Source organism: Calonectris borealis, chromosome 19 (assembly GCF_964195595.1).
Source record: "Calonectris borealis chromosome 19, bCalBor7.hap1.2, whole genome shotgun sequence".
Lineage (NCBI taxonomy): Eukaryota > Metazoa > Chordata > Aves > Procellariiformes > Procellariidae > Calonectris > Calonectris borealis.
The window spans coordinates 11,934,370-12,137,816 of record NC_134330.1 but is presented as its reverse complement, the minus strand read 5'-3'; the positions used below and the strand labels follow the sequence as shown (position 1 = coordinate 12,137,816).

The window sequence follows — 203,447 nt, the reverse complement described above, 5'->3', positions numbered from 1 at the left end:
AGTCGTCACCATGCTTCCGCAGGCCGATGCACAGCAAGCCCTGGGGGGGGACAGGACATTTTCAGGCCATCTGTCCGTCTTCCTACAACAGAAACCCGACACGATAACGTTGCTGCTTTGTGTGCATTGTGTCACCAAAGTCCAGCCGTGGGACTCTCAACCCCAAGGTGTCCACGCTGGGTGACTGCATCTGGCTGGAGGCTGAGCTCGGTGCGCCGAGTGTCCCAGCCAGGCTGGCGAGACCCTGTGCCCAGGCCACTGTGTGTCATGGCCTGTCTTGAAAGCTGCCGTCGGGGTGAGCCAGGCCATGGTCATGGTGAGATCTGATCTTCTGGGCTGCTAGTGCTGCTTCCTAGCTAAGACGTGTCCATGTGTTTCATCCTTTACAGCCCCGTTCGTGGGAGCTGGCGAGTCTCAGCTGAGCTGGGAGGGCACCTGCTCGTTGTCTTCTTCCACCAGAAAATGTCTTCTTGTGTTCTTGGCGATACATTTTGCTGTTCAGTGGATGGTGGAGGAAAGACTTGGATTCATTAAGGCATTGAAAACCCTGGGGGAGGATCTTTGTGTATTTGGGTCAGCGGTGGGCACCTGTCTTCAAGCAAGGTCTCCAAAATGACTTTTTTTCTTCCTTTCCTGACCATATTTTCAAAAAACATCTCCTAAATCCTCATGGGAGCTTAGTCTTCAGGATTTGATTTCCTTAAGAGACAAGCTAGAGAAAGGTTACTCTCCTTGCCCCTTGGGGAGAAGGATTTGTCCTCTTCCCACCATGGCTTCACCAGAGGCAACCCCATCCTCTGCTCAGTCACTCTTCTGTTCTCTTGGTCATGTTTGACACCGTTTAACCCCATCTGGGCTTTGGGGTGAAGGTCAGCGGCATTGGAAAGCCCAGATGCTCCGTGCTGAAAGAATTGAAGCTGTTAACAGGAAAAAATACGTTTACTAGTGAGACCTGTACTCTGACTCCTGCTTCTATGGGAGGGATGCTGTGTGGAGAAGGTGTCAGAAATTCCCAGTGTTGGACCACGTTTGAGTTAAAAACTGTTGTGTTCTGGGATTATTTTGCAGAACTAATGCAGTTTGAGTAAAAATATCAGGGGTGAGATGCGGCTACCTGAACACAGATGTTTAGTAGGTGCAGAGACCTCTCCAACCACCAGCTCTGCTCTGCAACACTCTTGGAAGACCTGGCTCACGTCTGCCAGCCCAGGCAGTTGTCCCAGGGCATCTCCCAAGCCACCAGATGTGTGTTTAGGCATTGGTCTTCCCTGTTTTCTGACCAGCTGTGGGATTCCTGTCATCCTGTTCCTCTGTGTGACCTCTTGTGAATGTAGAGCATGGGGGGACCTTCCTAGGGAAGTCCTCGGGAAGGGAGGTTGTTCATGCCATAAGAAATAAAGGTCCACAAGTATTTCACTGCCTCCTCATTACCAACCTCCTGTGGGTCAGGTTAACTGAGGTCATTGGCAGCTTAGGCAAGACATGAGCTTTTTGTGGGACTGTTGTTAACCCTGGAGCATCAGCTGCGTGTGGGCACAGCTGGAGATTTGGACCGGCATGTTTGGTGTCCACCATAACCCACCATATTCCCCTCGATATATGCCAGTTTTTCTCCACCTATTCCTCCTTTCTGGGCCAGACACCTCCATCCCGCACCTACCTTCCTGACGGATGAAGCAGCCATAAATCACCAGTGTTCACCCCAATCCCTTGCTCGTCCGTGGTGAGCCCTGGTAGCAGCCGGTGCTGCCCTGGGAGAGGTGGCCCCCGTGCCGGAGGAGCCCTGGGGCTGCTGCCCTCAACGGCTGCCGTGGTGATTAGCACTTCACGTAAAATGCTCCATAAAACCCTGACGGTGCCTTCCCTTGGAAATCCTAGGGGAGCCCTGAAGAAAACTCTGTGTATTTTCTCTGTGCTGTGGCATTAGCACTGTTTCTTCTCCCAGCCCTCCTTGGGACACACAAATTGCTGCTGTCCCTGTTACGCAGTGCTTCTCCGTGGGCCGCTTGGCTCAGCTGAAATAACTTGTTGGCACTGTAAGAGGCCTCTCCCTGTGTCCCCGCGCTCCCTCCATCCTCCTCCCTTGTCTTCCCCGCGCTCCCTCCATCCTTCTCCTGATCCTCCCTGTGTCCCCGCGCTCCCTCCATCCTTCTCCTGATCCTCCCCACCGTGCTTCAGGGCCCTGGGGCAAGTCTGTCCTGAGCGGGTGCTGGTGGCTGGTTTGCAGCCCTGGAGATGGGGCCACCACCGCTGGAGCTTGGAGGAGCGGAGAGGGACAAGGTGGGTGACCTGCACTGAGGCCCATGCTGCGGCGTCCCCATGGGGAGTGGCAGCTGAGATGTCTTTGAAAAATCATCATTTCCCCTGCTCAGCGGCTCGAGGGAAAACACAGCCCCCGAATACCCGGCAGGATGGTAACCAGGGCTGCGTCCTGCCCGCTTGTCCCTCCTGGGGTCCATCTGACATCTGGAAGCTGCTCTGGGAGCAGTTTGGGCAGGATTCGCTCCTCCAGTTACACTTGAATTGCCTTGTGCTTAAAGCAGATCTTTCAATGCACATATCCGAAAGCAATCCTCTTACACAAGTAGCTTTCAGTTGTACAACTTAATACAAATCACCACCTCTAGCTATTTCGGGGACACGCTAAATTGAAGACCCAGCCAGGCAGCGTGGGTTGCTGCTGGAGCTCCAGTGTCTGCAGGCGGTCGCGGGGATCCGTGCTCTGGGTTGTGTTGGGGTCGGGGAGCTTCGCTTCTGCTGGGAGGGTTTTTCTTTTTACCTGCTCTCCAACAGCAGCGTTTCATGCCTCATCTGAAATTGCTGCTTTTAGATTTAAAATAGATTGCCACTCACCGGGATGCTCGTGCGGGCTGGAGGTTGTGGTTTTTTCACAGGGAAGCTTTAATGGTATGGGATGCACTCTGAAAAAAAGTGATCTTTAGTTAAATGAGGTCTTTTCTATTCTGCCAGAGATCGGTAAAAGAGCCCAGTCCGGGAAAACCTCTCCGAAGTCACAATTTCAGGATCAGCTCATGCTCTTGCGATGGTGATGCTCTGTCGCTTGAATATATTGGACTTAATAACTGGGTGATGCCAGCCCATTTCCCATAGGTTCCGATCTCGACCAGAGCCGCCCTCCAGCAGCACATGCCTATGGTGCTGCTGGGGTGCAGGGGGGGTCTCCATCCTCCTCGCTGCCCCCAGGGCTGCCCAGGACCCCCCCAAAGAACTGCCCTTCCTCTGGTTTGGGGGTTTTTGCCCAAAGCCAGGGCACGATGTGCTTCATGGGTGCCGTTTCCAGTGAAAAGGGACCTGTTGCTTCCATAGCCAACCTGGAGGCTCTGGAGGTTCCATCCTAAAGGCAAAATGGGCAAAAATTATTTTATAACCACTTAAAGCCAGGGAGCATTTGAGGAACCCTCTGCCCCGGCTCCTCTGCCCGGTCCAGCTCATCCTTCCACGGCACAGGCTGGCATCCCTCCTCGCCGCGCGGCGGGCTCTGTCCGGCCGCGCTGCCGTTGTGCCCTGACTCACGGGGTGAGTCATCCGCGATGGGGGTTGCGTTTCATTTGTGAATGTGGATAAATATATTTGTTTCCAAAAAATCTCCAGCAGGAAAACATCCCCCAAACAGAGAATCGTCATCCATCAGCTTTGTCTTCATCTGGCTCCACTCCTAAACCATTTATGATGCTAAAGCCGCTATTGTGCCTCGAGGGGAAAGGAAGAAGATATCTGAATTAATTGAAGGAAGGGCATCTTTTTCCTTTTGTCAACTGCAAACTGAGCCAGGAGTTGGCAAAGGCTGCGGGCCCCGCGGGAGGGGACCCGACCCAGCAGCAAGAACATGTGCTGCTCTAGCAGCTCGCTGCGGTGAAGGGGAGGCAATTAATCCTGGGGAAATATTTCAAAGGAAGCCCTTGCTTTTCTGGAGCTGAGCTTTCCCAGAGGTGGGAGCTCACCAGTTCCTTCCCCTTCTCCTCCTCGGCTCCGTCTCTGTCTCCTCCCCTCCCCGGCCAAGCGAGACTGACCAGCGACCACTCGCTGCAGCAGGGATGGAGGTGGCAGGAGCTCCTGGGTCTCATTTCCAGTAGCGATGGGACATTTGGGAGGAGGCAGGGAACCCGCACCAGGCATCACCCGGCTCCCTCAGCCAGTCTGAACCTTCGCTCCCAAAATCCAGGGAGCAGCAGCACGATTGAAGCCAACAAGAGCACGAAGCTGGGGAGATTTTATGGTCGTCACCATCCACCGCCCCATCCCTGCTGCCCACATCCCCCTTCCAGTGTGGGGCACAAGCCCACGTGGCCCCGTCCTCCAGCTTCCCAGAGCAGGGCCACCGTGCTTGGGTTGTCTCCCCGGTGCTTAGACACATCCCGGCCTCTCGCTTCATCCCAAAGCCTTCCTCTGTTATTACTTGGAAAGTCTGAGGAAGAAAAGGTCGTTCTGCCGTTTGCACAGCCCTGGTGACCCCGTGTCATGAGCGCTCCTCAGAAGGGTGACGCTGAGATGATCTCCCATGCCAGGAGACGCTGGGAAATGGTTGCAGAAAGATGGCAGAGGTGGCGATAACCACCCCCAAGAGCAAATCGCTGTTTAAATTAATTATCAGCATCTTCTGCAAGTGGGGAAGCCCCAGGTGGAGAGAGGCCACAGGAGGGAGAGGGTGGGGGGTGCCCGGGGTGGGGGCAGGGAAGGGCTCCCGAAGTCCTGCAGCCGCTGATGCCGAGGGTGGCCGGAGACGCAGCGGGGCCCTGGAGATGCGAAGAGGCGGATGCCTTGCACAGCCAAGGGGGACCTGGCGTGTGCGTCCCTGACGGGGCGTCGCTGACCTGGCCTTTTCCTTTTACACCTCTAAAAATCCGATGTGGTGGCTTGGAAATGCTGCTCGATACGGCCTCCCTGGGGGCTGCAGCGCCCAACCCTGGGGACACCCCATCCCGGGGACACCCCATCCCAGGGACACCCTGTCCCAGGGACACCCCTTCCCAGGGACACCCCATCCCGGGGCTGGAGCACCCTCTCCCTCTTTCTGTCTCCCAGCCTCTCTGTCTTTAGGCTGCCAAGGCCACGGCTCTGTACATGTATTAAAAGCATCCAGAATGGTTATTCCCAGTGACAGATCTCCCAGGACGGCCGTGGGCTCCTCCGAAGGATGCTACGGGGTAGTGAAGATGCCTGGGGATGCTCCTGGGGACGGCATTCCTGCACAGGGCTCCCCACTCCCACTGGGAAAATCTGGGGGGATGCAACACAGAAAATGCCAAAAATTGCTGGATATCCAGTACAGGAGGGTTTGTTAGGGCAGGAACAAGCTATAGCAGCTGATCCCTCCTCCCGGCTGTGCCGGTGCGGTCCAGGTCAGAGAGGAGCCGGGAGGAATCGCGCTGGCCTGAGGGTCCAAGCTTTCCAATGAATGGTAAAAAGCTCAGTTCTGGTTTTCCATGAAATTCAGATTGGCAATTTAATTAGATTTTTTCTTCTTTTATGTTCTCCTACACTTTCCTCTACCTTCATGTATTTTAAAATTTTTTAAGGTACAACGTAACTAAAGGGTTTTTTTAAACAAACTGTTCTTTTGAGTGAAGAAGGAAACTTTTCAAGGGTTTCGCAACTTAAAAATGGACGTTTGAACTGGAAGATGAGCTGGGAAGGGTCTTTCCTCGTGGACGGTTTCTGCTTCAATGATTTGGTATTTTCACATGCTTCCCCATCTCATTCAGGGAGAGCTCAAGTCCGTCGGGAGCTGCTGGGATGGTGGTTGCTCGCTGCCGGGACGTCCTGGCCACGGGAAGCCAGGCCAGGGGACGGCCCCGGCTGCCCCATTGCACAGTGACTGGTGGCATCTTTGGAATTAAACTTTCTAAACCAAAAAAAAACCTTTTCAGGGTAAATAAAAATTGATGAGAAGGCTTGCAAGAAATCATTCCAGCCAAAAAAAAAACCTTGAAAAAATTCAGAGGAGCAGCAATTGCTTGGAAAAAAATTCTGCTTAAATGCTGATGGGAGAAATCCCCCAAAACGTGGTGCCGGTTTTTTTGCTCTGATGGAGCCTGGCTTGCCTAAGCGTGAGCCGGTTCAGCTCCCTAAACCAGCCGAGGACCAGTCCCTTGTTTGCAGGGTGGGTTGGAAGCCCTCGGCCATCCCGGCCAGGTGACCACGGGGGACAAGGGACGTGTCCATTCGCCTCCTACAAACACCTGCACCCGCGCCGGGGCCGGCTCCATCCCCTCCAGCCTGCCATCGCATCGCCGTACGCCTTTCCTATGGCCGGGATTTTTTAGGGATGCTGATAATAACATAATCCTCACCTCTGGGGCAGCCATCTGGGAGCTTAAACCGCCGCTGCCTCGCGAAGTTTCATCCTCTTTGCCAGGGGCTCAGATTAGATCAGCTGTTTAAATCATCTTAGCGCTAAATGCATGTCATTTGGAAAACAGAGAGAAAGCATCAAAGATATGAATAATTAGCTGTTAAATGCCGCAGCCACTTGCGGTGGCTTGCCCCAGGAAATGTGAAGCCTCTTGTCAAATTACCTGCAGCCCCCCGAGCTGCTGAGCTGTCGGCAACTGGTAATTTCTCCTCCGGCTGGGGCTGGGGGAGAACGGGAGGGGACACCCCGCTGGCAGGTTGTTTTCCCCCAGAATCATGAAGACGGGACCTGGCTGTGAGGTTTTGCAGCGCAATGGGCTTGTTGCACCTTGTGCTGTTGCTGCGTCCCAGCCGTGAAGCCCTGTAAGGGGTCTGTAAGGGGTGAATGATGCCTTTAGGCAGCTGATGTGTCACCTACAGCATCTCACACCCTTGGTGGGGCTGGCAGAGAGACAGTGCTGCCTGCTTCCCCAGCCTTACCATCGATATTTCCACTTCTTTGCCCCAAAACCAAAAAGCCAGCAGTGCTGGGGGATGGAGAGCCCGCAGGGAGGTTTGCGTGGAGCCACCGGCATCGCAGGCAGCTGCGCTGCCTGCACGGCTGCCTGCACCCTGTGCTCGGTCACAGGTTCCTGCCTTCCCTGCTTTATGTGATATAAACCACATCCACTTGCTTCTAAATCTTCGCTTAATCTGAGTTTTACTCATTCCCTCCCCATAGCTGTTATTTCCCTCTCTGGCTGTATTTGGCCCCGATGTTTTGGCAGCGCAGGAGGTTCAGGGGGTCCCGGTCCAGGAGGCTGCAGGACTCATAAGTGCAGAAATTTCAGCTTTTTTTTCAGGTCAGGTCCTGTGGTCCTGCTAGAAACCCTCCTGGGGCAGCTGCGCAGCAAGAAGATGATAGTAAAATATTGCTCTTTCCCATCTCCCCACCCTGCCACGGCTGCTGTGTCCCACGGACTCATCCTTTCCTGGGGGGAGCAGCTTTAGGGTTTTCAGAAATATGTTCGTTTGGGGTTTATTTTCAATAAAATGCAAGATCCATAGGAATCCAGTCCAGAAATACAAAGCCAGACCCACCAGCACTTTATTTCATTGAGACACACATATGTTTAGCACAGGAGAAGATGCCCCCAGTAATCCCGTGTTTATTCCATCCCTCAAATCATTCTTACGAACAACGTGATTCAAATAAAAAAACTGAATTAAGGGCAATATTTGCTAGTCGACCTCATGGTTTGAAGCCAGCCACATCAGAAGAAGGATTTCATCCTGAGCTGGGGGTCCGGCTCCATCGGCAGGCGATGCCCCCCACCAGGCCGTGCCCCTCGCTGCGGCTCGGGCACCTCCGCTCCCCTGCGAGGCGGCTGCAGCGCCCGCTGCCAGGGCAAAGTCACAAGAGAGGGTATAAGTTACACGTGGCATTAAGGCTGCCACAAATGGAAGTGAAATAACTCTCCCTGACGTTTTTTAAAACAAAAACTACAGGTTATGTATCATTTAAGGAGATCCTGCAAGTCCTTTTTTTTATGTGAAAATAGGCTAATTAACAACAATAATACAATAAATCAATAAATAATAAACCAATAAATAATAAAAGAATAATAACAAAGAGAATTAGTTGTGGCCTACAGTTTCTATTTGCCACTTTGGGATAAGTCTTTGGCTTCAGATTCTGCTCTCCCCTTCCCCTCAGGGCATGGGCATTAACGGCACATCAAGGTGCCCATTGGGTTTCAGGGAGCCGGGGGCTCCCGTCCTCGCTCCAGCCCCTCCGGACTGGGCACGGCTCTTCCCAGCATTTGGCACCAGCTCTAATCTCTCCGTGGTTGCAAGCCAGAGAAGTGAAGACACATTTTTTTTGAGCCTGAGGATTTAACTTGGACTTCTCTCCTTTTTTTTTTTTATTTCTTGCCGGGGTGCAGGCTGGGCATGTAAAGCCTTAACCCTACCCTTAACCCTTCTATTTCTGATTAACATCCAGCCCTCTCTGCCTGTGAACCGCTGCAGGCCAGGGTCTGTTTTTCCCCCTGGCCATGGTCAAACCTTATCAGGGGCTGGTGGGCATCCACCAGCATGGGCTGTGCTTGCAGCGTCGGGGTGATATAGGTTATAACAGAGTTGTCCTCTCCAGCGTGGGTGACGGTGGGTTTTGTTGCACTGAGGCTGCGTGGTCCTTGTGAGGGACCTAGTAAATAAAAATCCACCTCAGAACCTTTGCATGGGATTGATGCTGTGTGGCATATATTTTAGCACAACGTGAAGTTCCCGGAGGGATTTCTAGCCTGCTTCTGTCTCCTCCAGCAGACGACCCCGTGAATGATACCGTATATCGTCCTGGTTTCAGCTGGGATGGAGTTGATTTCCTTCCTATTAACTGGCACAGTGCTGTGTTTTGGATGTAGAGTGAGAAGAATGTTGATGACACACTGGTGGTTTAGTTGTTGCTGAGTAATGTTCACGCTAGTCAAGGACTTTTCATCTTCCCGTGCCCTGCCAGGTGCGCGGGGGGCTGGGAGGGAGCGTGGCTGGGGCGGCTGGCCCAGCTGGCCAATGGGCTATTCCATACCATATGACGTCATGCTCAGCATATAAGGCTGGGCAAAGAAGAAGAAGGGGGGGACGTTCGGAGTGATGGCGTTTGTCTCCCCAAGTCACCGTTACGCGTGACGGAGCCCTGCTTTCCTGGAGATGGCTGAACTCCTGCCGATGGGAAGTGGTGAATGAATTCCTTGGTTTGCTTTGCTTGCGTGCGTGGCTTTTGCTTTACCTGTTAAACTGTCTTTGTCTCAACCCACGAGTTTTCTCACTTTTATCCTTCTGATTCTCTCCCCCATCCCACCGGGGGCAGGGGGTTGAGCAAGCGGCTGCGTGGGGCTCAGTGGCCGGCTGGGGTTAAACCACGACATTTATCATCCACATATTATGGAAATCTACTCTCCAGATTAATTCGGAAGGAAAACCAGCGGTGAGGTCTGCAGGCAGGAGCTGCGGCTGCGCAACGCTGGGTCGTGGCATTAGCACGCTAATAATAAAATATTGTTCTTTGGCGGCAGGCTTACAGCATTACAGGAAAAGCTGCTCTGAGCTCTGCTCAGCTTATGCGGGTAGCGCCGAAATACCTGCGCCGCTGGTCTCCCAACGTCTGCTCAGAACAAAGCCTTTTCGTTTCTTTATACAAATAAGCTACGAAAGCTGCTAAACACTGTGGAGAAACAGCAGTGAGAAAGCAAGGCCACAGAAATTGAAGTTGTTATCCAGCTTTTTTGTCTCGAGCCTCACTTGGAAGGATGGGGGATGGAGGCAGCGATCTCCATTCCTGGTGAGGTCTCCAAGTCCAGGCACACTTGTGACATCTCAGGGTGGTGGCAGGCAGCTATGTGCATGGCCCCAGGCAGTGGCCAAGCGGAGCCCTTGGGGACATGGGGGCACAAAAGCCCCCGACCTGCGGGAGCCATCTCCAATGCTGAGCTGCCCGCTGTCCTTGTACCCTGGGGAGCACACTGTTTCTAGGAGGTCTGCAAATGCCCACTTGGAAAAGGAGCAAACGTGCGTGGATGTGTGTGGTGGGTTGACCTTGGTTGGCTGCCAGCTGCCCACCCAGCCGCTCGCTCACCCTCCCTCCTCAGCAAAACAGGGAGAAAATAAGATGAAAAAGCTCATGGGTTGGGAGAACGGCATCAAAGCTACTCAAAATGAAGTAGCAAATCATGCCTCCTGGTTTGAGGAAGCGATGATGAACGTCTCCTGGCCATAACGAATACTGCTGAGGCAGAGAGCACCCGAGGAGCAGCATAGCCTCGGCGTGCAGTTGTGTAACGCACGGTGTGAAGACTCGAAGCTAAAATCAACGTTGTCGCTTCCTTTGCTGCAGGCACCATGCATCACTCGGAGGAGTGTGCCGGGGTAATCGCCACCTTTCCTTGAACGCGTTTGTGGCTACTTTTAAAATGTCAGGGACAGAAGCTGGTTGCTCAGATTCCCTGTAACTAAACCAACTTGTTCATCTTGTGGAGGTGGCTCCTCCATGATTAAGTCTGCAGCAGTTTTGGGGCTCACCTTGCGAAGAGGGACCATGCTTGGGGCAAAGCCCTCCTCAGGGATGGGGGATCACCTTGTCCCTGGGTTTTCTCTGGTCCTGGAGCTCTCTGCAAAGGGGGTTATGGCTAGAGAGTGGATGGGGACACCACGTTTTTCCCCTTCACTCCCTTTGGGTCTGCCCCTGCCCTTGGGAAGAGGATGGGACAGATCCTACCAGCCCCAGCGGGGTTAATGTGAGCTTAAAGACAAGGAGTGGACACAATGTGGTTTTTCGACAGCCCCGTAAGGAAGCAGCAAGTTTCGCTTAACAGAATGAGGGATAACATCTGGCTGGGGTCTCAGCGGGGATGGAGCTCCCCTCCCTGGCTTTGCTGCGGGCTGTCTGTGCCCGCTGTCAGGCTGCCAGCCCGTGATGCTGTGCTCGTCCTGGGCCTATCTAAAGGGAGCGAGATCTGCTGCCTGTTACTTTAAAAGGGAAAATGTGAAAACCGTAAATGGGAGTTGGGTCCCATAGTCCTCCCTGCTGGGATGGCTGGCTGTGATGGCACCGCTGCAGGCAGGACCTCCTCAGGCGAGCGGGGCGTGCCAGCGCTCTGCTGCATGCTGTGGCTTAAGGACAGGTTATTCCCTTCTTCACGTGTTTTTCCTTTTTTATATTTTCCTAAAGATTTCGGGAAGACTCACAGCAAGGGTGGTGTGCGTGGCTGGAAGCATCATGTTTGGTGCTCCCACAGTGCTTGCTGGATATGGAAGACCCATGCTTAGCCCAAACTCCAGGGATACACACTCCTATGGCAGGTGGTAATATCAGATCTAGGGGAAGGAGATGTGTTTATCTGTGGTTTCAAGGTGCTTCCCCAGCAGCCCACCACAGCTCCTTGAGGGTGCTTCTGGAGAGCAGCAGCAAGCATCCGTCTCCACCTGCACTGCAGGTGCGTCCATCTCCACCTGCACTCTGTCGTGGTTTAATCCCAGCCGGCAACCAAGCCCCACCCAGCCGCTCTCTCACCCCCCCACAGTGGGATGGGGGAGAGAATTGGAAGGGTGAAAGTAAGAAAACTCATGGATTGAGATAAAGACAGTTTAACAGGTAAAGGAAAAGCCGCGCACACAAGAAAAGCAGAACAAGGAATTAATTCACTCCTTCCCATTGGCAGGCAGGAGTTCAGCCATCTCCAGGAAAGCAGGGCTGCATCACGCGTAACGGTGTCTTGGGAAGACAAACACCGTAATTCCGAACATTCCCCCCTTCCTTCTTCTTCCCCCAGCTTTATATGCTGAGCATGACGCCAGATGGTATGGAATAGCCCATTGGCCAGTTGCGTTAGCTGTCCTGGCTACGCTCCCTCCCAGCTTCTTGTTTGGTGCTTTACAGGATTAGCAAAATTAATCTTATAATTTCAAGAGTAAAGAAAAAAAGGGATCCTTTTGAGATCTGCTCTGGCCTCTCAAAGGCTGAAAGATCATCCCCACTGGGAGCCCTGGCTCGGGCCAGTTCCCCAGGGGCTGCGGTGCTGCCAGGAACCCCATGGGCTGCGGGGAACGCTGTGTTACTGATCCCGCATCTCCTCTTCCCCAAATCCTTTGTTTCCCTCCACTAAAGGCTGGCACCGTGGGAGATGCGTTGCAGGGGGCTGGATGACCTCGGCCCTCCGGGGTGGGTTGGGCAGGAGCTGCCAGAAACATGCTCTGACTTCCCAGAAAAGGCAAAATACGTATATATGTTACTCTATTTCAAAATATGTATTTATATTACTGTATTTAAGCTCTCGTTTATCCCTCCCACCTCTGGCATGGCTTCGTCTCATCCTGCTGGTCCTCCCTCTGCCCCATCTGGGTGCTCGCACTCTGCAGCTTGTGCTCCTCTCCTTTGTTGCAGAAAAGCAATTGCAAGGTCGGGCTCTGGGTGTTTCCTTCCCGGCTGCGAGCGATTGCCCCAGAGGATGCTGAGAGCCCCCAGCGATGCTTCAATCTTCCCCCTGGCCGCAGGGGCTTCTCGCTGCCGTCGCCCCCCCGCATCGCGAGCAGCAGCCAGGCTCTCAGGCCGGGGCTTCCTGCCTGCACTCGCACATCCAACCCTCCACACCACCGGCACGTGGGGGTTTAAGGACCTCTCTGACCTCAGACCAGCCACAGGAAAGCCCAGGCATGCCAAACTGCCTGTTTTTCCAAAACCTGGCCCAAATTCTGGGTCTGGCACTGGCAATGCTTTCAGTAGAAAAAAAATAAGGTAAAACTGCCAATGTTTATATTGAAAACTTGAGTTTCAGGCAATAATTTGTAGGTGAGTGTTTCTTTCCTAGCTTCATTCTGGCCAGCCTGTCTCACATATGTATTTCCTGCTAATATTCTAATAACTAAGTGCGTCAAACTGATGATAGTCCGTAACTGTAATCCTGTGAAGTTTCTGTAAAAAAACAAATGAGCTCTGTACAGCCCCCTGTGTCTTTCTGAAGTGGTCTCGGGTATTTTTTTTTAAACCAGGTTTTCACGTTATTTTTATAGTCAGTCTCTTCGGAGTGAGGAAGGGTCGGTAGGTTTTCTGTCCGTGTTGGCAGCCTTCCCTCGGCACCCGATCCCAGCCCGTGACGTGTGAGCTGCCTTTGGAAGAGGCTTTGCCAGCACCTACCAAGGTGACGGTAGCAGAGAGCGAGGAGTGATGGGGCAGGGGTTTCCCCGATCGCAGCTGATGTGGGGGGTTAATTTGGGTATCAGTTTTGTTGCAGGGGGATGGGAAGCGTTTGCTTACCAGACCCCTGATGGACCGAGGCCGGTGCCTTACCCCAGCGGCCCGTGCTCGCCCGTGCAGCAGATATTTCTTGGTTTCGTTTTTCTTCTCCTCCCCGTTTTCTCTCTCCTCCTCCCAAGATCAAACGGAGAACACGGGGAACATCCAGGCCCTTTTGAACAATCCTTGTGAAGCTCTGATCTCTTCAAAGGCCCTGTTTGATGTCTGCTGTAAGTGATGCTGTGCAGGTTTTCCTCACGGGGCTCATTGAGGCCGTGGGTGGGATGTTGTGGTGCAGCGCTGCAGCCGTCTCCGCCGCTGGAAGAGGAGCGGAGGGTCCTGGGTTACCCGGGAGCTGAGCCATCGCTGCGTGGCAAGACTGTTAACCCAACCTGGCACCAAATCGCGCTCGATCAGTTGAGTCTTGGAAGTCTTGTCTCTGCAAGAGATGCGGATGTCTGCAGAGTGGACTGGGAGCCCTGGGCGTGCTGGGGAGGTGATGTTCCAGGGACCATCACCCTGAGGGCCACCTGGGAAAGGTGCCGGTCGCCGGTCACCGCTCATACCCCGTCCTGGTCTCCCACTGCCCAGCACGGCTGTCCCTAATGCCTCTTTGCTGGCCATCGCTGCCACTGGGTTTGCAGCAAGAGGAGGGAAGGGGCTTTGCAGGGATCGCCTGCGCAAGGGCTGCTGGCGTCGCGGCAGCAGAGGAGGCAGCTCTGAGGCTCGGTGGCTTTGGGGAAATCTTCTGGGATTTCCTTGCAGCTGGCTTCCTCCACAGAGCACTTACAAAGTGGTCCTGACACTTGCCTCTCCTTGTGGCAGGTGATGCGCTGGTGTGATGCTGCAGTGTGGGTTCGTGACCGAAACGCATCCGTGCGCTCCTTTCTCCGGTGTGATGTGTAATGGCCCAACGTATTCATTATCATTAAATCCCCAACAGTAACGTGCAAATATTGCTATTTGTATTCACCATTTGTGGTCTCAGAGTCCTATAAAAAGCAGCTACCAGCGGTGTAAGTGTTTTTCTCACTATCTTAACAACTTTGTAGACTGAGATCCTAAATTTAACTGATGGATGAAGGATCAGTTCTGCAGGAACACCGGCAGCAGTGAACTGCTCCACATATGAAACAGATTTTAAACTCACATAAGCTGCTTCCTTTGTATATATGTGCTGAAATCACATTAAATATAAGGAGTGTTGAGTAAACTCAGAAAGATTCATACAAAAATCAGGATAGTCTGAGACAGAAAATGAGAGTTAATATTGTTTAGGTATTCAATAATATTTTAGGTTAATAGTATTTAATATTTTCTAGACTATTTCCAGATTTGCTTTACTGTTGCTTTGATAACATAATGAGAGGTTTTTTTAATGTTTCATATCTTCCATCTAAGGTCTTCAGAGAACTTCTTCGCCATCAGCGAAACACGCTTCCTCACATGGCTGTGCTGGGTGGGCTTTACAGTCGTCATTCTCTGTGTTTCTCTGTTCCCTGGAGGCCCTGGTGATCAAAGCCTCCTTGGGCATCAGGCTTTGCACGCACACACAGAGTAGTTGCAGCTTCTCCATCCCCCAGCAGCCCTGGCGTTAGCAAACGTGGGAGATGGGAGAGCTGCAGCCTCCCGTGTTCGGGTGGAGGTGAAGCTCTGGCTCTGTGCACCAGTGCTGCCTCCATCCTTGGAGGGTTTTAAGACCCACCTAGATAAAGCCCTGTGACCCCATAGCTGACCATGTTTGAGGAGAAGGTTGGGGTGGAGACCTCTGGAGGTACCTGCCAACCCAAAATATCTGGTCATCTTTTTCATCTAAGAGCTGAGCTTTACCATGGGTCATCCAAAATGAGAGCCTCCCTGGTACGGAGCCGCTCCAGTTCCCACCACAGCCAGCCAGGTTTTGGGGGTGGTTTAGCTCCTTGCCTCATTGGACCATAATGGGAGTCATCGTGAATCCTTCCTGCATCCTCCTGCAGTGAAGGTAAAACACACTCTGCTTCTTGCACCACAAAGCCACCAGAAGAAGACCCATTTTTTTTCCCAGCGTCTTGGTTGGCTCTTCCTGTTTGTTTTTTTTTTTTTGGCTTTTTGGAGGGGTATCTGCTTTTTTTCTTAAAGATCTTCAAATTGTTATAAAAAATCAAACTTTCCCCAAGGATTTCTATATTTAACCAGCAAATATCATCCAATTATATGGGGGTAAAGTAATTATATCTCCCTCAGCAAACCTACTTCTCTTTCTTTCCCCAAGGGGAGGAGAGGTCTTCCCTCAGGATTATGTGATTAACTAGAGGTTTAAAAGAGAAATCTTGCTTTGTTACTTAAAGAGCTTAATCTGAAATCCTCTAAGAAGTGAACTGCAGTTTGGAAACGCTGAGTAAGGGAACCGTGAGCTGATCACCTGCCCAGGGTCCTGCTCGGTTGTCTACCCCATGCCTGGATGCAGAAGTGAGCTCCAGGTGGGATCAGTCCTCGGCCAGAGTCTTGGAGCAATCCCGGTGTCCTTCATTATGGCTGTGCTTTATTCCAGAGATGTGCTTTGAAACTGCTGGATGGGTCCCCGCTCCTTCGGTGGGATGTTGAGCCTTAGGTGGAGCCCAACAGCGTTGCCTCAGCATGTGCCCAACCATTTCTGATCCACTAAGACCATGGGAATTGCAATTGGATATGGCCAAACTTGCCTCCAGAGGCATCTCACCTGTGTCCCTCCCCACCCTGGGGAAGGTCCATCACTCCCAGAAGGTCTCCAGTGGTGGTTTGGCATTAAGCTGCCCCACGTCCAGCAATGATTTCACTGATGGTTCTCCCTGGATCAGCTCTGCTTCTGCTCCACAGCACCCACAGCCACGGTGCTGGGGCAGGTCAACAGTGGCTCTAAACATCTTACCCTAAAGAAAGGTTGAAAGCCACACTTACGTATACCTGCCTATATATGTATTTGTCAGCTCTACAAGGCACAGGAGCTATGGAGTTGTTTGGATAAGGTTTCTGAGCTACTGGTAAGCAGAGGAGCTGCTGGAAGGAGGGACCTGCTGCATTAATTCATTCAGTACAGGCAAAAAGCATCTCAAAAGCTGTTATGTCTCCTCAGCAATAGTTTGCCATGCTCTGCCTCTAAAGTTTTATGTGCACTTATGGCCCGACAGAGAAGTGCGGGCCACGTGCTAGTCCCATGCGCTTGGCAGGCATGAGCACTTTGGAGAATAACACCTGGTGTGGTCACCAGGGCCAGTACCTGATGAAAGGAGATGGAGATGGCTCCGTCTTCTTCTTTCTCGCCAGCAAGAGGCCAAATCCCCAGCTGTGAGCTCTCCTAACAGCCCTGGGTATAGGTGATAATTTCTCCGAAGTTTTTACCCTTTTAACTAGTGTCAGAAACAAGAGATGGGACATTTACAGGCTTCTGTAGCTTATAGGAAGCTGAGAGCCTTCACAAAAGGACTGGAAAGCCCTTCCCAAGCTTTTACTTCCGTGCTTGCTTTTGTCTTTCAGTTCACGTTACCCAAGACTGTCATTTTTCTTCAGAAGAAAGAACATCTGGGGAATTTGAGGGAGCTTTCTGGTGTGTTGAGCTGTCAGCTGTAACATGGCAAGTGTGGCAGATGCCACCAAAGGAGGACTCGGGTTTTCTGGCAAATCTGCACTGTGGTTTTGAATGGGAGCGCAGCGAAAGGGCGAGAGGAGAGGAGGGACCTAGCTATCCCAGAGCTGTGCCCACACCTTGGCTGGTCCCTGCTGAGGACTGGCAAACAACAGAGAAATGCAATAGAAATATCCAGGATGGAAATACTAGCACCTGCTGTGATGGGCACCGCTGTGGTGGGCCCACCAAGGACACTGCGATGGCCTGCGGGTGTTTGAACCACCGTTAAAAATCCAGCTGGCAGGTTCAGGGACGGCATCTGCAGTGGCTGTTCCCAAAGATGGTGCTCGGGGAGAAACCAGCTATGGAGTTGCAGCACATTAGTGGGGGAGACACGCTGTCCTCGCCAGCACTGCTACCACAGCATCCTCCCTTAGCATCGCGGCATACCCAAAGCCTGGTGAAACGTGCCGGGCAGCTCTCCTGCTGATTTAGCCTTGTGTTTTACTATGCTTAACACCATTATGTTCCCCTGTCCCCTTCCGTTGCCCAGGCGCTAATGCCGGTGGACACCGCTAAGCAGCAGCTTTTCCCTCTGGACATCCCGGGACCAGGCTCTGGTCATTAAAACCACAGGGATATTTTCCAAGGTTTGGTGAAAGGTGCACTGAGGTTGCTCTCCTTCCCTCTGCTCTCCCGCGGATGTGGTGTTCCCAGCAAGACTGCAGGCAGCTGTAGAGATGGGAAAGTGCAAATCAGGGCAATGCAGAAGGAGAAAAAGGAATTCAAGGAGATATGCATCTCCCAGAAGCCTGTGTTAAAAGAAGACAGTAAGCTGGGATGAATGATGCATAAGATAAAAAGCCTAGGGACAGCGGGGAGGGGAAAGAAAGAGTTGTGTGAATGGGGAAAGAGACAAGGGGAAGAGCCATAAAAGCAGGGATGTCATTTATCAGGACATGTTTCATGTCTGCAAGAAAAAAATAAATAAATGCACAAAACTGAACTAAAAGCCTTGTGGCAAAAATTCAAGTGAGCCTCAGGGAACATCTTGGAGGGTGGGTGGTACGAGGGTTCAGTGAGCTGGGCTGAATGATGTTATTTGCAGTTGTTTTGCATATACCAGAGTGAGCAGCAGCTCTGACGAGCCCTGCTTGGGGGTCCCCGGCACCCCGCACGTGCCAGGCCCCCCAGCTAGGCCAGCAATGCACGGACCTCCTTTAAATGGTATTTGGGCTGTGAGGGTGGGAAGGGAGAGGGCAAATGAAGGGAACCAAGAACCCTCAGGCTCTTGCTAAATTGAAAATGCTTAATCTCATCAGTAGTTAATGATCTAAATATATATGTGTGTGTGCATATATATACGTGCGTGTGTGTGCAGAGTGCAGAAGGAGGGTTTCAGGGAAGGGCTCCCAAAGTCACCTCTCCTTAAAGACCTTGCACAAGGAGGATGCAGATGGACGCCTCTGGGCACAGACACCAGCACAAGAGGTTTGCAAGGCAGAGCAGTGAGCCGGTGTCTCGGGGAGCGAGAGGTGCACATCTGAAAATAAGATAGAAGAGGGAGCAGGGGCTGGGGATGACCGTGCGCTGGTCCCCTGCGAGAGCAAACGGTGCAGCTGGTGTGACACATGCCTGGTTTTGCTCTGGATTGAGGGGCTGTGGGGGTATCGGGTCTAATAAAATGAGCTGGAGGGAAGGTGGGATAATAGCTTGGGCTGTGGCTGTGTTAATGGGGTCTTGGTGCCAGGGAAGGAGATGGTGGCCGAGGAGAAGAGGGAGGGGCAGTGGCTATCCTTCCACAGGGCACACAGCTCGTCTCCTTGGAGGGATATCTGGAGATGAGGCTGTAAATCTGGTGTGCGTTGCAAGTAGTTGTAGCTACAGGATATTCATTGCATCCCTTACCACAGTGCAGGAGCTACTCTGTCATCATAAACCTCTGCGTTACTGCGGCTCCAGGTTATCAGGCGTTTCACACACTTTACGTACTGATATCGCCCGTCTCCGAAGGGTTACAGCTGCTCCTGCTGTATTGTCTGCAATCATGCCGGGCGTGGAGGGTGGGTGTTTTCCCTGACACCCCCCGCCTCTGACTCCTGCTGCCTGCGAGATAGCGGGGAGCGCGTGGCTGGGTCACACCGCCCTGGTCTGCACAGGGAGCCGTGTCCCCGGTGTGCACAGCCGAGGGAACGGATCCAAAAAAGCATTGCTAGGAAATTTTAAAACCCTTGGACCGGATTAATTCATCTGACCTTAGCATTCTCCGGTAGTCTAACGGCCATTGATTTATTCTGCTGATGTTAAAACTTTAACACTAAAACCAGGCTTTGGGAGAAAGGTCTTTGCTTCCAACGGCCATGTGCAAGCTGGGTAGCGGCACTAACAGCTGCAATGTGTCCGCTTTCCTCCCCCTTCCTGACCACCCTGTTCAGCTTTTCCAAACCCCTCTGATACTGAAGCCCCTTTGCCAGTGGGTGGTGCACAACGGGCCCCCTGATCTGGGAGATGTGCTCTGGGGCACGGCCTCCTGGGTCAAGGGTCTTGCTCCCTCCAGGACCTTTACCCCCGGGTCTGCGGTCGGTGGTGGGCTGACCGCGGGCTGTGTTTGCCGAGCGCTCCTCTCGGAGCATCCTTTGTGCATCCCAGTTTGTGCATCCCAGCGTGGCGCCAGGAAAGCTTCCCCGGTCCGGGTTGTCTGGTCTCTGCATGGCTCCGCTCCGCGACCTGTCTTGTCTTGGCTGTAAATATTAACGATACAAGTTAAGTGGAGTTAAGAGACTGCATTAATTATTGAGTAGTTCCTCAGCAGCCTTTTTCTCTAGGAAAGGACGGTGGCATAGCACGTCTTTACCTTTATTTTGCAAATGCTGGCTGAGTGCATTGAGCAGTCCAGGAGCACCGGGTGGGCACGGTTTGCTCTTGTAGCCTTTGCAAAACGGGTGAGTTCTGGTGCTTTTGCTGGGTGTGAGTTTGAGGTACCAGCTCCACCATTCCAGAGCAGCAGGTACAGCACGTTCTGCAGAAATCAACAACAATAAAATTAAACTCACCTCCACAACTCAGGCCCCAAAGGTGGGCAAGCTGCACTCGTGGCTTGGCCAGGGCTTCCCCTTCATATGAGCTCTGCTCCTTGATTGAAAATGCAAACCCCTAGTGATAACACTCATCACTCCTCTGAAAATGGATTTCGCAGCAGTCTCAAAGCCCAACGTCTTTGCAGAGAGTTTTGGAAGCTGTGTGTTAGCAGCCGAAGTAGTGCTCCAGTTAAAGTCACAGGAAAATACCAGCAACAAAAAAATTACAGCTACAGAAAGCGAATGGTGAGAAAACAGGAGTGATTTGTCTGTAATTGTAATGCTGGTGGAAGGAGTCAGGCTTAGTCCCTGCACTTCATTCTTCCCACTGCAATTTGGCAAATGCCAGCAGCTTTGGAAAGTTCACATTTTTCTGTATCTTTGCTTGAAACAAAACTATTTTCTGACGGCTCTCCCTTTGTCCTCTGCTTCAGTTCTTTGTGAAAAACCCATTAAACCCAGAAAGGTCAGATTTTCAAAAGCACATGGTGCACGTAGGGCACATTGAACATCTCCCTGTGAGCTTACCATCAGAGGTTGGTGGATGTTATTTGAAATACTGAGGCTTATGTTGGTGCCTGGCTGGGAAATGAGTTCTCCATTAATCCTGCCCATATGTGCCTGCTGCCATCTTCACCGTACCAAGAGGCAAAATGCCTATAGCCCTTCACAGCGTAGCCCTGTGTCCTCGTGTGCAGAGATTGCCCGCAGCTCCTGAGAAATCCGGCTGTTTCAGAAATGACCTGCCCTTCTGGGAAACTAATGCAGCTGAGCCCATAACCCGCCTGCGTTTTGACGTGCAGACAGCAGCAGTGACGGAGCCAACGACCAAAGGTCTACCTAGAGGTCCCGAGGTCCAGAAACTGACTTTGTGGAGTCCTCTGCCTTGCCCTGTTAGACCAACCAAGTGGAAGGGCTGAACTGATAACCTCATGTTGAGCTGTCCCTCACCATCATATCAATAAGCTTAGAAAAGTTTTGCTGGTAACCTCACACTGCCAAGTTCCCTGAAATCCAACCAACAAAATGAGGGAAGAAAGAAAAAATTCTGATACAGTCTAAGATTTTAAAAAAAAAAAAAAAGTCTTGCTGGTACATGGTAGTGAAGAGAGGAACTTTCTTCCCAGCAAAGAAGCTGCCATAAACATCTTACACTGGACAGCTGGGCCTCCATGGCACCACATGAGGTCGAATTTCTGAACTCAGACAAGGGTTTAGGGACTGTTTGATGTTAACTTCATCTCCTACCAAACGTAGTCCTCCTATAGGCATCCGAAATAACATTTATGCAAAAGCAAGAGAAAATGTGAGTCTTTCCTGCCTTGAAGGAGGTTCATCATGCTTGAACTCAACTAGGAGGACAACTTGTTTTGCTGTGAACTCAGCAGTCTTAAGCCTGCTTTGCAAAAGCCGTGATTAAAATGCAGCTTGCCTTTTCCAGGTGTAACCAAGTGGGATTGCTGCACCTGCTCTTCATGAAGTCCAGGGGAGCCACCCGAACCCCAGGAAGAAGCAAAACCACCTCCTTCTCCCATCCCACAGCATCCTGCTGATCCTCACAAGTAGGTGAGAGTTGGAGGGCTGCTGTGAGAAATACAGCTTAAAACAGGACCAAACCCTTCCAGCCCCATGTAGAGGGGTGTAAATAAGCTGGGAAGAACAAACCCCAACCATAAATAGCCTCCCACCTCCTCGCAGGTGCTCTTCGCATGGTAGCTCATTATTCTCCGCCAACACTGCTGACGGCGGTGGAGGTAGAGGGGATGACAGCTAACTCATTAGTGCCCTCGGGAAGTGGTGTCCAACATCCGCATCCATTTCTGATTTCTTGTGGCAGTTGTAAAACCTGCTAGCATAACCCTGCCACAGAGACCGCTGTGATTGCTGCTGCTTGGAAACAGGAGGAGAAGAACAAATCCCGCAGGAGAACAAGAAATTGCTCTGCATGATCCTTAAAGTACCACGAGGTGCTCTTGTCCCATCGTTTGAAGTGCCACACCATTACTAGTAAAGAGATTAGTGGGAATGGCAGTAATTCTTCAGAGACACCTTCACTGTGAAGAGAAAATTGTGTCTTTCTCCACCTGGGACTCCCACAGCTCTTGGCCAATACTTCATTTATGCTCCTTTTTAGCACCTTGCTCTATGGACTCATTGTACCTATAACCACGGCAAACTTTGTGCTGCAGGCATGACAAGTCCCAGCCCTTTAGCCTTTCATCTCTGCTGTGAGTGTTTCTCCTTTCCTGAGCCATCGGGACCTTGTGTTGAGCATGCTGCAACCTTGGATCTGCTGTGCTTCAGGTGGAATGAAAAGCTGGAGCAAGGTAAGATGCTGTGGTGACCTTTCCTCTGTGAGTGTGTGGGTGTTGGCCTTGCAAAGCCTGCAGCTGGTTTGCAGCATCTTCTCAGGCCACAGGGATATACTTTGATGACCCAGGTGGAGCTGCTGCTTCAGGAGGCTTAAGGGGAGAGCTTCCTCCAAGCCCCAACCATGCTGGTTAATAAGCAAAATCTGGACATGAGGTGGGGAAAATCACTGTGGTCCTTGGACCGACCAGGAGCCCAGCAAGCTTGGAGAGCATCAAAGTGCAGAAAACAGAGGTAAGACACATGTAGGTAATTTTTATCACAGTGTTTGAAATAAAGACTCCCCAGGCAGCTGCCCTTGCTGTAACTGGGACCCCAGTGGACACCCTGAATTTGGGAGAGGTTGGAGGGGCAGGTTTGCATCGCTCCTGGCTCTGCCCTGAGGCTGAGCGAGTCAGCCCAGAGCCGATTCCATCTAGCCCATGCTCCTGTCTCCAGCAGAGACCCAGAGATGATGTCTCCTCGCCTGTGATACCCCAGTCTCAGCATTTCCCTCCCAGTTCTCCCCCCAAATCAGCTGTGCGGGCAGAATTGCTTTCTGCTGCCTGCTTTAAAGCTCATGGAAACACTTCAGCGTTACGGAGTCTCTCCTAAATGGGTGCTCCTTTGTTTTCTTCCTATGGAAGCCTTCCAGTTTTACAGCACTGAAAGTCATTGTTGGATTACAAGTATTTTGTTGTGCATTATGTGTTTTCACTTATTACTTCAATTATTTTGCCTTCCTCTGCAATTTACTTTCATATTTTATTCTATAATGGTCTTGCTGTGCTTAAGGATCCTTTCAGCTCTAATAATAATTGTAGGAGTAATAATATAAATCATCCTGGTGCTACCTGCATGCATCTGGTTACTTTCTTTACATTTCTAATAACAGAGCTAGACGGGACCAAATGGGGTGTTTTGACATTTTTCTTTTACCTCTCAAAGGAGAACTGCCGGGTATATCTGCCGTTCCCAAACACGTGGCAACCCAGGTAATTCGACATGTCACTGATGGCTACCGGGTACTATCAGCCAGTTTACGAGTTGCTGAGGGTCCTAGCTGAGGCTTTTTTATAGTGGCACGTTAAATCTGAAAGCTTTGGTATAAGGAATGACTGCTCAAAGATCCCAAATTGTAACATTCATTCACTTAAGGCACTGTTACTGATGTTGTGTCAGCACTATTGAGCTTTTGATTACCATAGCCATAATGGAAGTATTTATTTGCATTAAGGAAAAGCCTAGAGGCAGTCTGACTGTCTGACATCTCTGGCCATGGCAGTTTACAATTTTTAATATAGAAGAATAACAAAGACTTGGAGAAAGCCAGTCCTTAAGTGTCTTGCTTTTGCAGGTGGCAGACTGAGACATGAGGGGTTTTAGACTTGTCCGGCTTCACACCAGAAATTGTGGCTGAGTCATGAACACCATTCCCAGAGTAACAGCCTAGGGCTGCAGCCGCATCATGCCTGACTCTGACGGGAATGATGTACTCGAGATGTTATATTCTCACCTGAAGGCAAGAAAATATTAAGTTTTGTAGAGGAGAGGGAAGGGAGGCTGGTGGTTTGTCTGATGAGCTCAGTGCCTGCGGGACTGAGCTTTACCCATCGTGTCGCTGGAAGTCTTGGCTCTGTAACCACAGGCTGGGAGTTGCGCAGATGAAGGTCATCATTTCTCGTGTGTGTGTGGAGAGCCTGGCTCATCGAAACCTCCCCTCGGGCCCCCCAGGTACACCATGAATTTCCCAACAGAACAACACCTGCAAAAGTGTGAAGATAAAACCTTGCAGTGTTGAGATGGTTTAGTTGGTGTCTGGTTGAGGAGATGTCAGGAGAAGGCATATTTCTCATTTTGCCCTAGATCTGGCTCCTCAGTATCCCAAGGTCAGAAAGGAGGAGGCAATGAGGCCTTATGGCTGCAAAGAACGTTGTTTTGAGACCAGCTGAATAAGGATGGAAAAAAACATCCTTCAATTCCTTCCTCCAGCTTCAACATCTGACCACACAAGGATTTAAGAAGCAGCACATTTGTGGCGTGTGCGAGTGCCTCAGTCCTCTAGAGCTTCTCTCTTCATTTTGTATTTCTGCTATGAGAAAATAAAGCTTTGGCAGGGACCAGGACAAGGTGGAGAAATGCACTGAGCCAGCTCCAAGTAAGAGCCAGCCAAAATCCTGAAGACCCTCAGCTGAGTCATATCTGACCCTTTTTCTCTGCTTATTTTTGCCCTCTGTGCCCCTCCTTACATTGCACTGCTTCTGTCTCTGGGTGATGGAGGCTCCTGAGGAAATCCATGATCAAGGGCTTTGATGGGCTTCAAAATGTGGCGCCCGAGGGCGGTTTCACCTACTGGCAGCATTCCCAGCTGCACACACCGAGGGCAATGCTGGAGCCTCTCCAGTAGATTTTTGGAAGGGGACTTAATAACCCACTAGGGTGTCACATTCAAGAGGGGGTGTTTGGAAACATGGCTGTTACAGCCAGGAGCATCCCGTTAGGACTTTGGTCTGGAGTTCCCAGGGATGCTGGCGTTGGGCTGAGCTGGTTGCAAGTTGCTTTGGAAGAGAAGAGCGATGTGGGACTGTTACTGATGGATGTTGCTGGACAAAACACCCTGTGGGTGCCCTATGCATTTGCTAGCTGATCGGCCAGTGGATCATTTGGAGGAGAAAATGTCTGGATGAATGGAAATGCAAATTTGAGTGAAATGTAGAGCCTGTGCTTCCAGAGCTGCCCATGTCCTAGGCTGGATGACTAAGAGGAGATCAAATGGATCAGAATAAGCTTCCCTGACAGCAGAAATACTAATGAAAAAAAAAGAAAAAGGCACTGGAGGGGTTTATCTGTACCTCCTTGCCGGGAATTAGGCAGCATTATCAGACAGCCCTTCCTACGAGGCTGACTTACCGATGGAGAAATAACAGATGGGTCTCCGAAGCGAGGAGCTGTGCTTGGATCACACCCTGGGATCCCATTTTGTGAATCATGGTAATGAAGTGGCTGTCTCCAGCCATCCCTCCCTTTTGTGCTCACTAAATGTCTTCTCTGCTGTTATTACTGTGCCGGTCAGCTCCGATCTTGCATTGCCCCATAGCACGCATTCGTGTCCCTGGTAAACATGGAACCCATACGTCCTCTGGGCAGGAGCTGAGTCCTCCCTGCCATTGCTTTATTCTCCTTTTTCATGTTATACGAGTCCATGTCTGCCGCCTCCTACCTTTAAGTCCTGTTTGGATCTCTGTTCGTTGTTCCTGGACTCTATTTACAAGCTGTAAGTGCAGCCACTGCCCAGACTGCGCTGGGCTTTTGTTAGTGGCTCGGAGCCACTTGGAGTGGTTTTCAGAATGACACTTGAGCCAAACTCTCAGCGATGTTCACTTGTAGAAATGGGATTTTGGGCAAAGTTTTCAGGCTGTCCCAAATCCCATTTCTGAAATAGTTGAGGTTCCTGGGACAGAGGTGGAATCGATCTTCACGAGTCTTTTAAAGAGGTTTTTAAAGATGCTGGCCACACCAAGCGACCTTTTCATAGTAAATAACTTGCAGCCCCGAAGCTCAGGACTGTATTTCAGGTGTTTAAATATCCTTCAAGTCAGGATCCCTGTAGCTCAGACCTCATTGGCAGCCCATGGAAAATTAAAGTCCTGCATAAAATGGAATTTAGGCTTCCTAAACCACTTTTGCATATGTCACTTAATGTCTCTACTTGCATCTTTATTTCTGTTTGCCTGGACCCTCCATGGCAAGATTTCTTTTCTAACTCTCCTGGCATCTTCAGATTCTGGTCCCTTTTCATTTTAGGTGCTAATTATTTTCCTCACAGCATTAAGTGCTTCAACGGGCTGGGCAGCCTGGTCGCTCACTCTTCTTTTATACCTCCACCCCATCAAATAGTCATGCTCGCTTTGGCTCATTACGCTTTATATCCTGGACTCTGACTGACAGTGCGCTGCCAAGCCTGAGCATCCCTGGAGCTTCTTGCTGCTAACTCCAGAAATCAGAGAAGATTTCTAGACTCGGGCAAGAAATGCTGTGTTTTTTTAACCCACTCCCCTGAGGCTTTTCCAGGGGAGGTCTTTCAGCCAGATGTGGGTGTCGAGGAGGTTTGGGGGTGTTGGGGCAGAGCCTGGAGAGCAACGGGGCACAGCTCCCCACCGACCTCCGCTCCTGGAGGGATGCTATCGGCTGAACCACAGCCCCAGCTGATAAGCCCTTGCTGTCTCTGTTACGGCTCGATCATTTCGGTCTGGATTTTGACACCGCGCCTCTCTCCAGTCCTAACATAATGGGAAAGGAAATTACACGTATCTGAAAAAATCACATCACTTTGACAGAAGTCAAGAGCAATTTTACTGAAGCTGGATTCGTTACCCTGTCTCGTCTCGCTGAACGAGCAGGCGGGACTGTTAATTTTAACTTTACTTTGTCCCTTTAAATAATAGAAATGTGTGATGTCATGTCTAATACTCTATCAGTGCCTGTAATGCCATCAGTCATGAGAAATATTATGACACAGATATTTTTTTAATGCTGAATAGCTTCTATCATTTTGGAAAAGATCCCATCTTAAATGGATTGAGCTCCCACAAAAAAAACCCCAACCCTTTGGATTATATTTTTTTTTCAATTTAAGCAAAGCGAGGGTTGAATTGGCTTTGAAATGACGTTTGAAGTGGGAGACTGTTGCAAACCCGAAACCTCCCTCGCTTGAATGTGCACCAGAGGGCACTGCACGATGCGCTGGGAAACGTGGACAAACCCAACTGCGCTCAGCCAGGATTTGGGGTTTTTTTTTGCATGTAGGCAGCATTTGTGCTCACACCTGGAGATGCGTGTCTCATTTTGGGGAGAGGTGGTACAGGGCTGCATCCCCCCGGGGCTGATGCTACCATCACACCGGATTTAGCACGGCCCCAGTGTGACCGCAGGCTCTGTCCCATGGCAAGGGCACAAACTGCAGCCCCCAACCCATGACAGCTCCTGCTCTGACCCAACCCGTGATGGGGATGATGGCATGGTGTCAGCAGCTCCTCGCTGGCAGGAGGCATCTCGCCACCCTGGATCACACCCCAGCTCCCTGGCAGCGTGCTGACCTGGGCTGGGTTAGCCAGATCCCTCGGGGCTTGGGATTCCCACCCTGTGCCTTTACGTCCCATCCCCTCTCTGCTGAGCCAGCTGCCTGCGATTGCTGCCTGCTCCAGCAAAAGCTTTTCAGGAGGGGCACTTCTGCTCTGAAACCGAGCTGTGGCACCATGTCTGCAGGAGACCTGATAGGAAGGGTGTCGTGGAGAGACAGTCCATGGGAGACATCCCCCCTGAGGACACCTCTGGGTGCTCAGCTTTATCTGCACAAAAAGCATGAAAGGGGTGCACAGGGCAGGGGTGAGGAAACATCCCCAAATGAGCTGGAAAAGCAGGCAGGGCTGATGGGCAGAGGCGAAGCAGGGTGTCCTCAGCAGCCTTCCCCGAGCGCCGCCCCGCCAGCTCGGGCTCCCTGCTGGGGTTTGGGCCGTCCTTCTCTGCGCCCGCTGCCCTCAGTCCAGTTTCATTAGGTGCCTGCGCATCGCTTGGGGTGCCCATCACTGCAACAACCCTGGCTTTGGCATTTGTTTCCCCTTCATTTCTTCCAAAGTTTTCTTTTTTTTAAACTGCTGAGCTCATGTGTGATATGCCACCGCTTCAATCCTTTTCCCTTAAACTGGAGAAACTGGTGCCCTCCACCTTTACTAGTAGTGCACCAGTGCGAATCCCAGGCGGAGGTGGGGGTAGAGCTGTCTTTCTGGCAAAGGTATTTTTGTGGTCGATAATGCTGAGGACGTGGTTGGGAGGACTTCCCCGGCTGGTGCCAGCAAGAGGACAAGGCTGGAGAGTCAGAGCAGCCTTTCTTGACCCTTAATTATGCCATGGAAGTTGTGCAGGTAACAGAGTCCCGCAGTGCTGCCAGCATGCGCCGCCAAGTAGCGGTCACCATGTTACGGTGATATCAGTAACGGATTAATACCGAGTACGACTATAAAAATAATAATGCGATCATGACTAAGAGTGAGTACATATGGGAAACTGGAACAGGACTACTGCCCAGAAATTTCCACTGTCAGTTCAGTCTGGGAAATGTGTTTCCTGTAGGTCAAGGGGTTACTGTGCAAGTTAGCATTTCTGTGGCGCAGGACTGCACTGGTGTAATGGCCTGATGGCAGGTAACTTGGCAGAGGTGCGTGCTGCCTCTTTTCCTTTGAACTCAAGGATTCCTGCAATCTGAATAAACCCCGTAGGACCGGGTTTGCATTTTTAGCACGCCACAGTCCTGCATCGTGCAAAGCCAGGCTGCTTCTGGAACTGCCAGGAGCTATAAAGGAGTAATAGAGCTGGCAACCCGCTCCTACTCCTGCACCTGTTTTATATTATTTGTGGGCAAAATCCTGAGGCCATTAGTCACTCGTTGAACAACCACAGGAGGAAAAATGCTTCTGGGGGAGGAGGTGTTTGCAAGGGTTGTCTTGCAGACGTCTCCTCGGATAATCCTTCGGGGAGGGGACTGCAGCAGGACCCCCCCTCTCTGCTCATAGAAAAGGCCAGGGGATTATTCCTAAGCGCCCTCCTAGCTGGGGGATTTCCTGCATGGAAAGATGTGCTCATGCACCAGGGATGCTCGTGCATGCGCCTGTAAATCCATCTGGAAAAAAGCCCCCAGGCCCTCCCCCAGCTCCTGCGCGATGGCCCCGCGGATGCAGTTCAGGCGAGCCCGGTCGAGCGTTTTGGCTCAGCCTGTGCCGTGGGAGTGGGCTGGAAAGGAACAGCTACGACTGACCGTGAACCCAGGAACAAGCCTACCATGTGGGTCTCCCACCTCCTGCCTTAACGCCACCGTGCTGTCCCTGTGCACGCTCAGCCCATCGCCTCCAGCACCCCTTTTGTCTTTAGCATCCTTTCAGATCTTTCTTCAGGGTGGCAGTCTGGGACCAGGCTGGAGGGACTTCATGGTGAAGGTCCCTTCTCCCAGCTCCTCTGCCGAGCCAACACACCTGGCTGCACAGCGAGGGCTGTCCCTGCTTGGATGGTCTCTTCTGACCAGCTCCTCTACCAAAACCATGAGTCAATGTGTGTTTGAAGGCTTTTCTCTTGCAGAACAGGCCCTTTTACACCCTCCATCCCTGAGGAGCTCCAAGCTGGCTGCAACATGGCCAGAAGGTCAGTGGCTGAGCAAAGGGTGGCACTGGGCACCGTGTCATCTGCCTATTCTCCCCAGGTCATTTAAGTTTATTCCCATCCTACCGCCCCATCTGCTCACATTCAGGACCCACCAGCACCCTTCGATTCCTTCTTCACCCAAAAAAGGGGGACCATGGGCTGCTCTTCTCGTGCCTCTCCTCTAACATGTGAGATGGCCAGCGAGGGGCAGCCAGCAGTGGTGTTTCCCAGGAGCCTGATGAGGAGGTAAAGGCCACACGAAGGGTTAATCTTTGCTCTTCAAGACCGAATTGAATTGATGTAATCTCACATGCGTTAATGGGAAGCTCTGTATGACAATATTAGTTGTTGCCGTGTCCTAGTCCTTCAATTATTTGATTCATTCACATTTAGTATAAATACAAGATTAACCCAAAACGAGGGTTTAGGAAGGAGAATCCCTTACTCTTTAATTTTAATCTAAAATGCATTTGAAAAAATCAGTCTGGCAGTTGAGGGGAGGTGATTTAGGAAAGGATACAGGCGTGGGGCTGTAGCAGTCTGGGGATGGATGGGGTCTGGGGCAGCCACAGTGGTCACCGATGGCTGCTTCAAATAAACCCAACACATTTCTCTTCCCTTTCCTCCAAGACGCCTTAATAAGCTCTTCCTCCCAGCCTTGTGGTTTTACCTTTTTTTTTTATTTTATTTTTTCCCCAAACAGACACTCAGGACGTCCTCTGCTCTGGGAACTGCATTAACATATGAATCGAGGCAGATGAACGTGGATGCCACACCTGCCTGCACACCAGGCACCAAATGAGGGAGCATCATCCCATCCTTGTCGCTGCCCCGTGCTTTCTCATCCGTGCTGAGAAGCCCCTCTGCATCTCCCAGCAGGTGCCGGAGCAGGAGGGACCCAGCCCCGCCTGGAGCAGCCCCAGGCAGAGCCATGGGGAAGGGGCAGCATGAATGTCCAGAGGTCGTTGCATGGCACAGCCCATCGAACAGCCTCTGGGCTTTGCTTGGCATGCAAGTCAGGCAGGACCCTGGTGTTTTGCCTTTGCATTTGAGGGTTTCTTTGCATGCAGTAGAGGAAACACCAGTTGCAACTGGTATTTTTGGTGAGCTGTCCCCTCTCCAGCGTTCAGATCTGCAGGGCTCAAGGAACCGAAAAGCAGCCTGAAATGCCAGCCCAGACCCCAATGGCAGTGAGCGCCAGGCACCGCTCTTGCAGGGGACGAGGTGGCAGGGTGACAAAACTCCTCCTCAGCTTGGCTCCCCCCCCATGCAGCGGGGTTTGTCCATCCCTCCCATGTGCGTGAGTGCTGGACGTGGACAGGCAGCTCAGCACCGTGCACCCGACGTGATGACCATCCCCGCAGGACAGCATCTTCCACCCAGTAGGCGATGGTGAGGACAACTCGCTGCACTTGTTTCCACCCTGGGATCCCAAAATGAGGACAGATTTTGCATAGGTTGAGGTTGCTGTGCTAAAAGGATGACACAGAGCCATTGCCATGGAGACAGAAAGCCAAGGTAAGGAGCCACGCTGCTCCTGGCAGCATCCTGGGAGCGGGGACCTCACCCCGAATCCTGCAGCATCTGCTAGGGGAGAGCGGGGAAAGATGCATTCCCCCAGCTGCAAACACACAGTTTGGCATCCCTGGCAGGATGGCTCGCTGTTGCTTTTATTTTAAGCAAATGCCACAGCTCCCTATGGGATGTAAATATTCAAGCACAGGTTGAAACCTTCATCCTCTTTCTCCCGTGCGCCCTCACGTGCCATCTGCACATAAATGAGCAAACACAGGTTGCGTAGCGTGCGGCCGGATGCAGGTTACACAACTTGGTAGCATTAAATCGTGCTTAGCATTTTAGGTAATAACAGCTACACTTCAAAGAATTGCTTAATGACTCTTTTGCTGAGCCCTCCGAGTCGCTCACACAAGAGCAGCGCAGGAGCTCATAAAAACCCAATTAGTGGCTGCGAGTGCGCTGTGGCTCTTGAAATGCCGAGCGGGGTTTTGCAAGGCAGGAGGCAGCCTGCGGGCACAGCATCCTCTGCCGCGGCAGCCGGCACACCAATATCCATTCGAAATCACAGCAGAGAGCAAGCACAGAGGGGCTGGAAAGTGCTTGAAAGACCCCCTGGTTGTCAGGACATGTTTCTCTTCTCTTAGGAAGAGGGGAGCCAAACTTTCTCATCCCCTCAGGGAGCACTTTCACATAGCCAGGGCAGGATGCTGAGACCAGGTTCCGGTGCTGGCAGGGGACCCCCATTCCTGAGCACGTGCTGCTGCCATGTGCAAACATCTGAGCACCCATTTACTGCTCATCTCCTCCCCCAGCATGTTAACAGCCCCTTTTCTTGGCTCTTGGTGGGCTGGAAAGCAAGAAGCTGCCATGAAAATATGGAAACTGCCATTTCCCATGTCCTTTTCATATGTGATTTAGCTCAGGAGGAGATGGCAGCGGCCGGGCTCCCGAGGGCTGAGCTTGATGTCCACATCTGAAGCTTCACATTGTCCATGCCAGGGCTGGGTCCATCTGGCACCCCCAGGGCCACCAAGCAGGACAAGTGGCCCCAGGACAGGGTTCCTGGAGCTGGGCATGAACTGCTCGAGAGCTGGGTTTGGCCACACTGGATGGAGAGCTGGTGAAACAGCAGATGGTAAAACCACACGAACAGGGAGGTGGCTGTTGGGGTCTTGTAACAAAAGCAGCATCTTGGCTTGCTCCGTCGTACATGTGGGTGCAGGCTGCTCTGTCCTCCTGAAAGAGCACAAGAAAACAGAATGATCACAATGGTGTGAAACATGCATCGGGGATAAGACATTGTGGGCTCTTTGCAGAGGTTCTCTTTGGCTTTCCCCTCCTGCAGGCAAAGCCTGGCTTTGAGCGATAAAGGGATGGTGATCACGTTATAGCCACGGCGGAGGTTGGCAGGTGGGAATTGCCATGATGGATGAGCCCTGCAAATCCATCCAGTCCTGCAGGTGTTGCGCAGAGAGGTTATGCTCAGGAGCAGAACAGATTGCATGGACCGAGCCTTGGTGGGTTTTATTTGAACGTTTTCCTGATTCAAGGCAACTTGAAATTTTCCAACTGTGTCTCTAACTCAGTCGAAGGTGAAAAAAGCAGTCAAATAACTCTGTGAACAGCAGAATAAGCAGGACCTGCTTTCCTATGGACTTATGACCTTAAAGGCTTTACCCAGTACTCCCAGCAACTTCCTTTATACCCCACCAGTCTGGCAGGGCAGGTGGCACCATGTGCTGCCGCTGGTTTGGAGCTACGTTTTGCTGATGAGCTGGACAGTAGACACGTCGTCTTGTAAGTACGTGGCACAGTTGAATTTGCCTCTTCCTCTTACGGACATTATTTTGGGCTTTCTCGCTTATCCAGCCAGTTGTCATGAAACCTGCTGGAAGAGCAGATCATTGAGATTTCTGCTCCAGTATGAAATTGAGTTTGAGTTGCCCAATATATGCAAAATTATTTTTAGTGAAGAAGGACGGACAGTTAAATGAGTGGATGCACTCACTCTGTGACCTTGGCTTTTCCTTAGACTAAAGCTAAGAACAGCCATAAAATGAGAAGCAGTTATTAAAACTGTCAGCATACAGTTTCCTAATTTTTCTTTTACATTTTGAAAACTTAAACCAGCCCATCAATAAGGTTTCTTCTGTTTCCACTGTTAGTCAGAGGCTGATTTATGTCCTCAAGTGGGGTGATTTAGGTCTCCTTCACATTTTTCTTTCAAACTGTTTGCCAGTGGAAGTAGGGATTCCCATCATTTGCCTGCGAGCAGTCCTTCCCTGGGTTCTGCTAAGCCCTTGCTGTTAGCGTCTCTTGCACAAAATATCACCCACTAACTGTGGAAACAAAAAAGTGCCTTTTTTTCTTTTCCAGTTTTGAACAGCCATAGCTGGATCACAGATACTGTTACTTTATGTGTCTTCATCTTATCCCCTTGCACTAGACCTAGTAAAGCTTAATGTTCCGCTGATTTCTGTCTTGTGAGCCCAGGTGAAGTTTTTTGCCAGATTTGCACCTTTTGAAGGGCTCTCTCCTCGGAGAACAGCCCGGCATCTATCAGGGTCAGGCTGCAGCTGGGCACGACCCTGCCGAATATAGCTAAATTTCTTCCAGGGATGCAGAAGCCATTCAGACAGATGGACACATGCATGTCCACGTGGCATGAATCTAATTTCATTTGCAAATCTGGGTAAAAAGAATAATTTGTCATTAAATTAGTTAAGTACCCCTTTATTCTGAGAGATGGATGAGAACTTTCTCCATGGCCTGAGCTTGGACATCAATGTCCAAGAGGGATTTGGAAAGTAAACAAAAGGAGAGATTGGGGGCAGATATGCAAAAGTGGATTAAGCATCAGCTCCTCCATGTTTAACTAGGTTTTTTTTTGTTTCCAAATTCCTTTTGAAGTTCTAAATAATCCCTTGTGACACTTGATGAAAGCAAACAAGGTTTTCAAAACTTTGCATTTGAATTCAGGAGACTAAAACTCTGCCTATAGGTTTCCGGCATGTTTTATTCTTTTTGCTTTTTATCTTTATTAAAGGGCTGTAATTTGTGTGATTAATTGCAAATGCATATGGCTATTTCCTTGGCCTAACACAATATTACACTTTGAGAGTCCGTTGTCTGCCCAGAGCAGATACACTGAATGCTGCTTCCATGTCAGCAGAAAAAGGGTTATCATACAGACTCCTTCTTGGACTATGAATTAATTAAATCAGATTTAGGGTCTCCAGCCAGCATGGCTGTCCTGTAGCAATATGTTATATCAATGAAACTCTCTAGGCTGTGTTGTGGGAAACTCTGAATGAGGGAAGCAGCAATAGGGTCTTCCAGCCTTGAAACCTCTGCAAGTGAGAAGATGGGTTTGCCCTCCAGAAAACGTGATGTAGAGAGACAAGATGCATCCCGATGCATCAAAAATATGCAGTAATGACAAGAGTTAACACTATTTGGCTTGAGAGCAGAAGAGTCACCTCGCCTGTGTGCTCAGCCATCCCTGGCTTTCCAGGCAGCCTCACTGTTTGGGTCAGAGAAGGAATTTAGCAGCAACATGACGTGGTTTTTGGACAAGATCCTGCACAGCTCTGCACCTGGCTGATGGGTTTTCTGCCACCCCGCTGCTTGGATTGCATGCGATCTCCCTGCCTGCGTAACTGCAGTCAGACCCAAGGATTTGGGGAAGGATGGTTGAGCTGGTGTAAATAAGAGAGGTGCCTCATGCAAGGGCAAGCAGCGTCCCTTCTTGCTGCAGAGTCTGGGTGCTCTGGGCAAGGTAAACGGCCCAGGGTCTGATCCAGTCTAGCAGTTCCTCTCACCTGAAATGCCTTTGCCTTCGTCCCTTTTACGTGTTGCTGTAATACCCAGCTCTATCTTTTCCTCTCATCCTCAGAAACCCACTGTTTTCCCCAGCATCATGAGAAGCTATCCTCTAAGATCCTGGTAGGTAATAAAATCAAAGTGCTTCCATTAAGAAAGCAGCAACCCACCAGAAGTAAAACGAGCTGCTGCAATGCAACTGAGCAGCGCTGCAACCCTGCAAGCTCAGCTGGGTCTAGCGCTGCCGGCACCTTGGTAATGCAAATACCTGCAAACACTTTTCTGCTTGAGATTAAACATCTCCCTAGCTGCAGGCTTTCCAGGAGACTTGTCCTGCAGAGACAGGACCAGATGAGGTCAAGTGCAAGATTTAGGTTGTTGGAGAAAAGAAGACATGGCAAAACCTTCAATGAACCAAACCTCACACTTCACAGCATCCAATGAACCCTACACTGAAATCATGGCAAATGAAGGGTTTTGAGCTCATTGCAGAAGGAAGACCTCCTGTGTCATGGCCATGGCTCAGCCCATTATAAAGAAAAGGAAAGAGATTAATATTTCACAGTCATAAACCAAAAAATCCCAGAATCAAGGGTTTCATCACACTGAGGTTTATTTGCCCCTCACCGTAGACTTCCAGGTTGACAAAAACAGACGGAGTAAATGCAAGGTTTGTTTCAGAAACATGGGCCTGTGGCCGAAAATACAAACAAGGCTGACAATCTTCCAAAAGCTGAACGGCTCAGCACTGCCGCTCGAGCCTGGCCAAGCCAGCCAGCACGCAAGCCCATGCCTGACAGCCAAGGCGTCTGATCTGGAAATCAGATATAGCACACACCATCCTGATGAAAAATATCACACGTGGTCTATACTTCAGGCTACTTTCCAGTATCTCAAGGAAGGGATCTTTTAATTGGAAGCCTTAATGTTTCTCGTTATATTTAAAATCAGAGCGGAACAGCAATAAAATTGGTCATGGGATTGAGACAAGTTTTAAGGGAGAGAAGGAAATTTATTCTTCATTTTTTACATCGGAGCATCCTTTAGAAGCCCATGCACATTCGAATACGTCAATGCAAGGATTAATAATTAAAGGAACAACAACCACATGTCTCCGAGATACACACAAGAAAGCAACAGCTCAGGTCGGAGGCTGGAGTCTCTGGGGACACACTGATTTTGCTGGCATTTCACCTCCGCCTGGTATACCTCATCATTTAGAAAAGCACTTTCCCACTAGCCTCTGCCAAGGAACGCCTTACCTAGCAATTTGCAGCTGATGGTTAACCTCAGCGTTAGTCTGGGAGATTGTATCTATGCTTGTCATCAGATTGATTTGGAAGGAAGACGCAGAGGTGTTCACATAGATTATAAGCGATTCAGATAGTTGTGTTTTGGGGTGAAACCCTCCAGCCGCCAGCAGAAGCCCTTGCAGAGCGGAGTTGATGCTCCAGCAAACCCCATAGCCCCAGGTCAATGCGACTCGCAGCTGCGGTTGCCCAAGACTTGTGAAAAAGCAGGCTCCAAAACTGCTTCCTCTCCACTCCCCGGATCCAGATGGATGTCAACAGGCTATGGCGACGAGACGGAGACATTTCGCTCCCCGGCATGGCCCCTGGCCAAGCAGACGCCTCAGCGCCCCGCTCTGCAGAGCCGTCGGACAGCCCGCGGCCGGGAGCATCTCGCTGGGCGCTGAGGGCGGTTCAAAGCGTTGGCTTGGAGAAGGGTCTCCGACTTGAGTGCGGTTTCCCTCACCAGGCCCAAATTGCGCTTCCCCTCCCTCCCAATCCTTCCTTCCTCCATGTTGGTAGTCTTCTCATTCATTAAAAACCTGCTAATTATCTCAGCAGCTTGGAACTGGGTTGCAGCATGGAATTAAAACCAGCTTTTCCTTTTGGCATCCACTGCCTCGTGTAATTAATAAGACAAGAGAAAGCCAGAACATGCGGGTCAGCCCTGAGTGCGAGGAAGGGATTGATCGGACACGGCCAGCGCCGCAGCTTGTGGCCGGGATGCTCTGAAGCCGGCCTGGGCGAGGGTGGGTTGCATTTTGGGGCCAAACCAAGGAAAAGAAGGAGGAGATGAGGTGCGTTCTTTCCTGGTCGTTCACCTTGTTTTTTCCTCATTTTAACTCAAAGTCTGGACCAAGTAGTGATCAGTGAAAACCCTGCACTCAATCTTCAGCACGTCTTTGCTGGGGAAGGAACGGGAAAGCAGTCCAGCAGGGCTTGACAGCGTGTTTTGGCCGTCCCTGCCATGCTGAGCAGACCGGGGTGCTCTGAGAGCCTGGACTGTTGCAGATGGATGTTTTGATGGAGTTCTGGAAAACGGCTGGAGGAACCTGAAACTGAAGGAGGGATCAGCGCCGCTTGCACGCCCGCCAGCGCCAGGTCCTCTCCCCGCTGCCTTGGCACGAGCAAGCGGCCACCACATCCAAATGGAAACGCTGCCCTGCTCGCCGGCCACGGGCAGGAGAAGGCCAAGGACCCCATCTTGCAGAGCCGAGCTGGGGTGACGCAACCCTTCCCCGCAGCCCCCCTGCACCCAGCGCTTGGGCTGGCGACGGGAGGGCAATGCCTTTGGGCACCGTGGCAGAGCGGTGGCAGCACCAGGACAGAGGGGACACGACCCTCCTCCCGACTCACCGGAGCATTGGTAGAGCACAAACTTTCCTCCCTGCACCCACAGGAGTGCTCAGGCTCCCCTCGCCCACCCCGCTGCCAAGAGCATCCCCGCTCGCCACCCGCCGCGCCTGCTCTCCGGAGCACTGATTTACAATTTGTTGCTCCTGCCACCGAGTAACCACTGTTGCTGCTTAGTACGGACTTGCTCGGCTGCCAGGATGCCCCCGACGGGCGGCGAGAGGCTGCTGGAGCTGGCAGGCCAGGGCAGGAGACAATCGCTCCTGGGGGGGCAGCAATGCCAAATTGGGGTTCTAGCCCTTTAAATCCGATCCGGTACTGCAAAAAAAGGGCGAGCGAGCAGGAGAGAGCCTTCAGACTCTTTTAATTAAAGCTTGTACTATATTCTGTCTTCCCAAGTCGCGGCAGTCACTCTCGCTTCTTCAGGACATCTCGGGGCTCGCCGGCACCGTGGCATGGATGGGGGGAGCCGCTCACCTGGGACCGGCGGCAGTAGGTACGCGCGGAGGGACGGGGCTGCTTGCATGGCTTCTCCCCCTCTCCTCGCTGTCAGCTGGAAGCATCCCCCTTTTTTTTTTTTTTTTTTTTTAATGTCTTTTCTTTTGCCGGAGAGAAAGTCGTAAGGGGTTGCTCCTGGCTCGCCGCCTTGCATGGGGACGGTGGCAGGAGGCATCCTCCCGCAGCGCACCTGGGGACGAGGGGGTCCCCATCCTGCCACCGCCGCTCTCTTCCCTCCCCTCTCCCTCCCTTTTAAATAACTAAGTGCATGACCTAGAGTTGTGGGCTTTTTTTTCCTCGCTCCTTAAATCAACGAGCTGCCGTTCAGCAGAAGATAAGTTGGGATGCCTGTTTCATAAATCACTGGAGAAGTTGGTCCCTGTCGCGCTCTCTCTCGCCGCCGATCGCCCCCGCCAGCTCCGCTCGCGGCTCCTCTCCCCTCTGCCTCCCCTTGTAAGTGCACCAGGTTAAGAGAGTTTTGCCATATCCTTTCATGCGCATTGCACTCTCAATGCAGAGCATTTCTTAAGAGCCTCACGGACTGAATCCCGGGGTTATTAGGAAAGACGGCGTTGTATTCGCACTGGGGTCTCATCTCTTCAGCAGTATAACCCATGGCAGCTTCAGCTGGGCTTATAAATTGCCCTTCAGCCGGAACATTGTGCACGGAGAACATTTAACTGCTAACTATCCCATTCACCGATCGATTTTTCTCTCCCCCTCTGCTCCTAACTGAGTGATCTCTTCATTTGTATTTCTACGCCACACGGCTATTTCTTTAAATTATGTATTGCCGTTCTTCCATCGCCGTCTCGGGTCGGTGCATGGTCGGGATGCCCTGACCTTAACGAGAGCCCGTTTTCCTCTTTGCAGCCAGGTCCCAGGTGAACGCGGGTCCTGAGGAGCCTCCCTCCTGCATGGATCCCCAGAGGGGAACAGAGGCTCTGCCAGGAAAACATTTATCCTGGTGCCTAGCTAAGGTTAATAACACCTTTGACAAATAGCAGATCTCTTCAAGGCTTGAAATAGGGTTGAAAAAGCAGCTACTAATCTCCTTGAGAAGTGCTAGATGGTGGCCACCGCTCCCAGTAAATCAGGAGACAAGCTGTTTATGTATGGCATGTTGAGATGTTAGCACAGCAAAAAAATCCTTCTGTTAATCCACCGGCAAAAACTCTGCCTTGGCGTCATTTCGCAGGGCTTGTGTAGGGAATGCTGTGAACTCAGCACGGCCCAAGGCGCCCAGGACTGCGGGGCTGCCCGGCAGGGTCGGGGAAATGGGCTTTTTTCTCACCGACGGCATTTGCCGTAAGTAAGAAAGCGATGGGACGGGAAACTTGCAAGTGAGCAAGGGAAGTGGAGCCGTGGATCTGTGAATGAGCAGCTGAGCAAGAGCACCTGGAGGGATCAGGTGGTTTGTGGGCAGCAAGATGTTTCGACTTGAGCAGTCGAAGGAATTAAACTTAGAGAGGAGGAGGCACGGCGCCTGCAAGCAAAAACAAAGATGCCAGGGCAGAGTTGAAATCTGCAGCACAGGCTCCGCAGTTAATTCATAGGGGTGCGGGACTGCAGAGGAAAAGAAATGTTGTGTGCCCTGGGGTTTTGCATTTATCGGTTTTCCTGGTTGCTTTCATCAGTGGCTCCTCTCTCTTTGGTAGCGATTTAACTGTTTGTGACTTTCAGTGACATTAGGAAGGAGCTTGGCCCTTGTGCCCGAGATGCGGGATAAAAGCGCCCTTGTTTCCAGCTTGCAGCGGGAGAGCAAATGACCTGGCAAGGAAACCTGAAAGTGCCTGAAAGTTAAAAAACCCGTTCCTGTGGTCTGAGTGGGGCTGCAGGCAAACTCTTCTTGGGTGAAGTCCCCAAAACCTGTTTCCTCCACCCTGCGGAGCTGGAAAACCCAGAGCAGGTTTTGAAAAGCACCGACAAATACAGGCGGGGAGAGGAAAGATGAACAAAATGTACATCTCGGTTCAGCAAAGCCTCGCAAGCATACGGAGGGTGGGGAGTAATTATTTATAGTGCCATCAGCAGAAATAATAGAATGAAATGAAGGGCTGAAAAGTTTTGCTGACTATCAGGGAACACGTCCTGGCACAGATTGATATTTCCCGGGCCCAGCCCTTTGCATCTCCAGCACCACCGAGCGTGCAGCCTGGAGACCCGGAGAAGCCTCGCCGGGGTGGGACCCCACCGAAAACGGACGGGCAGCGTCGAGGAGCTGAACCCGCCGGGAGGATGGAGTTTAAATGTCAGCTACGACTTCCACCCTGAGCCACTTCTGATGCCCAAGCCTGGATTTCTCTCCTGGTGGATATCTGAACTTTGAGGCGAGCAGTGCTCTGCGGCGGGGGAGGGCTGGCGTGTCTGTTCTAATTCTATGAACATTGAGATTAAAAAGAGGGCGGGGGGGAAGCCATTTTTGAGATCAGCAGTTAGTGTAATTCAGGGCTTTGTCCTCTGTAATTAAGCTCTGCGTTCTGTGTTTCAATAACGCTCTTGAACCATGATGACAAAAGGAATTAGAGGGATTGGCAGGCAGACGCAGGCAGAGAATCGCTCACCTGGCATCACTCAAATTAAAGGTGACCTGCATAAGGTTTTCTTTTCTAAATTGAGAAAATTGAGTTTGGACTCCTCTTTGCAGCTTTGTGGTGATGAAAAGTCCTCTTTTTTCCTTTTCTTTTTCTTTTCTTCACTTATGAATGCGGAGCAGTATCAAGCTTGTCTCTCCCTATCTGGGCAGATGCGCCGGAGGGCTGAGATGGCCACGGAGGTTGTTGCTGGTGGAAAGGGTGAATTTGAACCTTGATCGAGCAGCCAGCCCTCAGCAAATTTGGTGGACAGTCACCAACATCCTGCAAAAATTATCCGCACAACAAGTTTTCTGTAATCCCAGAGCTCCTTCCTTCCCCGCAGGTACTTGATAACACCAAAAGAGACCAGTCCCAAGTGGGCACAAAGACCAGAGCTTCACAAAAGTCCCACAAGGCAATTTGCTCTGTCTTGCTTTGCTTGTCAGACTCCAACCATCTGAGATTTTCCTAGTACAAGCGAGACCTGAATTTCTGAAGAACAAGCAGAAAAATAATTCTTTTTTTATTGTAGGTAATAACCTTTCCCACTTCCTTTACTCCGTACACTGGAAAGAGCACAAACACAAAAGGCATAGCTCTCATTTTTGCTTTTTCTTCACCAGCCACCTTCAAACAAAAGAAAAATAGCAGGATATCTGGCGCAGGAAGGGACCAAAATGGATCTGACTGAGATAAAACCTAAATTTATTCTTTCTAGCTGCTAGAGTCTAATATATTCTTCTATTCAGAGCAAGGGACATATGTCAACCCCATTCTACATCTCTGGCAGGGTATTACAGTTTGAATTAGTATGATAAATTAAAAACAGTCATAAAATTCTTCAGGGTCTTAAATCGTAAAAACGTATCATGTGAATGAAATTGCACAGTTATTAAGCGAAATGTTTGAGATGCAAACATTAGTGTGACACATCCGTCTAGAAGGATGAGAGCGGTCACGTCCAGAGGACTCGGCGTGATCCAGATGTGGATCATGCTGATCGTCTGATCATCTTTGCTGATCATCTGGATGGTTTAGCTGGATTCAGGTAGCCTTTCAGAGCAGCCTAATCCACCATCTGGTGTGATATTTTCTTGTTTGATTTTTTTCTCTTTTTTTCTTCCTTCAGGATGCGCTTTTCCCCTTTGAACATAAACTACTTTCAGTGTATTATTTAAAACCTACATTTTAATGGAAGGAGGTAAGAGGCTGCACAGACAATGTAAACCTTGTTTTCCATGACCACCCAGAGACTGCCAAAAATCAATTGTCTGCTAGAGGCTAATCTTTAAATAAAGTTAAGCCAAATTGTATCAGAAGCCCTGGGGATCCTTGAAAGCAGGTTTTCAAGAAAGTCATGTACAGATGTTGCCCAGTTTGATATAGGTTTCACCCTTTAAATCCTTCTGTGCTGCAACCTGGTCTGCTCAGGAACTGAATTACTCTGAATGACTTCTGGCTCTAACCAAAGCACTGACTCCAGTTTGAGAACTGCCCAAGTGCTTTGGGAGCCTGAGGCACTGTTTCAAAGCGGATTAATAAGCCCTTAGGAGCTGCAGATGCTTTACTGGAAGCTGGCGGGCTGCCCCCGCGTGATTTTGCAAAGGTTTCTCTTGGAGGCTCTATTGCAAGAGTCAAGACAGGAACGGTCTGGCATACACAGACCTGTAAATGAAATGGGAACCTATTTTAAATGTATTTTTCTTTTTGCTCCCTCATAAATACACTGTGGCGAAACAGCCTATGAACCTGGTAAAGGTTTAAGAACGAGAAAGCTGCTGTGCTACAGGATAGGTGTTCTCGTGGAGGAGATACTGAGTCTGGCTGCCTCATGGATGTGTGCTGTTCATAATGATGTGCAACACCGCTGGCGCCACAGAACGACTCCAGACCTGCAGCCGTGCCCGGAGGAGAAAGCAGGAGCGTGTCAGCACAGGGGGGGATCAGTTGCTGGTTGGTGGCTCCTGGGAAGGGCAGAAGTTCTGCTGTGGCCAACGGGTTGGTGATGGAGATGATGTTGTTATAACATATGAGTATTATACATGTTAATATGCTGTAACATGTGAGTTGTGACGGTGCCAAGAAGCTTCTATTAGGGTGGCATTGCCCCTTGGCATTACGCACGCAGTCCATGAAACCTGTGTTATTTTTATTAGTTCCTTTCAATGAGCTTGCATGCAAAAACCCATATTCTGGAACAAAAGCTGCAGATCCAAGGTCTGTTGTAATGCTAATAACACCAGTAGGATTAATCCTAACTGATACTGGCCTCAGAGAAAAATATAGAGAAAAAGCTGATGGGGCAGGACCCCGCGCAGCGGGGGGACACACGCTCCACCCTCGGCACAGCACCCCGGGCTGGGGTGTAAGACACAGCCAGGAGACCCACTGCTCCCACCCGAGGGAGCCCAGGCCATCTTCTTTCTGAGTTTCTGATGACTGTATGGAGTGGGAAAGAAGATTCAGGACTTTTAGATAATCCTCACCCATGAAAAGCCAGCCGAAAGTGTAGATGGATTCTGTTCTCCATCAGATTGGACCATGGACTGAAGGTGTAATTTTGTCCTGTGACCTGCTGATTGAAGAAACGAAATCGTACAGTGCTGTCATCAGGAAGTTTGATAAATATTTTATTCCCTTCTGAAATGTCATTTATGAGAGATACAGGCTTTCTGTGGGGTACAAGAAGAAGATGGATCTGTGGAAATACTGTCACTGCTCTTTACAACCTAGCTGAACTGTGTGGCTTCAACAAGAGGTTTTATGATGAAATGATATGGGCTTATATCAATTGTGGCACAAAAGACAACAGGGGCTCCACCTCGGGTCTCGTTTAATGCTTGAGAAAACAGTTACAGCTTTATACAGGCTGAGACCAGCCAGAGGCACCAAGAAACCTTGAACAGTCCTGCTGATCCCTTTGGTAATACTGGCCCTACTTTTGCCCCATGTCAGCTATTAAAAACCCAGCAGACGTTGTTCTGGGTCAGAGATGGACCTCATGAACTGCTCGAGGGTGGTCCAGGGTCAGCTACAAATTGTCAAAACCACTGGTGTGGACAAGCCTTGGCAATCCTATGATGAGTGTCCAGACGAGAACATCCCAGGTAGGATGCCACAAGAGGAGCTGCTATGTGTCCATGCATATCCATGAATAAGATGGCATAGGAGTGCCTGGGACCTTGGGAGCAGCCATGGGGGTCTCCATGTGCTCCAGTCTGCCGTCACGTTGGCATAGGACCCATGGTCATCTTCTTGAGTGCTGGTACACCTCTGGCTTGGCCTGGCTGACATGAGGAATACTTGGATTTCCAAAAGCCACATTTGATTTCTTTTGATTGATGGTTTGGATTTTTAGGAGAGGGAAGCAGATAGTGTAGTGATTCATGGGTGCTGCTGTCAGAAGGTACAGGAATGGAAGGAGAGGGGAAGGCTGGGGAGGTTGCTCTGGGCTTTTCCAGAAATACTTGGTTTTGAATTGAAATCAAATCATATTTCAGAGAACAGAGCTTTGCAGTTGGCTTTTTGTAAAGAAACACAACATTGCCTATGGCCCTATCTTTGTCATACAAACTATCCCCAGTAGGTATCTGTCCTGGTTTTGGCTAGGTTAATTTTCTTCCTATTAACTGGCACAGTGCTGTGTTTTGGATTTAGTATGAGAAGAACGTTGATAACACGCTGATGGTTTAGTTGTTGCTAAGTAGTGCTGACACTGGTCAAGGACTTTTCGGCTTCCCATGGTCTGCCAGGTGCACAAGAAACTGGCAGGGAGCATAGCCAGGACAGCTGACCCAACTGGCCAATGGCGTATACCATACCATATGATGTCATGCTCGGTATATAAACTAGGAGGTGTGGTCCAGGAAGTAGGGATCACTGCTTGGGGATGGGCTGGGCTGCAATTGCTGAGTGAGCAATTGCATTGTACATCACTCGTTTTGTATATTCTATCATCATCATCATCATTATTATTACTACTATTATTATTACTATTACTATTACTATTACTATTACTATTACTATTATTATTATTAATTATTTCCCCCCCTTCCTTTTCTGTTCTATTAAACTGTCTTTATCTCAATCCACAAACTTTACTTTTTTTTCTGATTCTCCCCTCCATCCCACTGGGGGGAGGGGGTGAGCAAGCAGCTGTGTGGTGTTTGGCTGCCTGCCGGGTTAAACCACAACAGTATCCCATTCATGTGGTCCCATGTGCTGCTAGGAAAAAACCTCAAAGAAAATAGGGTTTGCTTATAAAAATAACGGCAGGGTGTGCGACAGGAAGCTGTGAAGGAAGTAGAAAGCTGGAGGCACATGCTGGTATCCCCCTGATCCTGCGTTATGTCCCCAAGCAGGGGTGGAGAAGAGTGCTGTGATGTAAACCATAGAGGATTTTAAAGAACAGATTAGCTGAGTTTAATAGTGTGAATTATGAAAAGAACCTGCCTTGTGCAAAGCATAGGGTCGCATTTGATGGTTCACTAGGCTTTTTCTTGACCATTAGTTGAACACTTTATGTCAAAAATGTGATCCACATAAAATTGCTGCAGTCTAATGGAGAACGTCTTCCAGCTCTCGGTGTCCAGCAGCTACAGGAGGAAACATTTTCTTCTCTGTCAGCAGAAAAAAAGCCACATAGACTCAGGGCAATGGCATGGGAGCTCCATGCCTTGACATAGCCTCTGTGAATAGTGAGGACAAATTCCCCTCTCACCTAATATCCTGGAAGAGGGCAAGTGCGGCATATACCTTCTCTTACCACTTCCCAACTTCTCTCAATTACTCATGGAAACTTCCTGAGCTGAAGGCTGTGTCTGTCTCTGTTTCAGTGCATTATTTTATTCCTCCTTGGACCTATTTCTCCTTTTGAGCACCATGACATCTTCCGGGAAAAATCCTACAACATAATTGTGCACTATTTGCAAAAATACTTCCTTTGGCTTTTTTTTTAAATCTTCTCTTGGTAATTTCATTGGATACCTCTTAGGTCTGGTGCTGTGAGAAACAGCAAGTATTTGTTCTCTACTCACTTTCTCCGTGATGTTGAGGGTATAATAAAACTCTGCTTAAATAGGTGTCTCCTACATCCCTTTCAACCACCTCTTCGCCAGGCTGAAGGGCCCTAATGTGTTAGTCTATTTTCGTGCAGAAGCTGCTCTCTGTCTCTGTCCAAGCTCACTTCCTTCCTCTCACAGTCTGTTATCTCCTTTCTCGAACGCACCGAGCAGAAATCACAATGGATTCAGACAACAGCATAATTTCAATTTTGTTCTCTATTTCTTTGCCAGAAATCTCTCACATTACATTTACCCATGGCTATGCTGAACTTGGGGTGGATGTTTTCAAAGAACTACCCGTATTACTCCCCGTAACTCGTTCCTGAATGGTAACGGCTAGTTCAGAGGAGGTACCGTTTGGTAGGGGGACTGCAGGCTATTTTTCTCATGTGCATTATTTTGCACTGATTGGCATTGAACTTCAGCTCTTACTTTATTCTTCAGACATCGGGTTTTGTGAGATTTTTTTGCAACTGTTGCAACCAATTCTGGTTTTGATTATCCTGGTTAATTTTGTTTCATTAATAAATGTTGTCGTCTCACTCCTCACACACCTCCAGTCCCCAGATAATTTCTTAGTAAATGAGTAGATCTATTTTACAGGTCTCTCTGGGATTGCAATAGAAAGTTGCTTTCATTATGAAAACAGATTGTTTATCTTTGTTTCCTGCCTTCTTTTCCCATCTCCTTCATAATGAAAAACAATGCAAACAATTCCCTTAACCTTTCTGCTATGACCTGTCTCTCCTGAGTATGCTTTTTATTCGGTGATCATCTATCAGCCTCACCACCTCCCTGGCAAACTTCCTTCCCCTAATGTTTCTAAAGGGGTTTTATTGTTACCTCTTATGCCTCTAGCAAGTTGCTGCTCAAAACCCTTTCTGGCACGCCATATTGTTCTTCTGCATGCAATTTGTCATGTTCAGGGATCTATTGCCTCTCTTGAACATGATTTGTGCTTTTTGAGAAATGCCTTTAAACTCTTCTACTCCGCTGTGTAGCTGCACAAACTTTTTTTCCTTTTAACTCTGGTTGGTTTGGCAGTGTATGTTTATTCCAGGCTTGTAATACACAGTTTTAAAACAGTTATTTTACTCTTTTAACCGCTTGTTTTAATTTCTTTTCAAGCAGCTTTTTCATTTTTAATTTACTTTCCATTTTTAAGGTCGTATGAGCAATGCTTATGTCTTGAATAGGTCCTAGGCATCTCTGAGCCAAACTGAGAGTTGCTTTTCTGCTTCTAGAGTCAATGATTTTAGCTCCAATAGTTATTTATTACACCCAAAAGTTATTTTAAAGGTCATGCCTCAAGTGAGATATGCTAGACGTAGTCTACCCAGTGCGTGTCCTGGCATCACAGAGCCCCACCAGCCAGCCTCTTTCCAAAACAATCTGAGCTGTATCGATATCCCCACCCAAATGGGTATCCCCGTGCTTTGACTTCCAGCAGCAGCAAAATATTGAAGGCCACCGCTCTGAACTGTGCTCTACACTCCTGCCTGCTTTGGGTGGTACTGATAACTCAGCAACAAGTGTAGCTGGTTTCCGCTTTTCAAAATGCAGCAATTCCAGTTGGAGATTGCTTATAGTGTCTCTTCAGCCACTGGCCAGCAGAGGACGGGGCCATGGGGAGGCCCTTTGCACCACCCCTGTATACCATTTTGACCCAAAGCAAACCCTATTATTTTCCTACCTGTCTAAGCCAGGTAAAACTATTTAGAGGTAGAATCCACCATATCGAATGAAGTCACAGTATTAACATCAACGCTTCTACGGACAATTAAAAAGCCCTTTCATTTTGAAGACACTGCTGCATTGCTGTGGCAATGGTCGTATTAGAGGGGGCAGGACTATTCAAGCGGGCCTAAATTAAGTAATAATTGAAATGTTTGAAGGAAAATGAGTATGGTTGTCAGGGACAGCCTTAAATATGTTTTGCTAACATCTTGCAGAAAAATTTTGATAGAAATTGCAGTGCTGTGTGAGAGAAGACTGGGTTTTATTTCAAAATAAATAAGTAGAACAGAAGAGAGAGGGGGAGAACACACAAGAGCACAGTTAATAAGATGTATAATCAAATGAAAATTTTTGCACAGTGATATTGCATGAGGTAAAACTTCAGAGTTTAAAAACAAAACATGTTTTTTTTTACCAAAAAGCCTAGAATGTTAGAAAGCACATTTGACTATAATATACATCCCATGCTTTATGGAGTATTTATTTAACATATACAGGTTGCGGAAATGAAGCACCTTTTGATAAGTAATGTCTCAAAGTGCTACTGAAAAACAACATCAGCATAGAAAAAGTTGTTTTACAGAACTCAAGAGCTGCTAGCGAAGTCCTGATTTAGAAAAACATGCAACTTCAAGTGAAGTAACTTAAACCAATGGCACATGAGCACATGCTGAGGTTAAGCAAGTGCATTGTTGTTTTTATAAATCCTCACATTTGCTTTCTTGAGCCAGGGCAAAGCAGTATGCATGGATCTACCAGCCCAGGACAGTTCTCTCTGCTTTGCAACTGATTTCAACAGGAACACCAATTGCTTCATGCTGTACCACGCACCAGCTTACTCCCACCATGGCACAGAGCAACTTTCGGAGGAGCGCTATTTAAGATGCCAGGACAGGTGACAAGGTTTTTGGTATTCGACATCTGAACCCCAGTCCCACCATGTTTTTCAATGCTGGGATCAAGCCTAGCCATCTTTATAAATACCTACTGAAGCTTAGCTTAGATCCAGCCATGCCAGATTTTGTCCTAAAATCTATTTCTCTTTGGTACCCTCACTGCTGCCTGCGCTCCTCGTTGTGTCTTTGAGGACAGGAGCCACTTTCTCTGCACAAGGTGATTCCACCTTCACGGCAGAAGCATCTCTGGTGAATTAGCTGTAGCACACAGCAATTATGTTACGGAAGTTGGGTGAAAGGGAGCAGTAAAAATTCGCAAGTTCTGCCAACAAAATCCCTTTCATTTTTGTTGTTGTTTTTTTCCCTCCCCATACCTTGGCAAGACTCTTTCCTGTTTTTCTTTCATTACATGGCAAATGCACAATAAGAACAGGAGGTCGTTTACTCCAAATCCTCGATTTATAATTTTTCTGACGTTGCCAGTTGCTTTTTCTAAAGACTGCGAACAATGTGCAAAGTCCTTGTTGGGTAACAGTCATAATTAGATGCTTTCTAAATTTCCAAGAGCTTTTGAGTACTCAGCACACTCCTTCCCTAATATCCTGTGGCTCCGTATTTATGCTAATAAACTCAGTTGTGTCCAGTGACCCCAAAACTGCTGCCCTGCAGGTTTGGAGACCAGTATATGAAGGCAAAAAAAGGAACAGCTGGAATGGAAGATCCTGTGCAAGAATCCCACGATGTCTGGATTTATAGAGAAATAATATTTTTGTCAAAGTTCTTCCAGAAAGGCTTACAGGATCTGCCCAGGTACAGAGAAAGGAATAAGAAATGATTGTTGCAGATCCATGTGGCCAGATAAGCATGGCCTGGTGGACAAGAAAAATATGAAGTGCTGCCTATGAAAGCAAAAATGAGTGAACTTTCAGCTGGCTGGGGATGAAAAAGGCAGCTACAGGGAGGAAAAAAAGAAAATGTCAGTCATGTTATGATGAAGCTGACAGCTCTTTTCCTCTGCCAAAATGGTAGCTTCTGGTTTTGGTCTGAAAGCATAGTTTTGGATCAACTGAAGCAGTTTTTTAATTTGGTGAATTCGGAATTAGAGGAATGGTTTACTTGATCATTTTTTTTTGCAGCAGACCATTTTAGTTGGCATGGGAAGTTCTCCAGGGGGTAGAGTGGAGAGCTGAGTAATCCACATCTCTGGGCTGGGACCAAACAAGCCAGCAAGGTCTTTTGGAGATACCTGAATTGGCCACAAACCCAGCCCAGCTTCAGGCTGCAGTGTGTGTCCTGTCTATGACCCCCTTGCCCCAGGGGACATAGTAGATGTCTTGTGTTTCTTGACCACATAAAGACTGTGATTTGCAGACTCTAGGGTCAGGGAGGCATGCCAGTCTTTGATCCAGCAATGAGTCAGAAGGTGGGATGCGTTGGCTGAAGGCATCTCGCTACTCAGTTTGAAAGAAGCCAAGGACCTTTGCCTCCTGGTGGAGTTGCCTCCAAGCTTGTATCATGTCTTTAGGTGGATTTCCCTTAAGTTCTCCTGCTGCTGCTTCGCACTGTATAAATAATTGGGTATTTGATAGACATGAAGAAATAACAAGCTACTGCCTTTTTTTTTTCCTGGTAGGACAAGATGTATGAGCTCTACTCTCTGTCCTAGTGAGTTTTTAAGCATTTCTTATAACTGGAACTAGACCAGCTCCTGATTTCTGATAGCCTGATGTTTAGGCCATGCACTTTGCTGTTCCGAATCTGGCTGACTGAGCTCTCAGGCGTGGGTCACCTGCCTCTCACTCGAGTGTCTGAAACTAGTGGGGCTCCGAGCTGAACAGAGCATCACAGCCACCTCCTCCCTGCAGTGACCAGTGCTGCTGGTGACCTAGCCTCTGTCAACTGTTCTTGGCCTTTATTAAGTGCCAGAAAATGAAGTGTTTTGCATTAGTCACCATCGTTTGTCAGGCTTGCTTTTTTTTTCATTGGCTTAAAGCCACACATGAATTTGGGATTGGATCAAGCTGAACTTCAGGCTCTGCTTGAGAAGATCAAGAGAATGAGAAGATCATTTGCATGACCCTATATTGTCATTGATGCTTAGATGGGCTGGAGACGGCAAGGGCTGGGGGGCTTTGCCTTTACCATTGCCTGATATGACATAGGAGCTGCAGGTTGTGTTTCGGGAACAGCCGCGTACACACGTGTTCGCCTCAACCACAGCCTCACCATTACCAAGGCTATCGCCCAGCCTGAATGCAACCTGCAAATATTGTCAGAGAGCATTTAAGGCATTTATTACTGAGTGGAGAGGTATGCCCATGGTGGTGTACTTGCATCCCCACCAGGAGCAGAGCAGCCCAAGCTACAAACAAGCCTCTCACTACTCCAGGTGCCAAGTGCAACCTGTTCTCCAACTTACAGGGCAACATACGCATTAAGAAAAAAATCCTTACATCAAAGCGCCTGTAAGCCATGCTAGTCATCTTGGGTGTTACTGAGCGCCCTATGAATGGAAGTGCTTTCTGTATGAAAGGGACGATGATGCACTATCTCCCTCCCCTCCTGTCTGCACTCTTCCAGCCCACTCTCATATCTGTGATCCTCTCCTCTCTCCTCTGCCTCCACCCACGAAATGTGCCTTCACTGGAAAGAAAAATGAGATGTGAAAGGAAAAAAAGGATTGAGGAAAATCTGGAAATCCAGATGTCTCAGCATCATAGATGCAGTCCAAGCTGTGTCCTTTACGGCTTGTAATGAGGAGCGTTGGAGTGACTGAACGCCCTGACCCCCAGCCAGCCGTTGTACCTGCTCTCACCTACCTCTCTGAGAGGTGAAGTCTGGAGCAGCTGCTGATTTTCATTTTAAGTCTTAGGGTTTGAGCTATTAATAAGCCTGGAAAATAACCACATGTTCTCTGAATTATGTACCAGATGTTAAATTCCCCAAGATGAAGAGGTGTCAGCCTGATGGAAGAAGTGATGTGAGGACCTTTCTTTTTCCTCTGTGCCGGGTTTCTCCTCTTTTTAGCAAAATCGGTTGCCTGCTGGTGGACGTAAAAAGAAAATTAGTATCACCCCACGAGTTTTGACCCAACACCACTGTTCCCCCCCTTCACTTTGCGCCCACGTTTATGCATTTCTTACCTTTCTCCGGCATCAGATTTTGAAGACAAGTGCCATCCAAAATGAAGTCCCATTGAAAGGATGTGTTGTGATGAAGAGCTGTTGAGTGAGTCACTGTGCTCGTGCTGGCAAAGCGGGCTGCGGAGCGGGCCAGATCCTTACGCTTGGCACGAGAGAGCGAGAAGCAAAAGAGGAAAGTAAACTTGGGGCCAGGAGCGCTGCAGTGCCTGGCCAGCCAGGGGGGCTGGGTTGCAAACGCTCTCCCACTTAACCGTTTCCGTGACGCAGCTGCACCAAGGCTGTTCACAGCCTCATTAGGGCTGTGGGAGATGGGCTGAAGGCGAATACAGAGGAGGTGCTAAGGGACTAAAAAGGGTTTCACTTCTGTCTTCTTGACAACCACTTTTTTTTAAGGTTCTCTTCTTCCTGATCCTCCTCTGCCCCAGAGTGAGCGCTTGCAGCTCCACATGGGGAAAGGTCCTCAGCAGCTCAGGGTGGCGTTTAACCAGGATGGCTTTCTTCCTCGGATCCCTGTCTTATGCCTCTTGGTGGCACATCGCATAAAGATGGAGGGAAGCTGTCATCAGCTGTGTGTAACAGAGCTGAACAGTCCCTTGGGAGACGTTTATAAATGTGGATTGAAGACACTGCACCCCAAGGGTACCACATTTTACTGCGGGTGTAGATACACAGAGAGACTAATAAATCAGCCTCTGCGCTAATAGAGATGCCTGCGCTCTTGACTGTGACCCCGCTGGCTGCTCTCTCCGAGGGGTGACTTTGCTCAGACATTTATTTCTGAGATCTGCTTTAGCATCTCCTGTTACACACCCGCTGGCATGACAACTGCAAGCGCTTGTTCCAACACAACGTGCCCTTTCCTCCTGGGGATGCTTCTGGGGAAACGTAGCTCAAGTCAGAACAGGCTCGCGGGGGAAAGTCCTGCTGGAGGTGTGAGCTGTGTTCTTCCACCACCACCACTAATGCGGTTGTATTAGTGGCCCTCCTGGATTCCTCCCTCTTTTTTCATGTCTTGTACCAGGGAGTGGAAGAAATTGCGGAAAGTGAATTCCTGCTATGTGTGAAATTCGGCAGGACTGGGAATGTAACAGGAACCTCCCAAGTACTGGGGTCTAATCTGGACAGCAGACTACCTGGCACAAGTCTGGGTTCCCCATGCCAAGAATCCTGCCAGAACTGATTGTCAGCCCCTTTAAGGAAGTAAAAAAGAAGATGTGGAGACCAGGGGACCAGATTTTGAGTGGTTTCACCATTTTCCCACAGTTCCCCTTAGCTTGTCCTTCAGGAGCAGTTGACAGTCTTGCGCTCTGTGTTATTCACTGCTCATTACTAATCAATGGGCTTCTAATGTCATTACTTATTTCATTATCCAACCAATCTAGCAGATCAGCCATTATCTAGGGAAAAAAAAAAAAAAAAAAGACAATTTCTTACTGGCATTAAGCGGTTGGCTAGCAGGTTAAAGTGCAAGGTTCACATTTAAGAATAAGACCAAGACACTATTAGCAAGAAAATTTGCAGTGAAAGCCATCTGTAAATTTGCATTATCCAGAGAAAGAGAGGAGTCCGGCCCTCAGAGGAGGTGTTGCAAAACACAGAGATAAGTGAGGTAATCCAAAAGGTGTAAGGACTGTATCAAGAGCCCAAGCAGAGCCTCAGAGAGTCGGTAATAACAATGGTAGTAGTAATAATGGTAATAATAGACCTTGGAGGTCTGGTCCTGGGTCAGGCCTCAAGTGTTCTAGATGCTGTGCAATTGCAGACAAAACAGCAAATAAGTTCTTGCTTCAAAGCGCTTAAAAACCATGTAGAAGGAGAGCGAGGCCAGACGGCTAGCGACAGATGGGCAGGGGAGAAGAGAGAGGTAGCGGCAGCTCGCACAAGGAGGGTACGTCTCAGGGCACCAGCAGGCTCACGGCTGTTATGGAGGTGGTTGCAGGAAGGATAACAAGGTGCATGTGTGGATCATTTGGGGGCACTTGCCCAGGGTCAAGGGCCAGCCCAGGGCAAGGAATAAAGTGCTTGTTCAAAAGTGTAACGAGAGCCTGATAGCGGCTGACATTGCGGGGTGGTTGAAAGCATGGGTTGATGTCCCAACGGGAATTGGAGATGGTGGGTCAACCAGGTACAAGCCATGAAGGGTTCTGGAGATGGAGACACTGACTTGTCTTGGATGCAGAAGAGAAGGGGCAGCGTGGAGAGGTATGTCCATGGTGGTGGGGAATGAGCTTTGCAGATGACTTTTGAATGGCAATGCTGCAGCAGGTGGCATGTGGTGATGGACAGCAGCTTAGTGACATGGTGCAGAAGGTGTTGGTCAGACTTTGAGGTCTTGTGTGTCACAACTGGGGAAGAGAAGCTCGCTGAAAGGGATACCCTGCCTGGGTTCTTGGAGGTTGGGTGTACCCAGCGCTGGTGGGTGCCCGGCAGAGATACCTGCACGGCTCTTGGCAAGCACACGGGTGGCCCTGGCTCCTCCTCTTGTGCAAGGGTGCTTGCACCCTCATCCCTGTAACACAGGAGCACCAGGCTGTACCCAGCTCACTCCTAGGAACAGCAGCAATATCTCCACGGGAGGGAGGTGGGCATACTCTTGACTGCATGCAGGGATCCCGTGCTAACGTGCTCCAGACTGGCGCTGGTGGGAGTGGACACGGAGCACAGCTTGCTGTCAGGACTTACAGCATTGTGTGTTCACACTCAGAGGTGCCATGCTGGCATCTGCCCAGTGCTTCCGAGGAGATGCCTGCAGACGCTCCAGGTCTGCTCTCTCACGACTACTGGGCTGCAGCTGAAGCCAGCCTTGGATGTTTCATTTGATCTGTGCCAACTCTGCGTTGCAAAACATATGAGCAAATCGCTGTTGCCCCCTGGAAGGAGCAGGGCTGTGTCCCAGAGCACACTATTCCCATGGCATTTAACATTCTCTGCAAAACCAGCTTTTATTTAGAACTGAACATCTGTTCCAGATGTGGTTATTCACTGCCTGCGTCGCTGTGCTCCTGCCATTGTTGTCCTGCTACACAGTGAAAGGCTGGCATGAATTATTGAAAGATTGAGTTTAAATAAATGATAAACTGGTACGGTGCGTGCCGTTAAGTTTCTATCCACTCCTTACAGAGTCACACTGCCGGCTTTGATGTCCCCATGATGAGCTCGCACATCTCCCACAACCTGCCGTCCCATCTGCCTGATGGGGCTGATCGAAGAGCGTGGAGAGGGGCAGCCCAAGCATGAAGGTGGCCGAGGGGACGAGTCTCCTGGGGAGAGGGAGGAGCCGCAGCAGAGAAGCAGGCAACCAGAGTTTCCCTCCTGGCAAGTGTCTTTCTCATCTCAAACTCTTCCTCGCGAGGGGCGAGCTGGTACGGGGGGTTTGCTTGCTAAGGGCAATGGGTGCACTGGGAGGATGGGGATGCTGCCAGCTCCCAAGAATGGGCAGCGGGGACAGTGCTGGGGACCGGCAGCGGGTGCATGCGTTGGGAATCTTATGGTGTAAAGGATCCTTAGTTAAAATCCTAGAGTAAAACCTCATCCCAGTGAAACACCTTGTGGGACTGTGCTGAACGCAAACGTATCCAGACCATCTACGTGCACGTGATGGGAGGGCAAGGGGCACGCTGGGTTTGAGTCCACTGGGGCTCTAAACCAGCCAAATCCTCCTTTTTTGTTGGCTCTCAGCTGGGAAGTCCAAATGGATTTTTGGAAGTCTGGTAGTCTTGGAAATTGTGGGGTTTTTTTTTTTTCCTTCACCATTTTGAAAAATGGCTTGACTCACAGTTGCATGAGGCTGTGGGGATTCACAGCAGACCATCTGTTTCAGCTGTTAGCAGTCATTAGTTTTTTTTCATATTTTTTGCTACTTTTGGGATACTTTGGGAAAAAAATATGTTCTTGATGGCATTGGAGGACTTCAAAGTCACATTTTTTTTTTTTCTCAGAGAAACAATATACAGTGGATGCAGTTGTTATAAAAGAATTATATTTTTATTGGGCTTTCTAAATGGGGATTTTCTCCTGTGGACACGCAGGAGGACATAGTATATTGTTTATCTCCCTTCCACCATGCATTGGCCAATACCTGCCTTGCTACTGTACTGCGATACATCTACTAAGGAGTTTTTTCTGGGTTAACTCTAATGCAGAAAGGCTTTCATTTAAAAAAAATATAGTGAGATTTTCTTTTAAGCCACTACGTTTCTGGAGCTAAGTACTTACTGATTAAATCAGCCTTATTGTCTCCAGTTATTCTACCCAGAAACTGGAAAATTACTCAACTCCTTGACAGGTGTTCACAGCTGATGGCTCAGATTTGTGGATTGAGTGCCGGGGCATATGGCATGATAAATAATAGAACAAACTAATCCTATTGACACTGTCCACCCTCCAGCCTGCGCACATTTATCCTTGTGCCTTGCTCTCGCCGTGTGACAGCCCGTTCCCCGAGCCAGCTCCTCTCAGAGGTGCTGCTCCCGAGCCACTGACCGACAAGTTTGGCTCATCGATGCTTGAGCAAAGTGTCGTAGCGCTGGTTTGCAAGGACCTCAGCTCGGCATGACGGGCAGGTGTCCACCATGGGTTTGCTCCCCGTCTGCTTCCTTAGTTTGTTCAGCTGGTGCTTCTGATGGCACATCATGCTGGGGTTTGCCCAAGGGCCTCGCTGGTGGTTTCCCTGTTGCTTGTGTAGGGTTTTAGACGCAGCAAAAAATCTTCCTTGAGTTTAAGGGGTGCTGGGAAATGGCAAAGGCTGGTAGCACAAGGGAGGGTGCAGTATCTTGCATGGAAATGTGTGATGAGATGGTGGCAGCTCCTCCGGTGGATGCTGAGTCCTGGCTTCATGCAAACGTGAAGCTGTGGCCTGGTCATGGGCAGAGTAGAGAGCTCATGGTTGTGCTGGTTTGGGTCATGCGTCCCTGAAAGGAAGAGCTGTGGACAGGACATAAAACATGAGCCACGAATCTCCGAACCTGCTCTTGAGTCTTGTGATGGTGGGAGACTGCAGAGCAGAAGCCGAGTAACTTAGACCTGCCTGTGACACCTGGGTGAAGTGACAGCCAGAGAGCCATGGAGTATTTCCAACCCTCCATTAGGACTGTGGCTTTCAGCAAAATTACAAACGTATCCTGGAAAACGCTCCTTCGAGCTGGCCAAAGAGCCGTTATCATTTCTGGGCGTGGGAGCTGGTTCTGCACTAGGCAGCTGGCGCGGGGCCATGCCGCGGCCGAACCCAGCATGTGCCACTGCGGAGAGCGCTGGCACCGAGGGACACCGCGGGGACGGTGGCTCCTCCTGTCCTGCTGCCTGCTTCAGGGTGGCACGTGCTGGTAAAACCCAAATATCTCTATAGTGCAAAGCAAAGAGTCCATAGAACGTGCCCCGAGAGCTCAGCATCAGGTCTATACGCTCCCGCGTGCATTTTCGGGTATGGCCTGGGTCCACCTCTTGTCCTCTGCGTGTGGAGGAGCAGGACGTGTCCCACCCCTGCGTCTCTTGCTTTCAATTCTGAGCAAGGCGTGTGCCCTCAGTAATCTGGGGCAGCCGGCGCACCGCGGTGCTTGCTGCAAGCTCGCCAGCGGAAGGTGGAGGAATGCACATCTGGAGGCTCGTTTGGTGCCTGTGTGGTTTTCATTTGGAGGCCTTTCCGTTGTTGATCGACTTAATTAAAATTTTTAAAAAAATGAAAAGCAGGCAGGATTGGGCATTTTTTGTTTTTTTTTAAAATGAGATGCCTGGCTTTGAGGGCTACAGAACCAATTTTCATTTTGAAATTTCCTTTAATTTTATTTTTAAAGTTCCCCCCTAAAAATGTTGAGCTGCAAACTGAAAGGAGGTGTTCGGCTTTGCAAACCAAACCCAACCCAACCCCAAATCTATTAACTGACTCAGAAAGCATCTTCTGTTTTGCAAAGTCAATTTTCTGGAAAACATTAAACATTTCCAAACAAAAACATTGCTTTTTTAAAATTAACTGAATTCACCAAGATACCTAAAATACCCCTCATATTTTTGTGCCCCAGCATGGAGAAATGTGGGTTGGCGCTTGGCTGTGGGATGCTCTCCCCCTTCGCCCTAGCTGCTGAAAGCCTTCTCCGTGGTACAGAGGCTTTCTGGGGCATGGCTCGAGATTTGCAGATTTGATGAGGAGGGAGGAAGATGATTAGCGATCCTGGGGCCCCCGTTTGTTCTTCATGCCCCAACATGTGGCTGCTTTTGCTTGCAGCCATCTTCCTCCTCCCTCCATCAGGTCAGACCTCGGTGCATCCCCGAGAGACCCCACTTGTGGCACAGGGCACAGCCCTCCTCGGCGTGTCTGAAAATCACTGCCCAGATCCTGAGCGAGATGTAAAAGGAAGAAAAAGGAAGAAAATATCTCACCATCAGGAAATTTGCCTATTAAGATCCCAGACACAAAAGTCTCAATGGAGCTTTTCCCCTCCGAACCAGCTAAAATGTCTCTCACTGATGGGAAGTCTAAAAATAAGCGCGTTCTCCACAAACAGCTTAAAGATGTTGAAAATGAAAAGCAACAAAGGATGTAGAACGTATGAGTCACTAAATTACAGGGCTATCTTTCTAAGAGCAAAACAAAACAAAAAAACAAACCCCCCCAAACCCTCCCTGCTGAAATTCATTGTGAGTTTTCTGCCTTTGGTTTGGGGCTGTTTGCCCCGCGGTGCCTTGCGCAGACAGTCATCTTATTTTTGTGGGCTAGCGAAGGGCTGAAACCTTATCCATTTTTATTACATGGTGTGCCAGAACTGCTCTGTATAAATAAGGCTAAAACCAGTCTGCTCAGCAGCACGAACAGGAGGTGCTTTTCTCCTGCACATGGGCATTTCTGCTGATTTTTTTTTTTTTTTTTTTTTTTGTTGGGATAAACCCCCTTGAATGAGCTCGCTGGATGTCAGGATTTCTTGCGGGGAAGAGCGTAAGCGTACATTCGTCTCGACAGCATGTTCTTCTGGCCCCGGCTAAGCCACAAGTGTTTGGACTCTCGGTTGGGAGCAAGCAGATTTTTGTGGGTGTAATCGCATTTGCCTATAGCTTTAGTTTGTTGAGATAATGTAATTACAAGGAGTTCTCAGTTTGTTTGTTGTTGTTTTTTTTTTCCTCCCTGAAGGTCTCGTTTTGTGATGAGCTCCACTAGGGTGGACTCTGTTGCAAAACTGAAGCTTTTTTAGCATTTGCAGATGAGCTTGAATCAAAATCTTGGCGTTTGAGGCAGCAGGAAAGGGGATGGACTCGTGCCAAACCTATGCCTACATCTGATGTTTGCAGCCAGCCCCAATCTCTCTAATAGGCTGAAATGAAACCTCGGATCCAAGCAGATGGTAGGGCTGGAGAGGCGAATCTGCCAGTGCTGCCGCATCCCGGACCTGCAGTTAGGGCGTGCAATACCCTCACCGGGGTTGGAAGGAGCTGGAGGCTGCCCCTCTCTACCCATCATCATCGGCACCTTCATCCGTCCTCTTCCTCACTGCGGCGGGGGGAGGAAGGGCAGCAGCACCGGGCCAGGCTGGGCGAGAGCCCTTCCCCAAGCCTGTTGCGGTACCTGGCTGGCTCGCTCCCGGCCCAAATAACCCATGGATCAATAAATCAGTCCGCCTGAGTTGGCAGGCACAATAAAGGCTGTGCACAACGATCATAAATCCTGGAGCGGAGCTCGCTCAGCAATGATTTAATCTAGATATTTAGTTCTGAAATGCGCTAATTAAACTTCAGAATAAAGCATCCAGTGCAAAACCGAGATGAATAAAAAGTAAAAATAAAAGTTTCTCCTGGAATAATTAACCATCATTAAAACATGAAAATCCAGGCTAGGGAGCAATTGTACGCCTTCCACAAAGTGTTTCATCAGAAATAATGGGATGAAATTAAGCAATACAAAAATGTAGGCTGAAAGTTGAAAAACTTACCCCACTCGTGAGACCCATCAGACTGTGAAATGTTCCTGAGCCCTCCCCAGGGAGCGGACCAATGTGTATTTCTCAGGACATTTAAAACTGGACTGGACAGAAACCCACTCCCCAGTACTGCGGGAATAATTACAGACCTCCTCACTTCAATGGGCCTTACAGATCTTTCTGAGTTTTGATTTCAGTGGGTCATCCCTAACCGAGCAAAACTATTTAATTTCAATGGAGGACTTTCTTATCTGAGGGACCTCTAAGTTTGACCCTACAGGCCTTACATCTAGATATTATAAGGGATATTTTTAAGACACCAGCCTCCTCTAAAATCATACACTGGCTTGCCCTGCCTCCCCTTGGACACCGCGTTTATTGCTACCACATTTATTGCTGCCATATTTATTGCTCACCCGATGCTTCGGCCACGGCTTTCCTTGGTCTCCAAAAAAGGCACCCGAAACGAAATGGAGACCTCGCCCTGCCTACGCGGCCGTGGGTTTGCTGAGCATCTCCCTACCAGCTGGGTGGTACCCAAATGTAATCAGTCTGACTGGTGTACCACAGCTTGATAGCAAATTACATCAAGCGATAATCTGCTTGTTATTAGAGTGACAGCTCAGCGCTGACAGTGACACCTATCACCGGTCCCCAACAGGCAGCCAGGCAGGTCTCTGACAACAACCTTCCCTGCCTTGCGTAATTTTTCAGCACGTTACTTTGTCACATTAGTATTATATTGTCTCTCGCCGTATCATTTTCAGGAGCATAATGCAAATGTCTCAGTGCTGATTTCCAAGGTAGCCCTCTCCTCCCGGAGAGCGCGCCCTCCCATCGCCACCCCCCGCCCCGGGAGCTGCCTTGCTACCGAGGTCGTTTTTTTTTTAAAAACAGAGGGTTTGACACGATCCGCTCTGTGTTGTAACAAAGAAAAAGAGAAAAGGGCCACTGGTTGGCCTTATTTGTGCGGACACAAGTTTGGAGATATTCTGGATATATTTAGGGATTAATGAGAACTTGGTCCTTTAACAATTTTTAATAATAAATATATAAGCCTAATGGATTTTCCAGCTACTGTTTTCAGCCATGAAGGTTGGAATCTTTTTGGCTAATGTCTTCCAGAGCTGAAGGAAAGGAAATTAGCTAAAGGCAGGGAATAATGTTCTGCAAATGAGGGGCTTTGCCCCCGCTTTACTCACGTAAGCAGCCCAGGTGAAGCTGAGGGAGTCGCAGGTGAAAGTTCCCGTATGGATCAAGAAAAAAAGAAATGAAAAGGACGTGAAGAGATCGACCTGAGTCTCACCCCGATGAAACAGCGTTCGGTCCCATCGTTCACCTTCCACTGATGGTGCTGAGGGCCACTTTGCTGGAGCAGGAATTATCTTCTCACTGGACATAGGAACGCCAATAACTTAATAAAAATGGTGAAATTGCAGGCTGTAGCCGGGCCTGCACAGCCCCGATGGTTTATAAGGGACCTGGACCGTGGCTAAATTCCTCCATCCAGGCCCAGGAGCTCGTGAGCAGGCAGCGTGCAGGCACTGGGCGAGCGGCAGTGGGATGCAGAAGTCCCATCCTTGGGCACCACAGCTGAGCTGGTGAAGCAAAAATAGTTTAGTACCAATGGAGATGGGATTTCTAGTTTGCAGAGGGAGCAGAGGAAGCAAAAATCCTTCTGCCTGTGGTTCCTGAGCTGGTGATCATGTTCCTTCTAATGGTAAAATCCCAGCATGGGGAATGGCATGACCCACGAGGCTGAGAGGAAGGAGACGGGGAGGATTTTACATCAGAAAAGTACAACACAGGCAGGATGTGAATTAAACACCTTTAAGCCATAAAATTGACACTTACTCTGAAAGCTTTGTTCAATGCTGACACGGTTGTGGGAGTGTTGCCGTAGATGCCGGGTGTCTCTCCAGGCTGTTTTCCGGATCCAACCAAGGCAGTTTTAGTTGAGTGTTGGGTTCCCATTACAGACTCTTCTGCAGCCAACTGCTTTCACCATCAGAACATCTCTCCATGTATTTAGGCTAAATTGTCTTTAGCTAAATTTCACGCCACTGGAAGTACCGCGGTCCAGCTTTCCCCAGGTATGGCTTTTTCAGCGGGTTTGCCGATACCGGGCAGTGATCCAGAGAGCGTGTGCCTGTGGTGCATTCAGAAAGGGAACTGGAAAGACAAGCAAGCTCCACCGAGCTCTGGTAACCCACTGAAGATGACTGCAGTAAGGAAAGGTATCTCCTGGCTGATCTGCGGTGGTACTTTTAGCTCAGCTGAGAAGCCTAAGGAGATGCTCAGCAAGCCGGGAGAAGTGCACTCCTTCAAGCACTTGCTCTTTCACTCTGGAGAAGTCAGGACCCCCCTGACTGGAGCTGCCAGCATCGGTGATTTGTAGCTACCTGCTCTGCTCCTCTGCCCTCCTCAGCTCCGAGCAGGGGGTCAGGCGGGCTGGCTGGGCTGGGACACCGGGTTCAGGGAGACGCACACCTTTGTGCACACAGGAGCGCAGGAGCCACGTGCAGGCATGGTTTCTTCTCCTCCATTGCTGTTTCTAAAAAAAGAACCGGCAGCTTACTACACACACACACACACCCCCCATGCTGAAAAGAGACCCGGAGAGCTTGCGGGGAGTGAACTTTCTAAGGGGCTCAGCCCCACATTAGCGATTCCTTCGGGGTCGTGGACTATTTGGGGTCGTGGACTATTTGGGATCGTGGTCTTCCCCAGCCGCCTCCGGGAGGGAGGAAAGGCGGGCGGTGGGAGCTGGCGGAGGATGGAGCAGCCCCTCTCCCCTGCGCGCAGCATTCCTCGGGGTTTGGGGTGGGGGGGGTGGTGGTGCGTGTGAGGGGTGCCGGCGAGGAAGGGGTTAGCGGGGGCGCCTGCCGCAAGGTGGGCCGCGGCGGAGGGTGTTCCCCGGGCGGGCGCTGCGCCGCAGCCCTGGCCGGGGGCTGCCGGGGGGGAGCGCGGGGCGGCGCGGCGGGGCTGGGGGCTGCGCTCGGGGCTGCGCGGGGCCACGGGGCGCTGAGCCGCAGCGCGCTGCCGCGCCGCCCCGCACTCAGCGTTATTATTCAGCATTACCTATTTTTATTTCTTTTTTTTTTTTAATTTTTTTTTTGGTATTTATTTTATTTATTTTTTTTTTTTTACTCCGCCATCCTCACCGCCCAGATCTCTCTCTGCCTCCTCCCTCCATCCTCCTTTGAATAACTCGGCCAGGAGCGATCTGGAGGAGGGGGGGGGGGCGGGAGGGGGGGGGAAAGGAGCCGAGCAAACCTGTGGCGGAGGAGCCGGCTGGTGGAGAGGTGAGTCGAGGAGGGGGGTGAGACCCCGAAGAAGGATGAGGAGCACCGGCTGCCCCTCACTCGGGGAGAGGGGGGGTGTTTGCAGGGAGCCGACTGCGCGACCGCTCCCTGCAAACACCCCCCCTCTCCCCGGGTGGGGGGCAGCCGGTGCTCCACGGGGAACGGACCTGTTGGCCGGAGCGGGGGCTCGCCCAGCCCTGCCGGCTTGCTTAGACGGAGCGGACCCCCGCGGTGTGCAGCGGGGTCCGGGGATGGAGATGAAGGGCTTGGGCGGGGGGGGGCGGAATGTGCTCTGCGGGTGTGGATGCTCATCCCCTCCGGCCATCCCCACGCTGACTCGCGAGAGCACTTGGTACCCCGTCCCCTGGTTTGTTCACGGGTGGGGTGTCCCCCCCCTTTGGCTGTGCGAGGTTGTGGGCACACACAGGCGTGTTTGTGGAGAGGGGCACGCAAGTTGCCATGGAGCGGCGTAACATCACTTTTGCTGCCCAGAGAGCCCTTTTTCTTAATTTCTGGGCCCTTTCCTCGTTTATACCGTGGATGATGTAATAAGCGCTCGGTATCTATGCGGTGTCCTGCTCTTGTGGAGTTAGATAAGAATGAAGAGCCCAGAGCAGAGGGAGCATCCGCCATCTGTTTGAATAGATGGGTCTTAATGTATCTGTCAAAATCAACAAATGTACGCGACGGAGGAATTTGGCCCCAAACACCCACTGATGCCGCTGTCGGCAACCGAAAGACTCCCAAAGAGAGTCCTGCCTGTCACCCAGATGCCTACCAATAGCCTTAATGTATTCAGCCCAGCCTCGTTTCATTTCAGATATAATTTCAATCACCAGATTTAATACATGATTTGCAGTGATTGCCTCCTGATTTACCCACTTGAACAGCAAAAGGAATGCATTAAGGAAGGCTGAGCTGCCGTGCTTTGCTGGTGTCCTGAGTGTGAGCTGTTTCTCCTGTTACTCACCAGCAGCTCAGACCTTCTCCACCCACCAAGTTTTACTGTTTTCCACGTAGCAGCTGCATCCCCCTTAGTACACGCCGCGCTGTGTGGCACTAATTCACTGGGCGCCTTGCAAGCTTCTCTCAGCTCTCGGTGGCTTTGGAGTGTGTTGAAAGTCGTCGGGATGCAGACGGGCTCCGCCAGGAAATGATAGCGGGATGAGATCGGCTGTGGGAACGGCTCGCTGAGGTCTGTGGTTGCCTGTAACTCCGCCGGAGGAGAGGTGCGTGACCCTGTCTCACTCGATGTGCTTGCTGGACTACAAGAGGATCTCCTCATTGCCTGGGAAATCGAATTTCCCCATTGTTCAGCTGTAAAATAGCTGCACAAGGCCGTGATTGGCAAAGGACTGGATCACCCAGGTTGCTTACATCACGTAGGCAGCTGCCACCGAAATGACACACTTGATTGAAGGCCAAAAGAACCATATACGTAACTGCCTGTGATTAAGCTCCATATGATGCCTCAGAGCAAGTAAAAACCCCTCCTTCATCTCATCTTGTTTGTAACGAGACAACCGTTGCAGGGATATCATTTGGGTCATGTTGTGGCTTTTGGGGGATTTTTTTGTTTTGTTTTGGGTTTTTTTTTTTGCTTCTGGCTGTAAACTTCCATGACCTGCAACAATCTGCCGTTGCACCCTCGCGCGATGCCCCATGAGAGCCTGGTGCTGTAGGTGTGCTGGTAGCTGGGAATACGAATTTTACCAGGTAAGAGCTCCCAATGCCATTTTTTAACAAGGAATATTCCAGCTGGCTTCTTTTGGGGAGGGAGAGGGTCTTTGCACGCGTCCTTTCCCCACTGGTGTGCATGCGTGGCGGTGCGACCGTTTATTTCTGGGAAGGGTTTGATGGGGGAAGCTTCATCTTTTCAGTTTTCGGAGTCTTTGTGGATGCTTAACTGTTTCCTCAGAGTATGCACTGCACCTGTAGATAAATCCTCTCTGCACTGCACCTGTAGACAAATACTCTGCCCTGGCTCCGGCGAGGCAGTCTGCGTATCTCCGGGCAGAATCCCGATCGGGCGGTGAGGGGTGGGGAGGGCGGTGGACCTGGGCCAAACCCTGCACCGGGTGAAACTTCCAGGCAGCGTAAGGACCGCAGGGGTCTCCCGTGGGGAGGGCTCCGTCCTGCAGGAGCTGGCTTCTGGTCCTGTACCCTTTGGTAGTGTGCAGACCTCATCTGGTTCTCACAACTTTTTGGTGGGGCAGGATCAGGCAGGGGCCCGATCCTGCAACCCGATGGATTTCATCAGTGAACAAAGACACTTTGCAAGCATCTCCCTGCTATTGAATCCCAGGGCAAAACTTGTCTTGCAAAAAAGAAAAAATAAACGCTTAAAGAGAAATAGTTTGCACAAAGGCTAATTTAAACAAAGTCTCCTTCCTCTCCTGTCTCAGCTCCACAGGGAGACAGGGTCGTACCTCCTCTCCCCGTACTCACACTCTCTCTGACTTCATTATCGTGCAGTTTTTGTCCAATCATAAGGTGCTTGAGGATTATGCTGATGCAGCTTATTCCTACCATATCATGGTATATGGGTATATATAAATATAGATGGATATGTAAACATTTTTGTGGCCACTTGTCCAGGCTTTCCTTCCACAGACTAAATCCCAGCCCAGTCTTGGTACGTTTAAATGGCTGGTCCCACGCATCCCACACAGCTTCCAGAAAACCTTCCTCTGTAAGTTACAATGCAATGCAAGTCCTCTCATTTTATTTTTCTTTAAATGACCTAATTTCTAGGCAAAATCATTGCTTGACCAGTAGCGAGATGATAGTACTATGCATGTTTTATCTTCCAGAGTTATCGTATATGAACAAAATACCCATTGAGAAACTACTTGTATTCGAAATACCAGCAAACATCATTTTAGTCGATTTGTGCACATATAACTTTATTGATTCAGCATGAAATATGGCAGGCAATCTATTAGGAGATATAAAATGAAACAGGCAGAGCCTGTTCAGAATATGTTGGGAATGTCGAATGGGTCTGAGAGCGTTCATTTTAGCCAGGTGGCTTGCTAAGGTAAACTGAAATGATTTTTTATGAGTCCTGTAAACAATACCAAGTCAGTTTTATACAGTCCACAGCTAACGATATATTAGTTAGCTCAGCTGTTAACTGGGGGAACTGATACGTATGGAGAAGCTTTGCAAGACTGGGTAGGCTTTAATTGTATTTTTAACCTGTGAATGTGGTTAGTGTTAAAAGTGTAAGCAAGAAACTAAAGTAAATACTGGGTATTATGCAATAGTACTTGGGCTATCATGAAAAGACGGCAATAGAAACAAACCATTTATAGGTCTGCTTTTAATTAAATGCAGTCTACTTTGATAAAAGCACTAAAATGTGAAAATGTTTCTCAGAATAAAGACATTAAGCAGTGGTAATTAAAGCCACAGTGCGGATTTAGTCTGTTGAACCTGAAGTCCATGGGCAGGACATGGAAAATGTATAGAAATTCAGTGGGTGGTTCTAAAACTGCCCTTTCATTCATTGAACTTAATATCTGCTTGTGGAGGCTTACTGGGCATTATTGTATATACATTTTTACAGCATGATAAAAGAAAACCTTAAACATCTGCACTGCATGCTGTCATTAGGTCTGTTCATAGCTGAAGCTTTCAGGCAGCATATACCTCCCTTTTTCATACATTATAGATCCATTTAACCCGGATGGAGGTTTTGGATCCACGCCGTTCCTTGCCTGTAGCCATACCCCACTGTGTTGGCATCCCAGCAGCTTCGGTGGGTACCTCCCGGGGTGCAGGCGTTGCAAAGTGGGGGGCCGAGGCACGGCGGCTGCCGTGTTTGTCTCTGAACCCCCAGCAGTGAACTGATGCCCAGCAGCGCTGGGGAGAACTTGGAGGTGCTGGTTTGGGGCTCTCTGAGCCGTCCCTTTTCCTTACCCTCCTGTGTTTCCGTCATCATCACGTGTGTTTATTGAAGTTCTTCCCCGTGGTACCTGCAGAAGGGTTTTGGACATTTATAAATGCAGCAAGGGTCAAAATCTGGCTGCTTCGCCTTTTAAATAGGGCATAAGCAGATATGGGGTTTGCCTGTGGTCACTTAGTGTCCTGGACAGTGGGCACGTGCGCACAGAGAGCGTCTGTATGCGAAGAGTTTCCTTGGGATCTTTTTATCCTGGATGCCGGCACATTAAACAATAACGTGAGCAAGCCCGAGAAGCTGGAAGCTTGTTCAGTCGAGGGAACGGCCGCCACTGATATCCTGCACAAATTCCAGTTTGGCTTAATTCCTTCCTAACCTAAATTCTCTTTGTGTTCGTACTCGCTTCCTGCCGGGGGCCTGATTCTGCAAAGGGGTCAGTAGGGCAAAGCCTCACTGAAGTTAATGAGTTGCAGCGAGCTTGTGCCTGCGCCGGGATTGATCCACTTTAATGAGGTTTTCTTCATTCTCCTCTATTTGCAGGACCATAGCTGTTTGCATAGATACGACGATCATTTTGAAGGGTTACCCAATCCTGCAAAGCCTTAGGCAAACAGCTAAGTAAATAGCCCGTTGGCTTGGATGAGCACTGCTGATGCTTGCAACCTGTCCCAGTAAGGTAACTGGAGTTTTGCCATTGCCTCCCATGATCGCTGTGGCCCCCCCGAGGGACGCATGCCCCATGGGCATGTGTTTGAAGACCCTGACATGTTTGTGCTGCTGATTGGCAAGCTTCTCAAAGGGTTTGAGGACATATCTAGAGGCTACTAAGGGTGTCACAGTAATGTGTTTTTCCAGATATATTTATGTATCCATCCTTGATCTTAGATACTCTGCTCTGACCCCTTTTAAAAACTGCAGTTTAAGAAAAATGCCCTCTCTACACTATTTTTTTCCGCATATTGTTGACCTCTGCCAGGACAGTGATTTCCCCATGGAAAGCTGTCGGCACATCAACTATTATGCAAATGAGATTCCAAATAGTTGATCATCCCTGACAGGTATTAAGGTTTGGAGCAGCCAGCCCAAGAGCAAATCCCAAGAAAAACAAGAAAATGAAGTCTCCATAACTGTTTTCAATTATTCAGTCTCGCTGGTTCTCCTTATGTTTCAAGAAGAAACATGCAAATCTCTCTGGGTCTAGCTTGTTTACAGAGTGCTCGTGGGTTTAAAATACAGCCAGCATCAGATTTCTGTTGTACATTTCCTTCAAATAAATACTGAAATAAAAATAAGGATGCTGTAATTTGTGCCACCCCAAGAGCTAAATACTGCGCTCCAGCAGGAAATGATCATTTTGGTTTCTTGGAACAGCTTTACTATAATCTTCCACAGACCGGTAGCTCGCAAAGAAAGAAGCACGGACTTTCTCAAGGCAGCTCAGCAATCTGATAGGATCTGGTTTCTTGTGAATTAAGGTCTTGGACGATGAGGCACTCCAGCACGTGCTCAGATCCTGCTGAGTCCAGGGAGCGCTTCAGCGCTTTGCAGCATCGGAGCTCCAGGGCTTACCCCTTGGAGGAGGTCCATTCCTGCCGACCGCTGTGCACGTGTAGAGGTCATTGCAGGTTTGGGATCAACCTATGCACTCTTCCCATAAGCAGCTAAATAGTGTAGTGGTTGGTGTTAAACAGCTGCTTTGGGTGGACAATGCACCGTTCGATGGATGCCCAGCCACTTTCTGCAGTAGTGCTACAAGTCCTGCGCGTCCAACGGCAGCCGATACTTCCAGTTTTCTGCATGAAGCGGTGCCATGAGCACAACAGTCTCTGAACCCTTTCTCACCATAGCCTGTTCCTGGCTTACTAGTAGTTAATAATAACCAGCCTGCTGGTTCTGGAAACTTCTTGTTGGGGCAGGTCTGCATTTGGATCAATTGATCCTCTCCCAGCAAGCAAACTGGGATCTTCCTTTTAAATCTGGATCCTCTTTTAAAGCTGGGCCATAGTATGTGTATGAAGACACTTTCCCGAGGAAAGTAATAGCCCTGAATGTTTGCAGTGGGGAAACGCTTGGAGCGTATTTTGGTTTGAATCTTACACTATGATCCACCTCAATTTATACGAAAATTATTCCACTGTTATGATTACCCTCGCCTCTTTAATTACCTTCTGGCTCATTTATATATGTCGATGGCTCCAGTCCTCATAGCTCCTAGGGAACTTTCTGTAGGAACCATCAGCTATTGCTTTTAAAAAATAACCCTCACCAGATGTCCAAAAGCCTCCTTTAAAGAAGAGGCCTGACATAAGTCATATTTATTGGGAGTAATTAATTGTCCTGTTAAAAAACCTAAATGTTTTGGCATTTCATTAATAATACATAATCAACCAACAGGCTATTTGTAGTGTGTTACTTTGTTAAATCTGCTGTAAAAATTGTCATTATTGATATATTTCATGTTTATAATTACTCATCTGTGACGCACTCAGTCTGTTATGAATAATCCATTGTATATTGTTTTCTTAAATAGGATGCTTGCTCAGTGTGCTGGGGTGCCAGGAATCGCTGCTAATAATGTCTTCATGTCTGATTTATGCCTGTGAAGTGAAGGCAACTGGACATGAGCAAATGAACAGAAGCATGCTCAGAAAACTGTCCTCAAGACACGCTCGATAAGCAAACACTCAACAGTTGCGAGTGCAGGAGAAAACAGTTGAACAGAGCAGGGAAACATGTTAGAAATGCATTATGGTGGGATAAAGATGCACAAGTGACATTTCCTCACTGTTTTGACATTCTCTTCATCTCAGCTAAAAGCTCTGCAATCCTTTTTGTCTTACTGCCAACAAGGACCTCGTTACCCTATGCCATCAGTTAGTTCTGTATTATCTTCTTGTGCTCTCCCGCTCGGAAAAAAAAAAGAGCTAAGTATTCCAGAAAAAGAGAAATCTGATATTTTTGTATTTGAACAGCAAAGACTGTTGAGGGGGTTGGTGTAATGGTCTGAGCAGATGTGGATGATGGTACAAAGCCTCTCTTGCACCACTGACCTGCGATGTGTGCTCAGCTAAGTGTGCTCGGTGTTGACTTTGTCCATGCCCCCGCAGCTGACTGCGTGGGGGGGCAGGAGGAGCTCCCGCTGCGTGCTGGCAGGGAGTCCCTGGGGGTAGGCACAGGGTGGCCATGGCTCCCCTTGGCAGTATTAACTGCACAGTTTTGGTACAGAAAAATGAAATGCAGGTGAGGTGGAAGGCGCCTGGGACAGTGCCGAGGGAGCTGGCAGGTCGATCAGCTGCACGTGTGCTCATCTCGGCACCGATGCTGCTCTGCCCCTCGGGGTGTCTTCGCAGACTCCTGGTTTTTAAGGCCCGGGAGGAGTGTCAGGGCACCTGGAAAACAACGTATCACGAGCCATTAGATTTCACCCAGTTAACTCCAATACCGAGCTCGGTACTTGCGCTTGGCCAAAGCATGTCTTCCAGCAAGGCATCTGGTCTTGTCTAGGAGACAGCAATGTTCTGGTAGTTTGTTCCAATGGTTAATCACCTTCACCATTAAAAACTCTTGCTTAATTTCCAATTTGTGCGTTTAAAGCCTTCAGCTTCCCACACAGAAGCCATTCACCTTTAGATTTTAGAGCTTTTAAGTAGCCTGCGGGTTTTTCTCTCATAAACTCTTACCTTGTCCTCAAACGGTCTTCTCTTCGCAGCCCCACGCTGTAGGTCCTGTTGTCTTGTAGAGGAGCTGAACCCATAGGACCCATGCTGCAGCCTCCCCAGGGATAAAAGCTCCGTTCCCAAACTGATTCTTTCCAGTTTCCAGGTGAATTTTTAGGGAGGGGAAAGAGAGGAAGGTTTGGAGATTATTGTTGTGCTGTTGGCTTTTCTTTTGCTTTTTAATATCAGCTCAGAAGCTTTCAAAGACAACTGTGATTTATATGAAGATGGGAATTTTTGACTAACCCTGGCTAAACTCCACCCCTGCAGCCCGAGGCCGGGGGCAGCAGAAGTAGCAGAAAGTGGCTCAGTGGCAGAAAGTGGGAGAGGGAAACAAAAAAAGCTCGGGGTTGCTGGCTGCGCAAGGTGAGGATGAGTTTGGGGGCTAAGAGGAGCTTGTGTGAGCGGATGAAAGGCTGGTGAGTCGGTTATAATGGTTATTTCATTATGCAGGTTTAAGCCTGTTTGGGAATGGAAAGGGGTCTTTATACCCTTGGTGTGTGATGTGCTTGCCCTGGAGATACAGAGCTATCAAGTCATTGCAGTCCTCTCCTCCTGGCAGTTTAAGCTGAGGATCAGCCTAGGCCATAGTTAAAAAATAACAAACAACGACTATGGTTGAAAACTCTCCCACTGTGTTCTCACATGTTCAGCTTTCAGAAAGAAATGTGTATATTTTATACTTGATCTGTCATCCGCAGCTCTTCCTTTCTGCCATGCAGAATTCAAAGGCAGCCGTGAAGCTTCAGTTGTTTAGCGATGTGATGTCTTTTAAAGTGACCTTCCTTTTCTTTTTAATTTCAAATTTTCTGGAGAAGGTGGGGAAAAAAACAGCACAAAACCATCTGAAGCGCCTGTCGCTTTGTAGTCCTCGAACCTGGAAGTTTGTAGCTCATGAAGTGCCTCTGTGGCACTACATCCATTAGGCTTGTCACTCAGACCTTATTTTCTGCATTTCAGAGAACTTTATTCCCAGTTACAACCTTGAGTGCTGAAAATGGTCTAAGGTTTGTGAAGTCCTTTTACCCATTGATCCCCACGGGGAACTTCATTGCTAGTATCCCAACCCAGTATCTATGAGCAAGGCGATCTCCATTTTCTTGGTCATTGTCTGAAACAGGGGAATATTTTCTTAGGCTTATGCCAATAAATAATCACATATAGCACGAATGCCATGGACGGCGTGATAAGGACAAGGGCACTTGTGGGTGTGGAGGGTCAGGGCTGAACATGGTCCCTGGGGGCCAGTTTTAGTCTGTACCCATGTCACCACCAGCAAATGCATAGTGAATCTCAACATGTGTGTGCGTGTGCACTGTGGATTAAGGTCTCATGTTTGCCATCCATACATCCTTGTAAAAGGTACGAAATTAATCTGGATGGATTAATTTGCTGAAAATATCATGTGTGTAAATTCTGGGTCTAGTTTCTGATAAGCAGCCCTGCTCCCAGAAAGTGGTAGTACTCCTGTTTTCCAGAAGTAAAAGAAAAACCCTTTCAGAGGAAGCTTTAGGGCTCACTTCCACTCACAGCCCAATGACTTTGCATTACAGTCTGAGGAAATTTGGCTTCCAAAAATGGTCCGGTGTGTTTACTGCTCTGTGGAGGCTGCAGCAGGGGACTGGGAGCAGGGAGGCTCTTGTCTTTCTCTTCCTGCAATAGATCTGTTTATATATAGCCTAAATGTGCCTTTCCATGCGTTTTGGGGGATTTGGCTTTATTGGTATCAATAGTTAGAAAATACAAACTTCCTCAAAGATATTCCTCCCTGGGAGGATCTATTTTAGGGCTTTCTTTTAAGTCTCCCTATGCACCAGACCTTATTTTTCTCAATCCCAAGGCGCCCTTCCAAGACCTACTTATATTGATTTTGTAGCTACAGAGAAAGCCATCTGCCTGAGCAAGCTTTCGTTCCTGTGTCTCTTTACGCACCTGAGTTGAGACTGATTAAACAAGACTTCTGCATTTTATTGCAGCAGCTTAAATCCTCACACCTCATTACAGAGCTCTCGATGTGCTCCCCTTCTCTGCATCCTCAGAGCTCCTCCCGATGCCAAAATGAGACTCTTTGGGCCCTTCAGACTTTCCTTTGGTAGCTTGGGCTCATATTGCGCTTGAGGTGCCAAGGTTTTGCACAAAATAAATTAAAAAAAAAAAAATCTTTAAAGCTATTGTTAGCAACAGTGAATGCAGATGATAAAGGACGAAGTGACTTAGTGTTCCTCGTAGCAGAAGGATTTTGCCAAAGCCACAGGTCTGCAACAAAACCCTTGACTTGTCTTCCCTTAACTATATTGGCTACAAACACAGCCATGGGGATTTAGTCCAGCTCAGTCGCTCCCATGCCGGAGAGCACGGGCTAACCACGACCCTCAGCTCTTGCTGCCTCCTTGGGAGAGGGGGAAGGGACCAGTGCATGGGCAGCAATGAAAGGAAAATGTACCAGAATAGCAATGAAGACTCTTCAGAAAGTTGGTTGTGTCATGCCCAGAGCGTGGAGGATCAAATAGCCCAGGAATTTCCCAGGTGATACTCAGGGGTCTATTTGCTCTGCTCTTCCCTTTGGATCCAGCTAGATATTACACAGCCTACCTGAAAAGATAATGGCAATCGTTCAGCTCTGGGGAAAATGAGATAATTTTTTTCGGAAGTCACTGCTCTTATTTGCCTTAGATGTTATAACGTTGGTCTGCCCAGGGAGAAGCATATTTAACACTGTGACTTCATTTGATGAATTTTTAAAGGGTTTTGGAGTGAGCTGGGAGACTTCACAGCTACTGTTCCAGTTTCCCTACCATCTGGTTGCTTCATGGTTTTTCTATGTATTCCTGTATTCTTTTTAGCCTGGTTTCCTAAGAAAATGAAGCTTATGCTGTTGTACTGCACGTGTGTGCTTGTCCACCCGTCTATGTGTGTTTTCCCACTATTAGCTTGAGCCCTCTGCTCAACCTCAGCCAGATTTGTGGGAGAGATGGAGATCTCAATTTTACCATCTTCCCTGTTTCCCCACCAGCATCGTTTCTGCCTTGTCTGTTTGATGCCCGTGGGGCGGTAGCTGCGGGGCCGGCCAGCATCCAGGACGGGGAGACCTGTTAGCCCAGGTCACATACAACCTGCTGGGCAGCAGCCGGGATCCACTAGATTACAGCTGAATGGAGAAGGCAAATACATGATACCGGCCAGGCGTAACACCCAGGCAGTGCAAATGATGTTATGTGTCATGTGCCTGAGGCTGTAAAACCAGGATCAACTCCTGGGCATCGTTTTGTGCTGCACATAGGAGAGAGGTTAGCAAGAAATCTTTTCCAATTTGGTAACTACCAAGGGAGATCGAGGATCAATACAAATTGATCCTGATTCCATCTCGTTGACTGATACTTAAGCTAAACCTTCCAGTTTAATAGTCATGTGGATTTTCAGTTGGGTCTGAAAACCTTTTTAAAAAACATATCACAAGGGCTGGTGAAGAATGCAAACCGGAGCGAGCGTAGACATGTGAGCATCGTGTAACTGCCTTTTTTTCCTGATGGCAAATTGCTTACGAACATCTTATAAATTTCACAAATGTGGTTGTGCTGAAAGGAAAGAGCGAGGCTGGCAGTGCTGCTGCCGGGCGTTACGGGGGATGTAACCTGCTGGTGAGCTTGGCGCAGAGACTGAAACCTTGGCAAGGTACCATGGTAACATTTCCATACACATGTTTATGGGTTTTTTGAGGGCTTTTTGGTTAAATGTCAATGTTTTCATGATATTATTCAAGGAGATTTCATTGCTCCAAAATCCCACTATGCCTTTGAAAACTGCTTTCAGTTTGCAAGTTGCTCAGTGGAAAATGTGTCTGTCTCGACTGCGGGGAGATGGAGAGCAAAGCTCACTGCTTAGCTGCCTGCTCGGAGGCTTGTTGTACAGCTCTGTAAAATGGGGCAAGAGCCGGGGCATCTTCCCCGTTCCCATCCGGCGGAGGTGAGTGCACATTGCTGCAAATTTAACACGTTGAAGAGATAGAAAGCTGTCAGCACCCTGCACTCCGGCACCAGCGCCTGCTGCTGACCGAGCGCCCAGGAAGGGCATCACCATGGTGTGGGGTGGATCCCAGCAGCACCAGTTCACTTATGGTTTGAGGTTACCCAGGGTCTCAGCTGGCACTGGAAGGAGCAACCATAGGCAAACTTAAGGTTACCGTGTTTCTAACATGGACATTTTGGCTAAATTCAAAATGAGCCTGGACCGATCTGGCTGTGCTAGGACAGACCTCTTGCTTCCAGACAGGCATCGGGCACCTACGTATTTCCATTAAGCTTTTTATGTGTTTCAGCATAGGGTGCTTTTGCAAAACATGATACTTTGCAAGACATGATGCTTTGCTTTATGAACTTTCCCACAACCCACACCTTGCAATGTCCCTTTTTGCTGTTTTCTCCCCCCGTGCTGGCTCGGTTTTGACAGCAGGCTCCCGTCTGCAGGGTGCTGAGCACTCCTGAAGCGCGGCTGCACATCCTTGTTTGGACATCTGGCGCTGGACCTGCTGCTGGTCCAGTTTTGAGCATCTCTTGTTAAAACTGGAGGCAGGCTGAGAGCTGCTGAATTCCAGAAGCTCTGCAGGGCTTCCGTTGAATAATATTGCAATTTTTAAAAAAATAATATACCTAGGCAGTAGAATTTAATCCAGGATTTCTCACTCTAAGATATCATGCGTCCCCCCCCAGTACTAAAACACATTACAGGATCCCAGGTGGGAACTGATTTTAAGCACTTCAGCCCCCAGGGGAGCTGGATTATAATTTGGTTTTGGTTGTAGAAGCGAAGGCTCAGAAAGTGATTTCAGAAATGCTTTAGTGCAGCTAAATCCATGGCCTGCAGCTACTCCAACCATGGGTGAGCTCAGGGAGTGCGAGGGGCTGAGCTCCCTTCGCCCAGGGGCCAGGGCAGGCGGGTGCTGGCAGCGGTCCCCAGCCCCATGGGCTCATCACAGGCTGCATTTGCAGTGCAAACCCACCCCGCAGCTCTGCCTGGGTCACTGCAGGTGTTAGATTTAAATCTCTTTAATTTGGTAGTGTTTTGAAAATCAGTGTAATTGCTTTTACATTGGGCATGTGATTATCAAGAGAAAACATGGATCGATTGCTGCCTGAATACTTTGTGGTGGGACTGGAAGCTAATGAAGATGGTGCAAAGGGCTGGAAGTGTCTCTGCAGCCTCTTCTCAGGACCTAGAGCGGTACCAAAGCCCTGCTTGTCAGGGACCCAGAGCGCCTGTGTGTCTCCCTGTGGGTAGGTCAAATTCCCATCGTAGTGCAGAGCAATATGTCAGAGTGAGCAATATATCAGAATGAAATACATTAATTGGCAAGTGCTGGGAAATTACAGATATGCTTAATGAAAAAGAAAACCTTGTTTACGGTTTCTAATGTGCTGCTGAAGAAACGGGCTCCCAAATAAAAATACTTAAAATTACGATTAGGATTTATTTACATAATTACTGCAAGAGAAACTCTAGGTACGTGCTAAGCAGTGCAAGAGAAACCTCATGGCTTTTATTCTTTGCTTTCCTATATCTCGAGGTTAGTTTGCTCTTGGTGAGTCTATTAAAGCTTTGCTAACTCAGTGAGGCAAGAAGGCATTTGTTACAAAATTAATGCATATATATGTATATATACATTTATTTTATTGACTATGGTAAGAACATATGGCTGAGTAAGAGACAGATCATCCTTGTAATTGTAATGTTGGCTGGAGAACGGTTCAGTAGGTGGCACTTATCTCATTATGGCAAAGCAAGCTGATGTCCCGGCGCAGCTGTAGTGAGAATGCCCTTGGAGTTTGTTTCCAAGGGGCTGTCTCCCGCTGGTGGGAGTGAGATCTGCCAAAGTTGCCATATAAATTTATATTAATGGTCCGTTCCAAACCGTACTGCCCAGTGTGTCCTGGCCACCTTCCAGCCCCTGCGGAGACCCTGGGCCAGATCCTTGGCTGATGTCTGGGTGGCTCTGTTGACTCTGCTGATTTATATCTGCTGGAAATGTGCAGTATAAAGTGCAATAGGCCCGTGATGGGGCTGCGCTGATTGAAACCAGCCAAGGGTATGACAAATCTTCCTCTTAATATTTCAATTGACTTTGGCAAACTTGCCTCTTTCTTGTGTATCCTAAATCAATGTGTAAGTGCTGCTGACAGTAATTTCCACTTTTGTCTGTGCAGATGGCTGCCCTTCACTAGGCTGCGGTGTTTATACCTGCTAAGTTTGCAAACACTTTTCTGCTACAGCCTCCCGTTGAGCAGTATTTTTCTTTAGCTGTCATATTTGTGAGATGAAAATGTTCTTTGTTGGGCCCTGTTCGAATATGAATTTTCTTCTTTCAGCGAGGGCCACCGAAGTCTGGAGCGGAGGCAGCGGTGCGACGTGCGTCTCGCTCAGCACAGATGCTCTGGCGGGGGGAGGTTGAACCATCTTAGGGGTGTAGATGCTCCGGAGCGGGGTCTGAGAGCTGGTGTCCAGACCCTTGCATGGCTTTGAAAGTCGTGTTGCTGGATCCCATGACTTTTTAATTGCATGTCAGTGTAGACCCCTCTACACTATATAATTATTATCACATAGCAAATCTCTAGACTGAAAGCTGCAGTGTGAGTGGTAGAGACTCATATTTTCCTCAGGCACCGCTGTTCTGTCTCTGCTAACTCTTGTTCGGCATAAAGAAAAAGCTGCTGCTTTTTTGTTTGTTTTTGCAGCTCCTGTCTTAGACACTAAATAAAATCTGCGATCTACCAATCATGCACCCAACTTCAGTGCACCCACCCTTGGTGTAGGATGCTTTGGTCCAGCTATTCCTTCAAGGCAGGCTGTTGTACTATTCAAATAAAAAAAAGACAAATAATTCAAATAAGCCTTTTTCTTCCCTTTTCTCTTGTGCCCAGGGAGAAGATGCCATTCCATCATGTAACAGCTGGCTTGTTGTACAAAGGCAACTACCTGAACCGCTCACTCTCCGCTGGCAGCGACAGCGAACAGCTAGCGAATATCTCCGTGGAGGAACTGGATGGTGAGCAACGTCCTTGCGGTTTTCCAAAGGGAGCTGGGAACAGGGAAAGGCTCATTTTCACCTTCTCTGTAGCGTTGTCATGCAATAACTGGATGTATTCTCCCTCTGAAGCAAGGAGCAAAAGGCAGGTCAGAAGTGAGATGGTCAGCAGATCACGGACAAAGAAAAGGTCCCTGATCAAAGTTATGTTGAGAGCTGTAGACTGATTTTAGCCTCAGATTTTGTCCTTCTGCCTAGAAATAAGGCAGCTTTTTGAAAGAATAAGGCTGCTTTTTATGGGCAAAACTTTGCATGAGAAAAAGTTAGGCTAATATCTTCTTATAAAGATGTCTTTAGCCTGTCCTGGGAACCTGCAGAGCTGAATCTGTCTTCCTAGCAAGTCTTCTCATTTGCTTTGTGGCCTCTCAAAAGTGAGGTTTTTCTCTGTGTCTCAATATAACAAGATGCACGGAGGTGGCTTGTGGCTTAAGAAGCTGGAAAGAGCTTTAAAATTCCCTTTTCCAGGTCAGTGATTGGGAGCACAAACTGGCCTCAAGCTGGCAAAGGCTATCAGGAAAGTTGTCCACATCTGCTGCCTGTAGGATCCCGTAATTTCCTCCCTAGAAGCTGGTTGCTGCTAATTCCTTCTGCCCTGCAGACGGGATGTGAGGCCAGGTAGACTCCCAGTCTGGTTCATGGTGGGAAGTTCTCTTTCGTAGCCAATTTGTGGCTCACCAGGGTAATTTCTAAGCAAAGGTTAATATTGTTGACAGCTGGTCATTGAGGGCTGTGGAACAAATTGAAGTTCTTGGTTTGCTTCCCAGTGGACATTTGGTACAACCCATGAACATAATCTCAACGGAGGACTTGATGAGGAAATGAGCAAGGGGATGGTGCAAGGTGGAAATGGTCCTTCCAGGACGGGTTGGAGGCATTTTGGCAAAACAGAAGGCCAACATTTCTGCCCACCCTCCCCCTTTTCACCTGTGCTTTGGTAAATCAGTTTAGTTTTCAAGCCTTTTCAACTCGGAGCCTTTGATTTTGGTTTTGCGAGCTTTACATTAACTTATCTTAAGTACAAACAGTGTTTTCTGAGTATTTGTAACCGCTTCTTTTCTCCCCAATGAGCACGTGCTGAACACAGTTCAGGTGAGAGACGCAACGTGAGAAACCGCTTTCAGTGCAGGTTAGCTAAGAGCCCAGGAACACAAGGACTGCAGAGGCATCTTCTGGGCTCTTCTGGGTTATAGGAGCTTTGCTTGAAGTTTTCAGTTGGCGAGCAGAACTGAACTGGCTTAGCTTCTGTGCATCCTATGGAGGACAAATTATGATGTAAGGTAAAGCTTAGCTGTTGTCCCTATTCGGGATGACAGGGGTTGGCTGAGCAGACAGGAGGACATTGCAGTTTTTTTCAAATGCAGAGAACAAGGGTTTTTCTGGTATGCCTACCCTGATTAGAGCACATCTGCTATAATTGCCTTTGAGATTTGCAGACAACTGTCAAGAGCTGATTCAAGTGGCATCAGGGCTGCAACCCACTGTCAGGGCCATCCCGTTGCACGAGGGAAACTTGTCCTTGATTTGTTCCCCTGCTGGTTGCATGGAAATGGTCTGTGGCTGGACGTGGGAAGGAAGCCCAGTCTCGTTTCCATCTTTCCCGTGTCTCCTTGCTGCCAGCCCGAGCCACCTCAGGCGGTCTGCAAGCTTCGCGAGCCCTCTCGGCATCGCTTTCCCACCGGCGGCTGGGGGGTGGGAGCAGCAGCTGCGGGAGGCAGCGGAGCACAGCCCCATGGCCAGACCCGCCTTCCCCAAGGAGAAACCAGCACTCCAGAGGCTGTGGATCATCTCCGTTAATTAACGGCAAATGAAGTGAATTAGGTGTAGAGGAACCGTCTTTTGAGAAAGCAGCAGCTGAGTCGCTGCTAATGCGAGTGCTGCATCCATTTAATGTGGTCGGTGCCCCATTATAACTGTGCTATTGAATTGGAGAGCAGCGGAGTTCATTCATTTCTGTTCACAAAGAGTATCCCCCTCGTTCTTTAGGAGAATGGTTAGAGCTCTTTAACTTATCCATTTATTCTCTGGCTGTTAAGCACAGGCTTCTTGATAGAATTTAGTATATTTTTTTCTTCCAGCCTTTTGCTTTACAAACACCTATTTTCGAGGGCTTTGTGTCTTTGCCATGAAGATATGCCCCAGTTCTTAGCCTCACAGAGAAGAGCTCAACTTCAGGCCATTTTTTTCCACCTGCAGACACAGAAGTGTTACCGAATTGATTCACGTCCACTAAAGCCAGAGCAGCATAAGAAGCTGGAGATACTTTTCTGTGTGCCAGCTACCAGAGTACAGCCTAGCCATTATATGTATTATATTATATTATACGTAATATTGGGTCAGCAGTCACTGACTGCGTTTTGTCACTAATACCAGATCAGTGCCCGGGTGTGCTGGTAATTGGCAAAGGTACCACCATTCACTGCCCAAACCCAAAACAGAAATAGACTTTCTGCCTTTAAGCATAAACTATCTCAGGGTGAGTAACAAAACGTTCTTCCTTGAGAAGTTAATGTCAGTGTATAGGAGCTTTGTGGATATATCAAGCTGTGATAGCTCGATGCCAATAACATATTTACATTTAATGCAGGCTGGCAAAAGAGATGCCAAATTATCCTTGGTTTCTTTTTCAATGAGATTTTGGTCCTGAGGGAGTTCCAGCCTATTGAGAAATTCCAGTCACACATATTAAATTATTAAAGGTTTGAAGCTGGGGGAGTCAGTGGGAATTTTTTATAATGCTCTTCTGCGCTCAAGGCTCCAACAAGTGCCTGATCTGTCAGGTTTTTTCCAGTAGATTTTTTTTTCTTTTTTCACGTCTAGCATTGCATGTCTCAACACCCTTCACTTGGGGAAGGATTTCTGCAAGTGTGGGCTCTGGGATGCTGCAGGGTGAAGGCGCTGCGCAGCCTGGCTGGAACGCAGTGTGTCTCCCCATCCACGTCCCTGCAGTGAATACCGACGAATACTCCATGTTTGCAGCCTGCGGGCGGTGGATGAAGGATGATATGGAGATCAGGAAATGAAAAATATTTCTGACTTCAAGTAACATGAGGGGGAAGGAGTCCAGGTTTTTGGATGAACGCACACTGTTCGGAGCGATGTGCTTAGGGTGCTGCTCTGCCTCTTCTCTGACCGGTTATTCTTCTCCTATGAAAACTTTTCCGACTTGCATCAGTCATCTGTTGACTTTAACTCCGCTCTGTTTTTTTCCATCCTGCTTTAAATACTATGCTGGCAGCAAGGAAAGAGGCTGGAGGGATAGCAGGTCACTCTGCTGATGGCTTGTCTATTCCTAGCAGCGGTGTTTGCTATTTGCGGTTCTGTAGTAGCGTGAGGGTTTTTAGAAGCTGTCACCGTCACAAAGGGAATTAACTTGCAGAAAGCTATATTAGGCAATACGTAACTTTGTAACATCAAGTAAATGACGAAGTTGAAAGTGGCAGGCCATCCATAACCTGTCCTTAGGGACCGCAAAGTACGGTGGGGTCTCGGGTGGATGTTATTGTCATATGCTTAGCGGTTTCTATGCATGAGATTTATAAATTAAGGCTGGGAGGAATTGTTTTACATATAGATTTTCTGGCTATTGTTGGTTGACATAAAATTGTGGCACAGTTTGTGCATACTCTGTGGTTTCCACATCCCTTTTAAGAACAGGTTCTGTCTTCACATTACAAACCGCTAGGAGTATTTTTAATAAAAAATGGTGGATGGAAATCATCATGTCAAGCTTGAGTCATCCACCTCCATAGGCGCTATCTAAAGGGTATTGTCAGGAGGTAAAAACATTTCCATAGTAGGAATCTGACAAATATCACCTGAAGGGAGGCACATGCATTATAAGTAGGCTTTGCAAAAAAGTGTCTGTGAAATGTGTGCTAGTCAGTGCCTTGCATAGAAAACCCAAATGTGAACCACAGCAGCAGCTATTTGTCCAGAAAGACAAGATGATAAATCCTTACCTGACCCAGATTCCTTTGAAATCAGCAGTGCCCGTGCAGGAGGAAACCTTGCTGCACGGCAGCAGGACAGCTATTGGCATCTGGTGCCTTAGACCACATAGCCCCAGGTGGGGTCTGTGGTATCTACAAGGCTTTTTCTAGGCTGGGAGATACTTTTTGTTTTGTGGTTGTAGACGTCAACCTGGCTGGCTTGATGCAGTCCTTTAAGGCTGAAATCCAGAGTGGAAATGCCAGTGCATGGTTTTACCTGCCTAAACTGGAGATGTCAGCAGAGCAACACATGAAATGGGGGCAAAGCTGCTGGCTGCAGGAGCTTAGGGTGCAGTAGACTTCAAGGCAGGAATCTGGGGACTTCCCTCACCAGACTTTTCTATTGTTATAGATTATACACCATGTTGCAGGACGTGCTTTACCTGGTTTCTGCTTCTTCCTAGCAACCTCCCTTCTGTCACCTGCAGAAGCTTTTAACTGGGTCACTCTTTCCTGGGCTCCTGCGTAAAAGTCAACCTTGAGTGGCTTCACCATATACCGGGAAACAGCTCTTGAAATAATTTAAAGGGCATGGTTAAATGATGCCCCATATGGATTTTAAATTAACAGTTGTCTCCTGCATGCCAGTAATGCAGGCAATGCCAAGTGGCTGAAGGTGTGTTGGGGCTGCAGCCAGTTCTGGAGTCCCAGCAGCACGGCAAGGTGGTCAGTCGTGGGACGCTGGGTCCCTGCTCGGGGGGACACCAGGTAAAATAGTCCCACAAACACTAGTCACAAACACAGCCATGCCATGCTAGCACTGCCTCTGAAAATAAGGCCAAAATCAGGGGTGTTTACCCTCTTGTGCGTGTCTGATATGATGGTCCTTGGATGTTAAAGTCTTGGGAAGGGAGGGACCATGATGCTGCAGAGCGCTGTCACCATCCAGTCTCATTTGGGGGTTGTTATGTAGCAGAAACCCCGTGAGCCATGAGGATTGTGGCTGATCCAGATCCTAGTTCACCCTTGTGTTACCAGAAAGACTTAATAAACAATCCCTTGCTTGCTGGAGAGTCGGGGCTGGTGTGCGACTCCTCGTATCTCTCTCCAGGTGTTGATTTTTCTCCGGATCTGCTTGTTTGCTAGCAGAGATTTTAATCCTGCTGATGGGTGCAGAAGGTAAAGGGGCAGGCGGATTCCCTCCAGCCTCCACAGCCAGCTGGCCGCGCCGTGTCAGCGGCTGAGACTGATCATCTTTGTTGTCCCAGGTGAGATCAAACGGTGTTTTGGAGAAGCAATGTGCTCCAGGAGGGAAACCCGGGGGGGGAGAGGCATTAGTCACTTGACTGACTCATGTAGCAGCAACAGGCTGAGTCTGCTCCGCTCAGCTTTGTCCATGGGAAGGAAAAAACACTTGGAAAAGTGGAAAGAGAAACAAAGAAGAAAGAGCATCCTGCCGGCGAGGAAGGAGTTGCAAGGATGTTCTCCTGGGATAGGAGACGTGGCAAGGGGGAGCGTGCGCTGGGGTATGGCCCCACTGGGATGCTCGGCGCGTGGATTTGTGCCTGGGTTTCCAAGTCCGTGCTTCAGTGTAAGCGCTGCAAGCAGCCTGTTAATTAAGCGGATGTAACTGTGTAAAGCTCATTTTCTCTTTTGCAGAGTTCTTTTTAAAGAGAGGTTTATCCACAGTGTCTCTGCTGTGAGTGATCATGGCTGGAAATGGAATAATTTATGTCTTATATTGGGCTTTAATAGTGTTTCGTGTCTCTGAATATAAAACTGTGGCATCACTATGCAGATTCTTCTGTGGACAGAAGCAGCTGTCTCTCTCACTTCTGCTGAGCTCCTTCTGCTAATTTTCTAGTTACGTATTTTATTTGCAGTGTGGGTTTTCTTGGGACTCGGTAGTTTCAGGTATGAAGCAGCCTCCATTTAAAAATCATAAAAACTGGCACAGTATTTCTATTCTGCAGAGTGTTATTTTATTGGAAGGTGCGCATTTGCTCCAGACGGCGTGTGTCCAGTGGAGGAGCAGAGTTGCTGATGGAGAAATTGTGGCTACCTGTTCCAGGCTGCGTGCCTGCTTAGACCTGATGAGGTTCGAGGGAATTCACCGAGGGAGAGATTTATAGTTACAATGCACCGTGGTCTGCCCCAGCCTCATTAGTAGTCTCCAGATATCAGCACTGACTGGAGCAGCCGGCAGACGCGAGGCCCCTGCCCCGCTGCAGTGCATCTGGAAGGGCTCCGTTCCCCGGTGCTGGCTTTGGGAAGCTTTCCCCCACCTTGCGGCAGTGAGGTCCTGTGTGCCGCAGACAGACAGAGGTCCGTCCATCCAGCCCCAGCATCACCGACCTTTCACTCTTAGCCTCCAGGAAAGCTTTTTTTCGTTGAAATTAGTAGCACTTCCCACTCCAAACAATGATAATGTTTGGACACCCAAAGTGGCTGAGCAGAGGGAGGTCTGGCTCCTCCGGGTTTCACCGGAGAGGTCAAGACCATGTCTTGAGGGTTTTAGCTGCTGCATTGCCTTAGGGACCACTGGGGCTTGAAGATCAGCACTGGGTTTTCTCCAGCACTAGAGATCCTCAGCAGGAAGGTGGCAGAAAGCTGTGGATTGAGGCAAAAACTCCAGAACAGCAAGTATTTCCACCCTCCAACGCTTTGCAGCCCAAGCCTTACACAAGGCACCAGTACTTTGGCAGGTTGATTACCCAGGGGGACAAACGTTTTTTTTGGGTGCAGCCCTGGGAAGGGCTTGCAGAGGCTCTGTTCCCCCTGTTCCACACCCCCTCTGCCAAGGGGGGACGTGTCACCTGGACTCCCTGCACCCAAAATACAAGAACAGGCATCAGCATCATCTCCGAGGACAGAGTCCTTACAGCAAGAGAGTATAAATAAAATGGGATTGGCTGCCAACAAATTAGAATTACAGGGACACCATCTGGACAACAATTAAAGAGATTGTTTGAACTCCAGCTATGCTGACATAGTTATAGGAACTGGCTGGCGAGCAAGAGAGTTACTAGTGGTGGATATTCAGATATCCTTGGTCAGAGGCTTGAGGGTTTCTGGCTTATCGTAGTAGAGAAGGAGCCTCTTCAAGCTGGAAGAAGATGGCTTTGGGGAGAGGGATGCAGACTGTCTTCATCCAGCTCCTTCCAAATCTGCTGGTTTTGTCTCTCACTGCAGAGAATGCTGCCGAGGCTTTGGTGCTCCCTGACATGTCATGAATTGTGCCAGGCCGATGCTCCTCGCAGCCGTTTCAGACGCTGCCCATTCACTTGTGAGCCGGGCTCTCGGCGGAGCGCGCTGATAACTCGCTGCCTGCATCGCCTCAGGCCATGGGAATGGAGCAAATTCTGATCAAGAGCTAAACATGCTTTAAAAGGCATTTAAATCTTGCTGTGACACGTTTATACAAATTTTAATATGGATTTTTAATTTTTTATGCAAGCTTCTAGTCTGGATCGTTAATTTTACAAGTTCCTTCAATCCCTTGCCTTATAACCCTGGCTTTAGCAAGTCACTCCTATTCGAGTAAGTGTTGCTGTGTGGGCTCAGGGGTCTCATCCTTACCTGCTACCTTACTGCTCTGCAAATTTACTGCCTAGGCAGTGGCTTTTAGCTGCGCATGGCAGGACAGGGGCCAGGGTACTGCCACTGCAGCCCAGACCCATAAGGACGTGGCACACACGTGGGATTGGAAAGAGAGGAGACTAAATGCCCCATTTTCCAGATGAAGGCACAGGAAGAGCTGTGGATACAGCGGGGTGTTGGTGTGTTGTACACTGTCTGCATATCCAGCCAGGTGGCCACCTCCGAGCACACCTTCTCCTGCTGGTCCAGCTCCCAGTGAGTTCATTTGGGATGCAGTCAATCTGTCCAGAGCATCTTTCCCTGGCAAAGGGAGACATCAATTTCTGACCCAGGTCTGTGGCTTTTGGGGCTGAATGGGGCTGGCAGTGCCATGGGAACAGAGATTTCCATCCAAAGCAGCCTGGGAATGGTTTCCCCATCCCAGAAATGGAAGTGATGTTGCTTCTTTTTTGAATCAGGTAGGAAACGTCTCAGCCCTCTGGCTCCTTTCCGAGCTGCGGAGCCGCGGCACCAGGAAACCTCAGCTCTGTGAAGCCACAGCAGCTCTGGAGAGTCAAAGTAGTCGGTCCCCAACTGAAAATTACTCTGAGAAGCCATTTCTTCTCATTTAACTGCACAGAAAGAGTCATGAACCCAGACTCTGGCCTGGGTTTAAGCTACCTTAGACATCCCATCCATGGTGCTGAGTGCCGAGCAAATGGCTTGCTCTTTCTTTAATTTCCCGGGGCCTCCTCATCGGCACTGGGCTCGGGGGCTGATGCACGGCTTGAAAAGGGCCCGGACAAGCTGCCATTAGAGCGAGTCAGAAGATGAATGGCTCAGCGTGCCGGTGAATCCCAGCAGTGCGGACCTGAGCGAGAGGACCGGAGCGCTGGCACGGATGGTTGCAAAGCGCGGGAACAGGACGGACCTGAGGGTCTCGCGAGCACTGCCACATCTCCGGTCACACAGACGGTGTCTTATAGTTAGTCAGCATTAGGCTTCGCAGGTCCCTCCTATAATTACCATGATTTTAAATACTTAAGGATTTGGAGGTTATCGTGCTCTGCATGCTGCACACGTGCCCTTTTTGTGGTCGTGATGCTGTGGACTGTCAGGTGCCCCTCCGAGTTGTGGAGACCGATATTTTAGCCAGGCTGTGCTAGTTCACTGCGTCTTTCAGCACGTCAGCTTTAATCAAGTCATAGCAAACCATAAGCAAACCTGAATCAATTCCCTTGCCTCCATCGGAGCAGCCACCTCACCAAAGCAGAAACATGTGCAAAAAGCCTCTGTCCTGCACTGCGTCTACATGCTCTCTATAGAGGAACATTCAGAAATAGGTTTGCCCCCTAAATAATGAGGTTTAGGAGTTAGATGTACATACAGAGAAGCAGGAGTCTGGATATCTATTCCTAATTCTTCACTGGGATGTTTTGGCTATCACTGATCTTAAGTGGTCAAGCACTGGACCAGGCTGCCCAGGGAAGTGGTGGAGTCCCCATCCCTGGAGGTATTTAAAAGACGTGGAGATGAGGCGCTTAGGGACATGGTGTAGTGGGCATGGGGGTGTTGGGTTGAACGGTTGGACTCGATGATCTTAGAGGTTTTTTCCAACCTTACTGATTCTATGATTCTATGATCTTTTTGTGCCTCAGTTTACCTAGCAGCAGCGATACTTGTGAAGAGGGAGGAGAGCAATACATCCACCACTGCTTGGGGTGCTACAAGACCTCTGGGTCAAGCATCATCTGTGGATCTTGCTCCCCATGAGCAATGGCTTTGCTTTGACTCCCCAGTCCCCGTGTCGCTGTGCCTGTGGTCTCAGCTGAGCCTGTTTGTGACGTGGCGGGGGGACTGGCACAGAAGGAGGGTGCCTTGGCACAGTGCTGACAGGGAGAAAAACTCGGTGATCTGGAGAGGGTTTCACCTGGCTCTTTTGAACGTATTTTTGTCGAATGCCACTCAAAGCAGGGCAATGTCAAGGTTAGTGCTCCTGGCCTCTGTTTAGCTGCGGGGCATCTGCTCGGCAGTACCAGACAGCATCCCGGTCCTGCTGCGCTCCTGGGCAGCAGCCATCGCCCGCAGCTGCTCTTCGTGAGCCTGCTCTGCCGCGCTCTGCTGACGGTGCCTGCGGTCCCCGTCCTCTTGCCCCTGCTTATCAGAAAGTGCATTTATCTTCCTGAGGATGAGGCCAGAGGCTTGGCAGAGCGAGAAGTCACTTAGCAGGGTGCAAGTCCAGATGAGGGAGGCAGACGGCAGTAATGCCGGGAATTAAACAAATAGACCTGTCCGTCCTCTCCCTCTGGCTGGAAACCTTTGTTTCCCAGTTTCCCTTGCCCAATCGTGGGTCCGGAGACCATCTCAGCCCTATTTGAGATGAGAAATAGGTGCAAAAGGCCAGGGAAAGGGAGCTGGGGCAGTCAGTCTGCTGCTTATTAAATGGGCTGTGCAAGGATGCTCCCTCCCAGGGTTTGCACTGGGCGGTTCCCCAAAAAGTCAGAGCTGGGGAAGGCAGGAGGAGATGGGGGGCAGCAGGGGAGGATCGCGGGGCTGGCAGCACCGCAGCGGGATGGGGCAGGATGGGTGCTGGGCAGGAGGGAGCGGATGGGGCAGAGGGCAGAGTTGGGAGGCAGAGAGGAGGTGAGAGGATGGGCAGCTGCATCCAGTGTTGGATCTGCTATTCCTGGAGCTAAATGAGCTGGCAGCCAGCGCTACGTGCAGCAGTTGTCAGCTTCCGCAGGACCCTGTGGCCGCAGCCACCAGCCAGATGGGTACAGGGGAACAGAGCAGGCGCCCAGCAGGGAAGCGCTGCTGTTCCAGCTTGGCTGGCTTTGGCGACATCAAAGAGGATCAGTACAAACCCTTTGAAGTCAGACTTAGCTCCTGCCTGCCTGTGGAAACAAAGGGGTGCAAATCCCCCAGGGTGACCGTGACGCTCTGAGGAGGTGGGTGCTGCGCAGGACCGCAGCGAGCTTTGCTAGCGAGGTTCGTGCAGGTACAGTGATGCTCCTGGGCGTGCTGGCGAGGCACAGCAAGAGCTCAACCACTTTTGCTTTTCCGCTCTGACACTGGATGGCAGGGACGTGTCCAGGAGCACAGGGTGAGCAGCAAAGCTCACCGGAGCCAGGCAGAGAGTGGTAGTTCATAAAATGCTTTGCGAGCCTTCGGTGCCAGAGCAGCCATTGCAGCGGAGGGTGCATGGGCTGAAATCACTGCAGTTCCTAAGGCTGATGCCAATGTGGCTCAGATTATTCACTCGCCAGATAAAATGATTTAAAACTATGCTGGGTTTTTTGCAGACTAAGGTCAGCCCGAGGTCCTGCACCTCCCGCGTTGCTGGGTGATGCTGCTCCGTGCAGGGCTGTGCTCCCAGTGCAGCAGAGAGGGAGCCAGGGGCTCTCTGGGGGCACCGTGGTCCTTGCACCATGTGGGTTTGTGGAGGATGAGCTGAGCCAGGACCTCGTTGTCTGCCTTGGTCTCCTGTTTATCTCCACACTGAACGACTGTTGTGCCCTGGATCCAGCTGAGAGGACGGAAAGAGAGGGATTGTGGTGGTGCTGTTGGGACCAGCAGCAGGACCCATGTGAGCATCACATGGAGCAACACTCAAAATGAGTCATGACACAAGATCGCAGACCTCAGAGTCCTCAGAGACCAGGTACACAGAGTCCTGGCACCGTTCAACAAAGTAGATACGATCAAACATCCATCTGGAATTTGAACGGGTTTGACAAGTAGTGAATTGCTCAGTCCCACGCCGCGTCCTGCCTGGAGCTGAAGTGTTGCAGGCAGCACTGAGACCCTTTGCAGCAACAACCATGAGACAAGTAAGAGCAAGAAAAATAACTTTCAGAAACGTTAGCATTTGGAATTTTCAATTTTTAGTATTGCAGAACAGCACAAAGTCTTTCTTAGAATGTTTCCTTTATTTTTATAAGAATTCTGTAAAAACAAAAAAAAGAAAAAACCCAACACCTTGGTAGTGAAAGATATTGATGTCTCGTGTTCCTGAATGCACATCATTAGGATGTCATTCAAGAAAAGTCCCTCTTTCTAAATAAGCCATTAGAACACAAGCCTATTAGCAACATGTGGGATGAGGCAGTATTTTGTATTTTAGGATTACTCTTTTGGGCAATTTCTATTTAATTTGCTAGAAAACACAAATCTCATTACTTTTCTTTCAACTAAATCTAATCCAGGGCATGAGATTTTGTGAATAGGTTTGGATAGGGAGGGGGGAGAAATATGGCCGTGTAACTGATTGTAATTGCTATTACTTCCCGAAGGTAAAAAAGATTTGAAGCATTTTTTTCCTCAGCAATTCTTCATGTTTGCACATAAGGAGTAAATTGTGCTTTGCAGGGACACAGTAATTTCTGCCTTTGAAATGTGAAACTCTGTTTGCCAATGTGTCTGATGGATGAAATGTCCATCACAAGTACCTAAATGTAGCTTGTCACTGCTTTGTAAATTTGATTTCAGTGTTGCAGAAGGGAAAATGAGAAAATAGAGAGGGAGTCGGAGGATATCGCCGAAACGACGTTCTCTCCTGCTTCGCCCCTCGGGGCGGCGGACGTGCGATGGGCTCTGGTTTCCCTCTATAAAAGCACCAGAGGTAACGTCGTCCCGGGTTGCACAGGCTGGGGGAACCAACTCTGTACCTCTGGGGCTGGCAGCGAGAGTTAACAGCCCTAGGACAGGCGCTGCCTCCAAACTCAGCTGTGCAAATAGGGGATTTTTCAGTTCACCAGCAGTTTAAAAAAAAAAAAAAAAGAAAGAAAAAAGTAGGGGGATCCATTTCAGTTTGAGCCAAATCAGCACATTTTTATTTTTGCATTTTTTTTCCACGAATCGGAAGCTGGAAAAAAATCTCATCTGTTCCAAAACAAAGTGCTTCATTTAGAATTTAAGCTTTTTAACTTATTTCTGTTCTGAAGGTGTGGCAAACTGGTAGATTTTGGCTCGCCAAGTCACGTGCTTCCATTAAAAGAGTCAAAACAAAACATTTTATTTCAGCGGGAGCCTGGACAGGCAGCCCGTGCAGCTGCTGTGAGCTGATGAAGTGTTTCAGAGAGGCTGAATCTGTGTTTTCGGTGAAAGTACTTCAGGAGACAAATTGTCCTGTGATGTTCCTTCTCCAGCCAAGTCAAGGGCAAGGTGCCGCGGTGGGGCAAGAAGGAGGTTTGGGCAGGTACCCGCAGCGGTTCCTCCCATCCTGGCCGAGTTGCAAAGGATCCCCAAAACTGGTGGCATGAGGACTGAGTCACCTTGAGACAAGCAACTTCATGTCCATGAGGTCTTGCTCCTTCAATGTAGCCATCAGGCAAATGGCCTCTCAGGTGCTTTAATTGCTTCGTTGAGGAGCTCCCGTGAGCTGAGCCTGGTCTGCTGGCGAGCCCACAAGGAATGGGCGTTTCAGCCCAGCAGTGCTTCTGACCAGTAAAAATATACAAGGTTTGGGTTGGATTGAGATGCAAAAAGAAAGCACACTTCCCCCCCACACCCCATTTTGGGGCTGTTGAAGGGGTTAGGTAGCTAATGACTTCTTCAGAGTTCATTCCAGTTGCCTTCCAGGCTTGTTTCTCAATAGCTTTATTTTGCTATATTCCCCATCTTCTTTTTTCTTTCTCTCTATTTTTCACAATAAAGGGTGGAATATATGAGCCGAGGAAATGGAAGCAAAGCAAATAAAGAGGCTGGTTAAATACAGGGCTCTGGAGGGAGGTTCTGGCTGGCCTCAGGCTTTCCTGCTGGCCTGCGCTGAAGTGCGGCATTTTCTGCCTGCCCTTTTTTTGCTCTGATAATAGCAAACGGGAGACGTGCTTTGGTTTCTGTGACTCCTATCGATAAGGGTAAGGCTTATGTGTCCTTTTAGGGGAAGAAGGTCACATAATAAAAATGCAGAAGGACATTGGATTAGACAAGCAGCTTCTCACTGAAAAAGCTGTTTATCATTAGCTATTCTGGGTTTTTAGAGGTTTTTTTTTGAGCTAGTGATTGAAGGAATTTTTCTGCAGGTTAAGTTTACTGTCTTCTGTGTAACGGCGCAGCGAGTCAAGGCTTTTGGCTGGGTTATATGTGCCCGATGGACCCCTTGCGCGTGTTGCTATGGCACGACAGGAGTTTTGCTGTGGGAAAGTGCTGACTCCGTAATGCACTGGGTGATGTCTCTGGTGGTGTTTATTTGCAATAACAGAGGCCTGAAGCTGTGGTTTTCAGGTATTTTGTGCAGTTATCGTGCCTTCTAACACTTTCCAGGGTGCTTTGCAACACACAACAAATTCAGGGTTGGAATCACAGTGTTAAGTACCAGCAAATAAAAAGTTCTTCTGATGACTTGTTGACCCTAGCAGCCTGTGTTTCTCCATCAGAACAATGTTTAAAGTCAATCGTTGCACATCCCTGAATTTCCTAATTGCTTGGCTGCATGGAGAAGTCGCCCATGAAGTGTTTCTGGCGAGGCAGAAGGGTTGATGTCCTCCTCCTTGCCTAGCCAACAGAAGAGCTGCTTTCAGCTTGGACTTCTTGTCTTCAAAGTAAAATGTGCGTATTTTGCAAATGTAAAATTCTGATCCCATTGATAGAAGGAGCAAAATTCCCATTGACAGAGCTGGGCTTTCACTCTCTGCAGCTGAAAAAATCGGATAACTGGCTAATCTCCTTAGTGTCTATTTCTTTTTCTAAAGGAAATCTTTTTAGTACCAGCTCCTAGAGAAAGTTTCATCCTCACAGCCTGGGTTTCAGCTTCCCTAACTTAGTGCTAAAAGACTGGACAACACATCTCGTCATGCGGTGCTTTCTGGGATGTAGCTGCGTGTGTCCGTCTGTGCACATGAGCACGGGTAATACTGACATCTCTTATCAGCTGGCTGGTAAGGATATGTCAGTTCTTGATGGCACAAAACCAGTCCCATCCCAGTTTGTAATGCACCTGAGCAAGCCTGCCTGTGTGAATGGGTCGGCCCAAGGCTGGTGTGGGTGTTTAGACTGAGAATTGATGATGGAAAAGAAAGAGGCTCTTTTGAAACTTAGTCCTTTGGGTAATTACCAGTAGGATAATTTATGTGGTTCATTAGTAATCAACTTTCTGCATTCTCACTTACCTCTTCCAGCACTTGTTCATGAGGCCTCTGAGGCTTTGATGGGATGGGAGCAAAACAAATTAAAAGAATGGACTAAAAAGAGAAACTCCGAGGCAGGAGGTCTATGAACCTGTCTGATTTAGCTCTAAAATGGATTAAACAAATTAGTTTGGTGCAAGCTTGACACTTTCTTCCCACCCATGTGGAGAGGCACTTTCTATGTCTCCATCATGGCCTCAGCTCTGCTTTGGCTAATGGTGGCTTCAGACTCTCCATGACCTTGATGGGAGCAGGACTGGCTCTGGCCATCCAGAGGACTAACACAGATGTTATCCAAAAGGAAAGGAGAAACTCTGGTGTGGTTCACAGCTGTGAGCACGGGCCACAGTTCATTCCCTCACCTGGAGAGCTCACTGAGACTTCTCTAACCCCTGATCTTCTGTTGTCCATGGGGATAGATGGGCATTTCCAAAGGATGACCCTTGGGAGCTACTAGGGAGCGAGTCAGCCTGTGTAGCTCTTTACAGTAGCTATTGAGGGACCCCAAGCTTCAACTTAATTTTGAAGTTATGTGGGAAAATGCTGGGCAGCTGTGACAAGCTTTTATGGATGTCGGCTCAGGGACATGTGTAGGAATCTTCAAGCCATAAATACTTGGTGAGTGCTGCAGTGACTTTTTAATTTTAGTGGGAAAACCAGAATGTGGCAGCCAGAAAAAAAAATGATACAAAAATAGTAGTAGCCCTTTTGGGAAGAGGAAATTATATTCCACTAAGAACAGCAACCCCAATTAAAAGGGAGCCTTTAAAGAAGTGAATAGCTAATTACCTAGATAAGGATGAGGCAGACTCTCGCCCATGGAAAACAGATTTATTGGGGAACTTTTATCTATGTACATATGTCCAAGATGATTTATTTTCTTGCCACAAGCCCAAAATTGTCTGTGCTTTGTAAATATTGTGGTTGATGGCTGTAAAGATTTCCGATGAGATCAAGTTGGAAAGAGTCATATGGTCAACCACAGTTACCAGAATTGGAGAATTTCATTAACGGCTCCAGCAGCTGAGGAGGTTTTGGGGGCATGACCAGGCACATCTCATCCCTTGTTTTAAATAACCACTGGCACGTGAAGGCAAGGGAGCCCTCCCCCCTGTAAGCCCCTGTTGTGCTTGGTGGCCTGGCTTGACTCTGTTGGAACAAAATAGTTTTAAAAGCAGGTTTGTGTTATGACTTGACACAATTGTGCAAGAGGGACAATATATTAATTTTCTAACTGGGATAACTGGGATGTGGGAAAACACCTCAAATCCTGTGTTCAGTTTTGGGCCCCTCACTACAAGAAGGACATTGAGGTGCTGGAGCATGTCCAGAGGAGGGCAACAAAGCTGGTGAAGGGTCTGGAGAACAAGTCTGATGGGGAGCGGCTGAGGGAACTGGGACTGTTTAATCTGGAGAAGAGGAGGCTGAGGGGAGACCTCATCGCGCTCTACAACTACCTGAAAGGAGGTTGTAGCGAGGTGGGGGTTGGTCTCTTCTACCAAGTAACCAGCGATAGGACGAGAGGAAATGGCCTCAAGTTGCGCCAAGGGAGGTTTAGATTGGACATTAGGAGAAATTTCTTTACTGAAAGAGTGGTCAGGCCTTGGAACAGGCTGCCCAGGGAAATGGTGGAGTCACCATCCCTGCAAGTATTTAAAAGACGTGTAGATGAGGCGCTTAGGGACATGGTGTAGTGGGCATGGTGTGTTGGGTTGATGGTTGGACTCGATGATCTTAGAGGTCTTTTCCAACCTTAATGATTCTATGATTCCATGATTCTATGAAATGGCTCACGGCTTTGCTGCTATCTCGTGTTGAACATGACCATGATGTCTTTGTCTGTGCTTGCATTGCACGGGGTGGGCATGGGTGTCCTGCACCATCGCGGGGCTCCCTGCGCCCATGGGGTGCCCTTCCCTGCTGCACCTCTTCTGGTACGAATTTTCATCACTTTTTCACATCTCCAAATTACTTATGTTTTGACATTAATAAGAATAACAAAGAGTTCGGAGAAAGTAGTTTTGGCGACTACTGTATTTAATTTGCACAAACTTTCATGTGGAATTTAATTTAGACTGATGAGAGAGGCAGTTTTATGAGTATAAAACTCCATTAATTACAGATCCTGTCTTAATTATAAATGGCTCTATTTTAAAGTGAGTTTTACAACCAAAATTAAGGCTTGGAGCAGTTCAATCAATACAAACATCAATTAGACCTGACTTTGTACTCCACTTCATTTATAAAGCTTCCCAATGAAGTGTAAAAAGTGTGCCACTTTGTACTCCTCTTTCTGCCATTCCCGGGCATCAGGAGGTCTCTGTGGTTTCATTAGCAGCCTCCTAATGATAAGCATGGATGGAATAACAAGCCTCCCGATGGTCTGCTTTTTCCCAAATAAACCAACAGAGTTAACTGCTAAAATGGCCGAACCTGGCACAAGCAAAGGAGAAAATAGATACTCTTACAAGTGCTCAAATTACACGTTTTGTTGTTTGACTGTGGTCCAGTGAAGTCTGGGGTCCTGCCATGGAAAGCACTGTCCCACCAGACCATGGCTGCTCCGAGGAGCTCTGGGAGGCCCCAGGGTAGGACACGGTCACTTGTCACGAATATGAACCTATTTAAGCCCTGTTCAGGTTCAGTGTTATCATCCTGATTTTACAAGACAGACAGAGGTATGGCACAGTTTGTTTCTCTGCACCGTCTTTTCAGCAGCTTTGCCCACTTGGAGTATTTGGCGGTGTAGCTGCTGACTCTGGGCACACGTGTCCTTTACATACCTAGTCAGGAGCGGAGGATCCAGCCCAACCGAGGAGTCAGTATCTGCTCCTGGTGACGTAGCAGTGGTTACCTGAATCCCTGCTAACATCTTCATCCACGCTGCAGATGGTGAGCTCACCTAGAATGAGAGTGCATAAACCAAGATTTTTCTCACTACCAGAGGGTGAGATGAAAGGACCTGAGGACTCCCATGGGGAACCCAAGCATTAACAGAAGAAGTAAAATATCTTTTTGCTTCTAAACTGAGGGCAGGTCATCTACAAGCTGCTGCGAAATAGCAAATCTCAATTCCTGGAGAGTCATCTGGGCATCCTCCTCCCTTCAGCAGAAGGATGCCATTCGCCCAGGTGTGGATGCCACATGCAAGGTCTTAGGAAGAGTTGAATCTTTAATGCGGGACTTAGGAAGCCATGGAGCTCTCTGTGAGCTTTAGACTGGTCCCAGGTGTCTTCTTCTCCCACAGCTCCTCGGGGCAGAGACTCTGCCTTCCCATCCAGTGGTACAGCAACTACCACGTGGGACCCCAGCCCTCTTGAACCTGCGGTAAAATGAACAAGAAGCTATAATTTGACCATGCATAAGGTCATGTAGGAAGTGGGGAAGGGATGGAGCTAGGTGTTAGCACAGGTTTTATTTCATATCTGGTGAAACTGTGTCTTTTAGTAAAGCCAAGCTCTGGGCTGTGTAACTGTTTGAAGTTAGGAACCAAAAAGCAAGCGACAGGCAGGCAAACAAAGTGAAAACCTGCTCTGAATTATCATAAGATTTTTTTTTTGTTTTAAACCCTTTCAAGCAGAGCCATTTGTACCGGAGCAAATTCTCCCAAGATATTTTTAGACGATATGAGCAGAAAAATATTACTCCATAGCAAGCTGTTTACAAATCTGCTAACCTTGTTTAGTACTAGTAAAACTCTTAGCTCGGTGTGCTGCGGAGCACGCTAATTACTTGACAGAAATTACGCAATGATGTCTTTCCGAAGTGATATACATTGGCTCGGCCCTGCAGCTGGGCCCGTGTACAGCATTTTATATAATTAAGTGTAAAGGTTTCTGCAGCTTTTCCATTAAAACAGGGAGAGCGAGGCAGGAAAGAGCCAGACCCTGCCAATTACCGGCTGCTCTCCATCCTCTCCTCGTTTCTGTAATGGGGCCATTCTGCAAATGGCAAGTCCGGCCATTATCACCCGATTTGAGCCGCATCGGAGGCACCGCTGGCCAAGCTGCTGCTTCCACTTTCATAGGAGGTTGGTGGAAATGGTCTGGTGGGTTCCTGCTGGAGATGGCCAAGATGGATGGCTGCTGCTGGCCCATTGTGTGTGTCTAGTTTAGGAGTCCAGGTATGTCTCTGTCACGCCCTGGGCCTTGGCTGGCCATGGAGTGGAGATAACAGCCATTCCCCATCATACCTTGGATGCAGAAACGCATGTAGCAGGGTGGTATTCAGACGCTAAGGTAACAGGGCATGTGAGTGCATTGAAGATTGATATAGACTCCTATGGATAGGAGACCGCAGTCCCTCTCAGTAGACCTCACTGGCCTCTCCCTCTCATGGGTGTTGGGTGTGGGGATGCAACCAAGCTCCTAGCCCTGGTGACCTGCTCACGGTCATATTGGGGAAGCTCCTGTTCACATGGGAGCTGCTTCCAGTACTGCTGATGACTGCAGTGAGGTCGTGTGGGATTTCCACCTTGAATATTTAGGGGGTTGGTTTTGGAGGCCTGGAGGTTTCTTTATTTTCTTCTACTGAAAAGGGCTCAGCAACAGACTGATGATCTTCTGAAGGTCATGGTAGAAGCCCAGTGTTTCTGATGACCGCTGAGTGTTCAGCAATGGTTAAATGGGCCAAGTTGGAAGGGCAGATTAGATGAAGCAGGTTATGCAATAGCTAGACAAAGGCTTTTCAGTCTGAACACAGCTGAGGATATGGTAAATCTAAGTCTATAAAGTGGGTGAACGGTGTGGAGAATGAGAACAGGGAAGAGTTTGTTTGCTGTCTGTTCCAAAACAAGAGCTGGAAAATATCAGATGGAAGTTGGAGGAGGTGTTTCAGAAGAAGAGAAAGTGGATCATTACATATTGCATGGTTAAACTGTGGAACTCCTTGCTACAGAACAAACAAAAGTAAATGTGATCATAAAAGGAACTGGAAAAATTTGTGGAAGTCTTGGAACTGTTTGAAGATGGGCCCTTGGCTAAGCATAAGATCTACTCTGGCCTGTTGTCAGCATTCATAGGCGTGGACACACAACTGCTGCTGGTAGTTGGAGATATGTAGTTGTCCCTTGGTCAGTTTGAGCATTTCAGGTCCTCCTTAGTACCCTTCTTTGGGAAGATATGAACTCAGCTTGACAAAACTGCCCTAGGTGAGCTTCATCCAGGCTTTGAGTGAACATAGGGGGTATGTGACCTCGTGAGAGCTCTTCCAGTCCCTTGCTGGGATTTGTGTGGTACTGCATATGTGATGGACCAGATGGGAGGGAATAGGAGAGGGAAAGCAGCTGATGTGCTACAGCAATAAACTAGCTGACCTGCTTGGGATTTTTCCTCCTTTTTTGCTCTTCTGCACTGTTGCTTAAATACACTACAAAAGAATCTCAGGTGGAGATGAAGAACAGGTAGCTGTCTTTATCCTTCCCCCACCTCCTGGGTCGCATTGCGTGGTTGTGGAGCAGTGGTCCTCTGTGCCCAGGATCCTCCCGTGTGCTCGTGCGGGGGTGCAGTCCCCCCCCGCAGGCAGCTGGCGCACGGGATACCGCCTGTGGAAGGAGCACAGCTGGGATTTCCCTCCTCCTTGTTATCCTTGGCCACTGTGAAATCCCCTGGAGCTATTGGCAACCTGCAAAACTCGCAGCAGTTTCCTAATAGCTCTGGTGATGTTGTTTTAGTGTAGTAACGTCTCCAAGATAACAGGCAGATTTTGTCCAGCGCAGCGGGCTCAGCTGGAGAGGGATGTGGGGAGTCTCTGCAAGCAGAAGCTGCATCACAGCTTGGGATACAAACCAGCAGCATGTTTTCTGTTTTGAGAGAGAAGCCGTGTTCATGGGAGAGGGGTGGGAATACAACAGAAAATCTTTTTTTCCCCGTAACTTTTAAAAACCTCATCTTCTCTGTCTTAGAAACATTGCTCCCTTGTCACTGCTTTCTTAGCAAGATTCTTCCCTGTCCTCTCTCTTTTCGTAGCAAACTTCTGAATTAAGCTGTGCAGGTGTTGGAACAGGGTCCTCGGGCTGTCCCCTCCCGGGGAGAGCAGTTGCACACCCTGGCAGAGCCCAGAGCAGGAAACCAGGGGGACACGTTTCTCACCCTGTCCCCCTGCTCAGCTTAGGGAGCTGTGTGGCAGTTGCATTAGGAAAGGGGTTAGTGCTGGAGTCTTTTTCTTCCTGCAGTTGGTTTCTTCGTGCTGGGAATCTAGAGTAGGGACTAGGTTTACTTCGAATTTAATTATGTATTTAATGGTAAAGCTTATATTTCTTATGAATCTGAATAGATTAATATTTGCAAGAAATACTTCCAGAGTAATTTTATCCAACAACTTCATTATTGCCATGGGAAATTCAATGCGATTTTAATCTGGGACCAGTTCCACTTTGCAGTCTAGCTAGACTATGAGTTTTAGAGTAGGCACTGTGTGAGTATCGTGTCTGTGGCATATATTGTACATGTATATTGTGATGATACATTGAGCCTGCTGCTGTGACTGTGCACATACTACCTAAGCGTCTATGCTGATGTCTTGTGTTTGCAGTTAATTTGTTAATAGTTGATAATGAATAAAATCCTCTCTTCGCTGTGTTACACTATTAAAAGCGAGACCGGCAGTGCATACAGGTGAGCGATATAATGACAGCAGCTGATGAGAATGAGCTACCTGAGAGCTGCAGCTACGTCAGCCCCACCTTTGTTAAAACTTCAGCCGTAGTGTTTATTTTAGCAGTGAGTTGCTCCCCCCTCAGCAACCTGAGACAGCAAATGAAGTATGCACATAGCGGACCTGCGTGCCGGTCCTCGAAGCCCGCTGTCAGATTGATTACTTAAAGTGCATTTGAAATCAAGTGCTGTACAGTCCGCTCTAGATCATTTCACAATCATTTTTCATGTGCCAGCAAGTAAAACCACGGTGGTTTTACAAAATACAGCCGGTACAAAATACAGCCGGTTGAAAATGGGGAAGCTACTCCGTCTTGTAAATCTAAACGGACCTCACCGTCTCTTCCCTCTGCCCTTGAGTGCAATGCAATCATCATGACATAAATAACAAACGCAGTGATATAATGGAATTATACGGGGGCTGCTATTGTCTGTGCTGTAGAAATAAGGCCGGCAATATTTGGAGGAGCCGAGATCAGAGCTGAAGTAGAGTAGAGGTTGAATTGATTTCCTTTTCTTTTTATCTGTCAGGAGGGAAGGAAAAGAAAACAAGTCCCGCTATATTTGTAAGAGCTTCAAGGAGTTGTCTGTGCCCGTTTGCATGGTGGTGGAGCGGCAGGCACCCGCCTGTGGGCTTCGTCTGAGGCTTTTGCTTCCATCCCCTCCCGAGGCAGCTGTGGTGCTTGGTGAGCAATAAGCTGTTGGTCTGGAGGTCCGGATGACCTGCGATCGTCAGCGCTTGGGAGCACCCGGGACGTGCTCTCGGCACCCCTGCCGCGGGATGGGGCTGCGGTGTGAGATGCAGCTGCAAGGCAGCAGGAAGGAGCAGGGCACGGCACAGAGCTGCTCCCTCTCCTTTCAGTCCAGAGTTTCAATTCAAATAGTTTGAGGACGAGGAAATGTGCTCCTTGCCCTCACTCTTTGCTGGCCACCACCAGCCATCGAGGTGAGTCTGATCTGCCGGGCAGGCTGGTGGATCGGCTTGTGGGATTTAGCCACCAGAGTCCTCATCTCAAGAGCCCACGGCAGAGGAACGTACCCGGTGCCTAAACTCCCAAACTGGTCCTGTCTCCTGGTCCTCAGATGTGCAGACCCCATGGCTCTGGTCCTGCTCACACTCTGATCAGGGAGGATGGGAATTTCAGCCAAGTCAAGCCACCTTCAGGCTGAGTCCTGGGGGACAGAAGGAGAAGGTATGGCTTGGTCTTCAGATGGGGCTGGAGCCCTGCAGGGATGCAGGGAGATAAGAAACTACCTTTAGACTATCTATATTGAACTACTGTGTCAGGAGACATGTTTCCATTCTGTTTTCCGAATTTTTCTCTGTTTGTGAAAGAAAATGCCCAGAATTGCTGGGTAGGCAGCACACGAGCTCCACAAGGACAGGAGACCCAGAGAAAGAAGTTGCTTTGTGTGACCCCTTCTACACTCAGAATGGTTTCATGTACTTCTGCAACACCGTATCTTCCTGCAGAGGACCTTGAAGTGTTATTTACCCAAGGAAAGCTTACCAGGAGCGTGAGCTTCTGTGCTGGGCTGGAAGAAGCAGATGTGAACGTGGGAGTCGAAAGCCCTTTCCAGAACTCTTGTAGGCCTGGAGAAAGGGAGGCATCAAACGGCTCTTCCAGCACTGGGCTGAAAGCATAGCAGACAAGAAAAGGGAGGCTTTCTTTTATCTCACCCCTGCCCACTGTCTGAAGGCCACCACTTGAATCAGACCCAGATGGAAGAAAAAGTTCTTTCCATGATTGTTTTTTTTTTCTCTTATCGGCTCTTGCGGCACCTTTTGTTACATCCAGCTTCTCACTTCTTATCTAGTTCCTTGCATGAATAAGATATGCCACTTATTTCCCTAACATGTCTACCTACTATAAATACTCTATCCTTCTGTGGAGAGAGAATATGGAATATATATGTATATTCTTTATGCATCTAGAATCCCAAATGCCATTTTTCCAATATTGTATCTTTAATGGGAATTCACGAATTAGGTGCATAAAAGGTTACAGAAGATGACAGTTTCACTGTGCTCAGTTTTAATACAAAGAGTACTACGGTTGCTAAGAGACTGATACTTCAAGTTTGGAAATCTTCATCCACACTAGATATATTATCTTGGCAAATTGGACTTTCTGAGTTGGCAGCAAATGGAAAAGAGTAACTTTTAAAAATAGAGATAATTTAGATGACGTCAAAGACATCTGGTGTCCTTTTCTAGAAATGTGAGACTGATCTATTTTGCTTATGTGTATAAATCACTCTGCACCCAGTGTGAGGTTCTACTTATGCCTGCATTTGAGTCTGATTTATTAATAAGACATTTAAGACATTTAGCCAGGTATATTTTTATGTTTAAGACATTTAGCCAGGTATATTTTAATTAAATTGGCTTTCTGTTTACCACAGATAGTACCTGTCCGCCCTGTGTATCATGGAGAACCTCAGCTTCGTGCCTCTGTGCAAAGCAGGATCTCGTAGTGCCCAGAAACACCCACCAGGCTCCGCAGTGACTCAGCAAGGACAGTCACTTATTTACCTTCCTGGGAAATGTGCTCCCTCATCCACGTATGGACCCTGGCGGTGCATACTTAGAGCAGTGCGGCTGCAGACTTTATTACCACCTTGCTAATGGTCTGCTCTCTCATCCTAATTCCCACCCTGAATTGGTGGGTGCAGAGAAAGGGGGGAGGTGTGTCTGCCCTTAATCATGCCTTATCATCCCTAATGCATTTTGGTTTCAAGAAGTGCCAGGGCTCCTGAACGGCAAGGAGGCTTTGAATGACAGCTGGAAATCGGCTAGGGACTCTCTCAGGCCGAGCATAAGAGGCAGTGGAGAAGAAACGAGGGAACTGGAGAAAGAGATGAAATGGGCAGCACGAGGCTGATGTGAGAGAAAGGGAATAAATTAAAAATGACTCAAAGACGGAGGGTGGGAGGAGGTGGGTCGCTGGGGGAGAAGGGTTACACTTGCGTAGTGGCCGCGAGGGGCAGGAGAGGAGGGAAGCGATGCAGCCTGGTGAAGGAAGGGCACTCCAGGAGCACAGCCGGGATGCACGTGCGGCGAGTGATCTAGGGAGGATGAGCAAGAAGAGGCTCAAACATCTACCGGAGGATTTTCCGGCCATAACCTGTATTCTGGTAGCATCTTTCCTAGGGATTCATCAGGGTGCCAGCACCTGAAGTCACATAGATAGGGCATAGCTGCCTTTGTCATCTTTGCACTCTGGCTTGCGATGCTGGGGAAGGCTGTTCCCTCACTTCAGGTGTTGTTCGGCCTCCCAGAGATGGATGGCCGGGCGTAAATTATTTCCTCCCAAGTAGAGCTTAAGCTGGACTTCTCCATAGTTGGAAGGAACGCATTTGAATTTTAATATCATCTCTGAAAGGCAATTGCAGCCTGTGCACTTGATTATGTGTTCAGGTTATGAGATTTTATGTTATTTTTAGAAATGTTCATTTGTTCCAAGGACCAGGAGTTACAGAAATGGCCGCTGAAATGTGAACATGTGATATATTTTTGAAGTATCAAGTGAACGTAGAGTGAAATGATGATAAAGGCAGGTTACATGGTTTTTTCAAGCTTAGACAATGCCCTGTAATTGTATGTCAGAAGTCATTCAGGTTTGCTATCGCGCCAGCTAATTAAACCATCCTCTCTGAAAAGACTCACTGTACTTTCAGCTTTTGCTGTTTCGTTCTCAAGAACAAAAAAAACTCTGAAGGCAGCTCTCGTGTTCAGCGCTCATGTTGGCATTAGTTTGGATGGGAACCAACACATGGAAATGGGAACTATGATCAAATCCTCGTCTTGTTTGACTGCTATAAACCAGGTTCATTTCCACCAAAGGTGGTGGAAGGAAGAGAGGGGCCGTATGCCGTCCTGTATTCTGTGTGCATCTGCTGTCACCCATTTTTGGTGGCTTCTCTCCATCTAAATATTCCTTGATCCATGAGACATGAATCCTGCTGTAGTTTTTGTTTCTCCTGAGTAATCTCCTTGGGTGTCTTATCACTATGTTCCTTCCACGTATGTCACAGGACGTTACACGTATGTTCATAGATCGGTGACGGTGGGCTCTGCAGGAAGGAGGCAGTGCGGGCTGCTAGTTAGTGGTGAGGAGCCACATCATGGCTTGAAGGACCTGCATCTTGGACAGTGGGCTCACCCTGCCAGGTAAGAGAGCAGCTCTTGCAGACAAGGGAAGGAAGGTCTCTTCTCTCTCTATTACCAACATCTCATTCCTTCTTTTGGTGATATTCTTCCCATATCTTATTAAATGTTTGAAATATTTAATTCATGGCAAACCAACATATTAGTAACAGCCAGAAATGAGGAGCTGTGCTCCCCAGACCACTTGTGGTCTAGTGGCTGGCTGAAGGCCACTGGCAGAAGAGCTGTGGCCAAGAGGAGATGAAGGTGTCTCCAAGCCTCCAGGGCTTTCTTTCTCAGGCATGCAGTTTTAGCATTCAGTGCACAGACTGCAGTGGTGTGAAGTGCCGAGTTTACTCTTAAAGTTGGAAGATAAGAGCTGTCTCTCAACTAATTCAGCCTTTTCTGGGACTTCTGGTGACCTCACCCAACATAGGATGCCCCCATGGTGTGTACAGCGGGTACAACCTGACAGCTGTAGGAGGAGCTGGATTTTTGGTCGTAGGTACCAAAGTGCCAGCCTCCCAGGAGGAGGAGGCTGACTGCACAACATGCTCTCCAGTGAGCATTAGCTGGAAAAAACATGGTATATTTTCATGAAAGCAGGGAGGGAGAAGGTGTCCACTGAGAAAGGTGTCAGCTGAAGTTTGGATCCCTTGCAGACAGTCCATCCTTTTGCACCAGGCATCGAGCCTGCTCTGCAGTGTAAAATGGATGTTTTAACCCTAAAAAATGCTTTTTTTTTTTTTTAAACGTGTTTCACTGCACCAGCCAGAGGAGGCAAACACTTACTGGGACTTTATTGCCTGTTGGCATTGGCTCCTTCAAAGCTTAAATACCTTAAAAAAAAAAGCTTAAAAAGGCTTAGAGCAGGCTCTACGGAGGGAGCAAACTGCCAACTCCATCGTCATATGGGTACCACTGTACCACTGTCAGAGGCGGGGTGGGGAGGTGGGTAGACCTGGGTATGGCCCGGGAGCATCGCTCTTGGGATGATGTGTGAACTTCAGTGAATGTTCACCCCACTGCGAATGGCTTCAGAGAGTGTTAAACCTTGGAGAACCAGAGACATGTTACTCTGCTAACTGTCCTCTCCCAAACAGATCTGATGATCTGCAAGGACTAAAATAATTAACTTGTCTTTTTTGGTGTCCCAGTCCAAGCAGCAAAGGGCCCAAATCTCATTTCTCTTCCATCATGCCAGCAATGTTTCTCTTCATTTCACCAGAGAAGGAGTTGCCAAACTCATTCCTGTCTTTGGGACAGGAAAAAAAAAGAAAGAAAAAGTTACTGAAAGGTAGAAAATGAAAATAAAGAAATTCTTCAACGTTATTTAAGCAGTCTTTAATGCTTGAGAGTAAATAAATCCCTTTTAAGCTGCCTCCAACACATATTTCACAATTGAATTTTCAAGGACTGCTTTCAGGTACACAGCACAGAAGAAGCACAGAGATTTATTCTTAGGAATGCTTTATTTTTATGTGCCTTTGATATGTAGAAACCGCAGTTTCATTCAAATAACCAAACAGGAAAGAAATGTAAATATTTCAATTGCTTTCCTGTAATGTTTGGAAAATGCAAGGTTTCTAATGCAGAATTTTCCTGTTTTATGCAAAAGATAAACATAGTAAAAAGAAAACCAGAAAAGTTTCTCCTACGTCTACTATTACGCCTATTATAAGTAAAAGGTCTCTCTGGATATGCAGGCGAAGTCTTTCACATTGTGAGGGTCCTGAGCAGGTCTCTCCATATCTCAGTGACCTGATGTGCTTCACTAATCTCCTTCAGAAATGTGAGTCTTCAGATCACTAGAGTAAATTTGTTCATATCAGTGAGCAGCTTTGAATTATCCATTTACATTTCCAGCTGTAGATGTTTTAAACTGGCTTTATAGCATCTCTGTCTGATTTCTTTGGCTGGAAATCAGGCTGGGCATGGCTTGGTTCATGAAAACTGTACCCTCCGATGGCAAACTGGTAACAACAGACAAGGAGAAGGCTGAGGTACTCAACAACTTTTTTGCCTCAGTCTTCACTGGCAATGTCTCCTCCCACACCTCTCGAGTGGATGGACCTCAAGTCAGGGACTGGGGGAGCAAAGTCGCTTCCACTGTAAGAGAAGATCAGGTTCATGACCACCTGAGGAACCCGAACATACATAAGTCTATGGGACCTGATGAGATGCATCCCAGAGTCCTGAGGGATTTGGCTGATGTAGTTGCCAAGCCACTCTCCATGATATTTGAAAAGTCAGGACAGCCAGGTGAAGTCCCTGGTGACTGGAAAAAAGGGAAACATTTTTAAAAAGGGGAGACAGGAGGACCCTGGGAACTACTGACCTGTCAGTCTCACCTCTCTGCCTGGGAAGATCATGGAGCAGATCCTCCTAGAAGCTATACTAAGGCACGTAGAGACAGGGAGGTGATCCGACATAGCCAGCATGGCTTCACCAAAGGCAAGTCTTGCCTGACCAACCTAATGGCCTTCTGTGATGGAGTGACTACATCAGTGGACAAGGGAAGAGCTACGCATGTCGTCTGTCTGGACTTCTGTAAGGCCTTTGACACGGCCCCACACAACATCCTTCTCTCTAAATTGGAGAGATATGGCTTTAATGGATGGGCTGTCTGGTGGACGAAGAATTGGTTGGATGGTTGCATCCAGAGGGTAGTGGTCAACAGCTCAATGTCCAGATGGAGATCGGTGACAAGTGGTGTCCCTCAGGGGTCTGTACTGGGACAAATACTGTTTAATATCTTCATCAATGACATAGACAGTGGGATCGAGTGCACCCTCAGCAAGTTTGCAGATGACACCAAGCTGAATGGTGCAGTCAACACGCCTGAGGGACGGGATGCCATCCAGGGGGACCTGAACAAGCTGGAGAAGTGGGCCCCTGTGAACCTCATGAGGTTCAAGAAGGCCAAGTGCAAGGTCCTGCACCTGGGTCGGGGCAACCCCCGTTATCAATACAGGCTGGGGGATGAAGGGGTGGAGAGCAGCCCTGCCGAGAAGGACTTGGGGCTACCGGCGGATGAAAAGCTGGACATGAGCCAGCAACGTGCGCTCGCAGCCCAGAAGGCCAACTTATCCTGGGCTGCATCCAAAGCAGCGTGGCCAGCAGGTCGAGGGAGGTGATTCTGCCCCTCTGCTCTGCTCTGGTGAGACCCCCCTGCAGTGCTGCATCCAGCTCTGGAGCCCTCAGCACAAGACAGACATGGACCTGTTGGAGCGGGTCCAGAGGAGGCCACGAAAATGATCAGGGGGGTGGAATGCCTCTGCTATGAAGAAAGGCTGAGAGAGTTGGGGTTGTTCAGCCTGGAGAAGAGAAGGCTTCAGGAAGACCTTATTGCGGCCTTTCAGTGCTTAAAGGGGGCTTATAAGAAAGATGGTGGCAAACTTGTTAGCAGGGCCTGTTGCGACAGGACAAGGGGGAATGGTTTTAAACTAAAAGAGGGGAGATTTAGACTAGATGTAAGGAAGAAATTTTTTTACAGTGGTCAAACACTGGCACAGGTTGCCCAGAGAGGTGGTAGATGCCCCATCCCTGAAAACATTCAGGATCAGGTTGGACGGGGCTCTGAGCAGCCTGATCTGGTTGAAGATGTCCCTGCCCATGGCAGGGGGGTTGGACTAGATGACCTCTAAAGGTCCCTTCCAACCCAAACTATTCTGATTCTATGATTCTATAAAACCCTGGGACTGACTGGTGATTTTGTCTTTAGCCAACACGTCCCAGGATAGGCTTGTGTGGATGCAAACCAGACTTTTTGAGGTTAACTTAGCAATAAATATTCTGAAAATCCCTTTCATTTTCCTCCCAGTTGCTGCCTCTCGGTTATAACCCACCCCAGCAGAGTATGAGCTGAGGGAGCACCTCTGGGATTTTGGACAGGATTTAGGAAGGAGATTTGTTTGACTTTCACCCTGTCCCCTGTAGTAACTCCCCTGACTTTGCACAGGGTTGCAGACCTGCTCAGGAGCAAATTTTCCGCTGTTTGATGAGTGTCTATGGGCAGCCTGAGTAGGCAGAGCTCCCCTTATGGTTTGTGTATGGCAGCCTGGGAGCCCTGGTCTAGCACAATACCGTATCAGTGAGACAAGTTGGGGTTAGCAAATGCAGAATAATAGAAGATGTCCCATACGCCAGGACATGTGGCTGGATGTTGCCCAGAGATAAACACCACAGCAATTTCCATTCCCCTCTAATAGATCTTAATGCAGTATCAGAATAACTTCTGCTATTATAGATGCACCTTCAGCCAGAGAGAATGAAAATCTCAGATAATGTAGCTCCAGGGCAAAATTCAGATTTTTTAGTGATTTGCAATGAGTTTTCTGATGTCTGCGTAAGGAAATGCTTTGGAATTGCTAAAAAAAAATGCTGAAGCTACATCAGTTTTGCATACGGGCTGAAAGCGTTGCTGTGGTGTGTTTTGGTGCTTCCTGTCCCTAAACGAGTATGTTCCAACAATGCTTTGCAGTCACGTTGGGAAAAGCTTTCTCAAATTGCTTTATACTTTGTAAAGCAATAAACTTGGACCAAAAAGTATGGAGGGAGCTGGGGAGCTCAAGCTGATTGTAATTCTTCTGCTGGAAACATTTTGTGTCAGAAAAATGCAGATTTGATTACATTCTCTGTTGACAGTGGCCTTTTCAACTGAAAATAGTAGAAGAGCTTCATTTCAGTAATGCTGCAATATTTCGTTTTGAATTTATGATTTCACTTTTTAAAATATTAAATAACATGGCCATGAAATATTGGGACTTCACTGCGGTGAAGCCTTTTCTGGAAACAATTCCTGAACAGGAATGATAGCTGAGCTTTGGTTTTGTTACACTGCAAAGCCTCCGAAAGAAAAGCAAACCGAAGGGCAGATTATTGCAGTATTTTCCTCACCTTTCTTTCAGCCGGAATATTTGAAATTAACCCTTTTGATCCATCGTGGCCTGATCACGCCTGCCGTAAGGCTGAGGAAGAGGCAGTGCACAGCCGAGCTGCCCAAAACCCAACCAAGTGCAGGATTCTAATTTACCACCCGGCAGAGCTCACATTTTGGGCAGTGCCTCCGCCGCATCCCTCCTGCCTGCATCCAGGGCTGCTCCATCACCATCCTCCTTTCCCCATCTCCTGCAATGAGCTCTCACATCTGTCCGCATAACCGAGAGCTTGCAGCCCTTGGTTTTATCTCGTCTTTATCTGATGGCGATTCTGAGTCTGTTTGGGCAACTAAGGGAATTTCCAGTGTAATTAATAGGTGTCAATGGAGGCGGTGGAGCATTAGTGCTGCAGGGTTCAGGTAATGAGGAGCGAGGTGTACAGCCTGGCTCTTCTGTCAGGTTGTTACTGGTTTCTCAGGGATTTGTGGACATAAGAACACCTTGAGGTAAAAATGCTCAGCAGATTGTCGGCCAGAGAAGATAAAGAGGTACCCATTTTTTACTGTGTAACTGAAAGTGAAAATAAGGGGGGGAAACTGGCCTAAACCAAGGGAAAAATAAGAATTTAATTAACTGCATTAGAGTTTGAGTTTCTTTGAATAAATAGCAGAAATTACAATTTGTCTCTGGCCCTTGGACCAAGACAGTATTTCTGGCATTATTGAGTGCTTCCCAGAAAGTTTCGTTTCAAAATGGAGCTAACTCTGCAGTTTTCCTCCTTTTGAGCCAGGATTGTTGTTTGTAGGACGAAGCTCATATTCCTGAGCCTTGAAACGGTGAAGAGGGAGAACTGGAGAAGGTGTATTGAAGTCAGATTTGGTTTGCCAATTCACAAGATATGCTCTCTGTGAAGCAATTTATGTGTTATAATCACTTTGGCTTTTAAGGAGAAAAACTCTGGGATGGAGTAGATTCTGGGTCTCGGGGAACAGAAAACAAACAGAAACAGGCAACTTTGAACTCAAAAGCATTAAATATAGGTATGGTGTGGTCCTTCCAAGGGGCAGTCTCTCACTGGGGTGGTGATACTGGAGAAACAAGTAGCGGGAATTAATCCAAGGGCCAGGTGATAAATCTGCTGATTGGAAAGGGACTAGGGGGATCCTCCCCACCTGGAGGAGTCGGTGGAAGAGCAATGAGCAATATCTCACCACGGATTTAGAGGTGTGTGGGCTCATCTCATAAGTCCTGAGCAGCCACTGCCAGGGACCGAGATGCTTCTCTGGTCCTTAGTATAACTGTAGTAAGGATATATTAAGTCGTGTTTAATGTGCCACTGGGTAGCCATGTGGAAGTTAATTAAAGGCAGAGGGACCGGGAAAGCGATTGAACTCCAGTAAAACTTGCCGCAGGTACTGCCTGTCCTGACTCGAGGGTCGTTTTGCGATGGGAAGAAGGATGCCAACTTATCATCTTCGTCAGAGGCAAGTCTCTGGGTGTTTGAGATGCTCATAACAAATGTGTCTCTGCACAGCTGTTTCGAGGACATTATTCTAAATGGCAGGTACCTACATTTGAATATTGGGCAGTAAATTTCCAATAGAGAGTGCTGAAAGTCTAATTAAGCCACCTTTGCAAAGTCTGGGGAAAGAGCTACAAATGATGGGAGAGGTTGTATTTCCTACGCAGTTATTGCCAGGCAAGACTGCAGAATGAAACTCTCATTTTGGTAAGAAATGTATGAAGACTGTTCTAGCAGTAAATCAGTACAGGAAGCAAATTATATATATTAAAAAAGAAGAAAAGATGGGCAGCCATTATCTCTTCAACATTAATATGAGTTGTCCCTAAGCAATCTTGAATCAAATCACTCTCATTCTCCGAGATGCTCCAGGGTAGGGTCTTGAGCTCATTACCTATTTATGTCCAGCAAATGTTTCACTTCTGATGATGAATTGAGTATTGATGCCAATAAACTAAATCAGCAGCTCCCAGATATTATAGGTTTATGTCTAGGCAGCTTAAAAAAAATGTTGTGAAGTTAAACAATTCTCTACGTGGCTCGACTGTTCCCAGGAGATACGTACTGTGCATGAGGTTTTCTGAAGTGGTGTAGTGTCGTGCAGGGAAAACGTTTTGTGCCTGCTGTATGTAAAGGATGAAGGAAGGATAAAGATTGTTTCCTAATAAAAAGAGCTAGTGAAAGAGGAGATTGAGGTTGCTTTGGAAAACAGTGGAAATCTGTTCTCTCCTTATTCACCTTTTCAGTAGCATGTTCTTAAGTTGTAATGAAAAGTTGTAGCATGCATCTTAATTTTACCTGCTTTCATAATGGTGATCTTCCTTCATTGTTAGGAGTTCCTTTTCCTTTTCCTTTTCCTTTTCCATCAAGAATGAGTAATGAATTTTTACTCTACCAGTGTCCGAGCTGCAGCTGCCTGTAGATAAACAGGCGTGGGACTCTGGGGCTGTTTGCAAGGCATTTTCCAGCAGCTAAATAATCCATGACAGGAGAAGAACAAAAGAAGCCCAAGAGGAGACTGTGCAGGTCTTGTAGAACTCTCTGAATTTACATATTTTCCCCAGTCTGTGTGTTTAGAGGTACATAGCCCTCTCCTTTCTCTTAGCTGCAGAGTTTTGTGTGTGGAACAAGTCAAAAGAAGGGTGTCTCCTGATGGTTGTATTGAATACTCCACCCAACATGCCTGCGGGCACACAGGGTCCCATGGGTTGTGCCAGGAGACCAAAATGCCCCTCTGGAAATGGCATGTGCTGGCTCCACACCCCTCTCCTGCAGAATGACAGTGATATGCAGTGGAGTCTGCATAAAATGCTGAGACCTTTAGAAAGATGCTTTCCATCCAATGAATAGAAATGAGACATTTGCTTATGCAGCCGACACCCATCCTAATGCTGCTATTTATAATGACTTGTTTGATTGTGGATGCTCAAAAAAAGACCCATGTTATGAGCCATTTGGTTGAGAGAGTGGAACCACAGAGCCAAGGATGCAAGGATACATCAGGAGGACCAGAGATCTGAGCAAAGTTTTCAAACCGGGATTGGCAGATGATGAACCTCAGTACATGACCCCTCACGTAAGAATTAACATGAAATCACCTTGGTTTTATGCTGACTGCTGCAGTGTGCACTAATATACTTGGAGTAAAAATTTTCTTAGCATTCAGAGGAGTAGGGGCTATGGGCTGGAAGAAGTCCCTGAAGCCAGTTCCTACTGCTAGAGGTGACTTGGTCACAGAAACCGAAGCTGCCCAGAATGGGTGAAGCCCCAGTCGTTGCTCACCTCTGAAACTTCTTTCTAATTGTCAGGCTAAATTTGCTCATATCCATTTGTTTTTAGACCAATATTGCTCTTCACCTGAAATAGCTTTTCGCTGTCCCTGGGATGTCCCCTCCATCTCCCTGCCCTCCTCAGTGCATTGCAGATGGAAATCAAAGCATCTCCGTGAGCTGAGCCCTGCTCTTCTCTCGCCTGGCAGCCTGGCCATTTGCATCCTCTCTGACTCCTCCCCACTTCTTTTATTCCGAGTTCATCCCTCACCACTCAGAACCAGCCTGTACCTTTCTCAGGCACTGGAAACTTGATTATTCTGCATCACGTAATGATGAGGGCCACAGCACAGCATCTCCAACCCCATACATCCTTCTGTTGGCAGCGGGAGGAGCTGAAGGGGAGCCCTGCTTGTCTCCTGGATGAAATTCCAGCCACCGTTTCCAGGGAAATTTATAGGGAAGAGTGGAAGTTGTTATTTTGCCAGGTTCTTCTGACAGCTGGCTTTCAGCACCGTGCTTCCCCGCTGGCTCCGTGCGATGCTGCAGGGCTCGTGCAACCACACGCTGCTCAGCACGCGCCGCCCAGCCACATTTACGGAGCAGCCTTGTGCGAAGGCGTTGGAGTGCTGCTGTCCACGCCGGCCTGCCCTCGGAGTAAATATCCTCAAGTATTCCCAATCCAGCCCCTGTTGCTTGCACTAAAAGCTTCCGTTTAAGAGAGTATCTAGTAGCAGCAGATAGCCTTTATGCTGTGCATTTATATGGTAATGGGGTGTTTCCCCAGGTTACTTGGCAAGTGTTAAATGTGTTTGGGAACATAACCACAGGAAAAGTCATTTCCACAAATCATTTTTTCCTGGGGGAAAAAAAAATCTGCCAAATTATGTATGAAAAAGTCCCTCTAAGGAAAAACAAGATGAGGCACTTACGTTTCCGAGCTGAGATACTTCATCAAGTTGACTAGCACCCGTTTGCTTTGCCCATTCGACACAACTGTGTCTATCCGAGCTGCCGTAGCACTGAGGCCACTATTAAACCCGGGTGTTTATGCCCCATTTCCAGCTGCGTGGTTTTGGTGATGCTGACAGGACTTGGTGCCTGAGCCTCGGCAAGACGCTGCAGCCGTTCAGGTAGACGTGGCTCCAGGTTGCAGTGAAAGAGTTTGATCTGGGGCTGCGGAACTGTTTTGCTGAGATTGAGAATAACCAAGTGAAATATTTTGACACTTTCAATTGGAATATGTTGGGGGGGGCGTTTCCATTAGATGAAAAATGTAGTTATTTTGACACTTTGTTGCAATTTGCAGCAAAAAAAAACAAGCGTAAGAATAGCAGATGGAGGGATGGAAATTTCCATTTTTTTAAACAGACATAGTACTTACGAGACTCACTTAACAGTTCACTCAAGGACGTGCTATTTGCAGCTTTCAGATCACTCAGTTTGTACTTTGATGCCCAAACCTGCAATTAAGTGAATGAGATGACATGCAAGATTTCGGGTGGTGGTATTTCTTCTCTTATCATACTAATGAAAATAACCATATAGGACTCTGATTGTAATTACGGTGCACTTTGGGCGTGGTAGTTACAGCGTAATTACAAAATTCGTCATGGTGGTCTTTATACCCAGTGAAATAACCTGAAACCATCTGCAGCGCCCGAGGGTAGCTGGTGGACACCAATGGCTCAGGCTGAATTTATTTCCCGGAGAATCGTGATTCATTCTCATTCAGGAAGCAAAACAAGAAATAATGATGGTTGCCTCTAGTTACCAGTTAGAGGGAAAAATCATCTGTAAATAAAGCTGCTACTGAACTTGGAGAAGGGGCGAGCCGGGGAAGGGAGCAAGGTCAGGCCCATGGCAGCCGTGAGTGCGGAGAGGAGTTTTGAAGGGAAGGGCTGGCGCGGGTGCGATGTGAGCGGGTGGGTGAGGACGTTGTCTTCGGATCTTTCTGGATGCAGATGGAGAGAGTTAACGACTCTTTAGGCTGGGTGTCAGGTCCGACTCTGACAGCAGTCTTGCTTTGCGCCCTTCAGAAAGGTAATATAAAAAATCATCCTTTTCCCTGATTTTTCCTTTCTTTCTTCCCAGAGGAGTGGGGGGGTAATTGGATGACCATGTGCTCCAGAACAGGGAGGCTGGAAGGTGCAGCTGTTAAATGTGAGGAAAGAGGGGAAATGAATTAAAAGCAACCCCCCCATATGCAGCTTTTGAATGCTCAAATAACTCTGAAAAATCAGTGCTGCGCTCTCGGCGCCCGTGGAACATAAATCCTCACCTGGGGAAAAACCCTGAGCTAAACTTCCCTGAGAAACGTGCTTCAAACCCCGCTCACCGTCCCTGCCGCGACCCAGCTGAGCCAGGCGGGGGCCCTTCTGGCCGAGATCTTGGCCCGTTCGCACAGCGCTCCTTCCTTCTTGCTGGACTTCTTGTCCTGGCAACTCTTTCCAGCCTTGTATTATTTGGGAATTTAATTAACGTTGTGTCTGCTCCCTCTTTGAGATCATTAACGAAGATGTTAGTTAGGATGGGGCCGGATGCTGATGCCTTCTGTCCCCTCGTTCACTTGAACGCTGTTGAGCATTAAGCATCGTGTACGGTCCATCTGACAAAGTCTTTGCAGCAGCATTGCTTGCTGGTACTGTTCGAATTAATGCTGGGAGTGAGATGGTTCAGTGCTGCTGATAGTCACGGGCTGTCAGGTGAGCACTTCTGTGTCGAAATCGCCTTGTACAGAGGAGCAGCATCGCTGTTCCCAGGGGCTGGAGATACCGAGGCATGGAGAAGAGCACTCGGGTCCTGGCCCGGGCTCCTTGAGAAGAAGTGACGTTTCCTGGAGCGCAGGCCGGTGCCATCACCAGCAAAATGGGCTACTTTCTCTTCTCTAAATCTTTCTGTACTTTCTCTTCTTTTTTCCCTTTTGTACAGTTCTGTGTCACCTTCCTATATTTGCGAGTAAAAGAAGATACTATAGAGTGGAAAGGGGAATAAAGATTAATATTTGCTAATGCCCCGCTCGGTTCGGTGTGGAGGGCAGTGCCAGCCAGGCTGGGCCAGGGGAAAGGCAGCTGCTGGGGCAGCATCGCTTTGACACCCGCTCCCCCCGTTATCTTTACTCTTCCTTTTAGAGCCAGAACAGTGCTCTGCTTTTCTTGACCAGGGTAAAGCATCCCTATGCAGAGCAGCGTCCAGCCGAAATGGAAGAGGTCTCAAAGTTTCTCCCAAGGCCCGTCAATGTCTTTGTTGAGAGATTTACTCCATGGACCACATCCGCTCCCAGCTCTGAGCCAGGAGCATCCGTTGCCATGGCGACTTCTTTGGGAAAGTCATATGGGGAAAGTGCTGATGTATTTTTAGCTTTGGGTAATGAAATTTAACAGCTGGAAATAAAGGTGAGGGCCAGCCAGGGTGCCACAGGTTCGTGGACCGCTGTTTGGGACCGGCTTTTCAGTAGTGCCGGCGGGAAGAGCTGGTGGGGCTGAGTGTGGGAAGGATGCTCAGGCCTGTGGCTCACACTCTGGGTGCTGTGCAGGACAGCACCCGCGAGTAGGTCGGAGGAGAAGGAATCACCATAAAGAAAAGCTGGTAAGGAGGTGGTGTTACATGTAAAGATAAAGAGGAGGCACTCACTGAGGTCATAGCTGCTTCGTGTACAGTGTGTTCAACCTATAAATAGCTCTTCAAATATACCTCTGCACAAGTGGTATTTATAGAGTGATGAGTGAAAAAAGCTCCATTTGGGGTCAGGAGTTGAAGCGTGAGGGATGTTTCAGGCTTGGTCAAAAGTTCAGGTGTCTGAGAGGTATGGAACAGAGCTGGACCCCAAATGTGTGGGTTTTCTCCTCTGATCGAGGCTCAAAGGTTGCAGTGCTGTTAAATGCGCCCTCTGAAATCAGTGTACCTGGAGAGGATCCTCACTAGACCTTGGCACTCCGGTATCCTACAGCGGAGCCCCTGTACAGACGTAATTTATTCATGTAGTTTGGATCAGTTTAACTCACGTGTAAACTTTTCTGAAGGTAGGCTCATATTTTATTTTCTAAAATACTCTCTCGGCTCCCTGCAATATTTTTAGTTCTTTCATCTTCAGCTGTCAAAAGTTTATTTTAAAATTAATTGATTTCAATGTAATATTTACTGCACTTTAGCTTTCAGCACAGCATATGAAAATAGATTTCACTACAGCTGGCAGTGTCTAATGGGATTTGTTCCTACTCCAAAGGCTCTTTGCATTATGTACTGATACTTCCAGCCGAGCTTGCTTTGAACAGCCTCACCATCTTTTCATATCACCGAGCTCACACCAGCTTGGGCTGGCAGGGAGACACGGTGAAACATTTAAGTTTAAAGAAGCCACAGTTGACGCATACCTGAACCCGAAGTGTAGATATTACAGATCTGGCCCAATATTCGTTGCAATCAATAGGATCTTCCCTTTTTGCATCAGTGGGCTCTTTTGCTGGATTAAAAATTGATCGTATCTCATTATGATAACCACAGTTGTGGTGAGGATTAAGCAGTGGGTCACGGAGGTGGCCTGGCCCTGGCACATCACCAGGGTATTACACGCGGCAGAACGCAGCACGTGGAAATTGGAGCAGACTTCGCTAACGCACTGGTATTGTCAAGGGAGGTGCTGAGCTTTGATGTGAGGTGATTTAGAAGCAGCCTGTGAATTGTAAAGCTTTAAATAACCTGTTAGCAAAGACGTCACTGAAACCATTTCCTGGTGGGTTATGATGCTCCCGGCTTTTTCCCGGGAGGACCAAGGACCATCCGTTACCTTTCCCGTGGCCCCGCTGCAGGGGGCTGGTGCCTGCCCCGCACCCGGGAGCAGAGGGCAGAGGGAGCTGACGTGCTGGGAGCCCATGGCGGGACCCAGAATATTTCCTCATCCGAGGCTTAATGCCTGAACTACCCAGGGCTGGACAAACTTTTCCCATCCAATCTGTTTCCTGATAGAAAATAGAGTAATTTTTAATTAGTTGTTTTTTTTTTTCCCCCAAAAAAATCCTGCTGAGTTTTCTCTCCCACTTCTCCAATGAAATGCTTTCACGTGAAGATAAAACTCCTCTGAGCAAAGTTGCAGCGGGCCCCAGCATGCTGGATTTTCATAAATCCTCATTCCCAAAAGAGATATGATAAAGCATCCTGTGTTTTCCTCTCCACAGCATGGTGCAAAGACCGTTTAAGAGCTAAGAAAACAGCGCCTCTTTCTCTCCCCACCTCCAACCAAATCCTTTCAAGTAAACAGGCTCCCAGCTGGCTGAAATGTTAAAATTTCTCTGTTTGGCATTTGCAACAGTCAGATCTGGGGAGCTTGGTGCTGGGGCTTCAAGTTGAGAGGTCTGTGAGGAGCGGGAAACGTGCAGAGCTGTCGAGGCAGGAGATGCGTGGGTGTCTCAGTGTGCTGCACGAGTGGAGAGAGGCTATTAAAGGCTGGAGGGGGATATGCCTGAATTAAAAAGCAAAACAAAGTCAGATGTCAGAAGATGAGCCAGGCTGAGGAAGAATGATGGAAGTGATGCCTTTGATGCCGTCAGCGTTTTTATTGATCTGAGGCTGTTTATCGCTGTAAACCAGTTATAAATTAGAGAAAAGCTGTGAAGAGGAGTGAGAGATGGAAATTGCCCAGCTACGGTTTAAAAGATGTACATCCGCATTTATCGGACAAGGGAGAACGTGCGCATCCAGGCTTTGGCTGCAGAGCTCCGTACCCTGCAGAGGAGGCAGTCAGCACCCAGCTGTTCCTGTTCACGTAGATTTGTTGGAGGAAGTTAGAGCTTGCTCTGCCCGTGTGACATAAAGTAAATCTGCCTTGCAGACACGCTGAGGGGCTTGGAGAAGGGCTGCTGGAGAAGCCCCTGGGACTGGGATTTGCTATGCAGGGAGACTTTACTGTAGATCAGGATGGTTCACCCACAGCAGTCCAGGGCAGATGCTGCAGAAAGAAACGGAATTCAATGTGTAATGAATAAATAATTTTGCAATGATATTTAGCACAGAAAATAGGCAGCGTGATGTGGATGCTGCTGTATTTATCTATCTGCATACAGAGGTGTGCATGCATGAGTGCACACACACACATATATATGTGTGTATGAACATATGATTACACGGACTTGAAATGATCAATACGCATCATTAACATTAGAAAAGGCAATATATGCTGCTTCTGTGTCCCATGTGTTCAGATGCATTGACCAGGGAGTCCTCCACCATAATAACTCCTCTCTTTTTCCTTCTCCTTTACAGAAATCCGTGAAGCTTTCCGGGTGCTGGACAGGGATGGGAATGGCTTTATATCCAAGCAGGAGCTGGGCATGGCAATGCGTTCCTTGGGATACATGCCCAGTGAGGTGGAGCTGGCGATTATCATGCAACGCCTTGACATGGATGGTAAGTCCTCGCTGTTGGTTCTTCCCTGTTACCGGTGGAGGGGGGCTTTCTCAGTGCATTGCAGCCCATGTTTCTGGCTCAAAGAGTTTACAGTCACCAAGGAAGGACTGGGGAGGAAGCCATGAAATGTTGCCTTTCACCACAGCAAGGGAAGGGCAGATGACTGTGAGCCATAAACCTCCCGTGGATAAACCTGCCTCTCAGGCAACCAATGCAAGAGAGATGGAGCATCTTTTATTTGACTGATGATACAGTTGGGTGAAGACAGACCGTCTCTTGCAACCTTTCTCTGCAAAGTTGCAAATGGTCTTTTGCAAGGCTGTGGTAACCTTTCATTTCTGGGCAGGAGCTGGCCCAGTGATGCCCGGGAGATGACCTGGGTGCCCAACTAAGCAGAGCTGCCTGGTCCTGTGGCCTCACCGCTCCTTGCAAGTAAAAAATGCTGTGGATGGGAGCTGTGTTGTGTCGTAATGAAGTGTTGATGGTTTTTGAAGGAGAAGTTTAGAACTGTGGAATAATTTTGAGCAAAGTCCTGCTGTGAGAGCTCCTCAAACAATTACTAAGAGGTAATAAAAGAAAGAGAACCCACCATTAACAGGAAGAGAGAAATGCAGCATCAAGATGCTGGAGCCAGGGGGGACTTTTTAACTGCTGCAAAGCTACAATCAGAGCTGATCACAACGAACGGGCTGTCTTTAAAATGTCCTTGGTCAGAGCAGGAAGGGAGACTTTCCTGATGCCTGAAATGTGCAGGGAAGCTGGAATGTAGATCCGACCTTCTTCTTCCCTTCTGCAGGTGGCTGCAGCAGGGTGGAAACACTGTGCAAAGTTAGATGGAATAATGCCAAACCAGAGTGCTGGATGCAGCCCCGGTCGGAGGGGGATGCTTGGCAAGCCGATGCGACGCCAGCATCCTCGGGGAGACTGCTGAGAGCAGAGCCCATGGGAGATGGTGGCAGCGGGAGTGAAGCTTCCTACCTCCCTGGGGATATCTGAGTCAAATGCCCCCGTGAGATGCACAAGCACAACTGTCTTCATCAGGCCAGGGGACGCAGGGAAGAGGCTGTCAGCCTGCTCGAGGGTGTTCAACATCTTCCATAGAGCAGGGAGACAAAGTAATGCAAAACCTGGCGGATAGAGATCAGTTGTTGAAATGATCGCATTCCTAGAAGAAAAGAAAAAAAATCCATCATTTTTAAAAGCATTTTCTCCAAAAATTATTGTTTGCATCTTGTTATGTTCTGCTGGCTTTTCCTAGCAGACCAGGTGATTTCTCTTTAGGTTTTGCAAAGGCCAGACTCCAGGGTGCCAATTCATGGGGTCTTTTACCAAAACTCTGTGCTTTTTTTGGAAAAAGAGTGCTGTGGACTTGGCTTCCAGTTTTGATTCATCTCCAGTTATTCCCTGACTCTCGGTCTCACAGGCTTGAGACTTTGGCACTCTTTCGTATACACTCCTAGTGTGCAGGGACCTGTAATTGGAGAGGTGGAGTTAAAATGTAGAGTAATGGGCTGCAGATGGAAGGTGTTAAATTCCTGTTTGAGACCTTTCAGAAAGCTCGATGTGTTTTCTGCAGAGATGGGAGGTGATCCTCCATCTCTTCCAGCTCAACAGTTCCAACAGCTCCAAAGATACAGTCTGGTTGTACTGGGTGTTTTTATTGTTCTTATGTCTCAGCTGCCTGTTGTTGCAGTATTTTGAGCAGAGGGGTTTGGGGCTGGACACGAGTCTGTGCTATGTGAAGGTCAAATGGGCCATACACTGAAAAAAGACAAGGTAATGGGAAATTCCTTGGGCACTGAGCAAACAGGGGAATATTATGTGAAAGATTTACCTTGCCTGCAAATTGAATTAATACTATATGGCTTGAATTAATATTATATGGCTTATGGCTACTTTCTCTCTGATGCATTGTCTTCATTTTTTTCTGGGATTTAACTTGAAATATGTAGTGAACACCAGCAATAGCTTCCTCCTTCCTCACCCACTGTGCGTGATCATCATTTGGTAGCAGGGCTTGCGCACGACAAGCTCCCGGGGATATCAGTCGTGCCCTGCGCTCCCAGGGACAGCCTTACCCTCCTTCCCATATACTCCCATTGAGGGTTGCCGAATTTTTCCAAGGCTTTGGCTCAGCATCAGGTGGGTGGGAAGCTCGGCTGGATGAAAGGTCACGCTCAAGGAGGAGTCCCCTGTGATCAGGAAAGCCAAGGGGGAGGTGGCAATCCTCCTGCGCATCCCCCAGCACCTGACATGAATTACGATGTGACGGCAGGTAGCGTAGCCAGACGTCCGTTTCTCCACGCGAGGCTGCTGCCAGTGTCTGCTAATAATGAGGTAATACAATTGGCAGTGGTTTATATTTAATCTGAACCAGCCTGAACAGACCTAGTGCAAACATACGGTTTTCATCAGGAATTACCTTGGGAGTGCATTCGCACTGCAGGATGGCATAAGCAGGATGCATAATGCCGTGGCTTATTTAACCAATGGGCTTCAAATAATGAGCAACTGGTGCTGGTCTGAATTTGGTTTTCATTGCAAACCCTGTTTTCTGTAGGGATAAGGAGGGAGGCTCAGCCCTGTCTAGTCAGGCTGAGGAGACGTTCGCGCTGTGGGAGCAGGATGGCTAGGTTGGACAAAACGTGTTTTAAAAGGAGCATATGCAATGTATGCTGGAGCGGTTTTGTGGCTGAGTATAAGCTGATATGACAGGAGCATTTCACACCTGTATGTCACCTTCTGCCACAAAGGATCTCACCAAGCTCAGTAAATAACATGGGGATCAACTCCAGAGACGCCCAAGGACAGTTGCTTCTGGGGCTGTAGTGTGCAGCTGTTCAGTAACACACAGTGAGCTTCCAAATCAGAGCAGAAATGAAGGTGCATTTTCATAATTCATTGCATTCGAAGGCAAAAGGTAGTTAGTTAGAAAATGCTGCATGAACTTAAGTGAAAATGGCAATTGCACAGCTTGGATTTTGCCCAGGAACTCTTCACAGGTGTCACATCACTTTTAATGCCTCCATGGCTCTTGAGTGCTACCATCAGCCTTCCTTTCACAGGTGACATGCCAGCAGCCCTGGCATTGACAGGGTGGAAGTGAGTGCAATGAGTGGGTTTGCCCACAGAGAATATCCTGGGGTGATGCTGAGGGTGCTCAAGATCTTCTAAATGTCCTTCAGGGCTCAGAGTGGGAGGAGGGGACTTCTGCCTGTTGGGATCGCAAGGATGCAGGTTGTCCCATGCCGTGAAGCCCATGGTACATGGAGAGGCTTGGGTTACTTGTCTGCTGGGCTTTGATGCCATGACATGGCAAAGCTGTCACAGGGCTGAGGAAGAGGGAGAGAAGTTTAGCCAAGGAATGGTAAGATGGGACTCCAGGATGAGTTGGGGCTCATAAACAGAACAAGATATATTTTCCTGTGCACAGGCAAGTGTAAACTCACGGCAAATCCTATATGAAGAAGCATCAAAACCAGCTCCCCATCCCAAGAGATGGCTGTCAAATATTCCCAAGAGAATGACTGCACCGCTGCACATCGACTTGGCTTTTCTTGCCCCATCAGCTGAGGCGAATTTGGGCCACTGCATTTCCTACAAACGTCTTCTCCACCTTTTCTTCCAACTCTCTCTGCTGTTCTGCAAGGCATGCTTCACCCAGGTGAAGAGGAACCTTTTCTTCCAACTCTCTCTGCTGTTCTGCAAGGCATGCTTCACCCAGGTGAAGAGGAACGCAGCTGCTGCAGGGGGAAATATTATAGCTGGCATAAAAAACTGAATCAGGGAGAAAAATGACAATATACTTGGAATATTTCAAGGTCTCAAAAGAAATCTTATAAATCATCAGAAACACTCTTTTATGAACTACCGGAAGATGCTATGGCATTGCTGTGATGGGGGAGATGAAAGTACCAAAATAGAACAGAAGGCAAAGGGGTTTTCTGTGCAGAAATGCCTCTGTTGGGGAAGGAAGATGAGGAATGGAGGTTCTGTCACTCAGAACATGAAATTCACATTAGGCCAAAGCTTTGCTTACATCTTGATAGAAGCGGTGCATGACAGTATGCCAGCAGAAGGTTGTTCAGTATAGCTGGGCATCTATCCAATGTGCTGTGCCTTATGGGGACATATTGTTTGCTTTTGGTCTGGAAATAGAGGTCAAATTTTACCTTAGTTTATACCCTGATTTGCTTTATCCTTAGACATAATTAGGTATTGCATGAACATAAACACTGCAGACTATGAGAGGTGCATACATTTCTGTCTGCAATCTGGAGAATGACCTAAAATGTTCTGCCAGTATGTGGAAAGTAAAATATTTTATATATTTATGTGCTGGAAAAGAAATTATTTGTAAATTCTTCCAATTGGCAATAATGCTAATAAAAATGCAGAGAAATGGCACATTAAATGTGTTGCCTTATCTGGGATGCCTACTCTTTAAGCAGACTTGCGCAATAAAATAGATGAATGTGTGACTTAAGTGTCAAACTGTTTCGTTACAACATAAGACACTTCTATCTGAGGAATAAAATAAGCACTCAGTGTACTAATTAGAGGAGCAGCTGGTTTTCAGTACCCTGGAAAAATAACTTCGGGCTAACACAAGAGGGAAAAAAACCCCAGTGTGTCAAATCGTTTATTATAGTACAAATAGAAAATACTTTGATCAAGCAAAAGACGAGCTGGTTTCATCAGCGTACAAGCGAGCTACCTGTTACGTTTTATCACATTATGTGATGCATCAGCTGTAGTAGGAAAAATACAGCTATGACATCCATATCAGCAACAAAAAACAGGGGAAAGAAATCCCAATTTAAAATTCTGCATATTCCCAAGCTGCTTTGCGATGGGTCTTTGTGGAGCAGGGAATTGAAGAGGGGGAAAAAAACCAGTAAGCTATTCACGGTGACCCTGGCAAAAAAGATTTTGAAGATATGCAGCGGTCCCAGGTGGCATTTCTGAGGTTCATCCAGCTTTGGGCAGCCCCGTAGTTGCAATGGGTTCTGCAGATTTATTATCTTTTTATGCTTTGCATACAGAAGTTGTGCTGCTCAGGTGCTGCCCCGTAGAGCGAGGCATACACACACTTGCGACATAACTGCGTGGTGTCGAGGGATGGTGTCGGTACACAGTCTCCCGAAAAGTCAGTTCTCCACCCTGTTGTGCTGCTGTTGGATCAGGGTTTGCACGTAGACGTTGCTTTGGTTTGCTTGCGCTTGCTTCCCCACGCGAGGGAAGGGACATCAGATTTGGGTGCTCCACTGGCTGGAGCATGTATGCCGTGTCACAGGGGAACGACGAAGGACCTGGACTGAGATCTGGAGAGAGAATAAATCTCTCTACTAAAAACCAAGTGCTGAACTTTCCCCTGTGGCCTGCAGAAGGCGAGCTGCTTTGCTCTCAGACGTTGCATGGCCGAATGTTTGCTTCTGTCCAGAAGATCAGCTTGCGCTGCCCTGTGTGGGACAACGGCGACATTCACAAGCTGAAAACATTTTATCTCTTTCTTTTGTCTCTCCCTCTCTTCTTCTTTTCTTTGTTGTTTTTTTTCCCCCTACTTTACTGCCATGGATAATTCTTTCTGTTTCAACATTTCAACATGAAACTGTAAAAAAGCCCAGGCTGCTGGAGGTAGAGCAGAAACAGTTTCTGTGTTTAAAATGCAGAGTTAATAGGAAAAGCATGGACAGGTTGTTGCAGACTTTGGGTTTGTCCTCTGTACTCAAAAGCCTCTGGTTTTTATGTGTGAGAAATGATCTAGCAACATTTCAGTGTGGTTGTCCTTTAAAGTGTGGTGCTGAGCTGAGAAACTTGGTCGGTGAGATGGATTTGGTGAGACTTGTCTTTATTTATAGAGGCCACTTTCTTCGTGTCTGCTCTGATTTGTAAAATGGAGATTATCATATTATGTGTTCTCACTGCAAAGAATGAAGACTAATTATTGTTGCTGGTGAAGCTAGTCAGATTTGCAGCTCAGTACTGGGAAGAGGTTCGTAAGTAATATCAAATTCTGTCTTCCGTGCAGTGCCTGGATGGCTGAGTGCAGCCGTGTTGAATAGACAGGACAAGAGGAAACACGGAATTGCAGTTCCCTCCCTGGAACCCGTCCACCCTCTGCTCCAACGGGGCAGAGTCCTCTGCAAAACACAGCGCGCGATCTGTGATCTGTCGCATGCAGGCATGCCTTGCAATTTGTTTGCGTCCTTGTTTAATTTTATTTATTCTTTAAAATGCAGTATTCCTGGTATTATGATTTCGGTTTCACAGAATGCGTATGCCACAGGGAACACACATATTCCTCTGTTTTAATGAGCCTGTGACGTGCGGGTTGTCTCAAAGTTGTGCCGAGCTGTCTGATAGCTGCCGCGATGCACGCAGAGCTCTCCTGCTACTCCCAGGGCCTGGGGAACAAAATTAATTAAAGTCCTGGGTAGTCAGGACGTGATTTTGCTCCTCTTCATCCATGTGACAAAGGGATCAACTGGTTACAACTTGCAAGGTACAAGAGTTCTGCAAAGACCTGCAAAATGAGCCCGCTTGGTCTTACGTGCCAGGTGCCTTTGCAGAGGGGAGAGGTCCCCGGGGGACGGGGCGGGGGGGACGGGGCTGGCTTGCAGCGGCCGAGCTGGAGGCGCGCCGCGCTCAGCAGGCTCTGCGGTGCCTTTCCCTGCAGGACGGCTGGGCACAGGGACCGTAATTGGGGCGTCCTGTGGCTTCCCAGGGCTGGCGTGAAGCTGGCACGCTGCTTGGCAGGTGTCTGATGGATGGGGTATTTTTTTTTTACTGCAGTCACTGTTTTTGTTGGACTTCTCTTCTAGCCAAGCACTAACAGCATCCTGCTTGTTTTAGTGCTCGTGGTGGAGCACGGGACACGTCACACCTGGCACCGCAGAGGCAGAGCCCCAGTCCTCTTCAATCACTGTCTCGCAGGTCAGCTCCTGGGCAGGCTCCCCTTGGGCAAACACGGGGAGTTAATAGATTTATTTTTTGTTTTTAATGGGGAAGCAAACAAGTCCTCCGCAGCCGTTTCCTCTTCCTTGCAAGACGAGCCAACGGGCTGTCAAAATGAGTAACTCTCAAGGTCCTTTGCTCGGTGCCATGATGGCTGCACCCCCAGCTCTGACTTTCTGGGCTCCATTTGAGCCTTTCTGACCCCATGGAAATTTCCTCCTCCAGGAACATATGTCTGTACAATTTGCTAATCTTTTATGTGTAGCTGTCATTGAACCAGAGCAGCCAGCTCTGCACAGCCGCTCCTAAAACCGCAGGACATGGAGGTGCCCTTAAGGGACAGAGTGAGCTCCAGTGGAGATGTTTCACCTCTTCCTTCAGCTCCAATGAATTTTTTCCTTCAAAAAGCAGTCATTAAAGCTGTAGGATGTGTCACAGAGCTGGTGAACAGTAAAAGAGTGGCCGATGGATATGCCCCCACTGTTCCCAAGGAGCAAGAGAAACGAGAAAACGTATTTTTCACAAGTATGCCTTGACAAGGAATATCAGAGACCCTCGTAGGAACTCCCAAGGGAATGCAAACAGGACTCTGGAAACAGGAGATGCTCATTGTCATCTTTCTCCATCCTGGGGACTGGTTGCATGTCCCGTGCCTGTGGACCGCCGCATGGGCAGGCAGGGGAGATCTAGCACCTGGCTCTGCTGGCAGCCTCCTTTCTGGTAACGTTTGGGAAGGTGATGCTCCGTGCCTCAGTTTCCCCACTGCAAAACAGCTGTGTCAGCATTGTAGTGGAGCTTTATCTCTTCACTCCAGCCAATTTCATGGATGTCTAGAACTAAAACTATTTTCAAAGTCAAAAGTTTTATGAAAGACTTTCCCTAGTTACGGATTGAGGCTGTAATTAGGCAGAAAGTCTCGGGTCGTGCTGGGGAAAGGGTCAGGCTGGTGATCAGGCTGTTCTCCTCTGACCTTAAAATCTTTGAAACCGAAATACTCGTCTGGGAAATATCCTGTGGCTGGAGCTTTTCAGTGCACATCCTCTGCGTCATTTCAAGACACAGCAGCAACAGCCTTCACCAGACTGTATTATTACTGCACAGGTTACTTTATGGGCGCAAACAATGACACAGACCGGGACAGAGAGTCACTGCAGCTAGCTATTAAGAGAATAAAAATAAACAGGAGTGTTGTGTGCGCCTGGGACCCAAGCTGCAAAAGACTAGCTCATTAACTTTAAATATATCACCTAGCTGCACTCTGGAGGTCAAACTCGAGGGAAAAAAAAGTGTGAATACTTATCAGTCTACACACAGCAGATCCTCATCTCCGTTTAAATGTGTGCATCATTTTAGTGCCATGGCAAGAAACTTTTAAGGAGGAGGGAGAATCCGATTATCCTGAGACTGGCCAGGGCAAAGACTTATTTCGGAAGCAGTCAGGCCAGATTATTAGGCTCCCAGTTTAATGCAGAAGGCTCTGAAAATCAGGTGTAAGTCTCTGTTCTGCCCTTGAGTATAGGCAATGCAATCCATGCACGTTTTCCCCCTCTCTTTTTCTTTCCCTCTCCTGCTCTGTCTTTCTCCAGCCCAATGAATATTTAATTACATCCTCCAAGGGAGCCGCTCCAACGGGAGACTTTTGGACAGACAGCGGTCGACTGAAGGCTGAGGGTCGGGGCTCTCCCACGGGATGGAGGGCGAGACGGGTTCACGCTGCTGCTCCTCTGAGCATTTAATTATTTCTTCAAAGCAGAAGAGCTCTGGCAGGAGAGTTTGCAAGAGCCCATGCACAGGCTGCTGCGACCTGGGGATTTGCTGTCCCAATCCCTCAGCCCGATCCCTCTCTCCTCTTCCAGGTCCCGTGCGGTTTGCGGGGGTGGTCTGCTGCACTCTCCCTGCCCGGCACACCCACCCTGGGCAAGCCACTGCTGATGGTAGATCCTGTGGGATCAGGACAAATGTACCAGGAGAAAGGCAGGATGGGGCTCAGGCCACACGGGTGTAGCTTGGCTTGGTGTAAGAGCGGACCTGGGGGTATTTTGTGCTGCGGTTGCCCTCCTTAGTGCCCTGACAAGGCGACTGCAGAGCTCTGCCTGCCCTCAAACGCTTGCGGTTTTCCTGCTAAACTTCCTCCAGCAAATACAACCTTCCCTTCTCCTCTTCATTAAAGTCATAGGGGCTGAGGGAAGACGAAATCCTTGGACTGGAGCTGAAAGTCCATCAGCTTAGAGAGAGGTTGTGATTTTCTGTGCTCAGCTCTGATGCACCAGTGAGCACAGCACCTCCAGCAAGAGCAAATGATAGAACCTTGAAACCTCTTTGGCCTGGGGATCTGGAAGCACAACCCCAATATTAATGAACTGGGGTTGAAGGCAAGTAGCTTAGGAGAGTAAATCACCCTTCAAAAGTGCTGAAGGCTCCTTCGGCTCCCCCCAATGTACATGTCCAACCCAGAGTTTGCTCCCTGGAAGTGCAGTGGTAGTTTTACAGGGTCCTCTATATGTTAAGTCATTAGTGCTTTTCCTTTTTCCACATCTCATTGGTTTAACGGCCATTTTTTGGAGGTGCAGACACCCCTTCTTTGGGGCTGTCATGCCCAAAGCAAATTTCCTTGGGCTGCAGTGTCTGGGAGAGCTGGAAAAGAGCTTGGTTTCCCAGCTCCATGCTGCTCTTAGCTGCCGCTCCATTGTCTTTGGTGTGCTTGGCATAAGTGGATGTTGAACATGATGCGGGGCCTGATGTTTCCCTGCTGTAGCTCTGAGGAGGTCCGCGGTGGTGGCCAAACTGAGCTCACAGCACGGCAAACATTGATGCTGCGGCTCTTCAAACTGAAATTATCCCCAAGGTCTTTCTGCACCCAGTGAGTGAACAGTGTGCCTTGTGACTTTGGCAGGTCCAGGACCCCTTGCTGGCCACACATGGTCTTTGGGCACTGAAAAGGTTCCCAGAGGACCCAAAGATGTTGCTGGGTGCCTTCAGCATCCTCTTTCCACTGTGGAGCAATGAGCCAGGTTCACACGATTGCTCCTGGGGCTGTTGACGGTGCATCTAGTTGCTATTCCTTTTTACTATCACATTTGCCTGGTTTTTGTCAGAACTGAGACAGTGTCTTGCAGGGAGCAAACCTTTGTGGGTATCTGGAAGCACTTAGCGCCAGGGTGATGCTAACGGACTAGTAATGATAAGCAGATCTGGTTTGTCTCTGATGATGTGGCCAGCGATGTTCTGAGTCATGGTTTCAGTCATGCGAGGTTCAGCCACATGATTGCTAACCCCCTTCTGACTCTTCGACGTTAATGCCAGGGTTAAGAGGAAGCATTATGGGGAAGAAAAATGTTAGGGCATAACTGTAAGTAAATAAATAAATGTTTTAGGTGGTTTAAAACCAGGGGTTAAGCTCAGCTCTGGTGTTTTGCTAAGATCATCCACAGAAGCAGTTGGCTGATGGGTAGTAACTCAGGGATGGGGTGGCATCTGGACCGCATCCTGCCCAGAATCCCTGTGGTCCTCTCCCACCTTGCCACCTGATGGTCTTCCCCTGCCCCAGCTGACTCGCACCACTGTGCCTCGAGGTTTCCCTGCCCTCCCAGTTTGTAAATAAGTTATTGCAGTGTGTGAGTGCCTTCATCAATCAGGGACTTCAGCACGGCTCAGGTTTATAAACCCCGTCTGCATTTGTAACTGGTGGGAGCAGGGAGAGGAGAATAGCTGCGACCATCACTGGGCGGGGAGCACAGCCCGCCCCATCCTGGCTGCAGCTTTTCCCCTGCTTGTGCCCCGTCCCTCCGTACGAGGTTGTTTTCCTTCAGTGTGATGAGTAGCTAAAGTAGTTAACGTGAGCTTGGAGGCAGAAGGTGGGGGGAGGATGTGAACACCGCACACGTTATAAATTGGCCCGGGGGGACGGCGAGGGATCGGGGCTGTGTGGTCGCTGCTGACAGCAGTGTTGTTCGGGGCTTGCTGGGTGGCTCGTGGAAAGGAGCAAGAGAAGGTGAGAGCAGCGTAGACAGCACACATGCTCCAGCCTGGCGTTTTCCTCCCTTCTTCCCATCCCTTAAGCCCAACTAAAAGTTCATTTCTGAATAAACCGCACATCGCTCGCTCTGAATATCAACTACTCCCGGGCGAGGAGCACATCTGTAGGCACAGCAAAGCCAAACATGCGCGGTGTTTGATTTGCCTCCGATGCAGATTCTCGAACAGATGCCTGATGTGTGCATTGCACATCAGCTTGTAGCGCACCGAGTACGTGACTATGACTTGCAGGAGGAGGAAGGCATCTTTTGACCCTACCCAACACAAGTTTCAAGCTGAGTGCTCCCAGGAGCTGATGGGCGGCCTGAACACTTGTAGATGCTAGAGGTGATGTGGGTATTGGGCATTACCTGTTATGCTGTGGTTGTAGAGAGCAACCCTGTGCATTTTCACCTTGCAACTCTGCAGAGTTGCACTGGGTGCATCTTGGAGCCTCTGTGTTGGTTTTTATAATATTTCTCTCCTGGCTGTTGAATACTGTAAAAGGAATTTTCAGCCAAAATTGTGAGTTCTCTTTCTTGATATTATGATGCTGCGTTCTCCTAAGATCCTGATGGCAGGAAGGTTTGTTTTCTGCAGCTTAAAACGGATGTTAAAGGGATATTTCCACCAGGCAAAATGTTTTGGGGTCTAGTTTCCTTGCTAGTTAACAGTTTTAATTGAAAAAGCAGTCGATAAGGGGATAATGCATTTTGTAATGGCATCGTTCTTCTGAGGTTGTGGAAAATGCTATAATTAAGCTGATAATTAAACCCTATGAAGTTAGTTATGATCCCTGGCAAAGGCACAGGGAAGTCATGAGCACGGGTCTGCCCAAAGTCTTGTTCTGAGTCAGACACAGAGCCCAGGAGTCCTGGCACCCGCTTTCTCATGAGTCATATGTAGGACTAAGTCCTGCCTCTCCTCTGTGGATGAAATGACATTGTAGAAAACGCAAACTGAATAACTCAATATTTTGGGGTCACATATGGATAGACTAAATATATGCACAGGCAGGTACTAGAATGTCTTTAATATGCAAATTGTTTTCTTGCTAATCTGGCTAATTTCTTTAACCCAATTTGCATCATACTGTATGGTTTTGTTACTGCCTTTCCCTTGAAGTGATGTGCTGCAATATGAACTGCCCCGAATCCACTGTCACCTTGCATTACCTTCCCCAACATGATCCAACGTGCTGTGACTGATACAATCCGACTTGATGTCATAAACTGATGCCTCCCATGGGGAAGCAGAAGGAACACATTTTTTCGTAGCCCATAAATGTTTTAAAGAATGGCTTTTCGAGTGATGGGGTGCCCACCCCTTTCCTTTTCTGCTTAATAAGCTGTCCCAGAAATGAGCTCCATCCTGCAAGTGCTCAGCCCGCTCCAGCCCTGCAAAGTCCTTCAGCGTGTGCTGAGCCCTGAAGGTGTGAGCAACTTTAGCGGTTGGATGGGACCTTCTTGCACATTACGGGATCAAAGCTATTATGAATCCCTGCTGAGTTTCCTTTCGGAGCCCCTGACGCTGGCTCACCCCAAGGATATTCACTCTTGTCTTCAAGAAATTACGGGCAGAGCCTAGTGAATAGAGATCACTATTATGGCGAATGAGCGTTTTGACTCTGCTTATTTTCACATTGTGTTTCTGTGAAGATAAGGACATGGAGAGATTTCCAATCAGTGGTGCATATGCTCAGATCAAGCATATGAAATATAATAAAAACGGGACATAGCAGCAGCATGCAGTGCACGTGGTAAAGCTGTCACGCAGGGCTGCTGCAGGTACTGCAGTCAATAGTGACATTTTAATAGTAGCCCTTGCATTGATCTGCTTTAGTCTGATGGTTTTAGACACTTCTTACACCTAATAATTTAGCAACAGCAACTGCATGGAGAGGTGGATGCAGTCAGTTCCAGCTGAATTTGGATAAAAAACAACCAAGAAGTCTTACAGTTGCTGATTCTGTTTCCAGACTTGAAAGAGGGCTAATATATCCACCCATATCAGTTGGCCTAATAATATGTAGGAGGGTATGTCTACGGGCTGATAGACAAAGGAGAGGCATATAGGCATTGAACTCCGCTGTTCAGAGAAGCAGGTATTTTTAAGGTCCTTCGACAGGCATGAATTTCCCTTTTTTTGCCATTTTCATTAAGCATCGCAGAAGTTCTCTGAGGGAAAAGTAATATTTGATACAATGCTCAGATATACTTCAAAGAGCCACATGCCTCATTTACAAAACATACAATATACTGGAGGGGCTTGGGACTGCATAGGCTCAGTTCATTAATGGCAGGAACAGTCTCCTCTTCCTGCTAATGACACTGAAGCTGTGTCTACACTGCCTGCTCTGCACGCTGAGCACGCAGGGCTTTTAAGAGATGGATGCTGATGGAAAGCTGAAATGAAACGCTGTGTGGATTCGCAATAGTCTGGCTCTTCCCTCTGCGTGTACTCCCTTCCTCCGGAGGATGGGGTTGGCCCTGTAAAAGTTTTGCAGAGACCTGGCTGTTTGGCAGCTGTGTCTGCCCAGGGGAAGAGCCCTGGCCGTGCTGATGGCTGCTGTCCTCCTGCCAAAATTGGTTTTTTGAGAAGTGTCCTGCCTACAAACTGGGGCTGGGGAACGACCTATTCATCTCCATTTGTGCATCACCTGGTCCTGTCTTCAGGTGTGGGTACGCCACAACACGGGCCATTCATTGGGATAACAACAAGTTTGGGTCCGTAGGCACCACGAGGTTGATGTAGGAGGTGCCACAGTGCATGTATGGGTCCATGATATGCAGCAGATCCAGAGCGGCATGTTGGACATTGGCACGAAGTGGTACTTCCGTGAAAACATTGATCTTTTTCTTTCATTCCAGGGGATGGCCAGGTTGATTTTGATGAATTTATGACTATTCTGGGACCTAAGCTGGTATCATCGGAAGGCAGAGATGGCTTTCTGGGAAATACAATAGACAGCATATTCTGGCAGGTAAGTGGTCGTTTTTTTAAATGCAACTTTAGCCAACTATCAATAGCTTCCAGAATTGATTTGTTGAGGAGCACAAGATATTTTGCTGAGCGTGAATGCTTGTGTAAAGGCTACTGGGGTCTCTCTCATTGTGTGCTGTGTAAGACGATCCCGTGTTGCTGGAGGGACCTGCTCTCAGCTAAGCCCTGTGCGGGAGGAAGGGAAAGCACTTACTGTGGATGAACTGCAGTTGAACACAACAAAGCACCCAGTTATTTGTGCAACATGTTTGGGAGCATTTTGGAATTCATTTTTGGAAGAGAAGAACATTCTTCTCGATGAGCCTTTTGAGTTAGGAACCTTGAACCTGTCCGGCTGCTCTCAGAAACGTGCCACTGTTCAAGGTCCCTTGGCTGTGGCGGAGGGATGCTCCAAGCAGAGTGAGGTGTGCCATGCAGGTCACGTCTGATCGGTGCTTCTGTGGTTAATTCAGGTCTGAGGCTGAGGATAACGATGTTATTCCAGTGCAAGTTTTACCCATGGTGCTGCCCTGGGGTAGTTTGGTCCTGCCGGTTTCAGGCATCGGAGGGGAGGCAGGTCTGGCAGCAGGAGCTGTCGTGCGGTGTGATTTTAAACAGCATTAGACCTTCCTGGAAAAGCAAGGACAGTCCAGGCTGTTATGGTGGGGATTAAAAATCTCCCAAAACACAGTGCTGCACATTTCTTGCCAATGGATTAAATGTGTGGCTTCCTGTGAGATTACTGCTCATTTAATTGATCATCCAACAGCCTTTGCTTGCTAATAAACTTCGGCTGTTACTAAGTTTATGTGAATCAAAAGAGTCAAACCTGGATATAAGCATTTCTGTCTTCTTTTACTACCCTCCAGCACTGTCCAGACTGAATGGGGTGGAGTTTTGTAAAAGTCTTTTAGAAGTCTTTTAAAAACTTGTTCCTGGCCTCCTGGCGTGTGATAGAAATAACCCTGGAAATCCTGGTCTGGATGCTAGTATTCAGTCGTCAAAGCAAGAGTTTGGCGTTGGTGAAGCCGCAGTGTTTGTAGCGTATCTGGGGGGATGCGAGAGCTGAATTCGCATGACGAAGGGCAGGACTGCGGCAGTCACGAATGTTTTATTGCCTCCGTTGCGTCTTGCAAACCTCATCCCAGCATGTGAGCAATGGGGAGAGGAGGAAGCACCATCCCTCCTGGGCTCACCGGAGCCGTTCAAGAAGAAAAAATACCCGCTGGGAAAATCAAGTTCAATGGGGAAACAGAGAAGTCTGAAGCCCTCCCTAAAATTCAGCTCACAGGTTAACCCGCTGCCATTTAGTGACCCTTCAGACCATGTAAATGCCCGCAGTGGCTTTGCTCAGAGGAAGGGAGGAAGGGAGGACGTGTGCTCTGGTTTTAGAGCAGCAGGACTCCTGGACTCAGCTTTCGCCTTGCTCTTTCATGCAGCAGCGACCATGGCCCTTGTGCCCGCCCCAGCTGCGGTGGGACGAGAGAAAAAAGTGCAGAGACTTCAAGTAACCGGCCCCACGGTGGGAAGGGACAGCTCTGGGGGTTGTCCGCTGGCAGCGAAGCTTTGACTGAATTGCACAAGTGCTCCAGGGCCTCAGAAAAAAAAATTATGGTCTTTTACTTGTAAGGGTAAAAATACATCTCTTTACATAGCACTTCCTTGGAATTCAAAGCCCTTGAAGAGAAGGCTTCATCTCACCTTTCATTTCTCCTGGGGCAGGAGAGCTCATGAAGAATACAGTAATTTTGCTGCTTATTCCTCAAGAAAAAGCAAGGATAAAACCATGTAGGAAAGTGCCATTCAGGGAACAGGTTCCCTTTGCCCATTCCTACGCAGCTTTACCCAAGCCCTTTGCAGGGCCATAAGTCACCTCGTCTTTAAGCAAAGCATTTATGCATCTGCATTATCTCCTGTGGGATTACTTCTGATTTGAAACAAAGCCCTTTTTGGAATCAGGGCCTGGCTGTGTTTCCCGTATCCCCTTGATGTGCAATTTTCACATTTGCTGGAAAGGAATGGCAGGGAGAGGGGGATGAGTTTTGGGTTGCTGATAGAGCACTTCACCCCTGCAGTCATCCCCAAGGAATGATTTTAAGGAGGGCATGGTGCCCACAAGCCTGTAGCTGTGACTGGTGCTAGGTGACAAGGGCAGCAAGGGTGGGACAAGAGGGGACAACTCTGCCTTGGTGTCGGCTGGCCGGGCAATGCTACCAGGAAACCTCACCCCAAAGCTGCAGGCAGCAAAAGGCATCTTGAAGAGGCTCTTATGTCAGTCCCAGGGGGAGAGAAAATCCATGTTGGCATCCAGAAAGTGCCTTCTCCTCTTCCATCCAAAAGCTTCCCTCTAACTGTCACGATTTTGGCTCTCAGGGTATTTTTGCCGAGGGTCCAGCTTTCTATACTGTGACACTTCTGTGCAGACTCTGTTCCAAGCGCGCCTTAATAACGCTTTAAATAATGCAATGACAGAGTTAAATAATAAACAGCAGCAGAAGGAGAGAGGAATTCAAAGGAACAGGCAAGGGCCTGGAGATGCATTTGCAGACGAAGCTGGGAGTGAGTTGGTGAGATACAGGAAGGCGGTTCCAGATGGCAGAAGCTGCAGAGGGGAAGGATCTTCCAACAACAGCAGTGGGGCTGCAGGAGACGGGGAGGGGGTAGAAACAGTGCAAGGATAGGGAGGAGAGAGAGGGATCATGCGTGGAAGAGGCAGGCTTGAAATAATAGGGAAAGGGTGCATCCCTCCTGTCGTATGTGTCGCCTGAAGAGCGATGGCCAGCCCGGGAGAAGCAGGTTTCGGCCGAGACCTGAGTGTTGTCAGGTGTTAGAGACATGGAAGGTCTCTCAGATATATTTTCCTTCCTTGATTTCCCATGTGGGCTTTAAATTGAGTCGTATCGGTGTGTGTTTAAGGCAGCTGACTCTTGCTTTCTCAGGTAGCGGCGATCAGTTCTGCTCCAGTTAGAATGGCTCTCTGTGGTCCCTGAGCCAGGTCGGGAGGTATTTAGGGTGAGGGAAAAATCATCCCTGCAAATACTATTTCAGGCCGAGTCAATATAGACCAAAGATATCAGGAGAGCTGAGGAAACACGACTCTCCTCCATCTCAGAAAGTCTGTCTTTCCCGAGAGAGATGCAGCGCACACCAAGCACCGTTCTGCAGAGAACATCCCCGGGTGCCTCCTGCTCTGTTTCAAAATGTTTTTCTCATCCTCATGCCAACTGTGTGCAAATGGAAGTAACATGTATGCGTGCACAGACATCTTTAACTGTCTTAAATTTTTAAGACAGTCTGAAACAGTCTTAAATGTTCTTTCTTAAATACACAGCTGCCTGGTAACCATTAGCCAGTTCTCAGCGTGCAGGATCACGGTCAGGAGGAGTTTGAAGGCTGGAAGCATCTGATGAAGCCCCATTTTCCTGGTTTGGGGCAAACTTGGAAAGCAACTTGGCAAGCTTGCAGCAACAATGCAAAGATCCCCTTTGGCTGCTTCCACAGGGTCTGCATTTATTCAAAACGAAATGTGAAGAAAAAAAGAGCGTAGGTGAGATTTTGGGAGTACCTGTTGAACTCTGTTTTGGAAGCCAGTGGGAGGAGGTGAGCCTGGCCCTGCGCAGAGGTGCTGGACCTCCCACGGTCTCTCGCGGGGTGTCTGCCCCTTCCCTCTCCATCTTTTTCCCTCTGTATTTTTTAAAAAGTGACCATCCATCGCTCACCTTTCTCTGCCCACCTTCTCTGAGCAGCTCTGAGCACTTATTGTCCTGAAACTGGTTTTCTTTAGTGTGTCCGGTAGTGTTTTTGCAGTGATATAGTAGCCGTTGCATGGTCAGAGAGATCTATTTGATCAATTTTCAAGCATGAGAATTTGTTTTTCCAGAACTCGGGGAATATGAGTCTGGTTCCACTTACGCGCTGAGGGCTCTGTTCTGTACAAGTGAGTTTTGAGGCATTTCCAATGCATGGCCATTCAGATCTGTAAAGCGATTTAGATCAAGAGCATTACAGAAAAGACAAACATTGGTACTGGTAAATATTAGTTACTGGTTTTGGCAAATAGACTTCAAATCTGTCCACTGTGCCCTGCCATTCTGAGCCAAGAGAGGGATGAAAAGAGAGAGGAGAAAATGGGATTTCATACTCATTTACAATTTCTGCCCAGATTGTTTCTAAGTGCAAAGACCTTCAGGCACAAGTGTTAAACAATTTGCACAGGACGGAGTGTAGTGGATCTCCAGTCCCTGGGGGTAAGCAACAGGAACAGAAGTAATAATCATCTAGGATTATAGGCTTTTAATTAAAATAAACCTCTCTGTCGTGGCTAAAATGCTTTTTGAAGTCAGAACAAGTTTGAATGGTTAAACACGGCTGCATCAGCATTGGATGCAGAATAAATTCTGTACCCAGCAGCACTGATGAGATTATTTTGAAAAGTCAATACTTTGTATGGTGATCATTTGAGAGGCAAAACGCTGCCTGCTATTTTTTTCCCTCTCTCTTTACTGTATGCATATGGAAGCTGCAGGGAACATCATTTCAGCCAGCGCTAATGCATTGCCTGTGCAAGGATGTCTGGAAGCTTTGTCTTGCATGAGGGGACGGCACTGTATCATCTCCTCAGACATGGTGCCCATCCGTCTCATTAGATATCGCCTGGTATAATTCACTGGTGTTCAGGGGGAGGCTGGTTGGTTTGGAATAAATAAGGCTACTTTGCAGGAGCAGGAAGACCAGAATACCAACGCGGTGCTTCAGGCTGGGGAGATGCTGCTCAGAGATCTCGTTTTTCGGCTGTAGAGATGTCTCCGCAGTTTTGCGGGGGACAGCCGGAGGTCTGGGGAGGCAGGTCCTGCGAACGGAGCAGCTCAGCAACTGCTCCTGTTTTCTGGGCTTGGGAAAAACTTTTTCGTCTCTCCAGGCTTCCACATACCTTTGCTCAGGAGGAGAAATACATTGGGGTTTATGATCTTTGGTGGATGAGTAGGTACAGCCAAAGCTAGAGCCACCAAGCTCAGCAGCATGCACCAAAGGGCATTTTGTTCCCCGGATGCAGGAAAAATAGAGCAGGGGCCGCACACAGCTGTGCAGTATTGCATCTGGCGCCGGCTGGGGAGGGGGGCTCAGGGAGGTGAAGGGGGGTTCAGAGCCGGCTGCGAACGCAGGATAGCAGAGGGTCGTGACTGGGATGGGACACAGCGGTTTCGTCCTCCTGTCACGGCTGCTGATGCTTTAATGATTTGCTCTGCAAAACTGCCCATCCGTAATCTTGTTTGCAGTTGACACTGCAAATGCAACAGCGTCCCGGGGGAGAGATCTGGGCTTTCATGATCTGGTCAATCAATTAGTGCTTTAATAGAGTGAAATGAAGGAGAAAATGTGTGGGAACCTCGGTGGCACAGGGCAGGGTACGGAGAAGCCGCGGCCGGTGATGGTGTGGGAGGGAAGGCAGGGGCCGCGGATGCAGTGTTGGAGCCACGCTGCTGGCGAGGCGTGCGAGCGATGCATGCCTCCAGTGGCACTTGGCTTTCTACGGTTTTGCTTAGAGAGGGATTTTTTTTTACGAAGTCCAGTAGATAAACCTAATGCGATTTGTCCCTACATGTGAGTTTTCTCCTCTTTTCCCTGCAGAGGAGTTAATTTGATGATGGCAAATTAGCCTTGCTGGAGTTGTGGAGAAAGTGTTTGTGTCTCCGTGTACAATTTCACGTGGTAACAGATCCACCCGCCCCCCACCACCGCAGACCATGGCATTGCCAAAATAACAGCTTGCTTCTCGCGGCAGGGCCAGCCGGGTGTGGGGTGTACGTGGTCTCTCCTCCTCGCCCTCCTCCTCCTCCTGGGCTGGTGCAGCCCCTCTGTACGGGTGCGGGATATTGCTAAACCCCAGGAGGGGCCATCTTGCACCACTGGTAGTGAGCTGCTCTGCTGCAAATACCACTTGTTTCAGCCTTTCAAAGAACCATCTCAAATCGACTTCTGCGGAGGAAGAGAGTTAGTTCTGCGGTTCTGCGGGTACCGGCTGATGCTCGGGGTGGGTGGTGGCTCCTGGCAGGGCAGGTTTCGCAGCTGGGCTGGGTGCGTGTAGTTTAGTGTGGGTAAGGAACTGCTGTTGTGCTGCTGCTTGGGAAGAAAGCTGAGATTCAGGGAGGAAGGGCAACTTAAGAGCATGTGCAGACTTAGTGCCCATGTAAGTGGCCTCCCTCTGGGTGACTACTTTGATGTTTAAATCAGAAAACGCTGCAGCTGAAAGCTTGGGTGCCAAAACTTGATGGATGGGGTCAAGGATGGGCAACTGGGGCTGTACCATTGCACCACGCGCATCCCCTCACCCATGCACGTCCTCTTCTGCCAAACTAAACCCTCCACCCCACAGCAATATTTTCAGGGTTAGCAACAATGTGGGTGTCTGCTTTTAGGTTGTTGATCCTAAAATATCTTAAAGTGATTTCCACAGAAAAGAAGTTCTGTACTTCTTAAAAATCTACCCTTTCTTGGGTTTCCCAAGCTGGACACCACCAAATGGAAGAACTGGTTGAAAAACCTTGGCATTGCCTCTCCCGCAGAAACCACTGGGAGCCAAGGCAGCCACCTTTCCCATGGCAGCTAATACTGGAATCTGCTCAACTGGAGCCATTAAATTCACCCGGTGCACCGTTAGCTCCAGCATCCTCACCACGTTTCCAGTTTCAGAAATTAAATGTATCCTGCAGTATCTGTTCCTGCATTTTAGATTTGATGTGTGGTTTCCTTCTATCCAGTTTTAAAATGTTGTGAGACTTCCCGTTACAAGGACGCAGATGGCTGTGTTGCATTGACGAGCAAAGTGATTCTGGTAGCTGGTGTGGATAGTGTGCAGTTCACCTCAGCTAATCTGGGACACCGCGTAGACTCCCTTTAGATTTAACAGAGAGAAATAGCCACTTCTACGGTGCAATTCAAGGGATTTGCTTTAGGTATCATCCTCAGGAAGAGATGCATCATGCTTCAAAAGTGCCAATTTTTCTCCATTTGATATAAAGAAAGTCTAGAAAAGTGGCTCAGATAGAGACGTGTGCGCAGGGCACAGCTAAATGTCATCTGATGAGTCCCACCAAGGGTTTCACCAGCTCTGCTGGTGCTGTGGCTGTTATCAGTGGAAGGAGAACAGTTCTGGTTGCCTTATTAAATCTTCTCTTGTTGACAAAGACATTCCCACTGAGTACGCGGTACTCAGTGGTTGTTGTTGCAACACAGTGAAAGCTGAACGCTTGCGGGTGATGAATTCATCAACAAGATACTTCTCTTTGTTCGTAGTCTGGGTATCCAGAAGTGCTGTCACAGCCTTGGAATAGACATGAATATTGGAGAGGTTCATGGCCTGGATCGTGGTGGTAAGGCTGTCCTTGGACAGTGAGACTGTCACATCCCCGTAACCCCTTTGCAGTGTATGAAGTTGCCAGTGGGCAGGAGTGAGCAATAATGTTTGGGTGGCCTCATTTTTAGCTGTTTCTATGAAGGGACCTCATTTCACCAGTACACATCTTTCCCTGTCACAAAATCAGTTCTCCCAAGTCATCAGGATCAAGTTAGACCTCAAAACTGGAGACACTGAAAATGATAAAGTTTTGAAAGCAGTTGTGAACCAAAGCAGGACTAGTACCAATAGCAGGAGAAAAGCAAGACTTCATTGTCCGACTGTGTTTTGTAGCTTCAACCAGCTTACTTATACATTTAGCCTTCAGAAACACACTACAGCTTTGGTTCAAAGTCTGTTTAAAGCAGGCAGTTTCTATCAAGAGGCATCCTGCCTGCTGGATGACAGTGTATGACTGTCCTGGCAGGTGGTGATTTGGCTTTGTGCACACTCTGGAGCACTCACGTACATATACTCCATCCAGCTCTTACGGTACAGAGGTTATTTTTTCTATGCCAGCTTATATATAAACTCAGTCTGCGTCTCTGTGTGTCGCTGGGATTTTTTTGCCCCTGTCTGATGAATGAAATAGGAACTGCACTGTGGTTTTCTCAGTGATTTGCTTAGAAATGTAGGGAGCAATGTGTAGGAAAGGTAGACATCGTCTGATGTATACATGGGTACCTGGATGTGTACATGGGCTGGGGAGAGAGTTTCTTGCTTGTTGTGGACTGCTTGCTGAGGGGGGTCAGACTCCCCAACATCTCTGAGTGCCAGAAAACATCTCTGGTGCTGGTTTTGTTGGGGCACGTGTCGTTTTTCTTTGAATGCACTTTGATGCCCTTGAAAGGCACCATTGGGTGACGGAGCGGAGGTGGCATGTTTCATGCAGGGGGGTGTGTGGGGCAAGAGTTCTGGCTTCAGATCCCATACCCCCTGCAATTCCGGCATCAGGAAGGATTTTCTTTAAGAGCAGAGGCTCCACCAGTCCTCAAATCCTAAGCCAGCACCAGATGTCAGGATCCTTCCAGGACATGTAAGGATCTGCAATTCGGGTGTCACCAGAGGACACTACCTTCGGCTTGCCTGGATACTTCATGTTCTTGTAACAAAATAATCTCCTTCACTGCACTGCCGTCATTTTGCTGAGGGAAATCTTAATTGACTATAAGGAAAGTCTGATTCTCATGGAGATCAGAGTTTGGGAATTGTTTAAAACAAACTTAATGATGATGACCTTTTTCCATTTCTTTTTTCTAAAGAATCCCCACTTTGAGATGGAAATCTATATAGTGCCCTGCTTCCAAGCCCTGGGTTTCAGTAGAGTAAAAATATTGTGAAAATTTCACTAAGGTTTTAAAGAGAAGAATAAGAGGGAAAAACAGGAAAAAAGACACTCCATCGCTCATAAACAAAAAAAAAAAACACAGAAGTGTTGGCAACTGTTTGCAACAAACAAATGTGTTTAGAAAGAAAAATGACCTTTCATGTGAAAGAAAAGCTAGAAGAAATTACTCTCTTGAAAAGAAAAAAAAGAAAGAAAGAAAGAAAGAAAGAAAACCCTCTGAAAGAATGCAAATGGAGAGTTGCAAAGGACCACTGTGGTGGGGACAGTGGATAGCTCAGGCAATGGCTGAGGTTCGTTAGCGCGAGCCAGATGAGCAGTGGATGCTGTGGCATTGAGAAAGGACTTCCAGGTCCTGGCTGCCAGACAATTTCTACAGCACAGCGTATAACTCGGATTTTCCCAGTATGTATCCAAGATTTTCAGTGCAGTTTGCTGGAACCTGACATCTGAGGCCAAAGGAAAGCTACCTGGTACCATCGAGCACTAAGTGATGCCCTGGTTAGATTTTATGCTTCTCAGTTGTACCAGCAAAATACCTGTGTTACAGCCCTGAAGCGGCTGACGGCCGGGGCCAGCAGCAGCTGTTGGAGCATCTCGGTGCCTCTTTCAGGTTGCAGCAGCAAGGTGCTAAGAGCTGCCAGGTTTCTGCTTGTGCAGAGGCAGGAGGAGCCACTCGTGCTGGGAATTGCCTGTGGAGGAGAGGGGCGTTCACCAGCTGCCTGCAACCTGCAGCGGTGGCCGTCCCTGCCATGCCCACCCAACCTTCACCTCTGTGGTGTTCTGCCCTGGGCACAGGGGGACACCCTTGCTGTCCCAGACTGGTGCTTCTGAGGAGCAACGGTGATGGGCAAATTTGGTGGCCCTAGCAGACAGTTCTCCAGTCAACAGCCATCTTGAGCTGCCGTCAGGATGGAGAGGTTTCCTTGGCCGTCAGGATGGAGAGGTTTCCCTGACCATCCATATGGAGGATTTTCCCTGGCCAACAGGGTGGACACGTTTCCCTGGCCATCAGGAAGGAGATGCCCTGGCCATGCTGCAGACACAGCCAGATGCATCCTGCTTCTGCCTCCTGTCCTCCACCAGCACTGAGGACAGGGGAAGATGGGGACATGGCTATCTAACGGCCACTGGGAACCCTGAGACCATTTCCCTCCATGCTGCTTTGCCAACCTCTCTGCAAGGTGGGTCAGGGTCTTGGCCACACACCTCCCTCTCCTTCCCCTGGAGTCTGCACAAGCTCCTGCCTTGGTTTCTCCAAGAACTTGTGCCATGAGTGCTGCCAACAGGCCTGCTGCACTTTGGTTTGTTTTTCTTTACTGTTTGGCAAGAATTTCGTGGATTGATGGGTGATGTGCAGGTACTGAGAGTGTGTTCCCGGTGCTGTGAACACCACCTCTCCCTGCGAACTGAGTGCCACCACACTGGCTGAGCCAAAGAGATTCTGGTAGCCCCTTCCCCAAGGCCTGACTTTATTAATACAATTTTCCAGCAGATGTATAATGTAGTTTTACCAAGTGGGTGGAAAGATGCTGATCTTCAGGAGAAATTCCTTAATGTCTTTTCTCAAACAGATTTGCCACTTTGTTGAGAAACTCTTTCTTTGTCTGTGTGCTTTCTGCACCGTTATTTGACTATCTGTGGAGGTTTGAATATGTTTCTGTGCTGGCAAAGATAGAAATGTTACACTCTGAGATGCATGCAGTCTCCAGAGCTGGTAGTCCTGATGTAGTCCGTAGTGCCACAGAGAATTTTTTTTTACTATTACTATTGAGTAACACAAAATACTATAAAGTGGTAATTAAAATAAACAATTGTGTAACCCAGTACATTTACTCACAGTTAAGAAAATGTATCAGGGTGCAGACGCTTATGGCAGAAGTCCAGGGCAACATGAGAAAGTCGGTGGAAGTATTCAATGTATGCGTGAGCTTGGTGGGAAGCTTCAAAACTGATTTTGATCCCTTTTTCACAAAATAAGCAGATCTAGTGTGTAAGGGAAAGATCTCTGTTCAAAATGAGCCAGGATGATGTTGGAGTTCCCTCCGGAGATGTATTCTAATGTCCAACTTTCCGACGCTGAGCAAAGACACAAACCTCAGGAGATAACGAAGCAAGGTCCACAGGTGGAGTTCATGGAAATGCCCCCATTTTTCAACAGAGCAGAGGAGACAGTTGCCTGGAGGAGAGATGGAAAAAAACCAAGTAATCATATAACAATGATTTGCATGTTTTTAATCTCTTTCTACTCTTGCTGAGTGTGTTAGTTTAGATGTTTTTCCCCTGGAGGCTGTCTTGCTCAGGGGATCATTAGTACAAAACGTCGCTGTCAATCCATCAGCTCCCCCCGCGCGCACGAAGCTCCAGTTCCTTCGAACTTCTGGAATTGACAGAGCAATGAAAAGACAAATGAAATAAATTGATGCTTTTTAGGGGAGCAGAATCTGAAAGGAGCTGTCACAAAGCAGACTAGTTCTACGTAGATGCCAGATTTCAGGGCTTTCAGGAATTGCAATCCCCTGTGAAGATAAACCCGTGAACCTCAGTTTCCAGCACTTGTGTCCTTTGTATTAAGAGACAACTGAGCTAATATTAATATTTATTTTATGGCTAGTTGGTATGCGGGCACATGTTTTCACAAAATTAGCCAGTATGTTAGGTTAAAATATATCCTTTCCCCAATACTAACTGCTTCTTGCTACATATCAGCCCCATCCTTGCATTTTCCTAATGCGCCATCTTTATTAGAGACTGGCGTGAAAACTCTGCTCAGCTCCCGGCTCAGAAATGCTCTTGTAGTTATTCAAATAGCCTTCAGGAGACTGTATCTCTTTTTCCTACTGATATTTAATATCTTCATCAATGACATAGATGGTGGGATCGAGTGCACCCTCAGCAAGTTTGCAGATGACACCAAGCTGAATGGTGCAGTCAACACGCCTGAGGGACGGGATGCCATCCAGGGGGACCTGGACAAGCTGGAGAAGTGGGCCCCTGTGAACCTCATGAGGTTCAACCAGGCCAAGTGCAAGGTCCTGCACCTGGGTCAGGGCAACCCCCGTTATCAATACAGGCTGGGGGATGAAGGGGTGGAGAGCAGCCCTGCCGAGAAGGACCTGGGGCTACTGGCGGATGAAAAGCTGGACATGAGCCAGCAACGTGCGCTCGCAGCCCAGAAGGCCAACTTATCCCGGGCTGCATCCAAAGCAGCGTGGCCAGCAGGTCGAGGGAGGTGATTCTGCCCCTCTGCTCTGCTCTGGTGAGACCCCCCCTGCAGTGCTGTGTCCAGCTCTGGAGCTCTCAGCACAAGACAGACATGGACCTGTTGGAGCGGGTCCAGAGGAGGCCACCAAAATGATCAGGGGGGTGGAACGCCTCTGCTATGAAGAAAGGCTGAGAGAGTTGGGGTTGTTCAGCCTGGAGAAGAGAAGGCTCTGGGGAGACCTTGTTGCAGCCTTTCAGCACTTGAAGGTGGCTTATAAGAAAGATGGTGGCAAACTTTTTAGCAGGGCCTGTTGCGACAGGACAAGGGGGAATGGTTTTAAACTAAAAGAGGGGAGGTTCAGACTAGATGGAAGGAAGAAATTTTTTACAATGAGGGTGGTGAACCATTGGCACAGGTTGCCCAGAGAGGTCGTAGATGCCCCATCCCTGGAAACCTTCAAGGTCATGTTGGACAGGGCTCTGAGCAACCTGATCTAGTTGAAGATGTCCCTGCCCATGGCAGGGGGGTTGGACTAGATGACCTTTAACGGTCCCTTCCAACCCAAAGTATTCTATGATTCAAAAGTGCTTGAATCCCAAGGGCAGTTTCAGAGCAGAAGTGGAATATATTATAATCGTAGAATCAAATGATGATGAAAAACCGCCAGGAATTGCTGGTTCGGCTGAGGAAAGACGTGCACTGGAGTGCTGCAGAAAGAGAACACCTTTTCCCCAGGATTTTTGTTGTTTTGTTAACTTTGTAAAATGTTTAAGACAACAAGAAGAAACCACCATGATGATGGTATGGCCAGGCAGGTGGAGAGGGACCTCAACTCTGGTCCCGGTGTGTCCGGAGCCAGCTGAGGCTTTGCCTTCTTCTGTCTCTTCTGTAGATTTGCTCAGCTTCATGTTTCTTCCTACGTGGATAGGGCTCACGGGAAAAAAGCACCAGTTTAGTGCTGCATTTGCCTCAGACTAGAGACTTTAAAATAGGTGACTAGAGAACAAGCAAACTCATGTGGAATAGGGCTGGAGAATGGATCGGTCCAAAATATCAGCCCAAAGCAGCCTTATGGGCTGGAAGGGGATGTGTGCCGGATATCCCAGGTCAAACTTGGGGGCTTGCTCTCAGCTTGCTGAGATGGTTTAAATTTGTGCTTAGCTTTGCATCTTCTTGATTCATGCTGGACATAACGGCACAGCCAGAGAAACGCCAGCGTAAATCTTTCAAGATTGGGATATTAGGAACTAAGAGAAGAGCTGAGTCTTGCCTATTTGTACTGTGTTCCTTCCTCCCCTATTGAAATGGTGTTTTTATTTAGGAAAGCTTGTAATACCTTAGAGAATAGTTACGCTGATGATTAGAGATAATCAAAATGTTTTTGTGAATCCAATTTTATTGAAAAATTACCCTTTGTTTTTTCCCAAGTGAAACTTTCATCAAAGACTCTTTGAAATTGCCATTATTCCCAGAAGCTCTGCCTTGTTTTTACTGAATATGTGCCTATTTTTTATCAACATGTTTTAAAATGTTTTTTACTCACAAGTAACACTGCATTCTTATTTATCTGGAGCATGTTTTTCAGCAAACAAATCAAATGGGTTTTCTATTATATAATTTGTAAAATGGATCCATTTAGGACCTGGCAAAATGGAAATGACTTAAACATATTTGATGTGGGTTTTTCCATTTTTTAAGCTCATAGTAATTTATCATGTATAACTGTCGGGCATAGCTTTTTGGTTGCTACACATTGCCTGGATGGCTACCAAGCCGGTAGAAATGAACTTGATTTAGGGCAGGTATCTCTACAACTGGTGGCAGATACTTGCAAATCTTGCTGCACTACTATTTTTTTGAGTGCATTTTTTTCTGTTGTAGTGGTGAATTGTTCTCTCTACAAACTTCCTACAGATCTCTCTGGGTTCCCATGAGGTAAAGGTGATTATGATCCATGTATTGAAGAATAATAACTCCTCTGGCAGCCTGTGTCTTGCTTTTCGGACAGCCCCTCTCTCTGTGACAGTTGTCACTAATGTTGTTCCTGGCCATGGCCAAGGTCAAGGAGGGCTCTGCCATGGCAGGGTCCGGTGAAGGAGCAGTGCCAGCCCTGGGAGCAGGGGCAGGGGAAGGGTTGGGAGAGCCTCAGGCCCTGCCAAGCTCTTCTTATCTGCCCGCACGGGCCGGTCTGATTGCTTTGGAGACAGCTGACTGTTGATTGCTGTACAGGAATTAAATTAGGTGAGCTAAAAACCCGTATCAATCACCGTCATGCATACTTGCATATGAAACATAGATTCGAAAGGTTTATGGTAATCAATGTGGAGTGGCTGATTAAAGTCCATTAAAATTCACTAGAAAAAATTCTAATCCTCTCTCTACTTCCGCCCCGGCTCTTTTCTGGCTGTTTGATAATCACTGCTGACTTCACTTATCATCCCCGACAAAGTGCCCCAGGATCGGACACGTTACTGCCGGCGTCACAAAAGCCCGAGTGCGTGCTGTACACGCATGTAGAAGCAGATGGGAAGCGAAGGTAGGAATAATTTGATTTATAGCAGATAAGGCATGGGAATCTGCGGGAAGAAACACACTGAAAGTGGTCTATCACACTCATGCATCCAGTGACATAGAAGAAATACAGATGATGTTAAAATTTTAATTGCAACAGGAATTGATGATTTCAGAAATCCTGTGGTGTGTGGTTTATTGCACCTCAGAAATTTCTAGCGAATATGGTATCTTGATTATATATATACTCCTTTTCTGAATGTGAAGCAAGTATAGTCTCTGCTGAGGAAACTGCTTCTAACTTTCCTCTTCTCTTCCACAACATGCAGAAATATCCCAGTTCTTATTCATACAAGGTCGTTATGGACCTTATTAAGAGGCGGCGCCTGCGACTAAACCTCCATAGGATTGTTTGCATTATTATTGCCTGGCTCTGGCTGTTTTCAAAACCTCCAGGCCTGTCTTGCATGTGCCATTTGATAGACATCTAAATTGCTCCTAGAATTAAATCTCCATCCAGTTAATTTAGCACCTGCAAAATTAAATCCTGGGCTTAGAGTCTTTTGATGAAATTGGGTCACAATTATTAGGTGCTGCCTTCAAGTAGACACTCGGGCTCTGATGTCTCAGAGATGCCACCACACCAAGGGCCCTGAGTCAGCCAAAGGCAGGGAGCATCGCTGCCTTGCCTGCTGCAACATGACTGGCAGCAGATGCTTTTCCAGCTCTCAACTGGTTTTAACGCACCAAGCAGTGATTGTTAGAGAGCTGAATGGGTAATGGAGTCCCAGTTAAGCCTTTAAGTGGCCTTTTGTCATTCCCCCTTGTTATTCTTTCTGGTCGTGTCAGCAATTTGCCCTTCGTGGCTCTGAGGTTGCTGTGCAGGGTCTCCCCTCAGGGGTGCTGCTCGCCGTGCCCCTGCCGCTGTCGCCTCCTCGTGCCTTCCCCACCACGGCGCGGGCACCTCCGGTCACGCAGCGGGGTTGTGATGCTCCCGTGGCTGATCAGCTCCCTCCGTCACGGTGTGCAGCGTAGCTCTGGCCTAACATGCGCTTTACCTTTATCCCATCAGGGCAGTGGTTTGCGGTTTTTCTGTGGTGGTAGGGCACGGTTATGCTTTTGGACCGGAGATTGGTATGGTTTTCATCAGGTCAACTCTTGGACACTTACTTATCTTAATTCTTCAATAAAAAGGGGGAGACAAGAGGAGATGTACAAATAGCCCCGCGTACCTCATCACAGGCAGTATGACAGTATACGTACGTGTGGAGAAGCTCTGTGTTGAAAGGCTGTATTAACGTTGAAAAGCTGCTTGCCTCAAAGAGAGGAGAAAAGGGATTTAGTGCAGTTCAGCCCCACAGAGACAATAATTCAGCATCCTTGTGTGCTAATAGCATGATTTACTCTTAAAGCATGTGGCTGCAGGAGGGTCTGGCCAATGACTCCTGGCTTCTCTGATCAGCCCCTGAGTGCATGGTTGCTGTTGTTTCTCCCCCGTTACTGATCTGTAGATGATTAATATAGAGGTTAGTGTCCATGGGTCAGTCCTACAAAACATGGCTCATTTGTATGGCATTCCTGCTGACTTCAGCGAGATCTGCCTTGGGTAAGCACTGTTGCTGCTCCTTGCTTTATAGGGTGATTTTTAGAAATTTTTGCATTGTTGGAGTCTCTGTCCTTGGAGGTATTCAAAGCCCGAGTGGACACAGTCCTGGGCAACCTGCTCAAGCTCTGAGCAGGAGGTGGGAAGCGCCATGGTAGGGGACCTGCAGAAAAGCAAAGGGTGGGAGGCACTGTCCAAGGCCAGGTTTGGGCACAGGTTTCCAGAGGACTGTACGGGCTCCCATGTTTCTGAAAGCTTTCTAGCGCTGCACAGGCGGTGGGGCCATCTGGAGTAGCTGCTGTTTGCATCGGTGTCATCTACCCGTGCTGAAACTCCCGTGACGCTTGGCATACCCAGAGCCACAAAGGCTGCCATCCCTGTCCTCCTTCACAACTTCACTGAGACTTGTTCAGAAGTAAATTAGAGCTTTCCTGGCTCTCTATGGTTACAGCAAGTGTAAAGTGGCAAATCTGACCAGGAGTCGGGTCTGGCTATACCAGTGCAGTAAACACCGCTGGTACATGGCAGTCAACAGCCTTCAGCCTTGCAGGCTTTTTCTTTCGTCCTCATTTTGCACATGGCCAGTTCCCCTCAGCTGGGATGCAGCTATTGATTTTTGTTTGCAGATGCTGCAGTGAGCCCGGCTGGCGGGTAGAGCTGTGCTGCGGGCCCGTGAGCAGCACCAGCCCTCGCAAAGGACCGCTGCTAAGGTGCTGACCTAATGGCCTAGGGGTTATATTCTCCGCTTGAAATTGAGATGCAAGTTTCTGACAATAACCTGGAAAACACCGGCAGTGATTTTATTTGTTGGATGCTGCGTGCAAACATTTCCTCAAGTTTTGCAGGGCGCATGGATGCACAAGAGCCTCTTTGGTGTCTCCTGACTCCATCCAGGGCCGCTTTGGCTATATTCACTCTGGGTTAGTCCCGGGCAGGAGAGGCACCCCTTAACTCCACGGGCTGCATTATGGAGCGATGTGGTTTTTAACCACCCGAGCAGTGGGGTGTTAAATGGTGCTGTTCGATAACACATCTGGAGGAAGCAGGACACAGCTCCGGAGAGTCCCTCTTTGTCAGCAGGTCCTGCTGTTGTCCCAGGGGATGTGCAGAGAGCTCGTTTAAAATAACTTGATGCTCTGTTTAAATACAAAACCCAAGCAAGGGTAGTAATCACATCCAAAATAATGAATGCCAAAGAAAAGGAGATATGGAAGGCAGTTGGGAAGACTTTCCTGTAGCTGGGGATAAATAAAATACTTGATTATGAGATCTTTAATTCTTGATGTTTGCATCTGAAAACCTGCAGCTAGAGGTCAAAGCCTCTACTTGCTACAGGAATGGAAATATTTCTTGTTAATGACGCCGAAGTAGAGAACAGAAAGAAGATATAGCTAATAGGAAACACAAATCCATAAATTTGAAGCAGACTATTACTAAAATGGAAGTCGGAAGTGGAAAGCCCTAAAGTCGGAGATGGGCTCATGCCTTAATGTCTGGAATCGGATTTCAGAATCTCTTGAATTGCTGGATCATAATGATAAAAGAGACGTTAATTTAGATGTTGATTGAAAATACTCCACAACTGCAAAGAGCGAGAGCATTTGCTGTCAAGGTGTTTTAAGCCAATTGCATTATATTTACTAAATTGGAGGATCTTTTGGGCATCATGACAATTCAATTGCATTTGAAGAGGCAGTAATATATCTCAATCTGCAGGTCATCGTGGGTGGCTGGATGATGAAGTCTCATTTGCTTTTAGTACGAACAAGACATTTACAGACTTTCAGATCTGACTTAAAATATCACTGACAATAAAAAGGTCACATTCTTTCAATATGATAAACTGAGTGATTCATAAGTCTCTCTTCTCTTTGGAATGGGGTAAGGTACCTAAGCTGAAAGTATTTCCTGTGTTCTGACCTAGAAAATCTGGTTTTCCGTATGCAGCAATAGGTGACGACCCTTGCTCAAGGGTAGGCACAGTTTTAAGAGGTGATGGGGCCACATTTGGAAACCAGAGCATCCCGGTGGGCACCTGTAAGCTGACAAAAGGCTGCACCAGGGTGCGCACCCCTCCGTCAGAAATCAGTCTGCGAGACACCCGTCATGTAACATAATCCCACGAGCAGATGCTGTCTAAGTAATTAGCTCTGCTGCTAGATGAAAGGCCCATGCTGAATCGTGCTAAGATTGCCTGCTTCTTTGCTGTAATTGCTAAAATATAGCAGTGCAAAAGCAGACGCTTGGGCTATTGCTTTGGAAAGTTATTTCCACGCGGCTCAGGGGAAAAGTAAATCAGTTAACCGTTTTAATTAGCAATCTTTTCATGTCTTCCCCTCATTGTCCACGAGGAGCTCTGCAGAGACGGTGCTCTTCCCTCTGCATAGATTGCAAAGGCACACAGCACTTAACCACCCTGGGTTTTGCAGCCAGCCATGGCAATGGGATTCATACCTCCTCTCTCTCGCTTTGATGCACCGTACAATGGACAGAAACACCCCTTTTTTCTGGTCAAAATGGACTTAGGGATCCATTTTAAGCACCGTCTCCTGTCTGGTCCTCTGTGGCAGAGCCTGTACCTGGATACATTTCTTGTAACTGCACTAATTTCTCTTATTTCCCTCATCCCATTTCTCCTTTGGCTACTTGGGGAATAAGTCCAAGTGCTGCACGTTTTATTTCTTTAATTCTATGCAGCAAGCAGGAATTTAACATCTCCTGGAGGACTGTCTCAGTGTGTAATAAGGTATTGAGGGAGCATGACTTCTGAAATCCCAGTAACTAATCTTATCACACAGGCAGAACTTGCAGTTGTTTTTAGGATATGATCGGATCAGCGAGATAAATTTTTAATTAAATTAGGATGATTCTCATTTTGATAGACGCTTCAGTTTTCACAGTTCCTGAAAACAGAACACCTAAGATCTGAGCAGGTTTGCGATGCTGAAGGGCGCGGGGGTTATTGCCCCCAACCTCCTGGGGCAGCCGGGATTGCAGAGGAGGGACGACAGGCTGCAGCCTCAGCAGGCGGTGGAAATGTAAGTGATGGCCTTGGGATGGAAATGGCTAATGAATGAGGTCATCTGCTTGGTGATCGCTCAAAAACTCCTGTCGCAACCTCGCTGAATTGCCACCTGCTAGAGACTCAAGAAGCCCGTGCTGGTCAGCCTCAGGAGGGCTCGAATGACTGAGCGCTTTGGGGTGCATCGGAGGGAAGATTTGCACGGGCAGCTACTCACACTAGTTCATCACCTCTCAAACTTGCGGAGGTCGGGCAGGTTTAGCCCCGAGGAAGATCTCAGCGATGTAGCTGGCCCGTCTCTGGCGCATAACCCAAGCTGTCACTGCTTTGGCAGCATCACAAGCAAACTCCTTCCTGCAGAGAGGGCCATTTCCCAAAGCTCTGGACTAGTGTGTTGAGTCAAGCCCAAGAAACCCTGTTTTTTTCCCCATTCCTCACCCCTGCCTGCATTTGCTAGCCTGTCTGCATTCCTTCCCACTGAGCCACTGCTGTTCTAAAATGTTCTCATGCTTATCAGTTTTCCTTGCATCAAGAGCTTTTAGGACAGACAGTGTGGTTTTAATGCTGGCCATGTGCATCTTCCTTCCCCATCTGTTTTTTAATTGCATCTGAAATACTTCAGAGCAAAAATCTCATCCTAATAAAATTAGAGGTGATAGTCCCTAGGAACAGAGAGGAATGGGGCACCCGCTCCCCATGTATTGTTCCGAGTTGCCCATGGAGTGGATAATTCGAAATTATTGCAAGTATGTGTGTGTGTGTATATATTTATTTTCTTAATAACCTCTTCTAGCAGTGTTACAGAGCATCACAGATTACTTAGGCTGTGAACAGATGCTGTGGTCTTGCCTGTTGAAAAGCAAATTGTCCTCAGTGTAAACCCTTTGGCTGTACCTCTCAACAGCACTTTGTACAGCAAAGGATGTTAAAAGGCATCATTTTGAAGTCATCAGAAGTGAAAACATAAAAAGGAGCAACTTTTAGACGGTGCTGACCTTGTACACACCAAAACTAGCAGCTTCTGCCACTTCCATGCTCCGGCAATTTCTGGGCCAAACCTTTGCCATGACCAGAAGGCACAATGACAGCATTCACCCATTTTCTAGGAGGCAGAGAAGGGATTTGGCACCTTGCCTTGTTCCCAGTGAAACACCCAGAAAGCATTTATTCCTTTTTCCAACCTGTCATTTTACCAGGAAACATTGGTTGCTGGGGAAAAATGAATGTTTCACGTTTGCAGTTTGGATTTTGTTCCCCTCTCTTCTTGCTCTTGAGGGTAAGCACTTGGATTTTGCTTAAAGCCAGCCCTGCGGAGATCAATACATTGCTGTAATGTGTAAAATAATTTCAGATAAACAAAACAACGCAGGCACATGGTTTTCTTTCTGCTGTAGTGCCTACCTTAGCCCTGGCCATAGCCTCCCACATGGGAAGACCTGCTCCATCCCCTCCAGTCCTCATCGAAAAGTATTTAGCTGCTTCGCTTTGCTGTTTGGGTGCTTTATCCTACTGCTTTGGCTGAGATTTCCTCTATCTTTGGTTTATTTTTATGTGCATGTGGAGTTCCATATGAAGTAAGTAGTTCTCAGAAGGACTGCCAAGCAGGGAAGCAGTCTCAGATAATAATAAAAGTTGTAAAAACAACCCCCTTCCCAAACCCAAGCCATTATTTTCTTGCAGACATACTGAAAATGCAAAATCAACTTATTAGCTAAGCATTCAGTCCTGATTTCATGATTTTATGTTTGGCTTTTATATATATAATATCCATTTTCCACTTTCATAATACCCAAGAAAAAAATCATTTCACAATCCACTCCTATTTTGTTTTTGCCTATTTCCAGTCCAGTCAAACTCAGCAACAAAACAGCTGGCAGTTCAGATGCAAGTGTGATTGCAGCCTAATGTGGTATATTTAGGGAATTTCAGACCTACCGCACTGAATTTGAGGTAGTAACTAAATCTTGTGTCGAGATGTTGCCCCTGGCTGACCGAAGATATATACTGCCAAAATGAAACTTTGACAAACAAGCTGGTTTCCTCCTTTCATTTTCAGTGGGAAAATTTTACTTTTAGTCAGAAGTATTAAATAGCACGTTTTCAAAGTGGAATTGTTGTGGAATCCCATAAACTTTGAGACTTTTTGACCAAAGTGATGGCTCAGGCTGGATTCTCGTACAAAATAATGCGATCTGACAAGCTGATGAGTTCACATCAATGATCTGTATTACCCATTCATGGAAGGCAAATGATCCAAATTTCTATGGATAATTAGACAAAAAGGAGCAGGTGGTGTCAGGTTTTCCTGTTAGTTGTCAACAACATAAGTAATTTCCACCAACCTTTAAGATGCTTTTCACTCCTCTCAGCAGGAAAAGGGCACAGTTCTCCAAAATGTACACTTGGCTCAACAGTTCCTGGATTCAAGTAAAATTTAAAATGTAGCTTAAAGTACTGAAAAGATCTCAATGAAATCCACATGTGCTTTCAAAGTCAAGGCTTGGCTTCTTGGTCTGTCAAAATAGCATGTTTCTTAAATAGCACATTTGCACAAAAGGCTACTCTCGGCTGACATCTGCCGTGATTGAAGTCCTCTTCATGTGAAAATTGCTGCCCAAAACGATGCACGGCTTTGCATGACTGGTGATACAGCGTGGTAGTTGCTATTTCTGCAGCAGCCTGCACACGTCTGTGGTTCTGTGACCCCAAATCCTCCTCTGCAGACGGGTGACTCTGTACTGTTCCCATGGCAGACGCCCAGCTGGATGGAGCAGGGATGCCACATGCCTATGTGAAACAGCTACAAACTTAGACAGGCTTTTTCAGGACTAGACTTACCTTCTCTATGGCCAGGACGTGGCTTCTGAAGTTTCTTCTTGAAGTCCCAACAGGCAAGTTGATATCCAAATGCAATGGTTAGGGCGCTTGGCAAAATCATGTACAGCAGGTATTAAACTAGGCAAGCTGAGAGATCAGTCAGTCTTGCAAGAAGTTGAAGTTAGAGCCAGTCCTGGTCCTCTCAAAACCAGCAGTGATCTTGGAGCAGAGCTTATTCTGCACGATGTGCCTCCGCAGTGAGTGAAGGCACACATCACTTGTACTGATGCACCAGAGAAGATGGGAATCCTGATCCTAATTCATTGCTTATGTTAGATCGTGGTTAAAATTGCTTCCTTGCGCCGTACCTATTTCCATTTGGCTGCTGTACAGATTCTTTAGATACATTTAGCGCATCAGCATTTCCTTAAGTGATGAATCACACTGACGCTGTGTTGAGTATTAATAAACACTCGCCTGTGTTAGGCAGAAGAGAGTAGAGGACTCCAATGTTTTTACAGCTTAAAAAGCCTGGAGAATTAGAATTCCAGTCATAAGAGCAAGTGTTGGAGGAAGGGAACTACCTGCATGTCTAGACACAGCATTAAGAAAGGGATGCAGGGCACTGGCAGGGGCAAATTTTTGGTGGGGTTTTTGGAGAAGCATGTACGCTGCTGCTGAACATAGGTTGGACTGGTACATGGATTATGGTCCTTTTCATGCCAACTCGGTGTTTTCCTCCAGGATTGCCGCAAGCCAGTGATCACACTGTCTCTAGGGTGATGGTGGTTTTTTCCCCTGCTGATTTCCCTATCTGTAGATGCTTGCTGGTGGCCAGGATGGTTTCAGGAGTGAGACACTGTGTATGTTTTCCTCACTTTTGGTTACTCTGTGGTTGTAGCATACAGGAGTTTAGTTTAGGAGTAAGACCTCAGGCAAAGTGGATGTCTACATCATGATGTCTGGTTTAGGACTGTGGTTGATGCTGGTCCAGGATCTGCGGAGCCGCGGAGAGGGTGTCTGTTCTTCTGTACTTTGCATGGATTTTTCTTTTATCATAGAATCATAGAATCATAGAATCATACAGGTTGGAAAAGACCTCTAAGATCATCGTGTCCAACCGTCAACCCAACACCACCATGCCCACTACACCATGTCCCTAAGGGCCTCATCTACACGTCTTTTAAATACCTCCAGGGATGGTGACTCCACCACTTCCCTGGGCAGCCTGTTCCAAGGCCTGACCACTCTTTCAGTAAAGAAATTTTTCCTAATGTCCAATCTAAACCTCCCTTGGCGCAACTTGAGGCCATTTCCTCTTGTCCTATCGCTGGTTACTTGGGAGAAGAGACCAACACCCACCTCGCTACACCCTCCTTTCAGGTAGTTGTAGAGCGCGATGAGGTCTCCCCTCAGCCTCCTCTTCTCCAGGCTAAACAACCCCAGTTCCCTCAGCCGCTCCTCATAAGACTTGTGCTCCAGGCCCTTCACCAGCTTCGTTGCCCTCCTCTGGACACGCTCCAGCACCTCCATGTCCTTCTTGTAGTGAGGGGCCCAAAACTGAACACAGTATTCGAGGTGCGGCCTCACCAGTGCCCAGTACAGGGGCAAAGTCTGAAAGCAGCAGCAATGAACCAGTGAGACTCTTGAGAGAGTATCGGGATATTTACCAATTTACTCCTATTTTTGCGGTAAGTCTTGGCAGAGATTTCCTCTTCAGGGCTACTTCGACACTCCCAACACCCCAAGTCCAACACAAAGGTTTTGATGCAATGGTTCGGTCAGGAGCTTGCAGTCAACTTGGAGAGATTTCGAGAGCCAGCCAGGTGCCATTAGCTGCTCCCACTTTTTTACCTCCCATGCAGTTGGCAGATAAGCCAAGGTGACAAGGGGGTCCTGAAGAGGGACACAGACCAATTTTCCCCCACTGGCATTTAGCAGCTGTTGAAACTCTTGGCCATTGGTTCTGCTTTATTTTGCCAACTGTTGCCATCCTGTGTCAAACCAGAAATTGTTCTGAGCCCTACACATCAAGCAAGCACACTTCATACTCTCCATCACTTACCTGCAGTTTGACAAGGGTGGTTCTCAACCCCAAGTCTTTCTTTTGATGTATGCTGAGTGGTCCTTCATGGTAAAGCCAGTTAAAAGTTGAAATTGTTGGCATTGGAGGCCACTCGAGATAGCAGATGATGAGTTGTCTGTTTGAGCAGAGCTCGAACAGCCTCATCATCGTCATCGAGCCGGTCATGATGTTGCTTGGATACAAACCCAAGAGTTTGCTGACAAGGGCAGCACAGAGGCAGCAAGGCAGGTGCTGGGCCTGGATCTTTCCTTTGGAGGTGCTTCTGCAGCCGGCAGAAGGGCAACAGTCCCATTTCACATGTGATGCTTTGTTTCCAGGGTTTGCCATCCTGACGGCTTCGCTGTCTTCTCAGATCCCTGGGAATGACGTTAAGCAAAGCACGCGTGGTAGGCTGAATGATCAACACCATGCCAGGTGTATGACCATCCCAGCTGGAGCCTTCGCTATTGCAAGTCACATGCAGAAGCTGGGTCCCTAGTGCAGGTCAGGATGTGGAAAACACCATTGGATGCTACAAGGCCAGTAGAAAAAAGATGCTGTTCTTGTTGCTCATCACCCAGTACCCACCTTCCATGAAAAAAATAAACAAAATCTGAGTGAGACCCAATCTTTTCCATATCGGGCATCTTTGGAGCTCTGAGCTGGCTGTTACCACTAGGAAACGAGATCTTCAAGTTATTTATAACTGATAGATCTGTGAGAATGTCAGCACAACCCTCAGCAGCAGTCAAAACAGCAAGTGGAAAGCTAGGAAAGTTTCAGAAAGGAACAGGGAAAGAAACAGCTCGTCGTTACACCGGTGTGAATCAGTGGTGTGTTTGCATCTTCGATCTCGTTGGATTCTGCTCCACCGCATCTCAGAAGGGAGATGGTGGGATGGGATAAGTTACAGAGAAGGGCAAGGAAAAAGGTCACAAATTCCAGGAGGTGACTTCTCAGACAGGAAACTTCAGGTGGGAAAAAGGATAACTCGGGAGTGATATGTCAGAAGCCCAGAAAATGATGACTGGAACTGAGAAGGGTACAAGTGAAATGATAGGAGGCAGTTTCAGAACAAACGAAAGGAGAGGATTTCTCCTGCAAGGTATGAAATTTCTTGATAGCAAAAGTTTTGTGGGCTGGAAGTTTACAGGACTTCCAAAAATAACTTGGCAAATTATTCAGTCAAGGTCTCTCCTCTTCCATCTAGCAATAAAGGTAAGATTTTCTCCTGACATCTACTTTTGACCTGTCCATACAGAGACATGTCCATCCATAGATTATTGTATCCACGTGGAGGAGAGCTTCTTCCCAAAGAAAGACATGGCAGTTTAGGGAATAGTACAAGCAAGCATTATGCTATTGGAGCAATACCATCCTTACCTCTGGCATTGGAGGGCAGCGCTGGATAACGGTTTTTAAACATACAGCAAAAAGCAGAGCTCCTGGACTGGGGTCCGGACTCCAGCCTGGCATTTCTACTCTGTGTACCTTTAACCAAAGCCTTTAATACTTCTTCTTCCTTTTTACAAAGTACTATGAGATAAGCAAATAACAGCTGTGGTATACCATTAGCCTGAATTTCAGCAGTCCAGGCCCCACAATTCCCACCACCATCAGTGGAAAAAGTGAACACTTACATTCCCTGAAAACCAACACTTCATCTACTTCACCTTTCAGTATTTGATATTTCCTATTTCAGCATTCAATATTTCATAAGGAATTTACTTCTTGTAGACTTCTAAACCCCACCATTGACCTGGAATGGCATTGGAGTGATGGACTGCACTGTTAGCATTTAAATATGGGGTAAAAAACCTAATTAATCCTCCCAGAGTCAACAGAAAATTCCAATTTATTCAGTCACTTTTTATTTTTATTCCATAAATTACAAATGAGACTAGTGATGTCCGGGGATTCCTTCTGCCTTTCCTTTTATTCTGTAGTTTAGCAAAGTCTGCATCTTCCTGGCTAATTGCCGCAGACCACCGATCTGGAAGAAGTGCCTGCCAAGGCTGAAGCAAAATGAAGAAATGGGTTATCATTAAGGGTGGGAGGGAGGGATTTACTGCCCGTTCTGGTTGCTGTGATTGCTGCTGGTGACGGTCTCCTAAGGAACCACAGCACCAGCCCCAGCACTGCTACATGTGGACCACATCCATGCACTGAGCCAGCCGGCAGCCCCTGGGGACGCTCTGCATTAACCTGTTGGATGCTCTCCTATGCTTCGTTGGTATTTCCCAGCGGATGGCAAGCCCGTGCTGCTCAGGAGCCTGGGAAGCTTTCGTAACCAGCCATCGGTTCCCCAGTGGGTCACCATCAGCACTGGGATCTCATACCTCTGGCAACACAGACAGGCCCAGCCCTGATTCCTCCTGTGCTGTTTTCTACAGTAATGTGTGGCTCTGCCCAGTAAGTGAAAGAAAAGGCTGCAAAGCTGAATTTCATCTGCGACTGCAAATCACACACTTCACAGCCAACGGCCATTCTTACAGCTGAACTGGTTGGTGATGGCTCCTACTACTGGCAATAAAGATAACATGAAAAGCTTGTGCCAAGAGATGTTCTTTGTGGAACAGGGGCTACAGTTCAGTGCCCAGATCTGTAGGTGACCCTGAAGTACTCAAATCCAAAATCTAATTTTTTTTCTTTTTGAAGTCTGTATTGAAGACTGTGTTTGCTTAAACTAAAGCTACCAAGCTGTGAGAGAACTAATGAGAAAACAGGCATCAGCCTCATTTGGAGATGACCACAATGACCTCACATCTTCTTCTTGCTCCCCTGCACAAAGAGACTATGAAGACTTCCTTGGAAGGCTCTGTCTTTTCCAAGTAAGAAATCTTTCAGTCTAGTCTAGCTAGCTCCTTAGTGCTTCTCTCTGTATTTATTGATTTGAGCTAGGGGTTAGCAGGCACAAGGAGAACCCTTCAGCTGAAAAGTTTCAGATGACAGTAGACCTGGCTCCCCATCGCAGAAGAGGCTATGCAACTCTGCTCAACCAGTTGACAACCAGTTGTAACTTGGCAGAAGCTTCCTCAGTATTGGCTGCTTTGTTACTGCAGGTGGAGCCATTTGAAGAGCCTGAAACACCTCTAGTTAAACTCAACAAGATTGAATTTTGTATTGTCAAGACTCCTTCTTTCTCTCTCTCTCTCTCTTCACTTTTTTGAACTGGCAACTCATAAAAAGGAATGAGAAATGTATTACAGACCAGTCATGTGCCCTTGAGAAAATGCCCCTTCTTCCAGCAGCTCTTCAGGAGTGAAGCTGTGATGCTTGTGACACCATGTAAGCACGTACCTGTGTAGAGTGGAACAGGAAAGACCATTATCTGGCTCATATGAGAGGCTTTAAATGGCCTTGCTATGATCTGAGTCACCAGCAGCTTAGCAGCATGGATATGAATTAAAAAACATAAAAGTGGGAGTTCCTTAAACTTCTATTGAAAACGTGTGCCAGATGTCACCCGTTTGACTCACATCACATCCCGGGAGAAAGCAGTTCACGTTCAATGCATCTGCAGTAAATGCCAAGGCTTGGGAAGAGAGAGAGCGGTGAAAGGGTGCACAGGTTGGAGCCAGATCTGGGAGCACTCGTGCCGTCGGGCCACCAAGAGCTGCCTGGGGTCTTCTGGCAGGGAAGGCAGTGGGTCCTCCTGGATCCTGGGGCTTGGGTTTCTGCAGAGTTCCTGGTGGGCTGTGATGCAGTACATCTAAGGAGAAGGGAAGCAAAGAAAGTTTCCAGGCAACGTGATTTTGGCATGACCTGGACAGAGTGATGGGCTGCATGGAGGGTTTGAAAGAAAACTTTTATTCATTTGGGTTTGCTACTTGTATGTCCGTGTTTTGCTGAGCATGGGAGGGGACTGTTGCCTCCTTCAACATGACCTGAAGCTGGTCCGACTGTTGTGTTTTTGGAAAGCAGCTTTACGCATCTCTGTTTCACCGCTTACAGTCCCATTTTGCAGTTCTTCTTGTTCTCCATCTCTGTGGGAATACTCCAGTCTGGGATCGTGACCACTTCCATCGACTCCTGTAATGGGCCCAAGTGGTGGCGTTTGAGAGTAACTTGCAAGAATTAAGAAACAAAGGAAATCAGCCAACAGCATAAACAGTGGGATTACTTCTAAATCAGAACACAGCCACCGACAGAAAGGCCAAAGCTACCGGATAACTAACGCATGATGAATTATTTCTTTGTGTCTAATGGCAACATAATGGTCTGCCTCTGTGATGTTGCTTGAAGTGGGATTTTAGATCACCAGAAGACTCAGAAAACCACACTCTGCTAAAAATTCCTTTTTTCCTAAAAACCATTTATCACCTGTAGGATTATTTGAGATATGTTTTCACAAAGCTGTGTGACTTATAATTAGCTAGCACTCACACAACAAACTATTAAAAAGCAATTAGCTCAAGGAAATTTATCTAAGCAGTTTGCAGGGCTGATCTAAGGAGTGATAATATTTTCTTGATGGAGGCGTGTCAAATTTACATAGCCTGACAGGGGCCAGTCCCTGAATTTTTATAAAATCCTCAGGACTCCCCATGCCCCTGTTAATTTTAAGAAGCCTTCATTAGCACTCATAAAGGCCAGCGAACAGTAACACCTCTTCCTGGAGATGCTCTTTCCTATCTTTTCCAGGGTACTTTGCTTTGGCTGTTTCCAGGCTCTCAGAGAAGCAGATTCCTCTTCGCTCTCCTGGATCCTGAGCATCTCATTTATAACCATTCCTTTATTAATTGACATCATGTACAAATTAGAAATTGGGTTTTATTCCTTCTTACTGCATATTATGTTGCCTTGTCAGCTCTAATAATTTTTTTCTTCCCAACATAATTTGAGAATTATGCAAACTACTTAAAATTATATTTTACAATGCCTTCCTTTTAATTATATTCACTTGTGATGTATATCTATATACATACATATATACACTCACACAGAGCAATAGGCTGTGCAGTTGCCGTTGGGCTCAGCTTGTCTCTGAGCTCAGTGACTCGGCAACAGTAAGCTCACGGGGAGACGGCTTCAGCTGAACTCGCTTCCCTGCAGCTCTTATCAGCTTTTCCCTTGGAGAATTAACAACAACATCAAACTTCTCCAAATAGAGTGTGCAGGGGGAAAGAAAATGTTTAATATGGAAGATGGTGGAGTCTGTTATGAACTTATGCTACTTATATATAAATTTTATTCAATCAACCACGATGGCAAAAAAAAGAAAAAAAAAAAAAGAGGATAGATGGTGTTGACAAATACACAGCCCAAAACGTAACCTTATTTGAAATATTCTCCATTAGCTAAATTCTCCTGTGTGGCCTTTGGAAGCAACTGTGTAGTCAGGAAGACAAAGTGCAATTATTTTGTTTCAAATAAAAATTAACTCTGTTTTCCCTGGCCAGGCAATGCAGCCTGGCTCCATGGATGGAGGGTCCCAGCCTCTCTGCTGCTGTTCCCCTTTGCATAAAAGCGTGACAAAAAGAGTATCTCTACCAACAAGTACCTATAACAGAATCATAGTCCTCGCTCCAGGAAGGACTGGTCTTTTGTTCATTTTGGCCTTAGTCTCATGCATGAGGGGCTTGTTCATAAAACCTGAGCGACATTAGTGACATGCAAAATTTGTGCACCTTTTCTGAAGAAGCCACATTTTCTTTTACTGGAAAAATATACATCAGTGAAAAACTGAACCATTTTGATGCCTAAGCTACAGACAGGTATAACATCTCACCTATCTGATAAAATCCAGGTGCACTTGACATACTCCGGTAGAGAGCAGATATTTCAGCCTGGCTACACCACTGACAGCAAGATGAATCGATAGCAAACAGCCACCGGTGGTGGTCTGCAGAGCTATAGGGGATCAAACTACCGAAGAGCAGCAGCACTTGCTACATTTTCAATTGTTCCTTGCCTTTTGGTTTTCTTTATACGCTTTTTGTGAAATCAGATGTTGTGAAATGGGTGCTTCAGGGCAGCAGAGAATGAGGCAACCCGAGAAATTACTGCAGGACCACAAAGCACATAGTGCGGGGACACCCCAAGGGCAGCAAACCACGGCTTCGCCTGTCCCTCGCTGTGGCTGTGCCAACAAGGAAAGAATAAGGTCAGAAAATGAGCCAGTCAAAAACTTAGCCAGGTATGGATTTCTCTCTCCTGAGGTATTTCAAAGCAATATCACACGGATGAAGCACTCCAAGAAAAGCATCGAAGATGACAGGTTTGACGGGAGTCAATCAGCTGGAACAGCTGGCCGGGGACCACAGCATTCCTGCAGGGAAATCCAGCTTTTTGAAGCATCTTTTCGTGAGAAGGGAAAACAAAAAAACTTGAAATGTGACACAAAGAGGTTCTTCTGCAAACGCTGCACAGCTGGCACCAGCATCGCCACGAGTTGTCCCCTGCACACTCCTGCCATGGAGCAGCCTGCAGGTGACGTTGGTGTCAGGGTGGCTATGCCCTGCAGCACAACTGCTGATGAAAGCCTCTGCGCGGATAGTCATCCAGTCCCATGGTACTGATTCATTCCCTCCAGTAGTTCCGCTGATGCAGAACCTCGTGCATTCCTTTCCCCCCAGGAAAACACAGGGATTTTGGAGGGAGGGAGATTTTCTGTTCTTACAAAAAATTTTGTAATGCACTTGGTGTTGTGAGCAGGGTTTGACCCCTGCAAAGGAGCCCCCAGGGCATGGGAAAAAGCATCTACATTAAAGGGTGCAGAGAGCTTTAACCTTACTGGCAGAGCTTGCAGTGCCCATGCTTGTTGATGGCTATATATGCAACCTCTATATGCATTGCTGTCTTGACCTGCTCAGGTCATTAGTGTCCTTATCCCTGCATCTTGTCATTAACCAACAGCACGTAAGGACTGTTCTCCTTCCAGCAGCTCCATAAGGTCTGTGAGGAGCTGTGCCAGGGCAGCCATCTCTCTTGTGTGCTGCTGTTCCTGGTTGCTGTCTCTGGGGGCTATGCAGTGCGAATAAACAGTAGCAATGACAGGGACATGCCTGGCATTGATTTGCAGTGAGATTAATTCACAGCAGCCGGCCAGTGGGTCATCACATATTTACATTGTAAATGCCCCAAGTGTTGGGCAGTGGGAGACGCAGGACACAGGGGTCCGAAGCAGCCGAGGGCTCACGGACCTGCTTAGCTTAGAGCACCAGAGCTCTGCCCAGCTGTTCCCCCCAGATGTTTTCTCTCCGGTTCATGCTGTAGGAGGATTATTTGAGTTCAAGTTTCTCTTTTGCTTTCTCTGCAGAAAGCAGCAGGGTTGCCTTCAAAATTAACAACATAATCGCTCCAAGTTACTCTTGCAAAGTGGGAAGAGTTCATAGGAGAAATAAAGGGGGAGTCAGGGATCAGTCAGAAAAAAAGACCTAAAAATACCAGCTTCAGTGAGTTTGAAAGCTTAAAAAAAACCTGCTGGGAGCCGCCTGGGTGAGGGATGCGTAAAACCCTCCCGAGTGAGCTGCCTGATCTTGGCATTGTCTCAGGGAAGGAAAATAAAATTTGGGTTGTGGCTTTCAAGCCTAATGTGTCATTCAGGCATTACTGTGAAATGAGTAGCCCCATCTCTTCTTTAAGTCCTTGTTAGCTCAGGTCTTGCAGGTCTGCACATCTGGTACCGAAGGATGAGTGTTGCTGTCCTGGTTCTCCATATGAGCTCCATTATCCAGACCGTCCATCAGGCAGGGGACAATTCAACAAAAAAACCACAAATTTGCTTCTGGTCCACTGACAGTGATGAGATAAATGCTTGCTCCTAAAATTTAATAAATGCGAAAGTGCTTTGCTGAACTTTGTGTGGTGTTACTTGGTGTTGATGTTACATGTGGAAGACTAAGGACATGCTTGGCCTGAGTCGGGACCAGAGGAAACCTGCAGGCAGACTCCATCAATCTGCAAGGGTAACTGCAGCTGAATGTGCTGAAAGAACGGGTGCTGGGGGAATGCCTGCAAATGTTTTTGGTATCGATTGGACTCTACCTGTTAAGAGCTCCAGGTGGTTAGGTTGATACAAGCCACAGAGCAGTTCCGTGGTATAAAAGACCTGACAGCTTATTTTGGCAATAGGAGATGCTACGCTTTCAGAGCGATGCAACTGCATTTGTGGGAGGGAGTGTCTTTCAGTTGATTATTTGGCCTTTTAAAGGGAGGCTGTTAACTGAGTGCAAACACCATGCCTAGAGAGGAAGATCCTCATCCAACAGGCAGCTTTTAACCTGGAAATGTGTTTGTCTAAAAATAAGCCCATCCCTAACTCAGCAAGTGTCTGAATGGAAGTACTTGGGTAGTTGCATCTTACACGTTGCAATGGACTGTAGCACATTAATAAGTGAAAACCTTCTCTCCTTTTTTCATCTCCCCTTCCACTGAGTGGGGGTCAGATGGGAGTGGGGTTCAGTTAAATTCCCTTGTGCTTTTAGATGTTATGCCCAGAGGCACAATGAAACCTGAGCGTGCTGCTGGACTGCACAAGACGGCTCCCAATATTGACTGAAAGTCTGAGCTGACTGTGGCTACACCAGCTCCGGGTAATACAAAAACATTTTGTTTGGCATGATGCGACAGATGGACTTCTCCAGGCTCCCAGAGGTGGCTGGCACACAACCCTCAGCCACAAAATCTGCATTTCACCCCCTCTGCACAGGGAGCTCTCCTGCAGAGGGGCTCCTGTGCACCTCCTCCAGCAGGCGGCAGCTCCCTCCCCACCCAAAAATCCCTTTCTACAGCCAAGGGTCTCCACTGGACATCATTTTTCACAGCTGCTAGTGCTGGGGCAGCTCCTGCTAATGGGCCGTCGCGAGGAAAAAGGAGAAAAAGGGCTTTCTGGAGCCGGTGGCGAAGCTTGACCCCGGGCAAGGAAGGGAGCAGGACCTGCGTGGCCTGTTCCAAAAGGCACTTCGGCAGTCGAGGAGAGAGGGTGTCTCATCCTTAAGAGCTATGAGGCTTTCATTAGGGCTGGCCAAATAACCCCGAAGGGTTACTGTGCCGGGGCACGTAATGCAGCAAGATTTGCATTCATTAAGACAAATGAGCAAAGTTCAAGCTAAATCCTAGGACAAGTTCAACCACTCCTCTCACACAGAAAGATGCACGTTTGTAGCATGCATGTGTTAAGATCCCGAATGCCCCAGGAGACATCAGCAATCCCATTTGACCAGTGGACTTGATCAGACAGTTTGTCCTATGCAAATTGAGCTGTAAAGATGTTCACAGGTCGGTACCGTGTGAAAGGCAAAAGGGTATCCTTGCTTTACAAGCCACAGCCTGGTCCCTCCTGCCACTGAGAGTTAGAATATTGATTTCAGTTTCTCTATTCTATTATCCTTTTCTTTTGCAGAAGTCTATTATCTTTTTCTTCTGCAAAAGAAGGCACTTCTCTAGCAGGCGGGGTGGGATGATAATGCTGCTGTTGAGCCAAGGCTCTTGGGCAAATAATAAACAGTAGGTAACATTTGCAAAGAAACTCGATTTAAGGACTAATGAAACCAAGATCCCTTCCAGGCAAAAGGCCACCCCAAAGCTTGTGGTGTTGCTGGTGTCCCTCACAACAGACCCTTTCTTCCAGGGATGAAATCGGTCAAATAAGTAGATGCCATTTTTCATGCTCCCTGCCCAGGGTGAGTGTCTGCAGTCAGCTCATGAGTCAGCTGCCAGGTCTACGTTGGAAGCAAAGACCAGCTGCATCTTTCCCTCTCACTGTTAGGCCTCCAATTAATGAAGTTTTAATGAAATCAGGGTTTAGAAAGGAGACAGAGTTTTCATGGATCAGTGACGTTTTCTATTAGGAAAAAACCCTGATCAAGCTGTTGAAGATGCATGCCCTTCTTCAGAGCCGAAACAGAAGCTGACGACTCCAAGATTGGAAACAGCTTGATCGTATTAATACATTTCATAATTTGGTGAGAAAATGGGGATTGGCACCTGTAGAGCAGAGGAGGCTCCAGTGAGGTACAGGTGAGGTCCTTGGTCCAGTGGGATGGAGAGAAATGGGGAATTATTGCCCCAGGGGAATGGTCTGATGGCAGGAGAAAGCAGCGAGTGAGGAAAATTTTAATGTGTTGTAAAGCTTATTTTCCATATCGAGAAGAGTTATGAATTTTAATTCCTAAGCCTATTTCCCTAGGAAATGAGATATCTTATGGATGGAGGTGTGCAGGGAGCAGGCAGGGGCTCTGTCCCTGGGAAATCAGCAGTTGTGGGTGCGGAGTTGGGTGAATTTTCCACATTTTCCTGTTGTTCCTGGTCAGTCTCTGGGTGAGACGTACCAGCCAGCAGGAACTTCACTTCAGACAAAGACTTTGCTGAGATTGAGCAGTGCTTGAAAGCTGCATGGCAAAAAGCCCAGAGAACATCTTTTTTTTTTTTCCCAACACGGCATCTTCTTTCAATATCAGTTGTATCTGTTCAACGATTTTCCCGGTGGTTCCTGGTGTAAGGTAGTGTGTAGCTATGAGGGCTGTTTAGGCAACGGGTTCAGCGTTATTTTTTCCTACGCAGCGAGTTTGCCTATCTTCCTATGTGGCTTGTTCAAAGGCACGGTGATTTTCCCAAGAGGAACGTGTGAAGATGATCTGTTCAGGGGTAAGACATGGATTGTCCTTACAGAAATAGTCCTGGGGCGGGACAGCGTCCCAAAGCCCTTTGGTGTGGTGCACAGGGTTGCTGCTTTTCTGGCTGTGTTTTTTCCTGCATCTTTTTTGTGGATTGCCATGTTTTAGGTCATTTATGGTATACCTAATAAAAACTGATGTCACCTTTGCTAGCTAGGAAACATCCCTTTTTTTAGTGAATCGCCTAATCCTGTCAGAGATATCTTTGAACCAAAACAAATTATCCAAATATTTCTGCGTAACTGTCAACACGGTGGAACAGGATTGTTTTCCTTGCGCCATATCGTCAAAATTATCAGCTGCTTTTTGATTGCCGTGCATTTCTCACCGCTGATAAAAGTCAGCTTCACGTTGTGGCTTGAGGGAGAGAGTGAGCACTTAGGAAAACTGCCTTGTTTCAGTGCACGTAGAAAAAAAAGGTTTAGCAGGAGATGTCAGAGGTAGAGCTGCACGTCATCTGGAGCGCGTGGTCTTATTTTACCCCCACAGACTGACGTACACACCAGGGCTGCATCCAGTCATATGCCATATTCCTGGGCTACCTGTGAAGATGAACTTAATGCAGCAGCAAAGCTTCACCATCTTCTTGAGCAGCCTTGTTCCTCCGTGCCTGGGGAAGTGTTGGAAGAGTGGCCAACTGCTGACAAGGACTTTTGTGTATAGGGCTGGGGGTCTGGTGACTGACAAACTCGTGTTGGGCTTTGAGAGAAAACACGGCCATGATTTGCCACCCAGCCCTGTCCCTGGGCTTGCTGAGTCACGGGGTGCACCGAGCACAGCTCCAGCAGCCACGCCAGCAAAGCGCCGATTGCAGGATCGGGGAGTTGAGCTACCATGTGACAGTTTATTTTAGTGTGAGAAGAGTCCTTAAGCACTGCTGAGCTAAATATTTCTCTAATTCATGCATGACTTAAGTACAATTAGCAGCCCGATCTCACAGACCTAGGTCAGACCTCTCTCCCGTGACGTGGCTGCCGTGACTGCGCGTTGCGAGACGGGGAGCTCAGGGATTTGGCTGAACGTCCTGGACCACGAGCAACAGTCCTCGAATCCCCATCAGCACTCACTGCTGGTACTGGGGAGACGTCGCTGAGGCCCATTTTTGCTTTACATCGCCATAGACCACAACGCAGGCACAAAGCAAATACCCTGGAGGGTTCACAGAGACTTTTGGAGAAAGTCTGCATTAGCCCTCCAACCCTCTTGTTCAACTCCCCTTTGCTTCACTGTCTGCTGAGAGTCATGGTCAGATCTGCCATAAAAGACACCCTGAAACATCCAAAGGCATTTTTGTACTGTGATATAGCACAGAAAAATCTAAGCATTAAGCAGCTCGGACAAGCTAATGAAGGAATATATGCTGAACCAGCTACATCGATATGTCCTCTGTTTTGAGGAATGTGTCCTCTGTACCAGTCCAGTAAAGACCTGTCCCAGGGACCTGGTGTAGGGCTCATGAGATGAAGAGGTGGGTTGCTGGGAGGGTTTCCATTGCATTCCCAGTGGGCTCCAAACAAGCAGGGCGTCCGATGCAGAGCTCTTAAAGCTGTCACCAAAATGCATCATCGCTTCGTGTCCTGAACCAGATGTGCTGCTCTTACTCCATTTCACCGACACACTGGTGTGCGTCCTCCTGTGCTAGGCTGTGTTTCATGGGCACTAGAGCCCAGAGCTGAGCTATACTCCTGCTGCTCTTCCCCGTGGCCTCCCGAGCTTTTCTGCAGCCTGGCAGCAGGTACTGGCAAAGATGCTCATTTTTCCCAGTTTCGAGGTGCAAGCGCTCCATGCCTCCCTCCTTGTCGCAGATCCACTGCTCTGAGTCATGCATTAAAATTACTTTCCTGAATTTTATTTTTTTTGCAGTGGCAGCTGATTTGTATTTTCTTCCTTCTCTGCTCTGGCGTGTTGGTAGCTGGCAGGAGCTAGCAAATGCCAAGTGAATTGCTGGAGGGGACTTCAGAATTGATCACCTTGTTTTTACCATGGCAAGGAAAAAAATCATGTACTCCTAGAAACAGAGTAACTTAACAGTTACTCCAGGCTTTAATTGAACTTTCTACCTCGCAGTTTTCACTTGAATTAATCTTGTTTTCAAACAATGGTCATTATGTGGAGAGTAAAATGTTATATAAAAATAATTACAAAATGCAAATAAAATAAAAGACAGATCCACATCCTAGCACAATGTGACAGAAAGAAACAAATCAGAAAGTATTAAAATCATTTACGTCCTTTCTTCATATCTTCTGGGCCTTGGTGCACAAACACCAATTTTTCATATGCTCTGCTCTTGCATTACTAAACTGAAGTGCAAAAGTGGAGGGTTTTTTGCTATGTGTTTCTGTCTCTAGCTGAATTAGATATTCACCGACTTTCTTCAGGGCTTTAGACTTGTCAGGAAAGATCCATGACAGCCACAAGCCAAGTGGGGAGCTTCATCGTCATCGATGCTCTTAGCTAATGTGTGATAATGTGAGCCATGGGCTTTGGAGGGCAGATGTGACGGACTTTAGAACTCCAGGTTCTACAAGTTGTGGGGGAGGTTGTAAAAATAGCAAAAAACAGGTTCTTCGTGTGCTTTGTCTGGGCGGCTGCTGGGGGCCCCCGGTCACTGGGCAGTCCCCGCTGGGGCAGACTGGTGCAGGCAGTTCCATCTTCGGATGCGGCCAGTCTGTCTGTCCTCTCCTAGGCCCTATTAATAATGTCAATGACTGCTGGCATTTTACATTTTTTATTTTTTACTTCTTCTTAGAAAGTGTCAGTTTGACAAATCATAACTTTTACCTGCACAGATGAATTTCTCATGCCTTTTTTCGCACTGTAGAAAAAAATTGCTTTTTTGATACTACATGTCTTCCAAATGAGAAGGTCCCAGTCCTGAGGTCACGACAACTTTCAGTTTCTAAATATAGGCTAAAAGATAACAACAAACCCAGTGTGAATTAATAGAGGTCAAAATGAAACCCCAAGAATTGTACCATAATTACCAAAATGAAATGTTTTTACTGACTACATTTGGCTTTTTTTTCCTCCTTCATCTTCTGACATCCCATAGCATTTGCAGACGTTGTCACTTTGGCCCAAATCATGCAGGGAAGCACACTGCAGAATGGGCAAGATCCTCCCGCTCTGGTTTCATTATGCACCAAGGGAATAGAGGTCCCCAAAAGTACCGTTATGTTCCCAAACAGGGTCCTATGTTTCGTTATATATACTCTACAAAAACTCTGCTTAATCTAAATCCGCCGTGTAACTCCAGGATAAAGGTAACATAAGCGCAAAGGAGGAACTGACCAAATTATACTGAAGCAATTAAAATCAACCGAGCAGTTAGTCATGATAAAGCCACACGTGCCTCTGAGCATCATGTCAGGTTTTGGCAGTGATGTAGACATCGGTGCCGCCGAAACGCCTGTGATGGGTGCCGAGAGGCACTGAGCATCGCCAGGCAGAGCCCTTGCAGAGCCCCGAGCCATGCACGAGCACCCTGCCAGCACTGGCCGTCCTGCCCCATCCACCCTCCTAATCACGGTCTCATGCATTTATTTTGTGACCTGTTTAGGGTAAAGTTGCCCTTTTCCAGGCTGTTTTGTTGTGTGCTGCTGGTCTTCATCCTAGAAGTTACAGTGGTCAGTGTTGGACTAAGAGGGTTTTTTAATCTCTCCTATGCACTGTGCAAGCTGTTCGTTTATCTTTAGGGGGACTCGTTGCAGGACATGTTATAGATTTAAGAGGGCAGTGATTACAGTCAACCTGGTATAAATAATCCCATTTCAACCCCAGAAGAGAACCGTATCAGTTCTGTTAGTGTAGTATGTCTTCTCATGTTCGTCACTGAAGTCGGGCATTTGAACCTTGAATAAATATTACCAAAGGCAGGACAGACCAGGGTACTGTCCCCAGCACACTCTTCCCTGGCCTGGCTTCTCCAGCTGCCACCAAAGTGCACAGCTCCCTCCCCAGCATCTCTATTTGTGTCCCGACTCCTCTCCAGAGCTGCAAACACAGCACGGAGAGTCCTGAGAGCTGAGGGACCTCTACAAGGAAGCACCCTACCCCTCCTCAACCTGCACGCAGGGGTTGGGTGATGACAGAAAAACAACGTTTGCATGCACGTCCATGTCAGCATCTGTGCACGGACCATCCCCGGCACTGCCCTGCCAGCCAGGCTGCTCCTGGCAGCTTCGTTGATAGCGCAGGTCGTGCAGCATTCACACCTCTGCTTCCCCAGCCCGGAGAGCCCTGCATCTGCTGGGCAGGGTTGCCTTTCCAGTGCTGGCCATGCAAGAAATAGTCTTGCTCATGAGCGATAGTCCAGGGTGCCTGCACAGACACCTCACCATGGCAAGGGCAGGGGAGGGAAGGAAAGACTTGGCTGCACCCGCACAATGTCCTGCTGCTCCCTTTCTGTGCTGCTGTTCAAAAACATGACAGGTTTTACAAGTCGTCAGTAGAAGGAAAATTAAAGGACCAAATAACGGTGATGCTCCTTTGCTTTCCGGGCCCAGCTGGCAGTGCTGTTCGTTTTCTCAGCAATGCCATTTTGGCTTCATAGCACAGTCCAGCTGGGTTAGGAGGTGTCTCTGGGGGCCCAACCAGAGCAAATGCTGAAGCACAGCTTGCGAAAGGCTCTTAGGGATCCGTATACCGATGGGGACCCTTGCCTGCATCCCTAACGATGTGAGCACATCGGGAACAGCAGAAATGATGAGGTTTGGGCCAGCCAAGCTCATACTGGAGGGAGTGTGAACACATCGTGTTTCCTACGAGGCGGATTCTCTTCTGGATTGTGTAACCCCACTAACCTGAATAAATGGCCCTCCCTGCTCTCTCCATCTTGCCCGCTCACCAGTGAAACACGTTGTAATGGGGCCTGGGGGTGCGCGGGCTGCGTACGCCACCAGACCAGCTGGTGCATTTCACAGCCATTTTCCAGTTGTCTCCTCTTTGTATTTGGTGACCGTCACCTCAGAGCAAACCCGACCTATAAAGCACCACTTATTCTGTGCCCACCGCAGCACAGAGCATGGCAGCCTACACTTGCATTTGGGGCTGAACAGACCATTGTGAGCTATGAAACAAGGAGACCAACCTAGAAAACAAATGTAGTTTGGCTAAATACAGCAGCCCGAGAAGCTGCTCTCCATCTATCTTAGCTTTGTCTGGTGCTAGACTGCAGTATTAGAAGGTCTGTTTGCTGCCTCGTTATTATTATTTTTTGTTAACCATCATCTGCAGTGTCAAGGATGCCTCACATTTCCCATAGTATCTCTCGGTCTCCCTGGTAAAGCTTTTATTAATTATTAGTGTCCTTCATGCATTTCAGGAACATGTCTCACCTTCTAATCCACTTCTCTCAGCATTCTCGAAACATTTGTAACTGTTAAGTAAAAAATTGGTTTCCTTTGGCTGAAGGCTTTCAGGAGACATTCGGCAGCAGGGCTGCACGGCCAGTTCATTTACTTCGCTCAGGTTTCTGCTGCCTGATCTAATTCAGAAGCAGCTTAAAGATCACTTCCCCAGGCAGTGATGCTGCCTGTGGCTGCATGCGAAAAATGGGGAGAAAAGCGGTGGGTCGAATTCAATCTGCAGGACAGGACAGGTTATTTTTGCTAGACGTTGGCTTTCGCTCACTCCATAATCCTTCTGTGCTTGCTGGGTGTCAGGTTTATCGTTATTGTCGAAAAGCAATAGCCCACTCTCCAGGTCTGTGAAGCCGCTTTGCCGGCACCTCGCACGGCACGAGCTTTAGCTCTGGAGCAGCTAACGCAGATCAAAGTCCCCTCACGCCCTTGCTCAGTGAGTGCCTGGATCAAGAGGTAAATACGTCTTACCCGGCGCAGCCGGACGCAGGAGCCGCTGTCCCCCGAGGGTCCCAGCGCGTCCCTCCGGGGCGCAGACCCCTCTGCCCTCCCCCTGATGGAGAAGCATCTTGTGGGGCAAAGAATGAAGGCCCTTTTTTTCTTGCAAAACATGGGGTTTTGGCACACCCCGCATAGTGGCCTGCCATGAAACCCCGTTGTCGTGCTCTCGTCGATTGAACAGGGGGGAACAGGACTGCCTAAAATCCGCTGCCCGCAGCAGGACCCACAAGCATCACCAGCCCAGAGCGTGTTTCTCCTTATCCCACTGATGCATTTACGCTGGGGAGATGAATCCATTAGAAACTCCATATTTGCTGGGTAGGCTGAAGGCGCTTGCTCCCAAACAGGAATTCCCACCTTTAGCCCTAATTAAATCTTGTGAGTTTGCTCCTCCAAGAGGCTCCCACAGGCCTCGCATCGCAGGTCAAGACCTTGCAGACCTATTTATGTATGCATTTTGATTGGGATCAGACCGGGAGCCTGGTGTCGAGGCCTGGGAGCTTTAAAACTAGGCAAAAGAAATCGTTAGAGCCTGTTAATTTGTACTTCAGCCTGAGAGCATTCTCTAATTAAAAAAAAAAAAAAAATCACCACTTCTCCCTGTTTTAGTTAAAGTATTTAAAGTTAATTGAATGGGCCCAGGATTAACCTTCGTACTGTGTTTTCTGTGGAGGTGTTACTGTGATTTACCTATCAGAGGGCCTATTTCTCTTAGCCCAGTTTAATAACAGTTATAACCCAGCTGCGAAGCGAGGAGATCAGTGCAGAGGTAAAGCCAATGACCCACTCCCCTGCTTAAAACGTCACTCCGGAGAGTTAAAGTCTGGGTCTAGTAAAGGACGGCACCAACCTCACCGGTGGTGAGATCTAGCAGAGGGAACTATGTCTCCAGGTTCGTTCTTGTACAGCCAGGACTATACAAGAGGATTGCTTCGCAGACCAGCTGTCAGCAGCGTTTTCCATCACCAGACCCAAACAACAGTGTCTTCTCGGGTTCATTTTAGAAACGTGCTGGGTGCACAGACTCGTGTCCCAGGAATCCTGTGTCATGTAGCCAGAAGGTCTAAGGGATGCTCTAAACCCACACTGGGTGCAGGTGGGGACATCGGCAAAGCTGATACCATCTCTGGGGCACCGGTGAGGGACCATGGGAGGACACGTGGTGAGCACTGAGCACATAGGACTCATCGGGGTACCCATCCCTCCCCCAGCCCCTGCTCTGTAGGCATGCCCTACAAGCACTTGGATGTGAGCTGTGACAACCTATATTTTAGCTTCTCAAATGTTAGCTGGGTGAGTAACTGAGACCTGAAGTAGCACGTGACAGTGTGGATGTCCGAGCCGTTGGCAGCAGCTATAATCAGATATGGAGATGTGCAGGGAGCAGGACAGCACATGGGGAAAGCAGCAAATGGTCATCCTCGCCAGGAAGACAAGTGTAAAAGAGTTTAGCTTTACCCTCTCTGAATGAGCAGCATGTAGCCATAGGGTGAGGAAGTAGTAAAGAAATTAGAAGTAGCAGCACCAGTATTAAGAAAACGGTATTGAAGCATGCCGACCATTGGGACAAAGGGACAAGTAGGACCTTCCCACAGAGCAGGAGAGGGGTGCAGGGCACTCAGGCTGGCTCTGAGCTCCCAATTCTGGGCTGTGTAGCCCTGCAGGAGCTTTGCAAATGGTTTTCAGTATTGCTTGTTGCCTTATTCCAGTGGTTCAGGTGTAAGTGCCCAGGGAAAGGGCTGTGTACACATAGTACTGAGCCAGCAGCTCACAGCTATCAGTGCAGCCTGCAAGCAGCAGGATGGAGTGAGGAACCCATCTCCATCCCCACTGTGCAGGCCAAAGGTGATTTTTTCCATTATATTTAACATTGGACTGAGTTGTGAGGTTTTTTTAAAATGAAATGTTATTTTCCACATGGGGAAATGCCAGGCTGTCAAAACCTGAACGGGTCCCTGGTTGTGCATCAGTTCCAGGTGGGGGGATGTGGCTGTGGATGATATGGATGGGGATGGGGGCAGGCAGGGGTGTCAGCCTGCAGTTCACCAGCGAGGAGCTGGGGAGGGCACCCCAGCGTTGCTCATACTCACCAGGCACATTGCCCACACTGAGCCTTTGTGGCCTCCTCGAGCTGGACAGCTTCTTGCCTCTGGTACATGGCAGGCTCAGGACCACCTCCAAAACATTTCTAGAAGGTTAACAAGGAGTTGGTGTGCATTTGTGCTCTCAGAGCGTCCGTTCTGTGTTTCATTTTTATTTACTCTTTCTCCTCCTTGTCTGCACAGTCAGGCAGGTTTCCTATGCTGAGCACCTGCCTGGGCCACCCCGACTCCCTTGTCCTGCTCCCCGGCCCCCGAGGAGCACCCAGCATCGGTCACACTTACCTCGAGGGCTGGGCAGCGGAGGGCAGGACTTTCCTGCCCTGGGTTTCAGGCTGGCAGACGCACCGGGGAGAGCTCACCTGCTTTCACCCCATACACCCTCTTGCAGAGGTCACCGCGCTTCGGCATGGTCTTGTTCCACCCAGACATGGTCTTGTTCCAGGCCAGACAAGCGGGTAAAGGAGGTTGTTTTGACCCATACACAGAACAGTTCGTAATCTCCAGCTCTCACAGAGCTGCGAGCATCCCAACAGTGCTCCTCAACGGTCCCACGTGGGCTGTGGGGTGGCTGGAGGGAGATACAGGGGGTAGCCACGGGCCAAGGCAGTTTTGAATGCTACTTCATTTCATAGTGCAAACTTAGGCCAGGCGCTTGGGGTTAAGGGCTGCGAATATGCACTTAAATCTGGTTTTAATCCATCAGTGTGTGTACGTTTCCCTGCTGACAAAGCTGCCGGGAAGAATGGAGCAATCTCCCGTTAGCCAGCACAGTAACGAGTCTGTTACTATGGAAATGAGCTTGTTACCCCTTCCCGCTCCCTGGCAGGCGAGGTGCTCCGGTGCGGCACCAGGGAAGTTGGCTGTTCCCGAAAGGCTGTGTCGGCAAGTGGTACCTGGGTGACAGCCACCCTAAGCCCAGGGTGGGGTGGAGAAGCTGTCGCAAGCGGCTGGGTGCTGGAATAGCTGCAGGGCAAGGTGGCCTGGGGCACATCCCGCCGACACGGAGACAGCTCGAGCGAGCAGACAGGCACTTGTGGTGTCACGCAGCCCCAGCCACCACGTGGGTAAGAATGTAAGTTTATTTCTATAGGGGCACTGGTTCCTGCTGGGCTCCTTGAGCCTGCATGCCCTGGCGCTGGGAGTGCGTATGTACAGACGGGGCCAAGCACAGCCTCGTGCTCCCTGTGAGTGATGGGAGAGCAGGATGGAGAAACACCCTGTGGGTGCACTGGCTGCTGGCACCCAGGGAAAGTAGGGTGCTCAGTCCTGGGGTCCAACCCTTGGCAGGATGGGACCATGTCTTTCTGCAGCAGCAGAGATGTGCAACATCATCTCCCGGGAGGAAGAGGTGATCCATGGATGGATGGAGCTCTGCTCCCTCTTACAGGCTAGTGGGGATTGTTGGAGGCAGCTGGGAGCTGCCAAGGCTGAATTTAGGACTGCTGTCCTGCAAAAAGGCCCTTCTCCACCTCTGTGCTGGGACGGTGACACAGCCCTGCACGGTGAGGACGCCCAGGGCCTTGAGCTCGTCTTGGCAGGGTGACAGCGCGCTCTGACTACCCTGCCAGACTGTCTGCCTGCAGTGGGTATCCCAAGGGAAAGGTGCTGTTTGTTCCACCCCAGTTTAGGGTGAGGACATTTGTTTGCTTCTCTTACCCCAAATGATCCCTACAGGAGAGCTGACAGCATGGAGGGGCAGGTGGTTCTTTCTGGTCTTTGCTGAGGATTATCATACTTCAGCCCACTCATAGGAGGCTTTTCCCAGCAGCAGAAGCACACAGCTGAACTGGGAGGAGGTGGAGGGTGAGTATTGCACTGGGTGCAGGGAGAAGCACATGCTCTCCCTTGCACTGCCCCATCTTCTCCTTCCTGCCCCCCGTGGAAGGGCAGCAAGCTGGGACAAGGCTGCTGTCAGCAGGGCGATGTGAGACCTCCACAGATGGTTGGGCATGGTCCCCAGATAGAGAAAGTGCTTGTGCACACGTGGGAACAGCCCCGGGCCCTGCCACAGCCCGCAGAGCAGCCCTGAGGGACTTCTGCTTGCTTCACCCTGGGCCATAAATGCAAGTGCACTGGCACGGAGCAAGTGGTGGAAGGACCAAAAGAAGTAGGGATGAGGAAAAGAAAAAGGGAGCCCTCCATCTTCAGCTTACAGCACGTAGTCAGCCAGCCTCGACAGGGAGATGTGTGCGGAGCAGAGCGAAACATAGCTTCTGTGCTTTCATTGCTGGTGCTGCAGGACTCCCACCCCTCCTTCAGTGGATGTGTGGGCCAGCGAGGGGGGTGGGTAGAGGAAATTAGTTTTGCTGTAATGGTGGTCATGATTTGGGGGAACATAGGAAAAAATCATTGCTGCTTTAAAACCAGTAGCATGTAACAGGCTGTGAAATGGCTTTGTCCCTCTGTCCCAGGGGGGCCATGAGAGTGGCTCCAGGCCTCGGGCTGGCAAATGTTCTCCCTTCAGTGGCATGCTTTGTTTGATAGTAAAATATATAATGAGAAACCTTCAGATTTGGAGGGGGTGTATGTCTGGATATTTAGAAAATATTCCATATGTTCCCACATATTTTTTTATATATATACATACAGGCTTTATACTTTACACTTTATTATATATGTAATAAGACAATACTTTTTTATATATATAAATATATATAAAAGCTCATCCAGGAGCTTTTACAGTGCAGGCTTGCCACAGTGCTGTGGCCTGAAACAGTGCTTGCTGCCTCTTAGGTACGAGTAGTGAGTCCTTCAGCCTCCACAGCACAGCAGATCCCATCTGCAAAAGCAGCCTTGCTTGCAGTAGCTTGCTCCCTTTGTGCATGGTCTCCTTGCCCCTCCAGACTCCTCCAGCACACGCCGTTTTCTTCTCGTTATAAAATATCCACGGCTGAGCTTATCTGGGAGGTACAGTCGGTACAAAATGGCCATTCATCCAGCCCCCAGGCAGAGATGGGAATACATTAGATTCTGTGTGGAGCGCACGGGGGCTGTGTGCTTTAATATACGGCCAACACAAAACATCGGTCCTATAGAAAAGTCCCAGATCAGTAGTTCATGAGCTCAAAGCCCGTCTGGCTCAAGGAACCGCTGCACCGTGGGCTGCGAGCCCTCACAGAGCTGCCTCTGTTCAGAGCTGCCCAGAAACGACATGACTGTGGTTAGCACAGCCCAAAGCCCAGCCCCTCTGCAAAGAGCCCACCGGCGCAGGTTGCCCAGAGAGGTGGGAGATGCCCCATCCCTGGAAACATTCAAGGTCAGGTTGGACGGGGCTCTGAGCAAGTTGAACCCCCCATGGCAGGGGGGTTGGGCTAGATGACCTTTAAAGGTCCCTTCCAACCCAAACTATTCCATGATTCCATGATTTTTTGGGCCACATCCCCCAGTGTGGCAGTCAGCTGCGAGTGTGGCCAGAGCCAGTTTGCATTTGCCCCATAGGTGTTCAAGACACCGCTGCCTGACACGCAATAGGTCTGAGAGCGAAACAAAGGCATTATCTCACTATTCAGAAATTATCAAGGGCTGCCCCAAACAAGAAATCTATGAAACATGAAGCTTTTGGGTTTGCAGACCTGATTTTCAAAAGCATCAGGCAAGAGCCTGCTCTCCTGCTGCTGTCTCAGTCTCCCACCCCAGTGTGAGACAGCACATCAGTAGACACAAGGATCACTTGGAGCCTTCAACAGCCAAACAGGACTTCTTCAGATGGCTTACATGGGAAACCTGTGCCCAATAGGCTCAGGAAAAATAATATCCAAGTGCTCTCCTACCTAAAACCATCACTGCCAGAGGACCAGTCCTGCCTCCTGTGGAGAAGAGCATTTTTGTTGATGCAGTCTCAATAGATCTTGCAGGTCACCAGACCGACCCCGCTGACATTGCTGCAGGGTCCCAGCCTGGCATCACCTCGTCTGCACGGCAGTCAGGCCAGCTTAGGGTTCACGAGAGGAGCTTCCCACTCTTTTTAAAAGCAGAGCTGATATTAAAGGAAATTATCATAAGTAATATTTCAGCATTTAACTCTTCAAAGAAGCAAACTTCTCATAGGGTTGTTTCCCTGCATAGAGCAGAAGGAGAGCATGCCAGTAGGACACGGAGGTATCTGCAAAAGGTGCCGGTAGTGAAACCAGTGCTCTGCAGCCACGGCAGCTGTCAGTCAGCTGCAAACTTTGGAAATTGGGGATAGGGAGGCTGAAGGAACTGGCAGGGACTCTGCTTTCATTCCCAGCAGGAAATTTAAAGCTGGGTTGGATTAGGTCCACTTTCCCTTCCAGATATCTCTTGGGACAACATCCTCCAACTTCAGGAGATGTCTATGCTGGGGACAGCCACTGAGGTCCATCAGAAACTGCAGTGGACAATTCCTGGTGCTCTCCACAGAAGCCAAACATACCCGTACAAGTAGAGGTTTTCATTCAGGGCACTCACTGCATCACTTGGGGCATCTGAGCGTCAGCATTAGGCACAGTTTGTTTCTATATCACTTGTATTCCAAGAGCACCAGTTCAGAAGCAGCATCATTGATTCCTTCTAATTGTAAATCCTGTAGAAAGTTTTCAGCTTGCAACAGTCACAGTTTTCCTCTCAGTGGAGCCAATAAAAGTTACGAGTTGCTCCCTGGTTACTGTCATTACAACAATAAAAAGCCAGAGTAATTGAAAAGCGAATCAGGGAAACTGCCAGACTGGAGAGCAATGATAATAGAAGAAATTACCTGGCAGCCCAAGCCCAATGCAAAGTCCTGTCGCTGGCTGCACCAAGCTTGAGCCCAGCCTGGACAAACGCCTGTGCTGATACGTATCTAACGGAGGACATACCTCCTGCATGCAAGTACTGGAGAGTGGAGCAAAGCAGGAGCAGTGACCATATGCTTGCCAACAGGCCAAACACTCAGTACATGAGCCAACAAGGGTGATTTTGAACCCCATCTGAGATTGTTCCTCTTCCTAAAAGGCAAAATGGAACAATAAAAAGATAATTTCTCTGTATATTAGCATAAAGCTGAAAAGCAAGAGCTGGACATGCAGCAACAGATGCATATTTGTCAAGAGAACAATTATTTCCCACTAGCTACAGGAAGACCCCAAAACCCACAAGTCATTACTGTTTCCACGTTGTTAGGATTAGAAGATAACCATGGTTGTGTTTGTAATCCAGGTAGCTTGAAGCAAAGCAACAGGTAGCATCACAGTAGACTCTGCAAAAGCTTGTTAGTGGCGATGCTGGTATAAAGGGAGACCAGCAAAGACCCCTAAGAGTGAGAGGAAAGGAGCAGCATATGTATGCCAACACAGGCAATGGTGTGTCCCGAGGTGAGCTTTCACACCTGTAATTCTGGAGGCAGACTTGAAGGGCCTGAGAGCTGATCCGGAGATGTTTTTCTTCCAACGCAGTTGTCTTGGGACGTAGTGAGGCAGATCCTGAAGCATTCCATCGTCTTTTACAAGGACAGGATGCATGCAGCATACCAGAGGTCCCTCATCTTCAGCTATCCTGCCCATGTAAAGTCTGTGAGCGCTTCCAGTAAGTAGGTCTTAAGGAGGCTCACACACCCCTGCAGATATCCTCAAAAAAGGACACAAGTAAAGAGCAGATCACAGAGACACTGCTCTGAGCCATGAAGCACTGACAGGGGTGAGCATCCATCTGGTGATGGTGAACACAGGTTTTGGACAGCTTCTAGAAAGATTGCTCCCTGCAGGGGGGAAAAGTAAACCCATAAGCTACAGCAAAAAAGTTTGTATTGGCCTCAGAAAACTGTCCCTGAGCCCAGAAGAAGTAGAAAACACCAACACAGATTGAACATCACACCCTGATGAGATGGGATGGAGTAACCACATGCAGACAGGCTGCTCCTGTTGATATCAAGTGACCATTAGGATGTAATTATGGGTTTGGCATATGGGTGGACTCAGGAAGATGCTGAGGCTCAAGTTGAGGTTTGAGTTCTCCCAAGATAAAGACCCCAGAAGAATGCGGGATTGGGTGGTAGGTGAGAAATCATTGCTTTTACCTCCACGGTGCTGGTGTGCAATCAGCGCTGCAGGAAGCCAGCCAGGAGGGCTGCAAGCCCTGGGCAGCCTCAAGGCACTCTGCAAACCTCCACTAACACCTCCCGACACCGCTGTAAGGCAACCATATGAATTAACCCCCCTTTCCACACCTCTAGTTGCCAAGAGAAACGCGTTTCATAATCATGCGGGTTGTGAAGTACACAGCTGCTCGATTTTCCTTGCTCTTTTAACATGAAAGAAAGCAGAATACGGGCAGCGAGATTTCCTCAAGCACAACAAAGCAGGCTGGAAATTTGTGACTAAATACCGGGGGATTTGCAATCCAGCTTTGAACTGTGCAACAAGGAGCCACGAGTGACAATTGTGCGCTCGCTATTTTTAGCTGGGCGGCATGAACATTGAATCCCTGAGGAACAAGGACAGCAGCAAAACTGCCAAACCCACCAGACTTGCTTTTTGGAGAACTCATCTGGGGCAAAACCAAGAACTTTGGCCCTTGCCCCTGCTGTCCACTTTTCCACAGATTTTCAGCACCAGGATTTTGATTGTTGCAGGAAATAAACAAATACGTAGAATTGTAGAAATCAGTGCTTCTAAGGATAGATGAATAAATATATATGTATGTGTGCAAATCTGCCTATACACACACAGATACGCATAAATATTTCAGGGTCCAGATTTAATCAAAGTGCACTTATTTTTCTCAGTTAACCCCTTTGAGGATTAATGATTTTGCATCTGTGCGATGAGGTGTGAAGCATTGGTCAGGGAAGACAACCTTAGATAACACACCGAGCAGCTCAGAACTGATGAGGTTTGTCCTCTTCTTATCAGGCTGGGGGAAAGGAGCAGGAATTTCTTGCTGTACCATTTCCGAAATGCTGGCTATGCAATCTGATCGCTCGCTATTGCCACACTCTCAATTGCAGAAACAGGCACAAGTTTGCATCGCTTTTCCTGCACTGCAGCATTAAGCCAGAGGTGTTTGGCCTTTCTAAGGTTTCTCGAAGGTGGGTAGTTTAGAAGAGGGTGTACAAGTCCTGGTGCTCACTGTTTGCTGGAGGCAAGCCTGTGTTTGGGGCTATAAGGCCTGAGAGTTCAAGGTGCTGTTCGCAGGGTGATCATCTGCAGCACGGGGAGATGCAGGGTGACTCGGAGCATTTCCATCCTTCTTTATTGACTGCACCGATGGCTCAAAGAGATTGGTCTCCTCCCCTGGCACTGCAAGTCAGCCAGTGTGAATGTTATCTCTTCTGTACCATTAGCAGATGTTAATACCACGAACCTTACACCTGTGCAAAGTTCCTCTGCTGCAAAATGTTCATTTCTACATATTCTGCAGGAATCATCTGGTTTTAATATCTGGTGTGTGCAAGAACAACATTTACTTACTGGATCTACAGCAGAAGTCAGCTAAGAGGGAAATGTTCTCTGCTTGTGCTTGCTACGCAGGCACAATTGGAGAGTTAGAAGGAAAAAAGGGGTAGATTCAAGGTTGTGGCTCATGGCAAGGTGCAAGAGCTACCAGGGGAGTCTCTCGGGGTTTTATCTCTGTTAGGAGACTGATACCAGGTTGCTGCATCTCCAGCCTGGAAGACCATCCTTGGCATAGGGCTGTGTTTCTCTACTGCTCTACCGGATTTAAGTAAGCTGGCAAGAGCTCTAGCAGCATCCATTTGCAACGCTCACACTGTTAATGTTAAATGAACCCAAAGGAGCAAAATTTGCAAAGTTATATTGAGGTGTTGAAATGAGGTTGAAAAAATAACACAAGTAGGGAACTGCGTCATGCCTACATGCCTCTCTTCCTCCGAGTACCATGCCTGTTACCAGTGGCTGAGTCTAACTCGGTCCTCTTCCCACAGTTCGACATGCAGAGGATAACACTGGAAGAGCTGAAACACATCCTCTACCATGCCTTCCGGGACCACCTAACGATGAAGGACATCGAGAACATCATTATCAATGAAGAGGAAAGTTTAAATGAAAACTCTGGCAACTGCCAAACAGAATTTGAAGGTAAGAGAGAAAGTTTCTGTGTTTCTGTACAATTATTCTCTTTCTTCTTCACCTGTAAATCTCAGTCTGATCCATGACATGCAATGGGCAAGCAGAGTTAGCATGGAGTTCTATTAGAGTAAGTAGCAATGACACACTTAGAAAGCTCAAGAGCTGCCGTTAGCCTTCTTCCATGTGGTCTCAGTAAAGCTGATCCTGTTTCAGGCAGGGGATGAACTAGTGGGTGCTTTGCCTTACGGCCCTCCTTTCTCTGGTGGGATTCAGGCAGAGGGATGTGCAGCTGAGGTGAGTGTCTAAGACTGAATTTCCCTACAGAACTTCGCATCTCTCTCTCAGCCTATCATGGAAAGACTTTATTGGCACTGCTTTAGCAAGCTGTGTTAAGCTCCACCAGTTTTCTATTGTCTTTCCACAAACAGAAAAGGTCTTCTGCTCTGGGCTCCCAGGGAACAGCTGGGGAGAGTCCTCTCTCTGCATTGTGACACCAGCAATGAGCAGAGACGGTGCATCTGCACCCTGCTGCCCTGCTCACCTCTTGTTCGGCGCTGTCGGGACCACTGGTGCAGAGCTGCAATGTGCTACACAGGACACCACAGGACAGCTCATCTCAACACATGTGAGAGTGTCTGCAAGGTCAAGGTCTAAGCAATCCCCAGAGGTAGCTAGAGAAAGGGAAACACTTTGCTTCAGCAGGTGTTGCTTAACACAGCGTCCTCTCAGCAGTGCCACGAGACCGTTGAGTAAGTGATCAGCAACTGGGATCAGACACAGCCTCAACTTTTACAGTGGATTTTGCACTTTGAACGGAGATAACACTGGCAAGAACATTCCCCATTTTAAGCCACCTTGGGAGAAGGATTTTCTTGGCCAGAGGAACTTGTGCTGCTCCGAAGCGTTGCTGGTTGGAACAGCTAAACAGATACAAATCATCTCAAGTGCAGAAAAGTCCAGGGAGATACCTACAGAGAATCTCAGGGTTTGTGCACGTCACCCTGGGACAGCTACTGTGCTTTCCCACCCACAGCAATGCCACTTTATATAGGCCAATTTGGAGGAAATCCTGATATTCTGAGGGGTCGAATAGCCTCTGAAAAGGCACCAGGCAGAGACACCGAAGGGTCTTTAAAACAAAGCAAAAGATAAAAATATTAGTGCAATTCTTAGCCTGGCTAATTAATGGGATTCAGAAGCTATATCCAGCACGCTCACCCTCTGCTGAATACTGCAGAAAAGATGCAGAAGAGCACAGCTGAATTTTAAAAAGCCTGCAGGAGGGAGGCAAGCAGCAACGCTCTTCAAATCAAGCCAAGCAACATTTTTTTTTGTTCCTCCTGGAGAGCGGCAGGGAGGAAGAGATGCTTACTTACATGAATGGAGTTGTTAGTCCCCACTGACCTGCTGATTCAGTGGAGACACACGCCAGCTGTCACCGCGGCGAGAGGCACGCAGGCTTCTTTCAGCGTCGGTACTCGGGCGAACTATCCCAGTCGCCAAAAAAATATGGGTCCGAAAACCTAAATGCTCAGCATCTCATTTTGGAAGTCCCAGCTTCCAAAAGTACAGCAAGAACAGCTTTTCTCGTGGGATGTTGGCATTGCTGGTGCTAGGCAGAACCTAGAAGCAAAACAGACCCTTTTTTAGATGTTGTTAGGAATACACACACACACGCACAAATCCACGAGAGAATAAAGATCAACTGAACACTGTCAACAAAGATGCAAAGTTTTGCTTCAGGTCCCAGAGGAAGGGGACGGTTCTGGTCCATGGCAGCTCTGACATGAGCATTTCCCCCAGGAAAGGCAGGCTGAGAGCAGCTTGCATCCCTGCAGCTCTCTGGGCTGGGCATGCCATTACCTGAACGACCTATTTGTGCCCTGGTGTTCCCATTTCCCAAACACTAAGATCCCTACAGGGCTCAAAAGCAGGAATTACAGGGCCTGATGGCATGGAGCAATGGCACTAAGGGAGAGCTGTCATGAAGCATCTCAGCCTAGCTTTAAATGGCTGTAGAGAAGTGTCTCCATGTAAGTCAGTCACCCTTTACTCACTTAATTAGTGGAGTGAAGGAGTTGCTTTTTGGGTATAATTCCTCAAGCTTATTTTAGGTGCTACCTTGGGACCGGACGAATTGCCCCTTAAAAAGCATCTATTTCTTTCAACTGTAAAGGTAGCCTAAAGGGACTAGCTTAGAGGCTCACGTCTATATTTAATGTACATTTCATCCACCCCATAGAAATGCCTTTAATTATGGGTAGGAATGAAGCCAAGATGAGCCCCGATGGTTTTTAGTGAGATTTGGGAATGGCTCCTAAGGGAAGAGACATAGCAGATACTTTCAATAGTACCTTGCTGAAATGGGGGATCTCCACTCACTGTCACCTCGCCATTGAGGAGAAGCCCCAAAACCCTTCTCCATCTGTGGACAGAGACATCCCCCCTTCTCCACACCTGGGGTTAGCTGGCTCGGCACAGCCAGGTGCTAAACAGCACTGTACAGGACACGTCTCCATCGGTACAAACACGTACAAATTTCTGACATTCTCAAAATGTTGCCGTCTTGGCTTCTTGTCATAACAAGATCTTCACAACTGTATAATATTATTCCTATATCAACATGGACAATATACCTTATCTCTCTCTCCCACACTCATACACACACACAACCACACACGCGCTTTAAACCAAATACAATATTCATGTTATGATCAGGGACAAGTCCAGGATTTTGTTCAGTTCACTCTGAACATGAGAGTCGTTTGCAAGATGTCAGATCTAGGCTTACATTACAACTTTCCCTCCTACGCATTTCTAGGGGTTTTCATTTGCCTTATTCTTGATGAAGAGCACAGCAATGAAAATGCCCAACTCCTCAGTACAAGCAGCCCACACCAGCCCCGCCGATAAAGAATACAACCAGAAGGGAGGCACCGTTATGTCCTCAGCCTTTCTTTCAATTTTTATTAATGCTTAGGGCAGGAGAACAAAACTGAGAGCCAAGAAGAGTGTGTGTTTTTATGATGAGACACAGGAAAATGACAACTGTTTGCAGTGACATTATAATAAAAAAAATTTGCAGTACAAAAATCATTTGTCTGGCAATTCCCTTTATCCAAATGCTCACGACATTAAGCTCATGGGAAAGAAGAGTGCCCGCTGGTTACAGTGACCCGTGCCGTCTGCCGCAGGTATTTCACCCTCAGCCCTGATACTCAGATTAACTGGATGTACAAGAGCTGCCGCAGCTCCCCTCCCTGCTCTCCCCAGACAACGCTAGGAGCATCCACTCCTCAGCTAAAGGCTTGGGAATGAAAAACTGACCTCTTAAAATGAAAATAACTCCATCCAGCCAGAGAAAGCAAATATCACTCACCTTTGGCAGGGTTATGACAGAAGCCACTATAAATACACTGTAGCTATTCATGTTAGCAAGCCTTTTTCTGCAGGCGAGAAGGCTCTCGGCACTTACCCTGACCATCTCAAACCCACTGTGGGCATGGTGACCAGCCTGGCAGCCACAGCCAGTGGACTGACGCACCCTGGAATGGGCTGGACCCATTAACCTCATGTCCTGGTGGAGAAGTTATAGTGACGGGAGCTCTGTCTCTGCCACCTAGTGACACCGTGGTGAGTCCTCACCAGCACATTCTCTGCATGTTGAGAAGATGAAGGATGACCCAGCCTCGATTTGCCTTTGCTTCTTGAGATCTCATTTACGTTGGATAGCCTGGGAGTTGCTCTCCCCACTAAGAAGAGGCTGGGGCATCTCCAGAGGAGCTTCAGGCTCTGACCATGGTCAAGGAACCAGCTCACATCCAAACTCCTGCACATCCCATGGGCATTAAAAACTCCTGCTGGTAACCAAATGCAAAACAAATTGAGCATCCAGCCCTGCAACAATGCCAGCTACAGAAACCAACAGGAAAAAGCACAGATGCCATGCTCAAAGGATCTATGAATTTGGAGAAAGGAGAAAATTGAGGGCAAAAGCTCACCAGTTAATAGGCAGGGCAAATGGGTCTTCATATTTAAGACGGCAATTCACAGGGCAGCGCGAAGCCTTGTTTACAGTGAAGAAAGTCAGTAATTTCAGTTTCTTTGTCTCCCTGTGGATTGCAAGGGGGCAGAGGAACTGTAATACTCATCTTGCTGGAGTAATTCCTGCTGAGCCCCAGGCAACAGGGTCTCTCTGGGTCTGCAACACCTCTACATTTCAGCACAGACATGTCCCCTTTCTTCTGAAGTTATTTGGTAGGTTATTTGGTTGGCTGGTGCACCTTCAGTCGGCAAAGAACAATAACAATGACTTACCTGGATCCTGCTGCTCTAAAACTCTGTTTTTACTTGATGGTATAACAGAAGACTAAAGAAATTGTTCAATTCAGGAACATTTCTGCAAGAAACACTGAACATGCTTTACCCTTTTCCTTTGAATAGGAGACTTGCCATCACAAAAAGCCTTGGCCAGTCTTCGACTGCTGCTCCCAGCCACCGTAATCAGCATCAGAGCCCCTGACTGAACAGCAATGCTGACTGTGATGGCTTATGTCACTGTTTTGTCTGCTGGCTGGGAGTGTTTTCAAAGTACAGAAATAATAGAAAAATAAAGAAAGAAATAACTAACGCTGTGATTTAACAAGCTTTTCAAAGTGCCGGCACATCATGCACAAAACCAAGGAACCACAGTATTGATTCTGTGTGCATTATAAAAGCGAGCGAAGGAATCAAGGAATAGAGCAGTGCAAGCAGAAAGCAAGTAATTTAGGAGAGCTGCGGTAAGGGGGATTTCATTATCTGCACAGAATATACCGAGTCCCTTGGGGCGCTGGTAGTGCAGCCTTCCCCTGCCCTGGGCAGTCTGACTCAAAGTGCTGCCTAACGAGGGCTTCTTGTGCCTCCGGCACCGAGCTGATGCTGCGGGACCGCGTGGGAGCTGGGATTAGGACACAGGCACTGCTAAATCCTGGCCAGAGGAGGTGAGGGGGGATGAAACAAGTGTTCAAAATGCAGCATCCAATGCTCCCCACTCTCTGTGCGATGAGGTTCAAGCCTGGATCAGAACAAGGTTTTTTTCCATATATTCTAAAAACATTCTCCTAGACTTTTCCAAACATGGGCACTTGGAGACTTTTCCTGGCCACATTTTAGGTTTATTGTAATTCTGAGCTTGTTGTCAACCGTCTGAAAGTCTCCCATCATCACAAATTGTCCATGAGGAAAAGGCGATGGGTACATCCCTTCTCAGGCCAAAACCAGACCATGCGGTACTGCCCATAGTGGCAGGGCAGAACTATCCGTCCCGTGCACGAGGATCTTCTGGCTTTCCGTGATTACCTTGGGGGACCCTCGAGGCCTTTTCAAACAGATCGATCTTCACAGTACCCCAATACCACAAGTTGTTCTGACATTCATAGGTAGGGAGGCTAAGACAGAGACATGAAATGGCTTTAGCAAGTCACAGCATGAATCCTTGTTGATGAACTAAAAAAAATTAAAATCAAATAAAATAAGTCAAACTCTAAAAATCCCAACACTGTCTGCATTTTAACTGCTGCAAATTACTCTCACCTCTTTTGACAATTATTCTGCAAGCATTCATTTGAAAAGGTTCTTAATAAGTCTGATTTTACTTAGGCACAGAAAACCCAAAGACCGTTTGGAAAAATAACTAACGTACAGCGCGTACTCATGGGAACTATCACAGTGGTTTTTTAAGTGTTGTTGGGGAACACATCTTGAGTCTCTGCTCATTCCCAGTTGACCTGGATGAGACTAAGGCATTCACAGAAGACCAATATTTCCGATTAAAGAACTTTAGAGAGAACTTCATAAAGAGCTTAAAAGAAATACACAGATAAACCAAAACACACCTACAAGCATTTGAAGGGTTTAAAAGCCAAGATGAGAGAGAAAGGACTTCCTGCAGTATGAGAGGGTGGTCTGTTAGGAAAGTTGGTTTGGAAGCAAGGAAAGGTAAGGTGAATTATTTGGAAATGTCCAGAGGGAGGTAAGACTTGGCCGGCGCAGGGGATCTCTGAGGTGTGGACTAGAGGGCTATGCCAAGGTAATAGAGGCAAAGGAGGATTTCTGAGCTCGGCTGATCCTGGTGGAAAGCAAAAACCTTACTTTGGCTGAGCACCTCATCTTTCCCATGTCTTCCCTGCAGTGCACGCCCAGAAGCAGAACAGACAGACCTGCGTACGGAAGAGCCTTATCTGCGCGTTTGCCATGGCCTTTATTATAAGCGTGATGTTGATTGCGGCCAACCAGATCCTGCGGAGCGGCATGGAGTAGCCTCTCGCCATGACACTGTGAACCAAACTGACCATGCATGCGCATGCCACCGGGTGAGCTTCCCCCGAACCGACTCTCACACGGCAAAGAGACAGAGGCAGGCAGATAAAGCACCATTCGACAAGGAGCCTGAGGCCAGCAGCGTAATGTGTCTTGTGAATCAACTACATCCTTTTGGCAGGGACATAAAAGGGCTGTCTTAATGCTTTAAAGGTTTTGTTTCCTAATGCAATAAAAAAAAATATACAGGAGTCCCGAATTACTGCTTCAAAACAGCAATGGTAACTTGGAAGAAACTTTCATCCAGCAGCCTGTTTTGCAGTTTTAAGGAGGCACAGCCTCATGACTTATTGCAGCGGGGCTGTCTTTTAACCTAGGGGCCGACTGACTATTCTGCATAGCTCTCCGCGGGGCCCGCATTCCCAGGAAGTTGATCGTAGCATTGCCACAAGCAAGTTCTGTTCGTTTTATTTCATGTACTCCAGCTTCACTTCGCTTTTCCCTTATGACCATGCCTTTGAGTTCACGGCATTAGAGGGGAGCTAGAGCATCCTTGTACAGTATTTTCAGAGTAAAAAAGAGGAGAATTTGCCAGCATCATACAAAATTTCTATTTTTGCTTCGTAAACGCCACCTTTGACACAAGACTGTGGGGTAGCGTGAGTCCATTTGCCATTTTTTTCCGACCGCGAATCAGGGCTTGAGAAGCACCACCCGTTTTCACACATGGGCATTTCTGAGATTTGTGCACAGTCTTCCAACCGACTCTGCAACCACCAGCGCCAGTTAAAACTCCCTCTATTTGGTCCTGTCTGCATATTCAACGACATTTGCTTTCCAGCAGTTTTGCCCTTCTTCTATATTGGTCTTCAATAACCTTACCTGAGATGAAAATCATCTCCTTGCCTGCGCAATTTTTATTTATTTCATTTCATACGCCCTGGTTGTAATCTGCAGTGAAACCTCCATGTCAGACACCTTCTCGTGGGAGAGGTTATATTCTCGCATACACGGTAGCGTGTGGTTTTGACCAGTCAGCTGCTCTGGTCCCTCCCAGAAGCCATCCCACCACCACCATCACCACCACCGTCCCATGGGCAGGCCCCAAAGAGGGTAAGCTGAAAAGCAGACCACAGCAAGAGAAGAAGGAATCAAACTAAAGCCTACCGCCATATATTATGTAGTGTGTCAGACTTTCAGATCCTGCAAGTGTTAGTTATTTTTCCTGGAAGAGATTTTAATGAGCAGCAAGGAGAAGATGGAGTGATGCAGACTAGAGACGTGGAAAGCACAAGGACTGGGTGAGCCTGGAGCCAGCATTACATCGGAAAGCATTTTTCCTTTCAAACTTGATGCAAATCCTTGCATTTACCTTTGGACGAACTGTGCACCTGTGTGTCACACCAGGAGAAATCTGGTTTCCTTGCCCTCGTGGGAGAGGTCTTCCAGCCGGTGCTCATGGAGCCGGCATGGGGAGCGCTCCCGGGGAGGTCCACGGCGGCACCCGAGTGTTGGAGTTGCGGTGGCTTCGTGGTGCCGGCTGGGCAAGCTCCAGAAACATCAAGGAACAACGAGATCTTGCTCCTGTAAATGTAGATGACTGTGTCACGAGAGGGGGCAGGATGGCTGCCCAAGGGATTGCAAACCACGAGCTTCCCTCACCCTACACAGCAGCCGTCGGCTTAAGCCTGGATCCAAAGACTCGTTTCAGATCTTTCTTTAATTACAAGTTTGATCAATAACATTTAACCTGTATTTTTTAGTAGCCTAATTTAAAAATCTGCTTCTCATTGCTCTGTCTCCCATCACCCCTTTAAAGTCATGTCACCCCTTTGGATTTTGCCTTTAGGTTTGTGTCTCAGTCGCCCACCTCCACATCGTTGCCATTTTCCTGGTGCCCCCCTCCATCACCGAAGATGACAGCCGGCTTTTTGAGAGCTGCTGAGTTATTTTTTTCTGCCTTTCACAAACACACACTTCTGTATTTCTGTTCTGCTGTGACTAATAGAGGTCAACTGCAAAATATTCCACAAAAAATTATTGTATCTCCCAGAAGATGGAGAGATTTATGTTTGCTATAGGGCAGCAGCAGACTTCAAACCAACAGTGGAAAAATCTTAGGCAAGATCTGAGCGCGGGATTCGCGCTGCTGGGGAGTCAAGGCACGCTCCCAGCACTCGCTGCGCTGGACATTGCAGATAACAAGCTTTGAGATCATTTTAAGGAAACTGTCATCCACATTTTTAGGTCTCAGGGGCATGTGAAAAGGTGGCAGCAGCAGAAAAAATGTCTAAACGTTACTTGCCACTGAGTAATGCTTATTTTTTCCCCCGAGACTGTGCTGGAGTGAACACGGGCAGCAGGGGCAGATGGAGATGGAGCGGAGAGGTGGGCACCAACCCACCAGCCCCACTCAGCGACGGCAGAAACACGGGGCAGAGCGGTGCCTCTTCGCTAAGCCCAGAAACACAAGCTAAAGCACATAGACCAGACATTTCTCCATGTTCTTCTCACTCGTCTGACAGCTAATACCAGGCAGACTCCAATTATAACAGCTACCTTACGGACGAGATGATCTTTTGCATTCCTTTAAGCTTTCTGGAAGGCTCCATAATTTCTACATGCATGCGCCATAAAAACCTTTGTAAATACAGTCATTTTTTTGTATCATTCTTCACCTTGAAGCTCCATTTGTAAAACCAAACCTATTATTAATATATTGGTAAAAGCCATAGCCTGGTGTCAGTAGAGTTCATTGCAAAACTCCCCACTGATTTTACTGGGTGCAGGATTTGGGGGGTTTTTGGGTTTGCATTTTCTGTAGAGAACCCAATTTATCCATTATGAATCAGTGTCATGTCTTGCCAGAGGTCTCCTTTCCCTTCCTAGAGCAGCCTTTCTCCGTCTAAAGGCGTCTGGAAGAGATCCCTTCTTTAATCGGTCAGGCTCTTCTGGTAGCTGGTGGCAATGCAGGGTGGATCAGGCCAAGCCATTTCATCCTTTCCTCTCCCCACAACCTTTCTACTGACACCTTCCCATCCTTCCTAGCCAGCAGCATTGGACCTGTGTCTCTTACCTACCTCCCTGGCTCCATTTATGTAACATCCATTTATCTTCTTTTTTTTTTTCTTCTACACAATAAGGAAAAAAAGGGCACTTTGTTGCTTTTACAGACAGTAGGTAAAAATAGAGCAGTAAAATTTTGATTGGAACCTGATGGAAAAAGCTTAGGGGGAAGAAAGTAGAAGAATCAAAGAAATAAAAATAAAAAACCCCACATCCCATACTTTAAGAAAAAAAAAACCTATTTAAGTGCTAATTAACATACTTTAAAAAATACCCAGACTGCAGCAGTGCTAGGTAGAGCTGTCAGAAAAAGCACTAAACTTATGTTCTTGCCAGTTACATGAGAATTTAAGTGTCTTTTTCAGCACTGCAATTCTGTACGAAAAGGATATTGCTATGGCAACCCTCGCTGTTCGTGACATGTGTGCCACCGTGTCGGAACGACGCGCAGCAATTGCAGACGCGCTCCCAGCCAAACCAAGGATGGACAAACAGCTCCCAGCAGCCTGGGACAGCGTTTCAGCTTGTGGATTAGCAAATTACTAGCAAATTGCGAGCACCCCAAAACCAACTCTGTTGGCTTAGCCACAAAAAAATGTGTGCAGATAAATAGATTGGCACGCAGGGAAGGCTTTGAGACGGACGTGGTTATTTTAGCTTGAGAGAGGGTTTGGTTTGGTTTGGTTTGGTTTGGTTTGGTTTGGTTTGGTTTGGTTTGGTTTGGTTTGGGAGCAAGTGAAATCAATGCAGGGTAAGCATTGCTCGACACAGGCTGTCCTGTGCTTGTTGAGGACACTTTGGGCAGGTCCTTCATGTAGGGATCGATCTCCGATGGGAAGGATTTGGGTTACTGCTCCTGCAAGGCACCGGGCTGCATCGCTGATAACCATTGACTTTGACTTTAATCATTGGCTTTAACTTTGAAGGCACATCCTGATTTTCTGCTCCAGGAGAAGCCAACGGAGGAAATGGCAGGCACGTGGCACGCTGAAATATTTTGGAGGCCACGGAGAAATGAATTCCAGCAAAAGCTGCTGAAGGAACATTGTTTACCTGTCAGGTCCGAAGCCATACCATAAGGTCAGCCATGAAGAAAACCACAGCTGCGGAGTTACCAGGCAGGACAAATGCACCGTGTTGGTGGCAGTGGCCCTGGGGAGCAGGCTTCTGCCCACGACAGGCTGTGCCACCCAAGGACTTCATTGGGTCCTGGCCCTCTCAAGGAGTCCACCGCTGAGAATTTCTAATCAGAAGCAATATCAGCAGTATTTTAAAGAATTAAACAGGGTGGGAAACTAGGAAAACTTGGCTTTTTTAGGGACAATTTGGTCCTCATGCTGTTGGAGGTCATATAGGATAAAAGGGAGTTGACAAAGAAAAAGTAATTCTTGTTCATGTTTGATGAGTACCCACAAATATGCCGGTTACGGTTAGCAGACACCCTGTCCTGGTGAAGGTGCTCACAGACCCCCCAGGACAAGGTCACCTGTGAGCAGAAGGGTGGGAGGTGGTAGGAGACCCCGCTACCTGCCCCTGCTCCCAGGTGAGCTAGACTGAATATTTGGGTATCATCTGTTGATTTGGAGACATTTCATACAGATTATTCAGTGGTTATTGGGAGCTCACCTGTTGGATATGGTGCGCTGGTAGGGCTGGACGTTGGTTGCTTTACATGGCAGACTTCCAGCAACTTTCTAAAAGGAAAGATCTATACATACACACCCATCTTTTTAAGCCGGGGCCAAGTAAATGGGGTTTTTTGGTCCTTCTCCCATAAGAAATAGGATAGCAAGCAAATCAAGAAAAGATAGAAAGCATTCCCAAGGATGCTACTCTGGATGGCTGAAGTCTGTTTGACAGACTTGGATGAGCAAAGTACCCACTGGCAAACACTTTTTTCCATGGAAAGCATAGGAATATTCTTTCACAAAGAAAAACATGCTGTGTCTTTATGCCTGCTGCAGAAGACCAAAACATCTCCTGGGACACCCAGAGGACCGCAATGGTTGTCCGAGGTCCAGGGCTGGCTCTGCTCGAGATGACACACTGCGTTGCGAGGTGCCTGGTACCAGGAGACTCTCAGCTTTTCCCACGAAAGACTCTCTTCCCCCACGTCGTGCGCACGTGCACGGAGCAAGCAGCGCTGCAAAGGGCTGTCATCGTACAAAAGCAAGAGGTGCACGGTCCCGAGTCAGACTTAGATCTGCAAAGAGAGAAGCAGTAGGAGGAATACATTAAGATCACTAAGAATGAAGTTCCCTATTTTATCCACCCGTGTAATAAATTATTTAGTTTCTGCTTTATGGATGACTATTTGAAAGAAGAAAAACCAACTCTTCTAAAATGAGAATCTGATGAAGTATCTTTTTTCTTGGCTCTGAATCATGCTTACATTCCACAGATGAAGATGTACAGAACTTGCTGGTTTTCAATCTATTATTTTACTGTACTGTGTTCTGACAGTGCAATTACATTTCCCTGGCATCACTTAAAACCTGTTACTTTCCCAGGAATTTAATACAGAAAAAGAAAAGTCTCACAACATTTTCATTTCTATATATTGTCGGTTGTTATCAGGACTGGAGCTTGTTTTTTTACAGTTCAAGTAGGACATTTTAGGCAGCTCTAGGAACTGTAGAAACTTCACCAAGAGCAAGATGGACAGAAAACCTGACACCAACATTTTAATTGGAAGAGTACTCCACTCCTAGTTCTCCAGTGGCAAAAGTCTGAAAAACCACCTCAATTTGGCATCTTCACTAGGAAAGCATTTCAGCCCCAGAAGCAAGGAGAAGAGGGAGAAAGGAAAAAAAGGAAATCCTCTGGATCTAAAGATCGGTACTTGACAATCTGATGATGAAAATACCGTAGGTTTTTTTATTTTCTATCAAGACAAACCAAAATACTTTGCAGCCTTGAAGAGCATTACTAAGTGAAATTGCCATTTTCCAACTAATTATTTTCTACAGCTGCTCATGGCCAATCTTTGCCAGCATCATGAATAAGCAGCTTCAAACACTGCTATTTTTACAACGCTTTAGGTGAGATCCATACTACAACTTTCCTTTATCAACTGGTCTTCTGTCTTCATCAGCCAACACGTAGACATGCAACCATCCCATTTGAAGCTGTTGAGCTTGCTGTAGTAGCTACCCCCCTTGTCTTGCCAGCACTCAGGCATGTCTTGTCTCTCTTGTGAGCAGTCTCACTAAACCCAAACCACACAGCCCATGTGTTTGCAGCATCAGGACCTTGGGGTTGCCATTTGACATCAATCTTCAAATACATGCCTCTATATTCATATTGCACCAACCCAAGAACGGTATTACATTTCCTATGATCTCTTTCAGAGGGGCCAAAGTTACTTCAGCTTCATGCAGCAGCTCTTGTTCTCTCAGATTTTAATTGGGGTGGGAGGCGGAAGAGAGTTGAAGTTCCTCGCGGACTCCAGGGTAAATGAGAAGTAACTCGTTAGAGTTAATTGGCTTAAACTGGAATAAGCCCAGAATCCAGCCTGTTGCCATTTAATCCATACTAGGATCTAAGCAATCATTGCCTCCTGATTCATCTCTAGGAAGTTCTTCACTGGTACACGCATCTCCTTTTTGTCATCGTTTCATCCCTCGCTGTTTTCAAGCCATTTACCGCTCATTGCTAAATTGACCATTTTTTGCTTGTTAATAAAAGACATGGCATTTTAATTAGACAACAACTCACAAAGTCAGCAGCATAATGGTAAAAAAAAAAAAAAAAAACACCTTTGTACAAAATACTGTAAATATTAATATAAATTAACTTGGCATGCAACTTAAATAAATCCTATGTTATTGCAAGTTACGCGAGTGTATAAAGACGTGTATAAAGGAAAACCGAATGCCATATGTATCGGCTGTTTCCTCTAACCAAACACTACTGTAAATATATAATCTGTATAAAAAGATTTTAATTTTACCATTATTTATGCAATAGAAATAAAGGTTTTTTTCTTTTGATGAGGGATGAAGTTCCTTTTTTCCTCCTTTTGAAGCAGACATTGATATTTATTCATGCCCAAGTACAAGAGCAAAAGCTAGATTTGCATAAAATATTAGGATAGAGACCCTTTCTTCCTTCTGAGGGATACATGAACATTTGGGGGTTTTATTTTGCTTTGAAAATAGATTTACATATTTTAAAGCCTGTTACTACAGAAAGAGCTCCTGGCTGAATAGATGCCTTGGCTGTTCAGAGCTGGGATCAATGCTTCGAGAGCAACACAGATGCACAGGACTCGTTAGCATGCCAAAGAGAGGAACTGAATTTCTCCTCTGGAAGTGGAAGTCAAAGCCACAACTGGTGTGGTTGGTGGGCACCACACACAGATCTCAAAGAGAAAGGTCAGACCATGCCGTGTGCTCTTTTATGGCACTTGCTTAAAAACTCCAACCCCCTTTTCTTATACCTACCAGAGAGTCAGAGCCTCTTTCCCTGAGCTCAGATGGGCTTGGGTCCAGTGCGTTGCTGCTGGGAAAAGAACGTTGACCACAGGTTTTAATCCTGTCTCTTCTACTGCCAAGGCTCCATACCACGAGAGCTGCTCTGTGAGGCTAAACTACACTCGTGTGTCCTGAAGAGCAGCTGCTCCCTTAGCAAATCCAGATCTCTTCATTTCACTGTAGACCATTCTCCACAGCTACCAGTCCATCGTGTCCTGCAAGCTGTTTGGCTGGAGAAGACGAGGATGAGGTTAATGATTGTCTCCAAAATCGCTTGTAGTGGTGCCTAAATTAAAGCTTAAAAGGGAACAGCTGATGTAGGCAAGTCGTCTTCACGCAGGTGGACCCAAGTGACAGTGGTAGGACTGCTGGGACAACCAGTGCAACCCCCAAAAGCTCCTACTGTGCCCATAGGTAGAGTACGACCTCTACCTTGTGCTTGAAAGGAGTTGTGACGCTTTCCCTAGACCTGACCATTTTTGCAAAAATGACATTTCTCATTCCTTCATTTAAACTCTGAAAAAATGAGTGGTTTTCCCCAGACAATGATATATATTAAGTGATATATATATATATATTCACTCCATTTCATGGGCTCACGTTATTTATTAATTGCAACCATTTGGACAACAGCCTGGCGGCTCAGATGCTGTTCCTTATTCCTGGAACCATCACAACTTTCGGTATGAGCAATTGTCTATGCATGGATTACCACCGAAAATCAAGCGATGCAGGAAACATGTTTACAAAAATTGTGGTCTAATAGTTTAAAAAAAGATACTGTACACTTCAGTTGACCTCTTACGTTATGTAGCTGGAGAGCATTATAATGAATGGCTTAGGAATGAAGCTGAATTCATTACAGGAATGAATCAAATGTATTGTAGGAATTCCTATATATTTGTCATAGGAACGAATGAGTAATCGAAGAAATTCTCTGCTGGAAGGAGAAACCTACACCACACAGCTCTCCTTTGAAAACAGAGTTCTCATGCAAATCGTTGCATTCAATGTCCTCAATGAAACCACAGGTTTGTAGGTTGTATTTCAGCCACCAGAACCATTCAGAAATTGAAATTCCCTGGCATCGTTGCTATTACACATCCTCTGCGCCCATCAGCCCTCAGCGAGGGTGAGCGCTGTGCTGGGCAGGTTGGTGTGATACCATTGGGAAATCTTCACCTGCAGGGAGAAAACAAACTTTAAAAGAGAAAAACACAACACACTTGGACTGAGACCAAACTGTTTCACCCCGCCATAAAGAGCCCATGCGCACGACCGCAGTTCCAGCTCTCCTGTTATTTTAACGCTGTCCATTCAACAGAGACGTACAGGTGAAGGATACACCCAAAAGCCACATCCTTCAGCTGAGCCCCAACAGGAGGTTTCGCAGGAGCGGGCACTGGCAATGGGCAGGAAAGATTGCGCGGATCTAATCCAGCTCCAGGGGAGTTGGTGGAAACATTCCCAGATTTAGTGGGATTTGGATTAGGTCATCAAACAGCACAGTATTGCACACCCTGGCTCTTTGCTTTGTTTAAATGGAGTCTGGCCATGGCCTTAAATTTAATTACTGAAATACAAATACTGAAGAAATAAGGCTTTCCTTACTCTGAATGAAATTCAGGCATGGCCCCATTTAAAACCTCTTGCCATCAATGGGCTCCCCAAGCTCAAAACTGCCAGCAGACAGTGCCTTTGGTTAGACACAATACTTTCCTCCAGGCAGGTACACTCTGCCCGTGACCCTGCCGGCTGGTTTTGCTGCTAGGATCTCACCAGCTCAATACACATTTCTTTCTGATTAACATCTATAGAAAGATTTTGCTAATGCAAATCCAGAGGCAGTAACTTATTTGGTAAAAGCTATTTAATCCTGGCAAGGCTTTCCCGTGTAAGCATAGACTAATATCATCTTGTTTTAATTGCTTTTTTAAGAGTTTCTCAAAAATCAAAAACATTTTAATTAAAAAATTCACTAAGAATATCTTCCAGATCTTTTCCCATTTATTCTTCGTCCCACCAAAATTATCAGCACATTTGTAAAGTTCTAAAGAAAGTAATTACAGCAGATGTTGATCGCTGCTGCTAGCATTGAGGTTGCTGAATGCTACACATCAGTCTCCCATCTTCTACTTTTTTGCAACTGTCTGAAACAGAAATTTCCATTCTTGGTCTTTGCTTAGAAGGGAGGCTGGCTGCACAGGAGCTGGGATGCTTTCATGCCAGCTGCTAAGGCTAGGGGAAATTTTTTGGGGGAAAAGGGGGAAAAAAGGAGGAGATACAATTAAGGAACTGCTAGGGATACAGAGATTTGGGCAAGGAACAGCAAGGAATGGCCGAAAGCCATTTCATTTTACCTATAATACCATTTGTAATGAATAAAGGTCCTGTCCCACCACCACATCCCCAAAAGGCAGGATGATAAATCCCCTAGAAGTGCCACCCGCACACAGTTACAACAGTGTGGAAGTATCAGATTGAAGATGCCAAGTGCACGCCTGCCACGCTGTAATAAATGTCTTTTAACCCCAATTTCTGCCTAGGTTTCCACTTGCCTATAATGAGCTGGCTTTAGAATAAGCTGTCAAAAATATTTCGCCATATAACGACAGAAAGCTGAGATAATCACAGGGTGACTATACATGTCACTACAGACAGAAATTCAGTGCAACAGTGTAAGCGCAGGGTCAGCAACCTGTAGCATGATGCTGATGGTGCAGGCAAGCAAATGTTGTGTCCTGTGACTGCTCAGAGACAGAGCTGCAAAACTATTCAGGGGATAGTGTCTCCCACCTCTGCTTCGGGAAGAAAAATAGCACCCAGTTATTTAAATGCTCCCTTAAATGCTTATTGATGGTGGGGTACTTCTAGGTCTGAGCTAAAATTACACAGAGAAATAGAAAAACCCTGGAAGAGGTTGACCTTCTGAAGTCGTGCAAAAGCTCCAGATCTTCTTTCTCTACATCACACGTTAGTTTCACAAAAAATTCAGCTCTCTGCCTTCAGCCCATCAGTTTTCAGCCTCTGTCCTTCTGAAGCCATCAAGTCTGATCTGCCAGAAAGGTCCTGCTCCATCCTGGAGATGCCAGACAAATCCCCTGCAGGCATATGAACAGACCCCACATGCCTGGTTTCAACACATCAGCTAATAGTCAAAGTCCATCACATCTTAGAGAGCAGAAGCTGTTTCCCACAGGGCTGAATTTCACACACGCAAATCCTAGGGCAAAACCACGAATACTGCAAATACCTGGCATTATGGGTCAGTGTGGTGAGGCAGGCAAGGCTCAGCCGCATCTCGACTCCCGGTACAGCCACGGGAACAAAGCAGGGCTCTCAGAGGCATCTCAGTCCCAAGGAGAACACAGCCGTGAGCATGGCTGCTGCTGAGCCATTTCCTGATTTGTCAAGTTCCAGTCTGCAGAGCATTTTACAGAAAGCATTGAAACCGCCTGAAGTGACGGATTTCAAATGGAGGGGCTGAGAGACCCCAGCTCTGGCAGTACGAACAGTACCGCTGTGATAAGGGTAATCACTGCATGTTATACAGAAAAGCCTCTCGAGTGATTGCTGTTTGCAGAGGCTGATTAAATACAAATTAAACTCATCTGCATGTTCAGCAAGATATGTGAATCGAATAGCAAGAGCATCCTTCCCATTGGCTGCGCGGAGGTGTTTGGGGAGCTCATCCCAGGGCCTGGCACGTCCGCGCACATGGGCTGCTCCACACCTTCTGGACCGGCACCAGCAACCTTGGCGTCTGCATATGATTGAAATTAAAAGAATCACGTTCACTTACACGGAGATGATTTCAGATAGATGAACAAGCAATACATTAGCCTTACGTTGTTTGGGGGGGAGGAATGCAGCTCCCTGTATTGCCACTGCTGCGTTACCAGTTACTGCTGCTCGTCCTCGTTTCATTAGACTTCTCTAAGCACCTCTCCATCTTGTGTGCCTGGGCCAGGTTCCTGGCAATGCGCTGGGTGCTCCGTCTGCCCTTGCCATTAAGTAACCGGACAAACCATAAGTGATGAAGGGGCCAATTCTGCCTCACCAAGCATCCTGGCTATGATTAAGAAGAGATTTCTTAATCTTCTCCCCCATTGTACAAGGGAGAGAGAGCCTTATTTCTAAATCTGAACTATCACCCAGAGACCCAGGAGCTGGCACCCTCTCCAGCTTACAGTCTGTGGCTGGGGAGCAACAGGACCTCCCTGGTACAGAAGGGATGGGACTCTGAGCATCCTGCATGGAACACCTGTGGGTTTCTCCTGCCTCCATCGAGATGGGTCTGTTGATCCTGGGCTAAAGGTAAGACTCGCTAAGTGAAACCAGGGGGTAATTGGTTTCTCGAATTATATGGTCAGAAATGGCAATCATGCACCCCAAGATATGTCATTTTTTCTCACTATTTCTAAGGAAACCTTTTTGCGTTCAGGAAGGAGCCTTGTGAACAGACGGATCAAGGAAGATGCATGAAGAAGCTAATGACCAAAGCTATAAGATCTGAGGGACAGGGAATGTTGTTTCTTACCATGTTGTGTGAGCTCCTGCTGTGCTGGTGCCAATTCTAGTGTCTTCTCTCACTTCAAACCAGAGAAAAAAGCCTGAAAAATACTGAAAACGGGAATTACTTCTTATGGTGAAAGAAAGCTCCAAGTACCAGAAGCAGGCTCCAGATTAGGACCTGTCAACACAGTCCTGCCAAAATGAAATGTATTTGCACGTGCATAACCCTGCTTTAATCCTGAAGGCCTTCAACCACCTACTTTGAATACTTATCGCTTAAACTCAACATCACAGAGCATTTTTTAAATCAGTTAGCCACTGTCTTATTCATTTGGAGACTGATCACAACGTTCACTGCCTCTTGGACAAATTAAGCTAGCAATCATTTTAAAATATTTGTCCCTTATAAAGAGGAAAAACAAGCACCGGTTCAGAGGACAGAAAGGAAGAAACAACTCGAGGGGGACAACACTATGCCAAAACTGAAGAAAGGTTGAGCATATGGATTTGCGTATGCTGGCTTCAGTAACAGGCTCAAAGAAAGGGATAGGTAGCATATTAGGGGTACTACGAATCATTGTTATTTCTTGGGAAAGCAGTTACAGTGCTGCCGTGATAAATTGCTTCTAAGAATTCAGGGTACAGACTGCTCACATCTGTCAGGCAGGAAGCTGGAGTTCAGATCACAATTGCAATTATCTCAGTATTTTTAACCAAATCAGAGAGGGAACTTGCATGAATAAAAAGGCTCCTTTATGTAGAAGCTGGCAAAGTGAAAACCGTTGCTGGCTTTCCAGAAACCCAAAGCAACCTCCAGCAGCCTAGGTAAACACCGGGTTTCTTTAGCAGACTCGCTGAACTACTAACCCGGTCTAGCAGAAAGCCCTGTGCTAGCACAAAGGTTGTTATTGCTGCAATTACGCCAACGCCGCACTCCCAAAGAAGGATTAACATTTAATTCTTTCTAAATTTGGTTTATGAAATATTGACACGCTGGTGCCTTCGCAGTAAGCTATAAAGACGTCTTCTATATGGCGTGCGGCGGGAGCTCAGTGATGTTTATTTACTTATACCTTTCACTAGGTTTGGCTCTGAACACTCATGCTGAAATTGTTAGAGAACGCCCCAGGCTGAGCTAAGCAGATATCAGCAGGTAGAGCTAACAACCAGTGTTAATAAAAATCAATGAAGCATTCTTACAAGGCAAACTGTTATCCCTTTACAGCTCACAGTCTCCTCGCTCTGACAGAAGATGATGATCAACAGATGTAGAAGCATCAGCTGGGGGCAGCTCCAGAAAGCTGCCTCTAAAACACATCCTTTTGCAGTCCAACCGCCTGATTTATGCATTCACAGACATTTCTTAAAACTTCTGGGACACCTTATCTCATTGGCTAAACAAATGCACTTATGTCTGCATCACTTCTAAGTGTGAAATAATGTGTTATTAAAGTTATTGCGACCCTGGTGGTAGCAGAACCCTTCCAGTCACAGTGACCTCATTAACAAAAATCCTTTGTATCGAAATGATCCAGCTTTGTAAAGGTCTTACTGCATGACAAAGAAGTCTTGGGATAACAGCATCCTCGTGGCCTTCCAAACATGCTCCAGTCCAAGACATGACCTCACCTCAAGGCTTTATTGCCTCTTGCCGAAACAATGCCTTCTTCTGTATCCCAGGGAAATTGTTCACATCTCTGGTATGCTAAGGTAGGGCTTGGGAGCAGAGCTTGCAGCTCACACCTCTGCGCTAATCCAAACCAGGAGCAATCGTCTGCATTTACCGAGCAACAGCAAAAACATGCTTAGAAGTAGTAATCTGCCTTCTTGCTGTCTCTCTGAAAAAACCAGGATGAGGAATTGCTTTTTCATTGGCATTTGCAGCAGGAATTAGGCTGCACACGCACCACGTGCACCCAGCAGTAACGGGTCTGCTGCACAGCAAACACAAGAAGCCTCCAGCCAGGAGCACCTCGAGGCTGCCACAAGCCCCGCGCTGTCCCCAGTCCCACTAAACTACAGCCACCGAGGTGGGTTGGTCAAAGCACGGAGGTAGCTGGCCCTGATTTATCCCAACTACAGCAGGAAACACCTTTATCTCCGGGTGTTCATCTTAACCACTGGCAGCCAGTTTACACTGTAGAAATCCACTGGTTATTAGGGGAGGCTACAGTGACAGTGGAGATGTAGGCAGCATTAATGAGCTGCTCATCCAAACTGTGCCCCGGACTCTCCCGAGTCACAGATGCTCCCGCAGGAAGCCAAGCTCAGGTGCAGGCACCTGAACTGTAGCCACCCACATTTAACCACCTGAAGCCTGCCCCTGTTTCTTTAGCCGTTAGGAAAAATGATAGGCAAACTCTTGAGGTTCTCCCCAGCCTGTACGAATCTGTGAGTGTCCCAAGCACCAAGACAAATTTTCCTGTTTAACAAAAAGCTCAGTTTTCTCTTCTCCCCGCTCACCCTGATCCCTCCAGTTAGAGCTGACATCAATAGCGAACGACACCAGACGAGACAGGGGCTGGCCCAAGAGTAACCTTAAGTATTTCTCCATTTGGGGGGATCCGCATTTATCTTCCATTATATCTGAACACTCCATTTTTCAGAACCTGATCAATAACCTGATAAGACACTCTTGACCCAAGTTCTTATTTTCACAAATCTTTCACTGAAGTCAAAGGTAGAGCTGACCTAAGCAGCGAATAAAGAATTCATGGTCACTCTGAGCAATACAAATTCCCAGTGTCTTTTTCCTTTGCAAGAGTAAATGAATGTAAATAGCACAGTCTACATCTCCTCTGGAGAATGAGAAAAGCATATTCTTTTTATTTGCTTTGTTTTTCCTATTACTCTCTGCGTATAGAAGAGCTACCTTAATTAATGCAAGCTTATTATGAAATTAGAGCACCAATATAATTAAAACATTGATTAAAAAGCCAATAAAACAACCAGCTAAACCTCTTTTGAAAAGGAGCAATATGAATACTACTTGATTAAATATTACAATTCAGTCAATATTTAACCATTCAGTTTTATTGACATAATTCCTACATCGAGCTGGGAATAAGCATCTCTTGGGACCTAATTATGTTAGGTTTGCTTCTCTTGTTGTTTGCTAGCGTTTGTGTGTTTGTTTGTTTGTTTTGATATTTCCTAAACTTCTGACAGAACAGATCTTCCATCCCGGGGAACCATACTCCAATGAAGATAATTTATGGGTAATCAGGAGTTCTGGTAATTGTGTTTATCTTTGGAAATTAACTTTAAGAAATCCATCACATATATAAAAAGAAGTCATCTCTCCTTTAGATAGCCCCCATAACGAGTTTGTTAATGAACTTGGCAGCTAGGTCTAATCAATAGCCTTGCCCCAAATTTACTGAAGGTCACTGTGGTGCTTAGTGAAGAAATTTGCCT

At 47.9% G+C, this 203,447-nt stretch overlaps 1 protein-coding gene across 4 annotated transcripts; it reads left to right on the top strand.

Moving 5' to 3' along the window:
* The first annotated feature begins 37,678 nt into the window (after positions 1 to 37,678).
* Positions 37,679 to 189,111, top strand: CALN1 (calneuron 1). Of its 4 annotated transcripts, XM_075169144.1 has the most exons (7): positions 37,679 to 37,819; positions 54,357 to 54,551; positions 76,977 to 77,101; positions 117,008 to 117,151; positions 130,993 to 131,105; positions 181,530 to 181,683; positions 187,847 to 188,204. In XM_075169144.1, exons 2-7 carry the CDS (start codon positions 54,430 to 54,432, stop codon positions 187,972 to 187,974), a joined length of 786 nt encoding a protein of 261 aa, XP_075025245.1. In that variant the 5' UTR covers positions 37,679 to 37,819; positions 54,357 to 54,429; the 3' UTR covers positions 187,975 to 188,204. The 4 variants fall into 4 exon arrangements, with proteins under 4 accessions (XP_075025245.1, XP_075025247.1, XP_075025246.1 ...); XM_075169146.1 differs by lacking the exons at positions 37,679 to 37,819; positions 54,357 to 54,551 and adding an exon at positions 62,148 to 62,442 and having other exon boundaries at positions 187,847 to 189,111; XM_075169145.1 differs by lacking the exons at positions 37,679 to 37,819; positions 54,357 to 54,551 and adding an exon at positions 63,291 to 64,158.
* Positions 189,112 to 203,447: the final 14,336 nt, after the last annotated feature.

Bases quoted from the DNA above. Each gene is read 5' to 3' on its own strand.
- CALN1 (XM_075169143.1), top strand. From the start codon at position 75,178: ATGGATCGATTGCTGCCTGAATACTTTGTGGTGGGACTGGAAGCTAAT. The intron at 77,102-117,007 runs GTGAGCAACGTC...TCTCCTTTACAG, and splicing joins CTCCGTGGAGGAACTGGATG to AAATCCGTGAAGCTTTCCGG. The intron at 131,106-181,529 runs GTAAGTGGTCGT...CTCTTCCCACAG, and splicing joins TAGACAGCATATTCTGGCAG to TTCGACATGCAGAGGATAAC.